Source organism: Bos indicus, chromosome 23 (genome assembly GCF_029378745.1).
Source record: "Bos indicus isolate NIAB-ARS_2022 breed Sahiwal x Tharparkar chromosome 23, NIAB-ARS_B.indTharparkar_mat_pri_1.0, whole genome shotgun sequence".
Classification (NCBI taxonomy): Eukaryota; Metazoa; Chordata; class Mammalia; order Artiodactyla; family Bovidae; genus Bos; species Bos indicus.
This window is the reverse complement of record NC_091782.1, coordinates 52,315,869-52,544,634: the sequence shown is the minus strand read 5'-3', so window position 1 is coordinate 52,544,634 and position 228,766 is coordinate 52,315,869. Positions and strand designations below refer to the sequence as shown.

The following is a 228,766-nucleotide window of genomic DNA, read 5'->3' as shown; positions in this document are numbered from 1 at the left end:
GTTTAACAGAAAAGAGATAGAACATGGAGAACTACGAGCCTCGGCCTGTGTGGCATCTAGATCCTAAGATGTGCCGGTTGACCTTATGAGAAGAGAGAGGTCGGAAGTACAGAGTCCTGAGCACAGTCAGCCTGACGCCTAGGCCTTGGCTCCAGCAGCCGCTGATGGGATGAGGAGGGTGTGCACGTGAGAGCAGAATGCAGTGTCCATGTGAGCAGCACACACTCGTGGAAAGGCAGGAGGGTGTGTGCGTGAGAGCAGAGTGCAGTGTCCATGTGAGCAGCACACACTCGTGGAAAGGCAGGAGGGTGTGCGCGTGAGAGCAGAATGCAGTGTCCGTGTGAGCAGCACACACTCATGGAAAGGCAGGAGGGTGTGTGCGTGAGAGCAGAGTGCAGTGTCCGTGTGAGCAGCACACACTCTGGAAAGGCAGGAGGGTGTGTGCGTGAGAGCAGAGTGCAGTGTCCGTGTGAGCAGCACACACTCATGGAAAGGCAGGAGGGCCACTTGAACGAGAGGAGTTCCTTCCTCAGGTGGATCTGTTTAGTGCTGGACAAACTGAATCTCAGTTTCAGGGTAAAAACAGCGGCACCCGTGTCTGTGCCGAGGGCTCCTCCTCAGACCCTGCAGTGTTCTATTTTGTGAACGTTAATTGCACATCATTGAAAAGCACTGTGGTGGAGTCGAAAATAATGCTCCCAATAACATACAAATGATACTTATCCTCAGTGATAATTAGGAAATAGAAGTAAAATGATCACGATACATCCTTTTTCTTCAGGGTGGCAAAATTTTTGAATTTGTCCATTGTTAGAGAAGATGAATTTTTAGCACATAAATTTAAAATGTACATTTATTAAAAATTTTTAAATGTCCTAAGTTGTCTAAAAATCAACCTTAAATTCTATGTCAAGCGCCCCCTATTCTGTTGGCTGGAACAACCACCTCAACTTGGTGTGGGTTCATCTCTGTCAATTCAGAAGCCCATCTGTCAACTCGGGGTTTCACCCTCCCCTCTCCTCCCCGAGGCTGGTTCTAAGTTATAGGCGGTGGATGTGATACCAGAGCATCCGAGAGAGGGGCTCTCACCCCCTTTACCGTCATCCACCGGAGCTCACACCTCTCGATACCCGCACCCCCTGTCGTTTCCCAGGAGAGAGTTGGTGCTGACTCACCCTGCCTGGCCCCGTTGAGATGGTTCTCTGGGTGTGTGCGCTGTATGGGTCCCCTTGACTGGACCATGGCGGGCCCAGATGGTTGGTAGCTGTGGTTCCAGGAGGGTCTGTAGTGGTGATCCTGGGTGAGGTTGGCACTTGAATCAGCAAACCCAGTGAAGCAGGTTGCTTTTCCCAGTGTGCTGGGCATCCCCTGATGCATCGAGGCCTGAGTAGAACAGAAAGATGGAGGGAGAAACTGCTGTCTTTGCCCGACTGTTTGAGCTGGAGCCTCAGTCTTCCGCCCTCAGTCTGGGACTCGCACCACCCACTCTCCAGATTCTCAGGCCTCAGGGCTCAGACTGCAGCCACCTCAGCGGCTCCCCTGCTCCTGGAGCTTGCGGAGGAGGGTGGTGGGGCTTCCCCGGCTCCCAGTTCCTGGTGACCAATCTCCTTATTGGTTCTGTTTCTCTAGGATGTTTCTCTAGGATGCCCGCTAGCATACCTGCTGTCTATACAATGTCACTTTGGTTCCCCTGGCCCTCTCCCCGCTGACCGTGCCCCTCCCAGGACAGACACTGACGCTTCCTGAATCTCTCTTACAATGTTCTGGGGCCCAGCGAGGTTGCTGGGGCCTCTCAGGGGCTCTCAGGTCTGGACATGCGTCTGCTGTTTCTCCTCTCCTGCCAGCACATAAACTGGTGGAGGGAATGTGGCCAGTTCGCAACTTCCCAGGGCCCGAGACAGAAGCTGGTGTTGATTTCTGACTTGAGAAACCACCCGGGAGTCCATCAGCTAAGATGCTTTTGGCTGCAAGAAACAGAAGCTCCAGCTGAAGGTAGCTTTCCTATTCAGAGGCTTATTACCTTGTATAACAAGAATATGAGAGCCGCAGTTCTCCAAGTGTGGTCTAGTGAGCCCCGGGAGGTCCCTAAAACCCCTCCAGGGCACTTGCATGGTCAAAATCATTCATTCCAAGTGCAGGACAGACCAGCGGATTTTAATGTAATGGAGGAGAAGTCAGCAGTTACTTACAAAAAGTTTATTACAAAAAAGTTTCTGTAAATTTTTGACACAGTCACACTTGTTTAAGTCTTTTGCTGCTTCTGTGACAGCCTGGCAGAGCTGAGCGGCTGTGACAGAAACTGCACGGCCTGCAAAGGGGAAAACATTTACTGCCTGGCCCTCGGTGCTGTGCTACGTCATTCCAGTCGTGTCCGACTCTGCGACCCTGTGGACTGTAGCCCCCCAGGCTCCTCTGTCCATGGGGTTTCCCAGGCAAGAATACCAGAGTGGGTGGCCATTCCCACCTCAAGGGGATCCTCCCAACCCAAGAATCGAACCTGCATCTGTCCCCTGCATTGGCAGGCAGGTTCTTCCCACCAGTGCCACCTGGGAAGCCCATCTGGCGCTTTAATAGAGCATAAAACACTTTTGCAGATAATCTTAGATTCTACATTTGAAACAACCTTTGAAGAACTACCAATTATTAAGTTTTTGGTGTACTGTCAAAGAAAAATATCCCTAGTTATCTGAGCAGGAGGGTGTGAATGGAGGATTTCAAGAAAAGCGCGAGAAAATAAAATATTTTCCAAAATCCTTTTCCCATGGAAAGAACGGACTTTTCTTTTTTAAAAGCAATTTAATGGCAAAAGTGAAATGGTTACAAAGCTGCCAAATGAGAAAGGATCAGCTGTTCCAGACAGGAGATGAAGCAAGACAGAGCTTGCTTCAGAAGCCGCAGAGCATCTGAACTGTCTTTTCACCTCATCAGCCCGAAGCTGAGGGCTTCCAGGGAGAAGCGGATCTGAGGTCCCGAGCGGGCCCCGCTGTGTGTGGGGCGGGCTGCCTGCCCCATCCCCACCTCTGCCTGCCCGGCGTCCTTGTCCTGACAGCTGGGCTGGACAAGGATGATGCCCGGGCCCCTGGAGCATTTTTAGTCCTCAGCCGTCTCTAACCCGGGCAGGGCAGCCAGGGCGAAGGGCCTGGCAGCAGGGCACCTCCACGGGCATCTCCACAGGCAGGAGTCCCTGCCAACCTGGCTCAGCAAAAAGGCGTTGACGGCCAACGACGTTTTCCCACACTCGGCACCCAGCCTCTTTCCGTGGAGGCACTTAATGAGCATCTGTTCAGTCAGTGAAGAAAGGGAAGAAAAGCATTATTTTAAAAAAATTTTTATATTAAATAGAACTTTAAAAAAAAAAAGGCTGTACCAGGCAGCATGCAGGGTCTTAGTTCCTTGACGAGGGCTTGAACCGGTGTCCCCTGCATTGGGAGCACAGAGTCTTAACCACTGGATAGCCAAGGAAGCCCAGGAAAGCATCATTTTGGACAGGCTTCGTGGGCTGGCAGCGAAAACGGTAGACTACGGACCCTCCAGGCTGGGGGCTGTGGGAACGCCGCTCGGGCGTTAGAGGCTCCGCGGCCCCTTGTTTCACCCTGTGTTCACGTCTGATGCCGCAAGGAAAACTTTTACCCCGGTCCCTCTGGAGCTAGACCTCAAGCCCACCGACATCGCCCCACATGCTTGCCCGTCCCAGGCCAGCGGCTCAGCAGCACATCCCTGGGCGCTGGCTAGAAAGGTCTGACTTCCAGCCCCACCCCTGACGGCCTGAGTCAGAGTCGGCCTTTCCCAAGGTCCCCGGGGCGGAGCAGGGTCTGGTCCCTGTGCTGGGTCATCAGGACGACCTGGGAGGGAAGCTAGCAGCCTGAGACCCCACTGCCTGGGGACAGACTTGCAGCCACATTAACCGGAATCTGCGGTTTTCTCTCCAGACCCCAGTCATTTCACAGGGTGCAGGCTCACACTTCGGGAGGGCGTCCAGAGGGTGTCCACAGCCCCCTCCTCAGTCTCCAAGGAGTTGCCAGCTCCTGCTTGCTGCCCTGGGCACCAGCCATGCCTCCTGAGAGGGGGACAGGGCTTCCCTTGAACAGTGCTGAGTTCAGGAGGTGACAGTTCTCACCCACTGGTAATGCTACCGGGTGCTGCAGAGCCCAGGCGTTCTTCCAGAACTGCGTCTGCAGGAGCCCTCGGGGCAGGTGTGAGGCCTGTGCCCACTTCAGGGGCAGCGGTGACAGTCCTGACTCCCAGCCCCTGTCTGCCCCTTCTCTGCTCGGCAGCCTCGCACTGTGCCTGCTGCGGGCGGGCTCCCACGGGGCCGATGTGGGGCTGACGCGGGGTGGGCCTCGCTCACACCATCTTCCTCTGGCCTCAGGGCTCCCTTCCGAGCCCCCGGATCTGCAGGGAGACGTCACAGATGGACCGAGGAGATGCTACTTGTCCCCAGGGATGCCCACACCTCCCACGTCTCTTTACAATCTCTAACGTAAGCTTTGCACAGCTGGATGACGGGTTCTACACAAGGAGACAGAAGTTCACTCTTACGAACAGAAGCGAGGCGCACACGCGGTGCTGCCCACGAGGCGGCTCTGGGTGGGGCCAGGCGGAGGGCAGCCTCTGCCCTCGCCCCGGGCCAGCACACAGCACCCACTGGCCTTTCAGGGGGGACGTCCAGACAAAGGGGCACGAAGCGAACTGCAGGCGGGAGGAGCGTCAGGAATGCAGACCGCACAGTGCAGCTTTTTCTGCAGAAGGACGGAAAACTACAGTGGGGTGTCTCCCCCGAAGAGAAGGAGCTAGAATCTGCAGCAAGCCCAGCTGTCCTGCCTCCTCCCAGAGACCTGTCAGGATTGCCAGCGGGGAGAGGAAAACAGATCAAGACAAAGGAGATCCAGCTGACGGGGATGGTGAGCGGCGCCCAGCTCCATGAAGGGGGCGCGCTAATTACACAGCCGCCTTTTCCTTAATAACAGCGTGCCTGTTTGAAGAGCTGTTGTTCAAACCAGACCATCATCCTCCTACAAGAACCCTGGTTCTCATTAATATGTGAATCACAGCAGACCTTCCGGTCTGAGGGGATGTGCATGTTGCTGTTCTGTGGAAGCTGGCCTGATTTCAAACCAGGGAGGCAGCGTGACTGTCTCCATAGCATCTGCCTTGGCTGTGTTAGCTTCTCTCCGCCCCGACTCCCAGCCCCACCCCGGCTTGGAAACTCCTTGAAGGCTGGGGTGTGTTCGCTCGTTTGCGTTCTCAGCACAGTGTCACGGATGGGGCAGGTGCCTGATGAATACTTTCTGACGTAATCGGAGAGTGAGCTTGAAGCATGAAGATTGAGACTTTAGAAGTGACTGGTTCCAGGACCCTTGGAAGGTAGTGGCGATGGGACCACAGCCCTGAGTCTCTGTCAATCATCTTCCTCTCGAGCCGCCCCTACCCCGACCCCCCGCCAAAAAACAGGCCAAGAAACTAACCCTGTCAAACTGAAAAGTCAAAACTCCCGCTCACGCACTTCCCTGGGGGTCCGGGGGTCAAGTCTCTGAGCTCCCACTGCAGGGCCATGGGTTCCATCCCTGGTCGGGGACTAAGATCCCACACACTACACCACGTGGCCAGAACAAACAAAGAAACCAAACCAAACTCCGTTTCGGAATCCATAATATGGAATAAGGACTGACAGCAGCAAAGGAACAAGAAGGCCAGGGTGAAAATGGGGTAGGGAGCTGGACTGAAGCAGACCTCAGCAAGTAAGCTGTTAAAAATTCACTTTGGGAGAGCAGCGTGGTGGGGAGCTATAGACGTGCAGCTCTGAGAACTACCCTGGCCTTTCTGTTACTCCTAAGACTACAGGAAAAGGCGTTTTGCTTTAAAAAGAGCAACAGGAGAAGATCATGATCAAATCCCATATAGAATTATCCATAAAAGTAAGAAGAACTACCATAATGTCTCTGCAGATAAAGGAAGTACGGCTAAAAGACAACAGATCCAAATGGGTGAAAACTGCAACCTAAAATTCCAAAATATCTGAAAAAATTAAAAAAAAAAAAAACAAGTAAAATATAACAGACCTGAAAGAAAAATACATTAAAATTACAAAAACTATAAAATGAGGTTTTTTTTTGAGGGGGGCGGGATTTGTAAATAGGTTGAAGGAGGAAACAGAACAGGCTCTATCTTGAAGCAGGACTCCATCTTGGGCTGGACTGTGGACTTTGAGCTCTATGTCCAGTATCTATGGAAACGACATACCAACTGGAAAACCAGGCCCCCAGAAGGAAGAGCCCCAGGGCTCTCCATCGCCTAAAGGAACACCCTAATTATCTGAGTAACCGAATAGAATCATACATTCTATTATGCTTATTGGGGTATGACCACAGGCCTATTGATAATTGTCCACTGTTAACCACCTAGGCTTAAGGCAGGCATGTGAATCAGGGTTAACTTTGATTGGATCTTTCTTTCCCTTGGTTCAGACTAGTTTCAGGGAATTTGGAGAGGTGGGTTTGGGCACGTACACTTAGGGTATATAAGGTTTTCACGGAAACTGGTCGGGGTCCTTGGCGAAGAGGAGACGCTGCCTTGGGCCCGCCGCTGTAATAAACTGCACCCCGCTGTCTGCACTGTCCTTCTGAGTGAGTTCGTTTCCCGGAACGCGTGGCTACTACGAGGTGAAAGAGGTAAGAAGAAAGGAAGAGCATAAATGAAGTCCAAACTAAAAGGAATACAAGAGCAAACACACAGGACAGGTACTTCTGAGATAATTAGCAAGTGGAAGGGCAAAAAAACCATTTTAATCGAAAGGAAATGAAGGGAGGAATTCTACTTCCAGCCAAGATGGGCCAATAAGAATTAGATTCACCCTCCTGAGTGAAACAAATAAAAAACTGAGTAAGATGCATGAAACAACGATTCTCAAGGTCCTGGCCACCAGGCGATGAGTGGTCGCCGCTGAGGAAAGGGAAAGGGAGGTAGCGTGTGATGCCCCAGCCAGCAGTTGGGAGGCAGTTTCCAGGCTGCAGTGGCAGCGGGGTTGGGGGTGGAGCCCACACAGGGTTCAGGGGTCTCTGTGTCGGAGCAAGACATCAGGACTCGGAGGGCCCAAGTTGGGCTGAGGGAGGGACAGGGCAGACAATGGAAGAGGAAGGGGCTTCACAGAGCATCCTCTCGGGTCCTTGGCTGAACTACATGCCCAGACAAGGGCAGAAACTGCTGCTCAGCACAAAGTTGTAAATCAACCACCCTGTGGTGAAAGTTGAGGAAAAGGACAGAAGCTACTGCTCGAGAACAGGAGCGGACTTCCCTGCTGGCTGGCGGTTAAAAGCCCGCCGGCCAGTGCAGGGGCCACGGCTTTGACCCCTGGTCTGGGAAGCTCCCACGGGCAGAGGGGCAGCTAAGCCCGTGCCCCACATCTGCTGAGCCTGAGCTCTGGAGCCCACGAGATACAACTGCTGAAGCCCACGTACCCAGAACCTACGCTGCAACAAGAGAAGCCACTGCGATGAGAAGCCCGCGATCCTCAACGGAGAGGAGCCCCACTGGCCACAACTAGAGAAAGCCCGTGCGCAGCGACGAAGACCCGGCACACCCAAAGTAAGCAAGTGGATAAATATTTTTTAAAAGAACGGAGGAAACTACTGGAAAGCAGGCGACCAAACAAGCCCCAGAGCTCACCCGGGCCTGGGGACCACCCGTGTTCCTGTTAGTTAGAACGAAAGCACTCCTCATGCACAGGCATGGCTGTGATGTGGACTCAGTCGTGTCCGACTCTCTGCAACCCCGTGGACTGTAGCCCGCCAGGCTGCTCTGTCCGTGGGATTCTCCAGGCAAGAGTACTGGAGTGGGTTGCCATGCCCTCCTCCAGGGGATCTTCCCAACCCAGGGATGGAACCCAGCTCTCCTGCATTGGCAGGTGGGTTCTTGACCTTACTGGGGTGAGATTATCCCTGGGTCAAAGACTAACTTTGGACTCACCCTAGTAAAGCCGAGAAGCACGTTTCCAAAGGTCCTTCTAGTTCCAAGTAATGTCACTGTGGGCCAGAACAAGGTCCTACGACATTTAAAGGACTGTAACAAAATGGGAAGTCAGCAACATAAAACTTGCAATGTCTGGCCAAAGATACAAAAAAGGGACTGCCCCGGTGGTCCAGTGGTGAGGACCTCATATTCCAACGCAGGGCGTGCAGGCTCAATCCCTGGTGAGGGAGCTATAAAGATTTTTTTTAATGGTCCACATAAAAAAAAAAAACTTAAGAAAATAAGATACAAAGAAGTAGGAGAATATGATTCACAACCATTGTGATTGTTCAGTTGCTAAGTCATGTCCGACTCTTTGCGGCCCCATGGACTGCAGCACACCAGGCTTCCCTGTCCTTCACTGTCTCCCGGAGTTTGCTCAAATTCATGTCCTTGAAAAAGACCAATTATAGCCATAGACCTGGAAATGACAAAGAGGATGAAATGACAGACAAGGGTTATCAAGTGGCTAGTACATGATCTATACATTCAAGAAATTAGAGGAAAGCATGACGTGAAAAGGAGAGAAGAGAAAATTTTCAGAAGACACAAACAGAGCTGCTAAAAAGTAAATACATTGCTATAACATCTGAGATGAAAAATACTTGTATGAGAATAACAGCAGCTTAGACACTGCAGAGGACAGTGAACTGAAGTTGGGGCAGTTAAAACCTGAGGCCCAGAGAAAAGACTGAAAAGTCAAGAAGTCTAAAATGCAAATAATGGAATCCCAGAATAAAATGGGGAGGATAGAAAAATAATTGAATAAATTATGGTGGAAATCTTTATGAATTTGATGAAACTATAAGTTCAAGGAACCCCAAGTAGAACAAAAAAAGAGGAAACCACCCCAAGGAACATCGGATTAAAACAGGAAAACAGTGATTATCTTGAGCAGATCATCTTAAAAGTAGTTGGACAGAAAAATAAAACATAGAGGGAGACGAAGCTGATAAGTACTGATGATGTCTCATACAGCATAAGTCAGGGAACCAGAGAATTATGTCTTTAAAGTGCTGACAGAAAACAAGTTGTCCACTGAGAATTCCATATCCAGAGAAAATACCTTTCAAAAATGAGGCAAAATACTTTTTTCAGCCAGACAAAAGCTGAGATATTTATGGCCAGCAGATCTGCGCTATAAGAAATGTTAAAGGAAGTTTTTCAGGCAGAAGGAAAAGTGATCCACCCCAAAAGAGGGAAGTAGCCTGAATTGGTAAACATTGTGCATAAATCTGGTTTTCTTAATCTCTTCAAATTGTAATTGTTTAAAGCCAAGGCTTGACTCTTCCTGTCTTAGCCTCTGAAGGCTGTCCCTTCTCAGCGGTACCCTAGGGTCTCAGCTGCACGTGTGGAGGTGGCCACCCCCCAGCTTCCCCGCCCCGATGGCTCTCCAGCCCGCTACTGACTTGCTTCCCTGGCCTCTACCAGTGTCTTCCTGGGCAGGCGAGCAAGCCTTAGGAAAAGCATGAACGGTAGTGGAGATGGGGAGCAAAAGCCTCTGAGAAATAAAAGGAACGAGTGAGTCTGTTTTCAAGTGAACGTCTGAACGTTCAAGTGAATATCAAGCATTCATGTCTGATGAAAGCATGACCTTGTCAGAGAACTTCCCTTACACACTGGAAAGAAACGCAGATAGCAGTTGTCCAGTTCTGTTCTGCAGGACACGAGTCACAGCTGAAATGGGTGAGTGTAAAAGGATACTCGTCAACTTCCCACTCATTTTCACAAGAAGGACCCCCAGTGGAAAATTCTTGCAACCAGAATTGCATTAGGACTCGCATGTGGTGATTTAACCCGGAGATTCTGCACCTCCTGACCACGGCCCCAGCAGACACAGAACGCTCCAGGCTGGCAGGCAGGGTGTGGACCCAGGGTAGCTTTGGGTTTTTCCTTGAAACCAGAATGCGTCTCTTTCTGGTCTTCACAATCCTCGTGTGGCCTTCTAACAATGGGACCTGAGAGGTGCCCCTCAGGTGGGGAAAAGAACAGAGTCCAAAATCTGATTTGCACAGAGCGTCCTGTGAATTGAGACAAAGTTCTCTGGCCCTCCATCTCCTTAGTTACAAGATGAGGAGATCTGACTAGCTGACCTCTTCAGGTTACTTTTAGTTCAAGTTCCTATCAGTGACGAAACGGGAGCTCGTCTCTGGTCATCTCTGGGGCCGATGCAGAGATGCAGGAAATCTGCAGCATGCTGGGGTTCACGTTCCTTCTCAGACTCCTGGGGTGACTCTAGCCCCTCATCCCTAACTGCAGCTTCTGAATCCACGTCATATCTCAGCGGGTCTTGTCATTCAGGTCCCACGCCTGCCCAGAAGTGAATGTCCTCCTGGCGGAATCTCGGGGTCGGGGGAGGGATGGAATAATTCCTTTGTGGAAATGGTGTTGGAAACACATACCGTCCCCCCACTAACAAATCCCGTCACACAACACTAAGGTGACAAAGGAACCAGCGGCTTCGGAAGGTGTCTGGTGACCCAGGCTACCAGGCGTGAGTCCACGTGCCCCTACTTCCCACGGCTTCTCCTGAGCAGCGTTTCAAGCCCCTTTATACTGCTGGGCTTTTACAGCTTCGCCCTGGAGCGTCAACTTGACGCTCAGTCTGACACCCCCGTTGTAATCATGCTGAAGTGAGCCCTCGCGGTGCCCACGCAGGTTTGCTGACAGGCTAGCAGCCCGCCTGCTGGGCGCCGCCTGTCCACTGCTTTCTCCCGAGTGGAAGGAGAAGCAGGGCTCTTCCAGCGTGCCGAGGGGCTCTGGCAGGATCCCCCCCACCTCCGGAGCTCTGCATGCTGTGTCTGACCGGCTGCGGGAAGGCCTGGCCAAGGGCAGGCCTGGGCGCCCTGGCAGCTGCCCAAGCACTCCGGGCGCTTCGGTCCAACGTTCCCCTTCGGTGAGACTGGTAGAGGCTTTCCACCAGCTCAGCAGGAAAGGCACCTGCCAGTTCGCTGTTAAATGTAGAAAATGAAAGCAGAAGCCACTGGTTCCTCACCTGTTTGACAATCCTCAGCACAGGTCTGGGTTTTAGGATGTGTAATATCATAAAGTGAACGGCTGCTCATTTCCATTGGGGGGGGCATCTGGTAAACGAACTTATTTTCACACTACTTAGAAAGACACTGCTCACACCTTTTCTTTGAAAGTGTCTCCATGCTTCAGCCTCTTTAATCTGTGAACCCTTTATCCACCCTCATCTTTCTCTTCATCCTTGTGCCCCTCCCCTTCCTCCTTTTTCTTTAAACACACACACACACACACAGGAGTAGAATCAAGTAGAATCAAATAAATACAGGGTCAGATTTAAAGTAATATTTCCTCTAATTTTCAGTTTGTCTAAAAATTAGAAAAAAATCATAAATCTAGTTTCCTTGGTGTTTTTTTTTTCTTCCTGAAGTGGTATGTAAATGTTTTGCCCATTCATTTATTACTTATTCTCCACTCCTCTTCCCAAAATATGAAACTATCTAGCCCAGCTTAATTGATTCTGCCTTAAGGCAGAGCACTGGCACCTTTCTGACAAAGTATAATTGATCCCATAGAACCATATAATCTTAACTGAAAAACCACATGTTAAAAACCCACAGCTTCTTTAGTGACGGAGGGAAAGTCTAGAGGCAGGCTTGGGTTCAAATTCCAAACCAGCATGGTAAGACCACAACAGACTGGACATTGCAGTGGCTTACCTATTTAAAGTAAAATTCTCCAATAATCCAGAATTTATAATTTCATATAAACTCAAAGGTAGTTAACATGTATAAACATAACTGCTGAAAGGAAAAGTTGCTTGAGAATTTTAGTGTATTAATGATGTATAAATCTATGGCTATTCCTAAGTACAGGGGATTTCATTAACTTAAAGTGTCACATTATCATATACCCTTTGACACAAAATTCCACTTAGGGAAATTCACACAAAATTATTCACTAAGGCACTATAAGATAGAAGTATAAATAACCTGCATGTGTGGGAGTTGGTTAAATAAAATACAGCACAGCTATAGAATGGATACTATGCATCCGTTTAAAGGAGGCAGATATCTGTACTTTAAAGATACACTGTTTACTGAAAAAACAGGCAGAGAAGAGTATTAGTATCATAAGGTGTGAAGAAAGAAAACGGGGAATAATCTACATAGGTATGAAGACAGAATACCTCTGAAAGCAAGGACGCAAGAAGCAGAACAACAGAATGCCTGCCCTCCGGGGGAGGGAAGCGCGCAAGAGGCAGGACTGAAGACAGGCGGACTTTCCACTCTGTGCTCGGAATGTTGTGCTGTGTGCGTACAGTAACAATTCCAAGTTTTTCTCTTTTTTTTTTTTTTGTAGGAAATAAAAGTAGAGTAGGATTTCTCCAAGAGAAGAGTCAGTGTGCTTTCAAGCAGGCATTTCTCAGCTAATAAACTATTTACTTAAAGGCATCTTAAGGGAATTCCCTGGCTGTCCAGTGGTTAGGACTCTGCACGTCCACTTCCACTTGGACAGGGTTCCACCCCTGCTGGGGGAATTCCCCACTAGCCCCACCTCGCAGCCAATAAAAGAAAAAGGGATCTTAAAAGTCGGATTCATTGCCCTTCCTAAATTGCTTGGTTTGATTTTATGCCTGTGGTTGGTTTGATTTTATCCTTCTGAAGCTGAAGAGTAAATTCATCTGAGCATTTACCCATCCCTTCGCTTGCTGAAGGAAGGACTCAGTAGAATGTGTTCTGAAAGTGACATTTAAATTGATAATAAAGAGGAGGAGACAGGAAAGAGGACACCGTTAGGACACAAACGTTTATGTGATTTTAGCCATTACAACAGTAGTTCAGAAAGATCTCAAACGTTACATGGATGTCATCAATATTACAAAAAGAAAAAAAAAGGGACAGGCAACAGTGAAGAGCACCAGAGAGCCCCAGCGCCCGCCGCCAGTGAGCCCAGGCGTGCTTGTCTCCTTCCGCGAGCCCCCCTCCCCGCGTCTCCTCCCGGCCTCCCTACCCGGCCTCCGCTCCGCCTCCAGCCGGCTCAGGCCTCGTCCTCGCCCTCCTCCTCCTCGAACTCGCCCTGCTCGTCGGCCGTGGCGTCCTGGTACTGCTGGTACTCGGACACCAGGTCGTTCATGTTGCTCTCGGCCTCGGTGAACTCCATCTCGTCCATGCCCTCGCCCGTGTACCAGTGCAGGAAGGCCTTGCGCCGGAACATGGCCGTGAACTGCTCCGAGATGCGCTTGAACAGCTCCTGGATGGCCGTGCTGTTGCCGATGAACGTGGCCGACATCTTCAGGCCGCGGGGCGGGATGTCGCACACGGCCGTCTTCACGTTGTTGGGGATCCACTCCACGAAGTAGCTGCTGTTCTTGTTCTGCACGTTGAGCATCTGCTCGTCCACCTCCTTCATGGACATGCGGCCCCGGAAGATGGCGGCCACGGTCAGGTAGCGGCCGTGGCGCGGGTCGCAGGCGGCCATCATGTTCTTGGAGTCGAACATCTGCTGGGTCAGCTCGGGCACCGTCAGCGCCCGGTACTGCTGGCTGCCCCGGCTGGTGAGCGGCGCGAAGCCGGGCATGAAGAAGTGCAGGCGCGGGAAGGGCACCATGTTCACGGCCAGCTTGCGCAGGTCGGCGTTGAGCTGGCCCGGGAAGCGCAGGCAGGTGGTGACCCCGCTCATGGTGGCCGACACCAGGTGGTTGAGGTCCCCGTAGGTGGGGGTGGTCAGTTTCAGGGTGCGGAAGCAGATGTCATACAGCGCTTCATTGTCGATGCAGTAGGTCTCGTCCGTGTTCTCCACCAGCTGGTGCACGGACAGGGTGGCGTTGTAGGGCTCCACCACCGTGTCGGACACCTTGGGCGAGGGCATGACGCTGAAGGTGTTCATGATGCGGTCGGGGTACTCCTCGCGGATCTTACTAATGAGAAGGGTCCCCATCCCAGACCCCGTGCCGCCCCCCAGCGAGTGGGTCAGCTGGAAGCCCTGCAGACAGTCACAGCTCTCGGACTCCTTCCTGACCACGTCCAGGACCGAGTCCACCAGCTCGGCGCCCTCTGTGTAGTGGCCCTTGGCCCAGTTGTTCCCGGCACCACTCTGGCCTGCCAGAGGGAGAGAGTCTTCATAAGTCACTGATGATTGCATTAAATTCTTTTTCACCTTAAACCCTTTAACAGAGCTCAGTGAGTCAGAGTTCAGATATGATTTCAGGTTATCATTAAAATGACCAAACATTAAAATATTTGGTCATGGACATAATTAAAAATAAGGAAGGTTAGGGACCTGGCTATTAGAGGTTGAAAGACCTTTTGTTTTAGGTTATATATTAAGACAAAATGAGCACACAGCTCCATACTTTATCTAAGGTGGTCACACCCCTCCACCCTGAGCTGTCCACCATAAGTTTAGCTCCCAGGCCATCAGCCATGCCAGTCACTCACCAAACACGAAGTTGTCAGGCCTGAAGATCTGGCCGAAGGGTCCAGACCTGACGGAGTCCATGGTGCCCGGCTCCAGGTCCACCAGGATGGCCCGAGGCACATACTTGTTACCTGCGGGGACAGAGCAGGACTCAGACCTGCCCCTGGTACCAGCTTCCTTCCTTGCAGCGCTGCTTGTATCCCCAACAAAGGACACAAGACGGGATTCTAACAAGATTCTCAAAGGAGCACTCACACCCCCACCACCTCCGTTCCCTCCACCCTCCAAAAAAAAAAAACCTCAGGGAAAGATAGGAATCCTACATCCGCTAAACCACCCTGCCCTGGGGCTACACTTCTGGGGTCAGTCCCTTGGGGAGGCGCGCGGGGTAAAGGCGATTACCGGTGGCCTCATTGTAGTACACATTGATTCTCTCCAGCTGCAAGTCACTGTCTCCGTGGTAACTGCCAGTGGGGTCGATGCCATGCTCATCACTGATGACTTCCCAAAACTGAGACACAGAAAAACCTGCGTTAGGCCACGCCCCACCGCCGAGAGGCCCGAGACACACAATGAAAAACTCGGTTCCGACAGCCCAGCGTCTCCGCAGCTTTAGGGCAGTCCGACCCGCACAGCGGCAGGGCTTGAATTTTGCAGGGTCACCGAGTAGAAACTGGGCGTTTCCTGGGCGAACAGCTGCTCGAGGCGGGAGGCGGGGGTCTCGGCGGGGAGGGGAGAGGCTAGCAACTGGACGGCGGGCGCGTGGGGCGCCCAGCGGCGCGGGGGGGTGGGAAGGGGTCGAGGACCTGAGGGGCTGGAGGGGGGTGGTTAGATTCAAGGCACGTCCGGGGACCACGAGATGCTGGTCCTCCGCCCCTCCCCCCGCCACTCGACTAGAGTTCGAGCGAGTGAAACCGATTCTCCCGGAGTCCGGGCCCCGCCCGCAAAGTGGCGCACAGCCGCGGACACCCCGAGCGCGCTCCGGACCAGCGTGCGAGGTTTAGAGAAGAGAAGGGAGGGGCGGCCGGGGACCTAGGGGCCAGACGAGTCACAGCCTCAAGCTGCGGGGTTCCCCCCACTCCCGCCGAAAGTCGCCGCGGGCGCACGCCCGGCTCCGCAGTACAGAGCCGCGGGAAGGTCTGCACTTGGGGAGACGCAGGCCCGCTCAGGACGACGTTCGCGCCCGGAACCCGAGGGGCGTCAGGCTGGGCCCCCGTCCCCACCCGACCCTCCCCCAACCCCGGGCGCCGCGCCCACCTTGGCGCCAATCTGGTTGCCGCACTGGCCCGCCTGGATGTGCACGATCTCGCGCATGGTGCCGGCTCGCTTCTTCTGGCCCGGGTCGGCGTCTGGTCGGTCTGTCGGCCCCCCTGCACACCCACTGCGGGGTCACCGGGAACGCGCTCGGGAACCAGCCGGCTGAGAGCGCCGGCCCCGCGGGTTCGGCCTTTTATAAGAGGAGGGTGGGGCGGCCCGCGCAGGCCGCGCCCCCAGCCCGAGCCCCCCAGTCCCCTTCGCGCTAGCGCTCTCCAGGCCCCGCTGACGTAATGCTCCGGGCCCCAGAGACCGTCCAGGGGGCTGGACCACGGGCCCGCGGCCAATCGGCAGAGGCTTGCGGGCCGGGCGCGGCCTGGGGGCTGCGCGGAGCCGGGTTGGGGGCGTGTGCATTGTCTAGGACCTCGGGGGGGGGGGGGGGGGGAGGGTGTGGAAAAGCTGGGCACCGAGAATTGGGGGTGGGTGAAGGAACCCATGGCGGGAGGGTGGAGACGCGAGGGTGACCAGCATGGCAGGCCGGGTGTGGGGGGAGAGCGGGCACCGGGTGTGTGGGGGTGGAAGGCTGGAACAGGTGGAGGGGGCGCCAGGTGCTCCGGAAAGGAGCGCTCTGTACTGGGGCGCCGGCCGGTGGTAGCGGCGGTGGCCTGGGTTTCGCTACCACCGCGGACTGCGGCTCCTCTCCCACCTTCGGCCAGAGCCCCCTGAGCCACCATCCCCGGGGAGACGGCTGCCCCTTTCCCCAATCCAACAGCGGTGCGGCGGCCGCCGAACCTCGGCCCCGGGAGGACGTCCTTGTGACAGCTTGTTGGGGCCGAAGGGCCGTGATCCTACACACTTAAGGCCCAAGGGCCCCAGGGTGCCCTCCGCCCTGCCCCCAGGATACGTGCGTCCCCTCTTTTGTCTCCGCCAAGGGCCGCTCGCTCCCTTTCTCTGTGGCTGCGGCATCCGGGGACCGGGCCACCTCGGGGCCTCCACCGCCCTGCCCGACCCTGTCCAAGAGTCCACAGCTCTCCGGCTGGTACCCAGGACCCCTCCTCCCGCGGCTTTTGTTCCTTGGGAGCCTGTGGGTTGGGTGTGGCTGGCTGGCCGCGCAGGGTGGACGGTCCAGCGATCAGAAGAGGGTGGGGTTCGGAGGCGGGGCTGCGGCAGAACAAAGACCTGGAAAACGTGTGGGCCACCTCCCACGACCGAGCGTTTGACAGTCACCCTGGGTTCCGTTCATCTTTTGTCCACTAAGGGGACGGGTCCCCAGACGCCCCCTGCCCCACCGCTGACATTCTCATCATCCACCAGGCGCCGGAAGCCGAGGCGGCCACGAGGTCCCCAATCTTGGTGCTGCCCATGCGGGCGAGGGGCCCGCCTGGAGACTGCAGCACGGGCGGGCGGGGGCCGCGCGCGACCCTGACGGTCCATGGCGCGAGTGCGCGGACGCGGCCCCGACACGCCTTCAAACCTACAATTTCTAGGGAGTCCAAGAAGGAGCAGATCTCTTTGTTACTTTTCGTGTGTGTGTGTGTGTGTGTGTGTGTGTGTGTGTGTAAGTGTAAGAGAGAGCGCGCTGGAACCTGGTCCCCGCAATTCCGTGGGCGAAGCTTCCTGTCCCCCACCCCGACCCTTGACGGGTCGTCTGCAAGGTGACGTGACCCCTTTTCATCCTCAGGCCAGAGGGGTCGAATGACCCAGGTTCCCCCTGCGGAGCGCAGCCCGCAGCTGTCGAGTGAGACCCGCCCCCCCGCCCCCCAAGTATCAGCAAGCTGTCATCGCCTCCCTTCCCGCTGCGGGCGGAAGGGGGGCTTTCAGCCCAATTCCAGCGCACAAAGAGAGACAGAGAGAACAAAAGCTAGGTGCCCCCAGACACCCCCAGCTCGGGATGGCGGTCCCCAGACGCGGCTGCCGGAGTCCGGGTGGGGAGGGGCCGGCCGAAGGGCAGAGCGGCAGAAGGTCGCCCACGTGCCCGCTTGCGGGGCTCCAAGGACCGAGTCCTGACCCCGAGTTAGCGCTAGTCCTCTCCTGCAGATGCAAAAGCGTCCAGGGAAAAGGATGCCCCAGGTCACGCCCCAAGTCAGAGTCGGCTCAGGCCCAGCCCTCAGGAAAGGGATCGTGTCCAGGCAGAAAGGGCTGTGGTGGACCCGGGGTGACGGCTCGGGCGGGACCGAACGGCGCGGGAAGGAGGCAAGCGAGGGCCACACCCGCGCAGCCAGAGCAGAAGCGCCGGCTCGGTTCCAGCCGGCCGGGGCAGAGCGCCCCCGCCCGCCGGGATCCGCCCCTGGCCCCGCGGCTGAGCCCGGTCGGCCCCTGTCTCACGGCCAGGTCTCCGCGGAGGGACCGGGGTGGACTCTCGTGTCCAAGAAGATATGGGGAAAACGCCCTTTCCCCGGGCTTTCTCTCAGGAACGGGGCTTAGGACGGGGTGAGGCTGGAACTCGTCCTTCGGAAAGCCCGATACCCTCGGGGACGCAGCATTTCAGGCCCCAGAACCGCTTTCCTCTCCTTCCGTTTGCCGGGCACCGTCTGGCGCCCCCGCCTCCACTGAGCTGCCAGCCTCGTTGGCCGCTCCACGCCCCCTCCTCAATTTGGAAGCATGATACTGCATATCTTAATTTTCACAAGGAGCTGGTTTTGCGTGGCAAGGGTGAGTCTTGAAGCCAGCCCGCCCTCCCCTGAAGTTTTCAGTTTGTCTGCCAACCCTTGTCACCTTTATTGGGGTAGTTGCCAGAGAAGAGGCTGGCGAGGGGCTTTCAAAGCAAAAAAAAAAAAAATTCATCTCAGTTCCCTCTCCCAACATCACAGCATTTCTTTTTGCCTGTTTATTACACACAATTCCTCTCCATCTGGGTCACTGTGTATCAGACGTGAAGGTGTTAGAGCAATATATTTTACCGTCCTTTACATGCTATTAATTTAAATAATGCATTAACATTTCTAAATTGTCCCCTCCCTCGACCGTTGTAGAAATAACACTGTAAAATAAAATCCAACCTTTATTTTAGGCATAACATTCTGTGGCCGAGGCGAGTAAGATACCCCTTAAACTACTAAAATTCTATTTGCTCTCACACTTTTCAGAGTATTTTCAAGGACAAATTCTCAAGTGATTTTGCATTCATCTGTAACACAGAGAGTCATTGTGTTAATTAACTGAAGAAGTCTGATTGGGAGGGGGCATTGCATAGCCGAATGAGTAGTGAATTGTTACAGCATTATTTTCTTAAACCAAGGTGTGTGCTTTTGCATAGACTGAAATTGCAAGGCTTAGAGCTTTCCGGTTTTCCCACTGCCTGCCTGCATTCACTACTTAACACCCAGCTCGCGGCGCGGGTAGCCTGACAGACGACTCTGCAGTCGAGATGCCCGCGGTTTCCTGGGCAACCGACACTTAGCCAATGAATGAAGAGGAATTGAAAGAAAGAGACTGCAAATCCATCATTATTTCCTTTTTCCACTCGTCTCAATGCGCTCCAGCTAGAAATATTGGAAAGCTACCAGCCCTAACATTTATGTAAAGGAGTCAATGGCCACAGAACCGGGACTAGGAAGGGGTCCAGCCATTCACTGTGACTGGGGGTGGGGGGCTCCTGGGACCCGCCAGGACGGGGGCTTTCTCGGCTGTCACTGCCCCTGTGAATGGCCCCCTTTCCTCCCCTCATGGGAAGCCACCGCTCCCGCAGGGCTGCCCCAGGCCCTCTAATCAAAGGGCCGGGTGGGAGGCTCGGAGCCTCGTCTTCCGCGGCCGTGGGGCCCTGAGGGAGCAGTCGGCCCAGGTAACAAAGGATGGGACCGAGCCGGACGCTGCTGAGGCCGGGAGTGCGGGTGGGGGAGGGGCGGCGACCTCTCCTTTTGTTCCTCCGTCAAGCCGGCGGATTTCCCACGACCGGCCTCGGAACTGGGGTGAAAGTGGCCTCAGGCCAGCCTGAGAGCGCTGGGCTCTTCGCGCAGAGCGTTGCCTTCTTTGTCCTGCAGGTCGGCAGAGGGAGTCCACGCACTCCGGACCCCGCGCCCTTTTAGGCACGTCCCCTCCCCCACTCCGTCGGAGCCCCTAAGTAAGATTCGCCGGCTGGGGGAGGGCAGGCCAGAGGATGCGGACTCTGTGAATCCTTGGTGAAGCACAGCTCGTGACCGAGCCAGATTGTGCGGAAAAGGCAAGCAGAGGGTAGAAAAGACCCTTGAATGGGAGCCTTCCGGAATACTAAGACCGGCAGGTGCAATCCATGAAGTCACAAAGGTAGAAATAAATATATGAAATGAATGCTACACTCAGGAATGTATGGGGGTGCATTTTAAGCTTCAGGGCGGTCGCTGTAGTAGTGTGATATTAATGTGATTGCGCGGCTGCCCCCTCCCAGTAGAAACCGGTCCTCCAGCCACTGGGCACATGGAGATCCAGGCAGCTCACCACTTCTCTTCTAGATCTGCCCAGACCTTTGCCTGCCACTTAAATAAAATGAAAACCTGTGTATTCAGATAGACAGAGGCGCACAAGTCCACAGAGTGTCTGTGACTGTCTACCCTTTGCCTCTGGCATTTAGATGTCTGGTCACCATGAACCATTAACCTGGTCACTGATGTCTTCACTGCAGAAGCAGGTCACCCTCTGAGCAGGGACTCTTGGCTTGACCTGCCCAGCCTTCTTGTCACTGGCCACTGCACATTCAAGGTCCATTTTCAAGAAAATAATTCCTTAAGAGAACCTCGGGGAGAATTTCACTCTTCCCAAGTAATCTCTACAGAGACAATTTATCAAGACATTTGGTTTCTCACATATACTCAAAAGAACTGAAAGAATTTTGTAGAGATCTTTGCACACTCAGGTCCATAGCGGCATTATTCACAATAGCCCAACGTGGAAGCAACCTGAGTGTCCAGTGATAGACGGATGTATTAACACATCCATCCACATGTGTGGTCCACACACACGCACGGAGTACTATTCAGCCTTTAAAAGGAAGGATGTTTTGACACCAGCTGGAATGCGGACGAACCTTGAGGATACTGTGCTTGGTGAAATAAGCCCGTGGTGAGAAGACAAAAATTGTATGATCTAACATATACAAGGCACCGAGAGTAGTCAAGTTTGCTGAGGCAGAGAGGGTGAGGGGGCTGCCCAGGGCCTAGGGGAGGGGATGGGGAGCGAGTATTTATTGAGGACAGACTTTCAGTTTTGCAAGATGAAAAGAGGCCCGGAGAGGCCTGCGGCGGCAGCTGTACCACAGTGTGAATGTCTTAATGCCAAGGAGATGCGATTGTAAAAACGATCGAGAGCGCAGATGTCATGCTTGTGTGCATTTTACCACAATTAAAAATAGTTTATTACTCTCTGTGAAATATGTAGAGGCATTTTTTTGTCTTGATGCTAATATGTGCCCCAAGTTTCTCAGTGGTGGATAGATGGATGGATAGGTGACAGGCACAGAGACAGTAGACAGATATTTTAAATACGAATGTCAATTTCATCGTCTATTGCGCCTTACTCTGCACCAAAGGTCAGAGGCATCTCAGCACTGATTGGCTGATGGCTCTCCTTGTTCTTATGTCTCCACCGATGCCCTGTGGTTCAGTCTCTGGTCCAAATTCTTAACACAGCACTAAGGCCTCTCCAACCCGGGAGGTCTACCTTCCCAGTGTTACCCGCCCCCTTCTGCCGCCACAGTGCGTCCCAGGAGACTTGAACCTGCCCACCCAGCTCCTTTTCAGGATGTGTTCTCCAGTCTCTGAGTGTCCGTCTGCTCCGTTGACTGGAGAAGCCTCTCCTCTTCTTTACTGGTGACATTTCCATGGTTCTTCCTGCCGCAATGCAACTGCCTGCGACCCTCCCCACCCCCACCCCAGCAGGTCACCTGGAACAATGAGTTGGTGAGGCTCTGCTCCCAGAGGCTTCTTCTCTGGTTAGCGTCGGGCTCACATTTATTACCTAAAAGCAGTGATCGTCCCGCTTGTTCATCGTACACCTCTACCCATTAAAAAAGAGTTGAGGATACACGCCCAGCATGTACTCAGTCGTTTCAGTCGTGTCCGACTCTTTGTGACCCTATGGACTGTAGCCCATCAGGCTCCTCTGTCTGTTGGGATTTCCCAGGCAAGAATACTGAAGTGGGTAGCCATTCCCTTCTCTAGGAAATCTTCCTGACCCTTTTATGTCTCCTGCGTTGGCAGGCAGATTCTTTACCGCTAGCACCATCTGGGAAGCCCCACAACCCCAACATATTTATTATTTATTTATGCCCAAGGTATTTATCCATAAATTGTATACATTTATTTTTACAAGCCAGTATCTCGAGGTACCATATTATCCTGAGTGACATCAGAAGGTAGTCAACATTTCAAATACACTATTGTCTAACTTCTAATTTTATTTTGGCCAACATCAGACTTGGGCTACTCATGGTTTTCTTACCTGTCAATGGGCTTGACTAAGAGCCCGGTCCCACCACTTCATGGGAAATAGATGGGGAAACAGTGTCAGACTTTATTTTTCTGGGCTCCAAAATCACTGCAGATGGTGACTACAGCCATGAAATTAAAAGACACTTACTCCTTGGAAGGAAAGTTATGACCAACCTAGATAGCATGTTCAAAAGCAGAGACATTACTTTGCCAACAAAGGTTCGTCTAGTCAAGGCTATGGTTTTTCCTGTGGTCATGTATGGATGTGAGAGTTGGACTGTGAAGAAGGTTGAGCACCGAAGAATTGATGCTTTTGAACTGTGGTGTTGGAGAAGACTCTGGAGAGTCCCTTGGACTGCAAGGAGATCCAACCAGTCCATTCTGAAGGAGATCAGCCCTGGGATTTCTTTGGAAGGAATGATGCTAAAGCTGAAACTCCAGTACTTTGGCCATCTCATGTGAAGAGTTGACTCATTGGAAAAGACTCTGATGCTGGGAGGGATTTGGGGCAAGAGGAGAAGGGGACGACAGAGGATGAGATGGCTGGATGGCATCACTGACTCGATGGACGTGAGTCTGAGTGAACTCCGGGAGTTGGTGATGGACAGGGAGGCCTGGCGTGCTGCGATTCATGGGGTCACAAAGAGTCAGACACGACTGAGCGACTGATCTGATCTGATCTGATCTGAAGAGCTTATGGAAGGAGTAGAGTCTAAGCTCTGCCATCTCCTTATTTTTCATGTGTTTGCATCGCTAATATCTTCACTTTGCAGTTTCTTTTCTGTAGTGTTTTAAGCCCAGCTGTGAGGATCAGTGGAGCAAAATCTAGGTAACGTGGTGGCCAACCCACCAACCCTTCCTCCTCTCCAGGGAATGATTCACAACAGGTAGCCACAACGCACAGCATCCTGTGAGGCCCCAGCATCACTGAGAATATTAACTGTTTAAAACATCAACTATTATATTAATTTCTTAATTTTTATGGTAGGGCTTCCCCTGTGGCCCAGTGGTAAAGAATCCACCTGCAATGCAGGAGCCACAGGAGATGCAGGTTCGATCCCGGGGAAGGGCATGGCAACCCACTCGAGGATTCTTGTCTGGAGAATCCCATGGATGGAGGAGCTATAGGAAATAAGTATAAATAGGAATTCTCACAGTTTCTTCCCACACTGCAATGGCTGCTTTGCCGGCCCCACCTCCAGACTAGATTTCTGCGTGAGGATGGGGTTCATTCCATTGAGGCCTCTGTTTCCTGCTGGTTTTTGACCCCTTGATGGCAGGAACCATGTCTTATTAGCCTTTATATCTCCCACATTGCTGGAAATTAAGTGCAGGCAAACAATAAATATTCCTCTAGTAAATAAAATATCTCAAATATACAGCAACCAGAGAACCGAGCTATTTCCAACACACGCAGAAGAAGCAGGTCAGAAACAGAAAGAGACCAGGTCATTTATAAAGGTGGAAAAAATCAGTTATCCAGACGTTTATAAGCAACAGTCAATGCTAGAACATGATAGAACAATTCCTATAAAATTTTTGAGGAAAATATGCCTTAATATTTGCATGCCCAGTTACATTTGCTTTTAATTTTAAAGGTAATAGGTATTATAAAAGAACTGAGGAAATGTAGCTTCTGCGAGTCATTTTGGAAAGAAAAAAAGAAAAAGCATCTCAGAGAATGTAGAGCTAGATCTTGGAAAGGTTGGCTGTTTGACAGCACGTGACCTAAAGATAAGGGTCCCTCTGAACACAGCCCAGAGACAGACACAGAGTCCTTCAGCTGGTCCTTCGTGAAGGATGCTGGAAATGAATGCTTTTCTAAGACGCTGGCCAAGGACCTGAGGCTGCCAGATCGTCATCAAGTTCCCTGAAATTGGAATTATTACCTCCTTACAGGGAATTGGTTGTTTGCCAGTTTATTCTGGAAGCTTCTCTGCTACAAAGAGTAGAAGATTTCAAATGATGGAACAACAGATGCACAGACGTTTAAAAACGTCCTGTGAAAATATAAAATTCTCAACAGACCGTAAGATTTCAGGCAGAAGTCAAAGCAACAAAGGCAATGTTAGAAGTCAGGATGCAAAGTAAGAGTGCGCCTGAGGAGGTGAGGGGGCTTCAAGACACACTGCGGGGGCTTGAAGAGAGGAACCAGACTGCAGTAGAAAATCCGCTTCTTTCTTTGATGACGAAGGATAAATGCCATGGAAAGAAACAGGACAAGCTTCCGGGAAGCCAAAACTCTATGGAAATATCACGTGTTTTATAAGGAATTCTGTAAAAACCCACAGAGGCAGAAAGAAAAATTTTAAAAAGCTGTAATAAAACTAAATTAGTAAACAAAAGATGAGGTCTAAACTCCATCAGGCTTATGAGGAAGAAGACCAGATTTAAGAGGATCGTGGAGGAGTGATGGAGGAATTAGGAACGCTCTGAGCTCCGTGAACTAACAAAACTATACAGAAACCCTTAGAAAGATGTTTGAGGTGCCTTGCTCACAGACAGAAGGAAATCGAAGGTTTGAATCACTGCATTTGCAGGTGGCGTGGAGGCCAGGCCCTGCAGCAACAGTATTTTAAAGAAAGCGGAGGAAGATGCAGGGTTCACAGACACATGGCTGCTAAATCCTTTGTTTCCAACGTAAGCTGAGGGCTGAGAGGTCAGTTGGGCATGACATTTACCCTAAAATTTCTGCTGGGCTTGCAGCACAAAGCGAGACCTGTGATGACCCCTCTCTTGAGATACAGGGTTCTGGAAAAGCAGCTGATCCACAATGCACATAAATAGGAAAAGAAACCCAGAAGCCTCCAGCTGCAGAGGAAGTGAAAGCTTGGGGGCAGAAGAAGGAAGATACCCTGAGTGCAGGATGGCAGCAGAGACGGCTCACAAAACCCCAGGCTGTCCCCTGGGGGCGCGTGACAGCTGGCCCGCTGTGCTCACCGGGGCAGAGGGTGATATATGCCAGGCTGGGACAGAAACCAAGGCAGCCAAACCCGCGGCTTCTCCATGCTGCTCTGCTCACACCACAGGACGCAGTACCCATGGCTCTGGGTTTCTCTTCTTTAGGGAAGAGATAGGCTCCAGTGATCTGTGGACAGGCCAGGGGGATAAATGAGGTTTCTGGGAAGAAATCTGCCTAGGCCGCAGGCTCCAGGAGCTGTCATCAGTAAATACAGAGACCTCATCCTTCCGGCAATGACGAACGTCCCGGGTGATGCTGGTCTGAGAACTCGGTCTTTAGGGAGGACGACCGAGGGTGCCCACAGGGCCTGCTTCGACACTACCTCGCAGAGGGTGGGCTCTGGGCCTCTTCACTCTCTCCCACCCCTCACTCCCGCTGGGCTCCCCTCCAGGCCTGGGGGACACTGCCTCCTCCTAGCATGCTCACACGTGGTGGGATGCCCTGCAGAGAGCCCCTCTCCAGACTCCTAGGCCCTCTGCACTCTGCTCTGACCTCAGTGACCTCCCTGCTGTCCTCCCACCCCGGAGCGGGGGACTGTTTGCCGCCACCTTTTGCAAGATTCGGGAAGGTCTTCAGGCTCCAGAGCTGAGCCTTGGCAACCCCCGGGACGGCTCTCAGGCCTCTCCCTGACCCGGCTCCTGACAGTGAACGGGCCATTGGTTGGACTCCACTTCTTGTTCTCTTGTACTGACTCTTGTTTACCCAGGCTGAGCCCCAGACAGAGGAGATCCTACAGATGCAGCTGCCCACAGCATTACCTGCTTTATTTTGTTACTGTAATCTGAGTAAATTATTTTAAACGTTAATGAAAATATGATGAAAATGACCTACCCTTAAAAAATATTTGTAAAGTTTAAAAAAGTTGTCAAGGTACTTTAAGATGGAAAAGGAAAAAACCTCGCTGTAATTTGAAGTGCAGGACTTCCCTGATGGCTCAGTGGTAAAGAATTTGCCTGCCAAGCAGGAGCCACGGGAGACTCGAGTTCGATCCCTGGGTCAGCAAGATCCCCTGGAGGACGGCATGGCAAGCCACTCCAGTATCCTTGCCTGGAGAATCCCATGGACAGAGGAGCCTGGCGGGCTACAGTCCATGGGGTCGCAAAGGGTCGGACATGACTGAGCGACTGAACAACGAATCTGAAATGCAGCGAGGCGGTGTCCACCACCTGCCTCTGCATGGCAGTGATTCCCTTGGTCAGGAATCAGATGGTCCAGAACGGCCGCAGGGGCCTGACCTTTTGTCCTCGTCCCTGTCTTCATCCTGGACACTGAGGGAAATCGGGCGTGTGCCCGAGCGGGGCAGGCCCGCTGTCCTCATGATCAGAAGGACCCAGAGAGAGGGGGTCCTGTCACAGTGGAGGGCGAGGGTGAGGAAACAGAGCTCGCTTCCCAAAGCTTCCCTGGTGCTGGCCTTTCCCCGGGCCCCAGGCCCTCCCCAGGACAGCAGGTGGGCCCCGCGGGGGCCTCCTCGGGGCCCTTGGAAGTGTGATCTTCCAGCCAGCACAGCTCGCATCATCCTTCAGGGTGGTGTGAGAGCCCACCGAGTTCACCCAGCAAACGTCTGCTGTGTCGGGCGCTGTTCTAGGCCCAGAAAGACAAGTAAATGACCGGGCGGGACCCCCGCCCTCCTGGAGCTGAGCGGCAGCCCAGGCGCTCAGGTTAGTGAAGCCCCGTTCCTAGGGTCTTTGATGTTTTTTTCGTCCTCATCTCCTTCCCCTCATTGCTTTTGTTTAGCCCGTTCTTACGCTTCCCCAAACCTTTCTGTTCTCTGCTAAATCGAGCGTGTGGTCAGACAAGTAATTAAGGGCTGCAGAGGCCGGGGTGACGGTGAGTCTGGGCGGCTTGCGGACGAGGTGCCGTCAAGGTGAGTCACGGAGGTGCTCTCGGTCATGGCAAACTCACCCTCTCATCACTTCCCTCCCTCCGTCTCTTCCTCTCACTCTCTCTGAATGTTTGCAGAGTACCTGGTGTGGGAAACAAGTGATTGATTCTGGGATTTCACTTAAAAAAAAAGCAAACCCTCACTTAAATACTGGTGTCTTTAGTAATTACAGGATCATCACAGAGGTGACCCCCCCCGCCCCCCGGCCAAAGGCAGAGAGAGGTGAGCCTATTTTCTGCGGTCTCTGTGAGGTCCTCTTTGCTCCAGACCAGCCACCCAGACTGAACTCTCTCTGGGCCCCCATGCGCCCACCTGGGAAGGGCGTCACGTGGCCCTGGGCTCAGTGTCCACGAGGTGGGCGCCTCCAGGAGCCCACGCGGTGATGCGAGGGTCTAGGGAGAGGCCTGTTTGGAAAGCGTGTGCAGAGGGGCCGTGGGGCGGGGTTCTGGGGTACTGGGGTGCTGAGGGAGGGTAGTTGGGCCTGTGCGACCTGGAGGATTTCATTTTAGCCGCGAGAAGACAGTGACCGAACTGCGCCGGCTGACCGCGGTCTCCGTACCTCTTTAGCAGCGATGCGCGTTTCCAGAACCCACGGTACCCCGTGAGGCCGGGAGGTGAGCCCTGTTCTCTCTGCCCCGAGCCCCATCCGGCCATGAAGATTCGAGATGAAAGAGGAGGAGCTGAAGGTGCTGTGGTTTTCCTGGTGCGTCTGTGCAGGAGGGCGGAGGCCCGCCGGGCGCTGGTCCCGAAGCCTCAGGTCCACCCTGCGGGCCCAGTGGCATCTGGGCGGCTCTGGAACACTCCCCGCCGCCCCCAACGAACCCCAGGCTGGGGTTGCAGTGCTCTCACTGCTGTGGTTGGACTGGAAACCGGGCCCTGTGGCAGGGAAGGGCTGGGGTACAGGAGACGAGATGTACAAGCCGATGAGTCAGGAACACAGACCGGTGGGGACGTCCTCTGAACCCAGAGCGAGGCCTTAAAGACCCTTGCAAGGGGAGCCCAGGTCACCCAGACCAAGTGGGCGAGCAGAGAGCGAAGAACACCCCGTCTGAACTCAAACCGCGACCTAAACGGAGAAACGGAAGCGCAAGGACGCCTCCCTGGGTTGCGGCTGAGAGGACACGAGGACGTGCCAGCGGCTCCCTGCCTGCAGCGGGCACCCCAGTGGGCACCCCGGCGGGCAACCAGCATCCACACTGCTAGCTGAGAGCACACCAGGGTTCAGGGTCTGGTGCCAAGTGGGTGGGAAAAACCCAAGTGGCAGAGCTGGGCCCCGGAGTCTGCACTTCTGTGCTGCAACTGGAAGCAAAGTGCAAGGAGCGAGGAGGTCCAAGTGGGCAATGCACTGACTGCTTGCCTGGAATACTGGCTCCTCACCTCAGCACAGCGCCCAGGGCCTGTGGGCAAGGAGCTCACCACTGAGCTTCAGCCTCTGCAGCCGGGCGGAGGTCCTGCCGCCTCCCCCGTGGGCCTGCTGCGGAGCCGGGCTGGGCGAGTGGCTGGCAGGGGCTGCACAATGCTTCTTCCAGGCCTGGAAGCCATGGCGGGCTTTTAGCCGCAGCTTCTAGAGAAGAGTGTCCAGAAAGGGGCGACTGACCCAGAGGGGCTCTTGGAAATGAAGTTGACCTGGAAGTTTACAGGAGAACTGTGAACCAGGACCTTTGAAAGATCAGTAACAAACAATTCAGGGTTTGTTCTGGGTTCTTGGAGAGTGTTCCCGCCCGGGTCCTTGGACTCTTGTTCTAGAAGTTGATAGGAGGCCAGACAGAAATCCAGGCATATCTCCACTGCGGGCTCGGCAGCGCAAGGGAGCCAAAACCAGCAGCAGGTGCCCTGGGTGTTCCCTGAGGAGGGTGGGCCGGCCCCTTAAATGGGGTGAGCGTGGGGGCAGACTGGAGGGTGGCTTAGGTGGTCTGCCCCCCCACCCCCGGGGCGCTGTGCGCAGAGACCATGCACAGGACCCGCCTTTGCTCCGGCGCCTCGGAAGTGCCCTTTTTGCATCTTGCTGTTCATAATCTTCTCCGCTGGGCGTGCCTGCAGCTATTTTTAGTCCCGGCCCTTCAGTATCTTTGTATTTTGTTGCTCGAGGAGACGTCTGTCCAGGTACAAGCACTGCTGCGGCCGGTCCCAGGGCCCAGACTGTCTTGAGGGCCTGACACAGTTTGCACAGCAGAGCGCGTGGAGGCTTCTTAGGGTGACGTGTGTGTGTGTTGGTTGCTGACCCATGTCTGACTCTTTGCGACCCCATGGGGTGCTGCCCGCCAGGCTCCTCCATCCATGTGATCTTCCAGGCAAGAATACTGGAGTGGGTTGCCGTTTCCTTCTCCAGGGGATCTTCCCGACCCAGGGATCAAACTCGGGTCTCCTGCATTGCAGGCAGACTCTTTACTGTCTGAGCTACCAGGGAAGCCTTCTTAGGGGTCTGGTTAAATACATCATATGAATGTAGTTGACTTTCCAAGCTAAGGCCACGTTTCTTTTTCTAAAAAAAAAAAAAAAAAAAGGAAAAAATTATGGTAAAACACATACAGTTTCCCTTTTACCCATTCTGAAGTATAAGGCCTGTGGTATCACGTCCATTCACACTGTTTTGTAGCCATCACACCATCCATCCATAGGACTCCTCATCTTGCAAATCTGAAACTCTGCCCCATTAGACACTAACTCCCCGTTCCTGTCCCCCGTGCCTGGCTTATCCCACTGAGCACAGTGTCCTCGGGTTCCTCATGTTGCAGCCTGTGGCAGAACTTCCTCCATTTTTAAGGCAGAGTCCCCACGCTGAGCAGGGTCCTAGACATTCAGATGAGGGTTTCTTATGGAGCCAGGTTGGCCGGGAGAATCCTGCGGACTGAGTCCTCCCCTTCCGTCTGCGTCAGTGCCTTCTCAGCTCATCTCTCTCCCCGTCTGTGTACCAGCCTCTGAACCTTCTCTGCCCTGTGTCCCCAGGTGTGTTCTCCAGGCGGACCCCAACTGCTCATCACCCCGCACGTTCCCCCACCCGTGCCCAGGCCTCCCATGGTCCATCTGACTCCTCTCATCCTCCTGCACGGCGCTGCGTCTTCCAGGAACTCCTCCTGAGGGCTCCATCTGCGCGCGACGCACCCACCTAGCCCAGCCCTCACTGTGCTGCATTGTAGTTATTTGCTTTTCCATTCTTTTCGTTAAAAAGAGCTTTGTTTTCATTTTCTTTTGTTCCCCTGGTGCCTGGTACACAGTCGTCACTCAATAATTTGTAGGATAAACATATGCATGGTTAAGTGAAAAACTGCGAACTCACCTTCCATATAAACCAGGAACCATCATTAGGATCAATGGACTTAATTATTGCATTTTATGGACTGGGATAAAGACCTTTTTGGTGGAGATGTGATAAAGTTTGGGGCAAATAGGGAAGGGGCCGGTTCTGTTTAGATCTGGTTCTGTGCAGAGGCAGTGGAAAAGGTGCGGTGGAAGGCCTCCTGCTCTCTGAGTCTATAAATACCTGTATAGACACATAGACTCTTAGGCTATTCAAGGATCGATTCAGAAAGTGCTCAGATCAGAGGGGACGGCTTCACAACTCTCCTGGTGGGCACTGCACGCCTTCCTGGGCCCCACGGTGGTCTCCATCTCCCGCCCCGGTGAGTAACCAGGTATCCGGCAGCACGGATGCACCTGCGCCCCGCACCGTGAGCAGGTCCATTCATCCGGCCGCGCTCCGGAAGCTGAGCCTCGGGTGTGGAGGGGTGCGGCCCTCCCTGCGCGCCGGGCTGGGCAGCCGGGGGCGGGGCGCGCGCTCAAGGGCATCTTTGTGCCCCCAGCACTCGGGGCGGGCCTGGAGCACAGATGGCCTCAGTAAATGTTTGCCGAGTGAGCCCATGAAAGGGCGTTTTGTCGCTGGATCTTTTCATTTTTCCCTTGGCTTGCTCCCCGCTCTCCTTGAAATAACAGCTGCTTTCATGGGCCGGTCTTTCGTTCTTGGGCCGCTGGACTCGTCTTCAGGGCCGGCAAGAAAACACCAGGAAGGGACACGGCCAGCAGCCACGGTCTGAGCACAGCAGGTCTACGCTCTGGGAGGGGCTCGGGGGCCGAGCCAGGGAAGGGGCTGTGACGTTGTTGCAGACCCCCAGGGCTCTGAGCCGCCGGCCGCCTCCCCTCCCCTCCCCCTCCCCTCCCCTCCCCTCCCCCTCCCCCTCCCCCTCCCCTCCCCTCCCCTCCCCTCCCCCTCCCCCTCCCCTCCCCTCCCCTCCCCTCCCCTCCCCCCTCCCCTCCCCCTCCCCTCCCCCTCCGCCCCCGCCCCCCTCCCCCGCCGGGCCTTGCAGAATGAGCGCCGCTCTGCGTCACGTGACTCTTCCCCGGGAGCCGCACAGTGTGCGGGAGAAGCAGCTTTTGTTCTTCGTCCTCCTTGTCCGCTCCTGGGGGGTCCTCGGCTCCGAGGGCTGCCGGGATTCTCACGAAGCCTGGGGGGCCGCGCCCGGAGCCGGCCGGGCTTCGTCTCCTCCAGCCTCCATCGGCAGCTGTGTCTCCACTTCCTCCCGCATCTCCTCGTGTCAGCCACCCCACGGGCTCCCCAGCGCCTTCAGGGGGCCCTTCTCAACAGCGACACACCCACGACGGCCACATGTCCCCACCCCAAGGGGTCCACCCCATCCGTGAAGTGGGTGTGAGTTTGCTCATCTGAAAAGTGCTGAGTCACAAAACAATCCCATTGAGAGCAACCTAACTGAAAGGTTAAAAACTGGGATGGTGGGAAATTCTGAGGTCTGGGATGAGAGAAGAATAGAAGTCCCCCTGGCTTTGGTGACCCGGGCCAAGTCCCTGCCCACCTTCAGGGCTGTGGCAGGTGTCCAGCTGTGGAAGCCGACAGGGATGCAGTGTTGAACAGGCTCCCTGCCCCAGCCTATGCACTCCCCGAATTCCCGCTCCCTGGCTGGCATTAGCGCCCCCTCCCTGGTGATGGGGGAAGAGGCCCCATTGTGTAGGTAGAGGCCCAGCCCTGCCCGCAGTGACCAAGGGTCTTCAGGGTCCCTTGTCCCTCCTTGTTCATTTCCTTGTTTGAAAACTCGAGTCATAACAGCCAACTCATGGGATCCTTGTGAGGGTCTCCCCCAAGTGGCCGGGCACCTGCCCCCATTGTTAATTATTGGCTGGTCCCTGCCTGAGGTGGAGAAGGCAATGGCATCCCACTCCAGTACTCTTGCCTAGAAAATCCCATGGACAGAGGAGCCTGGTAGGCTGTAGTCCATGGGGGCGCCAAGAGTTGGGCTCGACTGGGGGACTTCACTTTCACTTTTCACTTTCATGCATTGAAGGAAATGGCAACCCACTCCAGTGTTCTTGCCTGGAGAATCCCAGGGACAGGGGAAGCCTGGTGGGAGGCCGTCTGTGGGGTAGCACAGAGTCGGACATGACTGAAGCAACTTAGCAGCAGCAGCAGTGGCCCTGCCTGGGGGGGTCAGACGCCATCCTCTAGCCCAGAGCTCAGCGAGTCCTAGAAGCTGCAGGGGTCAGCAGGGTGAGGACACCTGGCCATTGCCCTTGTTGGAACGTCCTTTCCTGCTTTGCTCTCTGAATCCTGGGCTTGTGTCCACCCCGCCCTGGGACTGTGGGAGGGCACCCATGTGGCTGCTCCCCTGGCCAGCCAGACTGGGGGAACCTTTTTATTCATCACTCATGGCTCGTCCCAGAGAAGGCAGTGGCACCCCACTCCAGTACTCTTGCCTGGAAAATCCCATGGACGGAGGAGCCTGGTAGGCTGCAGTCCATGGGGTCGTGAAAAGTTGGACACGACTGAGCAACTTCCCTTTCACTTTTCTCTTTCATGCAGTGGAGAAGGAAATGGCAACCCACTTCAGTGTTCTTGCCTGGAGAATCCCAGGGACGGGGAAGCCTGGTGGGCTGCCATCTATGTCTATGGGGTTGCACAGAGTCAGACATGAATGAAGCGACGCAGCAGCAGCAGCAGCAGCATGGTTCGTCCAGAGCCAGAGGCGAGGCCTACTCCATGCACGGGTGGAACTGGGGCTCCTGTTGGGCCCGGGGTGGAGGTGAAGTGAGGGGGACGGCTGGTCCGCAGCAGAGGCTGAGCAGGTTAACCTCTGGGTGGGGTGGGGCTGTGTTGAAGTGTAATTGGTAAAGAAACTGAACGAACATTTTAAAAGCAGTTACAGAAAAATCTCACGGTAGATGGTTCTGTCTGTGGTAACAGTGCCGGCTCAGCCTGCTTCTGCCTACCTGAAGGCTGGTCTTCCTCTGGAGCACACCAGCAGGGTCATCTTGTTTTCCTTTCATGCCCGAGCCTGATGACGTCAGAACCTGGGCAGGGCTTTTCTTTTGTGCCAGTGCTAAGAACGCTCTGGGACAGTTGGAGCCAGCAAAAATATTTTGTCTGCATTCGTGGAGAGAGAGTGGGGGAGCTGGCCTGAGGAGGGGAGAGGTGGATGCGCTGGGAACGCTAGCCTTGGGGACTTCAAAGACTGAGGAGGGCTTCCCTGGTAGCTCAGATGGCAAAGAATCTACCTGCAATGCAGGAGACTTGGGTTCAGTCCCTGGGTTGGGAAGATTCCTGGATAAGGAAATAGCAACCCATTCCAGTATTCTTGCCTGGAGAATCCCATGGACAGAGGAGCCTGGAGGGTTACTGTCCATGGGGTTGTTCACAAAGAGTTGGGCACGACTGAGCAACAAACACACACACACACACACACACACACACACAGACACACACACAAGGACTGATGGGAAATTAAAAAAAAATAGGACTAGTTTTGATAGCCCCAAGGAAGATGGGCATTTTAGTAGTCTTCCCTGAAAACAGACTCCTCACATTAGGTAATTTTGGTCGGAGAATCGAATCCTCTTATTTTAAAAATGAGGGAAGATGAGAGCTGCTTACAGGACTCACTCTGCTATTCTGAGAATAGGTACCGGCCAGGGGCTGAGATGAGGGTGGAGGCGTGCGGTGGGGGAAGTATTTAGGTTAGTATCTGCGTCCAGATGGAGGTGATGGGCGGAGCCAGCAGGGAGAGGCCTGAATGCCTAAGAATCAGGGGCCACGTTCTGAACTGGGAGACTGGAGGGGCTGGCTTGCTGAGGGACCCCCGGGAAATGAGAGGTTTCTAGGCACATTCGATGGAAATGCTGGGTGGGCAGCGACCTTATAGGGTTGAAGCTCAGGAAGGAGGCTGCCTCCAGGGACACAAATTCGGGGGAGGTCAGTGTGGGCTGTGGAGTGGGGTCACCTGGCAGGGAGAGTGGCTTGGGGAGCGAGTGGGCCCTGGAGCTGGGGAGACTGGGACCACCATGACCCAGAACCTGGGGGGACCCTGAGAAGGGGCGGCAGGGAGGAGACATGCTGGAAGCCGCAGCAGCCGCGGCAGGGGAGAGGCTGTGTCAGGCTACGGCTCTCACAGCCGAGGTCTTTGGTGGTGTCGGTGGGCCCCGTCAGGCACGGGAAGGCAGCTGGATGGAGTGGGTTCAGGAAGGCAAGGGTGAGGAATGGCAGGCGTGTTGTGGGGCCGCTCAGAGTCAGTGGGGAGACAGGGATCTGTTTAAAGATGCATCTGCACACCAACAGGAGTAGTCTAGTAGGGAGGGGAGGGTCAAAGATGCAGGAGAGAGAGATGCGACCTGCTGGGTGCTGCCCTGGCCGTGAGACGGGGCCCGTGTGTGAGGGAGTGGACTTAATCCCAGGATGGAAGTGGATGTGATGGCTCAGTTGGAGAAGGTTTTTCGGGTTGGGGTGGGGGGGTGGGACAGATATGGGGCAGGGCGTGCATTATCGAATACTCTTCGGTTTAGAAAATGACTCAAATGGTTTAACCATTTGGGCCACGCCTCCTGACCCCGGGCCCTGGAAAATCTGGACTGCGCTGGTTGTGGTCACTCTTAGAAAATCGTGCCGTTCTGCTGCGGTGGCAGAAAAGTGGTGCTCACCCAACACTCCACCTGCCCCCCATCCTGGAACCCCTCCACGCCCAGCCACAGGGACTATCTGGGCAAATGCGCTATAAGAGGGTGTGATGCATCACTTCTGGGTCGGAGCACTGAAAGGCTGGACCCAGACCGCAGCTGTGACCCGAGGTGGCACCTGGAGCCCAGTACCCCCACTCCCCCACCTCCTACCCGCCTTGTCCAAGCTAGAAATACATCATGAGCTAAAGACAAGAGTTGGTTCCGTCACAGCACTGCCGTTTCAGGGTTAAAACATTACCATCATGTAACCTGGTCTATTCCTAACCTGATACCACCCGACCACCAGGGCATGTAGCAGAGCTTGGGTTTGACGTTGGATTAAAGGCCCAGGGATCCCATGAGAGACTGGTGGTGCTGCTGACATCCTGGATGTTCTTGTGACTCACTGACTGTGTGTGAACACGCCACACACATGGCTGGGGGCAGCTGCATCTCCAGGTGGGGCCCATCACGAACCTGAGAGGAAACTGATAGGTGTCCTCCCCATGGGCGGTTCTCTTATCCATCGTCTAAAGCCTGTAGTTCTTGGTTCCTAGTGAAATTCAGACCGAGGCTCACAACGGGTGGCAGAGAGAGGAGAGGGATGAGTCAAAACACCGCCCGTCCCCTCTTCAAGCTCACAGCTGGCAGCCGATCTCTCCTGAAGCCTCCTGCTGCTGGCTTTGCATCTGGGGGCCGCAGGCAGCCTGGGAAGCGGGAGCTGCTCTTTCACCTGAGTCTTCTAACATTGCACAGTTTAGAGAAAAGACTGACCCTGAGTGAGGATAGGATCCAGGCCCTCCCTTCGCTCTGCAAAGCCAAGGCGGCTCTGCATGGGCCTGCCTCCTTCCCACCTGCCACCCCGTGGCCCCCTTTGGAATTACAGGCTCCTGCCTGTCCTGGAGTGGAAGGATCCTGTTACCCATCTGCATGCTTATCTGATCTTCACAGGGTACTAGCCCTGGAAGGCGCCTTGGAGATGACCTAAGCCAGTCTTCTCATTTCCAGCTAAGGTAACAGAGGCCCAGGGCAGGGACACAGCACTAGTGAGAGCTGGGCCAGGCCAGCAGCCTGCAGCCCCGGGAAGTCCGTCTGTTCCTCTGGCTCCCTCACTCCCCCAATCACTCAGTCCACCTTCCCTGTGCCTCTGACACGCAGGGCCCTGCCGGCTACCTCCTCCAAGGTGAGGGGCCCCGGAGCTGCCCCGAGGAGCTTCCTGAGAAAGAAGGTGGGCAGGAAAAAGGCCATTGCGCCAATGATTGCTCTGTGCAAAGTAAAAAGGCAGGCAAGGAGAGGCTCCCCACCGGGCAGAGTCGGGGCGAACCTCCGGACCGGGGGGTTTCTCCTGCAGGGAAGTCAGGGAGGGCAGGGGAGCACAGGGCAGGTGGTGGGGGTGGGGTCGGGCTTCCTTGTGGAGCTCAGTGTCTGCAGAGCATCACTCTGGAATGAAAACGGCCCCCGCAGTTGTTCTGCATTGGGCTGAAATGGCCTGGCCTTTCCGCAGCTGCTTCTGTCAGTCACTGGGTGTGGGCTGCCTGGGGAGGGGGTGCAGACCCTGAAGGAGTCCACAGTGGGAGGCTGTCCATTCTGGGCAGTTCCAGCAGCTGGGACAGCCAGTCCTCTTTTGAAGGGGGTCTGGGCAGCACATCTCAGAGGGCACCACAGTGTTTGCAGAACTGGCATGGTTGATGGGGTGGGTTCCTGAGGACATGCAGGAGGACAGGGTCAGAGCATAGGGGAAGAATCAACCTCGGACGCAGGGAGGGGGCATCTCTGCTTAATGAGGGGGAGAAGGAGGTGAGAATGAGGCCACCTGAAGGTATGGGTTTGAGTGCAGGGACAAGGCCTTGGGAAAATTGAGCCTGACAAGCTCGATTTTCTTTCTAAATGCAGAAGCTGGGTCATCTGCTGAACTTGGGCTTGGTGGGGTTAGGGCTTGAGGAGAAGCGTCCTTGAGGCAAATGAGAGGGTGCGATCCTGGGGGCCCGCAGGGCAGTGTGTTAAGGGGCAGCTGCTGATGGGGTGGCTAGAGGTTGTAAGCCTGCCTGCTGGGTCATGTGACTTCCCTGGTGGTTATCTGAGCCCAGTGGGAGGAACACAGAGGAGCACGATCCCACCTGTGCTGGGGCCGGACTGGGGAGGAGGCAAGGAACAGGGGGTTAGCTAGTTGCCTTAGGTTCACAGACAGCTCTTCAGGATTCTTTAGAGAGAGAAACTCTTGATTTGAAAATGGCGTTTGTCTTCTAAGGGGACAAGGCATTAAGAGGGTATTAGGAGTTAACATGGGGGTGACGTCACCTGCTGTGGCAGTCCAGTTTATTGATTTATTTTTTCACGGATCACACTTTTGGTATTTTGTTGTGAAATCTTGGTCTGATTAAAGGTCACAGACTTTCTCCTATGTCTTCTGCAAGTCTGACAGTTTTTGGGTTTCCCATTTATGTCTCTAAACCATTTTGACTTCACTTTGCTGCTGCTGCTGCTAAGTCGCTTCAGTCGTGTCCGACTCTGTGCGACCCGACAGATAGCAACCCACCAGGCTGCCCCGTCCCTGGGATTCTCCAGGCAAGAACACTGGAGTGGGTTGCCATTTCCTTCTCCAATGCATGAAAGTGAAAAGTGAAAGTGAAGTCACTCAGTCGTGTCCGACTTCACTTTGTGTATGATGTAAAGTATAAATTGAAGTTCATTAATAATTAAGGAAATGCAAATTAAAATTACATTGAGATACTCCTTACGATGGCTAAATGAAACAGACTGGGAACGTACGGTGGTACAGTCACTGTGGAAACAGCCTGTCAGGTTCTTGAGAAGTTACACGTGGTACAACCATTCTGCTCCAGGTCTTTAACTACGAGAAATGAAAGCACATGTTCATACAGAGACTTACTTGTTCACATGTGTTTGCAGCAGCTTGACTGCAATATCCCCAAATTGAAAACTGCCCAAGTGGACACCACCGCATGAGGGCTATTTGCATAGCGATATGCCCAGCCAGCGAACCCTGATCATCAACACAAAGGAAGGAGCAACTGACTCACACAACAACTTGCGTGAATCTCAAAATAACTGTGAGGAGAGAAAAGGCAGACAAACAATTGTACACACTGTACGTTCCATTTACATAAAACTCTAGAAAATGCAAACTACTCTGTGACTGAGTGCGGCACAGTGTCTCGGGTGGGGGTCAGGAAGGGCTCCCAGGGCTTGGGGAAGCCTCTGGGGGTGATGGGCATGTATCCTCTTGATTGTGGTGATGATTTTATGAGTTACACGTGTTACAGCTTCAGTTTGTATACTTTGATCAGTGCAGTTACTGTAGTTTATTTAATAAAGCTGTTAATCTATTATAATATTGACCTGAAAATTATAAATTGAATCATTAGCGAACAGAGCAAACTTTTTAACAAAACTTACCTTCTTAACTGTCAGTTTAATTTAGACCTATTAGAGATTTAAAAAGCAGAACTGATAGCTCTGTCCTTAAACCCAAGTTAGTTCCAACAGAATCTGACAAGAATGGGCACTGTGTTCTTTTTACTACAAAGACTCTCTCTCAACACACTGCAGGGTCCCTGTGTCAACTCTGAGGGTCCCAGAGTGACTCAAGTCAAGCTCCCCAGCAGGGCTGACAGTGGCCCCCGTCCCCTTCTCTGAGGCAGACGGGGAGACTGAGTCTCGGGCTGAACCGTTAGCCGAGGCCCACGCTTGTACAGGGATCAGCTCTGGGGTCTCGGACTAAAGGCGCGCCAGCCCACGACCCTAACTCAGTCCACGCAGCTCTCCTTCTGAGAGCTCCTCCAACATCGCTGCCATTTTCATGGGCCTCCTGCAGTTACGGGGCTGCTGGCAGAAGGAGGGTTTTAGAAAGTGTAACCCAGCTCGCGGGACACAGGCGGCTGCGCTGAGCGCTCGTGGCACCTACTAAACAGCGGGGGATCACGCGTCTACACCCGGAAAGATGCTCCTGCGAGCCTACACTGCGCCCAATTGAGACGCCGGCCCGCCCCGCCCACTCCCGGGACCGCCCCGCCCACTCCCAGGCCCGCCCCGCCCACTCCCGGGCCCGCCCCGCCCACTCCCGGGCCCGCCCCTCAACTTCCCATCCAGGCCCCGCCTTCCCGGAAGGCCCCGCCCACTCGGCCTTTCGGCGCTTTCTTGCTCGCGTCTGGTGGCGGCGGGAGGACTGGCGCGGCCGGGCTCCGGGCTGATGGAGCGGCCGGCGGCTGCCGGGGGCGGGGACGTGTCCCTGCACAACTTCAGCGCGCGGCTTTGGGAGCAGCTCGTCCACTTCCACGTGATGCGGCTGACGGACTCGCTCTTCCTCTGGGTGGGGGCCACGCCGCACCTGCGCAACCTCGCCGTGGCCATGTGCACGCGCTACGTGAGTGCGGCGGGGGGCGGGGAGGGGGGGGATGGAGGAAGGGGGGGGCCCCGGGGTCCCGGAGGGGGCGGGGCCGGGGTCGGACACGGGCTGCTCAGCCCACCGCGGGGCTCTGTCCCGCCGCACGGCTGGTTCCCGCCCCCCCCCCCCACGTCTCTGGGTGGAGTGTCGGGGTCCCCGTGGGACCTCTACTGTCCGCTCTCACCCTCCCTGGGCCGGGGGTGGCGTGTCCCCCTGGTTTTCTGCCGGCTCCTCGCTGACCGCGTTTGCTTAGTCTCCCGCACGGATCTCTCTCCCGCCCTTTCCCTCCGCTGTCCCATCGAGGTGTAACTGGTGTCCCACTGGGTGCTCCAGACCCCAGGCCGCTCCTCCAGGGCCGTCCCTGGAGACGCAGGGACGCAGAATCCAGCCACTTCTCACCTCCTTCACCTGTCACCTGGGCCCCGCGCCGTCGCTGCCCTCGGAGGTCCCCTTTGCCTTCCGAGGTCCCGTTTGCCATCGTGTGTCAGAGCTGCTGTAACCCAAGGCCTTAGACCGGGGGGCTGAGAACAGCAGAGAGGGCGGAATCGAGGTGTCAGCGGGCTGCTTCCTCCGGTCTCTGGGCTTGCTGTGCTGCTCACACCTTGGGGCCCCTAGTCTGGCAGCCTCGTCACCCCAGTCCTGCTCCAGTGTCCCAGGCCGCCTCTGTGCATCTTAGTCTCTCCCTTTCTTCCGAAGACACCAGTCCTGTTAGAGGAAGAGTTCGCCTCCCCTTGCTTCCATCTTAACTACATCTGCAGAGACCCTGTTTACAAATAAAGTCACCTTCACAGGTGCTGGGGTCAGAACGCTAGGACCTGGACATTGCTCTTGCAGCACGTGGCTTAGTCTGGCACTGACAGCTTCAGCGTTGTCATCCCTCCGCTCAGACCCCCAAGAGTTCAGAGCCTGTATGGACCCCAGGCCCCATCACGGCTGCGGTGTCCCCAGCCCTCTGACTTTGCACCCACTTGCCCCTCTGGGCTGCTCCAGCCCTTCACCGTCAGGCCTGTCTGCTGCTGGGAGAGGCTGCAGAACTGGGGCGACACAGGCCCACCGCAGGGGGAGGCTGGCCTGCGGCAGGAAGGGGGGCCCAGGTGATCCAGGAGGGCTGGACCTCGCAGAGGAACCAGTACCGCTCTCTCTTTTCCTTGCAGGACTCCATCCCCCTGTCCACCGCCCTCCTCGGGGACACGTCTGACACCATGTCCACCGGTCTCGCCCAGCGCTTAGGTAGGTTCCGCAGCTCAGCTGCCGGAGCGCTCAGGTGGGGACCTCGCTGTTCAGTGGAGCGGGGAGGTGAGTCAGCGTAGGAGGAAGGGTCTCCGTTTGGGAGGTGAACCCCCTGGTTGCCGCAGGAAGCCCAGGCCTTGCGCATGGGTCTCAGGAGGTGATACCAGCACCTCCAGGGGCCTGCTCCCCACCGGCTCTGATGCCCTCGGTTGCCTCCAAGCTGATGAGTGACAGGTGATTTTGCTCTTCGTCCTCGTGGGAGGCGAGGGTGAGTGACGCCCACGGTGCCCGGTGGCAGCAGCTCCAGGTAGCGTCCATGGCCTGCCCTTCATTGCACGTGATGCTGCTCAGAGCTCGAGGGGAGAGGGCCTGGTGAGGTTGGGGGCTCCAGCCTCCACTGCACCCTGAGCACACTTCCACAGATAACCTCGCTGGTCCAGGTGAGGATGCCCGTGCCCAGTGGTCCCCGGTGCCTGGGGACCTCGATGGGCAGAGCAGCCTCGCCCCCATCTGCCTGAGTGTCCCGGCCACGTGCGGAGCCTGGTGTCCTGGCCGGGGTGCGGCGATGGGGCCCCTGCCATGGTTTTGAGGCGCTGTGGTTGTGTTCACAGATCTGTCAGTCTGGTCCCTGGGGAGTGGGCATGTCTGTGGTGGTCGCTCTGGGACACCCCATAGTCACACGGAGCTCGGGCATGGCCGGCTTTCTAGGGGCGGGGTTGTCACGGCGCCCACAGGCTGCACCAGGCGGGGTGGAGACCACGGGGCCAGCGGCTGCGTCTCAGGAGCATCCACCACACTTGTGCTTTAGTCTGAAGGTATAGGAACCTGAGTAGTAAGTTATCTTGGTGACCTCTTAACAGGAAGCAATTTTGAGTCTACAGAAAACCAACAGGAGAAATAGGAAGGCTTCCTGTTTAGCCTTCATCTGGGTTCCCAGGTGCTGCCGTTCCTTCTCTGCCTTTGCCAGTTGCTAGTTTTTAGTGAAAATAGGTTGGAAGCCTGACGCCCTTTTGCTTCACTGTGTGTTTGCCTGCGTTTCCGGGTAACACCACCCGCCTCAGCAGGCAGACCCCCGTGTGCCAGGCCTGGGGGAGGAGGGCGGGAGCCTGCTGGTGTGTGGAGCTGGGACTGGGAGGTCCCCGAGTGTGGACAGAGTCCAGGAGAGGAGGCGGCGGGAGCGCGTTTGAGGAGACACGAATGAGCTGGCTCTTCAGTGAAGCGAGGCTGGCTCGCAGTGTCCTCAGGGTGAGGCCTGGAAGCAGTCTGTGAGCAAAACCTGGGGCTCTTTTAATTTTTTTTTTGCCATTTTGTGCAAATGTTGGGGCTTTTTTAAATTAGCATTTTTCTTTCACGTGGTTTATATTAGTTTACAAACAGCGTGATCTGAAACTGAATACAGACATTCCCTGTAACTTAAGTCAGATGTGATGGGGGCTCCTACCTACTGATATCCACAAGCCTGGCAGCCGTTGGCCAGTGCCCAGCAGGGACAGGCATGCGTGGTGAGATGCCAGCCCACCGCCCAGCAGGGTCGGGCGCGCGTGGTGAGATGCCAGCGCCCCCCGGGGCGGGTGACGTGCCTGCTGAGGTCGCGGCCGGCCGGCCTGTGACGCCCTGCTCCGTCGTCCTCTGGAGCTGGGGTCAGGACCCCGCAGCGGAAGGTGTTATTAACCGTTGTTGGCCGTCTGGACAGTGCTGAAGAGACTGGTGTCCCGAGACTGTCTCATGTGGGAGAGATGAGTGACCTGGGGGCCCTGGGGGCTTCCCGTGGACGGGGACCCCTTGCTCCATGCAGCCCTGGAGGGCAGAGGGGCTGCTGGGCGGACGATGCAGGTGGGCTTGGGTCTTGGCTCGTGAAGGGATGGGAGTCAGCGGCCCCTGGGGACAGGAACTTTCTGCCACTGAACGTGGAGCCGCTGTGATGGAAGGGCCCAGCTTCCCCCTCCGCCCACTGTTTGTCTCTGACGGTGGGACTCACCTGTCTCTGTGGCCTGCAGGGAGGAGCCCTTTGCCCCTGCCCCCTTGGGGTGCGACCGGGTGAGAAGGCTGGTACCGCCTGCTTAGTCCTCAGGACCTGGGGGTACAGCTGAGCTTGGTTTTCACGGTTGGAGCCGCTCCCACCTGCCCTGGGTGGTTCTGTAGAAAGGGGCTCAGACGTGTATTCAGCGTCCAGTTGAAAACCACACCCGTGTGTGTGCGCCTGCACATATGTTCATGTAGGAGTGTCATCTCCTCTGGGAGGAGGGTGGTGGGGTTGGGGAGAGGGTGGTACTGGAGGACCTTAATATTTTAAATCTGTGGACATCATCTGTGGTTGAAGAAGCAGAGCAACCAGCCAGCCCTATGTGTAGCGCAGGGGGTCGCAGACAGCGGGGTCTGTGAACAGACTCGGGGGTTCTGGGGGTGCACCTCACCGGGTCCTGGTGCCGTGGCTCAGAACTGCTCTTCCGGGTGAGGGGCGGCTCTGGCAACTGGTCTCTTTTGCAGCAGTTGCCTGTGATGTCGTCAGAATCAGAGCTTTCTTTGCTCTCGAAAAGCCTGCCTTTCCCAGGCCTTTCTCCACTGTGGGCAGGCGTGGGGTCACGTGTCCCTGTGGTCTCTCTCTTACAGCCAGGAAGACCAGCAAGCAAGTCTTCGTCAGCTATAACCTTCCAAACACCAGCAGCAGCTTTGAGTTGCTGGTAGAAAGCCGGATCAAGGAGGAAATGCAGGCCTTTCCGGAGAAGTTCTAGCCGGAGACTCGGGCACGGGACGCTTGAATAAACGGCCAGATCCGCTGCTGCAGCAGGTCCACGTGTCCTGTCTGTCTGTAAAGGGCCGGTCTCCTCCCTCCTGTCGCCAGGGTGGAGTCCCAGGGCTGCACCTGAGGGTCCCGGGAGGAGGGCTCCCGCAGGACGTGTGAGGATGGGGGGCCGCCGGGTCCCAGAGAGGGCGCGGGCCACGACTGTCAGGCCGTCCTGCCGGCTGCATCCCCAGGGTCTCGCTCCGCTGGGCCCTGTCCCCTCACCTGGTAGGTGGGAACCTTCTCACCGGGCTGGGTTATCACCAGAAATGCTCTGCAAACCCTGGGTGCCAGGGTCCCTAGGACCTGGGTCCCGGTTTACCTGCTTTGCTGAACAGATCCCAGCATCAGTCCCTCCCCGTGCTTCCGCCAGCCCGTCTTTCCTCCTGTCTGCTCTCTCCTCCACGGCCTGGGCCCCTCCTGCCCACGTCCCCTCCGGCCCGCGTCTTAATCCTCGGGCTCTCCTGCCGCTCGCGGTGGCATCTGTCTCTCTGGGACATGTGCTGCTCTCCGGAAGCCAGCGTTCCTGGGTCGGTGGTTCCTCACTTGGCTTCCAGTCGCGTCCCTGGGGAGTTTTTACAGCTTCCTCCCCAGACTCGGGAGGCCCCCGCTTTGTGGGGCTGGAGAGCGCCCCATGTGCTTCTCAGCACAGCCAAGGCCGGCACAGGACTCTCTGACGCTTGGGGTCCACGTGGGCCCCTTTTGTCCCGGGAGGCGGTGGTTCGGGACCCGGAGCACGTTTCACGTGGTGGCAGGTGTCGTGTCGGGCCGTTGCCTGCAGCGGAGCTGGGACAGCCGGGATGAAAGGCCCTTCCAGGGACCGGGTCCTGGGCTAAGCCACTAACCTGCGAGCCCCGGCCGGTCACGGCTTGGAGGTACGGTGGGCACCTCTCTGGGCGGAGTAGGTAACAAAATCAGGGCTATGGAGAGGAGAGTTTGGTATAAATACTTTATTAAAGAAATATTGCTTTCTTGTTAAAAAAAAAACACTACATTAAAGAGAGCTCTGGGTGCTCAGTCTTCCCTGACAGTCACAGTGTGAGAATTGTTCCCTCTTTGGGAGGCTCCAGGCCCCGGGTGAGGTCAGCAGGACGTCCACACGAGAGGGGCGAGCTCGGAAACCTGCCGCCCCCTCCTCGGGGGTTTGAGGGTGGCACTCAGCATGCGGTGGGCGGTCACCCCGCCCCGCCTCCGCCCGCCCAGAGGACGAGGACCTGCCGGCCAGGAGCCCCCGTCCTGGGGCAGGGCGGGGGCTGGGGTCACACGGGCGCTGAGGCAGGGACTCAGGGAGACCTGAACCAACAGAGTTTATTCTTTGTAGCCGGTGGTCGTGAAACGCCCTGCCGGGGATCCCATCTGATGAGGTAGGGAAGACATTCCAGAGGAGGTTTGTTAATGGGGCAACGTCTTTATTTCTGTACATTTACACACATGTCCCCGGGGTACAACAGCCGTGACGGCATGCAGGCAGCATGGAAGGCTGGGTCAGGGCTGGCGCAGCTCTGTGCTGCCAGCAGGCACTCCAGGGGTCCCGTCCACTCACGGGCCGCATGGGTCCCGCCCAGGAGCCTCTGGGTCGGGGCTGCAGGGCAGGGAGGGCCCCCCAGCAAGGCCGGTGTGCTGCGTCCCCCCGGCCTGGGGCTGCGTCTTGGCCAGGGTCCCCACGGTCTTGTGGCCCCTCGGCCCCCTTGTTTGGCTCTAGGAAGTGGTACCTGGGGCAGTACTTCCGCTGCAAGGCCTCATTCTTGCTGTTCGGTGGTCAAACCAGCTCACCAGCCCCTTCCCCCTAGTCGCAAGCTATTACACTTAGAAAATGAGACATTTAAACCTTTTTACTCTTTGTTTTGGGTGCTAAAATGCGGGATATTGGGTGAGTTGTTACTGGTTTCTGGAAAAGAACAGAAAGCAGAAGGGTCGCTTGTATGCCTGACTTGTTGGAAGGGGGTCCCGGCTTCCTGGGGTCGGGATGGGGGTGTGCAGGGTGGCACTGGAGGCGGCGCTGGTCTCCCGAGCAGTGGGCATTCAGGTGCCTGAGCAGCATCTCCCTACTGAGTGCGGAGGACATGGGCCGGGGGTCCACGCGTGACCAGGGCCTGGCCAAGCAGGTAGGGCCCTGCTGCCTTGCCCACGCGGGCGGGGTCTCGGGGGCTCGGCCCGCGGGAGGCTTTTCTGCTTTGGCCCTGCTTCTCAGTTGTTGCTCATGGAGCCCGAGCCTGCGCTGCCACAGGCCTCTGCTGGGTGGTGCCACCCTCATGCCCGCAGAAGCCCAGCCTCAGCCAGCTGCTTCTCCAGTCCAGGAGCCAGGCCTGACCGTGACGGGACAGTGCTGACCCCATAGGACCGGCGTCTACTGCGGTCACCTAAGACAGTCTAGGAGTGGTGTTCGGGGACACCCTGTGGCTTCACGCATTCCCTAGAGCTCTACACCGCCAGCGGGAGGCCACGCAGGGCTTGGGGCCTGGGGTCACAGGTGCTGGGACACTTGGCGGGTGGGGTCCGGGGACCCTGCTTGCTGTCCCGACCCCCGCACTGCAGGCCTGTCCTGGACTGGGGGGCCCTGCGCCCAGCACGTGAGAAGGGCTGAGGCACCTCCCAGTTTGGCACTCAGCTGCGCAGTAGACAGACAGGCCTGGAGATGAAGGTGAGTGTGACCCGCCCGTGGAAACAGAGAACAGAAGTGACGAGAGACAGGAGGGCCAGGAGGGGCTGGAACGCAGGCCTGCGAGTTTGCTCGCTTCCCCACAAAGTTCTCCCGAGCCCTTGGCCCCTGCCAGGGTCGGCCAGCCTGTAGGGGCGCAGTGGGGGGCAGGGGGAAGACACAGGCCGGAGCATCAGGCGAGGAGCGTGGGCCTTGTGCCCACCTCTCCCCTGGCTGTGGGGGCTGCGCCACGGGGGGCTGAAAGTTGACTTGCTGCTTCACACAGACCCAGGACTGGAAGAACAGCCCACCGCAAAGATGTGCCCCAGAGCTGGGGGCTCGGCCTTCCAGAGGAGCCCAGGCTTCCCCCAGATGGATGCCAGCGCTGCGGCAAGACAGTGCCCGCCTGGCCTGCGAGGGTAGCTGCTTGGCCTCCCCTGCGCCGCTTCTGAAACAGCCGCAGACGGGAGCTGAGGGCCTAATCTGGACGGGCAGGAGGCCGAGGCGAGGAACGCGACGCGCCCTAGCACAGCGGGATGGGGCCAGGGCGAGCTCCGGTGGGTTATTGCTTCTCTCGGTCGGCCTCGATGCCCTCCGAGGTTGCGGTCAGGCCCCGCCCGGGGCCGCTCCTGGCCGGGGGAAGCAGAGGGCACGGCCGGTCCCCCGCAGGCTCCCCGGGGCCTCCAGGCTGGTGATTTCCGTGCGGTGTTAGTTCAGGAAGGAGCGGGTATTCAAGTCGTGTTGCAGAAACGCTGACTTCGAGGCGAGGCGAGGTGGGGCTGGGCGGGGCGGGCGTGCCTTTCCTGCTGGAGCTGCACCGGGAGGAGGGCGATAGCAGTGACTCGTGGAGGTGAGGCGCTGGCTGCTGGGGAGCGGAGCGGGCAGACCTGCGCTGGAAGACCTTGGCGACGCCACCACTCATCACGTACGACTTCCGGTGAGATGGTGATGCTTTTCCCCCGAAAGAGCTTCCGGATCAAGTATAAAAGGATGATCTCCAAGTAGAGACGAAGCTGGTTTTAATGATATTGTGAGCTGCTTTTCCTTAACACAGAGCAGAAGCTCTTCCCTTACAGAAAAGACCTTTACAAACCATCACAGAGACTTTAGCAAAACCCTAACCATTCACATCTCAGTCTGAGCAAAGTGCAGCCGTGGGAATGCGCGGGGGCGGGGGGGACCCCCGGGGAGCCGGGCTGCGCGGTCCCGGCGCGCGAGTGTCCTTCCCGAGGAGGGGGCTCCGTTTTGAGATCAGTGAAGGGAAGGGAATAAAGTGCTTCTTGTAAAAATGACCAAAATAAATACAAACATTTCATGGCAGAAAAGAAAGTCTCCGAAGGGTCGTCTGCTAGGTCCGCTCCCTCAGACGCGCACGCTCCTCGAGAGTTTCGCAGGGTTCCCCCCCACCCTAGGGTCCCCAGCCTCGGCGGAGCGCGTCTCCCATGGCCGTGCCCGGCTACATGGGCCGCCCGCCGTTGGCTGTGGCACCGTCGGGCAGCCCGTCGCCCGCGGCAGCTGCGTCGTGCAGCCCCGAGTAGTCCTTGAGCTCGGCGTGGGTGGGCAGCAGCGGCTGTTCCCCGCGCCGGGGCGGCAGGAGGGGCTGGCGCGTGTAGTGCTCGCCGTCCGGGATGCTTTCGGGCAGACTCTGGCCCCGGCTCTCGGGCAGCAGCAGGAGGCAGATGATGCAGATGAGCGTGCAGCAGGCGAAGATGACGTGGTGCAGGAAGTAGCCCTTCTGGTTGTGCAGCTCGATGATGGGTGCCGTCAGCATGCCGAAGCCCGCGCTGGCCAGCACCAGCCCCAGCCCGCCGCACCTGCAGGGCGCACGGGTCAGCGGGGCGGGCCGGGCTCCACCCCTGCCCTGTCCCGTCCCGCGTCCACCCCCCGCCCCCCGCCCGCCCCGTCAGCCCAGGCGGCTTCTCAGTTCACTTTCAAAGGTGACTCTATAATAAACACCAGCATAAGGGGGAAAACCAGCCTCACTTGCCGTACTTGGTATAGGGTGTCAGGAAGCCAAGTGTTACTATCTTATGCTGTTGTCCCGAGGCTTGCTCTTCGCTTAGAAGAGAGGAGGGTGGCCACGGATTAATGAAGGCATTAAAAACACATCAAGAGGAAAGCTGCCAAGACAGTGGAGCATAAAGACCCCACGCTCACCTCCTCTCACGGGCCCCCCAGAATCACAGCTGTCTGCGGAACCACCACTGATGAAAAGGGCCAGAAACTGCCAAACAGACCCACAGCTAAAGACGTAGAGCAGGAGCCACGACAAGGCGGGTGGGAGGACTGGACGCACAGTATAGTCTCACGACCCCCACTGGACCGCTGACCCACACGCTGGGAATATGTTCCAGAGGGTCTCCCGCAGAAGCGAGTTCTGAGCCCCAAGTCGGGCTCCCCAGCTTGGGCGTCCTGCACCAAGAAGAAACACACCTCAACACAATAAAAGCTGCATATGACAAACCCAGGCTGCCGGGCGGTGCAGTGGGGAAGAACCTGCCTGCTACTGCGGGAGATGCAGGTTTGATCCCCTCCAGGGAAGATCCCCTGGAGGAGCAGATGGCAACCCACTCCAGTATTCTTGCCTGGGAAATCCCATGGACAGAGGAGCCTGGGGGACTACAGTCCATGGGGTCACAAAGAGTTGGACACGACTTAGTGACTGAGCAGGAGCATGATCACAGACCACAGCTAACATACTCGATGGGGAAAAGCTAAAAGCGTTTCCTCTGCGGTCAGGAACGAGAACAAGCTGCGCACTCTCGCCATTTTTATTCAGTGTAGTTTTGAATAAAAGTCCTAGCCACAGCAGTCAGAGAAGAATCCAAACTGGAAAGAAGTAAAACTGTCACTATATATAGAAAATCCCAAAGATGCCACCAGAAGACGAGCTCATCAGTGAATTCGGTAAAACTGCAAGATAAAAAATTAATAAACAAGTCTGTTGCATTTCTGTATGCTAACAAGAGACTCTCAGTGAGAGAAATTAAGAAAACAATCTCATTTGCCATCACATCAGAGAGAGTAAAATACTTAGGAATCAACCTACCTAAGGAGGTAAAAGACTCGTACTCTGAAAGCTATGATGCTGATGAAAGAAACAGAAGATGACAAAAACAAATGGAAATATACACTGTTTTTGGATTGGGAGAATTAATGTTCTTAAAATCACCACCACACAAGGCAATCTACAGATTCAGTGCAGTCCTTATCAGAATACCCATGACATTTTCCACAGAACTACAACAAATATTTTAGAAACTTACAGAAACACAGAAGACCTCTAATAGCCAAAACAACCTTGAGAAAGAACAGAGCTGGAGGAAGCAAGCTCCCTGACTCCAGACTACACTACAAAGCTACAGTAATCAGAGCAGCATGGTGCTGGCACAGAAACTGACCCATAGACCAACCGAGAACAGAAAGCCCAGAAATAAACCCACACCCTCATGGTCAGTCAGCCTGTGACAGAGGAGGCAAGAACGTGCAGTGGGGAAGAGACAGTCAAGGGTCCTCTTCCGGAAGGTCCGCAGCAGACACTGTGCTTTGTGAACACTGGGACGCTGTGCATCAGATCACCCTGGGCCTCAGCAGGAGGGCCACTGGCCGAGTGAACGCAGCAGAGCCAACATGACGACCCTGCAAAGAGTGGTGTGACTGAGCCACCCGAAGATGCATAGACGAGAACCGGAAATAACTGGTCCTCACGAGTCTGGTCGCTCCCGGAAGCCGCAGGGCGTGGCAGGGGCCGTGTGCGGCGCTGGGGATACAGTGCGCGTTTCTCAGGCTCTTGACACCAGTGAGCCGTCATTTTCTCCAAAACCACCTGGGTGACCTTCCCGTGTCTGAGTGGGTGGTGCTGAGGGAGGTGGGCACACAGCCCCCAAGGGAGTCCTGTCCTGGTCAAGGAGCTGGGCTCCCATCAGAGTCCAGGTGAACTTGTCATGGGAAGGTATTAGGTTAGCGTGCATGCATGCTAAGTTGCTTCAGTCGACTCTTTGTGACCCCATGGATGTAGCCCACCAGGCTCCTCTCTCCATGGGATTCTCCAGGCCAGAATACTGGAGTGGGTAGACATTCCCTTCTCCATGGGATCTTCCCAAACCAGGGACTGAACCCAGGTCTCCCACATTGCAGGTGGATTCTCTATCACTTGAGCTACCACTGGCAGGTGGGCTCTTTACGGCTAGCGCCACCTGGGAGGTCTAGCAGATGGCATGTATTTGATTTACGTGGAACTGTGGACTCGTTCTTTAAAAGTGCCTCTCTGTCTACAAATGCATATGTTTAAATGCAACACACATATGCATGCATCTGTACTATGCAGTATGTCTTTACATATTTTTTTCCCACAAAAGCCATTTTCTGTTGATTTCCTATCAAGGATCCCTTGAAATTAGTAAGACTGGGAACAGCTGTGTCAGGATCTGGTATTCCATTTTTGGCTCTTGTGTTTCAGAAATCTCAGTTCAGAGAATGGGATGATTACCGTGGTCGGTTCTGAGGCTCTACCCAGCCCGGCGAATGTTTCTGCTTTTCTCCAGCTTGTCACGAGAGGGCAGCACCTGCCCATGTTTAAGCAGTAGATTTACAGGGACAGGAGGACCCAGGTTCATTATGCACTGGACATCTGTTTTACTAGTGATGATGTGATGGTGATGCGTTAGTCGCTCAGTCGTGTCTGACTCTGCGACCCCAAGGACTGTAGCCCACCAGGCTCCTCTGTCCATGGACGTCTCCAGGCAAGAATACTGGAGTGGGTAGCCTTTCCCTTCTCCAGGGGAATCTTCCCCACCCAGGGATCAAACCCAGGTCTCCTGCGTTGCAGGCAGATTCTTTTTTTTTTTTAATTGTAATGCTTTATTACTGACGGTTATTTACATAGTGTTTAAGGCACAACAAAAAATAAATTACAATACAAAAGTTCTCTGTAAGTAGAAGACACTGAACAATGGGGCTGTATTAACCCTTGAGCATTTAATCAAGACAAAGAAACTACAAGTTTTGCTGGAAACAGCTTCCTTGAGTTTTTAACTACCTCTTTACTCTTTATCGGAGAAGGCGATGGCACCCCACTCCAGTACTCTTGTGCAGGCAGATTGTTTAGCATCTGAGCCAAAGGGCCCTTATTTTTTTGCTAGTAATAACACCAGATGTTCAAGCTGGTTTTCGAAAAGGCAGAGGAACCAGAGATCAAATTGCCAACATCCGCTGGATCATCGAAAAAGTAAGAGAGTTCCAGAAAAACATCTATTTCTGCTTTCTTGACTACGCCAAAGCCTTTGACTGTGTGGATCACAATAAACTGTGGACAATTCTGAAAGTGATGGGAATACCAGATCACCTGACCTGCCTCTTGAGAAATCTGTATGCAGGTCAGGAAGCAACAGTTAGAACTGGACATGGAACAACAGACTGATTCCAAATAGGAAAAGGAGTACGTCAAGGCTGTATATTGTCACCCTGCTTATTTAACTTCTATGTAGAGTACATCATGAGAAACGCTGGGCTGGAGGAAGCACAATCTGGAATCAAGATTGCCGGGAGAAATATCAATAACCTCAGATATGCAGATGACACCACCCTTATAGCACTGGATATAAGGAACTAAAAAGCCTCTTGGTGAAGGTGAAAGTGGATAGTGAAAAAGTTGGCTTAAAGCTCAACATTCAGAAAACGAAGGTCATGGCATCTGGTCCCATCACCTCATGGGAAATAGATGGGGAAGCAGTGGAAACAGTGTCAGACTTTATTTTTTTGGGCTCCAAAATCACTGCAGATGGTGACTGCAGCCATGAAATTAAAGGATGCTTACTCCTTGGAAGAAAAGTTATGACCAACCTAGACAGCATATTGAAAAGCAGAGACATTACTTTGCCAACAAAGGTCCATCTAGTCAAGGCTATGGTTTTTCCAGTGGTCATGTATGGATGTGAGAGTTGGACTGTGAAGAAAGCTGAGCGCCGAAGAATTGATGCTTTTGAACTGTGGTGTTGGAGAAGACTCTGGAGAGTCCCTTGGACTGCAAGGAGATCCAACCAGTCCATTCTGAAGGAGATCAGCCCTGGGATTTCTTTGGAAGGAATGATGCTAAAGCTGAAACTCCAGTACTTTGTCCACCTCATGCAAAGAGTTGACTCATTGGAAAAGACTCTGATGCTGGGAGGGATTGGGGGCAGGAGGAGAAGGGGACGACAGAGGATGAGATGGCTGGATGGCATCACTGACTCGATGGACGTGAGTCTGAGTGAACTCCGGGAGTTGGTGATGGACAGGGAGGCCTGGCATGCTGCGACTCATAGGGTTGCAAAGAGTCGGACACGACTGAGCGACTGAACTGAACTGAACTGAATAACCCCTACGTTACTCTAACGATAGAAAGGTAGGTGTGCAGGCAGATTTCTTAGAAGTAGCAAGCTTGAACTAAGTATCCTGGGATCTTTGGGGTGGGGGGGAGAGAATAAAGAAAAAGAAAAAACAAAGAATCTTCAAATTATCCTTTTAAAGCCATGAACCCGGCGTCTTGAACACAGAAAACAAAGCTCCTGTTTTTCGCTTCCTCCATTGTGTTACTTTTCACTGCCTTTCTGTGAAGTCAGAGATGAACAAGTATTTCTTCCAATCTCTGCATAAGTTTCACTGCCAGAAACACTCAGGCAGGAATCACTGATAACACCACGTTCCTGGCACGAGACCCTCCGAGTGCACTCTGTCCCCACCCGTCCCTGCAGATGGGGCCATCAGGAAGAGTCTCCGGGCAGAGGGCAGAGGTGAGCTCCGCCCACTTGCGGCAAAGGGCCCAAGTCTCGGGTCAGCCCCCAGGGGAGCCTGTGCCACACATTCACATATAATGTCAGCGGCCGCTCCGCGCGTCTCGTCCTGTGCAGGCCGTCTTTGCCCCTCCCTGGTGCCCACTCTTGAGGTGTGCCTGGAGCAGGGACGCGGCAGGTTCCATCCATCGGGGGTGCTGGCCCGGGAGGAGCCGGTCCGAGAGGAAGATGCTGGGGGAGGGTGGGGTGAGCTCAGACGGAGGCAGGGCGCAGCCAGGCCCCGGCGCCCCCAGAGCCTGTGAGGGGGTATAGGCAGGTGACGCTGCTCATCTCAGGTGAAGGAAACAAAAGCAAAAATAAACGGGACCTAATTAAACTGCCTGAAATTAAAGGTTTTGCACAGTAAAGGAAACCGTCAACAAAATGAAAAGCCAACCTACTGAATGGGAGACAGTATCTGCAAGTGGTACGACCGATACGGAGTCAACATCCAAAATTTACAATCAGCTGATACAACTGAACGCCAAAAACCAGAAGACCCCGATTGAAACGACGGCAGAACTGAACATGCGTGTTTCCAAAGAAGTGCAGACGGCGACAGGCACAGGAAAAGGTGCTCCGCATCACCGGCCGTCAGGGAAAAGCAGATCGGAACCGCAGCGAGGCGCCGCTTCACACCCGTCAAAACGGCCACCATCGAAAAGAACACGACCCCCCCGTCGACAAGGACGTGGAGAAGAGAACCTTTGTGCACTGCTGGCAGGAACGTGAAATGCTGCAGCCAGCACGGAGACCACGATGGAGGTTTCTCAGCAAACTAACCCTGGAACTGCAACATGATCCAGATTCCACTTCTGGGTCCAAGGAAAACCAGAAACACCAAGACCAGACATGCTCCTCAGTGTTCAGAGCCGCATTACTTACAGCAGCCAAAACATGGAAGCGCCCAAGTGTCCACGGACAGATCAAGAAGACGCAGTACATGCATGCGATGGAGTATCAGCCATGAAAAGTACATACATGCGATGGGATATCAGCCATGAAAAGTACATGCATGCGATGGGATATCAGCCATGAAAAGTACATACATGCGATGGGATATCAGCCATGAAAAAGAACGAGACTGTGGCGTTTGCAGCGTGGATAGATTTGGAGGCTGTTGTGCCCAGTGAAACAAGTCAGAGAAAGACAAATACTGTGTGGCATCACTTACAGGTGGAATCTAAAGACAATGAACTGGGGAATATAACAGAAAGGAAACAGACTCACAGATACGGGAAAGACTAGTTAGAGGTTCCCAGTGGGGGAACCCCACTCCAGGACTTGTGCCTGGAGAATCCCATGGACGAAGGAGCCTGGTGGGCTGCGGTCCATGGGGTCGCTCAGAGTCGGACGGGACTGAGCGGCTTCGCTTTTGCTTTTCACTTTCGTGCACTGGAGAAGGCGATGGCAACCCACTCCAGTGTTCTTGCCTGGAGAATCCCAGGGACGGGGAGCCTGGTGGGCTGCCGTCTATGGGGTCGCACAGAGCCAGACACGACTGAGGCGACTTAGCAGCAGCAGCAGCAGTGCGGGGAGAGTGCGGAGGGGCATGATAGGGTGGGGGGTAAGAGGTACAAACCAGCCGGTGTAAAATAAGCACAAGGATGTATTGTATAGCACATGGAACAGAGCCAGTGCTTTATAATTTACCTTTAAATTAATATATATGGTAACCTTCAAACACTGAATGGCTGTGCAGTGCACCTGAAACTCGCGTTGTGTGTCGACTGTCCATAAAGAAAAGCCCCACAGCCAGGCCCTGGTGCGCGGGCAGCCAGGAAATGCTGGGAGCTGAAGCGGCTTGTCCCCGCCGCCGGCGCCTGCCTCCTCCTCGTGCAGTGTCAGGGTGCCTGCCCGCAGCTTGCAGGTGACACGGGGCCTGTCACACCAAAGCCACCGCCGCCTCTTCACCAGCCAGATGCCCTAGTCCTGCCGAAGCCCAAGGGGCGGGGGCCTGCGGCGCCCGAGAAGCCCCTCGAGCACACCTGTCACCCGCGGACGTGGCAGCCGGTGCCCAGGAGCCTTCTGTCTACCGCTCGATAGTCAGCCCCTGACCTTCGCTGCTCTGCTTGTTGAGAGGCTGTGTGTGTAACAGTGGTGAACAAAAGGCTAGTTCTCTACCAGCAAACATGAAGCCCACAGGGCCGAGCGGCCCCTCCCAGCTGCTCCGGGCTTCACCTGTGAGATGGGGCAGGAAGCCCATTTCCTCCCAGCGGCTCACGAACTGCCCCCAAGGGGACACGCCAGGAAGGGCCAGGGCGCGAGGTGTCCCGCGGGAAGCGTCCTCACCGGGAGACCCCCCAACCCCACCTCCTTCCTCTGCAACTACAAACGCATCACCCAGGGTCAGGTGTCCTGTCGGGGTAGGCTGACCCCGAGAACGTTCGCTGAATTTCCGTCCCCCTGTTGGGGTAAGCTGACCCCGAGAACATTCGCTGAATTTCTGTCCCCAATAATCTTGCCAGGCCTGCCTCCGAGGAGAAGGATGACTGCGTTTCCTTCAGTTCAGCTTGTTCAGATCAGATCAGTCGCTCAGTCGTGTCCGACTCTTTTCGACCCCATGAATCGCAGCATGCCAGGCCTCCCTGTCCATCACCAACTCCCGGACAGCAGAACCTAACCGTGATGAGTGCGGCCTATCGACTGCCAGGGTGGAGGGTGGCCTGCCCGGGAGGGACAACCACACACGTCTGACCGCGCGTCCTGCCTCTGCAGGAGCCCTCCTACTGGGCACCTTCATGAAGGGGGGACGTTTAACACGCAGAGAGACACAGAGGGCTGCTGTCTGCCTGGAATAAGCTCCTGGCATCGTATTCCAGGATGGGGCAACCTTCAGGCTTGGTGCGTGTGTGAGAACCCAAAAGGAGGAATCAGAGTGATGCCCACGGACCTGCCTGCCTCCACCCAGAGCCCAGGGGCAAGACAGTCCATCGCGGACAGCCTGCCTTGAATGGGCTTGGCTTCACGTGTCTCCCACGTGGGAGGGAGGCTGGCAGGGTGTCGCGTGCTGGCGGCCTGGGCTCTATCTCACGGCTGAATAACTGCCACGCTCACAATTACATTTAACAAAGTGCTCAGAAGGTTAATGACATTCACACACCAAGTTCAAGAGCTCGACCGAAAGTTACCCCTTCACTGAACCCAAGTGACACCCTTGACAGCAGGGCACCCTTCCGTGTCGCTATAACCTCAGCACCGAAGCCTGTGCACGCGCCCCCCCCCGCCCCCCAAGGAAAGGGCAGGTCTCCCCGCCTTTTCAGAAAACAGGCCGCCACTCGGTCTTTGCGTGCGGCCTCTGTCGGGCAGGCACATGGGGGTGGGGTGGTTCCCAACAAGTATTTGTCAGACAAATCAGTGACGTAACCGGCTGGGCTTTCTCTCTCTGAGGCCTTTCTTTGGACTGGAGACACCAGCTTCTCAGCCCGCAGAAAACCAAGGCCCTTTCTACTCTCCTGAGACCAGCTTTTCACTGAATCCTCCTAGGAGAGTGGGCAGCACTTGGTGGGGCTGAAGCCAGGTATATATCCAGGGACCCCGACACCCCTCCTTTACCAGGTCCTTTTGTGTGGCTTGTACCCCCAAAGCCCCGCTCCCTGTCCCTCCAACCACCTGGACGGGACCCAGGCTTCAGTTCTCCTCTGATTCGGGGATCCCTGGGGGTCAGGGTGGAACAGCAGTCCATCCCAAGTGGACGCCCAGTGCAGGCCGCACCTTGTCCAGAGACCCGGGCTAGAGCTGGTGGGTCATTCACCAGCTTTGCCAGGCAGCGCCCACCGCAACCCCAGTGTCCTTGGAAGACCCCCCTGCCTGCCCCGTGGGCGGCCCACACGCACCTGATGACCGTGGGGGTGATCTCCGCACAGAAGAACACGCTGAGGCTCCCCACTGCGTGGGAGGCGAACATGCCCACGATGGAGAAGGTGATGGAGAACTTGTCCTTGACTTTGTCGCTCATTCCTGGGGGAGAACCGGGGCGGTGAGGGGCTGGAGGGCGCGGGGGAGGGACAGGGGGGCGGGGCCTGATGGCGGTCTCCCCTCCTCCCCTCTGCCCGGGTGAGGTGTAGACCCGGGAGACGAGCAGCGAGTCCAGGCGTGGGAGGTCAGAGCCCTCCTGGCAGGTTCCCCCGAGGCCCCGGGGGTCTGGAGAGCGGGGCCCAGGCTGACTCTGCCGGAAGCTGAGCACCGGAGCGACCGGCATGGACGGAGGCTGGGGGGCTCCCTGGCCGGGGGCTGCACCCTCCTGTCCGGTCTTCAAGGTCAACCCCAGAGAACGGTATCAGCTACGGAGAGCCTGGCCAGCCTGGTCTCAGGCATGATGAAGACGAGAGACAGGAGCCCCAGGCTTGATTTATGGAAACAGAAACTCAGATAACCCTGAGAGAGGAACCGGGGGCCTGGACGGAACGCGCCGGACCGAGTCAGGCATCTTGGCCGTGGCTCGGGGTCTGACCTCACACGCAGGCGGCGTCAGGCGGGGGACGGCAGGCAAGCTGCTGGGGTCGGACGCGGGGTGCACCCCGTTCCCCATGAGGACGGTGAGGAGCCCCTGGGGCTCGGCTCGGTAGGCCGGGCTCGTGCGTGCACGCAGCCGTGTTGCACGCAGCCGTGGCTCATGCGTGCGCGCAGCCGTGCAGGGACAGCGGCCCGGCAGTCCCGCGGCCAGGGCGGCGGGCTCGCGGGGGTCACATGCGGGGTGGGCGGCTTCCCCTGGCGGCAGCCAGCCAGGCCTCCAGCGCTCCGGGGCTGCGTCCCCGAGGCCCTGCATCCCAGCAGGCATGGCTGGGCTGGGCCACGCTGCCGGCTACTGCCAGGGGAAGGGGCGAGGGCAGCGTACAAGCCGGGTGCAAACGGGAGGGGTGCAGCCAGGCTTTCTCGAGGCGGGAGGGACAGAGGACAAGTGTATGTGTGTGGTGTCCAACCTACGGCCAACTTCAGCTGCAACTCTTGGGGCGAAAGGGGAGGGGAGAGAGAGGAAAGGGAAACCACAGGTCCGTGAGTCGCTCTGAAAACGCCCTTCCGGTGCAATAAAAAGACAGCGCAAAAGCCACGCGCGCCCGGGGCTCACCTGAGTCTGGATGCTGGCTGTATTTCCCGATCACTGGGCCGCAGAACCGCAGTGGAGGCGGATGAAGGCGGGCAGAGAGGGGAGAAAGAGAGCAGGTCAGGGCGGCCGTTACGACCTCGTATGTCCAGGGGCAGCGGGGCGGCCTCTCTGCCCGCCTGCCAGGCCCACGTGGGCAGCACGGTTGATACGGCCAGAGAGTGGGAGGGACACGGTGCGGACGTGGGCGAGGGCCCAGGACCTCCGAGTGGGCGTTCCACCAAACGGAGCGCCCCTGCTTAGCAGGGAGGTCTGGGGCCCCTCTGGCCCTGGGGCCTGAGGTGGGTGCGGCTCTGAGAGGAGGGGTCCAGGGGGTGACTCTCACTGTGTCCAAAGCTGCTCAGGTCCCTGCAGTCTGTGTTGGGGTACCAAGCTCAGGTTAGACCAGACGGCATCACTCGAAGCCCGGCTCAGGGACTGAGGGGGCGGCTGTGAGCCTGGGGTGCCCCTTGCCTGCATGCCCACCCAACCCAGGGGCGCCGAGGAAGGCTCTCCCAAGGGCAACTTGGGAGGCCCCAGCAGGGGACTGACCCCATGTGGCCACAGCTGAAAATAAGACCAGTCTCCCGGCAAGATGCTGAACGCACGCAGACTTGCCCAAGTCGGAAGACCGAGTCCAGCACTGCGTTGGACTGAGCCCAGAACTGCCCCGGAGTCCAACACCGGCTGTTCTAGAATCCAGTTTGCACAACAAGGCTGGGGAAGTCCTCAGTCTTTTCCTTCTCTTCCTTCTCTCCTGGACACGCGCTCCCGCCTGGATGTCACACAGCCCTGGGGCACCAGCAGGCGTCTGGCTTTCTCGGCGGCTCTGGCCCAACTCCGTCACCTCGGGAGGGAGGGGCGGCCATCAGAGGCATCTGGTCGCTGTGGTGCCAGAGTCCGTCGGGGGGACCGTCCTGGGTGGAGGGGGCTCAGGTGCCCGACTCTTGCCTCGCTCCGGGTGGTCAGACACCCTGGGCCTCGTCCCCGCGTGGGAGCGGCTTCAGTTCACCGGGAGCTGCACTGAGCTTGACTCTTAGAGCCGAATGGGCTACACAGATGGTCTAGCTTTTCTTTCCATTATTTTTAACATTTACTGAGAAGTTCTCTGGCCCCAAGAGCAGCTAATAAACTCGGGAATACAAACTGGAAAGCAGTATCCCAGGGCAAGGGCGTCCCCAAGTATTTATCTTTCCCTTGATTTCACACGAGAGAAAAGGCCTTTTTCCCTCCCAGGTGATGACGGGTCACAGAGGGACAGTGTGGCCACCAGGGGGTCATGTCCACCAGGACCGCAGAGGCCCGGGGTGCCCGGAGGCTCGGGGTCAGGGCAGGAGGAGGGGAGACCCCGGGAGGCTCGGGGTCAGGGCGGGAGGAGGGGAGGCCCCGGGAGGCTCGGGGTCAGGGCAGGAGGAGGGGAGACCCTGGGAGGCTTGGGGTCAGGGCAGGAGGAGGGGAGGGGAGACCCCGGGAGGCTCGGGGTCAGGGCAGGAGGAGGGGAGGGGAGACCCCGGGAGGCTCGGGGTCAGGGCGGGAGGAGGGGAGACCCCGGGAGGCTCGGGGTCAGGGCGGGAGGAGGGCAGACCCCGGGAAGCTCGGGGTCAGGGCAGGAGGAGGGGAAGGGAGACCCCGGGAGGCTCGGGGTCAGGCTGGGAGGAGGGGAGACCCTGGGAGGCTCGGGGTCAGGGTGGGAGGAGGGGAGACCCCAGGAGGCTCGGGGTCAGGGTGGGAGGAGGGGAGACCCCACACCTTTGGGACAGTGGGGACGTTCGGGATCAGGGCAGGAGGAGAAGAGACCCCATACTCTTGGGGCAGTGAGGAGGCTCGGGGTCAGGCTGGGAGGAGGAGAAACCGCGGGACACTCGGGGTCAGGGCTGGAGGAGGGGAGACCCCAGGAGGCTCGGGGTCAGGGTGGGAGGAGGGGAGACCCCAGGAGGCTCGGGGTCAGGGCGGGAGGAGGGGAGACCCCACACCTTTGGGACAGTGGGGATGTTCGGGGCCAGGGCAGGAGGAGAAGAGACCCCATACCCTTGGGGCAGTGAGGAGATTCGGGGTCAGGGCAGAAGAGACCCCACACCCCTGGGGCAGTGAGGAGGCTCGGAGTCAGGGCTGGAGAAGAGACCCCACACCCCTGGGGCAGTGGCCGCGCGTTCTAAGGGAAGCTCATCCGGCGGCCGCTCAATGCAGGGGTTCAGGGAGGACAGCGGGGCCCCTGGGCGCCCCACTGCCCCCGGCCCCGCCCACTCACGGTTGAGCAGCCCAAGCTGCAGGAGCGAGGCCAGGGCGGTGAGGATCATGAAGAGCAGTAGGCCGCCTCGGCGGCCCAGGACGCGCACGGCCAGGCACATGGCCAGGCAGGACGCCAGGGCGATGCCGGCCGCCGTGTAGTAGTCGGCGTAGAAGTCCTCGAGCAGCGGCACCTTCACCTCGTGGCCCATCATGCTGCGGGCGAAGCAGTGGTGGATCCCGAAGCCGGTCAGCCTGCGGGCACACGGCGCGTGGGCCGGGGGTCCCGGGGGCGGGGCCGCCGCGCAGGGGTGCTCCCGGTGCGCCCGCTTTCCCAGGCTGGGGCTCTGTGCCCACCAGCACTGCTCCCTCCAGACGCCGATTCGGAAGCTCAGCCAGGCTCCTCGGCCGCTCCGGGCGCCCCGCCCACCGCGCGCCCGCCCGGCCCGCACTCACGAGTTCACACACAGCACCACTATGTTCTTCCACAGGTTCCGCGTCCCCACCACCTTCACGATGCAGACCTTCCTGGGCCTCCGAGAGAGCTCCTTCTCCAGCTCTGCGGGGAAAGGCCCGTGAGCCACACTCGCCGAGCTGGCGGGCTCGGGCGGCTGGGGCATCGGGAGCAGAGTGGTTTCCGCGAAGGCGTGGAGGGCCTGGCTCTCGGGGAAGAACACTGACTCTGCAGGTGCAGCTGCACGGGGCTGCAGGGGAGCAGGCCTCTTCCAGAGCTGGCGGGATGCATGAAGCAGCCACCCAAGTGGGCTCTGTCTGCAGGGGCTGCTGGGGTGCTGAGGCTGTGCTTAGGCTCGGCAGGGGTTCTCCTCCTTGCGAAGTCGATTGGTCTGCATCTCCCTCTGCTCAGGGACTGGGAGACGCGCGCACTGCCCTGGTCCCCAGACCACCCCTGTGGGCACAACAAGCTGGGCAGGTACGGTGCCCGCATCTTAGAAAGAAAGTGACCAAATGGACAAGGAGATCCAACCAGTCCATCCTAAAGGAGATCAGTCCTGACTTCATTGGAAGAACTGATGCTGAAGCTGAAGCTCCAATACTTTGGCCACCTGACATGAAGAGCTGACTCACTGGAAAAGACCCTGATGCTGGGAAACATGGAAGGCGGGAGGAGAAGGGGGATAGAGGACGAGGTGATTGGATGGCATCACTGACTCGATGGACATGAGTTTGAGCAAGCTCCGGGAGAGAGCGATGGACAGGGAGGCCTGGCGTGCTGTAGTCCATGGGGTCGCAAAGAGTCTGACACGACTGAGTGACTGAACAACCACAATGACGCCCTTTTCAGGGGCCAGAAAAGGAAAAGGAGACTTAAGCAAGCAAGACTGTGGAAGCTGGGGAAGTGAGTAAAGACTGAAAGTGCACCGACCAGAGGTGGCTGGGGGCCTGAGGAGTGGGCAGCCCTGGTGGGGTCCTGGGCAGCCCAGGTGGGGATGTCGGATCCAGGCTGTAGCTGGGCTGCCCGCAGCACAGCCGTGCGGTTTCCCAGCCGTGACGCGGTCAGGGGACGTTACAACGGGGAGACTGATGGGGAGGTTTCAGAATTCTGTCTCTGCAACTTTACCATAAACCTGGGGTGAATCCTAAACAACTGTACTAAAAATAAAGCCCGCCGTGGGGTGTGAAGGCCTGGGGAAGTGGGGTCGCCTCCGGAGGGGCCTGGGACTGGCAGCCCGCACAAGACAGGGTCTTGGGGGTGTGTTCCCCTCCCGTACGACCCCGGGATGCCCTGCCTCCTCCCTGCCATCCCACGGGAGAGGGTCACCAACTCACTGGCGACAGCTGGGGGGACAAACAGGTTGCTTAACCACAAGGGCTTACGAGGTTTTCTCTTTTAAAAATGTTTGGGGACTTCCCTGGTTGCCCAGTGGTTAGGAATCTGCCTTCCAATGCAGGGGACGTGGGTTCGATCCCTGGTTGGGGAACCAAGAGCCCACAGGCTACAGGGCAATGAAGCCAGCGTCCCACAGCTGCTGAAACCCCCGCACTGCACGGGAAACCCAGAGCAGACAAAAAAGACAAAAGTCCAGATCAGCCTCACCAACTGGGGCCCGGAAGGGAGAAGGGAGACCTCTCCTACATCCGAGGGATACCAGCCCCCCTGTCTCCAGAACCTTCTTCCTTCTCACTGTTCAGGCCCAGAATGGAGGCCTGTACCCCAGCCGCAACAGCGGGCCATCCAGCCGTCCGGCCATAGATGCTCCTGAGGTCCTTCTGACCTTTATCGTCCCCTCTGCAGAAACAGGCTCATTAGGGTTACAGACACACTTTCCCCATGGTCAAAACACTAGAAGACTTTTAAAGAGCATGGAATGTGCTCCTAACACCTAACACTGATCCAACGATACAAGCATCCTGTTGTAAAACTGCTCGTGAACCTGCCGTCACGGCCGCATTTGCTCACCGTGGAAATCTTCCAGGAAGAAAAACTAAACGTCCATTAGTGCAGCGGCACAGATTTAAATTGTTTTGTACTGTGGCCCAAACTGAATTCCTGATTCTTCCTAGTATATGAAATAGAGGTTGCTAAGAAGCTGTAGCAATTGCAATTACGACCCGAGTTTTTTTTTTCCCTAAGCATTAAGCCCTGGAGCCCAAGTTGGCTGTGGTCTGCAGAGGTAGCTGCGTTATTCTGGGTGGAAACACATTGACCCGTCGGGGCTGCTGGTATCTTGCGCGTCCCCGGCCACTCACAGCAACGCAGAACTTCCCAGGTCTCCTCTGGTGAGGCCCTCGGGATGGACAGGGAGGCCATTCGGTCTCTCCAGAACTCTTGGGACTCCCTGAGGTGCTCACGTGGGGACAGGAGGAGTGACAAGGGGCACCGGGAGCAGACTCTGAGCGCCCGCGAGCCAGCGGGGAGACGCCTCCCCTCCCCCTGCGCCTCTTCCAACCTCTTGGAGCCAGAATCAAGGTTCCAAGAAGAAAGCTAAGTCGAGCCTCTGGGGCTCCAGGCCTCCCCTGCTCCGCCCGCGCCCCCCTCTGCCCTGCTCCCCGCGACAGGCCACCGGGGAGCCGGCCCTGGCCAGGCAGATGACAGCTGTCCTCACCTGGGGGCCGAGGGGCCTGACGGAACCCCAGCTCTCACCCTCTGGCTGAGGCTTCCTGCTCTGTGCCTCGGCTTCCCGTCTGATGAAGGGACGGGTTAATGACCAGACCGAAGCCACCGTGGGGCTGCCTGGCCCCCAGGGTGCAGCGGTCTCCCTGGCCCCGGGCTTGGCTGACCCACACCGTCCCGGCTTCTCCCCGACCAGTGGAGGGACTCCTTCCTGGGCCTGGGGGACCCCCGCTGACCCCTGAGGCTGACCCCTGAGGCTGACCCTTGAGGTGGCCTCTCTGCCCGAGAGGCTCCAGTGGCCTGAGGACCCCGCAGGAGCAGGAAGCTTATGTGCAGGGTCAGAGGCGGGGTGCTGGGGGTAGGGAGTGGGCCTGACACGGGGACCTGCTCCTCATCCGGGGTCCAGGACAGACGGACAAGGCAGAGCGAGGCACATGGGGCCGGGTCTACACTCCATTACCGAGCAGAGCTCAGGCAAAGCCCCCTTGGCCTGATGCAGGGACCCTTGAACCTCAGAGCCTCACCCATCCAACCTGGGCCAGGCGCTTTGCTCGGCGTCAGGCTGCCCAGAGAGGGCCTGCTGCAGGGGGACAGCGGGCCGCCCTGACTGGCTCAGGAGGGAACGCCGGGAGTGGGGAGCCCTGCCCCAGCCCCAGCCTCTTGGGGCCCCTTTCCCAGAGGTAGAGGGGGATGATCTGATTGACAGAACAGGTTCTGAGGAGGGTCAAACGCCCAAAGCGCGGCTCAGCCCCGCCTGGCGGGGGTGGAGTCAGGGCGGGAGAGAGCCGGGAGGGGCCTGGATTAGATGCTGGGGAGGAGCGTCTACGCAGGCAGTGCAGGGGGTGGGCCTGGAGCTCGGACAACGCCGTCCCCTAGCTTTGCCCGGGTGCTGCCTCGGAGGGAGACCCAGGGGCAGGGACAGCCGCGTGCCCCGAGACCCCGGGCTGAACCCAGCACTACCCAAGTCCCCGGCAGGGAAGTGGGAGGAAGGCTGAGCACCGCCTTCCAAAAACAGGAGGGAAATGAATCTGTGCAACGAGGATGCAGACAACAAGCTCCTCCCAGACGGGTTCTGACCCGGAAGCAGCAGACGAGGCGATGAAAGTGGGGAAACGCCAGAAACAAGGCACTTTGACTTAAGAGCGCTGACGTGCTAATGGACAGGCTTGGGCAAGACTGGGGACGAGGGCCGGACCATCCGCAAGGAGCAGACGCGGCCCGAGAGGTGCACGGTCCACGCGGTCCACCCAGCCCTCCCGCCCCGCCGCCCAGCCGGGCCTGCCCCTTGTCCCCCTCTCCTGCAGCAACACCGAAGCCACTGCCGCTGGGCTTCCAGGGCCCGCGTCCCAGCGCTACTGCTCACTAGCTGTGTGACCTCTTTGTGCCTCAGTCCCCTCACCTGCGAACGGGGACAGTTACAGCGCCCTGTACAGAGCTGCTGTGAAAGACTCGGCAGGCGCCAGTCACTTCTAGTGCTTACTGAACCCACGGTGTTCAGGGTTCCTTCCAAGATCTACTGGATCAGAGCTCGGGGTGCCGGGAGGGGGCCATGGGTCTGGTCCAGCTTGTGCTGACGTTCCTGATAAATTCTATGGATCTGAACTTTCCTGCTTCTTCCGACGCCCAGTCAATAGGTCCTGACTGATACAGACAATGGGGTATCTGCCTGAAGGTCCTTCTTGGGAGAGATGGCTCGAGGGCCAGGGCCACCCCCAGGCCAGCGTCCCTGGTCGTGACTGCTGGCACCACACCCTGTAGGCAGGCAGGGCTGAGTGTCAGGAGCCAGCTAAGCCCTCGAGCTTCCCCTGAGGAGCAGGGGCACGTGAGGTCATGCCTCCCTCCAGACTTGGACCTGATCACGTTCCTAGTCGAGCTGGGGACCGACCATCACAGGAAGTGAGACCCCTGGACGGGGCCACTGCCTGGCAGTGCCCTCACAGGCACCAGGGGCATGTTGTGGGATGACTCCCTGTTCTGGAGGGGTGGCTGGCGGGTCCCCCGTGCCTGGTGGGGCCTTGGGGGTGAAGGGAAGGCGTGCTCACCGGGCATGACGCCTTTGATGTCACTCTCGGGGTTCATGCGGTTCTTCTGCGTGAAGTGCAGGATCAGTTTCTTTGCCGACTCAAACTGGTGGGTGGCCATGAGCCACCTCAGGGACTCGGGGAAGATCCTGCAGAGAGACGGGGCACGAGTGAGGGTCTTTGCATCGCGTGGGGTGAGAAGACGCTCTGTCAGGGGCTGGGAGTGTCCAGGCAGGTCCGTCTGGGTTTCTGTCTGTGACTGTGGAGGCCAGTGGGGGCTCGGGATTCATGTAGTACCACCGGCCGAGAGAAGACTGTGGCCCTGGATGTTCCTAGTTTTCTTTAGAAAGTATAAAGTTGCAGGTTTTAAAAATACGGCAGAAAGGAGCAGTATCCTCCCAGCTGTGTCAAGAAACCCATGTAGACTGTTGAGCACAACCCTGCGTTTCTAAAGCCCGTTCCAGCAACTCACTGAGTGCTTTTGTGACAGTTTGTCTCAAAAGAGGGGCTTCCCTGGTGGCTCAGACGGTAAAGAATGCAGGAGCTTGGGTTCCATCCCTGGTCGGGAAGATCCCCTGGGGGAGGAAATGGCCACCCACTCCAGCATTCTTGCCTGGAAAATCCCATGGACAGATCTGTTTCAAAATACAAATGTTCATAGAATGATTTTAAGTTTTAAAAAATGCCCCCATTCTAGCAACCTGACACCACTTTCCCGGGCCTCACCTGCAGAGCTATCTTCATCTTGCTGCTAGTGCCTGGGACTCCTCCCTGAGAGGATGGTTTCCAAGGGTTATTGGCAACAGACTCCTTGCTGGTTTGTGTTTAGGATGAAATGTGATGAGGATTCCCAGTGGGAGGAAAAAAAAACCACCCAAAGTCGTGTCTTATTATCAATGCATTTTGTAATTTTACACTTATAACGATATTTGCAAGTCGGCCGAAGAGAACAGCGCGCCTGTTTGGAGCCTGGTCAGCTTGCTTTTTCTGTAAAAGCCCAAAGAGTCAGTATTTTAGACTTTGCCTGCGGGCCCCGAGGTCTCTTCATAAACCACTCACTGCCACATGCCCAGGGGCGGGCTGTTCCCCCAGGACTTGCCTCTGAGGCTGGCGGCGCCCCTGGGTGGGAGACAGGGACGACAGCACAGCCCCTGCGTCCCCCGCTCCAGTGTCACCGTGTCCCCTGTCACTTGCAGGGTGTCCGGGAAGCGTGACGGATGCTGATAAGCAGTTATCTTTGCTGCTGCCCGGCACCTGCCCTGCCAGCTCTGGGGAGCCTCCAATTAAGAGTAAGCCAGAAGCCGGAAAAGCTGTCAGTGTCCAATTTTTATTTCAAAGTCACATCACTCATGATGTAACAGCTGTCACCCCCTTTCCTGTTTGAATAAAAATCAAATTTCTAAATGTTCATGATGTATTCTGCAGAAAGAGCTGACGTCAGCGGTACATTGGGTACACTGGGCTAATCTCTGAGTGTTAATCTGAGCTGGGAGATCTGGGTCGTCAACAGGAGTCAGAGCTCCCCTCCCACGGAGCTGCAGGAGGACCCTCCCCAGGGAGGCATGGTCCAAGCCGGAAGCTGGGCTCAGGGAGCCCCATGTCTTTTCCCCTGGGAGCCCCTCAGAAAGCTGATAACACAGGTTTCAAACTGGAGGTACAGATCTTTTTTTTTTTTTAAATAATAAAATTTAATGTTTTACTGGCCTCTACTTTTTACAAATTAACTTTGAATAATGTATGTCAAGCAAAGAGAAACACTCAGAATCATATTATATAGACATTAACATCTTGCCATATTTTATCAGAGCTTTTCTTTGTAATGAAATAACCTAACACAAATGCTCACCCTTATAGTTCTCAACGCCCTCTCCCATCCATCTTTCTGATTTATTTGAGTTTAGTGCCACGTTCTCATTTCTTGAGAGAGACACACAGATCATTAACTTTAATTCTTCTTTTCTAATATGTGCATTTTGGACTTCAAAATTCTACCTACTGTTTTAGCTACACTTTACAGTTTTTGATAAGGAGTTCTTGCTGAGATTTGATTCTAAATATTTTGTGATTCTCTCAGGATTTTTCCTTACCTATAACAAACCTTGTATATATTTTACAAATGTAAATGTTACATATATATGTATATATAAACGTGTACATGTTACATGTGTGTGTGTGTGTATATATATATATATATATATATATATATATATACATACATTTACAAACACACAGGGTTTGAGAGGAGGGTAGTGGTAGAGTTGCAATCTTGTTTCATTGATTTTCAATTTTTTAAAATCATGTTGAGAAAACAGTCTGTGTTCCTGCAAGCTGGCACAACCAGAACCCTGGATCCAAGAGGAGAGATGGAGAGGAGAGGCAGGGCCCAGGGAGGGGGGCCCTGAGGTTATGGGGGAGCAGCGGCCCTCGGACCAGAATGAACCCAAGTAAAGAAACTGCTCTCCCAGGAGACCTGGGCACAGGTGACAGGCAGGCTCTGTTAGCCACACGACCCGTCTCCGGTGGCAGACAGAACTGCAAACCACCTCCCCACGACTGGGTCTACACTCACTAGGCACCCTGCCACACGTTTCCCACGAGTTTAAGCCTTTCAAACTCGTCATGTGGAAGTAACATTCTCCCTACTGCACAGACGGGAAGACTCAGGTGAACAAAGTTCAGGGGCATCGTCCAGCTTCCAGGGGGTTAAAGGCAGAGCTGGATCAGAGCCCAGGCACCCCGACCCAGGACCCGCGTCACGGCAAAGAAGCCCAGTCCGAGTGCGGGGACGTGCTCCGATGATGGGGGATGGGAGGCAGACACCGGTCCAGCGACGCCCCCTCGGGCCCTCCAGATGCCGCGGCGCCCCCCAGCCCCGGTGTTTCAATCTGCTGCGGTCATAAAGGACTCGCCGAGCTGTCGGCCTGTGAGAAAGCACAGGACGGCCACTGCAGCCTGGGTGATGTGCGGTGAGGCCACATTATGGGAACTTAATGAAATGTCTCCCAACAAGTACATAATGTAATAACACCATGGAAATTAAAAAGCCGGCCAGCAGCCCAGGGTCTGGCAGGAATGTAGCTGAGCCTCAGGAAAGGAAAGAGCATGGTGGGCGGCTGGAGCCCACGTCTGCTGTGGGACTCACGCGTAACAGCAACCGCCCCGGTATTCCTGCCTGGAGGATCCCACGGGCAGAGGAGCTTGGTGGCTACAGTCCATGGGGTCACAGATGAGTCAGACAGGACTGAGCCGCTGAAGAAGAAGCAAGTCAAACTTGTCCTCATGGTCTGTTCTGCATCCCCGTCACCTGAAATATCCCTCAGAAATTAAAACTTAATTCTGTGATCCTTTCATAATACTATGACGTTGACGCTCTGCAAAACTAACCCTATCCTCGACTCGTTGTGCCTGTGATCCCGAGCACTCAGGGTGGGTGACGTGCCTGCTGGCAGACGTGCTCGCATGCTGGTGATGCGACGTCACCACACTCGCGGGATAAACGTGACCTGGACACGGTCAATCTGGGGGGAAACACGGGAACCAGTGGCGCCTTGCGGGGAGGGCCTTCGATCAAACCGGTGAGAGGGGAGCACGGGTGAGGACGGAGGAGCAGAGCCGTGAAAGGCTCCGGGGACGGAGTTTCCCTGAACGTGGCTGGGAAAAGGGTCGTAGACGGTTGTTCTAAGGGTTCTCTGATTTAAAGAGGTGATTCTAGCTCTGGAGTATTACCAAGCATCACACGTATGACATTCTGAAAAGGCTCTCAAAATGAAAAGAAAAAAAATCAAAAGACTAGAATTGAATGAAACACCAGTTGGAAGGATATTCTAAGGTTTTGAGTCAAAGCGCTTATAAAAATATACACTTCGCTCCAGTAGATAAGCTTTCACCTGAATTTTTTCTTTTAAACTTTCGTTCTGTTTGGTATTGAAAAAATTAGGTAAGGAGGCTCAGTTCAGGGTAGAGCAAATGGATATGAATTAGCTCTCTGAAAAAAAAGTTAAGTTCATGATTTAAATTTAGTAAATTAGGGAGAAGGGACAAGTACAAAATTAAAGAAAATCTGGCTCAGGATGGTTAAACCCCAGTCTTCCTAAGGCAAATGAACCCTTCCTGTAAATTTCTGTGGAACAAGCAATTCTTTCATAATCAAATTGCATCCCACGAGCTGACAGTCACACAAATTTGGAACGCAACACCTTTACTGGTTTTCAACATGACGCACACGTAAGCTCCAGAATTCTTCCTCTATGGCAAAACTGTGGGGGAGATTCATCAGCAGGCCCAGGCTCATAGACCAGTTTTGTGACCTTGGGCAAGTCCCCTCACCCCCAGGCCTCTGTTTCCCCATCTGTGGAATGGGGTGACGGTGTGTTGTGACACCAAGGCTTCCCTGGCTCCAACATTCTAATTCATTTCAAGAGGGCTTGTGGTGACTGTTGCCTCTTTCTGGAAGTTAAAAAAGGTGTTGCTCACGCAGTGCATGGAACAGATATTCCAATGCTGCTTTAGGTTCTGCCAGGATGGGTGGAGTCAGTCCCTAAGATGCCTTCGCAGCTGGGCTTTTAAAGGTTCGGCACCTCTGAATGGACCGCAGCGTGGAACAGCTGGGGTACATTTAAAATGTTCCTCAGTTCCCGCTCGAGACAGGGGTTACTTGGAATTCATCTGGACTCATTTCCTCCACTTCCTTGGACTCCCTTCTTTCGGCTCCGTTTACTAATTGATTCATGCGAAAGGTGATCAGGCCGCAGAAAGTGATAGACACGTGGGCATTCAAACGTAATACTGCAGGGGAATTAATTTAGCATTTTTGCCAATGATAAAAATAAAATGTGCTGAGAAATGATGTGAGAAGGTAAGTGGGCAGAAGGAGCAGAGCCTGTGTGTGCTTCTTTTTCTAACTGGAATTCCATCAGCTCCTCTGAACAAGCCGCCTGTTACAGGGAGCCTCGTGGACCCCATGGGGAGCAGCCCCTCGCCCCCTGGCCTGTGGCTGCAATCTCGATCCCCTCGGGATGATCATCGAGGCCACAAACAGAACCCTGATGGCTCGCCGTGACTGCAGACCCAGCTCCGGGAGGCGGCCTGTTGTGTCACACCTCGGCCGATCCCAAAGGGACAGTCGCAAGGACTGGAGAGGCCTCCCATCTCCTGCCAGGACCCACCCTCATGTGGGGCTGTTGTGGGCTTTGCTGGAGGGCCTTCAGCGACCGAAGGAGGCTTGGACCCGGCCACTCGATCCATCCAGGGATTCTTGCCAGTTGCCAGCCGGGCAGGCACTTAGCAGCTGTCCCTGCACACCTGTCACCAGAAGGCCACTTCCCTAATATCTGCCGGCCGCCAACAGTTCCACCCTGCCACTGCCACAACACACATGCACACGTAACACGCCACACGACACACACGTACCTGCACACGACACACACACGCATGCACACGTAACACGCCACACGACACACACGTACCCGCACACGACACACACACGCATGCACACGTAACACACCACACAACACACACGTACCTGCACACGACACACACACGCATGCACACGTAACACGCCACACAACACACACGTACCTGCACACGACACACACACGCATGCACACGTAACACACCACACGACACACACGTACCTGCACACGACACACACGTACCTGCACACGACACACACACGCATGCAGCACACACATGCACACGTAACACGCCACACGACACACACGTACCTGCACACGACACACACACGCATGCACACGTAACACACCACACAACACACACGTACCTGCACACGACACACACACGCATGCACACGTAACACACCACACGACACACACGTACCTGCACACGACACACACGTACCTGCACACGACACACACACGCATGCAGCACACACATGCACACGTAACACGCCACACGACACACACGTACCTGCACACGACACACACACGCATGCACACGTAACACACCACACAACACACACGTACCTGCACACGACACACACACGCATGCACACGTAACACACCACACGACACACACGTACCTGCACACGACACACACGTACCTGCACACGACACACACACGCATGCAGCACACACATGCACACGTAACACGCCACACGACACACACGTACCCGCACACGACACACACACGCATGCACACGTAACACACCACACAACACACACGTACCTGCACACGACACACACACGCATGCACACGTAACACACCACACGACACACACGTACCTGCACACGACACACACGTACCTGCACACGACACACACACGCATGCAGCACACACATGCACATGTAACACGCCACACGACACACACGTACCTGCACACGACACACACACGCATGCACACGTAACACACCACACAACACACACGTACCTGCACACGACACACACACGCATGCAGCACACGCACGCACACACACTCACACAGCACACGCATGCACACGTAACACACCACACGACACACACGTACCTGCACACGACACACACACGCATGCACACGTAACACACCACACAACACACACGTACCTGCACACGACACACACACGCATGCACACGTAACACACCACACAACACACACGTACCTGCACACGACACACACACGCATGCAGCACACGCACGCACACACACACACACAGCACACACATGCACGCAGCACACACACACATGCACACACACGCAGCACACACGCATGCAGCACACGCACGCACACACACACTCACACAGCACACACATGCACGCAGCACACACACACATGCAGCACACACGCATGCGGCACACGCACGCACACACACTCACACAGCACACACATGCACGCAGCACACACATGCATGCACACACACGCAGCACACGCACGCACACATGCACGCACACACATGCAGCAACACACGCACACGCATGCAGCACACACATGCACACACACACACGCACGCAGCACACACACACATTCACACAGCACACACATGCACGCAGCACACACATGCACGCACACACACGCAGCACACGCACGCACACATGCACGCACACACATGCAGCAACACACGCACACGCATGCAGCACACACATGCACACACACACACGCACGCAGCACACACACACATTCACACAGCACACACATGCACGCAGCACACACACACATGCAGCACACACGCATGCGGCACACACATGCATGCACACACACGCAGCACACGCACGCACACATGCACGCACACACATGCAGCAACACACGCACACGCATGCAGCACACACATGCACGCACACGCACGCAGCACACACACACATTCACACAGCACACACATGCACGCAGCACACACACACACGCACACACATGCAGCACACACGCATGCACACACGCATGCACACACACGCAGCACACGCACGCACACACACGCATGCACACGCACGCACACACATGCATGCACACACACATGCACACAGCACACGCACACACGCACACACACATGCACACAGCACACACACGCAGCACACACATGCGCACGCACACACACACGCACACACACGCATGCACACACACACGCACGCACACACATGCATGTAGCACACACATGCACGCAGCACACACACGCACGCACACCGCCTGAGCTCGGCCTGGCCCCAGCCTCCGAGATTCCCAAGCTGGTCTTAAGCGACCCCTGGCTTTCCCGTGGTGGGCAGGGTATCAGGGCGGAATACTGGAGCACAGGCCAGGCACTGGGCCATGGTGTGGCTCCGGGGTCAGCACCGCTGGCGTTTGGAATCGAGGCCAGACCCTGCGGTGGTGCCTCACTTCAGACTGGCAGCCTCTCTCCACATCTACTTGGAAACGTTTCAGTTGACTGCAGGGCTTCCTATTATTTTACATAATCTCTGCCTACTCAGAAGGCAAAAATGGGGCTGCCTCTAGCCTGAGGGCTCCTGAAAATTCCACCCATCAGCAAATCCCCCAAACCCCAATTTAGAGAGCATCCTGATCTGTTCATCGGGTGCTTATGACTGACACATGGCCACCACTCTCGTGTCCAACTGCCTTTGTCAGTGTTACCTAATCTTCCCCATCCAGATAATTTACAGACAATCGGGATTTCATGGGGCTTCCCTGGTGGCTCAGATGGTAAAGAATCTGCCTGCAATGTGGGAGACCTGGGTTCCATTCCTGGGTTGGGAAGATCCCCTGGAGAAAGGAACGGCTGCCCACTCCGGTATTCTGACCTGGAGAATTCCATGGACTGTATAGTCCACGGGGTCTCAAAGAGTCGGACACAGCTGAGTGACTTTCACATACATACACAGGATTTGATGGGTGTCCCAGGCGACACAGGGGAAAAGAATCCACCTGCTGATAATGCAGGAGATGCAAGAGACGCGGTGGGGTCAATCCCTGGGCCAGGATGACTTCCTGGAGAAGGACATGGCAACCCACTCCAGTGTTCCTGCCTGGGAAACCCAATGAACAGAGGAGCCTGGGGGGCTACGGTCCACGGGGTCGAAAGAGTCGGACAGGACTGAGTGACTGAGCACACGCGGGATTTGACTAAAACATTTTTGGCTGTTTTTGTTGCAAGTTTCCTGAAACTCTCTTTAAATTAACTATCTGACAAGCTGTACAAATAATCACTGCAGTCAATCGAGCTCCCAGAGGCAACGTGTCTTTTATGACTCACTTCTTCCACTTTCCTGGGAGGAAAACGTTGTCCCGTGGGGCCCAGCCTCTGGTGAAGGTGTAACTGAGTCGGGTTTCCTTCCTGGGGTGCAGGGCGTCCTGAGGCCTTTGTTTTATGTCTGCATAGTGTTATTTTGACCCCGTTGTAAAAAACCTGCCTGCAGTGCAGCAGACCAGGGTTCCATCCCTGGGATGGGAAGATCCTCTGGAGAAGGGAATGGCAATCCACTCCAGTATTCTTGCCTGGAGAATCCCATGGACAGAGGCGCCTGGCGGGCTACAGTCCGTGGGGTCGTGGAGTCGGACACGGCCGAGAGACCAACACACACATTGAAATAAATTTCCTCTTGATGCAGGAAGGTGTTTTGTTCCCGTGGTGAGAGTGGGCAAGACAAACCAATGCTGGGATGCACATGTTCGGTCCTCATGCTGGCTCAGGAGTCACTGCGGGCCTTGACCTCGGCCGGTAGACCAGAGATGGGCCAATCTCTCTCTGCCTCAGTTTCTCCATCCAATCTCTCTCTGCCTCAGTTTCTCCATCTGCCCTGGAACCTCCTCCAGAGGGTCTGAGTCACAGAAAGTGCTGGGCAGCATCTGACTCCGAGCAGACCCTCAAGAAATGTTAAAAATCAGTATTATTCTGGTCAGAGTAGTTCCGGCGGTATTTAAAAGAGCCAAGTAATATTTAGGAGTGCTTATCTATTGGAATTGTTAATCATTTTTTTTCAGGATATTTATCTAACATGAGACCCTTCAAATGCTTTACAATGGCTTGTTTCTTGAAATTTTTAAAAATTAAGGTTGCTTGTAGCACACACCACGTGCCCGAGGGTTTTAAGTACTTCTCCTCCAGCGAGTGCCCAGGCCAGCCCACTTGGATGGCCGCGGTGTCAGGGTTCACCTTCCCTCTGAGGGATGGACAGACTGCTTGTTCTCCACTGTTCCCAGGGCTGCGAGAGCCTCCTCTCAGGCCTCCGTGTTCCCGCAGGGGTGACTCCCTCCTGCTCTCCTGGACGCGTCCCAGGTCTCCCTGAGTGCCGGCAGTGCTCGGTCGGTAATCCCGTACCTTCACACGTCTTGAACCTTCTCAAGGCAGCTCACGCCATGCGTCCAACAGGCGAGTCTTGGGGAGACCCCGTTCGATGCAGGGACTTGGCTGGGAGCCTGGGGGTCATGAAGGGAGACCACACCCAGGTTCCCTGCGGGGTGAGGGACACATGGGTGCCAGGGCAGGTGGGCAGGGTGGGCCCTTGCCCTCCCAGCAGATGCCGCCACGGGCCACAGCTGGAGACTCCCAGACATGCCTGCGCCTGGGGATACGTTCTCACAGAGCAGATAAAATCGCTGGATTCGGTACCGAGGCTTCTGTGTCTTCTACCGGTTCCAGGAATGCCTGCAACGTCCGCCGTCTGAGAGGACCCACAGGGACCGCACTGGGCAGCAGGTCCTGCGTGGCATCTCACAGACCCCAAGGCTGGCACCTGCTCACGTCCGGCAGAACCAAGAACCCCTTCCTACAAGAAGGGTGTGCTGTCACAGCCGACACGTGTCTCCTTTCACACCTAGTCAGCATCTTTGTCGGACCAGGCCCCTCGTCCCGTAAGCAGACGGCTGGCTGTTCCTTCTCACGGGGCAGCCTGGCGCGCAGCAGCCCCCTGGGACTCGAGCCGACAGCCTTCCTGGCGGGCTTCCTAAACCACCCTTGGACATTCGGACCCAAGCGGTCTGGGGTGGGCCCCGTGGTGGTGACAGTCCAGGCCACACTCTGAGAACCACTGACACTCGCAAACCAGCTTTTAATGGCTCTCCACACTTGTGAGTGTTTTTAGGGCAGCTTTTTGATGTCCTGGTTTCCCTGGCGAAAACCAGGGGTAATCCCACCAACCACCAGCTTGGACCTAATCCGAGAATATCAGGTTAACACAGCCTCGCAGACCGGAGCCTAGGACTGATCTCGGGAAAAGCGCTTCCTGAAAACTTGAAGACACGTTCAAGTCGCCAGACCTGATGGCGTGCCTGCCTCGCAGGAGGTACCCGAGGCTCCCCTCCCTGAAAAGCTGCTTCTCCACGAGGCGGGAGTGTGTGTGTGTGTGTGTGTGTGTGTGTGGACAGTGGGCCCAACACCTGGCAGATACTCCCTGAAGAAGCGTGGGTGCGCTGTCTCAGCAGAGGCCTCCCCGGGGACCTCGCTGAATTGCTGCGCTAGTGGTAAAGAATCCACTCGCCAATGCAGGAGATGCAAGAGACTCGGGTTCAATCCCTGGATTGGGAAGATCCCCTGGAGAAGGAAATGGCAGCCCACCCCAGTCTTCTTGCCTGGAGAATGCTGTGGACAGAGAGGCCTGGCGGGCTACAGTCCACGGGGTCACAGAGAGTGGGACACGACTGAGCGACGGACACAAACAGCGCCCCCGGCGCACGCCGGGCCCGAGGCAGACGGACGTGCCCACGCTCCTGCTCACAAACCATCCCGGGGCTCGGCTCCCGCAGAGATGCTCTCAGGGGGCGACAGCGAGCAGCGACATTCCGGGAGCGTGACAGAGCATGTGCACCGTCTCTGGGAACCCTTCCTCCTGGGTCTCCCCCGAGCCCTGCAGGCAGAGATGCCGCACAGCCAGCTTTCGCCAGCACCTCCTCGGTCCCGGGTCACTCTCCGCAGGGAAACCCCCCAGGCCAGCCAAGGCCACGTCTTCTGTGCACACCTTCCTGATCGTGTAGCCCGCACTCTCCCCAACGTGCTCAGTGAGCGCACACCTGGACCCCCGAATACAGCCGCTCTCTGGAGCACGCTCAGCCCCCAGACTCTGGTCACACGACCCGCACGCTCAAAGGCTGCAGCCTGGCCAGCCACATGCAGCCAGCTTCTGCCCAGCTCTCATCTGCCGGGACCACGTCTCCACGCAGAACCTGGTCCGATCTCCTCTTTCTGATCACTTAATCTCAGCAAGGCCCATTTCCTCAGACAGGCTACCCCGAGCTCCTCCTTCCCGTGGCTTTGTCCCATTTCTCCTCATGCTGCTTTTTGGAAAGCGCATCACTGGCTCGGGCCATGGCCCTCCTCACCCCCCAACAACCATGAGCACAGGCTGTACTCAGAGGCCCTCGTGCCTGGAACCGCATTCGGTGCAGGGAAGGGCGACCGGTTAGCACAGGAGGTGAATTCACTTCTCGGTCGGTGTGCTCTGTTTCACAGACTTCCCGAGACACAGACTCCCTGATGTGTACTGTCTGGCCTCGGTGATGGGTCCCCTTGGTGAGACTCTCCTTCCACGTGGGTCTTGGATCCAGCGATTCCCCGTGGGACTTTCATGTCTGACCCCGAGAGTCCAGTGAGCGTCCACGGTTTCTCCATCAGCTTCCAGCCATGGACAGCGATAGGAATTTGGAGGAACACTCCGGTCCGTGTATTGCAAATTTCCAGGTGCCAGCGTCTCAAGGGTGAATCCTCCCTGCCCAGGGCCCGGGGCAGTCAGCCAGGTGTGGAGCTGAGTGAGGCCCTGCCAGCGTGGAGACCCTCCAGTCCTGTCATCACTGACGCTCCAAGGGCTGGCTTCCTCCTGGGGCCTCAGTTCTAAGTGCAGACAGGGCGTGAGACCTCAGCCCCGGGCGGGGGCTCACCCAGAGCCCTGGGCCCCTTTCTGGCTCAGATGCCCTGCGGCGGCCTCTGTGTCACTCCTGCTTGAATGCTGTCCCGGGCGCGGGCCCCGGTACCCTCTTTCCTGCCCTGGATCAACACTGTGTCCGTCATCAGTTGAAGCAGCCTCTCACCTAGGGTGTGTCTGGAAGCTCCCAGCCTCCATCTGGACCAGACCTTCATCTGCACTCGCCTCCGTGCGCCACACTCACCCCGAGTTCCGGGGACTCTGTATCGTGTGCTCTGCTTTTGTTGTTGTTCAGTCACTCAGTTGTGTCCGACTCTGCGACCCCATGGACTACAGCATGTCAGGCTTTCCTGTCCTTCACCATCTCCCGGAGTTTACTCAAACCCATGTCCACTGAGTCAGTGATGCCATCCAACCATCTCATCCTTTGTCGTCCCCGTCTCCTCCTGCCTTTAATCTGTCCCAGCATCAGGGTCTTTTCCAATGAGTTGGCTCTTCGCATCAGGTGGCCAGAGTTTTGGAGGTTCAGCTTCAGCATCAGTCCTTCCAATGAATATTCAGTGGATTTCCTTTAGGATGGACTCTGGTTTACGGCCTCTGTTCACACACCTGCTCCTCAGAGTTGCTCCAAAGCACCAGGCACGCTGCCAGGCACCCAGACCGCATATAAATACTGGTTCTTAAATTAGAGTGACTTTCAATATTTTTGTCACCAACAGTCGGGCGTGCTGGCTGGCTTCAGCTCCTGCCCTCCCGAGGCCAGTTCATGCTTCGGGAGTGAGGAAGCTCCTCCTGCAGCAGAGGGTGGAAGGGTGCTCATCAGGAGACAAAAAAGAGGGGGCACTTCAGTGGCCTTTAAAAGCCAGTGATGCCCCTGGAGCTTCGGAGGGCTGTGGGCAGGGCGGACCGCGGTTCCCTCGACTGGCCCCCCACGCCTGCAGGCCTGCACCCCTGGAAGGGGGTGTGCCAACAGCAACAGCAGCAGCTGCGATGTGCCAGCGCTGCTCAGGCCAGACGCGCGCCAGGTGCCTCGGGGGTCCCGACGTCGACGAGAGCAGCTGACTGGGGTGGAGCGGGTCCACCTCAAAGCTGGGGCGCCCGGGCGGGAACCACACGGCGTCCGTGTGTCCGGACGCCGCCCATCTGTCTGTCCACACACACTCCTCACTTATCAAAGCACCCTGGGTGCCCTTTTCACCATCAAGTTTTGTTTTTACATTTGTGTGTTTCAAAGAACATCTTTAGGTTTTATAATGTATTCACATAAACGAATTTTTTTTAACCTTGCCTGTCATTAAATCTTGATGTATTTTTAAAATTGAAAATAAAAAATAAGATAAATCCTCTAGCACTTGGCACGGGAGCTGGGCCCCCAGACCTGCTCTAGGAAACCCCTCCGGGCCACTTCTCCCCATCAGGAGCCCTCCTACCTGCGACAGGTGGGAGCAGAGCCTGGGCGGAGCCTCGGAGCCTGGCGCTGATGGAGACGCCGCTGCCTGTCCTCACAGGCGTCTGAGTCTCCGAGAGGCCGGGTGGATGCCCGGGCCTCCAGCCCCCCGGGGGTGGCAGATAGCACCACTGCCCCTGGGAGCTGTGGAGGCAGGGAAGATTCCAATGGGGGTGGGGGGCGGGGTGTTCCTGACTGCAGGGTGGACGTGCGGGGCGGCGGGCTCCTCTCAGTGGTGGGGAGGTCAGGGATGAGGCACCGAGGCTGAGGGCAGTAGACAGCACAGCCCTTGGCTCGAGGGCCCGCGGGTGTCCTCAGTTTTGCCTTCTGTACAATGGGGCCATGAAATGCCCAGCCTGATCCACCTACTGTTTGTACAGGGCTTGCCATTTGTGTTGACACAAATGAGATGCGAGCAAGTGTTAAGTAAGGAAATGTCCTGGAATTCCAAGCCAAGTGAAGCCAACCCTGGGCGCAGCAAGAGAGTGACCAGGAAAGGCCTCCTTAGGTGAAAAAAGGAAGGGCTGCCCACTCCATCCTGCCTTGGGGAACGGTTTCTTTCTTCGCCTCTTACAGCCCTGCCGGAAAGAGCAGGACGTCCTGAGACTCGCGGGCTCCTGCGGGAGCGGAGCCGTCCAGCCCTGGGCCGGCCGGGGAGGCTGGCCCTTACCTCATCTGGCCTCCTCCCCACTGCTGCCCGACTCTGCGGACACCCTGAGCGGGAACCCGGCTCTTGAGGAAGGCCACCTGAGTCCAGGCCACACGACTGCTCTGCCGGGGGCTCCACTGGCAGGTGAAGACGGGCCAGCCTACTGAGCTGAAAGTCGGCCGCTTTCTTCCCCTCTCTGGCGGCTTAGGAAAGGAGGCCCGATTAATACCTGTCTCGGCCACAGTGAACACTTAAAGCAAAGACACAACTGACTTCTGGCCAGAAACTGGTTTTCATTAGTAACTAAGTAACAGGAATACAGCACAGCTGGTGGTGAAAACCTCTCTGGTGTCTCATACTCGGGGCTGGGGCGGGGGTGGAGTTTGGCACGTAAGTGGGATGGGAGGGAAGGAAAGAGAGAAAAAAGGCTTTTCCGGAACGGGTACAACGCTCATTTTCTGTGTAAACACTTCTATCGAAGGGCGGTGGTTTTTCAACTTTGGCTAAACATTAATCCCCTGAGGAGTTTAAAAGCCTCTAGTTGACAGGTCATACCCCCAGGCCAGTGTGTTCACTTGCTTTTTTCCCCTAAAATCAGCAAGCCAAACACTAAAAGTTACATGCGGTTCTAAAAGCCCTAGTGGACTCCTCCAGGACAAGGGGTGGTCAAACCCCTGCAAGACACCAGAGAGTAAATGTTCCGGACTTTGCCACATCGTCTTGGTCTTACCTGCTCAACTCTGACAGCATGGCATGAGAGCGGTCATGGATGACAGAGGTGGAAACACGTGAACATGGCCGTGTTCCAATAAAACTTTATTTACAGACACGGACAGTGGGCCGGAGTCTGCCCAACCCTCACCCAGAGGAGACGGGGAGGGGCTCTGCCAAACCTCTCCTGAACATCGTCAAACAGGTTTCCTCCTTCCAACATGGGACCCTGCCCTTCGGAAGCCCATTCGGGAAAGCTATGTCAGAATGTCCGGCATTGGGGGAGCCCAGCCAGATGATGGGGACAGAGGGGGCGCCCGGGGCCTGTCCTGCTCCTCCGTCTACATTCGTGTATGTTAGAATGTTTTGCAAGGTGAAACATTTAGAAGAGGAAGTTTTTAAAAAAAAGAGAGAAACTCCCTCATTAGGAGCCACGGGCTGAACCTGGGGGCAGTCTGGGGCCAAGGCGGGCGGGGTGGATACTCACGACCAGTACAGCAGCATGAGCAGGAAGGGGCAGATGATGAACGCCTGCAGCACCTGCCAGTCCCGGCACAGGGCGGCCAGCCCCGGCATGAGGAGCTGCCCCGCCGTGGCCACGAGGCTCGCCACCATCGTGATCATGAATCGCTTCCCCGGGGGGCACAGCTCTATTCCTGCAACACAGAAGGGAAGAGAGAGCCGTGAGCGCCCAGCCCGCCTGTCCCCTTTCCGGCCGAGATGCTTGTTTTTCAACAGCTGGATGAGCTTGGGTCCCCAGCGTGAAGGGTCGCAGGGCAAGTCTCGGCAGAAGAACACAGGGACGGAGAGCGGCCAGGATAGGAGACGCTGCTTCGGACAAGACGGAGCGTGACTTCACTCGCAGCCCCCAGGCCCTCTGCTGCCCTTCCTCTGCCTCTGCCCTGCACCCTCCTCACCTCCGCTCAGGGCGCAGGAAGTCCTCCAAGCCCCCCCTTCACTGCCCCCCTGGACCCTGAGTTCCAGGCAACCTGCTCCCAGGTGAGCCCAAGTCAGATCAGCCACACCCAGCCTTTCTTCTGAACCAGACAGGAAGCAGACCATGAAGCAGACTGCATCTCCTAAGGGTAAAACTCACTGAAGCCCCCCCGCTCCCCACCGCCCTTGGAACTCCACTGCCCCCCCGCCCCCCGCCCTGGGCTTCCCACGCAGCCCTCTCAGATGCCGGCTCTGCCAGCAGGGGCAGGTCTGATTCACCTTTGAAGCTCCAAAAACACAGTGTCTGCCTTCAATAAATGTCAAGGTCATCATAGTCCCTCCTGTTTACAAGAATCTATGCTCTTAATCTGACCTTGAGTAAAGAAGATGGTCCCCAAACCTTGAACTGTAGCATCCAAGGGACAGCCGGTGTCCGCCCACTGCATGAACTCCTGTAATAAAAGTCCCCAGTCCTAGAACACGCAGCTGGGTTTCATACATGTTGCCCCTATAGAGCATGTAGTCTGTTTGCTATTCTTCGTCAACAATTTGCAGGATTCCCTAAAGTTTGCTTTTATTTTTTTTAAAAAAAGTGCCGTTAAAATGAATTTTTAAAAAAGCAGAAGAAAGACCCTCAGGAGATACTCCTTCTCATGCCTGTGTCCCCAGATGGTGGGTCAGTGGCTACAGACCCCCCTGCCGGTTGTCCAGAGCTCAGAGCAGAGGTCAGAAGTAAAAACGTAGCAAGAAGGGAAGCAGATGAGGGGGGAACAGGAGAATCACATTCGGTCACAAGGATGGAATCGGCGCTAACAAGGGTCACGCGGTATGCCAGCCAACACCTCCACCAGCTCACACACAGAAGAAACCAGAGTCGTCAGAGTCTCTACCTCCGCCCTGCCACAAACAGGTCACCCTCACAGCTGTCCGTGGGTGAGAGAAACCTGGCCCTGCTGATAAAGATCCTTTGCCATTTAATGAAGAAAACAGGACCAAACAGCCCTCTCCTGGCCGTTTACTGTGATGCCGTAACTTTCAGTGCCAGGGTCAGGTTCAGTAAAGGATTACTTCTTAGCATGGCTTGGGTATTCACCCCAAATCTGGCATTTCTGTGCTTAAAAATAAGAAAGAGATCAGGGTCTTTTAGAAAGGACTGACAGTAAGTGGCAAGTTCCAGTTTTCATGTACTAAGCAGGAGCAGAGGATGTGTTGCTATGGGAACCAGAACTCAGCATCAGCCAGGGCAAGTGTGATGCTCTGAGGCTCAGCACGGGCTCAGGCCAGATGAGAAAACTGAGCACCTGGCCACCCGGGGAACCTACAAACAAAGCCAGAGAGGTAACCACGGCTTCACGTCCTGGGGCCCTGCACACGGCTGGCAGTTTTCCCCTTCCCTGCCTGGCTCTTTAATTTCACCATGCAGTAAGCAAACATCTGCAGCTGCCGTGGTTCCCCCGGATCACTTGGGGACGTCTGGTCCCACATACCAATCTGCATCACTCACTGACACACCCAGGGTCACAGGTAACGACCCGAACCTGGGTCGAGGTTTGTGGATCACAAAGGCGCTTTGCCCCTCCACGTGTGTGAGTCCACAATCTGACTCCGCCCTCTCCCCTCGCTGCAGCCGGCTCCTCTATTAGGGTTACATTGCCAGGGTGTGTGCCTTCTAGAGGGTCTCTCTTTGCTCTCAGAGTGGCCCGAGGGTCTCTAACTCCTGGCTACCTGGGCCGGAAGCAGCAGCGCCACCTGGGAGCTCCTTAGAGACACAGAGCCTCGGGCTCCGCCCAGACCCGCAGGAGCACGTCTGCACTTTAACTAGATCCCCAGATGCCTCAGGGAGAGGCGATGGCTCACCGTTTCCCCCAAACCGTTAAGCATCACCCCCAGCGGGAGAAATGTTTTTGCCTCCCAGACACACATCGACGAGAGCTGAATAAGTAACATAATTTCCGGACCTCTCCAGGGCTGCTGTTTGCTACGAACGCTAGCAGAGGTTTTACTTTCTCCCAGGTAGCAAAACGTAGAGCATCCCAGCAGGTCCATGGTATTTTAACCTTCCTGCTGGGGCAGTGGAAAAACACAGCGATCTGATGTAAGGACACGCGGATGACACCTGCAGACAACGACCTTCTGCCTTGACTCACCAGGACTGCTTCCAAACTGCCTGAAAGTAACTCTGCTCTGAAGCGTGGCTGTAAAGATGTTTTTTAAAAAAGCAATTATCAAAGAACCGCAGGCACTTCGGGTTTGCCATTAATCACATGTTCCTTTTGGACGATGAGAAATCAGCTTTTCTGAGGTGAGGAGAGGAAGGCGTTCTGCAGAGCGTGAGTCCCCGAGTCCCCGCAGCCAGTGGGGTTCTGGTGGACGGTTCTCCCGAGAGAGGCCGGGCCCAGGGCTGCATACGGGCGCTCCGGACCCTCATTCTCTCTTAAATATATTGTAAATAGACTTCCTGTGCACTTACTGCAGGAAGGCAGGGGGTCGACGTTTTCCTGAGATCACGCAGTGTTCCCGGCTTCTCTGGAATGAATCTTCGGGGTTTTTCCGGGCGGGGGTCGGCAGTAACGCAGGAGCGCGCCTGTGCAGGAGGAGGAGGCCGCGGGCGGGGGGGGGGGGGGGGGCGGCAGGGGAGGCGGGGCCCATACAGCCCACGGCGGCGCGAAGTCGTCCGGCCTCTCCGTGCTACCCCCTCCTGGCCCACGAAGTCGGTGACATGTGTCAGCCGCACAGTGACGCACGTCTAGCTGCCGCACCAGGCTGTCGTCCCTGCAGACCGCAGGCTCAGACCGGGCATGGAACGAGAAGTCCGTCAAAGCACAGGGCACTGTGGAGCGCTCGGCCGCACCCACGGAGGGGCGAGCCGGCCAAGGGCCTGGTGCAGCCGCTCAGAGGCCACGCGTGCAGACGCGCGTCCTCCACCCTGCGCCCCGTCCTCCAGCCGCCTCTTACCAGCCCAGCAGCTCAGGAGCTGCTGGAGAGAAACCACCCAGAGGAGGAGGACGGCGGCCCAGGGAGCGGCCCCGGCCCCCTGCCTGGCCCCCAGCCTTGGGGTGCTGCTGCCCCTCTGGAGCTGGGCTCCTCCCCGCGCAAGGGGTGTCGCTCTCTGGCCGCTGCCCCCCGACACCTGCGGGCCCCTCTCCTCTCCCTTGCTTCCTGCCGCTCACCGTGCTGGCCCGGAAGGGGACACTCCACTCACTAATTACCATCCCGGCTGAGGACACGGGGCCCCCAGAGCCGCGAAAGACAGACTTGCCACATGTCATTGTGGAATTCCTTATTATAGCAGGAGCGTCCGAAATCGCCAGTCATGGGGACTCAAATAGCACTCGAGGGCGTAAGCGCAGAAGGCTGCGATTATCTTCCCTGCCCCCGGAAAACTTCCTTTTCCTCTCAATTTAGGACCTGCCAACCCAGTGGAATGGTTAAAACTGCCTCCATTTAGAGGAAAAGAAAATAAAAAATATAGAAACATCAATATTTCCTACAAATCACGTTCCAGTGTCTGCCAGACGCGCTGACGCAGACGTTTAATGCTCAAATGCGGAAGAACCACACAGCTCACCCGCCAGGCCGCAGGATCTTCAGCACTGGGCTGAGGCAGGCTCCCGGTCCCTGGGGCTGAATGCGTAGGCGGGCATTTTTCAGGTATTAAACTCACTCGATCTGCTCAACTCTCTGATGGAGGTACTGATTTTGCTCAGTTTTTCAGAAGGACATCTGGTTTGTCAATTTTATGGTGTCCAGCACAGTATCTTACAGACACTGTTGTTTAAAAGATAGGAATTAAGTAAATTATTTTTATCAAGCCACAAAATTGTTATAGTCAGTACACAATGATTTGTTCCTTAAATTCAATTAAGTGTTCACTATTTGGACTCTCATCAAATATTCAACGACAGACAATATGAAACTAAGTCATTTATAACATACATTCCTAGTGTAATATTTCAAATGAAGTTTATTTTTTAAAAAACTTTTTACTTTATATTGAGATCTAGTGTAAGTGGGCTTCCCAGCTGGTGCTAGTGGTAAAGAACCCTCCTGCCAACGCAGAAGATGTAAGAGATGTGGGTTTGATCCCCGGGTCAGGAAGATCCCCTGGAGAAGGAAATGGCAACCCTCTCCAGTCTTCTTGCCTGGAGAATCCCATGGACAGAGGAGTCTGGAGGGCTACAGTTCATGGGGTCACAAAGAGTCATATTGTGACTCAGCATAAACTAGTGTAAGTGCTGTTTTTAATAATCGTTTTCTATCCCTGGGTTGGGAAGATCTGCTGGAGAAGGGATAGGCTACCCACTCCAGTATTCTGGCCTGGAGAATTCCATGGACCGTATAGTCCATGGGGTCGCAAAGATAAGGCACGACTGAGTGACTTTCACTTTACACGAGGACCCTGAAGCCCAGGGTGATGAAGCGGCTTGTCCAGGATCACATGGTAAAGAGGGAACAAAGCAGGAACTGAAGCCGTGTCCCTGCCCCTGTGTGTCCGCCCCTGCTCTGGGCCGCAGGGAGCCTCCAAGCAGAGCCCCTGGTGGCTCTGGCCTCTCAGTGGGACCTGCCAGGATCTCAGCTCCTGGGGCTGGGCCCACCTGAAGATGCCCACGGCCCTGGCCCAGAGCCTGGGAAGGAGCCGGCCGGGGCTCGGGCGTCTGTCACGTGAGGACGGCAGGGCGGGCTCTTCCTGGAGGGCCCAGCGGGAATGCCTGCGCTCCCCGCGTCTTAGAGTCCCGCGACGGAGCCTGTCAGGGTCACGGGGGCCGAGACGCGCCAGTCAACCCGCAGAAGCCGGTCTCATGCGGGATCTCACGAGGCTCACAGAGCCACACGCTGATCACGTGCAGGAGACACCGCCGCAAAGCCGGCTGCGAGGCATGAGCCACAGAGCCCAGTGTCCTTCCCAGGTCTCGGGTTCTTTCCACCACCTTATGCTTCTTTGAATGAACATTATAATTACTCCAAAGGAGGGAGAAGTATTTAAGTGTTCACTAGTGTTCTGCTCAGGGAATGTTTCTGTTTAAAACCAGTGGCTGCCGTTCAGCGTACACGCGTAAGCATTTCAGTGAATACCGTGCCACCAGTTCTTTAATAAGAGGAAAATAACCCAAGAAGAGAAGTGACCTGAAACAGCAAAACGGGCTCAAGTGCATTGAAATCCTGGCGTTTCGGGCCTGCTGAGTGTTTTCAAGCTGAGTGAAGGAGCAGAAACGGGATGGGTGATTTTCACATCCAGAACAGAGTTCAGGAACCACCACCCAGCCTTCCAGCTGCCGGTTCCAAAGTGATATCCTCAATGCTCACGCTGTTTCACACCATCCATTCCATGGGTCGAAGCCACACTTGTGGACCAATCGTGTTTCCATAATTAGACGAGACATCCAAGCAAACAGAGGCCCCAGAGGCGTCAGATTTGGCACCTCAGAGGAATGTGGCCGAAGAGAGGAGTCCTAAGTTAATGGGTCCAACCCTGCCCCACATCAGTGGCACACAGCTCCCCGGGAGGATCACCCAGCTTTTATTTCTCTTCATCAGCATTGTTGGCTTTGTTCCTTTATGAGCTTGACAAGCAATCAGGAAATTAGCGGGTTGGGTTTACGGTAAAGATATCTCAACCTGAGGTCAGAGTATCATTGCTGTATAATACCTGGTAACAATGAATGTCCTCTACTCTTTGGCATACTTTTCCTAAATAGGGAAGAATTCTTAGCAAGGTAGTCTTTCTAAACAAGTTCTTCCTTTTTTATTTTTCTCTTCTTCTTACCTTCCCATTTCTCTTATGTCTACATTTTTAAAACAATTTTTTTATGTAGACCATGTTTAAAGTCTTTATTGAATTTATTTAATATATTTAATATCCAATATTGTGTTTCTAACACGTTCCCAGGTGATGCAGGCGCTGCTGGCTCAGGGACCACACTTGAAAACCCAGCGTTCTGAACACTGGAGGGAGAGGTTTACGCATCTCAACCCTGAGATTAAGTACAGTCTCCTTTGCAGCATTTTGCTGGGACAAATATCAACAACCTCAGATATGCAAATGATACCACTCTAATGGCAGAAAGGAAAGAGGAACTAAGGAGCCTCTGGTTAAGGGTGAAAGAGGAGAGTGAAAAAGCTGGCTTGAACCTCAGGATTCAAAAAACTAAGATCGTGGCATCCAGTCCCATCACTTCATGGCAAATACATGGGGAAAAAGTGAAAACAGATTTTCTTTTCTTGGACTCCAAAATCACTGCAGATGGTGATTGCAGCCACGAAATTAAAAGACACTTCCTTCTTGGAAAGAAAGCTATGACAAACCTGGAGAGCATACTAAAAAGCAGAGACATCACTGTGCTGACAAAAGTCTGTACAGTTATTTAAAGCTATGGTTTTTCTAGTCATCACGTACAGATGTGAGAGTTGGATCATAAAGAAGGCTGAGTGCCAAAGAACTGATGCTTTCAAATTTCGGTGCTAGAGAAGGCTCTTGAGAGTCCCTTGGACGGCAAGGAGATGCAACCAGTCCATCCTAAAGGAAATCAACACTGAATACCCATTGGAAGGACTGATGCTGAAGCTGAAGCTCCAATACTTTGGCCGCCTGTGTGAATAGCTGGCTCATTGGAAAAGGCCGTGATGCTGGGAAGGCGTGAAGGCAGGAGGAAAAGGGGGCAACAGAGGATGCGATGGTTTGATGGTATCACTGACTCGATGGACATGAGTTTGCGCAAACTCCAGGAGATGGTGAAGGACAGGGAAGCCTGCTGTGCTACAGTCCATGGGGTTGCAAAGAGTTGGACACGACTTAGCGACTGAAGAACAACCAACACCACTGCAGCCCGGGCGCACGGAAAATAACACAGACCAAGGCTGCACGCGGCTCACAGCACCAGGTGGCCCGCAGGCCTTGGGGAGACTGGGTGCTTCTTGTTCCCCTCGCCATGCATGTCATTTTTTTTTCCCACTGAAGAAAAGAGTTCTCCCAGTATCCCAAGGGCAAGGCAGGCAGAGGCATAAAAGACCTGGGGTTGCAAAGAAGTTCAACCGTCAGCCTATTTCAGATGAAAGGAAACTCAGAGAACACCCACCAGGGCGGGCGGAGCCAAATGCCAGGCAGGTAAGAAACGTGCAAAACTGGCCCGGTGTGAGGGTGGGCCTGTGGCAAATCGCAGCTTGCCCTCTCTGTTCAAAGGCCTTTAAATTCAATTAGGAAATAAATCCCTGTCTGGGTCACTGGCAACGCAGCTGGGCTGGGTCTGCCGTGTGCTGCCAGCCAGCTGGAGTCATTCACAGGGAAAGTCAGGTTGCAGAAATTGGGAGCAACCAGCCCGCTCCCGTCTGGCCCCTCTTCACATCCAGCACTGCATCCGGCACCGAGCAGACGCTGAGCAAACGCGGACATAAAACCACAAAAGGAAGGAGCCGCACGTTTCCACGGGAGCCCAGGACCTGGTACGCCAGGGCCTGCAGCGTCTGCTGAGCCCCTTCCCACGTGGGCAGGAGGGTCCTATAGACGCAAGGACCCCTGACCACAGAGGAGCTGGCAGCCCTACTCGTCACGGCTGCCCCCTTGCCACCCCATGGCTCCCAGCGGGCATCGGCTACCCGAGGCAGCACCTTCAGGAGCTGCAGCCAGGATGTGGAGGGCAGCGTTCACCACCAACCCAGGCCTGCCCCGCCAGCACGCCCACAGAGGGGCCGGAAGGCTCACGGGACAGAGTGTCCAGTCACCCCAAGGTGCCAGGACGGCTGTGTGGCCCTCCTTCCCACCACAACTAAAATCCAAGTCAGCCTCCTGCCAACCAGGGTCCCGCCCCAGTTTTATAAAAATGAAGCCAGTGTTCCTTCCCCTGCCCTCCTCTCCCTGACGTGTGACCTGGCACCAGGTCCTGGGGAGATGCTGACCGTCCCTTGTCAGGCGCACCGGCTTCCCAAGCCCCAGCCCCAGTCCTCTGGGGCCAAGCCTCAGCTTTTCCAGCTCAGGACCTTGGGGGACACCCGCCCCGAAGCTGGCCTCCGTCTGTAGGCCTGAGATTACACAGGCCTGTATCTGTGAGTCCGCCTGCTGGCCACTCCTTCCCAACGGGAACAGCGTTGTCCAGGACAGGTGGCGGTGGGGGGAACAAGCGAGGACACGGGTGGACTCTCCACCCTCCAGACCAGCCTGGTGGCCTGGAGCTGGGTACCCAACACGCTCACGCTACCGGTGTGAAGGCACAGGATGCGCTGGCCGGCCGGGTGACCGAGGCGGGCTCCCAGCGCCTTCCCCCGCGCCCGGCGCAGCACCTCCGACTAACAGCCACTCTGGGATGTGGCCCAACAGCCCTGGGGCGGCAGGGGCCGCTCCCAAACGCCCCCTTAGTTCCAGGTAACCGCGAAACAAACCAACCTCTGGAAAAGCTCCTACCGCTTGTGAAAGTTGGGGACTTTTCAAAGAACGGCAACTTCTCAAGAGCAGAGAATTCTACCTGCAGCACGAGGAAGGGCCTTTCTAAGTGATCCATTGTTTAAAGGTGAGGAAGGTTTCCCAGGGCCCACGTGAAAAGAGAAAAGACGCCTCTCACAGCAGATGCAGGCCTCGTGGACACAGATGGGCCTCGGGGAAAGGACGGCCCCAGGATGGGAGGGTGGGAGAGGTCCCGGAGCCTGTCTGTGGGTTTGATGGGATCCACCTGGAAGGGACACATTTAGTATTTTTAAAGGCAGCGGGGAGGCACTGTAGATTCTTTGTAATTTTTTTAAGTTTAATAAAAGGTTTTGTTTCTCTTTTGGTGGCACTGGGTCCTCGCTGCAGCCCGTGGGCTTTCTCCAGCGGCGGCGAGTGCGGGTCCCCTCTAGCTGCGGTGCGAGGGTTCTCGTGGAGTGTGAGCTCCAGGGCCCGCGGGCTTCAGCAGCCCCGGGCTAGGTGCTCCGCAGCGGGCGGGGTCTTCCCAGCTCAGAGATCGAACCCATCTCCCCTGCATTGCAAGGCGGATTCTTAACCACTGGACCACCAGGGGAGCCTGATTGTCAGCAATCCTACTTAACAGAGCAGCGTCTTCAGACCATGTTCCTTCTTCAGGGACAACAGTGAATGGCTGGGAGCCCCATCTTTCACGCTTTTTGTGAGCACAGGGCTTCTCATCTCTCTCTCTCTCTCTCTCACACACACACACACACACCCGTTCTGACCATTTCATACCCTTCAAAACAGCCTGCTGTGCAGTCAGGGGTCATACGGTGCCCGCGAGTTCCAGCTCTTTGTGAAGAGGGAGACCCCGTGTCCAGGCCCCAGGCAGACCCACCCGTCCAAGGGCCTCTGTGAGCTGCAGTGGAAGGAGATTCCCAGTGAGCAGCCCTCCTCTCGGGCTGGGAGGACATGCCAGGTATAGGACAGAGACCGAAAGTTTGGGAAAGTTCTGCTATCGAGTTATAGCTTTTCCGTTAAACTTAAGATTTTCTTCCAAAAGCCTACTTTTTATACTGCAAGGAGATCCAGCCAGTCCATCCTAAAGGAAATCAGTCCTGAATATTCATTGGAAGCACTGATGCTGAAGCTCCAATACTTTGGCCACCTGATGTGAAGAACTGACTCACTGGAAAAGACCCTGATGCTGAGAAAGATTGAAGGTGGGAGAAGGGGACGACAGAGGAGAGACGGTTGGATGGCATCACCGACTCGATGGATGTGAGTTTGAGTAAGCTCCAGGAGACAGTGAAGGACAGGGAAGCCTGATGGACTATAGTCCATGGGTTTGCAGAGTCAGACATGCCTTAGTGACTGAACACCAACTGTTTATATGGGGCAAGAGGCTGTTTCAAGGTGAAGCTTTGAGGGCACGCTTGAAGCTCATTTTTAGTTAGACGACTGTCAGACCTCCCAGAAACATCTGCGGTTTATACAGAATGTGGGGCTTATGCACCATCTTAACGTGAGGAAAGAGTGAGGATTTCAAGGAATAGTAAGTAGGGAGAAACGAACGCCACAAGCAGAGATGAAAGAAGCTACTGGGCAGTAAGGCCAGCTGTAGGAAAGTCTGTCTGTGCGGTTTCCCATCTCGGGCGACAGGAGCTATCCTTCCCGATGTGCCCCCTCCCCCTCAAAGCTTCCCATAAAGGCGGATTTATGGAAGTTGAATTCTTTTAGAAAAGCCTCCTTTGGGGCAGTAAGGGGGGTGCAGATAACACCTCTTCCCGCACCTGTCAACTCGCATGCGTCTTTGTCTCCCAGTAACCCTCTCGCCACCGTGGCAGCTCCTAGACCCTCCTGGGGCAGACGCAGTGGCCTGCATCGCCGCCTCTGTTCCCAACCACACGCCTCTCCTGCAAGTAAGAGCCCTTCCCACTTCACAGGGTGGCAAGAGGCAGGTGGCCAAGCAGGCTTCCAGGGTTACAGCACCTAGAACTTGAGCCCAGACCTTTAGATTTTAAACAGCAGATGTGTCCTCTGAGAACAAAGCGAAGAACGCCGCCCTCCAAATGCAAACTCGGATCCCATTTAGACACACTGTCTTCCTGTCAATTGTCTCCTTCCAATAAGACTCACCCAATTTATCACCAGGGCCATTAACAAGACTAGCCCTTAAAAAGCTAAACATATCCACGAGGGCTCCCTCCTGTGTTTGCTGAGACATAATTAAACACTCAGCAACCAGCCAAATGTCTAAGGGCCCATCACTGGCTCCTGAGTTGTCCATCTGCTTCCAAACAGAAAGACACTGATTGATGACCTCAGGGACTGGGTGGAGTCTGGCCTAGAGAAGCGCTAATAATTGTCAAACAGCAGTGCCAGCCAGTGGGCAGCTCTCGCACGCCAGGAGGAAGGGCGCGTCTTATTTGTAAAAGGACAAGTGGAAGCCAGAAGGCTGCAGGAGGAGGAATCTGCATCCTACGCAGACACCGAGGATGTCACTTCCTTCAGGAAATCTTACACTTGGTTCACTAATTCCCAAGACTGTTAGGATTCTTGCTCAGGTATAGAATACAAATCGGGCTTCCCTGGTGGCTCAGATGGTAAAGAATCTGCCTGAAATGTAGGAGATTTAGGTTCGATCCCTGGATTGGGAAAATCCCCTGGAGAAGGCCATGGCAACCCACTCCAGTATTCTTGCCTAGAAAATCCCATGGACAGAGGAGCCTGGTGGGCTACAGTCCATGGGGCTGCAAAGAGTTGGACACGACTGAGCAACAAACTCTGAGGCTCTCTGAGAACACAAATTAGAGTGTTTGGCCCTGTCTCTGACAGCCCTGGAGGAATATTCTGGTTTATACAGCTTTTCCTTCCAGAACTGCACATGTCCAATAAGATGACCAACTAAGACTTTTAAGATTTAAGTAAAGTTAAATAAAATAAAAAACTCAGTTGTCAGAGTTGGGCTAGCCACATTTCACACATTCTATTGGACAGCGCTGATCTAGAATCTGACGTCAGTGTCGAAATAAGGATATTTCAACATTCTCAAGAATGTGTAAGTAGGAAGGAGGGGAGGACAACTTAAGAGATGGTCATTAAATTGTGAAATATTTCAAGTATACAGTGAAAAGTATAAGAAGTAACAGAGGATACTCGTGTGCCCACACTTGGCTTGGTCAAATCTCTACGTTTACCATACTCCCCCACTTCCCTTCTTTAGTGAAGATAAGAAACTATGAGAGATTCACTGAGAGCCCCAGGGGACCCCGTCAACAAGCCCAGTGAAAGCCTTACTGAAAGTTCAAAGGAGGCCTGTGATGGTGCCCGGCAAGTGGTGAGCACCCTGGGTCCCGGACCAGATGCGTGGGTCCCTCATTCAGCGAGGCCGCCGCCTGGGCCCTGGCTCTGTGCACCTCTGCGTGCACGCGTGGACGTGGGCCCTGGCTCTGTGCACCTCTGCGTGCACGCATGGACGTGGGCCCTGGGGACAGGATGCTACATCCTGCCGTCCTGCCCTGAGTAACCCAGCCATCGCAGGGTGTCCACCCCATTCTGGACACTGAGCTGGGTGCTCCCCACGGCCGCGGTCACTCACTCAGAGCCCCAGAGGACTGCACAGGGACGATTTGGCTGAGACCTCTCATCTGTACACGGCCCAAGGGGAGCTCTGGCCAACCTCCCCAAGCCGTCCCCGGGGGCCAGGCCTGGACCAGGGATGCCTGTGAAATGCAGATTCCGCTCTGGGGAGGACGTGACCGAGCCCCCTTGCCTCCCCACCTCATTTCCGCCGCCAGCACCACCCTGGAAATGGAAGCTAATCTTCCATTATCTCTTCAGCAAAGTAAACATTTCTCCCTCTGGGTAAACAAGTCGGGCACCATCTGAGCAGGAGAACAGAGGAGCCTGGAGGCAGGCCTTTCTCCTGGCAGCTCTGAGCAGGAGCGCCCCGCTCATGGGGCCGGGGGTGCCCCAAGGCCTTTGAGTCCGCAGACCCTGGCCCTCCACTGCCAGGAGGCACAGGGCTGCTCGGCAGGAACCTGACCTCTTTCCAGCCCTACGTCCCCTCCCCCGCCCCACCCCAGCGGTCCAGTCCAAGGCAGGAAACTAAGGGGCTGTCTCTCCCTTTGGTGACGGTCATGCCCGTCACCACCAACACCTCCTGGAGACACTTCAGCCCCACTGACTCGACCACCAGTACACACAGCCGAAGGCCCAGAGGAGCCCCGGGGCCCCTGGGGTCTCTGGAACCTTCTCCAGATTGTGGATCACCCCCAGGGCATCCCCGTGGGCCCTGAATCATTACAGCGCCAAAAATTCCTTCCTCCGCCTCCAGTTCCTCATGGCCTGGCAAACAGCCACACTTGGCATGACTTGTTTTTATCAGATTAAACTGTATCATTACTCTTCCCACGCAGGATTGCGTTTCTGTTGGCGAAGGACAGTGAATACCCGACCAACGCTTTAAATATCACTCAGTCTGGGGAGACAGCGGAGAGACGAAGAGGGCTCCTTGGAGCTACGCAGAAATGAGCACAACGCAAAGGCAGGATCACGTTCAGCGGGCAGCGCCCCAGACCACCTAGTGTTATAAGGACGAATATGTGCTCGTTACTCCTGTCTCTCAGGCTATGACCCAGGAGACAGATGTATGTATCCTGATTCCTGGGGTGCAGGGAAGAGGGGAACCACACGCCCTGGTCCCCCTTGCTTCCGACCTCAGAGGTCCACCAATTCAGAGTCTTTGCATCTCCTGGGGTACACAAAGTCTGGGGGTGGGGGTGGGGAGGCCACGCTGATATAAAATTCTGTCCAAGAACTTGACAGCACCGGCCCAGCACACACGAAGTTCACGACATAGTCGTCGTTTAGTCGCTAAGTCGTGTCCGACTCTGTGATCTCACGGACTCTAACCTGCCAGGCTCCTCTCTCCATGGGATTCTCCAGGCAAGAACACTGGAGTGGGTTTCCACTTCCTTCTCCAGGGGTCTTTCTGAACCAGGATCAAACCCAAACCTCCTGCAGTGGCAGGTGGACTCTTTACCACCAAACCGCCTAGGAAGCCCTCATGACATAGTACTTAGGCCACATTACGTGTTTGCACTAAACTCTATGTTTTCCCTTTTAAAATGCCAAGAAGGAGTCCCCCAAATGGACTCAGTAACCCCCTAAAGTATTACAAACTGCAGTTTCAAGGGTAGGGCTCAGGGTAACAGCTTCAGGGAGGGTTCAGATCGCTTTAGAAGCACGTGTCCAGGGGCCTCTGAGAGCTGGGACCCTGGCCTGTCCAGCCCACTGCCTGCTTTTCTACCACCTGCCACCTGCTTGTATTCGGTCCATGAACTACACACGGTTTCTACATTTTCAAAGGGCTCCCAACAGTCACGGGAAGAATAAAGCTTCTCGTGAGAAATGTATGTGGAATTTGAATTTGCGTCAGCCAACAGCGTCCCGCAGGGCCACGCTTGCTCACTCCCAGCCTGGCTGAGTTATTCTCACACCAGGGCACAGACCAACGGCCTGCGGACTGGAAAGACAGAACTTCCGGTCCTTCACAGAAAAGCTTTGCTGAGGGCCGTGGAGCTCTGACAGGCGTAGACTGGACCACCTGGTCAATCAGGCAAGTGGGGTGCCAGAGTTAGGAGACATGTGCGTTTATGGTCCATGCAGCACGCAGGATCTTAGTTCCCCACCAGGGATCACACCCGCCCCCTGCAGTGGGCGCGAGGGGCCCTCACCCGTGGACTGCAGGGAAGTCCCAGAGTTAGGGTACTTCCGTTTCACTTTCGCTTGTAACAGAATGACCAGTAAGAGCACTTGAAGAGCGAGGTGATTTTTATTATGAGAACAGATTCCTTGGAGTTTCTTGGGTGCGGGGTCTGGGGAGGGCCCTCACCGTGGATTCCAAGGGCAGTGAGCTTGTCATCCAAGAGCGGTTTAATTTTTAATGCTCTTCTCTCATTGGGGCATTTAATTTGTGGTGGAAGAAAAGGATAGTGTTAAAAACCATCCCTTTCGGAACTTATAATTACGAGCCTGCGTTTTCTGCACGTGAGGGAACACCAGGCTGATTAGACCAAATTTCTCTTAACATTCAAGCCATTGGAATGGCTGCAAAGGCCCGCTGTGGCTGAGGCCGGGCGTGCAGAGCTGTGCAGAGGCCGGGCGTGCAGAGGCTGGGCGTGCAGAGATGTGCAGAGGCCGGGCGTGCAGAGATGTGCAGAGGCCGGGCGTGCAGAGGCCAGGCGTGCAGAGATGTGCAGAGGCCGGGCGCGCAGAGGCCGGGCGTGCAGGAAAGGGAGAGCGTGGGCTGGGGCGGCGCGGCTTCTGTGCGGCCCGCCCGGGAGAGGAGAGAAGGCGCCCACCGGCCCTGCTGCCTGTGGGCCTTGGTGCAGTGTCCTCTGGGGACGCGGAGACGCCTGGGGTCGGCCTCTGGGGTGGACCAAGGAGGGGGAAGGAACAGTGCGAGGGGAGGAACCCGGCCGTGGCTGAGTCGTCGGGGGGCTGGGGGCGGTGAGCCGCGCGCCGGGCTTTGTCTGAGGGTGTGTCCGCAGGCACACTCAGCCTGTGTGCACCGTCACAGGCCACCCCATAAGGGGCCCTCTGGTGCTCCCCTCCTGCCCCAACCCCCAGCAGCTCCAGCGCCCCCACCTCGCCCCTCCTGGCTTTGGCCTCGGGCCGGGCTGGGGCCACTTAGACAGCTCGCAGCCCCTCTTGGCCCCCCAGCCAGCCCCGCCCCACAGTGCCCATGGTACCCGGACCTGGGGAGGCTACCCTTCTGACATTTGGAACCAAAACGGCGGCCAAAGGACTCAGTGCTTCCTTGCAAAGTGGGCCAGAGACCCAGGCTCGAGGGACCTCGGTGGTCACGTCACACACACACTCCCCACCCCTGCCGGCACGGTCCAGAGCCAAGGGGCCAAGGCCCATCCACGCCCCACAGATGGCAGGGCCAGCAGGAGGGGAGGGAGGACACAGCTCGAGGCTCCGGCGCCCAGTGCCTGGCTGGCAGCACTCGACTCCGAACTCGAGTCACGGCAAAGGCACAGCCTCCTGGCACTGGGCAGGGCTGTGGGCCTGTAGGCGACCAGGGGACAGGGCCCCCAGCCAGGTCTCGGGGACCGCGGAGAAGGGGGCTTTGGGATGGGCAGTGCAGAAGTCACACACGCACACCAGGCACACACCACACACACGCACGCACACCAGACACACACACGGGGAGGGAGCACCGGGCCTTGGCTGCAACAACCGTCACAACAGCAGGGCAAGAGAAGCCGCCCTGAGGGGCTGGTTTCCGAGGCGCTGACCTTTGCCTCTGTCTCAGGCTCGTTTTTCCACTTTTAATAAGAAACCTCTATTACACTCCCCCGAGTCCCGGAAAACAGAATTCCCTGGGTCCTTCCATCATATTCTCACATCAGGGGAAAACTTCCGAGGCTAAGCCACACGTTTTTCTGTGTCCTGAGAACGATTACTGTGCTTTGTTGTTCTTGCGTGGTCACTCAGTCGTGTCTGACTCTCAACACCCGCATGGACTGTGGCCCGCCAGGCTCCTCTGTCCATGGGGTTCTCCAGGCAAGAACACTGGAGTGGGTTGCCATTTCCTCCTCCAGGGGATCTTCCCGACCCAGGGATCGAACCCACGAGTCTCCTGAATTGCAGGTGGATTCTTTACCTCTGAGCCAGATTAGGACTTTACGACCCTTTAAAAGATCATAGAGTTAAACATCAGGAAAAAGGTTCAACTGAACACAGAAGACGAGAGTGGTGGGACTTTGGTCCTCAATCACCACAGCGGTCGCGCGCCTCCTTCCCGGGTGGGACGGGGCCGGGGAGGCTGTGCACTGTCTCTGTCACCGATGTCTGACTCGGGTGGGTCTCTGTCCTTCCCTCTCCTCCCCCGGGGACTTTCCCCAGGACCCCAGCCAACCCCGACCATGACACGGGCAGGGGCTCCGAGTCCCGGCCCTGGATTTTCTCTGTCTCTTACAGGCAGGCTGCTTTGCCTTTTCGAGGGAGCCGCTGGGGGAACCCCGTTCCTGGGCCGGGCTGACTAAGTTCTCCCTGTGTTCTCCAGGGTGACCGGTGGCGAAACCACCTTCCCACGAGGCGATCCTCCTGGGCAGCCGGCGTGGCTCGTGGGGTTTCCACGATCTCAGGCGTTTCCCCTTTGAGTCGGCGCGGCCAAGGTGAGCCGCGTGAGAGTCCAGGCCAGAGACACACAGAGCGCTCAGCGGGCGGGAAGAACCGGACCCTGCCCTCAGGACCCTCCGTGGGAGGTTCAGCGGGAGATGCACGTTTGCCTGGAAACTGGTAAGTGAGGCCCTGAGCCCCGCGTTCTCCTGCCTTCAGGTGAGGGCGGGTCGGGGAGCGGAGAAGATCCCAGAGAGGCTGGGGGTCCCTCAGTCCTGCACCCCACCGCACCGGCCTGTGCCTCATCACGTGAGTCCCCCGTGTGGCCAGACTCCTCGGTCACCCCAAGACCCTGAACCGCAGTCCTCTCGCCCTCGGAGCCGGCGTCGGGCCGTCCCTCAGGAAGTGAGGGATGGGCCGCTCGGCGGTGGAAGAAGGGAAACTCCGTCTCGGTCTCTCAGTAAGGTAAGGTAGGGTGAAGTCGCTCGGCCCTGTCCGACTCTTTGTGACCCCACGGACCGCAGCCCACCAGGCTCCCCGTCCATGGGATTTTCTAGGCAAGAGTACTGGAGTGGGTTGCCATTTCCTCCTCCAGAGGATCTTCCCGACCCAGGGATCGAACCCAGGTCTCCTGCATTGTAGGCAGACGCCTTACCGTCTGAGCCCCCAGGGAAGTCCTTGGTAGACGACCCCTTACGAGTGTCGGTGGGAGACGAGGAGCGGGGGGGACAGGCCGCCCAGGTCTCAGTCCTCCGCACCGCCGCTGACTTCCCACCAGTCCATCGAGTCATCAGCGGACGTCTGCAGGGAGGGAGCCGCCCTGGCAAGTGGCCGTGCCGCTGAGCATCACGGCTCACCTCCGTTAGCACGCGTCCTCCCGTGGCAGGGAGCTGCGCCAACTCCCAGGAAGAGGGGCCCACAGGAGAGCAGTGATCTGAGGGTCAGAGGTTACAGCTCTAGTTCTGCCCCTAAAAGCGTCGCGTGTCTGGATGCCCCCTTATCCTTTCAAATGGGAAGCGGGAAAGCTTCTGAGTCGGCAAACGTGAGCCGACAAGACAGGAGAACAGCGCCCCCTGTAGGCCGCGCCAGCGTCCGCACCCTTGTCTGCGGTGCCCATTCTCCACCCGCCCTGCGCAGCCGCCGCCTCGCCAGTCAAATCAAAAGGGGCCTCCCTCCAAACCCGACTAGCATCTCTGCACCTTTGTTGCTAAGTTGCCAAGTCACGTCAGTCGTGTCCGACTCTGTGCGACCCCAGAGATGGCAGCCCACCAGGCTCCCCCGTCCCTGGGATTCTCCAGGCAAGAACACTGGAGTGGGTTGCCATTTCCTTCTCCAATGCATGAAAGTGAAAAGTGAAAGGGAAGTCACTCAGTCATGTCCAACTCTTGCGACCCCATGGACTGCAGCCTACCAGGCTCCTCCGTCCATGGGAGTTTCCAGGCAAGAGTACTGGAGTGGGTCGCCAGTGCCTTCTCCATCTCTGTACCTTTCCACTGTAGAAATAAAAGAGGATGAGCAGAGGCTCTGCTACCATCACTTTCCCACCTTCAGGCTGAAAATAAGAGTATCAGAGAAAAGAGATGAACTTACTGTGTCTGGTAAGAAGCCTTTGACCTTAAAAAAAAAATAAGAGGAAGCCCAGTTTCCTGCTCACTGATTCCTCGTGGCCTATTCTCGGCAACATGACCATCTTTCCTTCTCACTGTTTGTACCACGGAAAGAAAGGGGGCCAAGGGTAGGAAGAGCCCCAGCGAGGTTACACCTGTGATGTGAAAAACAGGGTGTGATCTGGGCCCTCACACCCCACGTCCCTATCACCGCGCTCCCAGGCTGCAGGCTCAGTCTCCAGCTGCCCTGTCCACCGTCTCGTGCCTTCCAAAATTCAATTTCAGCATGGAGGAAACAGAAGCAGGTCACTGTCTGCCTCCTCCGCCACACCCGTTTGCTATTTCTCAAGTCAAGGCCCAAGTTCAGTCCTGAGCAAATGTAACCGTCAAAGCTGACTCGGCTCTAGTTCGTCCCTTCCACCCTTGTCTATGTGGAGGCACCTCCCAAACACAGTGCTGAGTTTTCAAAAAGAAAAAAAGGAAGTTCAGGAGAGCAAATATATTTGCTGTTGTTTGGTCGCTAAGGTTTGATCCCTGGATCAGGAAGATCCCCCGGAGGAGGGCACAGCAACCCACTCCAGCGTTCTTGCCCGGAGAATCCCGTGGACAGAGGAGCCTGGTGGGCTACAGTCCAGGGGGGTCACAAAGAGTCGGACGCGACTGAAGCAACTGGGCACACAGCACAGTACCACGTGGTGTCCTAGAGACGGCTTAGGGACAAGGACAGATGGGCTGAGATGAAAGGAAATTCATGGGGTGACAGAGCAACGGGAGGTCCAGACAAGTGGGAAGGACGAAGCCCAGCGGCAGGAGGCCTAGGTGGTTCTTTTTAAAACAATTCTGCTGACGTGCAGTTGATCCTCAGCGTTGTGTTAGTTTCTGCTGTACCACAGAGTGGCTCAGTTACACACACGTATATACTTTTCCATTCTGAAGGAGGTCAGCCCTGGGATTTCTTTGGAAGGAATGATGCTGAAGCTGAAACTCCAGTACTCTGGCCACCTCATGAGAAGAGTTGACTCATTGGAAAAGACTCTGATGCTGGGAGGGATTGGGGGCAGGAGGAGAAGGGACGACAGAGGATGAGATGGCTGGATGGCATCACCGACTCACTGTACATGAGTCTGAGTGAACTCCGGGAGTTGGTGATGGACAGGGAGGCCTGGGGTGCTGCAATTCATGGGGTCGCAGAGAGTCGGACGCGGCTGAGCGCCTGATCTGATCTGATCTGACCTTTTCCTATTCTGTCCATTCTGCTTTATCACAGGACGTTGCATATAGTCCCCTGTGCTCTGCAGTGGGACCTCGTTGTCCGTCCGTCCTGTATATACTACTTTGCACAATAATTCTTTGTCTCTGAGTCTGGGGGGGGATGCATAGCTGGGTGACGTCAGGAATGTTTTCTAGTGACCATGGATGAAAGAAATCGAAGTCCACACGCTCCTCTGAGCGGTTCCCCTGTGCCTGCCCGTTCTCAGGAGTTGGACCAGAGGCTCCTGGCACGTTTAGAAGGAAACGGTGAGCAAGCCAACAGCTGACGGCACTGAGCCCTAAAGCAGGGCATGAAATCCAGCTGACCCACAGCGGGGTCAAGGGCCATGCCCCTGTCTTGGAGACAGCAGCGGCCATCTCAGGAAGGGACACCTCCAAGGACTGACCTTGGCAACCTCTTACTTCCTCATCTGCTGCTGAAAATACAGCTGACGCTAAACTGAGCCGCCACGCTGCCCTCGGTTAGCATCTCCGTTTCACTGGGCAGATCTTAGCCAAGGGGAAGAGTGTTTATTTTAGAACCGAACCTGCTGGCCAGGACCCCATCCGCGCAGGGTGTCTCTCCCTCAGTGTGGAGCTGGGTTGTAGCTGATGACTCTGTCCTCCGCTGGGCAGTGAGGACTGCTGGCCTGGACTGCCGGCTGTTGGAATCGGGCCCGTGATGTCAACAGAGGAGGACACACGGTTACACCCGGGCTCTTTGGAGCGTTTTTAGACTCATGACCTCGTAAGGCCTCAGTAAACCCTATAAATAAGGATATCAGGTGTCATGCCCATCTCTTAGATGAGAAACGACACCTTCAAAGGCTGGTTCATCGACACGGGGATACACCAGAAACCCAAGCTTATAGATCGCCCACTGTGGGCATCCCGGAGGCTCCTCTTTAAGCAGACAAGCCAGCCTGGAGGAGACGGTCACAGCAGCATGAAAAACCAGACACGAGGCAGGTCCGCACGAGATGCTAACACCTTGTGCGGGCCCACACCACACTCCCCGGGTCTCAGAACCCCAGCGGCCGCAAAGGCCAAGGCAGTATTTATCATTGTTTTTGCCAAACAAACCCTCCCTTACCTCAAGAGCAAAGGTCGAAAGCACGGACTAACTCCCAGTGCAAACAACCGGTTGGAGAATGTGTCTCGGCCTCCGGAAAGCCTGTGCTAATGATCATCCAGACGACTTTCTCCGGTCAGGCAGGCGGGTGGCGCAGTGACTGCTTGGGGACCAACCCCCTAACCAAGCAGCAGGAGGAGGCCATGCCCACACAGGGGTGTGTGTCCCAGCTCCCCACACTCTGCATCAGCCAGAGCTTAACTGCCTCAAAAACCGAACCCCATGCATCGTGAGGTTTACCTCTCCAAGTATCAAGAAGGTGGAGGTGTTAGTCGCTTAGTTATGTCCGAGTCTTTGCGACCCCATGGCCTGTAGCCTGCCAGGCTCCTCTGTCCATGGGATGCTCCAGGCGAGAATACTGCAATGGGGTGCCACTCCCTTCTCCAGGGGAATCTTCCTGACCCAGGGATGGAACGTGGGTCTCCTGCATTACAGGTGGATTCTTTACTGTCTGAGCCACCAGGGAATACCAAAGAGACATCTAAACGTGTATCACAAATAAAAATCCAGACTCGACCTTTCTGGCGGCCAGATTAAAAGCTCCTTGAGTTTAGGGGCTGAGTTCCTGTTCTAAGTCCCACATCCAGCTTTTGACCCAGAGGAAACCCTGAGTAACGGTGAATCATGGAAAAGAGAAGGCTGGTCATGCACCATGAACGCGTCCCGTCTGCTTATTCAGCAGGGGCTGTGCAGAGGCGCTCCACTGGGGCAGGTGCCAGGGTCAGTGAGCGGCCTGCCGGCCTCAGGGGCCCACAGTCTGATGGAGGCAGCACGGGGCTCTGAGGTCAGACCCTTGGGTGGGGGAGGAGGGAGGCGACCCTGGGGAGGACTCTGCAGAGGAAGGGGTGTCTGAAACCGTCCTCTGGGGGACAGGGAGGCGGGGCTGAAGGCAGGGCTCAGCTCATGCCCAGGAAGAGCGGTCGAGAGCCCCCAGGAGGGTCTGCTTCATCACCACGGACAGCACCAGAAGGGGCGACGGGTCCCAAGGAGGGGCCGCAGTGGGGAGGCAGGAGGGGTGGGGATGCTGTAGGTTCACAGGCGCTCAGGCCACGTCCTGGGCAGCCTCTGCTCTCTGCGCCCCAGCGCCTCGGAACCAGGCCTCCACCGCCTGCCTGCGTGCCTCCACAGTAGGTCTGCCCTCCCCTGGCCCCCACCCCTGTGGGTCTCAGTGATTTAATACAATGGGAAGATGGCGTGCGCCGAGAGGGAAAGTCTTACTCTTTCAGTGCCACAGAGATGGCAGACCAGACAGCATCCAGAGCCACGATCATCTCAGCAGAGCAAAGCACGGGCGCCGGGAAGGCGCCAACTGAGGCCCGGCTGACTCGGAGATGAGGCTGGAAGGCCCACCTCCCGGAGGCCTCACCAGCACCCGGCAGACACAGATGGTGCTGAGCCGGTGGGCGGGGGCTGGCCCTCGTCACCAAATGGCCTTCTCAGCCCCCACACAGAGACTTCACTCGAACAAGGACCCTGAGTGTGAGTTTAAAACAAAAGGGAAATCAAGGAAGATTTACAGACGCCAATAGGCTGGTGTGTTTGATTCCACTCCTACGAGGCCCCTGGAGCCACCAAATTCACAAAGCCAGAGAGCACACGGGTAGTTCAGAGGCTGGAGACAAGGGGACAGGATGCTGTGCTTAACGGGATAGAGTTTCAATTTTGCAAGATGAAAAAGTTCTGGAAATGGATAGTGCGACAATGCAAACATACGTAATGCTGCTGAATTACACACTTAAAAACAGTTAAAATGGTAATTTTACATCATGTGTCTTCTCCTACAACAGAAAATCAACAGAAAGTAGGCATAATTGCCTCTGAAGCCCTGACCTGCCCGTGCCCACCTGCCCCACCCACCAGGGGCCTTAGGTCCCCTTTCCCGTTGGGAGATCAGATAAACTCAGTCACCATGACATGGAACTGACTCTGGAGCGTGTTGTGTTCCATCCTCAGGGCAAGGATCCTGTGTGGCTTAAAATAGAGACTCCCATCCTGACGGTCAGACGTCATGGACCTGCTCGGCAGCAGGGAGAGGTCACTTCAGGGCCTTCTCACCTCCTGAGGTCACCCCGGCATCTCCGTGCGCACACCCATCCCCACGTTTCCACTTATTCCCGCATCCACTGCACCTATGCTCAGATGCCGCCCCAGTTCCCGAGGAGAGAGCTGAGGCCTTTGTGACGACGCCAGACAGAGGGGCAGACAACCCCAGGAGGCGCGTCCACCACAGGCTTCCCGGGGGAGGAGGGGGGGGGTGGCTCAGGCCAGGTGTGGGCGGACACAGCGGGCAGCTCAGAGGGAGCTCAGGTGGACAGCAGAGCAGCGCGGGGCTGGGGGACCCTCCGTCCAGGCCTCAGGAGCATCCTGCGTCCCACATTCCGCACAGTTTGCGGAAGGACGGGGGGCGGGAGGACACAGGAAGGGGCAGGATCTCGGCTGCAGGCTCCGCCCTGTGTGAGGCTGGCCATCCTGGTCTCCTGGCTGAGACGGGGCCACCGCCGCTTGCCCCCCTGACCTGGCACCGCGGGGACCCCCGCTTTACACCTCCCAGAGGACACAGGGGCCTGGGGCAGAGCCAGGGGATGGCTGGCCCCACGAGGCAGTGGCTACCGGCAGGCACAGCCCGAGGACAGGCTCAGACTCTCGGCCACAGGCCTGCTCTCGCTGGTGGCCGGGCGGCGCGGCTCTCCCTGCCCTGGGCTGTCTGGCGTCCCCACGTGCACCAAGGCAGGCGCAAACCCCCGACTCCCCGAGGGCCCCTCCCCAAGCCCCCTCCCCAAGTCCCTCCCCGAACCCCTCCCCCGGGGCCCCTCCCCAAGCTCCGCTGGGAGGGGACACCCATGTGCACACAGGAGGCTCTCTCCAGCCCACACACAAACTGCAACAGGGGCTCGTTGGAAATGAACGCCCGTGCCCTGACGGTGCCACTGACTGCCCGCTCCGGGTTTACGGCTCAGAACCAACCTCCTTTCCTGCACTTGACTCCTGAGTGGAGGGAAAGCAGGACGGGCTAATTCCGTTCATACACCGCGAAGTGCTCACCGGAGGACCAGACTCCAGGCTCCCGGGCTGGGGATGGTGCTCATTCATCCCCTTCTTTACAAGAGTGTGACGGTGCTTGGGACCTGAGCTGGCAAAGCCCTGCGGGGCGAGGTCACACCTGTCCCGGCCCTGCTCAGACCTGGGCCGAGGTCACATTGAAGGGCATGGAGACTCGGCACAGGTTAGGGAGGGGTCAGGTGGTGGTCCCACCGCCGCATTTCAAGGTCAGCCTGTGCCGCTCATACGGGAAGGGGTGGCAGGGGAGGGAGTCACTCCAGGCCATGAAGCGCCCCCCACCCGCTGCCCCCGGGAGGAGGAGATGCCCACGCTGCTCCTGGGCCCATCGGGGGTGCCGTGCAGGGAGCGGCAGGAGATGTACGTGGCCAGCCTGCCGTCAGGGACATGTGGGCTGAGTCCGAGGTTGCTGAAGGGATCTGAGGCAGGGAAGTGACGTGATGGGCTTGGGCTGAGAGGGGTCACTGTGGAGTGGAGAGGAGTTGGAGGGGCACACGGGTGCCCAGAGCCCCCGGGAGCAGCCAAGCCCCTCGAGGGGGGGACGAGAGGAAAGAGAGACTGAAGGGCGGGTGCCGCTGCAGCCGCGGAGGTAGGAGATGCCGTGTGCTCGATCCTTAGCGGGTTCGGGAAAACGGGGGACAAGACACGACAAACCCATCTCGGCCAGCGCTCTGAGACAGGGCCAGGGCCTCTGAAGCGCCGGCTTCTCCATCAAACCCATCTCGGCCAGCGCTCTGAGACAGGGCCAGGGCCTCTGAAGCGCCGGCTTCTCCATCAAACCCATCTCGGCCAGCGCTCTGAGACAGGGCCAGGGCCTCTGAAGCGCCGGCTTCTCCATCAAACCCATCTCGGCCAGCGCTCTGAGGAAGGGCCAGGGCCTCTGAAGCGCTGGCTTCTCCATCCGCCCAAGGGGCCTCTGCTGGGCGCACACTGGGCACCGGTTCCCCCTCGGAGGGTGCAGGATCAGGAGAAGCCGGCGGCGCGCTGGGGGGATGCTTCCCGCGAGGAATAAACAGGAAAGGACACAGGTGGGACCGACAACCGTGGAAACGACCCACCAGGGATTTTACCAGAATAATCCCACTTGGAATACCCTTTTCTGTCACAATCCTGAGACAAGGTTGGGCCCTGTATTCATTTTCTTCCCCCTGAAAATTTTAAAGCGTTAAAGCGTTAGCAGTCGGGTCTGTAAGGCCAGTGTCTGTATCCTGATTTCTTCTGGGGACATCAGCTAAGTGGTGGTAAACTTTTAACTCACACTGTCGGCGAGCGGCTGCTGCTGCTAAGTCGCTTTAGTCGTGTCCGACTCTGTGCGATCCCATAGACATGAGCCACCAGGCTCCCCTGTCCCTGGGGTTCTCCAGGCAAGAACACTGGAGTGGGTTGCCATTTCCTTCTCCAATGCATGGAAGTGAAAAGTGAAAGTGAAGTCGCTCAGTCATGTCAGACTCTTCGAGACCCCATGGACTGCAGCCTACCAGGCTCCTCCGCCCATGGGATTTTCCAGGCAAGAGAACTGGAGTGGGGTGCCATTGATGTCGGCGTGCGGGGGCCAGGTTAGTATGTGTAAACTGTCCAGTAGGGTTCCTGCCTCAACAAACAACTTATTTATTACTCTATCATCAGTGCCACCAGGAGGCCTCCCGGGGGAGGGAGTCGGAACCACTTACCCTCCTCCCGTTTGAACAAAAAGCATTAACGTTTTCTGGGAACAGGGCGTTTGGGCCCAAACCCGAATCCTTGGTTCTCTCTGATGCAGTGCTTGCTAGACCCACGCCTTGTGAACACGCTTCCTGCCCGGCTCCTCCTAGAACGCCTCCCACACAGTCCCAGCGCTGACACCACAAGTCAGGCTCCTCCGGGACCCCCGCCCCCCACGCCCACCCAGAGCCGGGGAGTCGTCAGCTGGGACGCACAGGCCGTATCTGGGGGGAGCCGCAAATTTCCTGTAGTTTTACATAGGACTGCATGGGTGTAAAATAGGCATTTTCCAGCAGAAGAACCCGTGCTGCTGCTGCTGCTGCTAAGTCACTTCAGTCGTGTCCGACTCTGTTCGACCCCATAGATGGCAGCCCCCCAGGCTCCCCCCTCCCTGGGATTCTCCAGGCAAGAACACTGCAGTGGGATGCCATTTTCTTCTCCAATGCATGAAAGTGAAAACTGAAAGTGAAGTCGCTCAGTCGTGTCCGACCCTCAGAGTTTTCGTCAAATTCTTGAAGGGGTCTCTGACCCAAAAAAAGACTCAGACGACTCGGAAGCACCAATTTAAAAGGCGCCTTCATTTCTGTCAAATTGGCCATATTTCAGCATAAAGTGGGTAAGGGCGATCAGAAGCGGGAAGAAGTCAAGGATGGGCAATTCATCTGTAAGGTTTCAAGGAAATTAAAACAGATCCTGCGACGAGATACGACATGCGAAAGGCCTGTGATAGAATGGGGCAGGAGGCGAGTGACGGCCACGGAAGCGGGGTCAGGGTCAGGAAGGAGAAAGGGCTGTCGGAAGCCCCAAGTGCACGCACGGCCCTCCTGTCCGCCCCGAGGTGGGCGCTGCAGGCAGCTGGCTTAGCAGGCACACCGGTTCCTCTTTTTATTTAAACTACTGGAAAGCGTGTGTGCAGCACAGAAGTCCTGGCCACCCCCCACCCCCCGACAGCACCCCGGGCCAACCTGCTGACACGTCAGAACTGCTCGGAGAGACAGGCTGATTAAGATTCTGTGGTCTTTCCCAGAAATGCTCTATTTTTAACCCAATTCCGACTGTCACAAAGGGTGAGGTTTACGTTGCTTTTTGGTAAGAAAATACCTTTTCCTTTTTAATATTCCCATGAATAATTTAGCCTCGCTGACAGTTCTTCCAGTCTCCTTCAAGCGCTTCTTCTGAAGACAGATGGGGACATTCCGGGCAGAAGGGGCTGAAAGACCACGTGAATCTCTGCTTCTCACCCTGCAGGGGCCCTAATTAAGAATAAAAGAGCCACCACAACAAAAAGACGAGAAGGACTGTAGTCTGAGAGCTTTGAACATCACCATCACCTCCTGGTAATTCTCCTGCAGCCCCGGGTTCAAAGCGATAGGTCTCCTTTATGAGCGCTTCCCAAAAGTTGACGCATAAATTGCTTATTAGAGATAATGGCGTAAACAAAGGAACCGTCTATGAAACAGAAGGAGACTCACAGACAGGGGACAGACATGTGGTGGCTCAGGGCAGAGGCGTGGGGGAGGGGAGGAGAGGGAGTCTGGGGTTAGCAGGGTTATATGTAATAATATGCAAGGATGGGTGAGCACAGGGTCCTACCGCACAGCACGGGGAGCTCTAGTCAAAATCCCGTGGTAAACCACGACGGAGCAGAACGTGAGAAAAAACGTGTATAACCGAGTCACTGTTCTACAGGAGAAATTAGCACAACGTAACTTCAACTGTACTTCAATTAAAAAAAGAAATAATGGCATGAACGTACGTTTAGGTTCTCAATTCAAGGCCACAATTTTTAGGGGCCCTGGCCCAGTCTACGCAAAGCGTTTTAACCCAAAGACTGCTGAAAGGCTTCCTATTTAAGATGTCTGTGTGCGGAGACAACACTGCTTTGATATTACACATGGTTTTTTAATATATTTTAAATGCAAATTTTTTCTTGTGAGAATTTCCATTACATACGGATACACCTCCAAATTCAAGAGGAAAAAGAAGAACTCACTCCATGGTAACCACTAATTATTGTTTGTTAACATCATAGCTTTGTTTCAGGAGGAAGAGACAAAGTGTAAGAAAGCAGGTCCAGCTGATGGGAGCGGCGTCTCGGTGTGGGCTCGTGTGCGCCACGGAACGGCACTGTACGGGATCCACGCTTCCACTTCTAAGGATGCCTTGGTTGGAAATTCTTTCCCCTAAACTTTTCCACTGATTTTTTCTATAAAACTAAAGGTGGTTAACGATATCCAGGGATGCAAGAAGTCTTTAAAATTAAGCTTTTTGGGAAGTGACTTACATGGAAATTATTTAGCAAGACGATTTTAATGCTTAAACACATGTGGAAGAATCCCGAGTGGGTCCTCGAGGAGCTCGGAGTCTCAGGCAGAGGCGGTGGGTGTGGACTCCCGCGGGCATGGGGCCCGCTCTCGATTCTGCCTCCACGAAACTCTCTCTGCACAGGCGTGAAGCGTGGACTCTGCCCGGGACCCCGACTTGGGAGAAAGCCTCATCGGGATGGGCAGGCTGCCCAGGGCGCTGGTCAGCTGTGCTGCTCCAGACCCACGGCCCCTGCGGCCACGGGGTCCGAGGCCGTGGAGCTCCTGGCTCACTGGGCTGGGGGCCCACCTGCCCGAGTGCCCACTCAAACTCCAGGTTGAGCAAGTTCCCCGTGACCCTGCTGGTGCCTCCACCTGCCTGCCTTGTACACATTTAATGGGGAGGGAACATCGATCCTGGTCATGTGTCAATAACTCGACTGACCTCTTGAAACCAGCAAGACCTTCAAAGCAGGGCATCAGGGACCTGCGTCTCCGCACCCCCGGCCGAAGGGTCTCCTGCCTGCCGAGCCCCTGGGTCCTCCAGCCACATGGCAGGCCTTTCAAGGGCAGGCAGCACAGGTCAAGTGTTCGGCTTCCTTAAAACAGCTCTGATCTCAGGCTTTTTTTTTTTTTTTTTAATGAATTCCACAGCTCCTAGGAATGTGGTCTTGTTCTAAGGGAACCTGTTTATATTTTATTTACTCTTTAAGAGATGCTGTAACACAAATATGAACTGATTTGGAAAAGCGCCTTGGAGAGGCTCTGCAACTTAGGGTCCTCTCCTCGATGAGCGTTTTAATTTTGATGTTTGTCTGGCACCTGGGTTACCAGCACGACTCGAGATCTACTGTTAAGACTCAGGAGTGATTTCAGAAATTTGAAGTAGCCATGCTGGCTGAATGACTGCCAAGCCTGGGAGACAAAAATGAACAAGATTCTCCTTCAGCGGACACAGATGGGTGGGCCAAGACCCAGGCCACGCGTCAGCAGCTTCTCCCATCAAAACCCAAAGGGTGAAGGTGTTGGTGCTTCGGGCTACGGGCTTTCTGTCGGGACCGACTGATGCTGGCCCCGCAGTGCAGAAGCCACCAGCCAGCACAGAACTGCAAGGGCAGGGCCGGCTCTAAAGAACTCTACTGACGGACACGGAAACTCCAATTTCTTACAGTTTTCACACATCACTAAATGCTCATCTTCCTCTGATGTGTCATGAATCGTAAAAGAGCATAAAAACCACTCACAGCTCAGTGACCACACGGCACAGGCAGCCGGCCGAGCGTGGCCGGGGGCCGTGGCCTGCAGACTCCTGAGTCTGCCCCTTCCTTGCTGGGTGCGGGTGAGCTGCCTGGACGGCCCGAGCTCCGCTTTCCTCATCTGTAAAACGAGGAGGCGAATCTTTGTCTCGTGGGTTCGAACAATGAGGCACCTAAACGTAGAAAGCACTAGATGAACGCCAGCTGGTCTTCCTGGAAGGGTGGCCTCGCTGGTCGCAGCAGTAACAGCTAAGCTTCCCGAACACTTGCCTGCTGCCAGCAGTGTTGAGCGCTGCGTGCTTTTTATAGTATTTTATCTAACCTACGAGGCCATGGATTTTTTAAGATGCATCATTAATGAATGGACCACCAAGACAGAGAAAGCTGCCAGTTAACCTCTGACATAGCATCGACCGTAAGATGCATCCAGATTTCACAAATGCTAAAATACGTGTTGTGGGGGGTGGTGCGGGGAGGACTGCACTTTAGAACCAATGAAAAACGGCGTCTCCTTGCAGTCCACGAGCATCCTAGGAGGTGGGTGCTCCTATCCCCACTTTACAGAAGGGGAAACTGAGGAGCGGCCCGAGCGTGCTCAGATGGCTGGGGTCGAGCGTGGGCAGCACAGTCCTGCGTCTGAGCTCAGACCCTCAGGCACGAACGCCTGGCGGAAGCTGAGACAGCTGGACCTCTGAGTAGGAAATGGCAAGGCCTGGGAGTCAGGCACAGAGGGGCCCTGTCCTCGGTCAGAGAGGACATACCCAAGCCGGCCAGTCGTGTCCCCCGGGCGCTTCCGGGCAGGGTGTGATTGCAGGAGGAAGTAACAGCAAACGCGAGTCTCAGATGCAGGATAAAAACGGCAGCTGTACCAGCATCTCACCTGCAGGGCCCCCGGATGGCCGCATGGGGAAGCCTGTCCAGCGCAGGGAGGTGGACCGAGATGCTGAGCGGACGTGACGTGATGTCCGGGGCCTGGGACTTCAGGATGCGTCCCTTGGTGCCCCAGCTGACCACCACGGGCCTGGGGAACTACACTGTGTGGTCAGGGTGGTTCACGCCAAGCACCAGCCTGGAGTCTGGTCCGAGCCGGGCGGAGGAGGCTGGTATGACCAGCCCTGGTCAAATCCCCAGGTGCTGGGTCTCCGATGAGCTCCTGGTGGCACCGTGTGCCACACGCCCTCCCACATGTGGTCACAGCCTGTAGCTGAGGAATGAAGTCCCCCTCCGTGGGACTCCCCGGGGGTGGACACTGAAGTCAAGCCTGGCCCTCTGCAGACTTTGCCCTGCGCTGAGTTTGCTGTTTCCTCTCCTGTGATAAATCACAGCCAGATTGGACGCCGACATGCTGAGTCCTGAGCACCTCAGTCCCGGGGTGGGCTGGGGGCTCCGACAGCCACGCCCAGCCGTTTTATTTCAGGGCACCGTCCTCAAGAGACAGCGCCGAGCCGGGTGCTGGATGGAGGCCCTGTCTGCGCTGGCCCTGGAGCGGAGGTCGCGAGAAGCCGGGGGAGGATCTCTGTCTCGCTCGGGGGCAGACTGCCCCGTCCACGCTCCGCTGGGAGAGGGGACCTCGTGATTTCTGTGCTTCGAGTGGAAGACAGATGGTGGCGGGAGACGGTGATGGTGGCCATGGAGGTGACAACAGCTCGTGCTTTCTGGGACCTGGTGGGCACTGTGGGCACTTCCTGCGTCAGCTCCCCCTCAGCCACCTTGGGAGGCGGGCGCCGTTGTTGGCTCCATCTTGTGATGAGGACGCGGATCACAAAATGGCTAAGCACTGCCTGCCGTCACACACTGGTTCGGGGACACATCCCTTGGCTTTAGAATCTGAGTTCTCACCACCATGCCTGACTGTCCCTCTCTGGACACAGACAGAAATCTGCACTGGTCTCAGTAGGCCTGATGCCACCCTCCCCTTGAGGAGACACAAGGCGGGTTACATCCCGGCCTCAGCAGGACGCGTGTGTGTGCGTCACCCTCTGGCGGTGTGGCAGTGTGGGCTCTGGGTCCCTCTATGGCACCACGCTTTGCACTAAACACTTAGAGCAGACAGATGGGAGGGAGTCACCGTTCGGGACTCGGGGGGTCAGGACAGACAGAACTGTGATCCAGTCTCAGGGAGTGTGTGGACACGGGGGGATCTCAGAGATGAGTTCCCAACAGTCAGAAGGGAAAGCGAGCAGCCCACGGGGAAGAGGTGGACCCGGCCATGACCGTGAGAAGTGGACAGGCCTGGGAGACAACCGGCTGAATAATGTGTCCACCTGAAAGCTCGAGTGTAACAGTGGAGTGCAGCCAGGGAGGACGTGACGGTTGCTAAGAGTTAGGGGGGCAGAGGGAGGCGTGGGCCAGAGCCTGGGGACAGGAGGCGCTGAGAAGGTGCTGATGGAGTCTCAGCTCCACGTGAACCCGTGCGACACGCAGGCGGAGGCTAGACCGAGGGGGGTTCCACGGCCGGTCTCCTGCTGAGACAAGTGAGACCCCGGCCGCCATGACCTCTCTGAGCTGATGGTGGTGCTGATGGTCCCGGCCCTTCCCAATCTAACCTTTGAGGATCCTGATAGACTTGGGCTGGAACTGCTGGCAGCCGTGGGCTTAAGAACCACTTCTGAAGCGAGGACTGACGGCCTCCAGCACCTCCCTAGCAGCGGCGGGGTGTCCACGATGGCCCGAGAGCGAGCACGGAGGACTGCGGGAATGCCGGTGATACTGACGGGGTAAGGGAGTCAGGGCAGAAAGTCAAAGACCTTCATCGCTGCACCACAAAAACATGTTTAAAGGAAGAAACAATCTTAGCAGCGGCAAGAAGGGAGGCTCTCAATAACAATAAGCTACATGGAAAAAAGGAGGAAAAAATGAAAAACAAGCCCAAGAGAAGGCAGGCTCGCTGGTGGCTGCTTCCTCCAGCCTGGCCACCAGTTTATTCACCAGCTCCGCAGCTTCAGACAAACCACCCCTGTCAAAACGCTGCTTGGACAGCTGCAGTAGAAGCCGATTAAGTCTCAGGATCGTTTCCCAGCACATTCTGGGTTTTGAAGGAGGACCAGCCACTGACCCTCGGGAAGCTAACTGCTTTTCAGTTTTTGAGCATAGTCAGGCATCCGACGAAACCATTCATGTCCCAGACGGCTGTGCCCCCTAGTGAGCTTTCTGCCTGGGGACCTACGTGGGCCCATGGCAAGCGCCAAGGCCACGACCCTGGGCGGAGGGAGCGGTTCTGGGCAGAAGCTGCTCAGTCCTGGCGTGGAGGCTGCTTCCTGCTCTGTGCACAGTCCCTCTCTCCAGGGAGGGAGGCTTCAGCCCCTGATGTGTGTGCTGTATGCGTGCATGCTGAGTATTCAGGCAGTTCTGCAGCTGGCTCCTTCCAATCAATTATAACGCCTTGTACATGTACATGGGGCTTCCTAGGTGGCTCAGTGGTAAAGAACCTGCCAATGCGGGAGACTCAGGAGACTCGGGTTCTATCCCTGGGTCAGGAGGAGCCCCGGGAGGAGGAAATGCAGCCCACTCCAGTGTTCTTGCTGGAGAATCCCACGGACAGAGGAGCCTGGCGGGCTACAGTCCACGGGGTCACAGAGGCGGACACGACTGAGTGAGTGAGCACGTGCGTATGCACTAGGCCACCACCGGCAAAGGCCGATTTCTGGTTTAATGGGGCAGGAAGAAGGGAGGCAGATGCAAACGTCTAGCAGCTGGCTCTATTCTCATTAAAATATTCCCCTTAGAGAAAACCACACGCCTCCTCTGTTCACTCGGGCTTGCCTTTTAAGTAGCTGATACACTAGGAATTTTAATAGTAGAAATAAATTCATTTGGTGCCATGTGTATTTCTGTTTCCATTCTAGTGGGCGCTGGGAAGCCTCCTCTACGTTCCACCCCAGAATGTTTTACGGCCACAAACAATGCTCTGGAAAGCATGCTGCACTCAGGGTAATAAACGCCCTGCAGATTTTATTAAACAATCGTGCCAGTGAGCGCGAGCAGTAAACGCTAACACTGGCTTCAGGGCACAAACGCCCATTGTGCCGTCATCTCGGAGGGAACCGCGAGGGAGAGGCTGGACCAGAGACGGGACTCCGGCCCCTCCTCCCCGTTGTCACTGATTTCACTGTCGGATTTGAGCAAGTCCCTTAACCACGGCTGTCCCAAGACCAAACCAGGCTACAAAGTGAACCCCTCTCTTCTCTCCCCTGAAGCCCATCTTTTAGGCCACGTTAGAGCCTCTCCCTCCGTGGTAAAGAACCCACCTGCCAAGCAGGAGACAAGGGTTCGATCCCTGGGTACTCACTCCAGTATTCTCACCTGGGAAATCCCAAGGACAGAGGAGCCTGGGGGACTACAGTCCACGGGGTTGCAAAGAGTCGGACACGACTCAGCGACTAAACAAGAGCCCCCAGCCCCACCACCTCCGTGCCCCTCCCCGTCCCTTGCAGCCCCATTCGATCACCCCGCTTCCTCTCACTACAGAACGTGCCCTCTTGACTCCTTGTCAGGAAACGTTCCGTTTCAGGCCCCCTCCCACAGGAAGGCCTCCTGTCTCGCTCAACATGCACACTGCTCTCTTGTGGATTGCCGGTGACTTCCAGCCACCCACACCCATCCCTCATTGATTCACGTGCATCACTAACGTCTCAGCGTCTGCTGATACAGCTCAGTGCAGGCAGGTGCGGGTCACCGAACTCGCACAGCAAGGGGTCACGTGGACAACACTCGACAGGACACGCGAGCACCGTGGGGGCAGCAGGAGAGAGGACGCTGACCGGAAGGGGGCGGAAGCGAGGCTGGGTGGGGGCTTCAGAACAGATGCGCCCTCCCCACCAGAATTCCATGGACTGCATGAGGTTGCAAAGAGTCAGACACGACTGAGCGACTTTCACTTCTTTACTTTTCCCCATCAAAAAGTCTCACAACCAAGAAGGTGGGAAGCTCCCGGAGAGAGAGGCCCCCCCAATGATAATCCATAACTTTGGGGCTTCCATGGTGGTTCAGATGGTGAAGAATCCATCTGCAGTGCACAAGACGCGGGTTCGATCCCTGGGTCAAGAAGATCCCCCGGAGAAGGAAATGGCAACCCACTCCAGGGTTCCTGCCTGGGGAATCCCACGGACAGAGGAGCCTGGGGGCTACGGTCCACAGGGGTCACAAAGAGTCAGAGACAACTATAAATATTAGAAGTTACCAGATGTTCCCTGAGAAAGTTCAGTGTCAAAGATGAGATTTATTTCTCACGCTGTGGGACGCTGTGTGAACGGAAGGACACCTCAGAGCAAATCCACGGCATCGCCGCTGCAGGGCCCGGGGGTGGGGGTGCACAGCGTCTCCACTTGGCTGGGAATTTCAGCTTATGTGACGCTAAAAACACACCTGTGGGGCCTGGAGTGCGGCCACCTTTCCTTTCCCTCGGGGCTATATTTCTCCCACTGACTCTACCTGCTGCACGTCACCCTGAACACAAGCTGAAAACCGACACCGCTAGAGCTTAAGGCAGAAACTACACGACTCAGACTGGAGACAGCGGCCGGGTGGGCTCAGGACCCGTGCCCTGCTTGCCCGATCCCCTCGGTGCCCGGCTGGGGGTTTCCTAGGAGTCCCGCAGCTCTGGTCACAAGGGATGATGAAAAAGGAACATTTCCCCAGAATCAGGGATCTCAGAACAGCATCGATTTAAATCTTTGGGGTGTCAGGGGAGAGAGACAGACAGAGAGAAGGGAACACCTACTTGTGAGCAAGAGAAAACATGAAGGACACGATGAGGGAGAAGAGGGAGGGGTGAAGAGAAGAGCAACCCCAAACTGACGACCACTGAGGACACTCAGCAGGAAGCACGTCCAGGGCCGGAGCAGGGCCTGACGTGTGAACCACACGCAAAGTGAACAGGCCCACGGCTGGACGAGTGGCCCAGGCTCAGCGGGTGAGGCAGGTGCTGGAGACGCTTGGATGAGCGTTTCAGGCGGGTGGTCACCTGTGCGTGCCTGGGGAGGGCGCTGTTGGACGCGACGCCCGTCCAGCTTGCCCTCCCAGAACGTCCAACATCCTGGGTGAGACGTGAGGGGAGGCTCTTCCAGTGAGTGAGTCCCAGCCACAGTGAGGAGCACTCATGAGGACTCGAGGGAGCGGCCGATCTGGCTGCCTCAGTGGGGGGTGTTTCTGCACATCTGGGCTCCTAACAGCAGCCTGACCCAGGAAGCAACACTTCCTGACATCATCACGACCCCCGAACTCTCAGTAGAGTCATCATCACGTCCAAAGTCCTATGGAAGTGGACCCTACTTTTGCAACTTATTTATTCTTTATAAAACTCTATCCAAAGTCAATGCTAACTTTCTTTCCTGTTCGTCCTAGCTCACTGACATTAAAAGATGGTGCAAGCAGGGGTCTGCACAGAGAGAAGCCCACACTGGCTTGTGTGTTGGTCGTGGGGCGACATTATGCTGCGGGAACAAAACTCTCTGTAATTTCAGATGCTCAGAACACCAGAAGGTCCCTTCTCACTCACACCGCAGGCCCCATGCGGGTTGGCTGGGTCTCCAATTATCACTGCCACTTGAGGGTCAGGCGGAGAGAGCGGTTATGTGTTACGGCCCCCAGGTCCCTCGCCAGTAATTCAATGCTCTGGCCCAGGAGGGACGTGTCACTTCTGTTCACAGCTCTTGGGTCAGGGCCAGACATGGGGACGTGCCCAAGGTCGAGGGAAATACTGGCCAAAGGCACCAGTGGCGTTCACACCTTGTTGCAGGGAGTTGATTGTTTCAAACACGCATCACGCGTGAAGAGGCGGCCCCGACTTCCTGGAAGCCCTGTGTCCTGAGCGGTCTCTAGGCCCCCAGCCCCATTGCCCCCCGCAGAGCCCAGGCCTGTCCCAGAGACTGATTTGGGGCCCCGCCAGGGTCGTCTCCGCCCGCCACACAGCACGGCATCCCAGGAAGCGGTTTAGCACTGGACTTCGGCCCCCAGACCTCAGTGCAGGCTCAGCCCCTCCCACTTCACACCCCCTTCTTCCTCGGTGACTCTCACGAGGGCGGCTTCTGTCTATTCTGCCAAAGGTTGGGCATCCTTGAGGTGGGAGAGCAGACAGGTGGACCGAAGGTTTCAGGACCACTGCCCAGCTCCTCGGCAGAGAGGAGCAGCCAATCCAAGGCACCCGCCCCGTGGCCATGAGCGGCAGCCCCTAGCCAGGCAGCCTGCGTCTCGGCCTCGGTCCCCCCACTCACTGTGGCGTTGGGGTGGCCCTTCCCCCCGGGCACTGTGGCATCAGCAAGAGGTGAGGGCGAGCCCCACAGCACTGCAGCCACTCGTCTTTCTCCTGTCCTCGTCTCCGGGCCTCCCTTTGGCCACATTTGTTTCAAATGACTCGGTTCCACAAAGAGCAAGTCGCCTCCCTCAGGGAACCTGGGAGCTAAGCATCGCCATAAACCAGAGAAAGACCAAGGCCGACCCAGCGTTCGCCTCCATCTACCCGAGTTTGCCCTGATACCGTGAGAAGCACACACAAGGGTCAGGAAAACAGCTCAGAAAGGTCGATTCCCCCACTCGTACCTGGAACTCTTCAAAGAAGCCGCTCTGCCCAATTCCATAAAACATCAGGCCACGTTTCCGCCCGCCCCCTGCCCCTAGCCCTCAAACACACTCTGAGTGCTTGACCCTCCGTTGTCTGCACAAATGGCCAGCCAGGCTCCCATCACCGGGCTTGGCAGGGAATCAGGTGCGCGATCCTGACCTAGATGTTCAAAACATGTGAGCTAGCGGGTATCCTCTACAAATCCTGCAGACACAGCGAAAGTGTAAAGAAGAGCAAGGGAAGGGGAAGGCAAAAGCCAGGCTCGCAGAGACTGAAGGAGGCGAGGGGACAGGAGGGCGGGGTGACACGGTGGCTGGTGTGGGGGGCGCACAGGGATGTCAAAGAACAGTTGGGTTCCTCCACTGTGCGTCGTGTTGGGATCCTTCATGTCTGACTCATTATACCTTTGTATCTATTCACTGTCTAACCAAACTGAAGTCTGAAAGCTGTCACTGTGACGAGTGAGGAGGCCCCCAGCTCAGATGGGCTGGGGGGGCGGTGGGGCCGGGAGAAAAACCACTGCAAGAAACAGCACACCTGTCATTTGAGGACCTGAGCAATTTTCACCCAGAAAAAACGCAGGGGGAGAGTGTTCCAGCAAAGAGCGCCGTGCAGAATCCAGGTGCCACAGAGGCAAAGTTTCCGAGGGCCTGAATGGGCAGGGGAGGGGGCAGTGGGAAAGCGGGGCCGGAAGGTTCCCCGGCCGCCCTGCGAGGCAGCGGGAGTCATTGAAAGACTGAAGCCATTGGGTAAACAGACACGGTCAGTCATTTTCCAAAAAGACTCTTCTGGGCAGCATGAGTTTATTCTGCTGTGCGGACGTGCCCCTCGGGGTCCTGCAGGCTTCAGAGCAATGCTGGTCCCTGTGTCCCTGACACGCACCAGCAGTTCCACCGCCAAGGTGTCACGCCACAACCGCAAGGCCCCTTGTTCCCACAGCTGATGCGTTCTGACCATGGACTGTTACGAGCAGGAACACAAACATTTTGTGCAAACCAATTTTTTTTGCACACTGACTTACAGATCAGTGCACTGGGAGAGGTTACACTTACAAAGACATTCCAACGGTGAATCTTTGCAAAGCGGATGCTCCTTCTCTAAAACAATCTCTTACCACAAACCGACTTTACAATGAAAGGCTTTAATCCATCAGACCCATTTTAAACAAGCATTCCATCTAAATGCGCCTTTGTTCTTTGAAAGTATAGACAAGTGAAAACTATGAATGCTGTAAACATTTTAAAATCATATCAGTAGGAAAATCAGTTCAAAAGCACATTTCTCTAGAGGCAGGAAGAAACACGTGTATATGATAATAATTATTATTATTATATAAAAAGGTTAAAAAAAAACAGCACTGCCTCTGGTTTCATCATCACATCACCTAGTTCAAACTTGCAATTTGATTACTAAATAATGACTGTATTTTTTGCCTCCTGTTCATTCCATTTGAAAAAACAGTCAACATTAACTCTTATTCTGCTGTAGAAAGTTAGATCAGATCGTCTCCAAAGAACACAGTGACTTCAAAAGTCCTCAAAACTCTATGACCCAGCAACTCCTCCTCAGAGCATGTGCCTAAAGGAACTAGAAGCAGGGACTTGGACGGGCCGTTGTGCTCACCTGTCTACAGCAGCGCAGCCCACAACCGTCCAGAAGAGGAAGCCTCCCGAGTGACCACACCCACAGGGTGGAACACAACTCAGCCTCAAAAAGGACGGAATTCTGCCCCAGGTCACAGCGTGGATGAACCCTGACAACGTTCCCCTCAGTGAACAAAGCCCCAAAAGACAAATCCTTGGTGATCCCACTTACATAAGGTCCCCAGAGTCATCGGATTCGTAGAGACAGGAGGGAGAATGTGGGTGTGAGGGTCTGGGAGGAGGGCATGGGCAGCTGTGGTTTACTGGGGACACTTTGAGTTCTGCAAAACGAAAAACATTCCAAGATGGACGGCGGTGATACCAATAACACGAGTAAACTTAACGCCACTGAGTCGCACTTCAACCCGTTTAAAAGGGCTGAAATGCTTTTACGATATGTACATGTGTGCGCTAAGTCGCTTCAGTCGTGTCCAACTGTTCGCAACCCCATGGACTGTAGCCCGCCAGGCTCCTCTGTCAGTAAGTTCTCCAGGCAAAGATATTGGCGTGGGTAGCCATTCCCTTCCCCAGGGATGGAACCCAGGCCTCTTACACCTGCTGTGTCGGCAGGAGCGTTCTTCACCACTAGGCCCACCTGGGAAGCCCTAACATTATGTGTATTTTACCCAATAAAACACAAAGGTCCCAAACCTAGACGTCTTAATCGAGCCGCACAGCTGGTGATTTGTATAGACGGACTCACCTTGTCCCTCCCTGAGGCCCCAGTGGCCCAGGGTCCTTAAAGGTCTCTGGGCTCCTCGGGGATGTCCTCTGAGGGCACAACACCGGCCGGAGATGAGGACATCCGCGTCCTCCCCGCCGGGAGCAAACACACCTACCTGTTGCTGGCCCCCACACACCACCCCCGTCCTCACAGCAAACCAGCCTCAGAGAGTCCTCTGCCGCCAGGACGGAGAGGCGTCTGTCAGCTGCCTGTCGGCAGGGCAGATGCCGTCCCCGAGTGTCTCTCAGCTCACCTTCTCCAAGAACACCCGCAGAATGATCCACTAGGCTCTAAGATCCCTCGACAAGCGCCTCGGCTCTGAACTCAAGCGGGACACCACCAAAGCAGACGCACTGCACTCGAAACAATGCAGCCCTCCATCTCCCCATTTAAACCCTCAGTCCCCGCTGGACACGAGAGGCGATCTCAGAGGCTTCAAACTGCATCTTTACACGCTCCTCCCAGGTCTTTAATTACCTGCAAATGCATTTATTACACGACCTGGCTCGCCATTAGCTAGAAACACACCAGTGATGCCGCCCCGGCTCGGAAAGCTCCCCCGGAGTTTAGAAACGGACCAGAGGGAAGACGAGAAGGGGGCAGGAAGGGATGCTTGGGGACGCTGCCCCGAGGGAGCCCTGCAGGAAGGCAGACAGGCCTCAGCGCTGGACAGGGAGGAAGAAGGGAAACTCGCTTGCTGTACAGAGATCACAGACGAAGCCCCAGCCGTGCGCTTGGGAAGGGGCACCGTCCTCCTTAACGAGTCCGCTGGTTTGTCAAGTCAGGGGACGGGCTCTGAATACAGCGGCCGCGAGAGGTTCCCGGTTCTTCTGAGACAGCCTTGTTCTTGGTGCCCGGAGGAGACTGGCACCACTGGCCACAGCCACTCTGCGGGCCCTGCTTCCTGGGGGCCAGGCCACGCCACGCTGGAGACAGCCTGGGGCCCACGGCCAACACTTTCATCTTGCAGATGGAAAAAGTGAGTCCTTACAATCCGGCAACCCCACATCTGAGTACACACCCCGAAGAACTGGAAGCAAGGTCTCACCCCTGCTCCCTTCATCAGCCAGGAGGTGGGTGCAACCCAAGTGTCCAGGGGCGGAAGGACAGATAAACTACACACGGCCTAGAAGCCACTGGAATACTACTCGGGCTTAAAACAGAAATCTGGACACATTTTACAACATGGGTGAACCTTGAAGACATGATACGTTAAATAAACCAGCACGAAAGGATAAATCCGGCGTGATGCCACTGGCGTGAGGTCCCCAGAGGACTCAGATGCAGACAGAAAGCAGAACGTAGCTGTGGGGGCTGGCGAGGGGCAGGGGAGGCCAGTGTGTCATGGGCCACAGTTTCAGCGGGAGACGGATGGTGGTGACGGCTGCACAGCAAAGTGAATGCACTTAACACAGCACAGCCACTTAGAAAGCGTGACAGCGGAAACTTCCTATCCGAGCTTTATGCCACAGTTAAACAATGTTTCAAAGTGCACGCAGAGAATCAGTGCAGTAAGAGAAATAAGCTGGTGACTTCTGTGTGAGCAGCCAGGGAAGCCTCTCTGAGGAGGGCCAGAAGGTGGAGGGTAAGATAAAGCCGAGACCGAGCTCTTGGGCATCTTTCATCCACTGCCCCAGATCGTCGGTCAGTTGTGGCAGCAGAGGGGTGGGCGATCGGTTCTGAATCTAGCCAATTCTCTCGGCATCCAGTCCGAATCTGTCTAATCCACGAGGCTTTCATGAGAAACCTCAGCTAACTGCCGCTACCATTCACGACCAGGTACGTGACACCATCACGTGCCCCTCCCCTCATCCTGCACGGATGAGAAATGGACCAAGAGAAGCCCAGCCCTTCCGCTCCACACACAGACTTCTACTCTGACAGTGCCGTGAATTCCTTCAGCCACTCAACTCATGTTCAGACACCCTTTCTGTGCCAGGTACAGCCCTGGGTATCAGAGATACAGGGGAAAAGAAGGATGAGAGGTCCTGCTCCGTGGAGTTTACTCCAGAGCAGGGGGTGGTACTGATGGAGACGCAGATAAATCAGTATATCTCCAGGGAGTGGTGGATGCTGGGAAACAGGCAGACAGTCCTAAAGGAATAATTTGGGTGGTGGCCACCGATGTGATGTAAGCAGAATCACGGTGACAAGACGTGGCCCAGCCTGCAGAGGTCCAGGACGCAGCACTTCAGGCAGAGGGCAAGGCCAGTATGGATGACCTAAGGAAGCAGGAAGAGCCCGGCACACAGCGAATGGAAAGGTCGGTTTGGCTGGAAAACTGAGGTCAGCGGGAGGCAGGCCTCACAGGACCGCACAGGCCGTGATGAGGAACTCGGGCTGCGCCATGAAGCCACTGGAGGGCGAGGCAAAGACCGCGGGCCACTGCCCACACCCTCTGCCCCGGCTCCTGTGGGCCTGTGGACGTTCACGATGGAGCACTATTGCTCAGCACCACCCCCTCGCCCCCAGCAACCGGCTGGGGCCAGGACACTAAGGGGAGGCAAGATGAGGTGCCCTCAGCCTCCGAGAGGCGACCTTCATGGGGGAGCATCCCACCTCCTCACTCCCGCCGCTGTGCTGGCCGGAATGTGGATGCGACTCCAGAATTAGCAGACAAGGAGAGTCCGGGCCCCAGAGTCAGGAGACTGGCCACACCAGCCCTGGACGACTCCAGTGATGACAGACAGGAACGGCTACTTTGTTTAGACCCCTGTTGTCTGGGGATTCCCTACTTTCACAGTGAAGCGGCTGCTGACGAACCCCGAGGGTCTGAAGCGGATGGGTACAAGTTCTGGTTCAGGCCGTATAAATATTGCTCTGGTTGTAAGAGAAGAATCAGTTGCATGGCTTGACCAGGAAGATGGTTCAGGAAGTTGTTGCGGTTATTCGGGCAAGAAATGGAAAGGCTTTGCCTCAGGGGCTGCAGCCGGGCAGGAGATCTGCAGGCCTTGATGATCAAGAAGACAGGGACTCGGACCCGGCTGGAGCCCTGGTGCGGATGGTGGTTCTCGACAGGCCGGCAGGGTGAGCGGGTGAGGCCGTGAGGCTGGCGGGGTGATGAGGGCTCTGTTTCAGCCACACGACACCTGAAAGCCCTCCAAACTGAATACCCTCCAGGCCGCGGGGCGGAGGGGGTGGAACTCCGTAGGGAAGTACGAGCTGGTGAAATAACTCACCCCCAGATGATTTAACATAGCGTTTCCAGCAGCGTGGGCTTCCCAGGAGGCTCAGCGGTAAAGCACCCGCCTGCCAATGGCAGCCTGGGTCGGGAAGATGCCCTGGAGAAGGAAATGCTACCCACTCCAGTGTTCTTGCCTGCGAAATCCCATGGACAGAGCAGCCTGGCGGGCTACAGTTTATGGGGCCGCAAAAGAGTCGGACAGGACTGTGTGACTAAATGACATGTTGTGTGGTTCCAGCAGCACAGACTTAATTCATTAAACTTCATTAGCGTTACAGCCACGCTGCCCTGCTCAACGGCCCTGCGGTGATGTCAAAGCCCCGGGCGGTGTAGACAGCCTACTCTCAGCACAGCTGAAGGTCTCTGCAACCACTCTGGTCTATGCCTCTTTCAGTTCAGTTCAGTTGCTCAGTCGTGTCGGACTCTTTGTGACCCTATGAATCGCAGCACGCCAGGCCTCCCAGTCCATCACCAACTCCCGGAGTTCACTGAGACTCACATCCATCGAGTCAGTGATGCCATCCAGCCATCTCATTCTCTGTCATCCCCTTGTCCTCCTGCCCCCAATCCCTCCCAGCATCAGAGTCTTTTCCAATGAGTCAACTCTTCACATGATGTGGCCAAAGTACTAGAGTTTCAGCTTTAGCATCATTCCTTCCAAAGAAATCCCAGGGCTGATCTCCTTCAGAATGGACTGGCTGGATCTCCTCGCAGTCCAAGGGACTCTCAAGAGTCTTCTCCAACACCACAGTTCAAAAGCATCAATTCTTCGGCACTCAGCCTTCTTCACAGTCCAACTCTCACATCCATACATGACCACAGGAAAAACCATAGCCTTGACTAGACGGACCTTTGTTGGCAAAGTAATGTCTCTGCTTTTCAATATGCTGTCTAGCTTGGTCAAAACTCTTCTTCCAAGGGGTAAGCCTCTTTAGAGACCGTTTATTATGATGGATTTGCTTTGTCTCACAAACTAAGGTGTGAGAGAGATCGGGAGAGAAAATCATTTTTTAATTTTATTTCTTCCTCTGTAACGTGGACCCCAAACCACCAGCGTTCTCACGCCCTCGCCCCAACGCTTCAGGTTCATGTCTATACACTGCTCACAGTGATTCCCAATATTCACAGAGGGCAGAGGTCTGCATGACTGTTCAGAAGGTAACCAGCCTGAGGTCTCAACTGTCCTTTTACCTGGGGTTGCCTCCTCTGCCCTGAGAAAGGATGGGCGCCTAAGAGACTCTCTTGCGTCAGCTGAAGGCAGACGCCTCCCGCGCCCTCGCCCCAGCCCCACACGGACACCGAGCAGCGGTGAAGCGACAGAAAAGCCAGCTATGCAAACGTTCGCTTCTACGGTCACAAGGCAGATGGGAAAAATGCCAGACCGGAGAGCCTGGGAAAGCACCAAAAGAGCAATCATCCCCGGAAGAGAATGTGAAATAAGACCCTACAGTGACCCCACAAAGAAGCAGAAAATAGATACCACCCCCCCACAGATGCGCGGGTCAGAGACCAGCACCAGGGTGACGATCACAAAGGAAGAACAAGGTCTGGGCTCCGCGATACCCTCCGGGGCATCCTGCAAACCCCGCCTCCACTGGGGGGGCGTGCTCCATGGGCTCCGTGATACCCTCTAAGGCATCCTGCGAACCCCGCCTCCACTGGGGGGCGTGCTCCATGGCAGTTGTTGTTCAGTCGCTCAGTCGTATCCAACTTTTTTGAGACCCCACGGACTGTAGCCTGCCAGGCTCCTCTGTCAAGAATTCTCCAGGCAAGAATTCTGGAGTGGGTTGCCATGCCCTTCTCCAGGGGATCTTCCCAACCCAGGGATCGAACCCACATCTCCTGCATTGGCAGGCGGATTCTTTACCATTGAGCCACCTGGGAAGCAAGTGATTCAATTTCACCCTCTTAAAGGACAAGACCCGAGTACCCTGGAGCAAGCTGATATCCAACAGCTCCAGGCTGACATCCAAGTTCCAGCAACATCCCCGCCCTCCATGAGCCATGGAAACACCAGGACAGCCGCTGAAGGGTGATCTCAGAGGAGACCCTCTTGTCTGTGACAAAACCGCCAAGAGAAGGAAGGCTGGGGTAAACTTCATCCTTGAGAACCAGAGATCTGAACCACTCGTTCCCCACTGAACCCCTTCCAGGGACACCTTCTGTGATGGAAGACAGTTCGGTTCAAAGAGGTTAAAACCAGGGAGAACCAGAACAGCACAGTCACCATGGGATGGGAAGGCAGGACCCCCAGCATCGCCTCCCCGAAACACGGAATGGAGCAAATGCTTTTTCACAGAGGCGGCAATGGCCGTCCTCGGCCGGCAGAGCGAAGCCCGGACACCTCGCCCGGCACCCACGCCCCGGGGAGGCCCCAGCCCTTTGGGGGAACCTTCTCCTTCCCCCATGGAGACTCCCTGGGGAGTTACACCTGCTGGTCAGGCTCCTGGGTGAGAGGGAGGAACACTGTGGGAAGGCGCCCGGTCCTCGGCTGGATGAGGCCAGAGAGGAAGCGGACCCTGGAAAGGGAGGGGGGTCGAGGCAGGAGAAGCGAAGCCATCAACCTGGGGACGGGGGAGGGGGAGCTGAGGGTGGCGGGAAGGGGGCCAGGGAGAGGGCCCCAAAGTGGGGCTGGACTCCGGACTTTAGAACACGGTTCTTGAACTGGGGAGAGGCCTGCGGCCACCTGCGGACACGTTCCAAGCAATCTGCACAAAACCATACGTTTTGTGTTCTCATGTCAGTGAAAACTCATCTACTGATACGTTAACATAAGTGTCACCCTGATTGTCTGGGTGAGCAGCCAGGAACCCAGAGTGGAGCTAGGACTTCAGGCCTACGTTTGTGTCTGAATTTACACTCACAAAGGCCAAAGGTCACCCCGACCTGCCGCACAGATGCAGGCTTAATAGTGCTTTGAACACAACAGCAGAAGAACGGAGTCTCCACACGTGTAGACAGCACTCCAGGGCGTGACCAGGCTGAAGCCGGCTATGGAAAGGCCACCAGAGCACCAGGGACTGTGGGTCTGGTAGGGTTGGAAGCGTAGGTGTTTGCTATTTGCACTGGATGCTCAGAGGCAAGAGGAGCTTAGTGCATTCTGGGTCCTGTGGGTGATGAGGGACCAGCTTGAGCCTAGTGCATCCTGGGTAATGTGAGTGGTCAGGGGAGCCTACAGCATCCTAGGTAAAGTGCTTAGGGACCAGCTGGAGCCTAGAGCATCCTGGGTAATGAGAGTGGTTAGGACCCAGCCTGAGCCTAGAGCATCGTGGGTAATGAGAGTAGTTAGGACCCAGCCTGAGCCTAGAGCATCGTGGGTAATGAGAGTGGTTAGGACCCAGCCTGAGCCTAGAGCATCCTGGGTAATGAGAGTGGTTAGGACCCAGCCTGAGCCTAGAGCATCGTGGGTAATGAGAGTAGTTAGGACCCAGCCTGAGCCTAGAGCATCGTGGGTAATGAGAGTGGTTAGGACCCAGCCTGAGCCTAGAGCATCCTGGGTAATGAGAGTGGTTAGGACCCAGCCTGAGCCTAGAGCATCGTGGGTAATGAGAGTGGTTAGGACCCAGCCTGAGCCTAGAGCATCGTGGGTAATGAGAGTGGTTAGGACCCAGCCTGAGCCTAGAGCATCCTGGGTGATGAGAGTGGTTAGGACCCAGCCTGAGCCTAGAGCATCCTGGGTGATGAGAGTGGTTAGGACCCAGCCTGAGCCTAGAGCATCCTGGGTGATGAGAGTGGTTAGGACCCAGCCTGAGCCTAGAGCATCCTGGGTGATGAGAGTGATTAGGACCCAGCCTGAGCCTAGAGCATCCTGGGTGATGAGAGTGGTTAGGACCCAGCCTGAGCCTAGAGCATCCTGGGTGATGAGAGTGGTTAGGACCCAGCTGGAGCCTAGAGCATCCTGGGTGATGAGAGTGGTTAGGACCCAGCCTGAGCCTAGAGCATCCTGGGTAATGAGAGTGGTTAGGACCCAGCCTGAGCCTAGAGCATCCTGGGTAATGAGAGTGGTTACGACCCAGCCTGAGCCTAGAGCATCGTGGGTAACGAGAGTGGTTAGGACCCAGCCTGAGCCTAGAGCATCCTGGGTAATGAGAGTGGTTAGGACCCAGCCGGAGCCTAGAGCATCCTGGGTAATGAGAGTGGTTAGGACCCAGCCTGAGCCTAGAGCATCCTGGGTAATGAGAGTGGTTAGGACCCAGCTGGAGCCTAGAGCATCGTGGGTAATGAGAGTGGTTAGGACCCAGCCTGAGCCTAGAGCATTGTGGGTAATGAGAGTGGTTAGGACCCAGCCTGAGCCTAGAGCATCCTGGGTAATGAGAGTGGTTAGGACCCAGCCTGAGCCTAGAGCATCCTGGGTAATGAGAGTGGTTACGACCCAGCCTGAGCCTAGAGCATCGTGGGTAACGAGAGTGGCTGGGGGCTGGGTAGAAACCAGAATCATGAGGAGGGGAGCCTGGGAAGGAGCCTAGGACAATGCACAGAGATTCTGTCCTCCGTGACCACGGGACAGGCCAGGCTCCTGTGGGTGTCAGAGAAGAAAGGTGGAGTTTTAGATGCACGTTTCAGGGGAGCTGCTCAGGCTGGGGCAGGGGAGAGCTCAGGCCAAGCTGAACGCTGCAGGCCGCTGCGGCGTCCAGATGAAGAAGGAGAGCCTGTGTGAAGGCCGTGGCCATGGGGAAGGACAGACTTTGAGGAGGTGGGACGGGTCCTGGGTGATTGAGAGCGGACGAGGGAGGGGGCAGGACCCGGCAACCAGCTGGGGCGCCTGGACCGGTTTTCCTCCACACAGTGGGGCGAGGGAGGCAGCCCAGGATTCCAACTCCAAACCCTACAGATTTTGAAGCCACTGGCCTCTCCCTACTCGGGCAGGGCTGCTGGGGGCGATGACAGACAGCTTCATGCTCAGATACAAGTGGGTGGTGCCTTAGGGGTACCCCAGGAGGTTGACTTAGCAGGCGATCGTCTGTCCAGAAGTTCAGGGACAGTCACAGGCTCCCGAAGAGCTGAGTGTGCCAAGAGCCCGAGTGACAGGAGAAGTAAGTGGGTGGAGGGAGGCAGGAAGCGGTAGCCTGAGAGACCAGTGGGAAGTCAGGACAGGCTGATAACCAGGGCGCCAAGAAAGGGCCAGTGAGAGTGGCCAGTAGTGCAGGCCGAGGATGGAGCAATGGTCGCCCAGTAGGTCAGAGGTAACTGGGGCAAAAGCAACTTCCATACAGTGATCAATGTGATCTAATTCGTTTCAAGCATAGCTTTTAATTCCTGTGTTCCCCAGAAAAATACCACCTTGTCTTCATGTCAAGTATTTTAGGAAAGAAATAACTTTTAGAAAAAAATTTGGTAAAAAGTATATAATATAAAATTTACCATCGCCACCATTTTTAAGTGTGTAAGTCAGGGGCTTAAGGGCATCCGCACTGTTGCGCAAGAAAATAACAATGGTAAATGCTCCTTATCATTGGACAGGAAAAACCGAGTTAGAACGCAAGAGGATAATGAGATTTTTTTTTGAAGTCGCCTAAAACAGCACATTATCTTGGCTCAATCGCTGGGAATTCAGAACTGCAGTAGAGCTGGAGAGGCATCTGGGTCCTTCGAGGGATGTTACGCTTCTCACACTGAAGGCAGGGGGTGTATGTCTGTGTGTGCACACGCCTGTGTGTCTGTGCGCGCGTGCGTGTGTGTGCACATGCCTGTGTGTATCTGTGTGCGCGTGTGTCTGTGTGCGTGTGTGTGTGCGCACACGCCTGTGTCTGTGCGTGCATGTGTGTGTGCACACGCCTGTGCATGTCTGTGTGTGTGTGCACACCTGTGCGTGTCTGTGTGTGCATGCGTGTGTGTGTGCACACGCCTGTGTCTGTGCGCGCGTGTGTGCGCACACGCCTGTGTGTCTGTGCGTGTGTGTGCACACACCTGTGCGTGTCTGTGTGTGCACGCGTGTGTGTGCACATGCCTGTGTCTGTGTGCACGCGTGTGCACACACCTGTGTGTGTCTGTGCGCACGTGTGTGTGTGCACACATCTGTGTGTCTGTGCACGCGTGTGTGTGTGTGCACACGCCTTGCGTGTCTGTGTGTGCGTGTGTGTCGCGGTGCGGAGCAGTGCTTTGCTGTTAAGGAGTGGACAGGAGAGTCTGAGGAGGGCGTGAGGACAGGTCTAACTGTGTAGCTGCTCTGTACTGCTGTTTTAGTCTCAGGTGTACAGGAGAGTGATTCAGTTATACATATTTTTTCCATTTTTTCCCACTCTAGGTTGTTACGAGATGCTGGCTCTAGCTCTCTGTGCTATACAGTAGGGCCTTGTTGTTTGTTTTATACACAGCAGAATGTATCTGTCGATCCCAGCCTCCTAGTCTATCCACCCCCCTTTCTTTTCTCCCTCTGGTACACACAGCTTGTTCCCTATGTCTGAGAATCTGTTTCCCTTTTGTAAATAAACTCCCTTGTATCATTTCTAGATCCCACATGGAGGTGATATCATGCTACCTGTCTCGTCCGACTGACTTCACTATGAGCAGGTCCGTCCATGTTGCCGCAAATGGCATGGCCTCATTCTTTTTAAGGCCGGGTAATGTTCCACTGCGCACACGCACTGCGTCTTCTGAAACCAGGCATCTGTCGGTGGGCAGAAAGGCATGTTGCCTTTGCATGCTCGGCCCCTAACGGCGCACAGCAAGTACTCAAGTTCTTCCTGGCCCCCCGGTACCCAGGAAGCCCTCAGACTCTTGCTGAGTGAGGAAGACAGCCGTCCTGTTTTCACAACACGCCCCAGGCGAAACCGAGACTCTCTGAAGCCCAGCTGCTCTGGCGGGACGCAGTCACACCGGAGCTGACAGCAAGCGTTCATGGCTCCTCACCCCGGGAGTCACATTTCTCTCTGGTCTCAGAGCCAGAGCTGTGTTTTATTTAATTTTGTTTTGGCCAATAAGAGTCTCGGCAAACCACTCACGACCTCACCTCCCACCAGATCCATTTGGATGTGGATGTCTTTGAAGGAGCCTGGTCTTCACCTGCTCCCGAGGTGACGTTTATTTCCTCTCTCTTCTGTTTCAAGAGTGGAAAACAGTCAGACTTGTGCCGCTCTCCCTTCTCCTCAGCCCGGCTTCCAGCCCCGTGTCCCTTCTCGTCTTTCCAGATGAGAAAAGCAACTCCCGTAGCGTCTAACGGGATCCCCAGACCAGACCTGTGAGCCCGCCTGGCAAGCGTGCGGACACGAGGGTGCGGAGAGTGAGGCGGGCTTCCCCAGAGGGTCGGGGATGCAGGGACGGCGCTGTGGCAGGAGGGCAGGGCCTGGCCCACGGGGGCCGGGAAGCTGGGACCGTTAAACCGGCCGCTCGCTCACCTCCTCCCACGTCGTCACCTTGGACGCCAGTCCCCACACGCGGCAGCCTCCAGATAGCAGTGACCCTGGCTGCCCATCTGGGCTGGGGGGGGACGCCGCTCGGAGCCCAGCACCCCTGGTTCCCTGTTCTCCCCGCCCCCGGGGGCTAGGACCCCCTCACCCTGGAGGAGGCTCCTGGTTGAGCCTAGAATTCCAAAGTGAGAAGGCAGCGGGGGTTTCCCCCTGGTTTTCTTGTTTTCTTATCTGCACCGTGGTATTCGGTGTCCACACCTGGAGTCCGTTGATTTTTGTTTTCTACTCATTTTCTCCACCGATGGTTCCAGAAGCGACTCCATAGTTCTGTGGTTCTACGGCACACACTGAACACCTGTGCCCCGACCTTAGCGAGATGGAGACAGAGGCGCAGAGATAAGGTGCTTTGTGGCAGGTGCAGCCGGTCCACCACGGGGCTCTCACTACACCTGGGCCTCCAGATTTCCAGATCGTCCTGCTTCCCTCTTGCTGGGTGAACACCTTGTTTCAAATGAAGCTCTCGGCCACCACCACCATCCCACCACTAAAATCACTGTGTGTCTGGAAACGCCTAGTCCTTAACGACAGACATGGTGTTAATATTAATATTATCCTCCACTGCTAAAAATGTTGGGGGGCTTCCCTGGAGGTTCTGTGGTATAGAATCCACCTGCAGTGCAGGAGACAAGGCTTCTATCCCTGGGCCAGGAAAATCCCCTGGAGAAGGGAATGGCTACCCTCTCCAGTATTCTTGTCTGGGAAATCCCATGGACAGGGGAACCTGGTGGGCTACAGTCCCCGGGGTCACAAGGAGTCGGACACGACTGAGCGATTAAGCACACACCCATGCTGGAAAAGGCATCCAGATACTGTAAGTTTAGAATGCTAGATAGCTAAATGTTTTCTCTTCTTTCCTGTCAGTTTTGAGACAGACTACCTTCACCAAGTTCAAAACACCCAAAGAAACACGCACTCTGAAGCCCACACACACACAGGCTGCCCTAACTTCCAGCAGAAGACGGGCACCGGCGCTGGGGCTCTGGGGAGGTGGCGGGCAGGCACGCGAGGCCACAGGCAGGCACAGAGGCCTTGTCACCTTCCTCTTCTCTATCTGCTCTTCATTTGTCACGGTCTGTCTGCCAGGCTAGCAAAGTGTCTCCAGAGAAGGAAAGGACAGATGAGAACCGAAGTCCATTCTGATTTCCCAACCGTATCATTTGGAACCTGCATCAAACAAAACCTCTTCTGAAATTAAAAAAAAAATAATAATAATGCTTGCCAAAGGCTTTGGGTAAACTCTGACTCACTGCCTTGGCTGACAAAGCCTGTTGGCAGCTCTGGTCCCACCAGAAGTGCAGGGCTGGGGCTCCCAGGGCGGCTGCTGAGAAGGCGGGGCGGCTGAAGACGGGAGTAGGAGGGGGCGCAAACAGGCGATGGGTCACGGTGGCCGGAGAGCACGTTCTCTTGGGTGAAGAGAAACTGTCCCTTCACCCAAATGCGACGCACATGCTAACGTCCTAGCCCAGCTGAAGTCACTACGCCTGGCCCCACAGCCCAACTACGCCCGCCACCTGGAGGCATGGTTCAGGGGATTGTTTTCTTATAAGCACGGCGGCTCTGACGCTCAAAAATCCTGGTGACTGAAATACATCCCAAGGAGTATTCAGAAAAGCATTCGATTACAGAAATACACACAGGACTTCCCTGGTGGATAAGAGTCTGCCTGCCAATCTCTGCCAGTCCGAACAGCAGACACCAGTTCTACCCCTGGTTTGGGAAGATTCCACGCAGCACAGAGCAGCTAAAGCCCGTGGGCCATAACTCCTGAGTCCGTGCTCCTGGAGCCTGTGCTCCGCGGTGAGAGGAGCCACAGAAAGGAGGAGCGTGAGAGCTGCAACCAGGAGCGGTTCCTGCTCCCCTCAACCAGAGAAAGGCTTTGCAAAAGCAGTGAAGATCCGGCGCAGTCAAAAATAAATAAAAGAAAGAAACTGTATTTAAAAAAAAGATAAGGAACGCTGGAGCACCAAAGTCCCAGATTTGAACAAAAAAAGAAAGGCACACGACAGCAAGGAGGAGCATCTCCCAGCACACTGGAAACGACTCAGCCAGAGGCCAGACCCGTCCTCTCATGAGCCACATCACCCCGCCCAGAGCAGACTCAGGCTCTTCTGAGATTATTTACCAGTTAAGACTCGGCTTCTCGTTTTGCAAAGTAATCAGTGACTCAGTCACCTGTGAAATCTCTGGTCACTCCTTGATTATGTATAAAATTCGTCCAATTATTTAAGCCGTCTGGGTTTGAGGAGGGTTATTATAATGAGAACATGAAGCTTTGAGAGAATTTTTCAAGGAAATGGCTCACTGCTGTTAGGCCAAAAAACAAAAACAAGGAGTGTTCATTCACCCACCGTCACTAAGGTATGGTCTCTGCCATCAAGAAGCAGGCTTCATCACTTCCACTTGGGGCGGGGGAGGCTGCTCAAAGTGGGGAGATGGAGACAGGGAGCAAACGAGGACAGATTCAGAAAACGTGTGAGAAAACCATTCCTCTCCCCAGGACTTAGGACGTGGAGCAAGTCAGCTCCAGGAGCTGTTTTCTCTCTGCGCTTTTTTTCAACAAGGACACATCCTAGCAAAAGCTGTATCACCTTGTCTGTGAGGTGAACCATCCCTGGAAAAAGAAATCACACGGCAAGTCGTGGCTGGCCACGCTGAGGAGCACATGGGCAGGACTTGCATCTCTGGCGAGTCTTTATTTTCATAAACAGATAAGGAAACAGGATGCTCGCCTCTTTCCTTGGTCTGTGGTTCCCTGCCCCTGGCCTGGCTAGGTCAAGATTTTCTATTTTTTCTTCTTTGGTCAGAGCTAAAGAGGTACAAGGAGGCCACCAGGGCAGCCCAGGTGGGTTAAATTACTTGAGTGTCTCGCGCAGCCTCAGAGGCGGCCGGACCCCGCCTGCAGCCACCTCTCGCAGTTCAGCATCGCTCCGTCTCTGGCTCCTGCCAACGGTCTTCCAGGTACAGGCTCCTGGGGAAGATGCCAACGCTCTCTGGTTTATGTCCTAATTACGCAACCCCGTTTCCCTTTGGTGAACTTAAGGAAACTACAGTTTAAAGGAGGGAGTCTTTGGCTGGAATGCACCATAGAAAAATTCCAAAGCAGAAAAAGCCTTAAGCAATCCTGCACAGGAAAGCAGTTTCCCACACCAGCAGCACATCTCAGAACAGGGCCCACCTTCACAACGAGCTCCGCAAGCCTTGAGATCTGCCAAAACCATGGCTCTTCCCACTTACAATGCCAGGCACCTGCGAGATGGAAAAGAGAACCACATCCTGTCTCTTCTGAGAAAGTTCAGAGCTTTCCAGCAGACGCACGAAGTGAGACAGAAACCTGCCGGTGGGAGGGATAAAACGCCAGGGCCGTTTAAAATTTATCTCCCAAATCATCAACGCCTCTGGTGTGAAAGCTTCGGCAGAGAAATATTTTAACCCCGTGACCAGGTTCACTCAAGAAATTGCCTTGAGTGAAACAAATGGCCAAGCATTCGCCAAGCATGGGTGCCACGTGTGGACGAAGCAAGCACGCTGCTTAGAAGTTCAGAGTCGCCAGCCCCGAGGGCCGAGGGCTGGGGTCTGCAGCGCCCATCACCAGCCTCTGTTTCCTCCAAGACCGCCAGAGGGAGGGGCTGCCCCCGCCCAACGCACAGCACGCCCGGCCCGACGCTGTCCATTTAGAACTTTCTTTGCTTTTTTGAGCCTCTCAAACTTAGTTCTCCTGCCGTCTCTCAATCAACCCCTTGATTCACGCTGTTCGAATATCGTCTCAGTGAACTCCAGAAAATCAATGACATTCTTCTTCTTTACGTTAACTTTGCTATATCAAACATCATATCAACTTGAGAGCGGGTCACTAGGGCACGCTTGGACATCCTCACCACGTGCTTATCCGCCGGGACCTCTGGTTTATAAGTCCAAGCTAAGAAAATGTAACTCTTTATTTATGCCCTGTTTCATTTCAGAGAAAACATGACTGCTCACACAAGTCCATACAATAAAATAACACTGAACTTATGGCAAAATGAAAATGGGACAAAGGAAAAATGAAAGCAAAAAATTTCAAATAAAACTAGGAATGGGGCCAGCATTTAAAGCTCAGCTTGCCGAGCCCACACACATGCTAGATAAGATTCAAAGTTTTCCAAGCTCCCCAGCAGTCAGCAGAAAGAGAATCACTTATGGGTGGAAAACTACACCGGCCCGCTGGTCAGATCAGCCACCATCTGCTTCTGTAAATAAGGGCTTGCTGGGACACAGCCACACCCAATCATTTACATCTTATTTACTTCTTAGTGCTGGAGAAGACTCTGGAGAGTCCCTTGGACAGCAAGATGAAACCATTTGTCAATCCTAAAGGAAATCTTGGAGAAGGCAATGGCACCTCACTCCAGTACTCTTGCTTGGAAAATCCCATGGATGGAGGAGCCTGGTAGGCTGCGGTCCATGGGGTCGCTAAGAGTCGGACACAACTGAGCGACTTCACTTTGACTTTTCACTTTCATGCATTGGAGAAGGAAATGGCAACCCACTCCAGTGTTCTTGCCTGGAGAATCCCAGGAGCGGGGGAGCCTGGTGGGCTGATGTCTATGGCGTCGCACAGAGTCGGACACGACTGAAGTGACTTAGCTTAGCTTAGCTTAAAGGAAATCTACCCTGAATATTCATTGGAAGGACTGATGCTGAAGCTGAAGCTCCAATACTTTGGCCACTTGATGCGAAGAGCCAACTCATTGGAAAAGACCCTGATGCTGGGGAAGATTGAAGGCAGGAGGAGAAGGGGGCGACAGAGGATGAGATGGTTCGGTGGTATCACCGACTTAATGGACATGCGTTTGAGCAAGCTCTGGGAGATGGTGAAGGACAGGGAAGCCTGGCGTGCTGCAGTCCATGGGTCACAAAGAGTCAGACACGGCTTAGTGACTGAACAATGATAGGATATCACGGCAGAGCTGAGTACCTGCCCTGGAATAAAACATTTACCACCTGGCTCTTTAGAGAAGAAAGTCTGCCGACCCTGGGGTTACTTGGTTCTGCACCCGTCAGGTAACCACAGAGCTTTCCTGGGATAGGCATACTCCGTATATGGTTCTGAAGTACAGAGAACTTTCCACTGTCAAGAGCTCACCGTGTAATCTCTTGAAAAACATCCTTAGCTTCAATTTTCACAGTCACAGGCTTTACAGGGCCATCGGCGATTCTAAGTGAGGCTGAAAGGGTGTCATGGGGGTAGTTTTTCTCCAGGTCTGCTGAAGGCAGGGGAGTCTGCAGAGATGGCCAGTGCGGGTCCTCCCACTCCTGATGAGAGGCCGTCAGGGCTACTGGGTCGGGCTCCTCTCCCGCTGAGCCCCAAGGGTTCCCCCGAGCCCTCCCTGCGGTCGCTGGCAGCAGTGGGCATGCAAGATAAAGCTGATATGTCAGCTTTGCTTTAAGGCTCTTTTCTGTGAACGTCCTCTGCGCTGAGTTTGACAGGCACCGGGGTGGTGAGCTGGAGGCCGTTTCCCTGCTCAGTTCCCAAAGCCTGCTGTCCCATTCTGCCAGCCTGCAGAGCTGCCCCTAGAACAGGGCCCTCGAGGAGGCACAGCACGGTGCCCGCCCGTGAGAACCGGAGCCCCGTGGGGATGGGGCCCTGGGGAGCAGACCCCACACGTCGGTACACACCCGGGGCCTGCGGGCCCGAGACGAGGGCTGGGGTCTCCTCCAGAAAGGGGGCCGCTCCTCTGTGCAGACCACGGGGGCAGGGAGGGAGGAGGGCCCAGGCAGCTCCTACGGAAGCGCTCAGGCTCAACACCCACCCCTGAGACCTCTGTTCAGAGAGATGAGCCCTCCACAGGGTCACCCCGACCCGCTAACCAGGGACACGTACATTCCTAAGAACCCCCCAGAGCAAGGCTTCCAGGATAAATGTAAATAACCTCAAAACAGCGATGTCTAAGAAACCACAACTCAAGTCAACGTCAGAAGAAGACAACAGAACAGCCCACTGCAGATTCCGGAGAACACATTTGTAGTCCTTTTCTTCTCTGTGACAATAAAACCATGCTGTGATCGACTATAGTTCTGTCCTCTACAACAGGGAACAAAATCCAGCTTATTTAACAGTGTCATTAAAGGGATCATCCACTAAACGAAGGTAGCCACACCTTAAGATAATCAGAGCTATCCTTATCGACCCCTCTAGAAATTGCTACTTAATCTCTGATCCTACACGTGTTGTCAAAGGGAAAGAAAAAGGAAATGTGTTATAAATAATCATATTATTCCTTACAGTTCTTTGCACACCATGATTAAAAAATATAAAACTGGAAAATAAACAGCCACGCCTAAAACCTTCCTTCTCCTTGTGGGTGTGCGCCATGAGCTAGAAAACACCAACCACAGAGAAGCCAGACAGGCTTCCTTGACAGGGGAGTCCACACGGCGCCCACATGGCGGGTCAACAGAGGACAGTTTCTTCACCCTGAGAAGATCGCCACTCAACTCTCCCAGCACCAGCGCTCAGGGTTCAAGTCCAGACCACTCAGGCCACACGGGAATGTGGGACACTTGGACCCTGCATGGCCTCAGCGAAAAACACAAAGAAAGAAAACTCTTAAGAAATCCACGAGAACACGGAGCCCACACCAAACGTGAGCCACTTGGTCTGGAGCCAAGCTTGGGGACGCCTGGGTACGTCTGGGTTTGGAGGAGCACGAGACGTCAACACGGAGGACCCCGGCCCCTGCGGTGGGCTGAGCCCCACTTCTCCAGGCACGACACAACCCTCCATGGGCTCCAAGCTGGAGCTCAGGCTGGAGGGCGGGTGAGACACACAGCCCGGGAGCAGGGTCCTCGCCGCAGAAGACACCGTCCTCTGCGCTCCAGAGCTGCAGGATGCAGACGCCAGCCCGAACCTCACACACGCCGGCCACACACTCCCTCACCTCCTCTAGGCCCCCCCGAAGGCCCCTACTTACGCAGCGCGTACAGGGTGAGGGTCACTCCCGCCAGGCAGAACCCTTCGAAGAACCTGAGTGTGCTGAACATGGTCACATTCACAGACAGCGCCACGGTCAGTCCGAAGATGAGGATGAAGATGATGGAGAAGAGCAGCACGGGCCGCCGGCCGAACCTGCACACGGACAGGGACGCGGTCAGTCATCGCCGGACAGGCCGGGGCCCAGGGGCCAGCAGGTGCTGGGTGGGGACCCCACGGAGTCTGCATCCCTCCTGGACCCTCGTGGGGAGGCCCAGGGGCAGGGGGCCCTCAGGGTACGCACACACACCCCTCGTCATGTAGATAAGGGAATACAGGTCAACAGCTGCTGTGCGACAGATGTGAGACGGGAACCGATTCCTGTTGGCCAGTCTACTCCTGAGTTTATGGGGGTAATTCAATAGAACCAACAGTAACTCCCCAAACTTCTACCTTGGCACCTCCAGCATAAAACGGCTTGGAGGCTGTGACCTTTGGAATTGGCTCCAGAGTCAACATAGACACAGGGTGAGCGGCTTCCAGCTGTTTCTCTGAGTTGTTGACTAGACTGGCCTCGACCTCGCCCGCGGCCTGGTGGAGCCAAGGGCTGAGCCGGCGGCGGGCTGGTTTCAGCTCCACGATGAGGAATGACCAGAAGGGAGCACACACTGAACAGGGGTGGCCTGAGCTGTAAGGATGCACATGGACCTGGAAGGGAGGTCCCCAGGGGCCCGTCCTCTGCACTGGGGAAAGGCCAGCGCACCCTGGGCGGGTGGTCACAGGGCTGGCCCAAGCGGGCTCGGGGAGCACCAGGGATGTGCTTCCAGGCGTGGCGGGGGGTGGAGGGGTGGCCCTCGGCCTGGGGCGGCCCTTGCTCGCCACCCCTCCCGGACCGAGCCTCACACACAAGGATGGGCGTGGCACAGCCAGCGTGGACTAGGAGAGCTCCCAGAGAGGCTGGACTCTATTTGCCAAGGGAACAGGGTCCACGCCTGGAACCCCCAACACCTGGACGTCCACCTGGAAGGGAAACGTCCAGAAGGGCAAACAGAAACGAGGAGCAGGTCTGGGGGTGCCTGTGGTTGGGGTGAGAACGACCGAGACCAGGAGTGGGCAGAAGAGGGGAACGTTCTAAACGCAGTGTGTGCCAGTGGCCACAGGTATGGCTCTGCACAGACACCAGAACTCACTGACCTGTGCACTTAACACGCGTGAGCTGCATGGTGTGCAAACCACCCCTCGGTTTAAATGGTTTTAAAAAAGCAATGCGCGGTAGCGGCCGGCCTTGCCTGTGCAGGAGACGGATGTGATTTCCTCACACTCTGGGGGCGGGACTCCCAGGACACCATCTCACTCAGGACTCCTGAGGCCTCTGAGCGTCCCCGCCCATCACTCCGGGTTACAGAAATGGCCAGGGCTGTGAGCTCAACGCAACGGAAGTCGATTTTCTGGTCGAGATTTTAGCCGTTACTTCCCTTCACCTGTGCTGGGGTCACTCAGCCCTTACCAGGAACGACTACAGGAAGTTCTGTCCAAATCCAACTTGTCTGCAGAAATGAACTTAAACACGGCTCGGCTGGCCTATTAAACGGAGGAAACCAGAGTCTAACTTATCCCTCTTTATTCCCCTCTGCTTCCCCGTCTGTCCTGCACTGCAGCGTCAAGATCACTAACAGGACTACAGACCGTGCACCAAGCAGCCGTGGGTCTTCCTACGTCCGGCCTCCCGGACGCCCACCGGACACAGTCTGCTCCTCTGTCCTGACACTTTAGGGAAGACCCTGGATTTCTGCTTAACTTGTAGAAACAATTCTAAATCTTTCCCTCCAAAGTGGCTGCTAAAGTCATTAAGTGAAAATTCGTATCAGGAATGGGGGGCAAACATGGTCTTCAAAGTCAGAGCCCTGGCCCCAATCCCAGGCTCCCTGGGGACGGAGGTGCTGAGCAAGACCCGCTGGGTCCCGTGAGCCTCCGGCTCTCTTCAAGAAGGGCCATCGGGTGTAGATATGTGCACGTGTTTAGAAGCCCCTGGAGTTCAAGTGGGCCCTGGCTCTCCCCAGAGCAGAGGTCTCCCACCAGATGACCAGTAGACTCGAACTCTCAAATCTGCGATGCAGAGGCATCATCGGTCAGCCAGGACCTGTGACAGGCAGAACATCAGCCTTGGGGGTGTCCCTGTCCTAACCCCCTGAGGCTGTGCCACCTCTCACGGCACAAGGGACTCTGCAGATGGCGTCAGAGTGAAGGGCCTTGAAGTGAGGCGGCTGTGCCGGGAGCCTCTCCTGGCCACATGGAACCAGGAGACAGTCCCTGAGAAGGACCTGACCAGCCACGGTGGGCTCAGACTAGGAGTGGGGCCAGGAGCCAAGGAACAGGAGAGCCTCTGCTGCTGTTCAGTCGCCAAGTCGTGTCTGACCCCGGGGACTGTAGCCCGCGAGGCTCCTCTCTCCATGGGAGTCTCCAGGCAAGAATCCTGGAGTGGGTTCTTCCTGACCCAAGGATCGAACCTGTGCCTCTTGCATCTCCTGCATTGGCAGGCGGATTCTTCACCACTGAGCCACCTGGGAAGCGCGGGAGAGTCTCTGGAAGTTGGAAAAAAACTCCTTCACCGCCAGTGGCCAAGCTCAGCCCAGGGCCAGAGGGACGGGGTCTGCAGGGCAGCCCATACACAGCCTCCCAGGACCGGTGGGATGAGAAAGGTGCAGAGTCCAGCAAGACCCAGCAAGAGAGGGAGCCAGGTCATCTGGCCAGAGCCCCTGACCCAGCTGGCCCCCAGCCTCCACCTAAACTAACACGTTACCTGCAGGACATGCTGTCCAGCCCAGACTGAACGTGTGTGCAAAACAGTCACCTTTAAAAAGCACAAACAAGAAGCCATGCAGCTGAAGTTTCAGGAGACATCGACTGGGGTCTTGGCATAACCTGCGGCCCGATCAGCTTCCCGACACGGCCGTGGAATGGTGCTAGCGACTGTGAGACCCGGACTTCCCTCTCTACGTGTTTATCTCCTTTGAAGCAAGGCTCCGGCAGGGAGTAAAATGCTAACAGTAAATCAGTCAAGGGTGGAAAATACCAAACCTTCAAACTGGAACTGAGGCCCGCTCCGAATGTTCAGAAAGCCGCAGCACAAGCTGCCTGCCCCGACCCTCTGGGCACCCCTGGCCCACTCCCCGCCACCCACAAACTTGGAGAAGTGGCTGCAGCTCAGACCCTGGCTGCTTGCCAAGGAAGACCCCACTCTCTCCCGTCTTGGTCCCCGGGGCTGGTGTGTGATCAGGGAGGCCGAACACCATCGATGGGAAAGGCATAAGAAACCACAAAACCACCTGTAAACAGCTTAAACCACTGTAGACCTCTTAGGCGAAGTCTGCATTTACTTTCCCTATTAAATCACTGAATCAGGACACCAAGACTTTAGTCAAGTCCGTGTTTTTAGGAAGAAGTGATGTGGTTATATTACTCTTATTTTCCCAACCTATTTCAGTGTAGGTTTCTGGGAAACAAAATTCCTTGTGGTTAAAACATTGGGATTGGAGGGTCTTTTAGGTCAGTATAGCTCACACGGAAAACCTTTAAAAGTTCAAGTATTTGGTTTGAAAAAAAAAAACAAAACCAAAACCCTCGTTCTTTCCCAATCCTGTTCCTCCCCTCCCCCTCAAAAAGCTCACCACCAAACCCCATGTGAGGGCCTGTGTGGGTTTCCACAGGTCACTCCCAGCATCTCTGCTCCTGCCCCGGGGGGGATGTCCTTAAGAAGCACTTACAGATGATGACTCAGCAAATTCTGAACACACAGGCAATCGCACTTCATGTTAATGCAAGGAACACCCAGTTAGATGCCAGCTTTTGGGGAAGAACTTTTCAGACCTTGAAAGTGGTCTCTCTGGGCTCCCCCACCCGCCGCGGGCACCCCCATAGCGCCGGCCAGCCGTCTCAGCTGACCAGGACAGAGGGCACCCCGGGGCATAGCCTCGGCCTCAAGGAGCCTGCTCTGAATCACTGCCAGCTTTACTAAGTCTGGGATTCAAGATGCCCTTATTTGTAAATAAAGCCCCTTAAAGAGAAAGAACGTCAAGCAGGGAGGGGTCCCCACACCTCTCTTCTTCGGCAGCCCCCCGTTCCCCGCCAACCCCAGCAGCACAGGGCCACGGCCATGCTATTCGGGCGAGTCCCCACTGCTGACACAAGCCCCGTGACTCAGTCCACACCTGTGGAGTCTGGCTCTGGGGCCGCTAGGAGCTTAGTTTCAAATGCTGGTTCTTCAACCTAAGGGCATCCGGGGATGTTACTTAAACGTCTGTGCTTCTGTTTTTAACCCAGGAGATAAGGGTGAGGCCGGTTTTCCACTGGGAAACAGGGGAGCTGTGCGGAGGGGCCCTTTTAATCCACGGAGACACTCAGCACGGAGTCTGGCGACACAGGCGTCGGTGAGGGCGGGCTGTTAACGCCACCACTCCCACCGCGGCAACCTGCATCTCCATCCCACCACCATCTCGCTCCCCCGGAACCCTCACCTGGCCCCTCACCCGCCCAAGGAAAGCACATTTATTCTTGTCTCTGGTCCCCACCCCTCCGCCTGGCCTGCCCAGCCGCCACCCACAGCCGGCCACTTTTCAGAGCCCAGCTCCGTGTGGGCCTGCAGAAGCATCTCCTGGCCAAGCCACCTTACAAGGACGGTCCCTCTCTGAGGTCTGCCTGCGTCTGGCCAGGTCTCGAGGGTGAGGAGAGCGGCTGCCCTGTTCCTGTCTTTTGAAGCCCCTGGTCTGTCTATGCATGCTCAGGGCCCAGCCCTTAAAGCCTGAAGCCACATTCCCAGGCTCCTTCTAACCTCGCTCTCTCAGGAGGAGATGGGCGGCTGGCTGCAGGCTGGTTTTGCTAGATTCTAGCAGCCAGGGAATTGCAATGAATTTAAATTCTCACTTCAAAAGGGTCTGCTCTATGCACTGGCAGCTCTCTCTGTCTGAACTCTGCAGGGGGCGGCTGCCCCCATCAGCTCTGGCCCCAGTGCCAGGGCGGGGGGGGGGGGGGGGGGGGGGAGGTGGGGGAGCCTCGGTCGGGTCGCCGCAAGCTCAGGCCGACCTCGCCTGGGGAGGCCGCAGAGGCTGCTGCGGCTCCGAGGGGTGTGGTGTGGCAGGCATGCGGGTACTTACCAGTCAGCAATGCATCCAGTTATCAGGTAGCCAAAGATCAATCCAACCAGTAGGGAGAACTTAGCGACATGGACCTTCCAGGCATTATCACACACAAGGTCCCACTAGAGAGGGGCAAACAGAAAACAGGTCAGAGAGAAACGCACAGAGAGTGGACCTTCCAGGCATTATCACACACAAGGTCCCACTAGAGAGGGGCAAACAGAAAACAGGTCAGAGAGAAACGCACAGAGAGGCCGGCGTCATCAATCACAGCGCGCCGATCACGCGCATCCCACACACCACTGGGCGTCTCTCAGTGGTTTGGACAAGCCAACGAGAAGTACCACCTGGCCACAGAAGGCAGTGTGATGCTTTTGTCTGGGGCAGAGGACAGAAGTCCGCAGGGTCTGGTGCCCTGATGCCATCTCGGGGCGGGGGGTTCCTCCCTCCATCCCGGTGGGGAGGCAAGGCCAGGCGTCCCCGGGCACCGACACAGCTAGCACACGCCCCGCAGTGGGAAGCCCCCACCAGCTTCTGCACAGCGTGTCACCACAGCACGAGCTCTGTGTTTCCAGCCCGAAAACCCCCCAAACTTCACAAGTCATCTTAATAGTTAAGACGGTTAGCGGTCAATACTGAACTATCCACATGAAGCAGTCTTACATTTTCCTTGTCAATGCCGCGCGTGTTTCCCCATATTCCAGGCTAAAGCCACCTGCTCCACTTGGAGAGAAAGCCAATCGGTGCACACAACCTTTAGACTAGTTTTACAACTAAGCTTTATTATTTAAAAAAAAAAAAAACAGCCCTCCAATCTTTCCCTCCTGCTTTGGCAGAAGTGGGAGAGAGACGCACGTCTGCTCCCTCCGAGTGACGTGTGTCCACGTGGAGCACACATGGGCACCGGCCCTCAGTCCGCGGGCAGCTGATGGCTGGGTCCAAGGGGCAAAGCACCAGGGTCTCCGCATCAACGGGCTTCGGGAAGAGCCGCACCTCTGCACCAGCCTCCGTGGAGGAGGCACCACCGCCTGTGACACCGCCTGCTGGACTCCGGGGGACACACCGAGAGTGGGGCACCGCTGGTCGCACAAGTCGCATCACTAAAGACGCAGATTCATCACAGGCTTCTTTACAGGGTTGCCGTCCCCCTGTGTCTGCTCAGGTCCGCAGCAGCAGCGGCAGCAGCGTCACCTGGGAAGTCGCCGGAAATGCGCCTTCTCGGGCCCAGGCCAGACCCCACGGCAGGTTTTGGAGGAAGCGCAGCGAGGCGGTTTAACAAGCCATCCAGGTGACCGTGAGGCTTCCCCGGGGCGGCCGTGTCCCTGCCCATTCGAATTCGGTGAATGAGCTTCCCAGGCCGGGGCTCAAACAATCCACCCCCGGGCGCAGGGGGCGGGCAGAGGGTCCAGGGAACACACCCGGCAGGGCTGGCCGGTGCAGCCCACTCCAGCTCAGAAGACTGGAGGGGCAGCTAAGGCGGCTTCTGGAGGCCAGCCTGGAAAACCAACACTCACGTGTACCTGGCTTCTAGCAGCAAACGTATTCGTAACAACATACACCTTCCGCGGCGCACCCTGTGTCTAACCTGGGACACGCAGCCCGAAGTGCTGCTGTGAGTCACAGCATTAGAAGCAGAGGAGTGTCGACTCTTTGCCCCCATGGTTTCGACTCAGAGGCTGCTCCGTCTTCTCTCCTCTCTGCCCTCCCGTGAGTCACAGCCCCGGATGCGCCAGCGTGTGTGGAGTCTGTACCCCCCGCCCCGCTTTCTACCTTCTGAGGCTGCTCCTGCTATTTTCCCATCTCTCCTCATGGCCCACAGGGTAACCGATCCTCAGGGTACCAGCTGCATCGCCCCGCCCAGCTGCCCTGCGGGCCGAGGAGAGGCTGACAGCCCCTATGATCATCGCAGCCCACTGCCATGGCAGCTCCCCGCACCTCCGCCTGGCACACGCTTGGCAGGGGAAGGGCATGCCCTGTCCCAGGTGCTGCTGGGGGAGGGGGAGGGTGGGGGTGCCCACTCTGCCCTCAGTCTCCACCCAGATGTCCCACTGGGAGCTGATCTGAGGTCAAGTGATGCCCAAGGCACATTCTGCTTGTAGGAGCCAGCCAGGAGGCATCAGAGCACAAAAGCATTCGGAAAGGGGGTGGGGGCTGGGGGCTGCCAACACTGCTGTGCGCTCAGGCCTGCGAACCACAACTGGACTCGGCCCTGGGCAGCCACCACCCAATCTGGCTGCTACCTAAAGAGATGTCCAGGGCAACCTCTGTCAATTAGCAAGGCGGGAACAGAAGACTGACTGGCCGAGCAGACAGGACCGGGGGCGGGATCCAGGACAAGGTGGCGACCTGGCGCCCTAACCCCCTCAACCAGGCGCCAGGGCAGACAGCATCTCTGAGTCAGCAAGAAAACCGCCCCAGACAGCCCCACAAACTCCTCGAGATAAAGATCCCCTGCCTCGGGTCTATTGGACACCCCCAAGCCTGGAGTCCCCCTGGAGGCACATTCCATATACCAGGCAGGTGGGACCGGGATCTTTTGTCTGACCTCCACGTCTGATGAGAATAAAGTACACTCAGATGGGCTACGATCTCTGGAAGGATTTCAGGAGTCTAAGGAAGCCCTGGAGATCACTTAGCTTCCAAGACTTGCCCCATTCCCAGTAAGATAAGGCTGGGCTTCCCTGGTGGCTCAGGGATAAAGACTTCGCCTGCCAGTGTGGCAGACACGGGTTCGATCCCTGGCCTGGGAAGTCCCCACGTGCCATGGCCCATGAGCCAGGAACCCATGAGCCATAATTACTGAGCTGGGGCGCTAGAGTCGGGAACCACAGTGCTGAGCCATGAGCCACAAATACTGAAGCCCCACGGGTCCTGGAGCCTGCGGTGTGCAAAAAGAGAGACCATTGCTCACCCCAGCTAGAGAGAGTCTGCATGCAGCAGTTAAGACCCAGCACAGCCAGAAATAAATACAAAAATAGACAAAATTATAAGAAAAAAAAAGATATAGCAATTAGTCATTTCGCTCAGCAAAGGCGTGTTCAAAAAGTCTAAACTGTGCAAAACCAGGACTCAGGGGTGTGGGTTTCGTCCCTTGAGGTCATCTGCTGTCACCTGCCTCTTCTCACGCCGCCCACACCAATCACCAGTCAGTCACCAATGCCCAAGGGCGCTCCATGCCCAGCGCGCCAGCACCCGCCCCCACCCCGTCCGCTCCGCAGACAGCCTGCTTCACGGGGACCTGCGGGGGTCCACACGCCACCCTTCTGCTGTGGGTGCCCGCGGGGAGAGCTGGAAAACGCCGCTTCCGGACTGCTTACTGCTAAGCTTTCCCACGTGGCTGGGGTTCAGCTGGTGATCTGCCCCTCAAGATAACCTTCCGCGCGTAACCTGAAGCTGACTTCCGGGGTGACTGAATTAGGAAGAGAGTGAAGTGGGGGCATATGGGAGCACGCCCTCAGCTGCCCGCGAATTCTGAGTGCTGGCTTCATGACCCATCTCCCTGGGGAGGCGGGGACGGGGCCCGCACATCACCATCCCCCACCCCCGAACTCACACGGGGTCTCCGCGCGTTAACCCTTCAGACCCACGCCCTGCCTCAACAAAGGCGGGAACAGTCCTCTAATTTAGCGCTTCATCACTCCATCAGCGAGTCTGCCAAGGCCGTGCTGTGTACAAGTCGTGGCCCGTTTTACAGTCTGACACTTGCTTTGTTTGCTGTTGTTCCAGGACCAGGGATGGTCCTCAGTTAGGGGGAGACCCAGAATGTGATCTCAATCTTAGTTGCCCGTGTTTGTTTTTTTTTTTTTTTTTTTTTAAGGCAGTAGTTACAGAACATCTGGTGAACTGTTTACCTACCTATACATTTCAAGGATAAGCTAAAAGATAGTAACTGATAACTGATATTACTTTCTGAGGAATAATCTAATTGCTTGACTTGCCAGAGGGGAGGAATATTCACGGAGGAAACTAATGAAATTTCTAAAGAAGATGGAGAATAAATGGGACGGGAGGAAAAGAACCTTATTTTCAGCGGTAATGAATACTCTGATAAAGAGAAATGCAAACAAGAACATAAAGACGGACGGAAACAGATTACTTATCCAATTCTGAGGTAAAGAGGGGCTCCCTACGGATAAAAACTCAAGGAGGGAAAACTACCCAAGGAAAAGATGATGGATTTTATAAGTGGATCTGTCACTCCTGAGTTATTATTCATATTACTTATTTAAAATCTCCTCACATCAAAAATAACATAAGCAATATTATAAAGACTTAAATTTTAGGATACATTGGAAGGGGATAGGAGTCTGTCAGCCCCTGGAAAGGCCACTTTGGCACAGGGGTGATCATCTGGAGGCAAAGGAGGATCAGCAGATGCAGAAAGCAGCCTCCTCAGAGCCCCTTCACCCACTGAAAAGCAGAAACTCCGGAGGACCGGAGAGGGCCATAAACCCCGCCTCCGGGGAAGCCCGAGGCTGTGAAGACACAGCCGGTGCTGAGATGTGTCTGTAAACAACCTCAGGGACAGATTAGGAGTCTGGGACTGACAACTGGACACACTGCTATTTGTAAAGCAATCGACAAGGGCCTGCTGCACACCACAGGGGCGCTACTCGACGTTCTGAACAACCTCAACGGGAGAAGAATTTGAAAAGACCAGGTGTACGTGTGAAGGGAACTGAATCGCTTTGCGGTACACTAACACAACATTCTAAGTGAACTATGCTCCAATATAAAATAAAAACGTCGAAAAACCTCACGGAAACAACCCTCACCTTCCATTGCTGCTAAGTCACTTCAGTCATGTCCAACTCTGTGCGACTTCATAGACGGCAGCCCACTATGCTCCTCTGTCCCTGGGATTCTCCAGGCAAGAACACTGGAGTGGGTTGCTGTTTCCTTCTCCAGTGCATGCAAGAGAAAAGTGAAAGTGAAGTAGCTCAGTCGTGTCTGACTCTTAGCGACCCCATGGACTGCAGCCCAACAAGGCTCCTCCGTCCATGGGATTTTCCAGCCAAGAGTACTGGAGTGGGGTGCCATCACCTTCCATTAGTTCCCCCCATATATTTACTTCCCAAGTCTGCTGCCCCGAAAAGCCCGGACCCTTCTCCCCCTTTTCTGCAGGCCTGTTGTCCTTTGTTACGATGCTCCGTGAGCCCAGGCTCTGCCCTTCCTTCTGAGCGCTCCGTGTGCCCGGGTGCACTTGGCAGTGAACCCTGGTTCCCTCTTGTTCAGCCGCCTTCCCTCAGTCTAGCTGCCAGGGCCCCAGCCACAGAACCTAGGAGTGTGGAAGAAAGAGATTTCCTCCTACAATAGCCAAAGGGCTACTATCCTTTGGAGAAGGGAATGGCAATTCACTCCAACATGCTTGCCTGGAGAACTCCAAGGACAGGGAGCCAGGCAGGCTAAAAGTCCATGGGGTCACAGAGAGTCGGACACGACTGAGCAACTAACACTTACTATCCGTAGTCAGTATTTCCGTAACAATATCGACTGATACTCTATGTTTCTGGTCAAGCATCCAGAAAATTAACAAAACATGAAACAAATGGTTAAAGGACACCTGGGAAACACTCCATTCCTCTAATGAAAATCAAAGCTCGGTACTTTATTAACTAAAAAACCTTTGTGTGTGTTTGTGTGCTATGTCAATTCAGTCGTGTCCGACTCTTTGTGACCCCACGGACTGTAGCCCACCAGGCTCCTCTGTCCATGGGATTCTCCAGGCAAGAATCCTGGAGTGGGTTGCCATTTCCTTCTCCAGGGCATCTTCCCGACCCAGAGATGCAGGAGAAGAAACAGACCTTGGGAAAAAGTTCCCAGAAAAGGAATTGCTGGGATAAAGAGTGGTCACGATTTCAAGTCACTGTGATGCGTGCTGCCAGACAGCCTTCCAGAAACTCAGTGCTTCACTTACATGCCCGGCAGACTGGATCCTCTGTTTCTTCTCCTGCATCTTTGGGAAACGTAAAAAAAACTTAAAAAAATATTAATGAAAGTATTGAGCTTTGATTTTAATTGGGCTTCCTTGGTAGCTCAGTGGTAAAGAATCTGCCTGCCAATGCAGGAGACATGGATTCGATCTCTGGGTCGCTGTCAGATGTCCCGGTACAATAATCCTCAGTGTCTGTCACTTGTGAGAAACCGGACCCTGCCTGACGTCCAGCAAGACTAAACAGCGTGGGCATGTTTGCGTCTGAAAGCAAGTGATCCAGAAAGATGCTCCTGACACAACGCTGAGAGGAAACCTCAGCATGAACGCCACGAATGCAGGAGGTGTCGGGGGAGAGCGAGCCGTCACTCAGTCATCTCTGACTCTTTGCGGCCCCATGGACTGTAGCCTTATTTTCGATTTTATACTTTTCTTGACTTCTCCAAAGTTTCTACAATTAATCTATAAACCTTATAACGAGAGAACAAATATAGGTAATGTTAGCTCCCACACATGGAGGTGGAAGTGATGGTGGTGAGGGTGAGACAAAAATCATTAAAAATAAAAAACAACCAAAACCTTTTCACCTTTTCAGGAATATGCATTTTAACACAATCTAAACACTCAGGCTGGTCAGGAAAGTGAGTGGAAACAGAGGAACCTGGAAGATCACTGTGACGTTAAACGTTGTTCTTTAGTTGCTCGGTCGTGTCCGACTCTTTTGGGACCCCATGGACCGTAGCCCACTATGCTCTTCTGTCCACGGGATTTCCCAGGCAAGAATACTGGAGTGGGTTGCCATTTCCTCCTCCAGGGGATCTTCCCGACCCAGGGATCGAACCCACGTCTCCTGCACTGGAAGGCAGATTCTTTACCACTGAGCCACCAGTAGAGGTGATATTAATTAATGCTCACCGACTAAAACCAAAAACATTTTTTAGGGAACTAAATGAAAAATTTCCCCCAAGTTTCATCTTCAGAGCTGGAGATCCCCATTAGAAACCACAAGGGCTTTAGCAGGCACGACACCCATGTGCTCTAGAACTGAGGAGTCAGTGGACATGAAAGGAAGCGTTTCTGCTCAGACTACAAAGGGGATAACAGTGCTGAAAATTTCAAAAGCTCAGATAAAACAGCATTCCTGACTGAGGTGCAGGGATTAGAGAGATGCAAGGTCAGCATCCTTCTGCAGCCTTTGTCCCCCTGAAGCGGCATTTCACTGGTCGCTTGTGAACCACCATTTCATACTCTGAGGATTCGCCCGGCTCTGCGTTTCTCAACCGGAGACAACAGAAGTGGCAAACACACACACACACTCACACTCACACACACACTCACACTCACCCTCCACCCTGGAAGGCTGGCCATGTAAGCTGGATCCATAAAGCACATTAGCTAAAATCAGCTGTTCAACGGTCTGTGTTTTTCAGTGGTTCTTTCTTCTCCTTTTTTTTTTAACCTAGCTGTATTTGGATTTTTCCCTAAAAGATTCTATCAAAATTCAAGAAATACTGCATGTTTTGAAAACCCCAAACTATTCTCTGCTTTTCGCCTCTAAGCTCATTCTGCAATTTTAGGAGATTGGCTACTGTCAACAGTAGCCAACAGAGCTGCCAATTAGGGCTGGCACTCTCAGAAGCTTCCTTAAATGACATAACGAACAATCTTGCCAGCTACTCCAGGAGGTTTTTCATTTTTTTTCTTCTTAGTTTTGCTTCTCTGTTTTTCATTCATTGCTGCTCACGTGGTTCCCCCCCTAACTTGGTGCCCCAAACTCAAACACGGCACACTAAGGGAAACATTTGAACCAAAAATCTATTTACTGCGAGCCTGCTGGTGCTGCAGGGAAGAGACCAGCAAGCCTGAGTTCCCCGCTCGTGTGTGTGTGTGTGTGTGTGTGCGCGCGCGCTGGGGGGCACGTGTGTGTGTGTGTGTGTGTGTGTGCTGGGGGGCACGGTTCCAAAACCACAGCATCGAAGCTGGTAAGCGCCTTCACCTCGTGCGGCCCACTGTGGACCAATGCAGTCATCTTAGCGTCATCGTAACCCTCTGCTCAGTGATCCATCCTGCTCTTTTTTTCTTCCACTGTTGACTCTAAAGCCTGCTGCCCTTTGCCTTCAAATGTTGCCATTAGGGGCCTTCCTGGTTCTGACTGAATTTGACCATTTTTTAAAGCTCTGGAAAAATAAAACCTCTTATTCATAGTACAGAGAACTATATTCAGTATCTTGTAATAAACTATAATGGAAAAGAACTTTGAAAAGAATACAATGATATAATGTATATAGAAAATATATATGTGTTTCACCTCCTTGGACAGCAAGGAGATCAAACCAGTCAATCCTAAGAGAGATCAACCCTGAATACTCATTGGAAGGACTGATGATGAAACTGAAACTCCAATACTTTGGCCACCTCATGCGAAGACTTGACTCACTGGAAAAGACACTGATGCTGGGGAAGATTGAGGGCAGGAGGAGAAGGGGACGACAGAGGATGAGATGGTTGGACGGCATCACCAACTCAATGGACATGAGAATAAACTCCGGGAATTGGTGATGGACAGGGAGGCCTGGCATGCTGCAGTCCCTGGGGTCGCAAAGAGTTGGACACAACTGAGAGCCTGAACTGAGCTGAGTATTTCCAATTTCTTTAAAAGAAAATAAAAGAACTTAAAAAGGAAACAGAAAATTATCTACCTAAACAGGCCCTGAGTAGCAGATGTAGGATCATCCCTGGGCAGTAACACTCAATTTTCCTTTACTTTTTCTGAAAGGAAGCAAGGGGATGTACAGTCTAAGCAGAGGTTATGTTAGTGAATGTTCTGATTAATCTGCCATCACGCCCTTGACGGCACTGGGGGATGCTGAATCTACATTCCGCAGGCAGCTGAGATGACAGATGAGCAACGACCTTCTATCAGCCAAAACCTCAGAGAGTCTCTCCAAACGCGGGAGTGCATATTTTATTACTTCCAAGAAATGAAATTGAGAGTACACACTATATATTCAAAAGAGCTACTGCAAAACCAGAAAAACAGGGAGGAAAAAAAGCCACCACTGAGAGTACTAAACCCACCGAGGTACTTGCGGCCTAAGTGAAATCAACACACCGGCTTCTAACACATAACTGATGCTAGTAACTGAAAGACTCCTAGATATTAAAAAGTTGTCTCATGTGTTACTAAAAGAGATCTCAGTATAATACAGTGCAGGAGCGAAAATGAAAGGAAAGAAAGAAAGTGAAAGTCGCTCAGTCATGTTCGACTCTTTTCAACCTCATAGACAGTCCATGGAATTCTCCAGGCCAGAATACTGGAGTGAGTAGCCTTTCCCTTCTCCAGCGGATCTTCCCAACCCAGGGATCGAACCCAGGTCTCCCGCATTGCAGGCAGATTCTTTACCAGCTGAGCCACCAGGGAAGCCCAAGAATACTGGAGTGGGTAGCCTATCCCTTCTCCAGTGGATCTTCCCGACCCAGGAATTGAACTGGGATCTCCTGCATTGCAGGCGGTTTCTTTACCAACTGAGCTATTAGGGAAGCGCCAGCAGGAGCAAAACTGGACTCTATCATTTAAAACAGCCTCCCTAGTTCTGGAAAGGAGCCAAATGCGGAGACGTCTGGACAGGAGGGTCAGAGAAGCTGTGGAATGAGAAGAATGTGATGACCCCGGCGACCAACCCTGGAAGAACTCAGAGGCAGAAGGAAGAGAACTTTTCACCTGTGAAGGTGCATGCCCAGCGCGGGCTGTGCCCTGACCCCTCTCTGCCTGTGAGGAGCCTCCGGGCCGAGCCGCCCTCACCTCTGTGCCCACGGCTGCCCCTGCCCGGCCAGGGCCCGGCCTCACCCCGGCTCCACCTGCTCCCCACACCCGTCCTCCCACATCCACGCACACCCGATCTTTTCTCAGTGCCTACTCAAAGCATAAAACTCGTTTCAACCACAGGCTTTAACAGGGACCATCATCTGTGTGTTGGAGAACGGCAGCCTTTCTGTGCTGCTGGCGGTTTTCCTTTGAACGGGCACATATTACCTTTGTAAGCACACAGTTAATTACAAGGAGTAAAAAATTAGAAAGACGCAATGAATACTCTTCTGTACATTTAACAAAGATAACTGAGCCACTCTCCTCTTCCTCATGCCCCAGTCTGTACTCCTATGGCAACCTGTACTTAGGGTAAACAGCCAGACCACTCATCAGAACGTATCACACTTGCCTGCTGTTTACAGATCTTTCCTTCCCCAGCTCAGGGGTTGGCAGACCACAGCCCACAGACCCAGCACGGCCCTGCCACCTGTTCTGCACGTAGTCTGCTGGGCGTCCAGCCGCATGCCTTGGTCCACGCCTGATTCTGCTTGTGCACAAGTGTGTGCGCAGAGCGGTGTGGTGGCAACACAGACCACACGGCCTGCCAAGCAGAGAATGTCTGATATTCAGCCCTGCACAGGGACAGTCTGCAGACCCCGGGACTGGACGGACAGTTCCTGGAAGAAAGGGACTGCATCTTCAGTCTCCAAGCTGATGTCCTCGGAGGGGCAGGATGGCAGCTGGAGCCGCCACCCAGAAGCGGACGTGTCTGCCTGTGTCCACCCCTCCTCCTCTCTGCAATTGTTCCTTCCAAGAAGATTCAAACAATGAACAAACAGCTTACGACGTCCGTGTAGGCAATATGGTTTTTAAGTGTCTGCCGCATTTTTCATTATCAGTCATTTTCCCCAAGGGAAAGAGAATTCTAATTTATTATAAAAACCCATAGAATATTGGGCATGAGAAGTTTACTTAAAACAACGAACATTTTTTTCTTAATAGAACAAATCTGTTATGTAAATTAAGCATCGTCTCAACGTTCGTTGAATACCTGCCAAGGTCTATGCGTCCTGTTGGCTACTTTGACTAAGCATCTCATTCAGGTATTGGAACAGCCGTACAACTCAGGCTTTATGACCAGTGAGCCCACTTTACAGATGAGGAAACTGAGGATGAGGGGAAGCAACAAGAGCAAAGTCAGATGGTTTCTCACAAGGTTATAAATCCGCGTCTGATTGAAACTCATGCTCTTTCCCCAACCAGCACTCGAAGAGACAGCCCTCCTCCATGCAAACACAAACAATTCTCTGGTTTATACTACATTGTTAGAGGTTACAGCATCTGTCTTGCCAGGTATTCAGAAGACTTCAGATACATGGAAGGAAAGCATAACCACGGAAGCAGAACAAGCTTTGTTGTTACTTTATTGTTTTGATGAGTAAACAAAGATAGCTGGTAACGTCCCTGCAAATAGCAAGGATGTACTCAAGGGCAGTAATTAAAAATAATATCCCAGTGTCTTATTTTTCATAAAATTTTAGGACCAAAATGCTGGGAAAAGTCAAGGTCAACATCCTGATTTTGAAAACGAGAAACCTGAAACCCAGAGAGGTGAAGTGACTTATTCAAGTCACCTGTGGCTGGGCCAGGGCTCCTGGACTGCAGTCATCCCAGCTCAGGCTGCCGTGGAAGGTCGCACTTCCTGACAGGTGACCCCGAGGCAAACTGTCCGGGTCCGTCACTGCTGAGCAAGACAGCGACACGTGGTCCAACTCCTGACCTCAAGGTCACCTGTCTGCATCACCTTTACTGTGGTCCAAAGGGTTTTCAAAAGTTGACTCAGCATTCTAATCGGGACCAACTCGGGCTTCTTGTCAAACGGTCACTTTTTAAATAATAAATGAATCCGAACAGAGGAGAAGCTAAACCAGTTCTCTCCGTTTCAACATCAGTCTAACCATCTTGAAAGAACGTGAACGATATGAGGTGAAGTGGCGTCTTCAGATGAGGATGCTGTTTGCTTCGTCTGACTCAAATCAGAAACCGGGGCGACTGTGGATCTAAACGATGGCCTTTTCTAAGAGCACGGCCAACACCAACTCGCTAAACAAGCGACACAGAAGCCTCAGCTGCTGGACTCTCAGAAGTTCTAGGGCAACGTGCTTTGGGGAAGTTTACCAATCTGGCCTTTTGCTTTGCTGCACTTGGGCTGGGCCATAGTTTACCAGGGTCTCCGAGGAAGAGCACCATCAGATAAACGAGAGCCTGGAGGAGCCCAGGAGTTCGGAGACCGTCTTGGCGGCAGGCTGGGCGGGGAGCAGCTGGCACCTGGGTGAGGGTGCAGGTTCCCCGAGTTTCGGTTCTAGTCATGTGACCCGGGAGCGTTACCTCACCTCTCGGGGGCCTGGGTTGCAACATCTATGCTATAAAGGTCATAAAACTTGTAATATGGGTTTGTTATGAGTCAAAACTAATATAAAGCATGTGCCTGTGTAGTCACTGGGACAAGTGATTACCGCTTATTAATTCAGTCTGCCATTTCAGCAGCTCCTTTAAGGCTTATGTCTACCGGGAACACTTGCAGGAGAGCTAGTAAAGCTACTTTCAGAAAGGGTTTGGATACTGAGAGTCTGGGTCATTCACGGAGCCTTACCCTAACTGATCCCAGCGGAGGGGTGGTACCAGAAGAGACGAGGCAAGGCGGGCAGAGACGATGCCCCCAGGGCACAGCCGTGTCCGCCGCTGGGCAGGGTCTGCAGGGCAGCAGGCACTGGTCCCCACGGGGTCTGCACCCCTCACGCCCTTCCCCTGAGCTCAGACGCGATGCCCTTCGCTTCAGCAGCCGCAGACAGGACAGCGATCCGGCCTCATGAACCAGACACCCCACAAACAGGAATAAACACAGCGCCCCTCTGACCCCGAGGAGGAGATGGAGGCGCTTCTCAAAGGCTAACAGCACTGTTACACCCAAAAGGGTGCTTACATTCTCCCCCTTGAGCCAGCTATTAATATCTCCAAAACGCTGAGCCGAACTGGCAACGTGACGGCGGAGGTGACGGCGGTTTGTCTCCTGCCGCCCAGGGCTCAGCGGGACCCAGACGTGCAGATACAGAGGCAGGAGGGGCCCCGCCGTCCACATCCTGTGGGGCTGGGGGACCCCCGGGGGGAACGGCCTCCGCTGCCCTGAAGCCCCCACCCGCAGCGGGAGACGCGGCTGTCCCTGGGGGGCGTCGTCTCCGGCACTGGCTGTACGGACAGGACACGCGGCTGGAAGACACCCCTTCCTCGGGATCAGTGAGGGATCAAGTTAACAGACGATCCTCCAGGATCTTCCTTGAGTAAAACGCAAAAGCATCCTTAAGTCAACCGCAGAACAAGCTCCCCGAGGAATACCACCCACTGCTGAGAACCGGAGGGACAGACCCCCCACCGGACCCGGGGTGGCCTGGCCAGGTGTGTGAGGGAGATGCACAGCCAGCCAGAGCTGTGAGGCGGGGGCAGACACCCCTCAGGCCCGAGTGGCTGCAAGTGGCCAGGCTGGGCCTCAGGTGGCCTCCTTTGCAGGCCCCCAAGGCTGCATGGGTGCACTCACCTCCTCCCCCACCAGGCTGGCCAGAATAACACGGGCTTTATTTACTACTGAGGAATGGCCTGGGAACAGTGGACTCCTAAGAGGAGTCTTCTGCTGGGAATGCATTTGAAATTGCAGCACTTGGGAACCTTGGGAAACCCGGCCTCTTTCTTGTAATGGTATTGACTGCGTCAGGGTTGGGGCTTGGAGGGCATGGCCTTGCTAAGTAAGCCAGGGCACCTGAATTCCATCCTAGCCTTGCTGCTGCTGCTGCTAAGTCGCTTCAGTCGTGTCCAACTCTGTGAGACCCCATAGACAGCAGCCCACCAGGCTCCTCCATCCATGGGATTTTCCAGGCAAGAGTACTGGAGTGGGGTGCCATATCCTAGCCTTGGGCATGCTCTAAAAGCATGCAATTCACAGATGATCAAAAAAAAAAACCTTCCATCACCCACTGATTCAAGAGAGCAGATTTTGCAAAGTTTGCCACAGGGCCACCAAGGCGAGGCTCTGGGCACGCCATGCCCTCTGTCTAAGCCACAAAGGAAGCAGAAAAGTGTTCAGTTCAGTTCAGTCGCTCAGTCATGTCCATGCGACCCTATGGACCCTATGGACCCTATGGACCATAGCACGGCAGGCCTCCCCGTCCATCACCAGCTCCTGGAACTTACTCAAACTCATGTCCATTGAGTCGATGATGCCATCCAACCATCTCATCCTCTGTCGTCCCCTTCTCCTCCTGCTTTCAGTCTTTCCCAGCATCCGGGCCTTTTCCAATGACTCAGTTCTTCGCATCAGATGGCCAACGTATTGGAATTTCAGCTTCAGCATCAGTTCTTCCAGTGAATATTCAGGACTGATCTCCTTTAGGATGGACTGGTTGGATCTCCTTGCAGTCCAAGGGACTCTCAAGAGTCTTCTCCAACACCACAGTTCAAAAGCATCAATTCTTCGGCGCTCAGCTTTCTTTATAGTCCAACTCTCACATCCATACATGACCACTAGAAAAACCATAGCTTTGATTAGATAGACCTTTGTCAGCAAAGTAATGTCTCTTCTTTGGGATATGCTGTCCAGGTTGGTCATAGCTTTTCTTCCAAGGAGCAATGTCTTTTAATTTCATGGCTGCCGTCACCATCTGCAGTGATTTTGGAGTCCCCCAAAATAAAGTCTGTCACTGTTTCCACTGTTTCCCCATCCATTTGCCATGAACTGATGGGAAGAGAATGGCCCATAAATGAAACCCGCTGGACTGTGCTCCCCTGCAGGCCTGTGTCTTTAAGATGCATTCACTTCTAGCAGCAGCGGAGGCATTTTCTGACGGTGCTTGAGAGGGCACCCACAGGTGATGCAGAGAAGCTGGAGTCTGCCTGTAGGACTTCTCAGAGCCTTTACCAGACTGCACACCACAGATCCTGTGACTGCACCTCCCAAACCTGAGGCCTTGGAAACCCTCCACCCTACACTTCATAACAGACATTTTCCAAGCTGCACGATACGAGATGTTGCCGTGTACATTCTGTTTGCCTTATGACCTAATACACAATCACGATGCAAATTTTAACATGGCAGTTCTGGGATTTTGAGCCAAATTTTAACATGGCAGTTCTGGGATTTTGAGCCAAATTATAACATGGCAGTTCTGGGATTTTGAGCCAAATTTTAACATGGCAGTTCTGGGATTTTGAACCTGGGGTAAAACACTTCCATCACCCCTGCGCCTACATGAGGGAGGGGCCTGCTGCTCACATGTGTCAAAGGACAGCCAAAGGAAGCAGAGGAATGTTTTCGACATGTGATCAGAGAACATGAGAACAAGAACATGGTTCTGTGTCTCCGTAAAGACTATAAAGGCTAATTGGTGACGGATGAACAAACACCCATTACTCTTAGAAGAGACGCAGAAGGTCACCCGGGCAGAACGCAATCACCATGCACAGGTCAGCCTCCTCGAAAGGGCGGGAACCTGCACTGGACGTCACTGCCTCTTGCAGGAGGACACTGGGTCAGCCAAGTTCAGTGGCACCTATGGATTCCTAAGGAGTAGGTCCATCAACAGCAGAAGTGAACACAGGGGCACAGACAGGTATTTTATGTCTCTGTGCAAACCCAGGCGGCTCAGACGGCAAAGAATCTGCCTGCAATGCAGGAGACCCGGGTTCGATCCCTGGGTCGGGAAAATCCCCTGGAGAAGGGAATGGCAACCCACCCCAATATTTTGCCGGGGAAATCCCATGGATGGAGGGGCCTGGCAGGCTACAATCCGTGGGGTTGCAGAGAGCCGGACACGACTGTGCGAACTAACACTCTCACTTTGCGCAAAGCACAACAGCCCCAAAGCAGGAGCAACCAAGGGTCCATAAACCACGAATGGACATGTGAAATGTAGTCCACACACACAGTGGAATATTATTCAGCCCTGAAAAGGAAGGAGAGTCTGCCACAGGCGACACCAAGGACGACCCTTGGGGACACTACACTCGATGAAATAAGCCAGTCACAAAAGGACAAACACCGTGTGACTCCACTTAGACGAGGCTGTTAGAGTCAGATCCATGGAGAAAGAGAGTAGAAGCGTGGGTGCTGGGATGCGGGGAGTGGGAATGGGGAATGAGTGTTTAATGGGGACAGAGTCTCAGTTTAGGAAGACGAACACCTTCTAGAGATGATGGTGATGATGCTTGTACAATATCGTGAATGTACTTAATGCCAGTGAACTATGTGCCTAAAAATGGTTAACACAGTCACGTGTTACTTAATATATATTTTATCAGAATTTTTAAAAGTGAAATAAAACTGTGTTCCAGTTCTAACAAAGATGAACCTGAGATGACTGGCCAGCGTTCTGCTCGGCTCACACACCGAGGCTGCCCCTCCAAGAGCAGGCAGTGCGGGGCAGCCCCTTCCTGCCTGCAGAGTCTCAGTCTCATGGGTGAGAGTCTCAGGACAAGCGTCCCCACAGCCCAGGCCGCTCTGCACCGCACCTCCTATCCACAGGAGACAAGGAAGCCCCTCGTGAAGGCCCTGTCCGTCTCCCGGGCTGCACTCGAGCCAGGCTCCCAGCCCTTAGCTTCTGTGCTCATGCACACAGGAACCTCCATCTGTGTGCCTACCCTCGGGCAGTGCCCTGGTCCAGGCCTCTGCGTGTTCAGAGGGTGGCACAGTTTCAGGGTTTGATGGTGACGTGCCAGTCACGACTGCATGCCAGAGCCCAGGAAATAACAGGGCACAGCGCTGTCCCTGTGGTCAAGCCTCAGGCTGGAAACGGGCCGTGAATAAGAAATGAGATTCCTGTGAACTCCAGGTGCAGTCAGAGCCCCAAGGCCCTACGAGGCAGGACTTCCCCTCTGACCTCTTCCAAGCCTTGGCCGGCAGGGGGTCAGGAGGTGTGGGCCAGACACTGGGCTAGAGGTGAGGGTGGGGGGCAGGGGCAGCCCCCGGAGGACCTGGAGCCCCACGGTGCAGAGGGAAAACCCACCACAACCAACTTTTCAATGCAGTTCAAATGTCAGCTGAAATCAAACTTCAAGCTGCTCTAGTTAGAAACACCCTGATCCAGGCTGGCAGCCTTTCAGAGGGAGGGGACCAGACCCCCAGGCCTGCTATTCAGGGGACAGGGGAGGAGAGAAAGGGGAAGGTTGAGAGGGGGGTGGGCACACCCCAGCCTTTCTAGAGACACAGCGACCGGTGGGCATGGGGGTGCAGGCTACATACAGATCAGCCACCGAGGAGCAGGGTGAAGGACACCGATGGGCCCCAAGGAGAAGGATGAACCCTGTGTCGTGTGCCCCTTGCTGTGACACCTCTGAGCTGAGTTGCCCAGACGTTTTCTTAAGCTAAGAAGCAGGCTCCCTACGTGTGGCTGTGGCTCAGTTGGCTGCCACGGGTCACAAAAGCTCATTTGCCAGGGCCGATCTTAATTTTGTCCCAAGACCTTCCAGACGTCTGGTTCTAAAGGTGCCCAGCGGACAGCTGAGATCCTCCGGGGTCTGTATGAGATCCTCCAGGGTCTGTAGGATGCCTGAGAGCAGCGATCCTCCCAGCCCCGACAGGTCCTTGAGAAAAGGGCTCAGACGACACACAGGTCTCCGAGCTCACGCCCTGCGGACGGGGAGCTGCACGCGTCCCCACAGAGCCAGCGCACTGAGCGGAAAGGCGGTGAAGATCCGGAGACCACCCCTCGCCCCCTGCTCAGCACGGCGCCTGCGCACTGAGCGGCGCCTCTGCCAGACCACGTCTGGGTCTCACAACCACGCATGCGTGCGGCGAAGCCCACACTGTGAACAAGCCACGCGTAAAACCATGTTTCACAAGGTCTTTCAAATCATGGGGCTGATTTTACAAAACCTGGAGGAACCGAGCCCCCGGCTGCCGCACACACTGCCGTTCAGAGCACTGCCTTCCTGAGCGCAGGAGAGACGCTTTCCTCTCGGGCGCAGAAAAGTCACCACCTTCAGGATAAACTCAGCCTCTGCAGAGCACGGGGCCCCCCGTCCCTAAACTGGGGTCTCAGGACAAGCGTATCCCTGGTGCCTTCACCTGCTTCAACAGGAGTCCAGTTCACCAGGGAAGATGCGTGTGCACCGGCACAAACACGCTTCCCGAAGGCCCAGGGACTTGAAAACGGGACAACCCCAGGGAAAGCGCCACGGCTTCCGAACTTGGCAGGAGCCGTGTCTGCCTGCACTTCGCGGCTTCCTTTAGGGTCTGCAGTCGGAGGGGAGAGGTCGGGAGGACCGACCCCCTCCCCACACCCCAGCCCTGCTGGTAAACCCTCTTCTAACCCTTTCCTCACCCTGAAGGGAACAAGCTGGACCCTGCGAGCACGTCCATGGGAAGAGACTTCCCTGGTCTGGCCCTACACACGGGCCACCGCTCTGCCTTCAGCTGTGGCTGGTGGACGGTGGATGCCCCCTCCGTTTTTTTTGGTCTCCTGCTGCAAACTTAATACCAGAGCTGTCTGCCTGGACCAGGCTCACCCAGGTCTCCCTAAGCCAGGAGGGATGGGGGTCCCCAGGACAGTTCTCACGTGGCTGGAGAGCCTGCAGCCCAGAGTCCCCGGAGTGGGGTGGAAGACCGCAGCACACATGGTACCCGCCCCGTGGTCAAGGGACCAGCAGGTCCCCGTGGGGTTCCTCTGGCCACCTCAGCACCATCCCCGGCCCACTCATCGCCCGAGGGGTGCAGGGCAGCTGTGGGCCAGGATGCTCACCCGGGAAGCTCTAGGTAGATCCCTGCGTCCCAGAGCCTACAGGGTCTCCCCTACCGGCACCCCCTCACTCCTGCTTCCGACCCCCAGAAAGAAAAGAGAGAGGGAGGCTGACCCAGATGACAAGCAAGGCAAGACCTCCCACCGGCTGCTCTGATTCTGTCAATCAGCTTGGAAGCCTCAGAACTGAAAGGTAAGGAGGATCAGGAAGGGCGTACAAAGTTCTGAACTTCACATTCACGGAGCCTGCACGTAATGGCCGGAGACAGGGGACCCCAAGCGCGGCGCACGAGCGATGGAAGACGGGTTAGAGGCAGTGGGAGCAAGAGCGGCCATCGACGTGACGGGGACTTAGACGAGGCTCACGGGAGACGCCGGGCGAGCAGCGGACCCAGGGCCGCAGGTCAGTGCTGCGCTGCCCAAGGCGGACACGCCTGCTCGGGGTGGGGTGACGGAGCTGCGCACGTAGGGCGCGCTGCGGCTTAATTCAGGTTCAGAGGGAGCTTCCCTGGGGGCTCAGACGGTAAAAAGTCCGCCTGCAGTGCAGGAAACCCAGGTTCGATCCCCGGGCGGGGAAGATCCGTCACCCCAGCGCGAGGATAAGAATGTGCTCTCCTCTCCCCGAGAGCTCCCTGTCGTGGGCTGAGCTGTGTCCCCAACACGAGCTGGTGGCTCAGAACACGACCGGACGTGGAGAAGGGGCTTCACAGAGACGGTCAAGATCAAGTGACGTCAGCAGGGTGGTTCCCCATTCCGGGGGGCTGGTGTCCTTAGAAAAGGGGACAGGTGGACACAGAGACACAGGGGGCAGAGGGCGGGGTGAAGACACGCAGGGAAAGCTGCTGTCGGGAGGGTCACCGTGCCAACACAAGGATGGAATCTGTCCCCTCAAAATCCACCTGCAGAAGCTCTGCCCGCCAGCACTTCAGATGTGGCGGAATCTGGACATGAGGCTTTCAAGAGGTGACAGTGTTAGTCTCTGAGTCGTGTCCGACTCTTTGCGACCCCATGGACCCTCTGTCCGTGGGACTCTTCCAGCCAAGAATACTGGAGCGGGTTGCCATTTCCTTCTCCAGGGGATCTTCCTGACTCAGGGGTCAAACCCACGTCTCCTGCATTGGCAGGCAGATTCTTCACCGTCTGAGCCATCAAGAGGTGATTAAAGCCGTCAAGAGGAGGTCATCGGGGGTGTCCCACAGTGTCCTTACTGAGGAGGAAATCAGGACACAGACGCTCAGAGGAGAGACCTGTGAGGACGCAGGGAGGAGGCGGCCCCTACCAGTCAGGGAGAGAGGCCTCGGGAGAAACCACCCTGCTCGGCCTTTGACCCTGAGTCCAGCCTCGAGCCTGTGAGGGACTTGGTCCTGCTGCCTCAGCCCCAGCCTCTGGGGCTCCGATACGAGCACCCCAGCAGTGTCAGCCTCCTACACAGCATCAGGACGAACCTCTGCTGAGGAAGGCGGGGAAGAGAGGCATAAAAGACTGTGGACCCCAGAGACACCCTAAGTTCTTCTGCCTGTCTCAAAACTCAGTGTGACCCCTGGTTTTCTGCCCTTGGCAGCAAGTGGACAGCATCCCTACGGACACGCAAGGGCTCAGACCTTCACAGCTCTGGGTCTTCTCTCTCCCAGGATGAAACAAGAGCTTCCTCCCACTTCCTGCTGCCCCCCCAGGTGCCCCGCCCCGCACACCCCCACCTTCAGGCTCCCCCACCCACGCAGTTCCCATTCTCCTCTCCCGGCCCTCCCCGTCCTCGGGGCATGACTCACAGGCTCTCAGCATGGCGCTGAGCAAACGGAGCTGCCCAGCAAACACCGGACAGTCACACCCTCTGCACTTTGCCCCCGGGGTCCCCTCCCTGTGTGAATGGGAACCTGAGGGGGTTCATCTGCTGCCTCTGCCCTACCGGCTCAACCAGGTCACCAAGGAGGGGCGGCTGCAGACCATGGCCTCGAGCTGGCAAGGAAAATGCCTCTTGGAGACTGAAAACCTACTCTAGGTATCAGCCATGCCTGCAAAGTTGCTTCAATCATGTCCAACTCTTTGCAACCCCATGGACTGCAGCCTGCCAGGCTCCTCTGTCCATGGGATTCTCCAGGCAAGAATACTGGAGTGGGTTGCCACGCCCTCCTCCAGGGTATCTTCCCCACCCGGGGATCAAACCCACCTCTCTAGTGTCTCCTGCATTGGCAGCTGGTTCTTTCCCACCAGCCCCACCTGAGAGGCCCTCAGTATCATAAACGGTCTTTAAACCCTGGTCACCCCACCCTCCCGCCTGCTCAGGTCACGTCAGCGTCCCCTAAATTGCTACTGGACTGAGACCCATAACCAAGCCTCAAGGATTTCTTTCTTCAGTGGCCTTCCTGTAATCACTTCTCGGAGACTCGGGTCAAAACTCCAGTCAACGGAAGATTAGAGTTACAAATGGGGGGAAATAAGATGGCATGTGAGAGATTCATTAAGGAGAGAAACCACTGCTCATGCCTAAACCACAATTCAATCCAGACCTGTTATCCACAGACACACAAAACCCAAAAAAACTCAAAACAGCCTCATAACCTTGATAATATCCATTTTTGAAAAGCGGCTTCTTCTGGGACTTTCCAGAGAAAGCATTAAAAGTAAAACTTCTATCACGATGAAATAATATGAAACCCTACCCTGGAGCCTAGGAGTTGTGACAGTTCGCCCACCACGCGACAGCTCCAGAAGCTTCCGGACGCGCCGCTGTCTCTCTGTACTCTGTCTCCAGGTGACCGCGGACCGGGGCATCTTTGTTTCCTACTGGAAAGTTACGTACGTCTACGAGCGCGAAGACGCGCTCCAGCCCCAGAATGCTGCGCAAGGCCTCCACGCCCGCAGCGCCGGATAGTTCTTCCTATCAGGACGCTGAGCACAGACCCTCAGAAGGACAGCGAGCGGGACAAATGGACTGCACGGTGAGCGTCAAAGGAGGGAAAGATTTCACCGGCTGGCGAAGCCCGGGCTCCGAGCCTCCCCGAAGTGGGCAGTGGGCTCCAGTCAGTGGAGGGGCCCCATGCCAGCAGCTCTGGAGACCCTCCAAGGCTGACTCTCAGAGGCACACGTGTGGTGGGCGACGTCACACCTGGACCGCGGCAGGTTCACTGCCTGTGCTGGGGGTGGGGGGGAGGTCACCCTGATCGCGGCTCTGACACCGTGAACGATTCTCACGCTCGGGACAGGGGGCCGGGGAGGGGGGCGGTCACCCCGATTTGCGGCTCTGACGCTGAACAGTGCTCCTGCTCGGGGCAGGGTTGGCGGGGTTAACCCTGATCGCGGCTCTGACGCCGGGAACGGTGCTCGTGCCCGGTTCCGGCCTCGAGCGCTCGCTCACAGTGGGGCAGCTCTCGTTTCCTGCCGCTGAAAACACTATCAAACCACCTCAATGGGAATTACAGAAAAGACTGGTCTGAATTAGGGCCATTTTGAAAATAAATACCTGTTACTTGCAAATAAATGTTTCCTTTACAAGTACTTAACCACTATTGTAAGCAGAGGTTTAAAGGGCCTGTTTAATCAGGGGCGGACTTGTTGGCAACACCTTTTACAGGTAAGCTGGGCCGGCTGGCGCTTCACAACGTGCTCCCAGGGCAGCTGCCGCAGACCGAGCCTCGCTCACGGCTCTCAGAGCCGCACGAGCCCCTCCACAGGGCTGAGGGCCATTCCCGGCCTCTCTGCAGCTCGGACCCGCGTTCCTGGGGAGCCACCTTCTCAGCTGGGCTGCTCCCGGGCATCTGTTGGGTGGGTGTCTACACCACACGGTGGACGTCTACACTAGCCTGGACCTGAGCCTGTGACGTCGGGACCAGATCACCCTTTGCTGAACCACACAGAGCAGCCCCCCAGGAGTCACTGGCACTCTGTCCTCCGATGTGACACCCACATGTCCCCTGGGAAGAACACACCACGTGGAGATACCCGAGGACCTGTACAACAACGGATGCCGGGGTCCACAGGCCTTCCCCAGAGCTCCCCAGGTGCGCCCCTGACCCTAGATCCAGAAAGACCAACTCTGTCCACACGGACCTTTCATTGGAAGAAAAGACTCTGATGAACAGGTCTGGAAAACACTGGCTTAAAGACAGGATGGGGCCCGGGGCCCAGGATGGGGCCCAGCGTGATGAGCCACTGGTTCAGATGCATCGCAGGGCTCGTCATGGTCCTCAGCAGCTCCTGGAAACTGGACATCGGGCCTGAGCTGACCTGCGGTTCCGTCCTCTGCATCCAAGAACTAAATCAGCTCACCCCCCACCCCCATGAGGACAGAGAATGATTCCACTTACATGAGGTGCTGAGTAATCAATTCACAGAGACAGAAAGTAGAGGGTGGGGCCCAGGGGCTGGGGGACAGGGAGCTGGTGTTTAATGGGGACAGAGGTTCAGTTTGGGAAGACGAGAAAGTTCTGGAGGGGGATGGAGGTGTGGTCACACAACACGGTGACTGGCCTCAGTGATGTCAAACTGTGCACTCACCAAGGGCTCAAATGGCCAACTTTATGTTATGAAGGCTTCACCACAGTTATGAAAAAAGTTTTAAAGTAGGACAAGGACTTTGTGTTTTCTGAAAACGCTCATGTATGTCCATTTGGGAATAGTGGGATGCCTCAGGAAGAAGCCACCAAGAGTGCCCAATTTGTAAAGCATCTTTTTTTTTTTTTTAAGCACACAGTCACACTTTATTATATACACTTAATATTCCCTATTGACCAGATAATTTTTAATAGAGATGAAAAGAGGGAAACCGTGATCATTCATGATCCCCTCACACAGACATCACTCTGCAGACACTCTGATTCATCTCCCTGCTGATAAACACATACACCAATAATTGGGATCACGATACATACTTACAATCTTATAATCCTCCAAGTGGAGGATAATTGCTTTACATATTGTGCTGGTTTCTGCCACAGTCAGCATGAATCAGACACAGGTGTACATGTGTCCCCTCCCTCTTGCGCCTCCCCCACCTCCCAGCCCATCCCACCCCTCTAGGTTGTCACGGAGCACAGCGCGGGCTCTCCCTCTTACACGTGGTGTGTGTGTGTCTCCACGCCGCTCTCTCGATTCGTGCCAGCCTTTCCCTCCCCCAGGGTCCGCGGGTCTGTTCTCTGTGTCTGCTTCTCCACTGCTGCCCTGCAAATAGGTTCGTCCTTACCTTCTTTCTAGATTCCATATCCATGTGTTGATACACACAAGATTTGTCTTTCTGACTTATTCACTCTATATAATAAGCTCTAGGTTCACCCACCTCATTAGGACCGACTCAAATGCATCCTTTTTTATAGCTGAGTAATATTCCATTGTTTACACGTACCATAATTTCTGTATCTATTTATCCATCAACGGACATGTAGGTTGCTTCCATGTCCTAGCTATTGTAAAACGTGTTGCGACAAGCATGGCGGTACATGCCTCTCTTTCCATTATGGTTTTCTCAGGGTATATGCCCAGCAGTGGGATTGTTGGGTCATATGGCAGTTCCCTTTCTAGCTTTTTAAGGACTCTCCGTACTGTTCTCCATAGTGGCTGTATCAAGTTACATTCAGGGTTCCTTTGCTCCACATCCTCTCCAGCATTTACTGTTTGTAGATTTTTTAATGATGGTCATTCTGACGGGGGTGAAGTAATACCTCATTGTAGTTTTGATTTGCTTTCTCTAATAATGGTCAGTGCTTAGAGTCTTCCCTGTATTTGTTGGCCATCTGTCTGTCTTCTTTGGAGAAATGTCTGTTCAGGTCTTCTGCCCATTTTTGATTGGGTTGTTTGGTATAAAGCTGCTTGTATGTTCTGGAGATAATTCTTTGTCAGTTGTTTCATTTGCAGATATTTTCTCCCATTTTGAGGGTTATCTCTTAATCTTGTTGATTGTTTCCTTTGCTGCAAAAGCTTTTAAGTTCCATTTGTTTATTTGTTTTTATTTCCATTACTCTAAGAGGTGGGTCACAGAGGATCTTGCTATGATATATGTCAAAGAATGTACCTATGTTTTCCTCTAAGAGCTTTATAGTTTTGGGCCTTACATTTAAATCTTTAATCCAATTTGAGTTTATCTTTGTGTGTGGTGTTAGGAAGTGTTCTAGTTCCATTCTTTTACAAGTAGCTGTCCGGTTTACCCAGCACCACTTATTGAAGAGGCTGTCTTTTCTCCATTGTATACTCTTGCCTCCTTCGTTAATGGTAAGATGCCCACAGGCGCATGGGTTTATCTCTGGGCTTTCTATCTCGTTCCATAGGTCTGTATTTCTGTTTTTGTGCCAATACCATACTTTCTTAATAACTGTAGCTTTGCAGTATAGAGAGAAGTCAGGAAGGTTGATTCCTCCAGGTCCATTCTTCTTTTTCAAGATTGCTTTGGCTATTCGGGGTCCTGTGTGTTTCCATAGAAATTGTGAAATTTTTTGTTTTACTTCTGTGAAAAATACCATTGGTAGTTTGATACGGATTGCACTGAATCTATAGATTACTTGGGGTGGTACAGGCAAAGAAGGAACCTACCTCAGTATGATAAAGGCCACATACAGCAAACCCACAGCAAACATTATTCTCAGCGGTGAAAACTGAAAGCATTTCCTCCGAGATCGGGAATAAGACAAGGGTGCCCGCTCTTACCACTGTTACTCCACACAGCTCTGGAAGTCCGAGCCCCGGCGATCGGAAGGAAAAGCAGTAACAGGAATCCAGATAGGAAAAGAAGGAGGAAAACTCTGTTTGCAGATGACATGATACTATACACAGAAAACCCTAAAGACTCCACCAGAAAAGTAGTAGAACTAATCAATGACTATATCAAAGTCGCAGGATATAAAATTAACACACAGAAACCCCTTGCATTCCTATATACTAACAATAAAAAATCAGAGAAGTTAAGGAAACAATCCCATCCACCACTGTAACGAAAAGAGTAAAATACCTAGAGATAAACCTACCTAACGAGACAAAAGACGGTATATAGAAAACTACGAGACGCTGACGGAAGAAACCAAAGATCGCACAAACAGACGGAGACATACCGCGTCCTTGGATTGGAAGAGTCACTGTTGTGAAAATGACTATACTGCCCAAAGTAAAGCATCTTTTAAACACACAGAAAAAGCCGCTTTTAATCTAATCTGGGAGGAAACTGTCTGCAGCGCAAATTACGGGGCTGAGTGCATAACCATCCATAATTTAACATGACCCCTGGGAGGCTGGCGGCTGGCTCCCACCAGTATGGTCGCCATTGCACGTATTCTTTAAACGAGGCTAAGAAGTAAAATGTGACCGTCAGCCAGCAGGAATTAAGTTATACAAAGACTGACCCTCTTCCCCACTTAAAAAAAAAGCTGACAAACACTTAACCAGCATTCCTCTGACTCGGCGTCCTCCCCACGGGCTCCTGTGACTCAGCGGTGGGTCCGCTGCCCAGATAAGGAAACTCTCACTTCTCTGAGGAGCCGGGCTTCCAGTGCAGGGAGCCTCCCGGCCCCTCGGAGCGCTGCAGGCCCCCTCCTAGCTGGACACTCAGGGCTCAACTGGTTAGGGCCGTGCCCCCAGACACAGGCCCCCCAAAAGTGAGTTATACTTTCACTGCAAGACAGCGAGAAAAAGACACAAACACAGAGAAGGAAGAGCAGAAGCAGGATGTGAAACTGGGAGGCGAGAGGCGGGACGGCAGGGGTCGCGTGCTGGGCTTCGCAGCGCTGACCGCTGGCTCTGGGAAAAGGGACGGGCGCGCGGCCCCCAGGGCCAGCCCAGGAGGGCTGCATCTGGCTTCTGGCTCCGTGGTTGCCATCTTCGTCTTGGGAACCATACGAACAAGAGGCCCTGCGTTTTCATCTCGCAAGTTACAGGGCTGGTCGTGAGTAGAAGAAAGGTTTGCAGAACCGCCCTGAGGGGCAGGGTGGGGGCAACACTCGGCCGCACATTCCAGTGCCTGTCCGGGGGCTTGCTCCAAGCCCCCTCTGACCTGGAGCTACCAGCTGCCTATTTCCAGGAAAAAAGCCTCAGGAAGCATGGTCCTGCCGATTCCACACCAAGCTTAAGGAGCCAGGTAATTTATATCCTGAGTCTCTGGGAAGAAGACGACTTTGTCTGAAGCATTTAATGGTGAAAGCATCAATATTCGTTTATTCTCCATTCATTGCCCAAAAGAGCCATCTCTAGTCTCTTTCACCCCAAGAAAGAACAGCTACTCTAGTCTCCTGTCACAAGGTCTGGAGGGGGCCCCCAGCCTGGGTAACTGCACCCTGTGTTCTGAAACCTGCCTCCTCGGCCCTGAGTGGACATAAGAACTGCACCCAGGAATCCGGTGTTGGACAGAGGCCCACGCTGGCCATTGCCTGACCCAAAACCAGATGAGCGACATCCAGTCTTGGGGGGTGGAGGGGAGCCAGTTCCGGGAGAAGCTGACGTGGCTTCCGAAAGGCTGAAGGTGGTGGCAGGGCCCCTGAAACAGCCCCCTGCCCCACTTCCTGGTCTCAGATCCCGCCCTGGGTTTCCTCAGCCATTTCTGCATTTTTCCAACCAATTTCCTCTCTGTTTTGTTAATTAACGTCATTGGAGATTTGTTTCATTACTTGCAACCAGACGAGTCCTGACACGAGAGGGTCTGTCAGCACTTCATGTGTGCAAGTGAGGACCCAAGAGCCCACTGGTGGTATTTTAGGACAGCAACGATTTGTCGTAGGGGAAACCCACTTCAACCAGCCCATAACCCTGCCCTCTTTCCCAGAAACACAGGCTTGTGAATGTCCAGGTCACTTGTCTGGGGGAGGTCAGCCCCTACATAGTGACAGCAGCGGGTGAACACTGAGAGAGGCAGAGATGGCAGGTCTGTGGACCACCAAGGTCAGGTCAAGGCCTCCCACAGACAGAAGCAGGAGCGCCACTCCAGGCGGAGCCTGGCCTTTTCCCTGCTTCCACCTGCCCTGAAGTCATCTCCCCTGGTCTTGCTTGCGGTCAGGGCTCAGGTTACCCTCTGCCCCCGTTTAAAATTCCACTTTCTCTCCATCCGTTTCCACCCAGCACACCCAACTAGACTTCCAAACTCAGAACACCGTCTTCCATCGAAGGCCATGGACTCAGATTTCTGACCCAGGGCCTCAGTGGAGGCAAAGAAGCCTCCCCACTCTTCCACCCACCAGGCGGCCAGGAAGCTCCTCTGCTTTGTCAGATCCCTGGGCCCTGTGGCCAGAGACCTGCTCTGTTTTCATATGAGAACCACAGATAACAACCAGCCCCTTCAGGGGTCTTTCAGGCAAGCCCCCGGGAGGTCCCTCTTGGCTGGCCCACTCCGGCCCCCTGGACCGGGGCAGCCAGACTGAAAGGAGCACCTGGCTCCCCGTGTCATCAGTTTCCGGGCGGAGGCGAGAGACGCGCTGGAACTGCCGCAGAATCAACTGCCCGTCCAGGTGTGGTCTATCAGCTCCTCCCCATCTAAGCATTTCTGACCTGACTCGTTCAGCCAGTCCTCACCCCACAGATGAGGAGGAAAGGAATCTGAGATTTCCAGGTGCCTCCCGGAGGGTGGGGGGCTTGCTCCCACTCTGTCCCATGGCAGCCTGGTGGGGCGGGCAGCCCTGAGCCCCCTCTACCTGTGAAGGTCCTACAGATGAACGCGTCGTAACCTCCCAGTCAAACCAGACAGCAGCAGTCTTTTCACGACATGAACTCAGGCGGGCTGACGTTCGTGGTGAGGACTCAGTGGGTGAAAGGTACCCCTCTAGTGGGCAGAAGGACAGACACACGGCCAGTGCTGGGGGCATTACGTGCAGACCGGGCGGATCTAAAGGATGAACAGGGACCAGCGGGCTGACGGAGGAGGAAAGGGTTCCAGGAAACGGGCTCAGAAGGCAGAAGGAGCAAAGATCAGGGAAGCTGCCCGCCAGGTCTGCGCGGCCCGCTACAGGAAGCCACAGTAACAGCCCCCAGCCAACCCCATCCTCAGGCAGCAGCAGGACCCCACCTCGGATTGGCCGGTAAAGAAGAAGATAAAGGGCAGGCTCCCCCCATCAGCCCGGTTGCCTAGGTGGGGCCCCAGGCGGAGGCAGGCACACCCTCACAGGGAGCCGATGAGAGATTCTAACCCAGCGGCTCCAGCTCTGGACATGCCAGTGACCGCCCACCTCCTCCTCCCTGAACTGAACTTCAGACTTGTAGATAACACCACAGTCAGCCGTGCCCAGGACAGCCTTTCACCCATGCCCAGCGCCCAGCATGGGTGAAGCTGGTGGAATGAACCTCAAGCTAGCCGGTGGCTTACCGTTTCAGGGCCCTCAACCTTGGGGAAATTTACTTAGCAGCCTCCTGTTTGGAGCCAGAGGGCAAGAGAAAATGCTGGAACTCTCCAAGGCCAGAGCTTCTCCTGTCAACAGCGCTGGGCCTGGGTCAGGCCCACTTGTCCAAGGCCTGCTGTGGACCTGCTGGCCAGGGGGCTTCTCCACGGCTCTCCTTCAGGCCCCTCCTGGGGTCAGCAGCCTCCCTCTGGCAGGAAAAGCAGGCCCGGCTTCCCTGCAGCCCATCCGCGGGGCCCCAAGCAGGGTCGACCCCAGCCCCCATCTGACCCCACAGGCCCTCCCTGGGCACCTGCCTTTCCAGCCCCTCTCTGGGCTGGCTGAGCTCATCTCGTGACTGTGAGTCACCCCAGCCTGTGCTCTGGGCCGCCCTGCAGACCCAGGCTCCCGCAGGCCCCAGGGCCCTTGCAGAAGCCGCTCGCTCTCCAAGGGAAACACCCATGCGCACTCACACCCGCCCTCTGCCTCTCAGCACCTCAGGCCTCAGTCTCAACACGAGGCCAGTCTGCCTGGCCCAGGCGCTCTGCTCTCGCTCTCTCACTTCTCTTTCTTTCTGTGCACTCAGCTCAGTTTGTAATTAAAAAGTCATGATGATTAGTTAAGGTGCACCTCGCTCGTTAGTCTATCAGCTCGGTGGGACCTGCGCTATTTCCGCCTGGCGCTGTATCCCCGACTCAAAGCACAACGCCTGGCCCAGGATCCGTACTCGTGTCTGCGGAAGGGAGGACGGGGGTGGGGGAGGTTAGGGAAAAAAAGAGAGGAATGGCCAGGGTCACACTCAGGGGCCTGCTGATTGCCTAACAATGGCTTCAAAGAAGAAAAATAAACCCAGGTGTGCAGTATTTGCAGATGTCCACGCGGCAAACACTCTCACCGCGGCCAGCTCCCAGCCACCAGCCCTGCATCCTGACCATGTGGTCCAGCCAGCTCCGAGCCAGGACGGACATTTAGTGTCCAACATGATTTTGTTGTTGTTCAGTCGCTCAGTCATGTCTGACTCTTTGAACTCTCTGACCCCATGAACTGCAGCACGCCAGGCTTCCCTGTCCTTCATCATCTCCCGGAGTTTGCTCACATTCATGTCCATTGAGTCCATGATGCTACCCATCCCTCTCATCCTCTGTTCTTAAATGACATCAACTTTTGTTTTAAAATTAATTTATTTATTTTCATTGGAGGCTAATTACTTTGCAATACTGTGGTGGTTTTTTCCATATATCGACACGAATCAGCCATGGGTGTACGTGTGTCCCCCGTCCTGAACCCCCCTCCCAGCTCCCTCCCCACCCCATAAATGATATCAACTGTTGACTCAGTACTATCTGGGCCTGAAGGCCAAGATGAACTGAGACTTGATCCAGACTGAGAATATGAAGGAAAGGTGAGATCTAGGATGAACACCATCCCCCAAAAGATGGAAGAGCTGCTTAGTAACTGTGCAAGTCCAGTCTCTCCATCAGGGAGGCCCAGGCCAGATTCTACGCAGAGGAGCTTGTCACGAGCAAGTCAAAGCCTTCGAGAAAAGCTGCTATACCTGCTGACCTAACATTTGTTTCCCTTCCCCGTAATTTACCCTAACAGCTCAAAACAAGCAAATCTGACCCTACAACACCAAATCAAAAAAGTACTGAGATCATAAAAATATTAGAAGACAATTTTTTCCCCTAATATTCCAGGATTATAGAAGCCCTAAATCTAACACAAAACCCAGAAACCATAAAAAATTCATTTGACACTATGCAAACCAGAAGTCTGTGTGTGATGAAAACACCACAAACAAAATCAGAAGACAAACAGCACACTGTGGGGAAAAAACATTTACAAAACATCCCAAATACTGAATAAAGTAAATTCCTTTATGCGTAAGGTCCTTCTGTAAATCAGCAAGAAAATAACCCCCTCCCCACAAAGATATACACAAAAAGGATGTGAAGACGCAGTTCAAAGAAAAGGAAAGACAAACGGCTTGAGAATTTTCAGAGATGTTTAACCTCCCTCCCTAAGAAGAGAATGCAAGTGACAAGAACGACCAAAGACAGTTTCTCATTTAGAACTGTGACAATGCCCCAGGGGTGGGCGGGGCTGGGGTAGTGTGGGAACGGGCCTCCAGCTAATCAGTGGAAGTGTGAATTGGTAATAAGATCTCTGTGGAGAACACTTAGACAACATCTATCAAAATAAGAACGCGGCCTCCACTTCTAAGTTTCAGGTGTGCCGGAATTTCACTATATGTTGCATCATAACCAAAAGGCCCCTCCGGAAGGTGCCCTGATCCCTTGTTACACAGAAAAACAGTGAAGTGAGGAGGCTCCCGGTTCTGATGCACACCCTCCCCCCACACAGGCGGTCAAGAAGCGTGAAACAGTGCCTACGATATGTTAAGGTTTAGGAGAGAAGATAGATATAAATGAAAATAGAATATTTTTGGAAGGACACATAAGAAACTGTAACCATGGTTGCTTTTGAAGAGGGAACTTAGAGGCAGAGATGGTGAGAAATCTTGCTTTTATTCTTTGTGTTCTGTCCCATGTGGGTGCTTTTTTTTTTTTATTACGGTCAATTTCTTAAAAAAAAAAAAAGACAGGCAAAGAGATGTTCACTGCTGTGCTGCATGTAGTAGGCAAGTGAAACAGAACCACACTAGGCTGACCCGAGGTGAGTTCTTTCTTAAACTAGTCCTATTGTGATGACATTGCAATTATGTTCCATCCCAGTTGTACAGAGCCCCTTTAAAGAACTTCTAGTCTTGAGCCCCAGAAAGAGAAGTCAAGTTACTTCCTGGGATATTTAAACAACTCTCAGGTTACACAGGAGAAATGCCAGCAACCTATGAGAATTCTTGGCAAATAGAAAAAAATATCAGAACATGAGATAAACAAACATCTTAAATTTCATGTACAGAAAGAGAGAGAAGCTTAGGAAGTGTTACTGACACTGATTTTAGGCACAATTCTAAGGGTTGTTCGAGGAAGTGGAGAGCATTAGAAACCAACAAGGGTTCACTCTGAACAATACAGGATTCATGCAAACTACGGAGAGGAGTGTTTTAAACTCAGCACGGCTGTGTTAAGCAAGACAATCTTCCTACGTGGCTGGGGATAAAAGGAAGAGCAGTCAACAGCATGTGGACATTGAGGACCAACTTCATGGTCCACTCAAGGCTGGTGAGCCGACTTAAAGCTCAAGACCACACAGTGTTAAGACTGGTCTTGGACGGCTCAACACTCTTAATCAGAAGCAATAACACGTGAAAATGCTTTGAAGACTTTACAGGGCAGCTCAAAAGTGGCGTCACCCGCATTATTTTGAAGGCGCCGCAAATCCTGAAACACCAGGGACCAGGCAAAGAATAGAGATTTACAAAAACAGAAATAAAGTAGAAACAAAAAGAGATCCTAACAGGAGAGATCTAGCAACCCTAAACTAGCACGCATGTCACATGGGCACTGGCTTAGAAAAGCCCTGCCTGAACAGGATCCCATCGAGCTTTGGTGACCGCGGCCTCAAGGTGGACAGATGATGCGTCTACTGAAAGCCTTCACATGCTGACTATGAACTTCATGAGTGGAAGATTCTGATCAGGACAGATCAGGGTGTGTGCGCCTGCCAGCCATGTCCTGAGCGGTCTGCTTAAGAGACACGCAGGCCGCGTGGAGCCGTCAGAAGGGCAAATTCTGTTCCTTATGGAAGGACTGAAGGAGCTGGAAATTTCCTAGCCAGGAAAGAACCCAGCCCTTGTACCCTCAGATCTATCTGAGCAGGTGTGATACGAAGGAAGAAGAATTGTTCAGCGGAGAATGCTGCACAAACAGGCATGAGACGATCCTTGTTGTCGCTGCCAAAAAGCACGTCTTTCTGTCGGAAGAGCAGCTGAGAAGTGGGCTGCTGGCTCGCGGGGCCCTCAGCGAGGGATGGCCCCGCTGGGGACGCCATTGGGTGGGGACGCAGGTCTGTCCACTCCAAGGCCCCTCCGAACTCTAACAGCCCAGAGCTCTTCCTGGCCTGGCAGGTTCACGGGTGCAGAGCTATCCTAGCCGGAATAACCCAGTGGTCCCCAGCCTTTTTCACACCGGGGACTGATTTTGTAGAAGACAATTTTCCACAGCCCGGGGGTGAGGGGGATGGTTTGGGGATGATTCAAGGGCATTGCATTCATTGGGCCCTTTATTACTAATCTAGTGCTGCTACTGATCTGAGAGGAGGTACTGGTCTGTGGCACAGAGGTGGGGAGCCCCTGTAACAGAAAGGACAATATATGATATATATAGTAATGGTATATATCTAAACATATATTTAATATAATGTAATATATTCATTGGAAGGACTGATGCCGAAGCTCCAATACTTGGGCCACCTGATTCGAAGAGCCGATTCATTGGAACAGACCCTGATGCTGGGAAAGATTGCAGGCAGGAGGAGACGGGGACGACAGAGGATGAGGTGGTTGGATGGCATCACCAACTCGATGGACTTGAGTTTGAACAAGCTCCAGGAGATGGTGAAGGACAGGGAAGGCTGGGGTGCTGCAGTCCATGGGGTTGCAAAGAGTCGGATGTGACTGAGCAACTGACCAACAGCACCACTGTGTACAACAATAAAAGGAAGAACAAGGAGCCCCCTCCCCACCTAACACCCGGGGAGAGGACAGGGCCTCCGGGGCAGGGAGGGGCACACGCATGAGGGAAGCCGAATGACAGAAACCTTACACGGGGCTTCTTTGAGTGGGGAAGACCTTGGCACTCCGTTGGGGAGGAGGGCACCAGAGGGCACTCCTCAGACCCTGCACTTCCACCTGCTGAGAGGAGAAGCTGCCAAGTCTATCCTCGGGGAAGCCAAGCTGACAGGCCCCCGACCCCCGGCGTCAGCACCCACCCAGGATGCGCTCCGCCTCCATCCATCTGATCCAGGATCCAGGGGGCACGGCCCACAGAGGGGACGGCCGGCGTTAACACTGCCAGAATGTGCTTAAGACGCTCTTGAGAGCATCGGTTATGGAACGGAACACCGTGGAAGGACAGACCTTTATTTAGATCCTATTTGTGCATGAAAATCAATATGTCCTTTTTAGTCTTGGTCTTACAGGGAAATGCATCTCTCCCTACTGTCCTCAAGTCTGCATCTCCTGGACTGCCCTGTCAGCCGCACAGAGCAGACACAACAGGCACCCCAAACCATGCTGCGCATACATGAGCCCCTTGATCGCTCGCCTGGAACACCTGTCCAGCTCTCCGAGGTGCCCGCAGAGCCTGCTTTCAAGGACGGTTCTAGTCGTCTCTTCCCACCATCCACAGCGCCGCTAGGCTACCGATTCTCTGTCCCACCGCCTAACTCCAAGTTGGCCTCCCCTGTCACACCGGGACAGACCACCCTGTACAGGCATCTGCTTTGATCTCCGTTATTCCTTCCCTTCTGTAGAAAGAGGCTCAAAGTATTCGACAGTGTTGCAAACCCTTACTTTCACAGACATACAAACAGTGTTAAGATACTCAATGTTCTTCATTTTTCCTGCTGGTAAACAAAAGACAGATATTGACCTCTATGGATGGGAAACAGTCACAGAAACACCTTGGCAGAGGATAGGCTGACAGGGGGCGGGGGGCTCAAGGTGAACAGGCTAGAAGGCTCTCCCTATTAACAGGTAATCCAACAGTTCCCAGAGGCCAGATCACTTCTCACCAGGCTGGTACAAGCTGAAGACAATGGTTATGATGATGTAAGAGTTTCATCTTACACATCCATGAGGCACAATTGTTTACTAACACACGTTTCGGGAAAAGGGGGAATACAGGCCCACGGATTATTATAAACCATCAAATTTCAGTCTTGCATTTAAACAAAGCATTTCAAACTCTGCCCAGAACTGCATGGAAGTGGGAGAAAGGTCTACATTTACTTTGAAATGCAAATTAGTTGTTTAAGACACAGAAGGAACAAAATATCACAAGTTGTTTGACACACTGGCATATGACCTCTCTGACATGTTAAGAAATCCAGACAATATGTAGGTGTCTTGGGTGTTAATTTCCTAGTAGTGCCCATTCTCCGTCTTTGTGCAGGCCTCACATCTCTCGAAAACACTCCTGTTCCGTCTCCCAGGATGCAGGACCTCGGCTAGAGGGGACCCCTGGGCTGGAGCAAGTCCATGTTGAGCTGAGGCTGGCCAGGATCTGATCTCAAAGCTGGGACAAGAGGGCTGCTGTGTGAGAGCCCGGTTGTCCCCGAACAGCACAAACTCAGCACCCTTCCTATACTCCAGAGGTGTCTGCTTTCTCAGGAACACTGGGGGTGGCAAACTCCAACCGGAAATAAATACCCCAGCCTCTGGGGAGGACTGAACTTGGGGACAGGGAAAGGGAAATATCAAAAGCCTTTTGCTACTCTGGCCACCACTTGGGCTCTTCCCTCAGCTTTAGTCAGTTTTCAGAGCCAGCGGGGGATGGCTGCAGTCTGCCAGGAAGAACGCCTGGGCATAGGAGCGATTCTGCAGGGGCTGGTTCTCTGTGGGAGACTCGGGGCAGCGGGCCGGCAAAGGGCTGAGCCCGGGGCCTGGCTCCAGCGGGCAGACCTTGAGAGAGGCGCGTCCTTAGGGCCAGGGGCTCACAGATCAGCCTCTCGACCTCCGCGGGCCGTCCCTGCCCGGACGAAGTGACAGCTCCAGGGTAGGGGAGGGAAGCTCGCTCCCTCGCAGAGAGAGAGGCGCCCCTTGCGTGTGTGCCAGCGGGGACGCGAGTTTGGGTGCCCCTTGGAGTCGGGAGGCAGCGTCACCGCGGAGGGCTGCGGGAGTCCGGCCGCGCACCCGGGCCCGCACCTCTGTCTGGGGGACGCAAGGAGGGCGAGCCCACGGGAGGCCGTGGACACGCGGGCGCGCACCACCGCAGGACCCCGTCTGCAGAGCGCGCGGGGAAGCGCGCGGGGACCGCGGAGGGCACAGCGCTCGCTCGGGAGGGGGACGCGGGGCCGGCGCGGTCGCTGCCCTTACCTTGCTGACCACGTTTTGCACCAGGCCTGTGCGGATGCCATAGTCCCACGCGTGGCAGTCGCAGTTGGAGGCGTTGTCCCCCTTGTCCGGGGGGGACGGGAGGGGCGGCGCCTCGCCCCCGTCCGCGCCGCTGCCGTTGCCGAGGGGGCCCGCTGTCCCCCAGGCGGCGGTGGGGAAGAGGGTGGTCGGGGGGCTGGTCCCGTTGGCCAGGTCGCCGCCGCCCCACCGGCCCGTGGCCGTGACCCCCGCCGACTCGGCGCCCTTGTCGGCCCCGCGGCACCAGAAGTTGGGCTGGTCCAGGAGGAAGGAGTCCGAGAACTGGCTGAAGCCGATGAACAGCGCGGGGATCCAGGTGAGCAGCACGAGGGTCTTCTGGTAGCCGCCGCCCAGGCCCCCGAGGAAGGGCAGCACCGACCCGTCGTAGTCCAGCAACAGGAGGCTCGGATGCGGGCCGCCGGCGGCGTGCGGCGCGGGCAGCGGCTGGATGTCACCGCCGCCGCCGGGGCCCGCGCGTCCCCCGAGGGGCGCCGAGGCCGCCGCGTCCCCGGGCGGCAGGGCGCCGTTCTCCTCGGCCGCGGGCGGCAGCCTCCCGGGCCCGCCGCCCGCCGCCTCGCGCCGCCGGTCTATCGCCATGGCCCGGGCCCGCGGCGCCCGCAGAGGCGCATAGAGCGCGGCGGAGGCTCCCGCGGGGCCCCGGGCAGAGCGCGCGGGCCCGGCGCCGCCGCCGCCGCCGCCGCCGCCGAGCAGGGCCCGCCGCTCGCAGGGACGATCGGCCGCCGCGCGCGTCACTGCGCCCCCATGGCCGGCCACCCGCGCCCCGGCTGCGGCCCCGGCGGGCGCCGGGCGGAGGGCGGGCAGAGGCCGCGGCCCTCAGCCGCCGCCGCTCATCGGCTCAGCGGCCCGGGCGCCGGCGGCCGAGCCCGCCGCTCTCCGCGGCTCCGCGCGCGGCGCGCTCGAGGAGGAGGAGCGGCGCGGTGCCGGGGTCGGCCGGCGGAGCTCTGCGGGGCGCGGCGCGAGCGGTGCAGGCGGCTCGGCGATCCCCGCGCGCCCGGGATGTATTTATCCGACCCCGGCGCCTCCCGGAAGCCGCGAGCCCGGTGCCAGCCTGCCGCGCCGGCCGCGCTCCCCGGCTCGGCTCCCCGGCTTCCCCCCGCCTCCCGCGCCCCGGCCCGCCCCCTCTCCCCCCGCGCGGTGGAGGTAACGCGGCACCTGCTGCGCCCGCTCCTGCGCGCGAGCGCCCCCTCCGGCCCGCCGCCGCCGCCGCGGGAGGGGCGGGGACTCGGGCGCCCGGCCGCCGGCTCGAAGATCCCCGCCCGGCTCAGCTCGGCGCCCGGCAGGGCGAGGGGGCGGCGCGCGCCGCCGCGGGCGCGTGGGGTCCGGGGCTCCGAGGGGGCGGCGCGCGCCGGGCGGGTGATCGGGTGGTCCTCGGCTCGGCTCCCGCGGGCGCCGGCTGTCGGTGACCTCTATCCGTTTCCCAAGTGCCCGCCACCAGCTACCTGCACCCCACGCCCGGCCCCGAGCTCAAGGGTCGCCAGCGTTCGGGAGCAACCCCCCCCCCCCCACCCGGCGCTGTTTCGAGGCGCCGACACGACAGGAGTGGGCGCGTTTGCCCATTTCAGGTCGTGGGTCTTCCGCAGCGTCAGGTCCCCCGAGACAGACCGCAGCACCCACTCCCGAGTCGCCATTTCTCGCCCTACTCCCAAAGGAATGCTGTCTAAACACGATGCCGGACGGATATATTGCCAACCTGGAGTTACATGTAAATATCAACACCGGATCGCGAAGGTGCAGGCGTCCCCCACCCTCTCCCCGAGGTGCACTCCGATCCCGGCTGAGCGCACGGGGCACCGCGGGCCGGCCTCCCCTCCCCTCCCGCGCTCCCGGGCCGCCGGTGTCGCCAGCGCGGTACACAGAACACCGCCCTGCGGCAAACGGCCGCATTCACACATTTCCTCCCGCACCCGGCTTGCCCAATGATACAGACCCTTGACTTGACATTCTGGGAAGTTTATTAATGAGGGTCTCAAATAGAGTAGTCAATTTCCACCCTTGTTTAGGGAAGAAAAAGTGGAAGAAATGCTTTTGCTTTCCAAAAGAAGCTGTGCTTACAGAATGTATTCTTGGATTTCCATTATTTGCTTACATTTTTAACCTGGGGTTCCTCTTTGTTACGGGCAATACGTACTTACTATATAAAATACTAGCACGCCCGCCCGGAGAGAGAGTGAGAATTCTTTAAAGGCTTCCAGGGGCCTTGGGGGCAGGGAGCTCGTGGAGTCTCCTGTGAGCCTGAGAAGGGGAGATTAGATAAGCAAGGGGCCCGCAGGAAATGCCAGACCTCGGAGAAATGGGTCTCAAACCCTGCACATATCTAAACACCAAGCACTTCGTTAGTGTTCAGTGTTTCAGTAAAGACTGAACCTGGCAGTGTTGGCTTTCAGATACACCCGGTCACTCAGTCCTCTTGGGACCCCCAAGAGGTAGGTTCTCAAGATGAAGCTGCAGGCTTAGGTGAATACCAGGGCAGGCAGAGCCAAACGTCTAGCTTGGAACCAGATCTTCTGACTTTACACTCCGGGGTTTCCTTTATTTCAACAGGCAGGGTAAACAACAAAACCTCAACAAAGCAAGCAGAAAGGAAATCCAAAAAAAAAAATCATAGGAAAGACTTTTAAAAGATATTTGTCAATATGCATGGGGTGGCAAAGAGTCAGACACGACTGAGCGACTGAACTGAACTGATTTTTAAGTGGGAGAATCCCTGGCCTTGGGGAGGAGTTTCATTGCCAACTGTTGTTAGCTCTTGTTTCAAAATGGTAGCAAAACCCCTCAAGTGGTACATTTCCAGAATTGGGGGACATACTTGAAATGGTACCCCTTAAAATTCAAGCTATATGGAGAGAGTAACATGGAAACTTACACTGCCATATATAGAATAGATAGCCAACCGGAATTTGCTGTTTGACTCAGGGAACTCAAACCCCGGCTCTATAACAACCTAGAGGGGAGGGCAAGGGAGGGGGTGGGAGTGAGATCCAACAGAGAGGGGACATACATGTGCCTGTGGCTGATTCATGTTGATGGTTGGCAGAAACCAACACAACTTTGTAAAGCAATTTTCAGGATGGGGAACACATGAGAAATAAAGGAATAAAAAATTAAAAAAAAAAAAAAGAAAAATAAATTTAAAATTAAAAAAAAAAACTAAAAGGAAGTCACCTGAGATGTTTGGAATTAGCCAGCACCACACTGACCTGGTCGTTGTAATTAAGTTACCGATTAGATTAGGATTTTCCTAAATTCATCTTGGATCGACATGCCCCCCCCCCCCCCCCCGCCAAATCGAGTCAAGAAGATTAAAAGTTAACAATTAAAGTCCTCTTTAATTTATTAAGACATATCACAAGTGACCTCACAGAGGGACCTAGAACAAAGTGAGTCAGGAGAAAGAAGTGGAAGTGTTCGGGATCACTAGCTGGTACGGGGCAGCCTGTCAGACACCTGCGATCGCAATACTGAATTCTACTTTCCTGCGCCGTAGTTATCACTAAGGGCTAGTTTTCTCGTTTGCTTATTTATTTATTGCCGCCTGACTCTAGACAGTTCCTGTACTCGCTGTATTTCTGCTGCCTGGCACACCCAAGACAGGATGTATCGGTGAGTAAACGAGTGTGTCCCGTTGTCATCGATTGGTGATGTCATCTGCTAGGATCCTCGTCTCTGTTTACTCTGATTCTTCAGTCACCCAGCAACCTTTTCATGTTTGTTGAATCTCTCAAATATAGTGCTCAGATCAGCCAGTAGGAGAATTCAAATGGTCCTGACAATTCTATGTCTTATGCTAAGTTATTGTGGTTAAGTCGGTTAGCTCCCAGTGTAAAGTTCTTCTGGGCAGTTAAAAGACGCTTGCTCCTTGGAAGAAAAGTTGTGACGAACCTAGATGGAGTATTAAAAAGCAGAGAGGTCACTTTGCCAAGAAAGGTCCGTATAGTCCAAGCTATGGTTTTTCCAGTTGTCATGTAGGGATGTGAGAGTTGGACCCTAAAGAAAGCTGAGCACTGAGGAATTGATGCTTTTGAACTGTGGTGTTGGAGAAGACTCTCAAGAGTCCCTTGGACTGCAAGGAGATTCAACCAGTCCATCCTAAAGGAAATCGGTCCTGAATATTCATTGGAAGGACTGATGCTGAAGCTGAAGCTCCAATAATTTGGCCACCTGATGCGGAGAGCCGACCCACTGGAAAAGGCCCAGATGTTGGGAAAGATTGAGGGCAGGAGGAGAAGGGGATGACAGAGGATGAGATGGTTGGATGGCATCACTGACTCAATGGACATGAGTTTGAGTAGCTCTGGGAGATAGTGAAGGACAGGGAAGCCCACGGGGTCACAAAGAGTTGGACACGACTTAGCAACGAGACAACAACAAATGGGTTTGCAGACGATGATTTGTGGGTTAAAAGCAGCTCACAGACCACACACTATGCTTCCAGAAAAATAACTACTAACTTAAAAATCAGGAGATTTTTTAAGCACATGGCAGAGGCCCTGGCCCTTGTGATGCTTTTTTCCTTGAAAGACAGTGAACAGACAGGAACTTATCTCCAGCTTATCTTGTTTCTGCTGGGCACACTGGAATGTGTGTGCACGTCACTTGTCTGGCCCCAGAGAACATCTGAGGTTGTAACCCTAAATTTATGTTAGTATCCTGAGCTCTCTGATCTCCATTTCTCTTCCTTTGAAAGCATGACAAAAATGTCTGTAATTTTATTAAAATTGAGAAAATAATGAGAAGAAATAAAAGACACAACGGAATCACCAATACACTTGAACAATTTTATTTCCTTGGAGATAGCAAGAGGAAAAAAAATATTTAGCTTACTTCTAAAGTTGATAAAAGTCTAATTTTAAATCCTCCAAAATTCTGGAAGAGTTAGTTTCAAGGAATTGGTATCAGGGTTAATAAACTTAAAATGTACAAAGCAATCATAGCACATGGATTTCACACTGTTTTCTTTTTTTTTTGAACCTGTATGTTCATGCTTTTTATTTATACTTGAAATGCAGGTAGATATATTTTAAAACATCGTGTCCTTTTTTTTTTTTTTTTTACTACAGTCTGATTTCTTTCTTTCAAATAGCTATTTGAAAGGTAGGTTATCTTGATTTTTGGAGCATGGGAGAAAGTGATATGAAATTACTTCAAAGTCTACTGTGTACATTTGAACTTTATTTACATCATCCTTTGACTTTTGAAATGTTAACTTTTGACTAACAAGGAATTTGACATTTACAAAACCTATCATAAATGAAAGTGCAACAGCTACTTTTGTTCTGTGGAAGTAATAAAAATGTCACAAAATCTATCCTTTAAAAAACCTACAGGGAATATCTTAAGAAAAACTGGAGGAGTACATGCCAATTCATTGTTCCTGATCAAGGGAAGTGAAAAGAAGTAGCAAAGTGAATATAAGACTTCTATGCGAAAAGCAATTCAATTATAAATCTGATTGATAGGGCCCAATTAAAAGCTTGGTTAAAATTTAATTTTGAACTCTTATTGAGTTTAAAAACAATTAGTATAACAAATTGATCTAGAATTGGGGGCTGCTTTTGTTTGCTAAAACTCACAGATGTCACATTTGCCTTCCCGTGGTTAAGAAGTGTGTTATCACTTACATGTAGAAACTAATACATGATACAGATCAACATATCTACAAAGGAAAGAGACTCACAGCCTATAGAACAGACGGGTGGTTACCAAGGGGGTGGGCGGGCGTTAGGGGAGGGGAGGACTGGGACTCTGGGATGAGCAGGTGAAAACCATCATATATGGGATGAACAAACAGGGTCCGACTGGACCGGACAGGAAACTATACTCAATATCCCGTGATTAAATCACAATGGGAAATAATATGAAAAAGAATGTATATAACACATCACTTTGCTCTACAGCAGAAATTAACACAACATTTTAAATCAACTATCAGATCAGATCAGATAAGTCGCTCAGTCGTGTCCGACTCTTTGCGACCCCATGAATCGCAGCACGCCAGGCCTCTCTGTCCATCACCAACTCCCGGAGTTCACTCAGACTCATGTCCATCGCGTCAGTGATGCCATCCAGCCATCTCATCCTCTGTCGTCCCCTTCTCCTCCTGCCCTCAATCCCTCCCAGCATCAGAGTCTTTTCCAATGAGTCAACTCTTCGCATGAGGTGGCCAAAGTACTGGAGTTTCAGCTTCAGCATCATTCCTTCCAAAGAAATCCCAGGGCTGATCTCCTTCAGAATGGACTGGTTGGATCTCCTTGCAGTCCAAGGGACTCTCAAGAGTCTTCTCCAACACCACAGTTCAAAAGCATCAATTCTTCGGCGCTCAGCCTTCTTCACAGTCCAACTCTCACATCCATACATGACCACTGGAAAAACCATAGCCTTGACTAGACGAAACTTTGTTGGCAAAGCAATGTCTCTGCTTTTGAATATGCTATCTAGGTTGGTCATAACTTTCCTTCCAAGGAGTAAACGTCTTTTAATTTCACGGCTGCAGTCACCATCTTCAATAAAATTTAAAAGAAATAAATGGAATGTCAGAATGTTCCTTGTCATACACACAGCAGCAGTCCTATGTCAAAGAGACAAGCTCCTGATTTGAGCAACAAAATAAAGTCATGTTGGTTAATAACCCAAAGTATAAAAGAACTGTGGGCTTTCCAGATAGCACAGTGGTAACGAATCTGCCTGCTGAGGCAGGAGATGCAGGAGACGCAGGTTCTGTCCCTGGGTTGGGAAGATCCCCTGGAGGAGGAAATGGCAACCCGCTCCAGTACTATTGCCTGGGAAATCTCACTGACATAGGAACCAGGCAGGCTGAAGTCCATGGGGTCGAAAAAGAGCCAGACACGACTGAGTCCTGAGTATATCAAAGAACTATCCCCAGTTCCATGGTGATATAGAAAATGATTGAATGAAGCAAGAAAGAAACGGAGAAGAGAGAAACCTCTCCCGTGGAAGAACTGCAGACAGTACATGTAGGTACACGGCCCTCGAGAAGGTGGAGCGTAACTCGGCACTCGTCGAGTGTCGGCTGGCCACGGCGTTTCCTTCTGAAGAGCAAAGGTCATCACTTCAACAACAACAAGGACAGATCAGCCGGACAGCATGTAACCTTGACCTGGTGTGATGAGAAGGGCCCTTACCTCTGGACTCTTCCTCAGCCAAACCCAAAACCTGTGTAACCAGGAGGGAAATACAGATGCATCCTGGCTGAGGGATCCTACAAAATACCTGACCAGAACAGAAAACTGCCCGGCTCATCCAAAGCAAGGGAAGTGTGAGTGATGTCACAGCTCAGAGGAGCCAAGGAGAGGTGAGGATCAAGCATCATGTGACAACTGATGGGATCCTGGAAGAGAAGGACTTCCCGACTGAGCGAACTAGAGACTTTGGTGATTAAAAATGTATCAATATTGGCTCATTCGTTCTGACACATACACCATGCTAATGCAAGATGTTAACAGCAGGGGGTTAGGTGTAGGGTATGTGGAAACTGTACCATCCTTGGAATTGTTTTCTATGTGTCAAAATATTCTAAAATTAAAAAAAAATTCAGGCTTCAGCAATACGTGAACTGTGAACTTCCAGATGTTCAAGCTGGTTTTAGAAAAGGCAGAGGAATCAGAGAACAAATTGCCAACATCCGCTGGATCATCGAAAAAGCAAGAGAGTTCCAGAAAAACATCTATTTCTGCTTTATTGACTATGCCAAAGCCTTTGACTGTGTGGATCACAATAAACTGTGGAAAATTCTGAAAGAGATGGGGATACCAGGCCACCTGACCTGCCTCTTGAGAAACCTATATGCAGGTCAGGAAGCAACAATTAGAACTGGACATGGAACAACAGACTGGTTCCAAATAGGAAAAGGTGTACGTCAAGGCTGTATATTGTCACCCTGCTTATTTAACTTATACAAAGAGTACATCTTGAGAAAAGCTGGGCTGGAAGAAGCACAAGCTGGAGTCAAGATTGCCGGGAGAAATATCAATAACCTCAGATATGCAGATGACACCACCCTTATGGCAGAAAGTGAAGAGGAACTAAAAAGCCTCTTGATGAAAGTGAAAGAGGAGAGTGAAAAAGTTGGCTTAAAGCTCAACATTCAGAAAACGAAGATCATGGCATCTGGTCCCATCACTTCATGGGAAATAGATGGGGAAACAGTGGAAACAGTGTCAGAATTTATTTTTTGGGCTCCAAAATCACTGCAGATGGTGACTGCAGCCATGAAATTAAAAGACGCTTACTCCTTGGAAGGAAAGTTATGACCAACCTAGATAGCATACTCAAAAGCAGAGACATTACTTTGCCAACAAGGGTTCGTCTAGTCAAGGCTATGGTTTTTCCAGTGGTCATGTATGGATGTGAGAGTTGGACTGTGAAGATGGCTGAGCGCCGAAGAATTGATGCTTTTGAACTGTGGTGTTGGAGAAGACTCTTGAGAGTCCCTTGGACTGCAAGGAGATCCAATCAGTCCATTCTGAAGGAGATCAGTTGGATTTCTTTGGAAGGAATGATGCTGAAGCTGAAACTCCAGTACTTTGGCCACCTCATGTGAAGAGCTGACTCATTGGAAAAGACTCTTATGCTGGGAGGGATTGGGGGCAGGAGGAGAAGGGGACAACAGAGGATGAGATGGCTGGATGGCATCACTGACTCCATGGACGTGGGTTTGGGTGAACTCCAGGAGTTGGTGATGGACAGGGAGGCCTGGCGTGCTGCGATTCATGGGGTCACAAAGAGTTGGACACGACTGAGCGACTGAACTGAACTGAACGGATAGTTGATTTACAGTGTGTGATGATATTTTTAATCAAATAAAGATTTGGTTTTAGAACTCAAAGCTTATGGGTAGCAGAAATAAATAAAACCTTGAACAATAAATTTTATTGATTTGCTTTTGGCTGTGCTGCGTCTTCGCTGGCGCACGGACTTTGCTCTGGGTGTGGCGAGTGGGGGCCCCTCTTTGTCGCAAGGGCTTCTCACTGCAGCGGCCTCTCTTGCTGTGGAGCACAGGCACCGGCCTCAGTAGCTCCAGCATGTGGCTCAGGAGTTGCGGCTCCCGGGATCCAGGGCACAAACTCAACAGCTGGGGAGCACGGGCTTAGACGGGCTTAGTTGCTCCACGGCCTGTGGGATCTTCCCGACCAGGTATCAAACCCAGGTCCTCTGCATTGATGGGTGGATTCTTTACCACTGAGCAACCAGGGAAGCCCGAAAAATAAATTTTAATTAAAGCCTGTTCCAGGAACATTGTTTAAACTACTCCAAAATATCAAAGACCCCAGCAGCAGTAAATCTGCCTGCTGCGGTCCAGGCTGTGGTCCGTCCGAAAGGCTGGGGGGTGGGGCGTGAGCCTCAAGGCAGCCTGAGAGTCCAGCAGGCTGTGTTCAAATTCTGCCATCTCATTTGTTTACATTTCCACCTTGTATCGTGTTTTGGTCACCAACCCAGAAGTGTGCTTGTCCCAAGTTTTCCCTTCATTTCGGCAGAGTTTTTTCCCTCCTGCTTTGGTAACCTTCTCAAAGACTCCATTTCTTTAGAGTTAGCAGAGCCTTTGGGGAGGATGGGAACACATGTGTGGAGGAAGTAGCCACTGTTTGGTGGTGAGATGGAGCGGCTGTAGCCTCCAGGTTAATGGGCTTTGACAGAATCTTTTCATCAACCAGAAAATGCTGGGATATAAATCTAAGGGCGTTCGAGGAAAACTCCATTTTTCTAGTGTATATCTCTGAAGGCCAGAGCAGAGCCCTGGTTATATGTCTCAGTAGCCACGCTGCCCGGCACTCAGTAAATATTTTTGGAATGGATGACGACTGGGGCAGTAGGCAGGATTTTGCCAGAAAGAGAAGAGGGAACAGTAGAAGGAACAGCAGGCGGGAAGGCCCTGAGGTACAAGGAGAATCACTGTTCGTGAAAGTTTAGGAACCTCATGGCATTTCTACATGATGATTTAATTATGGCATGTAAAGAAGAACACTGTTGTGAAATAATAAGAAATATATTAGAGGAGGAAATGGCAATCCTCTCCAGTGTTCTTGCCAGGGAGATCCCATGGATGGAGGAGCCTGGTGGGCTGCAGTCCATGGGGTCCAAAGAGTCGGACACGACTGAGCGGCTAAACAACAACATCAACAAAAAACATGTACGTGAGTCTCCGTCGCTGGTTCCTGGCACAGAGCTCCTACATTGCTTGCGATTTCCAGGTGAGGAGAAGGCACTGGCACCCCACTCCAGTACTCTTGCCTGGAAAATCCCACGGACAGAGGAGCCTGGTAGGCTGCAGTCCATGGGGTCACTAAGAGTCAGACACGACTGAGCGACTTCCCTTTCACTTTTCACCTTCATGCATTGGAGAAGGAAATGGCAACCCACTCCAGTGTTCTTGCCTGGAGAGTCCCAGGGACGGGGAGCCTGGTGGGCTGCCGTCTATGGGGTCCCACAGAGTCGGACACGACTGAAGTGACTTAGCAGCACCAGCAGCAGGGGTGGGCCTTGCCCGGTGGTCCAGTGGTTGGGACTTTCTTTTCCAACACAGCGGGTGAGGGGTTGATCGCTGGTGGGCGATCTCACATGCTTTGTAGCCAAAAGACCAAAACATAAAGCAGAAATAATATTGTAACAAATTCAGCAAAGAGTTTAAAAATGATCCACATCCAAAAAGAAAAAAAATCTTACTACCAAGCAAGCAGAGAGCATCAGGAGCATCCCTGGTTCTTGTGATGTGAGGCTGGGTGGCTCCCGGAGGCAGGCGAGGGGCCAGAACACAAGCCAGCACGTCTCTCCCCAGATCTCCAGGCGGGGGACGGGGCTGGTAATGCACTCTGTAATAAACGGGTAAAGGTGAGTAAACACTTCCACCACTTCTGTGAGCCCCTCTATCAAGTGAATCACACTCAAGAAAGGTCATTGCAACCTCTGCTCTGTGGCTGTTGGGTCAGAAGCACCGGTGATACTGGGTTTGTAACAAGCGTCTGCAGTGGGGGTGGGGAGGGCAGTCTTCTGGGACTGAGTCCTGATCCACGAGGTTTGAAGTAACTCCGGGCCAGCGGTATCAGAGCTGGATTAAATTTCAGGACACCATGCTGGCGGCCCAGAGACTTGCTGGTTGAGAGTCCTCCGCACGTGGTGACCAGAAGCGAAGTGTTTTCCATGAGCAGCAGAGGAGACCCATCCATAGGCCAGAAAGACACAGGGGCAGAGGGACGTGGGAAGGAGAAAGCGCACTCTTCAAAAGACTATGTTAAATATAAACATTAGGAGTTTTGAGAATTCTGGGGAATCCTCACTTTGGAAAATGACTTTATTGCCTGGAAAAGACCATGGACAGAGGAGCCTGGCAGGCTGCAGTCCATGGGGTTACATGACTGAGCATGTGTGCATGAGGGTGGAGGGTCACGGGTTGGTAGCAATAAACTGGTAGAACTAAAAAAAAAAAAATAAGAAAATGACTTTACACTCCAATAATCAATTTACAGTGACTTTATTGAGGTATATTTTATACATGCACGTTTTAAACTTAAACAAGGATGTACACACCTGCGAAGCCCTCGCCCCCATCAAGGTACAGACACGTCCGTCACCAGGAAAAGCTCAACGGTGCCTCTTTGCAGACGGTTCGCACCCTCCAAGCCACCCGGACAGTGAGTGGCCCGTTCCGTTCCTGTTCTCAGCGTGTAAGTGGAGCCAGACACCGCAGTCCGGTGCCCGTCTGCCTTCGCTCAGCAGAACTCCCGTGAGAGGCCCGCATCTTTGCGCACATCCGTATCTCACTCCTTTGTGTCTGCTTCTGAGTGGGGCTCTGTTGCGTGACCGTGTTATCCATCCCCCTGCTCACCGGCCACTTGGGATAAGGCTGCTCTGGTCCCTCAGATATGTCCCACAGACGTCCTCTGTGTAGACACTCTCTTTCATTTCTCTCGGGTAACGATCTAGGAGCAGCATCATGAAAACTGTACATTTTGGGTCACCAACCCACAAAAACTGTCCCAACGGCCACTGTGTGAGCAGAGGCCCCTGGCCGGGTGGAGCGTCGTCCGAGCGGGCTCGGAACAGCTTGCGTTCTCAGGATATGCAGACAATGCCCGTATTCTTTGAGGACACAAGTGACCATGGGGAGATGGCACCGAACAAGCCGGCTGGTGGTCTGAGCTGACGTGAGTGATTGGCATGTCAGTATCTGGAGATGGACTTATTTTAGGCAGCATAGCGGGGTCTCATACTTGCTGATACAGCAAGACGTCAGCAGGAAGTTACCAATACCGAGAATATGTTAATATTTTTTTCATACAGAAAGTGTAGACCTAAGGCAAACTGACTTATGCAAAAAAAAAAAAAAGGGACTTCCCTAGCTTATGTAACCAGAGAGAGCAGGGGTGGGCCGACTTCTGACACGCTGTAGCCTTCCTCTCTCCCCAGAGCTGCTGTTTTCTCTGCCCTCGTTCTCAGGCTCCCGTGGTGGGTCCCCTGCTCACCCACCCTGGCAGCTCCCACAGAAGGAAGCAGCTCTTCTCGAAAGTTCCCAACAGCGTCCCCCGCCGGTTTCCACAGCTCTCACGGTGGCTGGAGGGCCCCGTGCCCTTGTGAGCCTGTCAGCATGGCACCTGGGCTGTGATGCTGCGTGCTGGCCTGGTCACGTGCAGGGAGGGGGCCCAAGGCTGGTCTGAACCACGAGCCTGGTGGGGCAGGAGGCGGGTAGCAGAGTCCCCCGGTACGGTTCCTGAAGCAGAAACGATGTCGTCCATTTCTGTGCTCGTTAGACACATCGTGCAAACTGTATGTCGACGTCTCCCAGGGCCCTTCCTCTCAGAGAGAACGCAGATGAGACACGAGTGACAAGCTGTCAGGAGGGAATCCTCCGCTTTTCGGGATAACTCAACAAACGCACAAGAAGGACTTGCTGCCCACGAAACAGCAGTGACGCTCAGGTACTGAACTCCACGTTTCCCCGAAGCAGGGGTGGGAGGGCTGCTCACGAGCCCGTCACCCCGGGGTGAAGATTCAGGACCTTCCAGGCCTGCTGGCTGCAGGCCGGCTTTGCCCAGACCCCGAAGGGCACAAGCAGCTGTCGCTGTGGGGAGGCCAGGGCGGGGGGCTGGGAGATGGAGGCCAGCTCCACAGGGCGTTCAGCCCGTCAGCCCCCAGTGGAGACTTCTCAGAGCACTGGATTCCGGGAGGTCACGGACAGGCAGCAGGAGGCCCTGGAAGTCAGTGCGCCTTCACCTGGGACAGGGAGGCCCCTGCCCCCTCGCCGGCTTCCTCATTCCAGAGTCTGCTTCCAGGCACCACAGCCCAAGTCCAGGGGGAGAAGTAGTTCAAGCCCCCCAAACACTCAGCAGGATGTCGTCGAGGAGAGCAGAGCGTCTAGAGTCGGACCTCCTGATTTCTTCCGGCTCTGTGACCTTGAACTGGTCCCGTTACTCTGGAGCCTTATTGTCCTCTTGAGTTGTTGTTGTTTGGTTGATAAGTCGTGTCCGACTCCTTGTGACCCCATGGCCTGCAGCCCACCAGGCTCCTCTGTCCGTGGGATGGAGTGGGTTGCCATTTCCTCCTCCAGGGGATCTTCCCAACCCACAGATTGCCTCCACTGGCAGGCAGATTCTTTACCACTGAGCCACCAGGGAAGCCCTTCCTCATCAGTAAAGTGGGAATAATCATCACACCTGCCTCAGTACCAACCGCCTGGCACACGGGGCGGCTGCGAGGAGCGTGAGATGGTGGGAGCTGGGGACTTGGGCGGGTGAACAGCTGTGCAATATCCAGGGTCGTTCAGGTGCCGTCAGAAGTGGTCGTCCCAGCCCCAGCCCTTCGAGAGACGCAGACTGAGCTTAAAGGATTCCTCGTCCCCGCCAACCAGGGTCAGCTTCCAGCATCAGTCAAACAGACCAAAGAGGCTGGAATCCCCCGGACGTTCCACTCCGTTAGCTCTGCTAAGTGATTCCGCAGCCAGCCCTGATAGATGCAGAGCTGGACTTTGCTGTCTGTGGTCAGATTTCCTGGTAGCAGTCACTCTGGCCTTGACCTCTGTTCTTAATCCCGAATCCCCTGTGGCCCCTTTGCCCAGGGGCAGGCCAGACAGCCCTCTATCTTATCTACGGAGCTGAATCCACGTCAAGAGTGAAGGACCACCACACCCTGCCGTCCGGCGTCGCATCCGCCTGACCCAGTCGCACCTGGAGCAGTCCCGGGCAGGCTTCCCCAGCCCCGATTTGACACCCAGAGGAGCTGACAGCTGAGCTGACCCCATCGCCCTCTGCCCGCCCTCTCCTGGTGCAAACACATCGCTCGGTGTCTCCGGCAGAACCAGGGATGGGCCATGCTCCCGACCGTCTCAAGAGCCATTCCGGCCCCCAGACCTGCCCGGTGCGTCGCTCCCTGAAGTGCCTGCACACCCGTGACGGCCACGGTGGAGGTGAGGAGGGCAGCTTTGGCGGCGCTGAGTCACCCGCCCGAAGGTGCGTGGTACCCGGCCCAGGACGCAGACGGACCTCGGCCGGGTCCCCTGCCAGGCTCAGGACACCAGCCCGCCCTGCAGCGCGGCTCTGCCCACCCCATCCTCCCAGCAGAAGGTCGTGCTGGGGGCTCCTTCACCCCGAGAATGCCTCACTCCTGGAGCCCCTAGCTCTCTGCCCCAAGGCTGGAGACCTTGGGAAACCCAAGTGCTTCCCCACAGGGAAGCATGCACCTCCAGCTCCTGAGGCCAGCTCTGTGACCCCTGCCCTCCCGGGGACACCACTGAGCCCTTACGCTCTCTGGAGTGCTCTACCTGATCAGGAGACTCACCTCTGCCTCCCTTGGTCACTGAACAACACAGAGCCCCACACAGGGAAGGCTCCTTGGAAACCTGCCCGATTTGATTGCCCTTTGTGTTGGGCTCAGAACTGTTCTCCCACCAAGAAGGCTCTGGAGTCTAAAATTCTGTGTGGTCCCCTCTGTCTTCCTGTCGGACACGGTGCTATGGAGAAGCACAGGGGAACTTCAGCCCCTCCCCACCCCCGGAGGGACTGGCCGTCTTGGACTGGAGCCTGAACTGGTCTGAGTGGTCACGGGAGCCGGGATCGCCCTGGTGTGCAGGGGCACTTTCTGCAGATGGATCCTAAAAGTGAGAATCTAGACTCCATTGTCTAGGATTCTATTTTACGTGTTGACCTTTTTTTTCACGTAGATCATTAAAGAAAAAAAAAAAAAAACTTTAATGCCTTGTATCAGATGAGACTTTTACATAGAGAAATAGACATTTTTATTTTATTTAAAAATTTTTTATTTTATTTTGGGGTATCAGTTCAGTTCAGTTGCTCAGTCGTGTCTGACTCTTTGCGACCCCATGAATCACACCACGCCAGGCCTCTCTGTCCATCACCAACTCCCAGAGTTCACTCAAACTCACGTCCATCGAGTTGGTGATGCCATCCAGCCATCTCATCCTCTGTCGTCCCCTTCTCCTCCTGCCCCCAATCTCTCCTAGCATCAGAGTCTTTTCCAATGAGTCAACTCTTCTCATCATGTGGCCAAAGTACTGGAGTTTCAGCTTCAGCATCAGTCCTTCCAATGAACACCCAGGACTGATCTCCTTTAGAATGGACTGGCTGGATCTCCTTGCAGTCCAAGGGACTCTCAAGAGTCTTCTCCAACACCACAGTTCAAAAACATCAATTCTTCAGCGCTCAGCTTTCTTCACAGTCCAACTCTCACATCCATACATGACCACTGGAAAAACCATAGCCTTGACTAGATGGACCTTTGTTGGCAAAGTAATGTCTCTGCTTTTCAGTATGCTATCTAGGTTGGTCATAACTTTTCTTCCAAGGAGTAAGCGCCTTTTAATTTCATGGCTGCAGTCACCATCTGCAGTGATTCTGGAGCCCCCAAAAATAAAGTCTGACACTGTTTCCACTGTTTCCCCATCTTCCCATGAAATGATGGAACCAGATGCCATGATCTTCGTTTTCTGAATGTTGAGCTTTAAGCCAACTTTTTCACTCTCCTCTTTCACTTTCATCAAGAGGCTTTTTAGTTCCTCTTCACTTTCTGCCATAAGGGTGGTGTCATCTGCATATCTGAGGTTATTGATATTTCTCCCTGCAATCCTGATTCCAGCTTGTGCTTCTTCCAGCCCAGCATTTCTCATGATGTACTCTGCATATAAGTTAAATAAGCAGGGTGACAATATACAGCCTTGACGTACTCCTTTTCCTATTTGGAACCAGTCTGTTGTTCCATGTCCAGTTCTAACAGTTGCTTCCTGACCTGCATATAGGTTTCTCAAGAGGCAGGTCAGGTGGTCTGGTATCCCCATCTCTTTCAGAATTTTTCGCTGTTTATTGTGATCCACACAGTCAAAGGCTTTGGCATAGTCAATAAAGCAGAAATAGATGTTTTTCTGGAACTCTCTTGCTTTTTCGATGATCCAGCAGATGTTGGCAATTTGTTCTCTGGTTCCTCTGCCTTTTCTAAAACCAGCTTGAACATCTGGAAGTTCATGGTTCATGTATTGCTGAAGCCTGCCTTGGAGAATTTTGAGCATTACTTTACTAGCGTGTGAGATGAGTGCAATTATGCAGTAGTCTGAGCATTCTTTGGCATTGCCTTTCTTTGGGATTGGAATGAAAACTGACCTTTTCCAGTTGTGCGGCCACTGCTGAGTTTTCCAAATTTGCTGGAATACTGAGTGCAGCACTTTCACAGCATCATCTTTCAGGATTTGAAATAGCTCAACTGGAATTCCATCACCTCCACTAGCTTTGTTCGTAGTGATGCTTTCTAAGGCCCACTTGACTTCACATTCCAGGATGTCTGGCTCTAGGTGAATGACCACACCATAGTGATTATCTTGGTCGTGAAGATCTTTTTTGTATAGTTCTGTGTATTCCTGCCACTTCTTCTTAATATCTTCTGCTTCTGTTAGGTCCATACCATTTCTGTCCTTTATTGAGCTCATCTTTGCATGAAATGTTCCCTTGGTATCTCTGATTTTCTTGAAGAGATCTCTAGTCTTTCCCATTCTGTTGTTTTCCTCTATCTCTTTGCATTGATCGCTGAGGAAGGCTTTCTTATCTCTTCTTGCTATTCTTTGGAACTCTGCATTCAGATGCTTGTATCTTTCCTTTTCTCCTTTGCTTTTTGCTTCTCTTCTTTTCACAGCTATTTGTAAGGCTTCCTCAGACAGCCATTTTGCTTTTTTGCATTTCTTTTCCATGGGGATGGTCTTGATCCCTGTCTCCTGTACAATGTCACGAACCTCTGGCCACAGTTCATCAGGCACTCTATCAGATCTAGCCCCTTAAATCTATTTCTCACTTTCACTGTATAATCATAAGGGATTTGATTTAGGTCATACCTGAATGGTTTAGTGGTTTTCCCTACTTTCTTCAATTTCAGTCTGAATTTGGCAATAAGGAGTTCATGATCTGAGCCACAGTCAGCTCCTGGTCTTGTTTTTGCTGACTGTATAGAGCTTCTCCATCTTTGGCTGCAAAGAATATAATCAATCTGATTTCGGTGTTGACCGTCTGGTGATGTCCATGTGTAGAGTCTTCTCTTGTGTTGTTGGAAGAGGGTGTTTGCTATCTAGGTTGGTCATAACTTTCCTTCCAAGCAGTAAGCGTCTTTTAATTTCATGGCTGCAATCACCATCTGCAGTGATTTTGGAGCCCAGAAAGTATAGTTGATTACTAATGCTGTGATAGTTTCAGGCGTACAGCAAAGTGATTCAGTTGTACATATACACGTATCTCTTCTTTTTCAAATTCTTTTCCCATGTAAGTTATTGCAGAATATTGAGCAGAGTTCCCTGTGCTGTACAGTAGGTCCTTGATGGTTATCCATTTTAAACGTAGTGGTAGTGTATACATGTCCCTCCCAAACTCCCAATCTACCTTCAACCCCATCCTTGCCTGCTGCTAACCGCGCGTTCGTTCTCTAAGCCTGTGAGTCTCTTTGTTTGGTAATTAAGTTCACTTGTATAATTTTTTTGGATCCCACGTGTAAGTGACACACATATTTGTCTTTCTGTGTCTGACTTTAGTTAGTATGATAATTTCCAGGTCCATTCATGTTGCTGCAAATACCATTATTTCATTTTTTTAATGGCTGAGTAATATTCATTGCAAATATGTTCTGCTGCTGCTGCTGCCAAGTCGCTTCAGTTGTGTCCGACTCTGTGCGTTTTATCTATTCATCTGTCTGTGGATAGACTGTAAAGTGTACTTCTGTGAACACTGGGGTGCAAGTGTCTTTTTGAATTTGGTTTTCTCAGAGTACACGCCCAGTAGTGGGATTGCTGGGACCTATGGTAATTCTGTTTTCAGTTTTTTAAGGAACCTCCTGCTGTTCTCCACGGTGGCCACACCCATTTCCATTCCCACCAGGAGTGTAGGAGGCTCCCCTCTTCTCCACTCCCTCTCCAGCATTTCTTGTTTGTGGGCTTCTTAATGATGGCCGTTCTGACTGACGTGAGGTGATACCTCATTGTAGTTTTGATTTGCGTTTCTCCAAAAATTAGTGTTGTTGGGCATTTATTTTTCATGGGCCTCTTGGCCATCTGTATGTCTTCTTTACCTCTTTGGGTCTTCTGCCCATTTTTTGATTGTTTATTTTATTTTTGATATAGAGCTGCATGAGCTGTTTGGAAAATTTGGAAAATTTAACCCCTTGTAGGTCATACCCTAAACAAATATTTCTCCCATTCTATGGGTTGTCTTTTAGTTTTGTTTGTGGCTTCCTTTGCTGCACAAGAGCTTTTGATGGGTCAGGTCCCACTGAGAACGGGTATGTTTAAGTGATCGGAATATGAGCCCAGGAGCCCCTCCTCTTCCCAGAAGACAATGGACCTGTGAGGATGGCATTGCTATGGTTCAAAACTTTCAGCCTGCTTCCTGAAACTGCCTTTGGAGTTTGCAGCACATTCTTTGAATTTCCTCAGTTGCAAAAAAAATTTTTTAGACTCTTGACTCTCAGTGGCTAAAAGTCTGTTGAAACCAAGTTGAGTGATTCGACTGAGAAGCATGACCTGGGACTTGAAATGAGCTTGCGTATGGCTTAAGGAGGTGGGTTTCTTGTCCTGTGTGGCTCTGAGGGTCCTGAATTTCTTCTGCGGCCCAGGAGGCTGTGGGGAGAGGAGGCCTTACACCGGCGCCGGTAACAGTGAGTGACAGGCTGGGCTTCTGTTGGTTCCGAGCTCGCTCGAAAGAGCACCACGCTCCCTTCTGATCTCAGCTGAGCGTTCATTCCGCACATTTCCATTTAATGAGGGCAGAAACGTGTCCAGGCCCCGGGGCGCCCTGGAAAGAACGTCCGTCCTCCCCCTTCCCCCATTCCCCACCCCGCATCCTCCATGGAAAGACAGCTTCTCAGCTGCGCTTTCCGGCTGGTGAGATGAAAGGTTCCTCCGGGGTCTCTCTCCTCTGATTTTCAGTTTTCTCTCTTTCAAAGGAGAATGCATGTGCCGGGCGCCCGTCCGTTCCCACCCAATCAGATCTCCAGGTGTGAGGTCCCGCTGGTCCCTCCGTGAAGGGGATCCACACACATGGCCTTCATCAAGGCTGCAGGAGAGAGGCCCGCGGTGGCCCCAGGCTCACCCGGCCGGGCCGGGAGGGCAGACGGATCAGGTGGCGTCCATCCCTTCTCTGGGCGCCAGGCCCCGTGGGTCTGGAATCCATGTCGACTCCGTGGCGTCTACGCTGGCGCGGGGCTCGCCGTTTGAAGCTCTCTGTCGCCAAGAGAGGCTGTTTTGTTTTAAACCCAAGTGCAGACTCACGAATTAAGGCCTCTCTCAGGAGTTTTGTGAACAGCCACCCGGCCCCGGCCCCCAGCAAGGACGGACTGTCTCTCCTGGGCCTGGAGGCCCGTCTGGGGCAAGCTGCTTAGTGTGTGTGCTCGGACGTCGTGGCTGGTTTTCTTCCAAGACAACAAAAAAATTAGTAACTTCTCCCTTTCCCGGGTGGCAAATGCCGTTTTTGATGGTAACACAAGAGGAAGCTAAGCGGACCCTCTCATTGTCTGACAGCCTCTCGCTTTCTGGGAGAGGAACCTGAGGGCCAGGGAAATCCAATCCTTCCTCCTAAAGGGAAGATTCCATCGGAGGCCAGCCCAGGGCGAGAGCTCAGGTCTGGAGCCCAGTTAACACACCCTGGATGTGGCTCCCCAGAAACCGTGTCTGTGGAGGACGACCAGGGTCAGATATGCAAACAGTCCACGGGGCTCTTTCCCTCAGGTCATTCCAACCTCAGCTTTCTGGAAACAAATACGTTCTTTCTGAGTTGCTCTCTTAAGCATGAAGCTCTCTGAAGATATGACTGTGTATCCTTCATCTTTTGAACCTCGTAGGGGCTCAATTTGGAGAAGGCAATGGCACCCCACTCCAGTACTCTTGCCTGGAAAATCCCATGGATGGAGGCGCCTGGTAGGCTGCAGTCCATGGGGTCGCTAGGGGTCTGACACGACTGAGCGACTTCACTTTCACTTTTCACTTTCCTGTATTGGAGAAGGAAATGGCAACCCACTCCAGTGTTCTTGCCTGGAGAATCCCAGGGATGTGGGAGCCTGTTGGGCTGCCGTCTCTGGGGTCGCACAGAGTCGGACACAACTGAATCGACTTAGCAGTAGCAGCAGTAGCAGGGGCTCAATAAATGGGGATGAAGGGATGAATAAAACCAGGCAAAGCATCACCTCCCAAATCCCCTTTGACACTTCTGATGGTGCCAATGAGTTTGGTTAACCAGCCATTAAGCAACTTTCACCATCTTTCCCTCTATTATTTTGAAGAAGTTGGCTTCTTTTAAAAACATCAATGCAATATTTAAAATAAATTAAAATCCAAAATAAAAATGCTACTCACCCAAAGTTTCACTTTATCTCCTGAACCTAATTAAATGAGGCCTCCCAAAGAAAGGTGATTCTTCTGGATGGCCAGCTTCTCTTATGAACTTTGCCCTCCTTGAGATTTCTAAGCCTTTTTCAAAATTTCTGAGTCTTTTTCAATCAACCTCTTGCTAAGCACTTAGTCCAGGAGAAGCTGACTTCTGTTTACGGGGAATCATTTTGCAAACACCGGAGACACTCATAAGGCAAGAAGAGCCTCCGAGGCTCAGCACTCACTCACAGCCTTGAGGCTCCATGGTTTCTATTGGTGCTTTTAGGGGTGTGTGGGCACATCGGGGGCCGTGGGTCTTAACGAAGGAGGAAGTTCCTCTTTCTTTCTGGCAACATAATTAAACTGCTGGACCAATGCAAAGTGAAAGAGCTTTGCAAAGTTAAAAGCAGTGCAAATACCCATCATACTTCTGGGTTGGCCAGAAAGTTTGTCCAGGTCTTCCCATGCAGTGCTATCATTCTTGTTGAATATCCTTCAATTATCACTGAATTACTGTTCACTATTATTCCACTAAACTATTAATGTTATTCTCGTGGGTGCAGTGACTGAATGCCAGGGGAGATGACTGCTAAAAGCCAGTGTTTCTCCTGAAGGGACTCTTGCTAAGAGGGGTAGGCACTGAGCTTATCTTTGGGGGGATGCACACTGCCCTGGCGTGGGCAGCCCTGAGATCCGGGCTCCCCACGTCACCAGGGCTTCCTGCGGATGGCTCCTCCCACCTCTCGGTTCCTCCAGGCGTTACTTGTTCTGCACGCATAGACCATGTGCTGGTTAGACGGTGCTCGTGAATAGAGGAAAATATTTCCACTGCTTTGCTGACTGCTTCCAAGGTCGTTTTCTGTCTTAAAGGAGAAAAAAAAAATCCACTTGATAAAATACCGTCTGGTCCCCAAGGCGGTGTCTGCCCAGTAAGTTGATTCCCGTGACTGCTTCCTGCCTCCTAGACCTATGAGGAGAACTGGTGGGATTAATGCACACTTGTTTAGTCGCTCGGTCCTGTCCGACTCTTTGCCACCCCATAGACTGTACCCTGCCGGGCTCCTCTGTCCATGGAATTCTCTAGGCCAGAATACAGTAGTGGGTAGCTGTTCCCTTCTCCAGGGGATCTTCCCAACCCAGAGGTCGAACCCAGGTCTCCAGCATTACCGGTGGATTCTTTGCCACTGAGCCACCAGGAAGTCCTATTGCAAACTTAAAACCCTTCAAAACGTCACATAATCAGCCAATGATGACAGGAATTTCCAAGGTGGTCACGGTTTCCAGCGTGTTGCTGGGGTTGTTTTTATAATAAGAGAGACGAGGTGGCTGCCCCGAGTGCCACGTGGGGAGAGTGTCCGCCGATGCGTCCAACGATGGTGGGAAACTCCAGGACAACGCCGGGTGAGGGTATACACGGCCTTGCCGACTTAGGCTGGAGGCTCTTTGCTTGGGGTCTGTGCCCCTGGAGTTACACACCAACTGTGTTCCTCTATCTGGGGGAGACGTTCTCATCTCTCCTAGGGCTTTTATATGGGGTCAAGTTGTCTTGAAAGTTGAAATTCCTGAATTTTTAAAGTTTATTTTTCCTTTGTTTTGGCTGAGCTGGGTCTTCATGGCTGTGCACGCTTTCCTCTGGTTGCAGTGAGTGGACCCACGCTCCTGCTGTGGTGCACGCTGCTCACTGCGGTGGCTTCTCTGGCTTCTCTGGCACAGCCTCCAGGGCTGTGGGCCTCAGTGGTGGCAGCGCGTGGACTCTGTAGTCATAGCTTCCAGGCTCTAAGCACAGGCTCCGTAGCTGTGGTCCACAGGCTCAGCTGCTCCGAGGCATGTGGGGTGTTCCCAGTCAGGGATCAAACCTGTGTATCCTGTATTTGGCAGGCGGATTCTTTATGAAGTGGGGATGTTTTTTTAATGTCAATTCACTGACATGTGCCATCAACAATCCCACTTTGCTACAAAATTTTAAACATGCAGTTGCAAAAAATGTAGATAATTTTACAGTGAATTAATTTATTTTAGGTCTAGAACCATAAAAGACAGCGAGAAAGCCATCCCATGCATTAATGTGCTCCAGAACCAGGAACATCCCTTCCCCAGATGAAATTTCAGTGTGAGTGGTGGCCTGACAGGTATCTAAAAATGTGGATTCTTGTTTGAGCTTAAAGCATCCATTGACCCTCACGCCACGTGCCATGAGGTACTGTGTTAGGACAACCGCCCAGAGGCTGAAGGCCTGGATGGGGAGCTCACAGTCCAGGGGGCATCTGGCAATAACGCAGAATGCTTTGGGAAAAGCGGGTGCATGGCATTGGGGAACTCCTGACCCAGATAGGGGCTCAAAGAGATCTTAAAATATCCTTGAACTGCTTCCGCGCTTCAGGAGTTCGGGAGGTGATGCACAGGGTTGCTTCTCAGGAGGGAAGTGGCCAGTTTCACGTGTGTAGGAATCATCTGGGTCTCCTTAAAATGCAGATTCTGAATCTCCAGGGCGGGCTGGGTCTGAGAAGCCGCGTTTGTGAGAAGCTGCTGGCTGACCCCACTTTGAGTAGCTCAGGGTGGCAGGGTTCACAGCAGGGTACAGACAGCTGGAAGAGTCTCTCTCTCTCGGAAATGTTTTAAACCTTCAGAAAAGTACAGGCAATATTATAAGCCAGTACCACCTCAATTTTACAGACGTCAGCGTAATTTTTGTGAATTTTTTGAAGAGGCACCCTCCCTTCTCGCTTCTCCCTCATCCCCCAGCAGAACCTGCTTCTGCTCCTGGTGTCTTTATTTTCCATCCATGGTGACCACAAGAAACAAATATCAAAGCAGGGCCTGGGTTTAAAACAATCTGGACACGTTATAGCCCATCAAACCAGACTCATAGGGCATTGGAGAGTCATTTATCTGAAATGGGTCTCTGGAATGCACCAGGACATTGAAAATGGCTGTGAATTATGTTTACTTCGTGTTTTACACTAAAAAAAAATGGGAAGCATCACGGTTCCTGTTCGGGACAAGGCGTTTTTCTAATCCTCCAAGTCGCTGTGCAAACGTTGAATACAGCGTCTAATTCCAGCCTGTGGAAGAGCCACCTCTTTCTCACAAGCCAGCTAATGTATGCGTTTGCAGACACAGAGACCAAAATAAATCAAGGGGGCCTGCTTTGGTCCCCGCAGGGGATGAGATGCGGGAGGAAGGAACAAGAGCAGGATGACGCGGCTGGCACCTCCCACCCGGGGGGCTCGACCACATGCATCTCCCAGGGCTGCAAAGGACGCGCCACGCTCCGGCGGCACAGACTGAACAGGGCGCCTGGACCCCGAGGACTTCACTCTCCAGGGAGGGAAACAGAATTAATGTCACTGCGATGCGGGGAGGACTCAGTGCCGAAGAACGCGGGCCATGAGAGCACAGCGTGGGAGACTCGGGGGACGCAGGCATCCTGCTGGTCACTGGTTTAATTATTGTGGCCTCTGTCTTGGCTGAGCTGTGGCTGTCTCCTGTGCTGTTTGCTTTGCAATTCGGGGCACGACGCTGGAGGCCTGAGGTCTGCGGTGCTTCGTGCGTGCGGGCAGGAATTCACTCATCAAACACTCACTTGGGGGGTCCCTGCTCGTTTCTGCGGATGCTGAGGATTGACGGTGTGGTGGGGTTTGGTTTCATCATTAAACGGTCCTTACCACCTCCTGACATCTTGGCTGCGTATCTTTGGATAACAGATTTTCACACTGGAGGGGGAGGTCGCGTTACTCGGAGCTTAGAAAACTGAAAAACAAGAGCCTGGTGACCATCTCTGGAACCCCTGGGGTCTGGGTTCAGCCTGGCCTGCCCCCCTGCCCTTGGTAGACACCATCACCTTCTCAGCCTGAGAGCGGATGCAGCTGAGACTCCTTTGGAGCCCAATATTTGCCATCATTGGTGGTGGCTCAGCAGGTAACAAATCCACCCGCAATGCAAGAGACACAGGGGATGGGGGTTCGCTCTCTGGGTCGGGAAGATTCCCTGGAGGAGAAAATGGCAACCCACCCCAGTATTCTTGCCTGGAGAATCCTGTGGACAGAGGAACCTGGTGGGTTGTAGTCCATGGGGTTTCAAAGAGTCAGACACGACCGAAGTGACTGAGCACACGTCTCTGTTCTAAAAGTGCCTGCCACCCCAGAAAAAGAACGTCACCCTCCCACACTTATAAGCAGGCGACAGGTCAGTGCTATGGCCAGGAAATCCTTAGGTGTGAGGACACCGAGAGGCCTGCACACTGGCAGCTGGTTTAACCCTTGGGAGGAGCCTGCGGAAAGGTCTTGTGCGCCCCTCCCCACCCCCACGACAATGCTGAGACCATCGTGGTGGGACGGCTTCCCCGGGAGGCAGGGTCAGGATGGGGGCAGGGTGGGGGCACTGAGACCCGTGCTCATGCCAGGAATCGCAGCTGCCCACACCGCGGGCCAGGGGCCACGCTGCCCGAATGGAGCGGGGGAACAAGCTTTGTGTGTTCGGGAAAGTGGTGCAAATGTGGGTGCTCATGTGGAAATGAGGCGCGTGTTACTGGAAACTGGAGGAAAGCAATCCTGGTCAAACAATAACTTGACTATGTTCTAGGGTTGAGTGGAAGGTGGAACTTGTGTGTGATGAACTTGGGTATTTAGCTGAGGCGATGTCTAAGCCAAGTTAGAAGGAACAGCTCGATTTGCTTAGTGTAAAATGAGAGAGGAGCAAGAGAAATTAAAAAGCAGGGCCTGGAACAACGATTTGCACACCTGTGCTCACAGCCACATTCTTCACAGTGGCTGAGAGGTGGAAGCAACTCAAGTGGCCGTTGATGGATGGTGGATAAACAGACGTGGTCCCTATACACAGTGAAGTGTGGTCCAGCCGATAGAGGAAGGAAATTCTGACATTGATGGATGGGGATAAACAGACGTGGTCCCTATACACAGTGAAGTGTGGTCCAGCCGACAGAGGAAGGAAATTCTCACACAGGCCACATCGTGGATGAACCTTGAGGACGTGATGCCCGGTGAAACAAGCCAGACGCAGAAGGACGAATGCTGCACGCGTCCACGTAGGCGAGGTTCCCCGAGCCATCCGGTTCACAGAAGCAGGAAGCAGCATGGGGCCCCCGGGCCGAGGGTCGGGAACGCGGAGTCAGGGTTTAATGGGGACAGAGCCTCGCTTTGGGAGATGGTTGCTGGGGACCGTCATACCTCCCTGTGGAGGCGCCTGTGAATGTGACGGTCTGCACCGGACCCGTAAATGGTTAAAATGGTAAATGTCGTGGTGTACATTTCACAGTGTTTTTTTATTTTTAATAATAAAAATATTTTTTAAAAAAAAGAGAAAAGAAAGAAGAAAGCTCTCCAGTGAATCCCATGCCCTGAACCTTTTATATCTCTCACCTCCTGGGGCCTGAAAGGCCCGCTCTTCACCATCTGCTTCCTGCCTGTCCCCACCTCCTGCCCGTCTTCCCCGGGATTGTCCTTCCTCTCCCGACCGCATCCTGCGACCCCAGGCCAGCCCACACCTCATGAGCCCCAGCTCCACTCTGTCGGCGTTGCTATGGCCTCTGCTCTGGGTTCTGTTCTGCTGCGACAGGCTGAGCTCTGAATCACCTGCCTCCCTCGGCAGCCGCCGCTGTTTGACCCCGTCTGTCGGTGGTCCCTGCACACAGCCCCCTGCCTGGGCCCTCAGCTGCTGCAGCTTCTGCTCCCCCAGTCACCCCACGCTCCGTGCCCCCTCCGCCTCCGCCCACAGCTGCCTCCCGCTGCTGCACCTTCAGCACCACTCACGCCTGGAAGCCCAGCGGCCGCGCTCAGCATCCCGGAGACTCCCCGGAGGCAGGAAGCGCGTCCCCGCGAGGCCCACTTTGTGCCGCTTTTGCCTTCGGCTCCCAGCAGGTGCTCCTCCGCCACCAATCGATTGATACGAATAGATTTCAACTCAGGCAGCTGAGCCGAGCAAACACCAGGTTGCTAATCAGTCTCCAAAATGTCAGCTGTGCTATTTTAAAGCTATTTAGGATGTGCAGTCCTGCGCGCGGTGTCTGCCAGAGGCAGAAAGGATCGAGGCCTCCGCGTTTGGGAGGAGGCGGCTCCCGGGTCACCTGAGGGCACGGCTGGGGGCCCCTGGCAACCGCGTGGGAAGGAGCCGAAGGGTGTGAGACAGAGGGGTGCCGCGCGGAGAGGTCTGCCACCTCCGAGAAGCGGCCTCCGCACGAGGGCAGCTTGGATCCTGCTCTCAGACCTCAGCGGTGCGGGGGTTGCCAGGGGCCGCCTGTCTCCAGGACGGAGGGAAGGTCAAGGTCAAAGATGCCCCGGCCTGCCACGGCCCCCTCACCCTCCCCAGCTCCTCCTTACTAAAGCTGCATCCGTCTGGGGGGATGAAGTCTGAAAAGGCACGGGCGTGCCCCTTGGTGGGGGGAGCCTCACTGGCCCATCCTCACCGCCCTGAAGCTCTTACATCACCAGTGCTTGGGCCCCTCTGTGCCAAGTGCTGGGGGAGAGCGAGGTCTTCAGACCAGGCTCCCAGCCCTCCCAGGGCTGATGCCATGTGTCACACCGGTGATGTCCCAGTGTGCAGGGCCTGGTCTAGACCCCGACCGGCCCTGATGCACAGGCAAGGGCTGGCGTGGGGGAGGGGCTAGCGTGGGGGAGGGCTCGCGTGGGGGAGGGGCTCGCGTGGGGGGAGGGGCTCGCGTGGGGGGAGGGGACCCCAGTCAGCAGACAGGGACAATCAAGGGGTGTGATGTGCTTTCCGGATAGCAAGGTGCTGAGGACCCGGGGTTCACCTGTTACACCTGAGCAGAGGGAAGAGAACCTCTTTAATTGGGGGCACCTGACCTGCCTCTTGAGAAACCTGTATGCAGGTCAGGAAGCAACAGTTAGAACTGGACATGGAACAACAGACTGGTTCCAAATAGGAAAAGGAGTACGTCAAGGCTGTATATTGTCACCCTGCTTATTTAACTTATACAAAGAGTACATCATGAGAAACGCTGGGCTGGAAGAAGCACAAGCTGGAATCAAGATTGCCAGGAGAAATATCAATAACCTCAGATATGCAGATGACACCACCCTTATGGCAGAAAGTGAAGAGGAACTCAAAAGCCTCTTGAAAGTGAAAGAGGAGAGTGCAAAAGTTGGCTTAAAGCTCAACATTCAGAAAACGAAGATCATGGCATTTGGTCCCATCACTTCATGGGAAATAGATGGGGAAACAGTGGAAACAGTGGCTGACTTTATTTTTTGGGGCTCCAAAATCACTGCAGATGGTGATTGCAGCCATGAAATTAAAAGACGCTTACTTCTTGGAAGGAAAGTTATGACCAACCTAGATAGCATATTGAAAAGCAGAGACATTACTTTGCCAACAAAGGTCCATCTAGTCAAGGCTATGGTTTTTCCAGTAGTCATGTATGGATGTAAGAGTTGGATGGTGAAGAAAGCTGAGCACCGAAGAATTGATGCTTTTGAACTGTGGTGTTGGAGAAGACTCTTGAGAGTCCTTTGGACTGCAAGGAGATCCAACCAGTCCATTCTGAAGGAGATCAGTCCTGGGTGTTCACTGGAAGGACTGATACTGAAGCTGAAACTCCAGTACTTTGGCCACCTCATGGGAAGAGTTGACTCATTGGGAAAGACCCTGATGCTGGGAAGGATTGGGGGCAGGAGGAGAAGGGGACGACAGAGGATGAGATGGTTGGATGGCATCACCAACTCAATGGACATGGGTTTGGGTGGACTCCAGGAGATGGTGATGGACAGGGAGGCCTGGTGTGCTGCGATTCATGGGGTCACAAAGAGTCGGACACGACTGAGCAACTGAACTGAACTGATGGCTTTTTCCAGTTCTTTATGATTTAAAAACAGCGCTCTTTGTAGAATCACGGGAAGGCTGGTCTCCGGTTTTGCAGGCTCCCAGGCGTCTTGCCCTCGGGGTCACACGGGAGCCAGCAGATCGCTTCCTTCCTGGACAGACCCGAGGGTTCTCAAGCACCTGCTCTTGGGAACGTCCTGCTGGGTGTGGACCCGGAGGACTGGGCCAGAAGGACGGCTCTAGATGCCCTTGTTCAGCAGAAGCCCTGATGACGAGCCCCCTGACGGCTCCAGGGGTCACCGGGGTGGGACGGGGTTCCCCTGGAGCAGTCCCCTGTCCTCGGTAAGGAACATCCCAGCCCACGGCCCCACCCACACACTTCCTGGTAAGATCTTACAGAGCCCCCAGGTGACCTCATTCTGTTGTTATTTAGAGAATGAAAGACATGTCTGTTCACAAATACTTTTCCACCATCGAAACTGATGGTTGAGATTCTCACAGTTGAGCCACTTTTTACACAAGCGCACCTGTTGGAATGTGGTTCCAGGAAACCCAGGGAAGGGTTCCCAAAGGCGGAAGTGGAGACACTCACCTGGGCCCTGAGGACCTTTCTCAAGCACCCTGGGGAGTTTTAACGGCTGGGTGGGTGGGGAACCGCTGCCTTGAGCTCCCGGGACTCAGGGAATCCCCGAGGATGGTCAGCGAGTCCCGCGGGGTCACTCGCCTCTCCTGAGGGTCTGCTCACAGCCCAGTCTCCTCAGCCAGTTAGAGATCCGACCCACTCAGCCCCAAACCCAGACCCAAACCCAACTTGGATAGCTCAGTGAATGACACGGTCATTACTGAAGGTTCTGTTGGGGGTGGAGGAGAGGCTTGTGTTGCCCCCACAGAGGCAGCCGACTGGAATCTGTGAACCCCTCTCCCCTTTGGAAACTGCCAAGCCTCTTCTCAGTCTTCAACACCCACCTCATCCTCCTCTCGGCATCCCTCCCCCAGATCTGGCAGTTGGCACTGTCGTTCAGGAGCTAAGGAGTAAGTCTAACTCTGTTACCCCGTGGACTGCAGCACGCCAGACTTCCCTGTCTTTCACTATCTCCTGGAGCTTGCTCAAACTCATGTCCATCAAGTTGGTGATGCCATCCAACCATCTCATCCTCTGTCGTCCCCTTCTCCTCCTGCCTTCAATCTTTCCCAGCATCAGGGTCTTTTCCAACAAGTTGGTTCTTCGCATCAGGTGGCCAAAGAATTGGAGCTTCAACGTCAGCATCAGTCCTTCCAATGAATTCAGGGTTGATTTCCTTTAGGATTGACTGGTCGGACTTCCTTGCAGTCCAAGGGACTCTCAAGATTCTCCTCAGCACCACAGTTCTAAAGCGTCGGCTCTTTGGTGCTCAGCCTTCTTTATGATCCAGCTCTCACATCCAGTTTGTAGTCTGCTCCATCAAACAGCAGCTGGGGACAGCATTGTCCAGGGGTTGTGGCTGGAGACCCCTGGCCACGTCTGTGCTTGGACAGGTGGAATGGTGACCCACTGCCTGGAGGGAGCATGTTACCATGGGAACCGTGGGCATCTGGGGAGGGGGCGTGGGAGGCACCTGTTATAGATGCAGGCTTTGGTTGGATGACTTGGGGGAGGGTCTAAGGAAGCTGGCGTGGGTCTAGATGGGAAACTGGGTGCTGTTGGAAGGTGGGGGCACTTCCCTGACCAGGCATCCCAATAAATAAGGAGAGACTGAAGATAAAGTTGTAATTGGCAAAGTAGCAGTTACTCATTTTAGCCAAAAAGAAAGTTTTTTGTGGGTGTTACAGTGACCTTGTTTTTGTCTGCGCAGATGAAATTATAAAGTGGTCTTGCTTTGAGTCATCGTACCATGACGCTGGGGGCTAGTGTCCAGCGAGCAGCAGTCAGGCCAACCTCCCATGGCAGCAAGGGTTCTTAAAGGCATTTTTCAGTGGTGAGCCAGGGCACTGAATAAAGAATCTGCCTGTTAATGCAGAAGACACAGATTTGATCCCTGGGTCGGGAAGATCCCCTGGAGGACGAAATGACAACCCACTCCGGTATTCTTACCTGAAAAATCTCATGGACAGAGGAGTCTGGCGGGCTATAGCCCATAGGGTCGCAAAGAGTTGGACACGAATGAGCAACTAACTGTTTATGTTGAATTGGTTCATGGTGCTTTTCAGGTCTACTGTGTCCTTCTACTTTTCTATTTGTTCTGTTTTTAAGAATTTGATATTGAAACTCCAACTAAAACTCTTAATTTATCTACTTAAAAGAATAATTATAATATATAGTGGAACTATATGTAACCTTGTTCTGTATTTTCCAAGTCTCTTATACAGGTATTATTATACTTTCGTAAATTGAAAAATAAAAAAGTAAAGATACCTATCATGTTGGACTAGGTCCTACCCCAGTGACCTCATTTAACCTCCTGGGTTGGCACTTCAACATGGGAATCTTCGGGTCGGGGGACACAGTTCAGCCCACGACAGGGGGTCAGGTCGTGGTGTGAAAGGCTGCTTCCATGCCCCAGAGGCTGTGGTAGAAACCTGTTGACCTGGGGTTGCGGTCACTGCAGGGTGGGCAGGAGTCCCAGGGGCCCCGCAGCAGTGCGGGCTGGGCCTCTGCAGGTGAGCAGGCTCTCCCAAGGGCCCAGGGCGGGGTGGAGGAGCTCAGAGGGGCAGTGGGCCGCCCCGCCCTCCTGGGCAGCTTTGGGCAGAGACAGGCTGCCTTTCCTAGCAGGGGTGGGCGATCCTGGGACCCGGCTTGGCAGCCCCTTCACTTGGAGAAGCCCCTCTGCTTCCTCGGACCCCCTCCGGCTGGGGGTTTCTGGTCTGGGTCTGTCTATTCGTGCCCTGACCTCGGCCCCCAGCGCCTCACAGTGACCTCTGCCTGGGGCTCAGGTCCCACTGTCATCGCCCACCTTGGGCAGGTTTTGTCACCTTCCTGGGCTTGGTTCCCTCACCTGGAAATTGGGACAAGGTCACAGCCCTCCAGGGCCGCCCCAAGGACCAGGTGAGTGAGGGGGCAGCCCCCGGCCCAGCCCTGACGGAGCGGGGAGGAGGGCAAGGTCACACTGTCAGCTCCGACTCAGCAAGCTGCTGGGGCTCACATGCTTGCTACACTGGAAAGTTAAAACAGAAGACGTGCCGGGCGTGGTCACAGCCCGCAGAGACTCAGAGGGCTTCCTGCGAGTTGCAGAAGTCGCCTCGTCTTTCTATGAGAAGGAACCTTAAGCATCAACTAGCCAGTCCTCCCGTCTCACGGGGAGGAAACTGAGGCCGAGTTGTGAGCAGGGGTCTCGGCGGCTCCTGGACAGGACACTTGGGCGTGACTCGGGTCACCAGACAGATAGTGTCTAACTAGCAGCTGGCATTGGCTCCCACTTGGCCCGAGACGAGTGCTGGGCTCAGCGCTTTGTTTTGTTAACCCTTTGATAACCCTGTGAAGCACCTACTGCCATGATGCCCATTCTAGAGATGGGAAAACCAAGGCACCCGTAAGTGGTCATCCAGGGTCCCACAGTGAAGGTGCAGCAGGATTTGGACCCAGGCGGTCTGACTTTCAGAGTCCGTGTTCTTCACCTCTCTGCTTTACCACCTCAAAACTACTGGTTCTCAGAGAGCAGCTCCTGGCCCGGCAGGGAGCTGGCCCAGACCTTCTGGGTGGACCCCACAGGCCCTCCAGTGGGTTCTGGTGCCCAGGCCTGAGAACCACTGCCTTCCTGTCCCCTCATCCCACGGAGGCCTTTGCTGGAGGTGGAGAGGCATACGAGAGGTCTGGGGGAGGCTGGGATGACTCCTCCAGGACACATCAGGTCACTGCTGTTGAATTTTAATGAGCTCAAGAAATGGTCTGGGCTGGGAGGATGCCACGCTGATGTTTGGTCTATTTCTGCAGAAGGAAGCTCGGGGCTTATTTCTATCTTTCCTTTTCCCTCTTGCCAAGTACCTACCATAGGGCCGACCACTGGTAATCAATAAGCTTTTATGGTGCTCCTAAATTACTTGCTTCTACATAAAGCAAGCCCGAGAGCAATAGAGCTCTGCTGGAAAAGGCTTCCTGGATGGAGGCTGTGTCTGTGGGAGAGAAGGGGCTCTGCGCGAGGCGGCGAAACCCAGTGGGCTCTAGTGCCAGGGGCTTGTGTCTCCTTTTCCTCTTCTCGCGCCTTCGTTTGTTTCCTTCCTTCCTTCCTTCCTCCTTCCCACCCTCTCTGCATCGCCCCTCCTCCCTGCCTCCTCCCTCCCTTCCTGTGCCAGGACCTCGGATCTGGGAGGCCAGGGGTGGCAGCGGGCCGGGTCCACTCCATCAGCAGCAGCAACCCCTCGCAGAGCTGCTGCTCGCTCCCAGCAGCTCTGAACTAGCAGCTCTGAACTCGCCGGTCCGGACATCTTAGCAGGGACAACCTTCCCCACCCCAGGCAAAACAATGGCCTCATGGAGTTGGAAGATGACCCTGCCACCTGACACTCTTGGGCTCTTGACGCCTCGGAACCACTGGGCAGAAAAAGGGGTCTGGAGAGTGTGAATCGGGCAGCAAGGACTGCGCCTGGAACCGGGGGCTCCTAGGGTAGCTCGGCGTATTCCCTGCCTGATAGGAAGGTCGATGGAAAACTACAGCACCCAGAAAAACAGGAAAGGGCCGGATGATTCAGGGCTCAGGCCACTGCACATAAAGGTTTGCGTAGTTTCACCACGTCGGGACCCAAACGACGGTGGACGTTCTGACTGGGGGCTCGGGAGCCTGGAGTGGGCGCTGGGAGGAAGGAAGTCCCCACCCGGCCACTCACAGGAGGCCGAGAACCTGGCCTGCGTCCCCCCTGCTCGGATGTGAGTGCGTCCTCCCTGCGTCTCTGCGTGCGTGCGTGCGGACGTGCGTGCAGACAGGAGCGTTTCCCTTCTCTTTCCACTGTTAACTCACACGCAGACTGACTTTACCGTTTAGTCTTCCGGTGACAGAATATTCAGCGGGACTGTGACTTTAGAACTAATGACAGTGTCTGGTGGTGGATGCAGGGGCTTTATGCAAGTTCACTTGTTCCAAACTGCTGTTCGGTCCTCTCTCCTCACAGGCAATGCCCTGTGCCTGACGAAGGGGCTGCCCTCCCGGGATCCGGGGCTGATCCCCCAGCCAGAGGCCTGGCAGCTCATGGGAAGCTTCTCCGGCAGCAGTGGGAGGGGGTGACGGAGGAGGGGTGGGGTGGCAGAGGCGGGCAGGAGGCCCAGGCCGGGCGACTCAGGCACGTCCCTGGGTCCCTGCATCAGGATGGACATGGCAGCTCCCAGCCGGCAGCAGCTTGAACGCGATCAATACGCAGCATCTCCGCTGGGAGCCGAGCCCCAGGCGCCTGGGAAATGGGGGTTCGGAGGCTTCCAGCCTCTGTAGGCACGGAAGTCACGCCGGAAGGTGACTGGGACAGTGCCGGCCGGGGTCCCCTCAGACACACAGCACGCCCCCCCCCACCCCGCAAAATGCCCCCAGAGGAGAAACGGGACGAACGCTGGGGAGTGAGCCTCCCGGGCGCTCTCATTTCCTTCCCGCCCCACCACGGGTCCCTTCGCAGACTTCTCCGTGGAGCCCAGGCAAGGGCGGTGCAGGAGGCGCTGTGGGACAGCTGCCTCGCACACTGCCCACAAAGGGCTTCCACAGGCGTGACATCATCTGAAAGCAAACACACAGTTCCTGAGGGCCGACCAGGTGCTTCCCCGAGTCGCGCCTGCGGAAGCCGAGGCCCAGGGAGGTCGGCGGCCCCTGTCCCGGGGTCGACTTGGCCGGCTTGCAGCTTGGGCTCTGTGGTCTTCTTGACCACATACCGCAGAGCTTCGCGAATATTCTAGAAGGGTCATTGGCCTGAAAAAATTGTAGTCTTGTACCTGGGTTCTAATATTTGTATAGGTCTCTGAAAATCTTTCAGCTCAAGGCTAAAAGCTATGTAAAATGTTTAGGAGGAAAATTTCTTTTGAGTTGTTGGTAAAATATCATGCAGTGCTTAAGAGATGTGAAAGGTGTGTGGGAACAGTCTCTACTGTCGCCTTGCTCTAGATAGACAGATAATAGTCACTCCCTCGTGTCTGACTCTCTGCGACCCCCTGGACGGTAGCCCTCCAGGCTCCTGTGTCCATGGGATTCTCCAGGCAAGAATACTGGGGTGGGTTGCCATTTCCTTCTCCAGGGGATCTTACTGACCCAGGGATTGAACCTGGGTCTCCTGCATTGCAGGCAGATTCTTTACCATCTGAGACACCAACGATGCTTCTCTTCTTGCTCTAACCGTCCAATATTGACAGTATCTAGGGAGGGTGTTGTTTCCAATTTCTGCGATAAACAGCCACGCTAGCAGTATCCACTGTGGCACACGGATTCAGAGCCGGAGAGGCACAGAGCGCATGTTTTGAGTATTTCTGAAGTAATGTGATCAAATTCTTAAACAGAGAACATAGAACAGGCTGGGTTCTGGGCTGGGGAGCCTGATTCTAAACAAATCACATGGTTGTTTTTTTTTTAATCTTTTAACTATTTATGTATTTATTTTTTATTGAAATATATTTAATTTACAGTGTTTCAGGTATACAACAAGTGATTCCGTTATACACACATACATATGCAAATATGTATGTATATATGGGCTTCCCTGGTGGCTCAGAGAGTGAAGGATCTGCCTGCAATGCAGGACACCCAGGTTCAATCCCTGGGTTCGGAAGAACCCCTGGAGAAGGAAATGGCAACCACTCCAGTTTTCTTGCCTGGACAATTCCATGGACAGAGGAGCCTGGTGGGCTTGCAAAGAGTCAGACATGACTAAGTGACTCACACACACAGATTCTTCTCCTTGATAGATTATTACGAGATATTGAATGTCGTTCCCTGTACCACACGGTAGGACCATTGTTTATTTTATACATAGTAGTGTTTATCTAGGAGGCAATGGCACCCCACTCCAGTACTCTTGCCTGGAAAATCCCATGGATGGAGGAGCCTGGTGGGCTGCAGTCCACGGGGTCGCCAAGAGTCGGACACGACTGAAGCGACTTAGCAGCAGCAGCAGCAGTGTATATCTGGTAATCCCTAACTTCTAATTTATCCCTCCCCTCTTTCCCCTTTGGTAACCATGAATTTGTTTTCAATGTCTCAAGAAACCACATGTTTGGAAGAGAAAAAAAAGTACTCAATGGAGATAGAACAAGATCAAAGATACCCTGAGGGAACTTAGTGACTCAGATTTCAGACAAATAAATTACAGACTAATTCTGTGTGTTTGCTTCTCAAAAACATATGCAAACAAGTGTGAGCAGTTACTCAGAGCTTAATTGGTTTAATGTATTAATCACTATGTTGCAAAATCAGGACATTAAACTAGAAAACATCATTGCAGAAAGAGAATCCCACTGAAGACTGTCTCTGTCAGGGAAATATTTACCTCTGCTCTGCAGATTTCTGTTCCAGCCATGAACAGTTCTCTTCACTGAGGACTAGCATCACTGCAGAAACAGGAACGCTTCATTCACCTTCACACCGTCGACCTGGGAAAGAAATGGGCAGATGAGCTGGGGTCCACTAGAAGGATGCCCAGTCTGAAGGGAAAACCTACAGGACCCAGTTGATTTTCTTACCCCTCGATTTCTATGAAGGAAGCCAAGGTCACCCTCAAAAGAAATCTGTCTTTGAAACAGACCCATCGGCATAGAGAACAGACTCTAGATGCTGGGGGAGGGGGTGCAGATGGAGAGAGAGACAGGGAGTTTGGGGTTGACAGAAGCCGACTGCTACGCATAGAATGGACACACCTCTAGGTCCGAGTGTGTTACATTGAAACTCAACACCCTGTGATGAACCATAATGGAAAAGAATATAAAAACAGAACACACGTGTGTGTGACTGAGTCTTTGCTGTACAGCACAGACTGGCACAACACTAAATCAACTATACTTGGAGTATTTTTAAAAGAGAGAGAGAAAGAAACCTGTTTTTCAAAAGCAAAGGGGCCAGCAGGGTACCTTCTGCCTCTGAGGCTGTGGGCATGTGCCCGGGGCGGTTGAAATACAACCTTGGAACCACTCGGGGAGAAGGAGTCCCTCACGGTCCCTTCAGGATGCATTCTACACATCACTCATCTTTACTGGGTTCCACCGAGGAACCAGAGGATCTTCAAATGCTGTTCTCTGGCCTCAGGGAGCTTGGATTTTTATTCATGTCTACCCGGGGGACTCACCTTCTCCCTAAGGAAGAGAAAGAGAAAATAAAAAGCAGACAGTCTGGAGTCCTGATTTGCTGGAGGCGCACAGAGTTCTCCTGGGAAGACCTGGCCGGCCATCTGTTCCTTTTTTCCTCTCTGCCGGCGGGTAAGTCCCCAGGGAGGCCCTCGAGCCTCCGGAAGAAGGCGGTAAGCCCTGTGGTCAGGCACGACTCCTCAGCGGCTTCAAGTCAGAGTTACAGGGTCTCGGTGTTAGTCCTCAGTCGCGTCCGACTCTGTGACCCCATAGACTGCAGCCCGCCAGGCTCCTCCGTCCATGGGATTCTCCAGGCAAGAACACTGGAGCGGGTTGTCATTCCCTTCTCCAGGGGATCTTCCTGACCCAGAGATCAAACCTAGGTCCTCCCTCATTGCAGGCGGATTCCTTACCATCTGAGCCACTGGGGAAGCCTTAGGGAAGTTACTTAAAAGTTCTCATTAGCCAAACGGAGATAATCACATCTACCTCTCAGGCAACCAGAAGGCCTCGTGAGCCGTGAGCCGGGTCATCTGTGGCCGCAGAGGCCTGGGGGAAGGGAGGCAGTCGTGAGGGAGGAAAGGACAGGAGAAACAGGAGAGGATGAAGTGAAGAGGGGACCCTGGGGGGCGGGAGCGGGGAGGGGAGCCCGGCACCGTATACCTCCTCCTGCCTCCAGGACATGCTTGTGGTGTTTTTTTTTTTTTTTTTTTTTTTTAAATAATTATTGTATTTTCAATTCGAGGATAATTCCTTTACAACGTTGGGTTGATTCCTGCCATGCAACAATGTGAATCAACCGTGAAAGTGAAGTGAAAGTCGCTCAGTTGTGTCTGAAGCTTTGCGACCCCATGGACTATAGAGTCCATGGAATTCTCCAGGCCAGAATACTGGAGTGGGTAGCCTTTCCCTTCTCCAGGGGATCTTCCCAACCCAGGGATCGAACCCAGGTCTCCCACATTGCGGGCGGATTCTTTTACCAGCTGAGCCACAAGGGCAGCCCAAGAATACTGGAGTGGGTAGCCTATCCCTTCTCCAGTGGATTTTCCCAGCCCAGGAATCAACCCGGGGTCTCCTGAATTGCAGGTGGATTCTTTACCAGCTGAGCCACCAGGGCAGCCCACACTGTCTGAGCTCCCAGTGTCATATGCAACTTCCCGCCAGCTGTCTGTTTTACACGTGGTCATGTATATGTTCCCACGCTGGGTGCACTTGTTAAATGTTGGAGCCACAGTGAGGAAAGAGCCCTCAGCCATGCTTCTCAAAATAGAAGTCTCAGTGTATATTTGGAAGACAATAATTTCATTTTCGAGGGAGAATTTTTGGTAAGAAGAGTTTACATGGGCAATTAAATTCTAACCTCTTGACACATCTGCTAAAAACTATAGAAACAATAATGTCTTGTATTTCCTATGAGCCAGCACTTTGCAAGGACGTCGATGACATAATGCATCCTCAGGACTCTGTGACATCAGGGCTGAGAGACCCGTTGCCCAGCCATGCACACTGAGCTCAGGGAGGTCAGGTCAGCGTCCAGCAGGAAGGCAGAAATGCCAAGATCCAAGCTGAGGTCCCTTTTATCCTGAGTCCCGTGCTCTTCACCGCTGGCTTCGGAGGCTGCGGCCCTGCCACCCTCACGGAGAAGTCACCGTGCTCTCAAACTCTGCAGCGTGGTCGATTTCTCCGTCTCGCCTTCATCCTCGTCACCTTTATTCTCTGTCCTTGAGCATAAGCACCCCGTTCATGGACTGAAGCAGTAGGGGAGGTCGGTGCTGAGACACCTCCTTCCTGCCCGGCCTGGCCCCCACCCTGCACCCGCGTCCACCCCAACCTCCTCGTGCCTTCAGTCTCCCTTCTCTGTGCAAACTCAAGACCAAAGACATGCATGTTCTTATTTCCTACCTTCTTACCTCAGAGTTAGCACACTAAATGCACCATGCTTTTTGCACTTACTCTGTTTTCCCCTAGCCAGTGCCCAGGGAATATTTGGCTTTTAGCTCCAAGGGAGCGTCCTCTTCCCCCTTGCAGAGACAGGCCCTGGTAAGTCATCGGGTGGCCTAGCCCGGCCCTTGGGTTCAGCCACTTGCTGGTTTGTACGTGTTTTGGAATCACAGACGATCCTGCGGGGAGCCACCTGGTCAGAGGTCAGTGCCCCTGCATCAGGGGTAGCCCCGGGAGCAGATCACGGAGTTGGGGAAAGGCCGTTGGACGTCTTGCTGGCTGTGCCCCTCACAGGCAGGCGGGCACATCCACTGAGAAAGGACAACAGCCTGGGCACCCCGGCCCCGCAACGCCAGAGAGCTCAGTCAGACGCCCGCCGTCCTCCCAGCTGGCCGATGAGCGCCTGGACCCTGCTGCACTCCTACCGCAGGGGTCTCTGACTGTCGGGCTTGCACGTGTTTTGAACCATGTGTATTTCTTGTTCTGTGACCTGCCTGTGACCTCGGCCTGCTTTTCTGTTGGTCTTGTGGTCTTTCTTGCTTTCATCTCCAAGAGCTCTTTGTGTATTTTGGAGAAAAACACTTCTCTGTGTCATGAGGTGCCATTCTTTTCCCCAGGTTTTGCCCTCTGTGCTTTCCCTTCTGTGTTGCGCTTTGGTTTGCTTTTCTGTATGGAAGTGGCTATTGCTCACATTTGCAGTTTTTTAAAACTGTGGGCCATTTTCAAAGTCCCTATTGAATCTGTTACAATATTGCTTCTGTTTCTTGGCTCTTTGGCTGAGAGGATCATGGGGTCTTAGCTCCCCGACTGGGGATCGAACGGGCACCTTCAGCATTAGAAGGCGAAGCCTTAACCACTGGACCACCCTGGAGTCCCTATGCTTGCAGTTATTCCTCTCTGTGTTTTGAGACATAGTTCCATATGTCCGTCAATTCCAAGGTTATTCTATTCAGAGTCCCAACAGGAATTACAGGGGACACACACAGTCTGGTGACTCAAGTAGGGGTTACATACAAAGGGACTAGTGACAGGGCCTGGGCAAGTTTTGGGGGGGCCAGGGGCAGGGCGAGAACGGGGGCCCCGCAGCAGCAGAGAGGCCGTCACCCTGGGTCCCCAGGGAGGCAGGAGTCATGCAGCCTGGAGGGCGGGAGCCGTGTAGACCAGGCCGCCCGAGAGGGGCCCCCGTCTGGCGGGACCAGGAGCGAGCACCCCACCCTCACGTTCCTCGCGCCCCCCTGTCTGGCCATAGCTCCATGCTGGGAGAAGCCTGCCTCGGGTGGTGTCCCCGTGGGCAGCAGCCCAGGGCCCAGAATGAGGCAGCGAGGGGCCTGAACTCTGTGTGGTGGACGCGGGGGGCATAGATCAGGCCCACTTCCAGACCCGCTGGCAGCACTTGCAGGGGCTTATTTTCCCATTGACAGCTTTGCCATGGGGTCTCTCTGGATGGACTCTGGGTGGTCACCGCTTCCCTTCCCCCAACAACTAGCCACTGTTCCCTACGCTGTTTACCACAAGATCCCCTTTTGCCCCCATTTGTCATATATTAATGTCCCATGGGCACGCGGGGCTATTTCTGGGCTTTCTCTGCTGTTCCAGTGGGCCGTGTGCCTATTCATATTCTGTATTAATCACCGAGGCCTTGGGAAGGTTTTAAGACCAGGGAGACAGATGCCTCTGTGTTTGTCTCTCCTGCTTTAGAGTCTTGCTGAACTGTGCTTACTTGTTTATTTTGAGTGAATCTGCTTGTCTGTTTGTGAAGGAAGGAAACTCTTTAGGTCATTTGGGGAGATTATATTAAACCTATGCACTTATTCATAGACGACCCACATCTTTAGCACGTAGCGATCTGGGGCTTCCCTGGCAGTCTAGGGGCTGGGGCTCTGTGTTTTCACCGCCAAGGGCACGGGTTCCCTGCCTGGTCAGGGAACCAAGAACCCACAAGCCATGCGGTGTGGCCAAAAAAAAAAAAAAAGATTTTTAAAGAAACAAGTCTGTTCCTGGGTTTTGTCACTGAGAACAAACAAGCAAAGAAAGACACCTGGCAGACGCTACCTGGCCAGGTGAGGAAAGCCTTTGCTGGCAGTGATGGGTCGGACCGACAGCCTAGGGGATACACAGAGACCACATCTCTCAGGCGCTGCTCCCGCCAAAATGCAAATCCCACGTCTCATCCCGTGAGAGGGCATGTCTGCAAAGTCAAACTGAGAGCATCCCCAAGAGAGGGGCCTGTCCTCTTCACCAATGCCAGGGTCGTCAACTCTCCGTCAACAGCACTGAAGATGCTCAGTGTCCTTACGGACAAAGAAGGGACGGCCACCTTCTCCAGATGAAGAGAGACGACGAGGACCTTTAACCCACGGCACCGTGCCGCCCTGTGTGGGTCCGGGAAAGGGGACCACTGAGGGTGGAGTCCGCACGGTGGGTTAGATCACAGTATTGCTTCAAGGTCAAATCACCTGACCTGATCATCGTACTGTCGGTGTGTCAGGGAACACTCCTGTTCTTGCAAAACACACGATGGAACATTTAGGGGAAAAGAACGTCCTGCTACTGACCCTAAAATTGTTCACACATACAAAAAATAGAAGTATGCATATAACTGTCGGGAGGAGTTGTAAAGTAAATGTGGTCATTGTTAACAATGGAGAACTGGGTAAAGAATATGTGGGAATTCTTGGTACTGTTCTTGCAGCTCGATGCTGGCGCGGCTCCTGGAACGTGGTCCTCAGGCTCCTCCCCACGGCATCCTCGCAACAGTGGGTGCTGCTTGGGTGGGGCTCGTGAGGTGCCAGCCGGCCACCAGCCTCTGGCCACAGTAAAACTGGGAGAAACAGCAGCAGCCTTGGGGACTGGATAACTCCTGGCCTTACAGAGCACGGCCCAGGGCTCCAGGGAGCTGGAGTCCTCGGCAGAGGTTCTGGGGAGTTTGTACACAGACAGCGCTGCTCTGGGAAGGACACAGAAATACATCCTGTGGGCGCAGAGGAAGGCTCAGGTCAGGGACAGAAGGAAACGGGGCTCGGGAAACGGATGCTGTTCCTCAGTCGGTCCCAGAGGCGCTGAGGTGGGAACCGGTAGGAACAGCAGGGAGCTTTCGGGGGAGGTGGGGGAGGCCGTGTGCACGGGGGGTGCGCCCGAGGTGGGGCGGGGGCCCATCCGGGCCGGAGTCCCGGTGAGTGGGGTCCAGCGTTGCTGACTGCTCGGTGCTGTGCTCCGAAGGCAACTGGAGTGTGTGCGTGCATCTGTGCTCTGTGTGTGTGTGTGTGTGTGACAGAGACCACCAGCAGTTGGGAATGGGGCCCATCTGGGTTCCTGCTGGTGCCAGGACTAGACCCGAGTTCCACGAGGTCATTATCCCCAGCTCTTGGCAGCCCAGATTAAAGAGCAGCCCAGCTGGGCAGCCAGGGCCCAAGGTCCCAGAGCCAGACGTCCCAGCGGGTGGCTTCTGCCCCTGACCGGCTCCACGATGGGTCAGGACAGGACTGGACGGTGGGGGCCCCTGCGAGACCCCAGGTCTGGACTGAGCGGAATGCCGACCACACGGAGGGAGGGAGCCACTCCGGCTGGATGGATGCAGCCCCTGCTGCCTCCCCAAGGGCCTGTTAGTGAAGGCAGAGGCCAGGTCTGGGCTAAACCTGAGTCCTCTGTGCGGCCTCCCAACAGGTTGGAGGGGCCCATGCCGGGGGGCGGGGGACGTCAGACTCTCTGTGGGTGATGGAGTGTGGACGTCCCGCACGCCCCGTGGCATCTGTCTGCACCAGCGTCCGCTCACTGCTGAGCAGCTGCGTCTGTCAGAGCAACGACGCGTGTGCAGGGAAGGAGCTGGGCCCCAAGTGTAACAACACCTGTGCAGGAACGGGCCTGGGCCCCAAGAGCTGGCGGCGTCGCCCCAGGCTTTCCACCGGCAGATTCTGCGGTCCAAGGATGGGATCTTTGAGTAGCCGGAGAATGTGACTTTAGATCAGAGGGCGTAAAATACACTCCAGAGAAAAAGAAGGGACTCATCTTCCCATTCTTTACAGGGTCAGCCCAACTGCAGGCTGCTGTGCCCTCTCCCCCTCAGCTTTGTCTGGAAATAACCTCCCAGAGTCAGGCTGCTGGGTGTGAAAGAGAAACAAAAGATGTAGTCCTTGAAAACTGGACACCCTGCACCTCCTGTGGTGCAGGATTCCAGAGGGCTTATCAGCTCCAGCTTGGTTGTATGTTATCTGGTACAACCCTGTGCAATTAGAAACAAAATAATCCAATTTAGCCAACATTAAGCAGCAGCTATGTAGTGGGCATGCCGCTATCTGCCAGGACTTTCAATATAACCAGGTCTTTGGTTTATTCATACACTTCTGATGGTGCTGGTGGTTGTCAGGGAGGAAGTTAGTATCAGAATTGCTTAAGGAACAACCTTGTAAGTAGTCACCAGGGTCTTTAAAAGAATAGGAATCTTTACATTGAACATTGACTTATTTTATAAAAGGATAAAAATAAAGTGTCTCTATTTTTATACTTTATACTCTTGAGACAAGTGTCTCTTTACCACAAAAGTGATTATTCCTCTTAGTGTAAGAGACTACAGAAAAATGAGTTATTGTTATTTAGTCACTCAGTCGCGTCTGACTCTGTGCGACCCCATGGACTGTAGCCCACCAGGCTCCTCTGTGCATGGGATTCTCCAGGCAAGAACACTGGAGTGGGCTGCCATGCCCTCCTCCAGGGCATCTTCCCCACCCGGGCACTGAACACGCGTCTCCTGCACTGGCAGACGGATTCTTTACCACCTGGGAAGCCCTACAGAGAAGCGAGTGGGCTGGGATTTTACACACGCACATAAGCGTACACTCACCCCCACGTCGATACTGCCCGTCTCCACTTGAGAACAGATCAGCTGTCTCTTCCGAGTGAAGACGAGGATATCGGGGTCCTCGTGCCGCTTCCATTTCCTCCCTGCTTCCTCTTCACCTTGTTGTGGTTCTACTGCTGCTTGAATGGAGTTTCCCCCAAGGTGTGTTCCTACCGTGGGCCCTGTGACTATGGGCCCTCTGAGACAGGGTCTTCGCAGGTGTGATCAGGTTAGAAAGAGGCCATACTGGTGACAGGGATCGCTGTCCTTCCAGGGAGACGGACACTCTGACACAGACACACAGAGACTGAGGCTCAGTGGGGCGGTTAAAGCCTTGGAACACCCTGAAAGCTGGGAGAGGGCCTGGAGCAGTTCCCCCTGCGAGCTCCCAGAAGGACACCCTGAAAGCTGGGAGAGGGCCTGGAGCAGTTCCCCCTGCGAGCTCCCGGAAGGAGCCCACCCTGCCATCACCCTGGCTGTGGGCTTCAGCTTCCAGATCTGGGAGAGGAGACCTCTCTGGCACCCCCCGTTTGGGGTGCTTTGTTACAGCAGCCCCGGCCGACCCGTGCGGTCATGCACTGTCCAGCTTTATGTTAATCACAGTCTGCTTGGTGACAGTGGTCCCTGAAGATGTGTGGCCTGCGCTTTATCTTTAAACAGACTCACTCTTCACTACCTGTGCCTTTGGTCACACACGCTCCCTTTCTCAGCGGTTACTTCCGCTCAGCTTCGGACTCTTGGTGCGGTCTGGCCCTCCTCCCCACTCCCCGGCCCTTACCCTCCCCCTCTCTTCCCCCTCCCCCCTCCCTAGTCCGTCCCGCTTCCCAGCTTCCTTCCCACCCTCCTCCCACGCGCCCTCCCCCCACCCCCACTGTGCTGGATGCTTGCTTGGCTGCTCACTCCTTTCTTTTCATCTGACACCTGCTTAAGGAGCTCCTTCCAAACACTCTGCTCTGAATGAGAGGTAACTTGACATGGCTCCTTCCGTCCTTGAGACCGGGCTGTTTTCTCTGCAAGCAGCTGAGAGTCTGTTTTGCTGGTGACTTAGAGTACGGCCCTGGCGGAGGGAAGGACTTGGCCTGAGCGGGGTTTACAGTCGCGCAATCTGGACTTTGTTTCATCAACCAGGACCTGCTCCGCCTCACAGCAGGTGCACCCACCTCCCGCAGGAAACGCTCCGGGATTCAGGGCCTTCCCCTCGGGCAGTCTGACTGCGGCCGGCCCTCGCCCACCGCCTCAGTCTGTTACCCCTTCTCATAACTGATTCCACCCACTCAGTCAGGGAGAGAGACAGCCCCCATCTCAGCTGGGGGGACCCTCCCTGTGGCTTCTGGGCCTCGAAGACTGGCCGTGCCCTGGACTCTGTCCTGGAATCTTCCCCTGCCCTTCGTTTCCGGTTTTTAAATGCACTTTTTCGGGTTATATTCTTTCCTCCTTGGTGGCTGTTGGGAAATCCTATTTTTTTTGCCAGTTTAAATTTTTTTTCCTTATTTGTATTGAAAATTGGGAAGGGAAATTCTGTAAGGCCATCTCATTTTAATAGTGAACTTATGTTAAACTGATGTTTGATATAATAGCAGCTAATACGATAATAATAGCAACGATGTTGATGGGGTACGTGGATGAAGACACCGTCACTCAGACTTCCAGTCCCCTCACCCTTATCCTAGGGGCATGGCAAAGAGGACAGGACCGCCAGGGATGGTTTTTGCTGGAGAGGCAGCGGAGTAGGAGTCTCTGGGGAAGCAGAACCAATAGGGTCTACAGATCTACTTGTCAATGTCTATGTTGTTGCTGGTTCTCAGTCGCTAAGTCCTGTCCAACTCCTTGAGACCCCATGGACTGCAGCACGCCAGGCCTCCCTGTCCATCACCAACTCCCGGAGTTCACTCAAACTCACGTCCATTGAGTCCATGATGCCATCCAGCCATCTCATCCTCTGTCGTCCCCTTCTCCTCCTGCCCTCGATCTTTCTCAGCATCAGGGTCTTTTCCAATGAGTCGACTCTTCGCATGAGGTGACCAGAGTATTAGAGTTTCGGCTTCAACATCTATATCTATGTCTGTATCTTTATACAATCTACACCTGTATCTATTTTCTCTATACCTCTTTCTCTATCTCCCTCCCTCCTTCCCTCTTTCTTTTCTTCCTTCCTTTCTTTCTCTTTCCTTCCTTCTTTTGTTCTATCATCTATAGAGTGATTTATTATGAAAAAAAATAGCTCATCTGATGATGGAGACAGAGAAGCGCTATAAACTCAAAGGCCTAAGAATGGGAGATACAAGTGCTGTGAGTCCCGTTCCAAGTCCCAGCACAGGAGACGGTGCGCGTCCCAGCTCAACAGTCGGCAGAGAGGGGGAGAACGCCCCTTCCTCCTCCTCCCACCCCGTTTTTCTCTTCAGGCCTCCAAAGTTTTGCATGAGGCCCACCCACGCTGGGAGGACTACCTTCTCCACTCAGTTTATGGATTCAAATGCCAGCCTCTTCTGGAGACACCTTCACAGAAACACTGAGAATAACATTTAACCAGATACCGGTGCGACTTGTGACCCAGTCAAGTTGACAGATCAGATGAACCATCATAGCCAGTATTCAGCATAATAGCCAAGAATTTAGATCCTGGACTCAGACACAGGTTTGAATTTTCCTACTATTTACACGCTGTGTGGCCTCCTCTCGGCTCCCCTGACCTCTCTGTGCCATGGTTTCCTCATCTTTAAGATGGAAATGAAAGGAGAACCGGCTGTGAGGCTGACAGGTGATTGCGAGTGAAAGCTACAAGCTTTAAGACAGGAGTTTTAGAATGCTTAAGCTGGAAGGTAACTCAGAGTCAGTGTGCTCCTTTCTTATGTAAATATTGCATGGAATGAGACTGGAACTTGGAAAGTCTCAGCTTGCCTGCCTCCAGGGAGAGGGCAGGGGAACGGCGTTCGCGCCTGGCGGCCAGAATGAGAGTTATGAGATTACAGATCTCGCCATGTGCAGGAGCCTTTGTGAGACAGAGAGCCGGGCCAGTCCACTTGCTCGGTCATCGGGGCCTGCCGTGCTGCCTCGGGCCGTGTCTACAGCAGGCTCTGAGGTCACCGGGTTTTTCTACTTGTGTAAACTGTTTTGTTTATGCTGATGAAGTTGTCTTCACGTGTCCCCATTTTACTGTAAGTTTTATCTTTTGCTCATACTACATATGGCCTTTGACCTACAGAACAGCACAGGGAACTCTGTTGAATATTTTGTGGCAGTCTGTCTGGGAGGGAGTTTGGGGGGAAATGGATACATGGACATGTATGGCTGAGTCCCCTCGTTGTATACCTGAAACTATCACAGCATTGATAATCGGCTGTGCGTGCGATGCTTGCGTGCTCAGTCATGTCCGACTCTGGTATATCCCAATACAAAATAAAGTTTAAAAACAACTGGAATCATCTAGGCCAGCACTGTCCAATAAAAATAATCAGCTATAACTGTACTTTTAAATCTTCTAGCAGCAATATTTTAAAAAACATAAAAGAAACAGATTAACTTAAATAAATAAATAAATATGACCTTCGCTGGGAGGAATTTTTTTTAAAGCGGTTCGGTGAGTGCTGGGAGCTCAGCCATCATCCGTCAGGGCATCTATACTCGCCGTGATTTATTCATCACAGCAAACCTCTGAGCCCAGAGCCCTCACCTGACACCCCTCCATCGTACCCTTACGTGGCCTGATGACACAGCAGAAAGTGGGGTGTCCTCCTCTTTGGCCCGGCCATGGGGAAACCGAGGCACAAACATGGCCAACGTCCACCCAAGGACTGCATGTTCCAACAGCTGGGCGGCAGATGGCCCTCCTGGGATGGGAAGGTCTCGGCCGTCACGTCCCCCTGTGGGCTGCACGGCCTGTGCTCCGTGCTTAGGTGTGTGCTCAGTCGCGTCTGACTCTCTGTGACCCTGTGGACTGTAGCCCTCCAGGCTCCTCTGCCCATGGGATTCCCCAGGCAAGGATCCTGGAGTAGGTTGCTTTTTCCTTCTCCAGGGGATCTTCCCGACCCAGGGAAGATGGTGGGCACCCACCCAAAGCCAGGGGAGCAGGAACCCTCAGGCAGGGAATAGGCTGTTTGACAACGTGGTTTGAACGTCTCTCATTTTAATATGGCGTTTTTTTTCTTTTTTAATTTTTTTAAATTTTATTTTATTTTTAAACTTTACAATATTGTATTAGTTTTGCCAAATATCGAAATGAATCCGCCACAGGTATACCTGTGTTCCCCATCCTGAACCCTCCTCCCTCCTCCCTCCCCATACCCTCCCTCTGGGTCGTCCCAGTGCACCAGCCCCAAGCATCCAGTATCGTGCATCGAACCTGGACTGGCGACTCGTTTCATACATGATATTTCACATGTTTCAATGCCATTCTCCCAAATCTCCCCACCCTCTCCCTCTCCCACAGAGTCCATAAGACTGATAATACTGCGTTTTCTAAGGAAATAGCTTTGTGGCTTTTAACTCCGGCCCTCTCCTCCTGGCCACGCCCTCCGCCAACCACACCCACCGGCCACACCCACCAGCCTCGTCCCCACCGCTCTACCAGGAGAGCTGCCTCTCTGGCCCCGCCCTCCACACTCCCCCGCGCCCCGCCCCCGCGTTCCCTCCCGAACGTGCGGGTGTGCAGTCCACACTTGCAGAACTGACCTGGATCAGTGAATTAATTCATATTCAAAGGATGATGGTTTCATAGCACTGCCAATATTCCAAGTAAATTTCAAAGGCAATTCTAAATGGAGATTTTTTTTTTGCCAGGGAAATTCACTGAAGGATGGCTGCTGTAGAGTCTTAACACCACGGTGGTTTGTCTTGCAAGCGTATCTGAGTCCCAGGCCTCTGTCCTCCAAGGACGCCTCTGTTTGGGCTGCTTCTATCACTGGCCGTCCACAGGTTGTCCCCGGTGGAAGGCCACCAGCCGAGTTACACAGGGATGATGGGAGGTCTGACTTCTGCCAAAACTGTCCTGTGTCTTTATGAAAAGTGCTGGACTTGACAAGCTTCCCTGGTGGCTCAGATGGTGAAGAATCTGCCTGTGATGCAGGAGACCTGGGTTTGAGCCTTGGGTAAGGGTGATACCCTAGAGAAGGGAATGGCAACCCCCTCCATTATTCTTGCCTGGGAAATCCCATGGACAGAGGAGCCCCGAGGGCTACAGTCCCTGGGGTCACAAAGAGAGCTACAGTCCGAAGAGTCTGGCGGGGTGTGGTGAGGAGTGTCTGTTATTGCAGGATGCTGAGTTCCCACTGGGACTCCGGAGCCCACGGTCCTCGGTAGCTGTTGGTGAGACCAGCTGTGGCACACAGCCGCCCCAGGACGTGGTGTGAACTCAGCCAACACTGCTTTCTTTAGTGATGGGCAGTTCCTGGAGGCGACCCAGGTGGGGGCTCTGTCTTCGGGGGATTCAGTTGAGAAAGGTTAGACTCTGAAGCCTGGGAGTCAGTTCTTCCCATGGCACGACCTGAACGTCAGCCTGGCTCTGGAGCGGCCACAGGCTAGGAGCATCGAGAGGCAACTCATTTCATCTCCAATGTTTGCAGGCACAGGAGGCTGGCAGAGGCCCACAGACAGCCCTCTTGGCCCTGCATTCCTCTCCGTGGCCATGAACTTTGTGGGCTTATGACCTTCTGCCCTGGCAGGCCCCAATTCTACCAGCAGTCAGCATTATTTGGTGATCTAAAATTTACAGTCTTCATTTTGTTTCAGTTCGGAGTAACTAGGCTTTGTACCAACTGCTCTGAACCCTCCTCGTTGCAAAAGGCCTTATGGAGGCAGTTGGCTTATGGGAGGTGCGTTAACGCTCATTGTGCCCTGTTCGCCCTCTTCATAAGGTGCGCGTCTTACTGGCAGCCACCAGGGTTCCCATGGCTGCAACCCAGTCGGTCCCTCCGTGCAAATCTGGGAGGTGAGCTCAAGAACTATCCTGAAGTCTTTGGTCAGGCTCGCAGAGTAGCGCTGTTATTCTACCATTAACCCAACCTCACAGGTCACGGGGGCCCATGAGCATCTTAGAGGGGCCCGAAGCTGGTGACTGAGTGCCCTTTTTCCTTCTTAGAGGCACACGATCCGTCTGGGTTAGAATCCTGGCCCTGCCGTGGGACCGTCGGCAAGATAACGCACCTCTCTGTGCCTCGGGCTCCTCCTGTCTAACGGGAGCAGCAGTGGCTTCTAGCTCGGAAAGTTGAGACTAGCACACGGGGGGAATCCCACACAGTTAGCTGCTGTTACCATCATCCCTGCTCCAGGGTGGGGAGCACGCTAGCGTCAGGGCAGCTGGCTGCAGTATCAGCACCAGATCCAGACTAGAGCTCAGGGGTCGTGACAATCACCTTTTCTTTATTTTCAAAGTGAAGTGTTCACAGCTGTTGTAAAAAGGCAGGTTCCTGAGCACCCCTTGTCACCGTGGAGGCTGATACTTGTCAGACCCGGGAGACTGCTGGAGACACCCACTTTGGGTGCCCCAGGGCTCCAGAGCACCCGTGTCCTCCCCAGCCGCGGGGAAACTTGCTCTCACCACCTGGACCACAGGGTTGGCCTGCACGACTTTGTCCTAACCAGGAGTCTTGGTCCTCACTCCTTTGCGGTCCTTTTTCAAAGGCAGGAGCAGGAAGAATGCTCCTCATTCTCTCTACAGGGTGTATACAGACTTTTACAGTACAACCCTTCTCTGGCCTCTTTGAGGAAATGTGTTGTTTTATATTTTTCTATGTCCCACCTTCTTCCTAACGTCTAAGCCTTGGCCTTGGAGCAGTAT

The 228,766-nt window shown here is 54.6% G+C and overlaps 3 protein-coding genes and 1 long non-coding RNA gene across 6 annotated transcripts; 1 reads left to right on the top strand and 3 right to left on the bottom strand.

The window, feature by feature from the left end:
• Positions 1-12,766: 12,766 nt before the first annotated feature.
• Positions 12,767-15,826, bottom strand: LOC109577043 (tubulin beta-2B chain). The gene is made up of 4 exons (XM_019985773.2): positions 15,649-15,826; positions 14,794-14,902; positions 14,412-14,522; positions 12,767-14,072 (listed from the first exon to the last, which is right to left on the bottom strand). The coding sequence occupies exons 1-4, from the start codon at positions 15,703-15,705 to the stop codon at positions 13,012-13,014; spliced, it is 1,338 nt and encodes a 445-aa protein (XP_019841332.1). The 5' UTR covers positions 15,706-15,826; the 3' UTR covers positions 12,767-13,011.
• Positions 15,827-38,956: 23,130 nt separating this feature from the next.
• PSMG4 (proteasome assembly chaperone 4) lies at positions 38,957-43,246 on the top strand. Its single transcript, XM_019985983.2, has 3 exons — positions 38,957-39,206; positions 40,382-40,457; positions 43,068-43,246. The coding sequence occupies exons 1-3, from the start codon at positions 39,033-39,035 to the stop codon at positions 43,187-43,189; spliced, it is 372 nt and encodes a 123-aa protein (XP_019841542.1). The 5' UTR covers positions 38,957-39,032; the 3' UTR covers positions 43,190-43,246.
• A 928-nt stretch (positions 43,247-44,174) lies between these two features.
• Positions 44,175-179,450, bottom strand: SLC22A23 (solute carrier family 22 member 23). Of its 3 annotated transcripts, XM_070778475.1 has the most exons (11): positions 178,307-179,436; positions 142,531-142,634; positions 137,382-137,536; positions 80,654-80,822; positions 65,111-65,238; positions 60,452-60,554; positions 60,018-60,250; positions 57,755-57,787; positions 57,609-57,632; positions 56,523-56,646; positions 44,175-47,691 (listed from the first exon to the last, which is right to left on the bottom strand). In XM_070778475.1, the coding sequence occupies exons 1-11, from the start codon at positions 178,937-178,939 to the stop codon at positions 47,334-47,336; spliced, it is 2,064 nt and encodes a 687-aa protein (XP_070634576.1). In that variant the 5' UTR covers positions 178,940-179,436; the 3' UTR covers positions 44,175-47,333. The 3 variants fall into 3 exon arrangements, 2 of the variants coding, with proteins under 2 accessions (XP_070634576.1, XP_019841540.2); XM_019985981.2 differs by lacking the exon at positions 57,609-57,632 and having other exon boundaries at positions 178,307-179,435; XR_011563546.1 differs by lacking the exons at positions 44,175-47,691; positions 56,523-56,646; positions 57,609-57,632; ... (2 more) ...; positions 60,452-60,554; positions 65,111-65,238 and adding an exon at positions 138,888-138,961 and having other exon boundaries at positions 80,682-80,822; positions 178,307-179,450.
• A 39,480-nt stretch (positions 179,451-218,930) lies between these two features.
• On the bottom strand, positions 218,931-223,078 carry LOC109577421 (uncharacterized). The gene is made up of 3 exons (XR_002183540.2): positions 222,916-223,078; positions 221,998-222,281; positions 218,931-221,379 (listed from the first exon to the last, which is right to left on the bottom strand). It is a non-coding gene; the product is annotated as an uncharacterized lncRNA (long non-coding RNA).
• Positions 223,079-228,766: the final 5,688 nt, after the last annotated feature.

Excerpts from the sequence above, each read along its gene's own strand:
- SLC22A23 (XM_070778475.1), bottom strand. The coding sequence starts at position 178,939 with ATGGCGATAGACCGGCGGCGCGAGGCGGCGGGCGGCGGGCCCGGGAGG. Across the intron at positions 57,788-60,017 it reads GCAGCTTGGGCTGCTCAACC|TGATCGGGAAATACAGCCAG; the intron begins GTGAGTGGGCGG and ends TCTGCGGCCCAG. Across the intron at positions 56,647-57,608 it reads GCAGCTGAAGTTGGCCGTAG|GAATGAGCGACAAAGTCAAG; the intron begins GTTGGACACCAC and ends GTTCTCCCCCAG.
- PSMG4 (XM_019985983.2), top strand. The coding sequence starts at position 39,033 with ATGGAGCGGCCGGCGGCTGCCGGGGGCGGGGACGTGTCCCTGCACAAC. Across the intron at positions 39,207-40,381 it reads TGGCCATGTGCACGCGCTAC|GACTCCATCCCCCTGTCCAC; the intron begins GTGAGTGCGGCG and ends TTTTCCTTGCAG. Across the intron at positions 40,458-43,067 it reads CGGTCTCGCCCAGCGCTTAG|CCAGGAAGACCAGCAAGCAA; the intron begins GTAGGTTCCGCA and ends TCTCTCTTACAG.
- LOC109577043 (XM_019985773.2), bottom strand. The coding sequence starts at position 15,705 with ATGCGCGAGATCGTGCACATCCAGGCGGGCCAGTGCGGCAACCAGATT. Across the intron at positions 14,903-15,648 it reads GCAACCAGATTGGCGCCAAG|TTTTGGGAAGTCATCAGTGA; the intron begins GTGGGCGCGGCG and ends TCTGTGTCTCAG. Across the intron at positions 14,523-14,793 it reads GTACTACAATGAGGCCACCG|GTAACAAGTATGTGCCTCGG; the intron begins GTAATCGCCTTT and ends CTGTCCCCGCAG.